General features: G+C 40.8%; 4 protein-coding genes across 11 annotated transcripts; 3 read left to right on the plus strand and 1 right to left on the minus strand.

Annotated features, from left to right (window-relative positions):
* Positions 1–5,864: 5,864 nt before the first annotated feature.
* Positions 5,865–93,671, plus strand: RCAN2 (regulator of calcineurin 2). Of its 3 annotated transcripts, XM_064650724.1 has the most exons (5): positions 5,865–6,438; positions 14,939–15,165; positions 76,571–76,744; positions 79,448–79,619; positions 87,204–93,671. In XM_064650724.1, exons 2-5 carry the CDS (start codon positions 14,941–14,943, stop codon positions 87,362–87,364), a joined length of 732 nt encoding a protein of 243 aa, XP_064506794.1. In that variant the 5' UTR covers positions 5,865–6,438; positions 14,939–14,940; the 3' UTR covers positions 87,365–93,671. The 3 variants fall into 3 exon arrangements, with proteins under 3 accessions (XP_064506794.1, XP_064506796.1, XP_064506797.1); XM_064650726.1 differs by lacking the exon at positions 5,865–6,438 and having other exon boundaries at positions 14,929–15,165; XM_064650727.1 differs by lacking the exons at positions 5,865–6,438; positions 14,939–15,165 and adding an exon at positions 50,050–50,435.
* A 1,768-nt stretch (positions 93,672–95,439) lies between these two features.
* On the plus strand, positions 95,440–106,538 carry ENPP5 (ectonucleotide pyrophosphatase/phosphodiesterase family member 5). Of its 2 annotated transcripts, none has more exons than XM_064650734.1 (4): positions 95,440–95,548; positions 97,539–98,390; positions 101,637–101,813; positions 103,149–106,538. In XM_064650734.1, the coding sequence occupies exons 2-4, from the start codon at positions 97,544–97,546 to the stop codon at positions 103,517–103,519; spliced, it is 1,395 nt and encodes a 464-aa protein (XP_064506804.1). In that variant the 5' UTR covers positions 95,440–95,548; positions 97,539–97,543; the 3' UTR covers positions 103,520–106,538. The 2 variants fall into 2 exon arrangements, with proteins under 2 accessions (XP_064506804.1, XP_064506806.1); XM_064650736.1 differs by having other exon boundaries at positions 95,448–95,548; positions 97,536–98,390.
* A 3,314-nt stretch (positions 106,539–109,852) lies between these two features.
* On the minus strand, positions 109,853–117,450 carry ENPP4 (ectonucleotide pyrophosphatase/phosphodiesterase 4). Of its 3 annotated transcripts, none has more exons than XM_064650738.1 (4): positions 117,297–117,450; positions 114,723–115,581; positions 113,613–113,783; positions 109,853–111,089 (listed from the first exon to the last, which is right to left on the minus strand). In XM_064650738.1, the coding sequence occupies exons 2-4, from the start codon at positions 115,537–115,539 to the stop codon at positions 110,725–110,727; spliced, it is 1,353 nt and encodes a 450-aa protein (XP_064506808.1). In that variant the 5' UTR covers positions 115,540–115,581; positions 117,297–117,450; the 3' UTR covers positions 109,853–110,724. The 3 variants fall into 3 exon arrangements, with proteins under 3 accessions (XP_064506808.1, XP_064506809.1, XP_064506807.1); XM_064650739.1 differs by having other exon boundaries at positions 117,260–117,450; XM_064650737.1 differs by having other exon boundaries at positions 117,312–117,443.
* A 3,382-nt stretch (positions 117,451–120,832) lies between these two features.
* CLIC5 (chloride intracellular channel 5) lies at positions 120,833–203,442 on the plus strand. 3 transcript variants are annotated; one of them, XM_064650740.1, is made up of 9 exons: positions 120,833–122,620; positions 123,035–123,103; positions 123,793–124,590; positions 125,903–126,906; positions 171,421–171,530; positions 171,856–171,981; positions 173,300–173,406; positions 191,904–192,085; positions 194,293–203,442. In XM_064650740.1, the coding sequence occupies exons 4-9, from the start codon at positions 126,385–126,387 to the stop codon at positions 194,458–194,460; spliced, it is 1,215 nt and encodes a 404-aa protein (XP_064506810.1). In that variant the 5' UTR covers positions 120,833–122,620; positions 123,035–123,103; positions 123,793–124,590; positions 125,903–126,384; the 3' UTR covers positions 194,461–203,442. The 3 variants fall into 3 exon arrangements, with proteins under 3 accessions (XP_064506810.1, XP_064506811.1, XP_064506812.1); XM_064650741.1 differs by lacking the exons at positions 120,833–122,620; positions 123,035–123,103; positions 123,793–124,590; positions 125,903–126,906 and adding an exon at positions 143,733–144,103; XM_064650742.1 differs by lacking the exons at positions 120,833–122,620; positions 123,035–123,103; positions 123,793–124,590; positions 125,903–126,906 and adding an exon at positions 151,392–151,565.
* The last annotated feature ends 84,916 nt before the right edge of the window (positions 203,443–288,358 follow it).

Consider the following 288,358-nt stretch of genomic DNA (forward strand, 5'->3'; position numbering starts at 1 on the left):
AACTGTGCTCATATCCTGGATTTTATTTGTCTGGCATCTTTGTCATTCCCTGTATAACATTATGATAATTTGAAGAGCCAGATGTTTAGCTTCCTGTATTGTGACTGGGTAAATCCGAGAGACCAAGTGCTTCCAGTTGTTAACACATGGCAGCAAACCACAGTTTATTCTTGAGCAATTTGAGCTGATATCATCAGTCACACTCTTGAATTGTGGCTACACCTCCAAGACTGCTTTTGAATTTGCACAGTAGCTTGTACAGGCCTTGGCCTGAGTGAACCAGTTATGGAATAAACAGTCCAGGACTCTGCAGAGAGAAGATAACTGGGAAAAGGACATCAGGAGGAAAACACAAAATTTTAAAGAAACAAGGAAGAAACTGAAAATCTTCTCATCTCTCAGCAGCCTCACTCAAATGGGAGAATTCATACCTGGCCATGATATTTCGTATCTGAGAGAACTGTACTTGTGCTTTAAGGATGTTATTTGTTACAGAACAAAAAGTTTGCGTTCTGTCTTGAAATGGAGACTGTTTTAAAAGTCAATGAAACCCGTTTTTCCCCTTGATCTATTATGCATCTAGGCTGAAAAAACATCCCTTGGTTAAAAATATTCCTTAACCCAAAATGGGGACGTGTCATTTTTGTTGTCTTCAAAACTCAGGGTTGGCTGTAAGATAATAAAGTTCCGATTTGTGCGACTTCACGTTAGACAGGGAATTTTGCAATGTCAAATCCAAAAGACCTTTTTTCAGGTAACTCTCACTCTCAGAAGTGGATGGAAAATGTGAAGACTCTTTGTTCCTGTTCTCATTGCCTTAAAAGACACAAGCCTCTTGTCTGACCTCTGTCTGCCCCTGAAGATGCTCAGAAACAACAGGGATATACCAGAGACAGAGTTTAGGGAGCAACAGAGCCAAATGCAGGGGTTCTCCCACTAGTTACCAGAACAGTGCCACAGGTTCTTGTAGAATCATAGCATGGTTTGAGTTGGAAGGGACCCTAAAAATCATCTTGTTCCAACCCCCTTGACACAGACAGGGACACTTTCCACTAGAACAGCTTTTTCAAAGCCCCATCCAGTTTGGCCTTGAACACTTTCAGGGATGTGGCATCCACTGCTTCTCTGGGCAACCTGTGCCAGAGCCTCACCACCCTCACAGTAAAGGATTTCTTCCCAATATCTAATCTAAACCTGCCCTCCTTCAGCTTAAGGCCATTGTCCCTTGTCCTATCACTCCATGCCCTCATGAAAAGTCCCTCTCCAGTTCTCTTGTAGCCCTTCCAAGTTCTGGAAGCCCCCTTTAGGTACTTAATTATACTTGCCTGACCCCAACATACTAGATTTGGAGAGGCAGCCCTGTGCACAGCTGAACCATGTGCTTCTCTGCATCTCCAAACCCCCAAAGGAAACAGCTCTGCTCCACGATCAACCTTGCTCGTGGAGTATCACAAGCAAGGGCACTACAGGCACTGACATTTTACAAGTGAAGGATATTCTCCTTTTCTGCATCAATTTTTCATTTGTGCCATTATTATTCTTGTGCCCAGAACAGTGCAAAATGCTCTGTAGATAAAAAACCCCAACAAAACAGAGAGATGGTGTTTGCTTTGCACATTTTTTTTCTGTAGCATGATGTAGCTAAGCTGCTTTGTAGTTGCTGTACACACACAGGATGGCACTGAAGAGGTGTCAAGGCAATGTTGTCTCACTGCATTGAGTGACTGGGTGATAAATTGGCAGATGAAATTCAGCAGCGATAAGTGCAAAGTAATGTACAGGGGAAAAAATAACCCCAGCCATACATACATAGGCACTCTTTCCAGCTACCACTTCTGCTGCAGGAGATCTGGAGGCTGAAGTGGAAAGCGCTCTTAAAATGTCAGTAAGGGGCTAAGAAGTGGTCAAAAAGAGGAACTGAATATCAAAAATTAGTAGCTCCTCCCTGAGATGACAAGGAGACCACCAAAGTCATAGGACTCTGTCACTCAGATGCTCAGAGTTTTTCAAAGTCCCCTGGCCAGGCAGCTCTTGCCTACTTCAGATCCAGCAAAATTCAAGTCATTTTAGTAGAATTAAAGTTTTAAAGAAAGTAGTGTTTTCTTGTAAAATTAGAAAGGCTAGAGAGAATCGTAATAAAGTTTCCCACTGAAAACAGAGAAAACCACATGAGCTTGAAAGAGAGACATCTGAAGGACAATCCAATTCAAATCTGGAAAATACTCTTAGAATCATAGAATGGTTTGGGTCAGATGGGACCTTAAAGATCATCCAGTTCCAACCCCCCTGCCATGGAACATTACACCTTCCACTATCCCAGGTTGCTACAAGCCCCATCCAGTCTGACCTTGAACAATTCCAGGGACAGGACAGCCACAGCTTCTCTGGGCAACCTGTGCCAGGGCCTCACCACCCTCACAGTAAAGAATCACTTTCTAATATCTAATCTAAACCTGCCCTCCCTCAGTTTAAGGCCATATCCCCTCATCTTATAATGATGGTGAGAAGGTCAAAATAATAAATTTACAGCCTCTTATTCAGGAATAAGCAACACTTATTCAGGAATAAGTCTTGAAATTGGTTTTAAACAGTGAAGAATTATCCTGTCACAGCACACTGTGGAAAGAAAAACCACAAATGGGGCTTAAACTCCTAGAGAACAGGACCACTGGTAGTTACTAAGTGGAGTAGCTTGGACACAACCTTGAGTTCCAGAAATCCCTATCTCACTAGTTGCTGAAAAATTACAAGGTAAATAGGAAAAGAATACAGGGTCTATTTTTACACTGTTTTACTAAGCATGCAGTCTTAGCTGCTGGAGACAAAACACAGAGCTAGATGGATCCAACTGTGTTTTTTATATTCTAAAAAAGTAACAGAAACAGTCAAGGGTATGATAATGCTGACAGAGTCAACATTAATTTTACTTGCTTTATCCACTCTAATCTCCAGACTGAGCCATTTGCAAAAAATCATAATCCATATCTGGCCAAAGAATGTGGGATTATCCCAGTGAGCAGAAATGTAAAAGATGAAGTATTCACTTTTTGAGCATGTACAGATACAGATTTTGAGGCACTACTTACTTGTTTAATCTGAAAAGAAGAAACTTTGTCACCCAAGCTTCTGCAAAGGCTGCAGGACTGAAGCAGGGGGGTTGTATTTTGATGGTTAGAAATCAGAGTAATATGACGGGGGGGGCGAAATCTTTTGGTTAGACTGCTTCAGTTGTGTTGAAATTCACCATGGCTGCTTCAGCACACTCGAGAGGCCACTTCTGCTTACAGATTAAATCTGGAGATAGGAAGCAGGTGCAGACTGAAGATAATGAGCAGCTCAGGATTTGAAGGAGATGGGCTAAGCCTGTGCTCTCGGATATCAGTAACAAACTCCCACTCAGTTCTGTGGGAGCAGGTCTGCAGCACTGCTTGCAGATCCTGCAAGTAGCAGCTGTTTCATCACCTCCTTTGGTATCCTTTCCAGAATTTCAGCTTCCTCCAGGTTTTGGCATGCTACAATTACTTGGGTTGAGGGAAGATGCTCACAGCCTTTAGGAAGCACAGGGTGCGTGGCCCAAATAGCTCTGGGGCCCACGTGGCTAAAGGGTGAGACTCCAAGAAGGACATTGTCTCAGTTGCTCTTAATCTCTTATTTTGGCAACACCATTTTTCTGTGTCTAAATAATATATTATTTTGTGACCTTTCCTAAAGGAAATCTTTCCTAAAAGAAATCTTTAATGCTTAAAACCCTGCTATTGTTGCCATTCTCATAATTATCTAGTTTGAAGGACACTTTTCTGCAAACAGTGGAATTCAGGGGGTTTTTTCACCTTTATTTTAGCGATAATGTCTGGATGCATATAAATCCAAAGTGCTGACTTTGATATTCCTGATTTTTCCTGAACATGGATTAGCTTGCTTTCATAACTGCAGAGATTCCTGTTTTACTGCAAGGAAAACATATGCTAGGGCAACTTAATCATAATGAAAATACTCTTCCCAATACGAAAATTAATGAAAATTGGGGGAAGCTGCTGTGCACATGACACAGTTAAGAGGATGGGGATAAGAAGACACAAGGAAATTGTATAACATAAAATGCAGGACAGATAAAGCACAGTGGATGCTCTTCCTACTCAGAATATTAAAATAACACATCATGCTAAGGGAATACATGTAAATGGAGACAATGTAAGATATCCTACCAGGCTTAATTCTTAAAACAAAAACCAAAAAGTGTACAGTTTGATTTAAAGCCTAATTAGTTTGTATTGTTACCTCTTTGGTTCCATAGCTTGCTTTCTCTTCTGCACAGTGCCTAAAGCAGTGAAATCATGGTCAGGGATTGATATTTTAGCCATAAGGATAAACCAATAAAAATAATAATAAGTTACCTATTACTATTTAAAAACAAAAGTAGGACTAAAGCAGAAAGCCTGAAAAGGGTCTAAACCAGACATGCATTGAGACATAAGTCAGTCCTTTGCTAAGAGACCAGGAAGAAACTCCTCTGTTGCAAGTAGAACGATCTCCAATGCATTGCTCTTTGCTATTTGCACAGACGAGGTGGGATATGCTATTGATTTCAAACATTACACCATTTTTTTTCTGCTATTATTGGAAAGTGCTGCTATAAATGGCACACATCTTTTTATATATTTTTAACTAATGGAGAATTATTCCTTATATAGATTTTTTATTGGGTATTTAATAATTATATGGGAGTCTTCTAGTTCTCCATTGCACCCTATAGATTTTCAAAGCCATCTTTACAGAAACTTCTTTAAGTTTCTGTATCACTCTATTGATTAAATCACTCTGTATTACATTCCAAAGCAAAGAGACCACAGAAAATCAGCATTAGCCTCTGACACTGAGCAGCCTCGGATGTACAGCTGGAAGAGAGAAAATAGCCCTTCCTTTAATAAAGTGTGCCTTGGGGGCATCTGAGGGCTTTCTCTTCTTTTTAAAATCATGACCAGCATCAGCTTTTTTTCCACTGTAAACGTGACATTCCTTAAGAGTCCTACAAATGCACCTTCTGGCCTCATTTGCAATGTGGAGATCTTAATCAATGTGCAACCTTAATCACCTGTTAGTCTGAAGAAGAAATGAGCAACAACTGAATCCATTCCAGATGGAGCTCACTGCAAAGGATAGTTTGTGTGTCAGTGGTCAGAGACGGGAATGTTCTGGGAAGCTCCATCCCCCAGAGCAATCAGCCCCCCTACAACATCATCCCAGGGGGCATTTGAGCATTTGTCACTAAAACCATGGCAAGGTGTGCTGGCACTGTGCCTGCCCCACTTCTCTCTTCATCCCATTCCACCCCTCCCATCCCATGTCACCCCTCCTTGCTCCCATTCCATCCCATCTCTCTGCAATCTTCACCCTCATTCCCACCCCACCCCTCCTTGCTCCTATTCCATCCCATCCCACCCCACATCTCCCTACTCTGTCCCCCCTGACTTCACCCCATCCCACCCCATCTCACCCTCAGTGGGGGGGGGCTGACACCCTGAAGGAGGGAAGCTTTGCCACAAGGACACAAATCGCTGCCTGGTTCCTACCAGACTCTGCCCTGTTCACCTGCACATCCCCTGTCCTCACTCACCTGTCCCCGCACATCCCTTGTCCCCGCTCACCTGTTCCCTGTCCCGCCTCACCTGTCCCTGCACAGTCCCTATGCTGGCTCCCCTGTCTTCTCTTCCCTGTCCCCGTACGGCCCCTGTCCTGGGGGGGGTCCCCTCTCACCTGTCATCTGTTCCCAGTTCCCTCTCCCCTATCCCCACACAGCCCCTGTTCCAACTCACCTGTCCCTTGTCCCGCTCACCTATTCCCCTGTCTCGGTTCATCTGTTCCCGCACATCCCCTGTCGCCTGCCCCTGTCCCCTATCCCAGCTCACTTGTCCCTGCACATCCCCTGTTCCCTGTCCCGGCTCACTGGTCCCTGCACATCCCCTGTCCCCTGTCACTTGTCCCTGCACATCCCCTGTCCCCTGTCACTTGTCCCTGCACATCCCCTGTCCCCTGTCCCGGCTCACTTGCCCCTGCACATCCCCTGTCCCCTGTCCCGGCTCACTTGTCCCCGCACATCCCCTGTCCCCTGTCCCTGCTCACTTGTCCCCGCACATCCCCTGTCCCCTATCCCAATTCACTTGTCCCCGCACATCCCCTGTCCCCTGTCCCTGCTCACTTGTCCCCGCACATCCCCTGTCCCCTCCCCACCGCCTCCTTTCCCCCAGACCCGTCGCGGAGGCGCGGGACCTGAGGGGCGTGGCCAAAGGCAAGAAGGAGGCGGGGCCAAGGCGCTCCTCGCATTCCCATTGGTGGCTCCTCCTGCCCGTCCTCCCCCCTGTCCCGGGCGGGCGAGCGGCGCTGTCGGCGCGGCGGGCGCGGGTCCTGTGGCAGCGACAGCGCGGAGCGAGCGAGCCGCAGGTAAGGGCAGGGCCGCCGCCGCGGGGGCTCCCTCCTTCTCCAGCGGGGCCGCAGCGCTGCCCCGCCGACCTGCGTTATGCAACCGCCCCGCGGCCGCGCTCACCTCGGGGTCCCTCCACCTTCCCGCGGCTCTCGGCGCGATGCGCGGCGAGCCCGCGGCTGCCCGCGGTCGCTCTCACCTCGGGCGGTGCGTACCCCGCTGGGATGCGGAGGAGCGGGGTGAGGAGGCAGTGGGAGCGATGGGAAGGGGGTTTGCAGCGGTGCGAGCCCGGACCAGGTACTCGGGAGCTTCGAGCTGGAGTGCGCTGGGAGCCCGAATCCCTGCGGGAGACTCTGCACGGGCTGCGTTGAACTTGGCTGCGGCATCCAGGGGGGAATGGCTTTCGAGTGAAAGAGGGTTGATTTAAATTAGATATTAGGAGTAAATTCTTTGCTGTGAGGGAGGTGAGGCACTGGCAGAAGTTACCCAGAGAAGTGGTGGATGCCCCATCCCTGGAAGTCCTCACGACCGGGTTGGACGGGCTCTAAACAGCCTGGTCTAGGTGAAGGGGTCCCTGCCCATGGCAGAGTTGGAACTGGATGATCTCTAAAGTCCCTTCCAACCCAAACCATTCAGTGATCCCACACCAGTGTCATTTGATGCTTATATAACAAAGTTACTGGTTTGTTCAGGTTTTTTTCCCCACCTCTCCTAGATTATTTTGCTACTCTTTAAAATACTGTGGTCCTTTACTGCTTGAGTTTGAAGTTTAATGAAGTTTCTTAAAAGGAAAATGTATGATAGGTTTATGCAGCTGAAAGAAATCATACAAACGAGAATTGTAGTTTAAGCAGGGATTGTGCTTTATATCAGCTTCTGTCTTAGGCTTTCAAGTTTTGTCCTTACAAATGGTTTGCTCTTTGTTTAGCTAGTTAGATTGTCTCCTTTGTAGAAAAGGAAAATTCTTTTTCTATGAAAATACATAATTACTGTGAAGAAACTACTGCATTTATTCTTGCAGTAAAACTAAATTATATGGTTGCAGGTCATTTCTGAACAGATGAAAGTCTGAATACTGTGAGAATATAAAACAATGACTAAAACTGCAAACACATAACAATAAGCAAGGACAGAAGAAGATCTTCTGTAGATGATTGGCTCTATTGACTAGTAACTGGTGCCTTTAACAGCAGGAACTGTTCCATCCTCCTTAAAGTTCTGAGAAGTTGTCAGCTAGGTGATCTAGTTTCTGTCCTCTTCCAAATATTGTAGTGTACATTCAGATTCAGTGGCTTGGTCTGTCATTGTTTGTGTTGAAAATGTTTGTCATTGCACTGGTGTCCTTAATGGCTTTTTTAGGTTATAAATTACTGGTGTGTGCCAGCAGGAAATCCTTTTAGAGGAAACTTTGGAATTTTATTCCAAGTCATCATGGTGCCTTGAGTCTCTTCTAGGAGTTAAAGCACTGTGAACAGCTCCTGTTGCAGGTAGTTCTGACATAGGTGTTTTTTTCCTTTTCCCCCCCCTTCTAACAGGGAAAGAGAAAGTAGGTTTTGGTAAGAATTGGAGTATGGTTATGAATTTCAGATTACAAGCTGTTAAACGAGTGTTCCACTGACCCCTGTGTGAGGTGACAGCTCTGGCTGAAGGCCAGCGAAGCTCTAATACCCCTTATAAAACGGGCTTGCTTTAAATAGATTAGCATAGAGGCCAAGTGAAGGTAATCAGGAAGCTTGTTCTGGTTTCTTTGTGTTTGGGGAGGCCTTTTTTTTTTTTTTATTCTTTGAATACCTTAATGTTGCCATGGTAACTGTGGTGCCCGATTGATCGGGAGCTCAGCTTCTTGACGGTAAGAACAGCACATGAAATCTTCACACCTGGCATTGGTTGCTCCAAAGTATCACCTTCCAGTTGTGGAATGTGACTGGAGTCTTGGCTTAGTTGGGCTCACCAGCATCTCCTGGCTTGTTTTCTCCAGGGTTGGAGATGCAGATGCTCAGCAAGCCAATGCCAACTGAGTCCCTTTGCTGGTCACAGGATACATCCCTGACGTGGGAGGCACAGCTGAACCTTTGGTGCATTGTGCACATCTTGGGCTGCTTGAGCTGGCCAGTCCTGCTTTAGAGGAATAAAACTGAATAGTCCCTTTGGATGTTAAAAGCTTCCAAAAATAGTTACAAAGTCTCAGCTAAATTTAATACGGCTAGAATGTCAATGGAAAGGATTAGAACATTTGGGATTTGCACCAGTTAGCATTTAGAAAAAAAAAAAAAATTAAAATCCTCTTCCTCATATCTGCCACTTTTGTAAGAGGAAAAGTGGAGATTGACAGTGACTGTTTTTGTGTGGTGCCAGCCAAATTGGAGCTAAAATGTGAGTGGACACCTGTACTGGTGATTTTAATTCCTGGAAGGGGGATAATCATTGCCCAGGTGGGAGACCAGGGGTGAAGGCTGAGGAGGGAAGGGGAGGGGGTGACTTTAGTCCATATTGCTTTTGAGACTGCAAAGGTTCATTAATACTGTCATGTGAGGTCCTGTTCTGCTCTTTCTAATTAAGTAAAAAGCCTCCATTTAAGTCTATTGGAGCTTTCCACAGTAAAGAATTAGCACCATTAAAAATAATGCTCATCTCCAGCGCTCATTGTGCAGAGTGGAATGGAATTTCAGTAGGTTACTCTGTGACCTTCCCTGTTACACTCATTTCTCCTTACAAAGTCTTCAGCGTGGGTCCAGTTGACTTCAGCAGGAGTTGCATCCCTAGGCTGACACTACTGAAACTGGTGACTGCTGTTGTGAAGTCAGTGAATATTTTAAGTAAAGCCTGATTGTTTCAGTAAAATCTTACTCACTGGGTTTGATTTCTCTCTTCTCCCACTCCCCCCCACCTTTGAATTATGGTAAAACCGGCTTTTGGGGGGTTGGGTTTTTTTTGCAGTAGGAGCCAAGATGGAATCCCTATGCTTTTCCTGGACTCTTCTAGAAGAGCAACTGCAACTTGCTTTGGGTTTTTTTTCCCCCAGCATATTCTTAATTCCTGCAGGTTACAGTTTCCAGGTTTGCACTCAGGACTCAATAATACTTGTAGTTTATAGCGATTATATTTAAAGCTTCTATTTGTAACATTTTGTTTGCTTTATTCTATTTTTAGTCATGTTGTTTGTCATGGCAAGCAGTGTTTAATAAAAAAAAAGTAAAGTTTCCTAGTGATTTCAAGAGATATGTGCCTGTTTCTTGATGTCCCTCGGGGACTTTTTTTAAAAACTCTTAAGACAGGAAAATGTTCACCAAGGAAATGCCGTATTAGTTTCCATGAAAACAGTGGATAAATCTGTATGTGCTTGGTGGTATATAAGGCACTGGTCCATTCAAACACTTCATGTACTCATTTTGTTGAATGAAGATAATTTTTTTCTGAAGAGTTTGGCTCTGCAGGGATCTAACTTCATGGGAAGAGGTACATCTATGCCCTTTCAGTTTTACACTAAATAAGTGTAATTTTTCAAATAGAAACTTCAGTGAGCTATTGCTGTTTGCCAATGAATATAATTTTCTGCTGGTCTCTGCTAATTTTAATTAGAGGTGTGCTGTGTCTAAAAATAGTGAGGTAACAGCACGAACACAGAGCTCCCACTTGGAATCTCTACAGATCATTTGGACACAGTATCTACAGTGTTGAACTGACGTGACCTGATCTGTTCCAGTGGTAAGGGTGTTTGCCTCACGTTTTGAGCTATCCCAAATAAGGAACCCTTGAACACCTGGACCATAGGAGGAGAAATTTGAAATAACTTACATCAGTGTAAAGTGATGTGTAGGGTCTGGAGGGGAAGGGGCTGCACTCTTGCTGCACTTTTGGGGTTCTCTGTTCTGGGTGATGTATTTTCTGACTTGAAACTTCAGGGTCAAAACCTTACACCAAATTCAGAAATAACACAGATAACATCTGGGTGAACTTTAAGTAAAGGGAATAAATGGATGTGGCAAGTGATCAGCATTAGCTGGAGGTTACATGAACGTGGGCTCAGGCTTGATTATGTCTCAGTATCTCAGACTTCTTAAGGGATCCTGCTACAGAGTTTGCTGGTGTGATCCTAGTTCAGATCTTGGATAATTTAACATCAATATTGGTGATGGATGATGCCTTGTTGTTACTGCATTATTTTTTCATGATGTTGCTTCTTCTGTTTGAAATTCTGTATGACAGCTTCTGATATCTTAGGTATTTGAAAAATTTCCTGATTTGGGAATGGAGAAGCAAATGCACAATTCAATTTGAACTCACTGCATTTTAAAAATAAAATAAGTATGGTTTACTCTTATGTGGATGTATTTTTTTTTAATATAAAATTTTTTTATTAGTGGGGGAAGTTAACTTATTTTGTCAGAAGCTGTGGAAAGGAGCTTTAATATAAACAGAAATGTGATCCAGTGATTGTATTACAGTTACATAAAAGATTACTTTTAATTGGGCTTATTTTATATGGAAATCCAGTTGATGGATTATACATGATTTAGGATTAATTGTTTTAAGGGATTTGAAATGTAAATTCTTTTGTTCTAAATTAGTAGAATAATTGGAAAGAAAATATTTTTTTGCCAGAGGACTGCCTGGAGTGGCTAAGTAACTTCAAAGAAGCCACGAAACACTACTCCCAACAGAACACCTGAACCTTAAGGTGATTAACAGACATAATAAAGCATACATAGTTATGATTTTTACACACATATATGTATATAAAATTTTGTGTGTGTGACGTTATTAATATGTAATATTACTTATAATGTGGAAAAAGGTAAGATTTCTGGCTCATGACTGGCTGAGGATAACTTCTGATATGGTGATTTATGAAGTTCATGCAGAGCTGTAGAAACTGGGATTATAATTTCGTGAATGCTTTAAGTAGATTTGTGCTGAAAAGTGCAATCCTGACCTTTGCTGTTGTCTGCCCACTCCCAAACTTGGCCCTGATTTTTCTGGTTGCTACAAATATTTATGCAGTCATGGAGTGACTCAGGTCAGTTACCTACCAAATAGACCTACCTAGTGGACTTAAACCCAAACGTTTTTTCCCTAGACCTGGTCTTTTCTTGTGACTGAATCAGTCTGTGTGGTTGTGCCATGAATCTGAGCAGAAGATGCTTTCTCCACTAGAAAAGGCATCACTGGGCCTTTCCCAGCGTAGGGAAGTGACTGGCCTTGGAAGTGAGCAGCCCAAGGTGTGTGACAGATGATGTTGCATCTTTTGGCAGAAGTGCTAGTTTGTCCAGTCAGAGTCTGAATTTACAGCCCTAGGGTTTAAAGTGTGACAACACATGTTGTTGATTCAGGTATGTTTGTCCCCTCTGATTATCGTTGAGCTCAGGCTCATAGGCAGTTTATTTCTCTTGGGGAACATAAATGTATTTTATTAGTGAGATTTCCCTCACTAGTGGTGCTGGGCTTAATATTGTGCAGTACATGGCCCTTGTATAAGACAAAGTAAACTTTCTGAAACAATTGTTATTTCATACAGATGTCCTTAACTGTGCAGGTCCCATCATAAATGGGGCAGAGGATATAATAATCAGTTGATTATTATATAAATTGACTTCCTAGTGGAGGGAACACGCTGGGTGTATCTGAAGTGTAGAAAAGGCATGTGCAGGTATACACAGCTACCTACAAGGTGGAAAAGAGATGGTTAAAAGATGTGTGACAGTGACTTTCCTAAAAAGACTTGTCCAATACCAAAGCCCTACCAGACAAATCTGTCTTGATAATTGGCTGAAAAAAGAAACAGGCTTTTCCTGTTCAAGAGCTCTAGCTGAGCAAAACTGCTGACATAATGCGATGTAAGTATTTACTAACTTCTAATCTTGGCTGCTGTAATGTACGCTAATTTTGTTACTGGTTAAAAACCTGAGCTTCATGGTTGTAAATTAAAACCCTGTTCTGTTTTGTTGACTGTCATAGTGGTTTTGCTGACTTCCTAGCTTGAAAGCTTTCCTATCTAGTACTTTCCAGGAGAGGAAAAATATGGCTCTTCCAGGAGGGAAAAATAAACAACTCTTTAGTGAGGAAACCTATAGACTTTTCTGACGTCTGTTAATAGACTGAGATTGTTTACTTCTCTGCACACCCTAATAGCTTTGTTGTGCATTGGGAAAGGAGGTATGAAACTTGTTAGCTGCCATGAAGTTAGCTTTAGCGTTCATAACCCAAATTCCTACAAGTTTTGAGTGTCAGCCTGTGTGACTATCAAATAGTCAGTACCTTCCCTGACTGCAAGTCGTTTGCCTGTTGTGAATGAAATGCTTCATACAGACTGACAGAAGCCTGCTCTGCCATGTAAATTATGTTTTGTAACACACTGGGTTTGAGGTTTATTTTCATAAACCTAATGACACAGGCTAGACGTCATGACAAACACACTTAGAGATGGTTATTCTTGAAGGAGATGATCTGTTACTGCTTTTTGGTAGAGAAAGTATTACATTCTGAAGTGAAATTTCTGGCTGCTGTGAGGATTTCTTTATAGTACTTGCCTGGATATGTTTACCCTGAAATGTACAGTAGTACTAGGCTTAAGAGCGTTGGTTTAAATACCAGAGGCAATGTTGTGTCATACTGAACCATCTCCTCTGTCATTTGTTTGGGCTTGTTTTTTTTCAGTTAGAATTAAGTTCCTAGACTGAGATTAGTTGGAGATAGTTGTGCTAATATTGGACTGACCTGATGAAAAAAAATAGCATGTATTTGATAGCTGCAAAACCTGTCCTCAGGTTAACACAGTAAAAAGAGCTGACGGTCCTGAGGCTTTCATACTACACCTGCTTCCTCACAGCCCTGCATCCTTGTTTGGTTTAACCCCCTCCTTCATAATTTACATGCATAGAGTCCAGAACTAGAAAACAATTCTGGTTTTAGCTGTGTTATATACTTTACTACCTGGAGAAGGAGGACAGCTAAGATCCTGTGACCTACCAGCTCTCTGCACATCACTGTGTGCACTATGAGTGGTGTTGCTGTCCAGCAGAGACCTCTGGACGAGTCCTGAATTACCCTGGTGTGACCTTGTGGCTTGGGCTGGATGACCTCTGCATCCCCCTTCCAGCCTTAGTGATTCTGACTAATACTGGCTAATAAATCTGTCTCTCAGTGATTTGGGAGCGTGGTAAGTGTGGACTCTGCTCCAAACTGATACTTTTAAGCATGACTTCAACTTGGTTTCTTGAGAACTTCTGTCATTAGCTCCGAGACTTCAGCAATAACAATTGCTGATATTTCCATAACCTTATGTTATGGAGTGATGTGCTCTGTCATCAGCCAAATATAATTTCAGAGCAGGGGTTATATGAAAGACACAGGCATAGCAAATTAGCTCCATAATTTAGCTTTACTTTGCTGAGATTAAATGTAATAAGCCCATAGGGTTTAATTTTGGACACTAGTTCTATATAGTGTGTTTGAGTTAATATTTACAGCTATTTATAGAGAATAGCAAGTATGCAAGAGAGCAAGGGCAAATCTGAAACAGATGAGCACTCTGCCTTTATGTAACTAACTCCTTGTGTTATGACAAAAAAAAAGGCAGCTAATGATTGCATATTGTTATTGAAAGAAACAAATATAAGGGAATTAATTATTATCCAGTAAGCTTCTATTCAGTTAAATGGAGCTCTATAGTGGAATTTGATGTCAAATACACAGGTACTAAGGACTGCTAAATACCTGATTTAATACTAATTAACATACTGATAATTAATTGGACCTTGACTTATTCCCCTTGGCTGGTATGTTACTTCTGTGTGTCTTAAAATTACCTTTCTATTCTGATGCATTTGGGGTAAAGGTTCCAAAAGTCAGCAAGACTTTTCTGAAAGTGCTGAGAATCATCTTAAGTCTGTGCACCCCTTAACTTTATTTGCTTCCTAATCTGATTAAGATGGGCATGGGCTAATGAGCATGGAAAAACAAGGTATGTTCTGTATTGAAACTGTAGAAAAAATTGGCTTTATTCTTTTTAATAGAGATGTGTCTTAGTTATATTGCTTTTCAATGATTCTGTTTTCATGCTGTTTTCCAACAGGGTCTTTTTTTTTTTTTTTTCCTGTGAGTTGATGCCTGGTATAATTTTCAAAGTTATTTTCATTTTCTTCTTGCTCAGTGCATTACACTTCCAAAGCTGGCTGCAGGCTCAAAAGCACCAGCCTGCCTTACCAGTAACAAACATGGCACTCCTAACCCCAAATACAACATAGTATTTCCTTTGAAGGTAAAGTCTCACTTCTTATTGTGTCCAGCAGCTTGTGCTGATATGTTCAGGTCTTTCCTGTGCTAAAAAATGAAGCTAAAGCCAAGTCCCTTGGTGAGATTGGTCTTCAATGATCTGTGTCAGAGGTCAGTTGTTGCCTTAAAATAGCATGAAATTTACTTTGTACAAATGAAGCCCCCAAACTAAGAATCTCTGCGTTAACTTGTGGATGTGGAATTTTTGAAAATGTAGTGTAACTGTGTGTCACTTCTCCATGCTGCCAGGGATGAGGGGAGACTCCTACTTCTTTGGAATGCGAGGCCTGGGTCACTATGGCTGCATCCCGGAGGATGGAGGACAGTTCTTACTCTACTCTATAAATGGAGACAACAGCTTGAAGAGATGTTTTGCAGAGGAAGATTTTCATGAAATAATTGATTTCAACGATCTCCCAAATTCTCTCTTCGCCTGCAACGTTCACCAGTCCGTGTTTGAAGACGAGGACAGTAAGGTACTGTGCCAGTTTCCATGTTTTCTGTGCAAGAGAAACCTATGCTTTATATTTGTTTATTGCAGTCAGGGAAACAGTTTAATGGGTCTTGTGCAAAGAAACTCGATCACAAATATGACTTCTTTCTATGGTGACAACGCCACTCTGCCATGATGTTTGTTTCAAGAGCTTAAAAGCCTTTTTGTCAGCTGAGGTCAACAAAAATGTTTTTCTTTTGTTCAGATTTGCAGAATATTGCAATACAGGTTCATGTGTTCATGGCAGCTGCAGCTGCAGTGATGGTGGTGATGGCAGAGTTAAACATGTGATGGTTGTTCCCCTTGCTGATCACGTACCACTGTGATGGGAGGCTGCCTTTCTGTATTTATCATAGAATCAGAAAATTGTTTGGGTTGGAAAAGAGCTCTAAGATCATTGAGTCCAACCATTCTCCCAGCATTGCCAAGTCCACCACTTAACCATGTCCCCAAATGCCACATCCACACATCTTTTAAATACCCTCAGGGATGGTGACTCAACCTCTTCCCTGGACAGCCTGTTCCAATGCCTGGTGACCCTTTCAGTGAAGAAATTTTTCCTAATATCCAATCTAAACCTCCCCTGGCATGCCTTGAGACCATTTCCTCATGTCTTATCAATTGCTAATTTGGAAAAGAGACCAGCACTCACCTCACTACAACCTCCTCTCACATAGTTGTTGAGAGACAGATAAGGTCTGAAGTATTTTGAGTTATCTGTAATACTGTGTTCTCACTATCATTCATTTTAGATTTTCCAGATAAAAAAGAGAAACTTTATGGAAATATTTTTAACTTTGCAATTAATCTCAAACAGAATGTTGAGAACAACGTGCTCTTAAAATAATAATTAAAAAAAAACCCAACTTGTGTAGGAAGCATTCAGTTCCTGTTTCTTAGTCTAGTGTTCTTCCTGACTGAGACTTCAGGAATATAAAACTAATAGCTTGGGGCTTTGTTGTCTGATGAAATGAGTCTGGGCTAATTGTTATGGGCACATCTGAGACTACATGAGTATCCTGTTATGAATTTTCAATTCAGAAACAAGCTGGCAGTGGTACAGTGGGTTTTGGCTGGAACTGTCTGACATATCCAGATAAAACTACAAATTCACTGGGACCAGAGCTTGCCAGGATGGACAAGCTCTTTAGTGGTGAAATTGCCAGATGAAAGAGAAATAAAAGAAAACTTCTAAGCGTACAGACTTCCTGTTAAAGGTACCAAAAGTGGTGTCTGTAGAGGTTGTACAAGTGGAATTGTTTGGGTTTAATTTTTTTATGCATCTTTGTCTTCCATAATGATGTCTTGTGTATGGCTGAGTAATATAGATTAAAAGAGTGTAAAGGTTCATACCACAGCACTAAGCAAAATATTCATATTTATATATATAAAAATCCCACACTCTAAATTACAATTTTGGAAAATAGTGCCCTGTTGTATGTAAGACTTCTTGCTAATAAGCATCTTGAATTTATGTTCTGCCATTTTGCAGAATTTTCTAACCAGCTGTTAATGAGTTGAAGGGATCTGAAAGTCCACTTTTAAAGGACAGAAGGCTGCCTAGAACTAGAGAATCTCTCTTCATCCTGCAGAGATTCTATCCCCACTTGCTCCTGAGCTTTCCCTTTTGAGAGCTGCATTCTGGTATTTAGCTGATGGCTTAGTTAGGAAATGGAATGGGTGATTATGTAAGTATGTGGGATAGCAATCCCTAAAGACTTGCAGGACTTAAGGATGTGTCTTAAGAATAGCAGCTGGTTTGTGGAGGTGGATATTCTAAGCCACGTGCAGGTCTGTAAACTGTGGATGCCATGGATTGAACAGCTCTGTTTGCAGGTAAGTAGTTACTCCTGTAAGTCTATATTTATGGAGATGGGATTACCTTCAGATTTCTCATTAAATTCAACAACCTGGGGAGTTGATTATGGTTTTATTATTCCTGTAGAACATGTACTTGTGTTCCCAGTTGATTAATACCCATAATCCTTTCTATTAATAACTGTTGCTGCAAGATAAGAGCACACGTGAATTCAATATAAAATGTTGTAAAGTTACTAAGCTAAACTTTAAAATCTCACACCATCATAATAAATGCTGCTGACAATCATATCTTCAATTATATTTGATCCAAAGTATGTGTAAAGGTACACTAAACTTGTTAAAATTATATACTACAGTAATGGTTACATCTACAGTCATTTCATTGTGTTATTCATTCTACAGAAAGTAAAGTTTTTTGTAAGGTATCTTTGACTTTTACTCCTGGCCTGCACTTTTCAGAAGACAGCGAAAGTCTCGTTGGTTTGAAAGTTACAACTTAGCTATTAAATAAAGCTGGAGAAACCTGTCTTTGAAAATGGTTGATTTGGTGTATGAACTTCCTACATAAATAATATTCAAATATATAAAGTTCTGAGTGGCTTTAACATGCAACAGTCTTAATGTAGAGAATTTACACTCAGTTTTTTAAATTACATTACCTGAAGTGTTTAAGAAGCCTGAACCATCAAGTCCAAACTTCTAACACAAATATCTAAGCAATATACTGAATAAATATAGGTTTTAAAAGCAAAGGGCTTAAATATTTTTTGTTTTAATTTGAAGGTGTGTAACTCCTTTTTATCAGATATAGAGTAAATTCCAGTTTGTGCTGGAGTAAGGACTTCCTGCAACCCAGAGGGAACACTTGGCTGCCAGTACACCTGTGCTGTGGATAATCAGATTTACTTTGCCTGTTCTTACCGAGTCCTGTGTCAGAAATACCCTTTCACCAGTATTGTGACTCTGCAATCCCTCTTAGAAGGGATTCTGTGCTGCCTGTCAAAAGCAATGATGGCACCTGTAGGGAACTGGAGTTTTGACCACCGTTTTCTGAAGATGAGGAATTCTTGCAGCTGAAGTGCAGGCAAAGACACTGGGTCAGGCCAGGTTTGCTTTTAATCCTGGCTGGCACCCTGAGGTCTCACCAGAGTGAGTCTGAAGAGTTGTGGGGCCTGGGATGTGGAGATGAATGCCATCAGGCTCCAAGGAAGCTGCTCAGAACTCACTGCCCTTAAACACTGAAGAAAGGGGGAATATAGATTAATACTACCTACATGTATCTGATTGTGTTACAGTAACAACATATGATCAAAAAATGTTTCCCTACCTTCCAGGCCTGTGTTTTTGGAAAGAAATTTGTACTTAGGTAGGAGGGTGCCCCAGATAACTGGGTTGATGACATAGGCATTTAAGGATTTGTGCAGGATGGCTTAGCAGCTTCACTGCCATAACAGCCTTCTACTACTGAGGGGAGGTTGCTTTGCTTATCTCCACTCCCATCATGGACAGCCTACTCCTTTCTACAGAAAATGAAATTGTACCTTCTTTATAGTGTGTGAGAAAATATGGGGATTTTTAGTTTCTAAAAACCAGCAAAGGTGTGGAGAAGATTATCTAACAGGATAATCTGTTGCAAATCTGGGATCGAATTCGTCCCCGTCACTGGCCTGTGTTCTGATCATTTGTTTTGGCATAAATCTGTTAGTGGTAGGGGCAGATAACTTTGGGGTTTGGAGTATACAGGACTGACTTGGTTGGGTCATGGAAGTCTTATTGTAAAGAAGCTAAAAATAAAATTACTTCTAAACCCTGGGATTTGTCGCATCTCTTGGAAAAACTGAGGGGACTGCTTACGTGGGCAAGATAGGGCAAAACTGAGACTTATTTTTGGCTGATAGTGTGACTGAATGGGAGGTGCAGCTCCTTTTAGCTTTCCTGATAAAGCAATTGTGTTGGTGAGCCAAAGGGCATGACTCTTAATAACTCCTAAGGGTGTGTTTCAGCAGTTAATTGCTACCCATAGCCCTTAAACTTTCTTCGTAGTAAACCTTTTGTTGTGCTTTTGTTGTGCATATATCACTGTTTTGTAAAGCCATCCTTTCTCTTCTGCGACTCGAGCTTCCTTCAGGCTGAGACTGGTAAACACATTGTCAAAGTGAAGCATCTTTGTCTCTTAAGATGGTTTCTTTAGATGCTGTAGCGCCTCGGGAGGTGCTTAAGCAAAGCTGTCATTATTAGAATATGCTTACGTGAGGGAAGGATGTGTTTCCTAAAGCTGTTTACAGGCTGTATGCTCCCTTTTTATCCCATTCTTTTGGCTCAAATTGGAAGGAGCACCGGTTAAGCTTGATAGTTTTATTTCGTGTAAAGAATGATTCATCAGTTTCTGAACATTTTAGTCATGGTGAAGCTGCCTAGGCAATGATAGCCAAAGTCCATTAAGTGCCTTTTCTTGCCAATGTAATTTAAACCAATAGGAGGTATTACTATTATTTCTGCGTGAAAAAAATACAGTGATAAACACGTGCCCAGTTCTGGATTTCCCAGTCCAAGGAAGACATGGATTTACTGGGGAGAGGCCACTGAGAGGAAGGGACTGGACCTGTCTGCTGTGAAGAAAGGCCAAGAAAGCTGTGCCTGCTGAGCTGGAGACCGGAAAGCTCAGGTGGATCTTACCAGTGTGTAGGATGACCTGAAGACAGGGTGCAAAGAAGGCTGATTCAGGCTCTTTTCAGTGGTGTCAAGTGCCAGGACCAGAGGCCACGGGCATCAGCTAAAAGACAGAAGATTCTGTTCCTGCTGAATATCAGGAAACACTTTTTTGCCATGACAGTCACTGAGCACTGGCAGAGGGTGCCCAGGGAGGTGGTGCAGTCTGTCTGTCTCTCCAGAGATATTCCAAAGCTGTCTGGACATGGTCCTAAGGCATGTGGAGTCTAAATCTCCCTGCTTGAGCCAGGGGGATGTATTGATCTCCAGAGGTCCTTTCCAACCTCCACCAGTCTGATTCATTGAACATTTGCTGAAGTGTATCCTAATTCTTCTGATGAAGAGAGTCTGTGTATGAAGGCAAGACTGGGAATGGAGGTGATTAAAAATGCATTTCCTGAACTGTGAGCTTAATGGAGGCAGGGTGGGGAAGGAAGGAGAAAAGTCAAACTAACAAATCAATGGAAAAGATAATCCTACTTTAATAGAAGGACTTTACTGTGAAAACAGTTACTATTTTCATAAGGGATTCTTTCACATTATAACTTTATTTACATATATTGGATGACTGGTTGCTCTTACTGCAGAAGCCTTGTTAGGCTTCCTTTAACTTTTTTTTTTAAAGATGTGTTATTTAACTTGGACCTTGAAAAATATTTAAGGCTACCTCAGGTGAGTGCTGGAATATTTGTCCAAGGGTGATGCTTTAAGAGAGCTTTGTAGCTTTGCATGGAAAGGCTTTTTTCCTTCATACTTGCATTCAGCTTTTTCAACAAAGCACATCTTCATGCAGCTATTTTTATTTTTAAGGTGCAGTAAAAGGCACTGGACTGCTCAGTGGTCTGCTGTGTTGTCTTTAACTTTTATATGCTAATCCTGGAACTGAAACTTTCTGCTGATGCTTTGACTCTGAAGCAGATAATTGAGAAGTGTCTGTTCAGTGCTCCTTTTAAACAAAGTGGAGCCAGTGTGTCTGCTGCCATGTGTGAAATGTTTCTTTGGTTCCCTTTTCCTACAGGCTAATTCAAGAAGATGCTCTGGGAGGCTCTAGACAGGCTTTGTGTCTGCAGGGGAAGATCTGTTCCTTTTGACTTCAGTTTTAAGCATCTAGATTGTGAAGTCGGAATCTCTCTGGTCATGTTACATCACTGAAGCCTCTAGGTGTTGAGTAATCATTATATTTAAAGGGTGGCACACTTCTTTTTGGTCTAATATTAGTGTTCAAGCCTGGACTCAGTGGAAGGTCACCCTAGCAAAGATGAAGTCACACTCCAAGGCTAGAAAGGAATGCAATCTTCATTCTGCCTTCCTGGTACACTTGCTGTTGCTTTGTTTTACTTTCAGTTTTTCTACCTTTTAAGGTTGTTGGTGGTTGATATGATAACATTATCATATCATATCAAGAAACTGCCACTTGCAGCAGACTGTGCCTCATGCTGTGGAATCTCTACCTGCTTTGCTTTGTCCTGCTTTATAAATGGGATGAATGTTATTCCCTGGCATTCTGGAAAAATGGAAGTGTTTCTTTACTATATGCTGTCTATGCATCTAATAAAATGAAAATACAGAGAGCTTGCAAAGAAAAGCTGCAGGACCAGTGTCCTTCATGAATCATATCTGCCCTCTGGGAATCCTATTTTGCACTCTTCCCTGGGTGGTGGTTTGCAGACAGCTAAGTAGTGCTTTTTTTGTATGATCATGGAAGCACTAAAATAAAGCTATAGGAGGCTGATCTTGCTCTAAGAAGTACGCAGTGTAAAGTTCTTTTTCCATTGCATTATTTTTTTTCTGTAACAAATTTCAAATACTTTTCCTGCAAACCATCTAAATGCAATACAGTATTTTGTTTGAAAGCAGCTGTGACCTTCCATGCTCAGCATTTGATACCCCATCTGATTGCTGGAGTGATAATCCTGACTTTTCAGCCTCATTATATAAATTCTCTCTACAACTGAAAAGAGCTGTTGATATTTAGCATTAAAATGGCCTTAAACTGAATAAGGGTAGATCGAGATTAGATAATAAGAAGAAATTCTTTACTGTGAGGGTGGTGAGGCCCTGGCACAGGTTGCCCAGAGAAGCTGTGGATGCCCCATCCCTGGAAGTGTTCAAGGTCAGGTTGGATGGGGCTCTCAGCAACCTAGGATAGTGGAAGGTGTCCCTGCCCATGGCAGTTGGAACTAGATGATCTTTGAGGTCCCTTCCAATCCAAACCATTCTATATTTGTCATTCATAAACCTCCTTTACTTTATATCCCATGGTACAGCTACTAGACCTTGTCAGTCAGCTCTGTATTGGCACCTGGAATAGGATGTAATGTAGCAGCTCTTCTGTGGGTGGGGCTGTTGTTCCTGTGTTTTACTCCCAGGTCAGGTGTGAGTTATGTTGAGGAGCTCAGATAAGAAAAGCAGTAACTTCAGAAAGTTGAACATACTGTAGGATATGAACTATCTTAACATGACTGGCAGTAAGATCCCTAAAGCATCTGAGTGTCTGGAGCTCCATAGATCTCAAACCACGGAGTGAGGTGCTGAGGTTTCGCTGGAGAAAGGGCAGTAGGGAAATTAACCTTCATTGACATTTGGGATCTATTGAGTATTCATTCTGGTTTGGAGGAAGAAAATGAACTAATTTTGATTGGTGCAGTTTGCATATTCAGAATTTTAATGCATATTTATGAGGAGTTTATTAAAGGTTGCTCTCGTAGCTGTTAACAAGACAACTTGCATTTATGAATGTATATAGGGTCTGATGGCAATTTTCTCTGAGGTGATCTGCTGAATTTCTAAAGGAGCTGTAAGGAGTTGTTAGGCTAGTTTAGGCATTCCTTCCAGCTTCTCTTTTGGGTGGTCCTGGCTGTTACTGAAAGGCTTCAGCATTTCTGCTGTCTTTCTGGAAAGATGCATAAGCCATCCCATGCAAGTAGAAGGTACAGCTGGCCACAGTTATCCTGCTGGCATCCAGGAACTACCAAACTCCGAATATTCCTCAATTAAATCAGTGTTCAATTCCTGCTCTTAAAATGTGTTGGTCTTTTTTTTTGTTGTCATTTTCTTTTTAAACAGCAAAACCCCCTCAACCAACCAAAAAGTAATGAGTATTTCTGGGCCTGAAAGGCCACTGCCTGTAATGTGGATGCTGTCTTCTAATTTATACAGTACTTGAGGTTATTTTCCCATCCATGCTCAGGGTGCTTGGTAGCACAAATGCCCTTGTTTTGGTGGAAGAACGTGCCTGGCAAAAGGCCAACTGTGTTAAAGGTAGGCCTGTATTCCTTGCAGCTGAAATTCAAAGTAGTGCTTCAAAGCATTTAACTGTACTAGTTGTTTGTAAATTACAAAAATAAACTGATTAATGTTCTTTCCAGAACACACAAGGCAGCAGTTACTGTCTGCTTTTTAAATTTGGAAACGTATTTTTTCCTTAAGAGCAGCTATGGAAAAATTCTTCTAGTGTTGGCTTTCTGTGGCTGTGTTCTACTTTGCAGTCTAGAGGGAATGTGTTATCTCAAACCAGGGTGGGTGGGAAATCTTTCCTGGGAAAGGACCATTCAGAGTATTTTTTTTTTAATACAGGAATATAATTTTCTTATCAGTTCTACTAAAATACAGAGTTTTGAATAGTGAGACATTTTAACAAAGGTGTTAGTAAATCCATGCCAAGGTTTATGAGGGCCTTCTGTTATGGCATGAGAAAACAGGCTCTGGGAGCCACTGGGAATTGGAAGGTCTTGCGTGTAAGTCTCTGAATCACTTCTTCCTCTGGCACAATGGACACTGCAGGATAAACTGTGGGTAGGTCTGATTAAGATATCCCTAAACACTGTACAGATTTAGATTAAGATTCCACTTTGCAGTTGTCTGTCTCCTGTAATAGGTTGAACTAAATTCCTGGACTCAAATGCCTTTTGATCTTTGAGGAAGTCAGATCTGGCCTGGAACACTGAGGCCAGTGTGGCTTTCCTCTGAACTCCACCAGTGTTAGATGGAACTGGGAGGTCAACTGGGGACTTCTGCTGACAGAGAGGTTTTGGTGGTGGTTGTTTTTTCCTTCTGATCATCCTGCTTGAAAATACTGGAGAGTTTGACTGCGTGTACATAGAATACTGAGCCTTTCTCTTCCAGGAGGATAGCAGGATATGCTCTGTTCTGAGATGGGAAGATTTATTGTAACTGGTGAAACTTGCTATTCTTGATCAGCATTACTTCTGTTTGGTTTTTATTTGTTTGTTTTTCCCTTTTTTTTCTTGTCTGGCAATCTCAAAATGTTTTTGTAAAGTGATGTAAAGCCAAGACTATAAGACACCAGGTCACACTTGGAATAAACCACAGTCATGAACTCTACAGGAACTGCCTTCCATCTAGTTGAAACTGATGCTGGCACATTGCATATTAAAGCAAGAAGTCAACCCTCCTGGTATCTGCTGACACAAGCAAGAGCCACAGCTCTCAAAGGGAAAAGCTGCCTTTATGTAATTTATAGAAAAGTCTTTTGATGGTCCCACTAAGTAGTTCTTATCAGCAAATATCTGCTAATAATCAAACACAGTTTTGCCCTTCTTCCTCCAGCAAACTGTCACTCTGAAGTCAACAAAAATACTGTTTTCCTAGCTGATAGTAATCAAAAAGTGCAGTAAAGCCATTCTAATGTGGTTAGGGCAGCAGCTGTTCTTTATTTTAATACCATCAGAGGTCCTAATCCATCCACAAGTTCTGATATCAGTTTTCTGGCCCAAGGAAAAGGCTTCTAAATGAAGGTCACCCTTCATTAGCAGTGCATGAAGACACTGGGTTTATAGAAGGGACATTCTGGCTTAATCATATTCAAAACAATAAATTTATGACTCTAATTAGCAGTTATTTAAGGAAATTTCTTAAATCTTTCATATGAAATATATGTTAAGAATACTGCACTGGTTTAACATAATTAATAAATTAATGCTTTATAGAGGTGTGTAAAAAGTAACACTTGAAGAGGAATATTGTCTTAGAAAATAAGGGGAATAGGAAGGTGATTTGAGGTAATACAGAGTGGAGAAGGGAGAGATGGCAGCTTTAAGATTGTAGCATTGATTAATCTGCAATAGATTTGAGTACAAAGTTGAGAGATCAGAGTTGAATCAAGGTAAAATGAATTATCAGTTACTTCTGTGTATTTGAAAACATGTTTTCTTCTGTACCAGATAAATCCTTTCTTTTTCCCAGCTGATGGAAGTGTTGGGATTTGTTGCAGTAGCACATGGATTTCTTCACAACTGTTCTCAGGTCCAATTCTTGGGCAACAGATCTGCTGATAAACTGTACCATTCCATCAGTGAGGATTTTGTTCAGGTTCTCAGTTTCCTGTGTACTATGAATGTGTGAATGGTTTTAAAAACAATGTATTTTGTACTTTTTTTAATTGTCTTGCTTTAATGTTATTACTTTTATGTTCTTTTCTTCTAATTCAATTGCATTTCCTGGGCACTCTACCCTGCTTAAGTTACATGACTTTTGAACTGGGCTTTGAAACTTAGTAGAGAAGCAGAGGCTTTGCAGATATGTTAGATGTAATGTGTATGTGTCAGAGGGATAAGGGAAACCTTCCATGTGATAGGGACTAATGAGCTGGAAGTTAAGATGACAGAGACAAGAGGGTAATGAAAGCATCTCTTACACTGCAACCAGGTGCACTCAAGTTAGCGTGTGTTCTATTTAACTGGCCTTGCAGTGAATTTAAAGATACTGTAAGACTGCAGCATGCAATCATTTAGAAATTTAGCAATTCATGTTACTGAAACTAGTGTTGGGGAGAAATCTGATAGTTTCATCCCTGTGTTTCCAGTGTGTGGCTGGCCTAGAAGGGAAGAACAAAACTGGAAACTTCAGAAGATGCTGAGGAAATGAGGTACCAGCCACTGACTGGTTGGCCCCTGTGTTAAGCCCTTGATAACAGAGTGGTGTGTGCTATGGGGCTGACTTACAAAAGCCACGATGAAGTCAATGTCTCTTCTGGTTTTATTCTTCATTACTCTTTTGAATGCTGATTATTTTTCTATTTCTCAAGATATTTCTTCTTGAAAGCTTTTTGGCTCTTTTTGTTTGTTTGTTTTGTTAAACAGCTGGAGTTTGTGGTATCCCTGACTGAAAATATAGTCAGTTCACTCAAGTGTTGAGGTGAAGGGAATGGGTATTTCACATGGCTGAGGTTGTGTTTGAGTCACAGGCCTGTCTAAATCAGCCTTCTGCCAGTTTGGGAACTGGAGTAATTTTTACTTGTTTTTTCTTCAGTTCCTGGTGCAGGGCCATGTACGGAGTGGGAGCACTGACACAGCACAGGCCCTGGCCCAGAGACTGCCTCCTATGCAATATCAAACACTTTTAATATACATTAGCAAGTTTACTTTCTTTTGGCACTGGTTGCTTTCGCTTTTTTGCCTTTGTAAAGTTTTTGGATGGATTCTCCACTTTAACAAGCAAAGAGACAATTCAGGTTGATATATGCTTAAATAAGTAACTTCTAGACCCATTCAGTTCTTATGTGCTGGTGATCCTGTTCCTCTAAATAAACATGCAGCTGCTTCTCACCATACAGCTTGAAGGTTTTGGTCACAAGTTCCAAATTCCTTTAAATTCTGCTACTAACACCAGGAGCTGCAGAAATATGTCACTGAGTGGTGTTATTCTGTCCTTCCTTCCTGTGTCCTTCTGTAAATCCCTTTATCTTTTGTATCTGTAACTACAAATCTTCCTTTCATGTCTTTCTTTACCTGTAGTGTCCATTATACCTGCTGTGTGCTCTGCGATGCAGCTGTTTCTAATTGCTGCTGTTTGTCTCTCAAAGTTAGAAGGCAGAAACACACAGCACAAGTGGTACAGGAGTGTTTCTTAGGAAGAAAATCTGTCTTCCTTTTTTATATTCCAGTTTCAAATGGTTTCAATAATAAAACTTGTACCTTTTATAAGTCTTTCCTGAATAAATTGTTTTATTCATTACTGATTGTCTTCATCTATCACCCTTACAGTTCTGAATGGAAGTTTTTCTGACTCCCTGCTGGTTTATGACCTACATATAGCAGATGCAGTGTGTCCTGTGCATGTATTTAGATTCTGGAAAAATTTTGTGGAGCTGTCACTTACTGAAGCATAGTTCTGATTATCTATTCAAAGCCCTGCTGCACCGTAGTCTTTCTGTTGATCTAAAATATATGATCTGATTGACGTTCTGTAGTGACAACTAAAAGCAACTGCTTAAAATAGTTTGTCCAAACTATGCCTCTGCGTTTCATGTGTTTACTTCAGGTCTAGGAATTAAATCCTTATCTGTTATTTGTCAGTCTGGAAACAGAAAGAGATAGATGTAAGCCTTATCAGTATCTTTACTGAAGATGAGATTTTTCTCAAACTCCTATCTTCCATTCGCAGCACAACCTTGTATTTTTCCAGCCTGTTTTTTCTCTTACTAACAGAACAAAAAAAAAAAGGTGCTGCACAGATCTGCACTTGGTATGAGAATTAGTTTCATGTAAAAACCAACTACTTCCTGGTGGTGTAACTGAAGGTGAGAAGGAGTGGTGGAGTTTGAACATTAACAGGCACTGGATTCTCATAAAATTCTTCATAAGCTGAAAAGTCATATGAAGACAGCGGCTTCTTTAGGATTTCATGTGTTTCATGCCCTGCAAATATGCAGTATACAGTTTCTGGATAGGCTGATCTCCTTGAAATGTTTGGTACCTGCCTTGCTTTTTCTTCTACTTCTACATTAGCCTTCCTTACCTTATTTTGTTTTTGAAGGACCCTCACCTATACTTTAGATATGTTCTTGTAGTATGTGCACTGCTATTAACCCCAGACCTATAAAACATGAGTTGTGTCAGTATTGTGATATTGATTTTTAAGGAAAATTTAGATTCTTATTAATGCCTTTTGTGTTTTTGAGGTTTATGGTACACCTGAGTCACTATCTGTATGTTGGTTGTTTCTTTTTCTCTCCTTTTTTTTTTTTTCTTTTGAGGTCTTACCTTAGGTATGTGTTTGGTGAGGTGAAAGGGAGTATTTGAAAATGGCGTTCTCACACAGAAGCATCACTTCTGAAAACTGGAGTAAAACCACCAATATTATTGAATTTGGAATAAAAATTATGAAAGTGAAAAACACTGTTCCAGTTCTTTCTGATCTTTCCTTGCACCTGATAATTATGCAGCAAGTCATCTTGAGAGTGAAGATAAACCTTATTTATGCACACTTCTACTATTTACACTGCATAAAGGAAAATCCTGTCTGGTACAGGAAAAAATTCCACACTTTCTGGGAATAATCCACTGTGTGAATTGAAGGCCATCAGGCTGTGTGCTCTGGTTGTACCGAGGGCCATGGGTGCCATCTGCTGACTCCTCTATGCACCACACAGCTCTTCACTGTGGGAAGAAAGAAAGGAATGTAGTTTTAAGTACCCTGCCACTCGAATATGAAATACAAAATACAGGTTTTAATCCTTCCTGGGTTTGTGCAGTATGAACAACAGTGCTCACTCTAAATGTATTTCAGTTTCGTTTCAGCCCTGCAAAATAGTTCCACCGAGGAATTATTATTATCTTTTGCAGTTTAAAGTAGACCTAGATCTGAATTTTTGCTGTGTATCGTGGCTCAGAATCTGCACTCAGCTTCTAGCTCTGCACTTTATCTTCAGCAGTTCTGAAGTCTTTCCTTATTCCACATGTTATATTCCATCTATGGTATCCTGTATATAGCTAGGAAATCAGACTGAAATAATATCATCATTGTGCTTGCTTGCAAACCTGCTAAAATAGGCTCTAAATTGTCTTTTGTGACCAGCAGCACTACCAGGTAAGGTGGCTACACCTGATTTAGTAACAAAGCTGAGAGAAGGGACAAACTGGAGGAGAGCAGTTTAGGGAAAACTTAGAGTAGTTAATAGCATACTTATTAAATTGGTTTTAAAGGCAACTTCTGTTTTGTCTTGCTTGTCATAGTTTTCTTTAAAACTTAAAATCAATTCATTGCTTTGGGTCACTCAGCTGAATGTTGGTAAGCATCTACTGAGAGGGAGTTCAATCCTAATAAGCATTACAGTGTGATATCTAATGCCATAGTCTTAGGCTGCTGTAAATCAAATCATGTTCTGGCAAGGGCTCCACCACTATAACATGAGATAATGTTTTCAGCTGAATTGTTACAGTGGTCCATAACACGCTTCTGGCTGAAGAAAAATAGTACTTTCCCTAACAACTTGCAGGTGTGCTTGGAGGGTCTGCATGGTCCCTGCAGTCATTCCCAATAGCCGTTTCATGAGATAAGATGAATAGTTTCCTTGAAATAATTTTATCACATGATTGTGTTGGGGCTCCAAGTGCACCAACAGGCTGCAGTCACTGTGACCACTCCCACTTCTGTGTATTGGTCCAGGAGCTCCATTTCTCAGGATGGGCCTTCATTCCTGGCCTGCTTATGTAGATCCTTGGACACACAGTGTAGCCTTGGACTTGCATTGCTTTCTAGTTTTGGCTCTGATCCCATCTCTTTCTCCTCCTGAATCCCTCGATAGATCTGGACTTGTTTCCATGGCTTTCTGTGGCCAGGGCTGTCAGTGGTTGCTGTGACCAGTGCCCTGAACAGCCCAGGCTGCTGAGATGCTGCAGACAAGCCCGGAGTTAGACTTGGTGATCCTGGTAGGTTCCTCCCAACTCAGCATATTCTGTGACCTGTGAGGGCTCTGCTGCACTGTGGTCACCTCAGCTTCCAGCTAATTCTCATCCTTGGAGCAGCTTTGCTCTCCATGCTGCGGAGGGGAAGCATAACCAAATGATTATGGGTCTATTTGGGACTTGGGACCCAAATTGTGTTCACAGGTTTATCTTTCTCTCCTGACCAGGACTCCATTACTATCCCACCTACTGTAGGTGGGATGTTGTTAGGATAAATAGAATCACAGAATCATTAGGGTTGGAAAAGGCCTCTGAGATCATCAAGTCCAAGTGTTAATCCAGCACTGCCAACTCCACCACTAAACTGTGTCTCCATGTGCCCCATCCACGTGCCTTTTGAACACTTCCAGGGATGGTGATTCCACCACTTCCCTGGGCAGCCTATTTCAGGGCCTGGCAACTCTTTCAGTGAAGAAATTTTCCCTAGTATCTAATCTGAAGCTTCTCTGGTGCAACTTGAGGCTGTTTCCTCTCATGCTGTCACTTGCTACCTGGGAGAAGAGCCTGACCCCCACCTGAATTACAGATGCCTTTCAGGGAGTTGTAGAGAGCAAATTTATCTTGAGAATGATTTAAGGCACTTGACATGCCTGGCTGTTACATGGAGCCCTGACTGATTTTTTTTTCCTTTTTGGTAAAGGAGGAGAAGTACTGTTGCATTAAGATGATTGAAGTCTGATCCATGTTTATGCATATTTATTGTCTTATTCGTCAAAGCCCTACTGAAGTATATAGGATTATTTGAAAGCAAGGTAATGGATAAGATGGATAAAGTTTCAGCCTGGCTTAGATGAATGGAATCAGTTAAAATATGTAGTAGTAAATTATTTAAATACATTTACATTGTGTTTTGTGCAAAATGAGAAGATTGAGTACTTGTGCTGTTCCTATCCCAGCCTTGTTAAGGAGATGGTTTTTGTTAAAAATAACTTGATAAAATACTCCCGTTTTAGCTTTGTATCTTCTAATTTAAGAATATATCACTTATCTTCTCCACTTGGCTGCTTAGGGGATGGGGAGAAATCTTTGGTATTCTTATCTCTAGGGGGGAGGAAGGATGTCCTCCAGATATGCACAGAAATACTTAACAGAGCTAATTGGTTCCTAATGGGTACAGTCACTACCTAATGCATAAAGATAGTTAAAGAAATGAATGGACTGGAGAGAATGCTTCCTGAAATATTTGAATACATCAATAGTTTTAAATGCCTAAAACATAAAGAAAAAAAAAGTATAATTTTCAAGCCTTGCAAACAGAAGGACTGATCTCTTTGATGTGGTTATTGATTATCTTAAGCATGTTAGGACTGTGATGCTTGTTAGTACAGCACCTAATACAATGTACTACACCCTAGAGGAATAAACACAACTAAAATGATTAATATAATGCTACCAGTGCCAGGAACAGTTTTTTGGGTAGATATGACTCATGTCCCTCTGTAATACCTTAATGATCTTGCTGATATAATTTCATAGTTATACAACTTTGACTCTTCAGTGAATCCTAAGCCAGACCATTTAATTATGAACTTCCTGCTCTAAGGTAGTATTTAACAATGGTTTTAATGTGAGTAGAAAAAAAATTAGCTCAATATATTTGCATGAACTGAATGCGACAATTACTTTTTTCTGTGTTACTTTTTTCTGAGTATGTAAAGGCAGATCATAAACCTTCCTTTCAGTTTGTTTTCTTTTTATTTTGCTTATTTTTTTCTGTGTTGCTTGTACATATGCACATTGTGTGTGTGCATACTTCAGGAAAATAATTCTGATTACTTTAAGTAATAAAATTATATTTTATTTGCAAAATTATTTGCTATAGCTGGAATTCAGTCCTGTATACATCTTATTTCTGTTGGCAATACTGGAAGAGCCTATAGGCCAACTAGGTAAAAAGGTGGCTTTGCATGTTTAGAAGTCCCTGTGAAGAATTACAGTGTAGTTCAAAGTTTGGGGAAATGCAGTGAGGTATTTGAATGTACTTACAGTGATATTTAAGTGCCAGTCAAGGAGGAGTCGACAAGAAAATTGTCAAACAAAAGCAAGGGACTCTTCTCTAAGCTCTTGGCAAGTATATTGTATTATTTGACTTTGAATTTGACTTCTCTCTCCTTCAAGGGTTTTTCTGAGTCTACAAGCAAGCAGAGCTCCCTGTTTTTCCTTATGCAAATAATAAATAAAAACTTGTAATGAGAAGGTCTGAGAGCAATAAAGTCTGTTTTGAGTCTGAGGGTGGTAACAAGTGCCCATGTGCCTGAGCAGAATGGCAAGTGTTTTATTTAGTGCATACACATACTGGGCCAACATATGCTTTGTCCTCCCCAGCAGTGTTCCCCAAATTATCATTGCTGTCCTGAGCAATTAAGTGCCTGCATTGTATCTTCACAGGATCGCAGAGATGTTGGTTGGAAGGGATCTCTGGAGGCCATCTGGTCCAGCTTCTAGCTCAAAATTCAGGACTGTTGCCAACACTAGTTGAGGTCAGCTCTGACACTTTTTTCATCAGCTCTTGAAAACCTCCATGAAACTCCACCACCTCTCTGGGCAGATGACAACTGTATTACCCTTTGAGTGAAAAAAATGTTCTGCAACTGAATTCTTTACCCCTTATTTACTATTTTACTATCATTTACATTTACAGCAAATTTGCAGCTGTCTTGTTGTCTAAGAGTGCTTAGGAAGATACTGAGCAGTCTCTGCCCTGATACTGACCCTTGTGATATTCTGCTGCTTATTTGTTGTCAAGGAGATGTTGAGCACTTCATAATTAGCGTTTCAGCCTGTCAGTTCAGCAAGTTCTCAACCCATTTAAACAGTCTGTTCATACAGCCCGTACTTCCTCAGCTCACAAATGAGATCACTGGGTCAGGATTTAGATAAGTCGGTCTTACTCAAAGCTCTTTAAAGTGCTTATGAAACAGGTGATATTTGCATTATATTTGAATGCTTGGTATTACTGTATTATTTCTTGTATCTGTGCGTTTGTTTTGTTTTTTTTAATGTCTGGGACTGACTTACAGAGAAAACTGTTTGCCTTCTGTGAGCTACTGGACAGCCAGAGAGATGTTATTTCTTCCTTGGAAGCAACTGAGCCCTAGGAAAAGCAGGCTTCCAGAATGGGAATTAGCAGGAGAAAAAGTTGAAGAGGAAGAAACCTGCGGTGCAACAGAGTTTTGGGGAGAGGTGGGAGCAGAAGCACAAGCTGCAGAGATACTGGAAAGGGACTTCCCAGGGAACTAGAGATCATGTTGAGTTTCCTGCAGTGCAGGAAGCCACTTTGTTGCTGGATGGAAAGTCACCCGCAGGGTAACCCTTCTATCTCGGAGGATGCAGCAGGCAGGGGTAAATTTGCTTCCAACTGTGTTTCGTTTCTATTTTCTCACTGTGAGGCTTCTGTATTTTAAAATGTTCAGATTCTAGTCTTCAGTCACAGATAACTGTGACCTGTGCTACGTCAGCAGGAGCAGAGCCAGCAGGCTGGAGGAGGTGATTTATTTTATTTACTTGCGAAGCAGCATCTGGGATAGTGTGTCCTAGTTTGGCCTTCTGTGTGCAAAAAAAGATGTAGACAAACTGCAGACACTGAACATGTGGAGAGGCTGGGTTTGTTCAGCATGAGAAAAAGAGTAAAACTCAGGAGGAACCTGATTGTTGTCCTCTACCACAGGTGTAGAGGGGAGACAGCCAGACTCTCCTTTGCAGGTGCACCATTTCATGGTTTAAATAAATCCAGTCGGAATTTCCCACATCACAACTTACAAGGAAAAACAGTTTTCACAGTGTGTAAGCACTGAATCAAGCTGCTGAAGGAGGCTGAAAAACCTTGGAGATATTTTGGAACTTGACTGAACAGGGCCCTGAGTAATCTGATTTAACTTGAAGGCTCTCCCTGCCTTGAGTAGGAGGTTACACTAGATGACTTCCAGAAGTCCTTTTCAAGGTAGATTATTCTACTGACCTATGAGACATACACTTACATGGCACTTTATTGCTGTATGTTGGAAAGTAATGTGGGTTCGGGTACATGGTTATTCTTCTGCTCTTTGACTTTTGAAGATCATTCAGCAAAGTTATTTCTTTGTGCTGTGGTTCTCTTAGTATTGGCTTTGTAAAGCATTTAATCTTTACATCCAAACACTGACATCTGCTGAAGAAAACTGATTCACTGTGTCTGGTATCAGCCTTTTTGTTGTCTAATTGGCAACTGTAGAGCTTCCTTGTGTATAAGCTGCCATAGATGGAGCATGTTTCGTTACAGGTCTCATAAAATCATGCTTTTATTTGCCCTGCTTCCTCATCCTTCTGTGCATTGTTCTTACTACAGATAAGAAGTTCTCATTCTTTGCATTCCTTCCTGCATGACTGGGAAGAGATGGAAAATAGTTGCCAGCATTCCAACACCCTCCTAATCTTTCTTGCGTTGTTGATTAAATTTAATTTTTTTTCCACGTAGTGGCCAAGTACCATGTGCTAAAGTTCTTACTTCCTGACAACCTGTGCTAAAGGAAGCTGTTTCTGGACTGAGATCTTGCAAGTGTTCATGGGCTGCATCTGCATTAGAGAATAGGACAGCGAAGCCAGGGTGGGTTTGTAGAGGGAAACAGTTGTATTTGTGTGTGGGTTTGGTATTTCAGGCTACTTTTTAATCTAGTTTAAGTCCTTTGGACTGAGCATGCCTGGAATGCCTCTTCCACTTCAATTTTGTCCAAAGAAATCCAATTTGCACACTCAGCCTAATCACTGGTGTAGAACAAAGTGTGATAGGTGAGGGTTGTCAGGAGGTTTGCTTCAAAAGCACAATCCCGATCTGAACTAAATGCAAATACAGTTGCACCTATAAAATACTGTTGTTTATGTGAATTTTGTTGAAGTCGAGATTTTTCTTACCTACCTGCTGAGACTTAAAACAGAATAGTAAAGAATTCCTGGGGCCATATTAGCATGAACTTTAGTCTTGTAAACTCTCTCAAACATTTTAAAAGAAAAATAGAATTTTGATACACAAGTGACTATCCCACTACTATGGATTATATTCTGATCTTTGTATGTCTGTGTTATGAAGCTACTGAATAGCCATCTGCAGATATGTTGTGCAGATATGTTAGCCGACTTTCAGACATGGAGAGAGAGAGTAAAAACCAGAAGGGACATAAATGCAACTAATGGAAGAGTGAAAAAAATTGTTAAATAATGGGTTTGGCTCATTCCTTAAATTATAGTGTAAAATCTTAAATATGTGCAACCTGATGATGGTCTGTGGTGAAGATGATGATCTCAGTGGATGAGGGGAGAGAAGTAGATATTGTTTATCATAACTTTAAGTATTTTGACACTGTCCCTGTAACATCCTCATGCACAAACTAATGACATGGATGAGTAGATAGTGAAGAGGTTTGAAAAGCAACTCAGCTGCTGAGCTGAAAGGGTTGTGAGGAGCAGCACAAAGTCCAGCAGGGGGTCAGTCATTGGTGGTGCACCCCTGGGGCTGATGCTCGGGCCAATACTGTGCATCATCTTCATTAATGACTGGGATAATGGGAGCAAGTGCTCCCTCAGCAAGTTTGAAGACAACACAAAACCATGAGGCGTGGCTGATAGGCCACATGGGGTGTCCACTCAGATGGACCTCAACAGGCTGGAGAAATGGGCCAACAAATTCAGCAAAGGGAAATGCTGAGGCCTGCCCCTGGAGACCAATATGCAGTGCACCAGGCTGTGCTGGGGATAGACTGGCTGGAAAGAAACAGCTCTGAAGTCCAGGTGGACACCAAGTTGAACATGAGCCAACAGTGCATCCTGGTGGCCAAGGACATTTTGAGCAGTATTCAGTAGGGTGATGGCAGCAGGGTGAGGCTGAAGAGTTCAGTCTGGAGAAGAGAAGGCTCAGGGGGATTTTATCAGTATATATAAGCATCTGATGGGGAGGAGTGAAGAAGCTGAAGCCAGGCTCTTCTCAGTGTCATTCAGTGAAAAGAAATACGGTGGGCACGTATTGAAAAAAAAAAAAAGGAAATTACTTTTAAATATTAAAACATTTTTATGATAACAGATTTTTTTAATGTAGGGTGGTGGAGTGTTAGCACAGTTTGCCCAGAGAGACTGTGGACTCTCAGTCTTTGAAAACGCTCCAAACCTGACTGGGTATGACCCTGAGTAACCTGCTCTCATTTGGCACTGTGCAGAGCAGGGGGTTGGACTAAATGATCTTCAGACTTGCCCTCCAGTTGCAGCTATTCTCTGATTCTTACTCATCTTCCTCCCCTCATAAAAAAAATCACAACTTCAGACTGATCATATAAAGCATTCCTAAAAAAGCTCCGTATGAAGTAGAATTTTCTTGTTAGATTCAGGAGTGTTGATGTGCTGGTATCAGACTTCTGGTTCCTGTTTGTCCACGCTTGAATTTATCATTGCAGACCACTTGACTTAAAGGGATCAATTGTTTGTACTGATTTAGCAGTCATTAGAATAATTCTACTACACATATTTGGGCACCTCTTTCACTGCCACTTTTTCAAGTTTTTACCCAAATTAAAATCAGGCTCTGTGGAAATAAAATAGCTTCCACTATGTTACTACTTTGGGTTATTAACAAGCTCCTGTTAGATCTGGATTTGTGACTGTATTCCCAGTTTGCTGATCAGACATAACCCACTGTTATCTGTGCCTCAGTATCTCTTTTCGTAGGACCCCTCTTTAAGTTGCCTTGGATCATTCCTTTTTTTTCACTTGACTTGAGTCATCAGCACAAAAGCTGGAGTTGATTCAGCTTCCCAATCCCCATCTGGCTCCATAAAACCAGCTGGCCTGGTTTAATGGACACTTACATGTGCTTTGCTGACAATGTAAGAACTTGAACGACTGAAACCAAACTCCTTTTCTTTTTCTGACGTCTTTTTTGTTCTTTTTTTGCTGAATATGTCGCAATATCTTTGCCCTGATTCCAGGTGGCAGACCCAGACAATCAATCGAAGTTTATCTATGCTCAGCAAGTTTCAACTTTAAAAACTGCTCTTTCCCTGACTCTATGGCAGCAGGAATGTATTGGCCAAAACAGCCTCTGAGCTGAGCTGACCATGCACTTGAGTATCACGACTCCCACACTTTCTCCCTGACTATTTCATTATTCAGCACTGCTGTTGAGCATCTTCCTCATGAATCGTTGTGCCCGTGATTCTGATGAATTGGAAGATGCAAAATGGTGTGAAATAGGAGTGTGCTCAGGCTTCTTTTTTCCTCTCTCCAACGCGATCACTCTTACGTGTTCATGCCGCTATTTTACAGTTCCATTTCAAATTTATCGCCTACTTTGCTCTGCATTTATTCCCTCCCACATGTAAAAATCTTTCAAATTACTCCTGTCTTTTTCTTTCCAACAGCAATGCCAATCATCCTGTCCTGTTAGCATTCCCACAGACATCTTGGAGCTCATTCTTTGATGACAAGAGTGTATTCATTTCCTATGCCACCGTCATCTTTTATCTATCTCTCCTTCAGTTGTGCTGAGCATTGAGCTGAGGTGTTGGGAAGTGACATAATCATTTGTCTTTCTTTACCTGGAAGTGTTGCTGCTAAACCCTAGGAGTGCAGTGGCTTTTTCCAGATACTGGTTTGCAAAACAACCCGTGTTGCTGGTCTTGGCCAACTTGTGGTCCCAATCTTGATCTTTCTGTGCTTCGAAGACTTTAAGCTACTGGAGGTTTTGTGAGTGCTGATCTGTTCAATGGGTTATCGTGGGTTGTGTGTGGGTTGTCATTAGTATGCCAGATAAAATTACTCCTAATAATGAATTTCAATAGAAGCATATTAATATCCTTCCCCCGGTGTGGTACTTCCGCTGCTGGCGCTGCAGGGATGTTCTCTTCTGCACTGAGCAGTTCCCACACCAATCCTGCCTTCTCTGCACTAAGCTATTTGCTCTGTGAAATGATCCCCCCATTCATTTATCTGAAATAAACCATGTTAGACAAAATCTATTTGAAGATTCTCTTCAAAAAGAGACCAACTTTAAATTTTGCTGCCTTTTTTTTAGCATTCAAGTGTATGGGTTGCAATGATCTCTTTCAAAACCCTTTCCTAACATCTCGTGAATTTGTGCAGGCTTGTGCTTGCCTACTGCTCTTCTACCTTTATTGAAGAAAGCTTATTCTTATCCAGTCATGAGGTTTTATGACTTGGTGACACAACCCCAGAATGATGAAATTTGAGGTTGTCCAATCCCCTGCCTTTGATTTGAGGTGGAAGTTTCAGATATTTTTTATTAGAAATTATATACAATGCACTAAAACAAGAAAGCACTCAAATAATGAGATCTCAAAAGGAATGTAAGAGACAAGATAAAATGGTTAGAAAATTATTCTGCAAAACAAGGATGTAGAGAGTAAACAAGAGTCCCTTTTTCTGATTTATCCATTTTCAGTAGCTTCCCAGATTGCAGCAGATTCTATACACTGATAAATAGAGGTCTGAGATAGTGGAAAGAAAGGAGCTTGGGTTTGGTTCTCTGTTATCTGCCATTTCGAAGACTGAAATCTCTGTATGAGATCTGTTTGTTCTTACTCTGAATTTAAAAGTCCACAGACTTCAGGTAATCTTTATTTATGTAAGTTCTTCTGCGGTGTTCTGTTAGTTAACAAATTTGTGTTGAAAATACCAGCACCTCTAAATTCCCGTTCAACAAAGGAAGCAATACTTCAATTCCAGACAAAGCAAATTCTGTACAACTGAATTCTCCATCAGTATAACATACAATAAAAGTTGTGGTCAGAGAGTTATTACATATTAAAAAAATTATTCTGTTGGTTGCAGCATGCACCTATCCTGTGGATTTTAAAATCACTGAGGATACCGATTTATAAACAATGGAAAAGATATCTCTGGATTCTCTTTCTGCCTTTTTAAATTTTGCTTTAAAAGTATTATTTCTTTGCTCAGCTTTGGCTCTAGAAGTAGTGCTAGAATAGTTTTTAACCTGTAATCTCTTCTGTATTTTAGGGGCAAAGGAACTTCTTTTGATTTTGTGCATTAAGCTTGCATAAAGACTTCTAGAAATTGGTATGGTAATAAATAAACCACTAAAAGTAATTTTGTGTTTATTTTCATAAACTGAAGAGTTTATTTAGCAAATTGAAATGCATCAGTTGTTGTAACTGGGGAATGGTTCAAGGGCATTAGAGGAAAAGTCAAAAGAGATGGACCATTAAAATTTAAACACTTTACCCAGATCTTAAATTGGCATTTAAAAAACCTCTCAATGCCTTGAAGATTCTCTGTGAAATGATTTTGTACTTGGTAACTACTCTGTCTTCAGGAAAAGCTTTTGTTTTCTGTGTGCTTTCAAAATACCATGAACTGTTTCCCCCATCCCTGGAAATATTCAAGGCCAGATTGGATGAGACTTTGAGCAACCTGCTCAAAGATTGGAAGATGTCCCTGCCCATTGCAGGGCTGTTGGACTAGATGACCTTTAAAGGTCCCTTCTGTGATTCTGTATATTTAGTAGCTTTTGAACATCTATTTTGCAGTTACTGCTCCACAAATAAGTAGATATTAATATAGAAACCTGTCTGCCATCCACCTGTTCTTTTGTATCTTTACAGGAGCAAGGCAGCAAGTTGGGACTGTCTTTATGGATGCCAGAATATGTGCCTTTATGAAAGAATGTCTTTTAGTTGGTTTGTACTGCTGCCAAAGTAGACTCAGGTTAAGCTCAGTTTAAGCCCAGTTTAAGCCCTTGTGACTGTGCCATGCCCCTGGTCCATGACCATGGTGCTTCCTTGGCTCCTAGCCTTGCAGACTGATGGAGGTGTCTTTCTGTGATTTCTTAATCTTTTAGATGCAAATCTTTTATATCATGTCCATCACTACAGTGAATGTGATGCCTTGAAGACTTCAGTGCTTTCTCTTAGGACAGCCTAACATGGGGGAGACTGCCCTGAAGCAATCTGCAACTTGACACAGGAATTGTTTCATTGGAGAATTGATTCTTTTTAAAATCTGCTCACTGTATGTGGGCTGGTACATGTCCTTTCAGAAATTTGTCTGTGTTCATTGGTGTATGTAAAACACTTTGTAAATAGCAATTAGACATTGCAATAATATTTGAAGATGCTGCAAGCACATAGACAGAACAGGAAATATATAAGTCTTTCAGTTGCTCTGTCCAAAAGATAAGAAATTATTTTTTGTTCAACTTCTAATTTAGTTATCTTCAAGGAATGTCTCTTGGCTCATGATTGTGCTCAATTACTTCCTTGTGTCCTAGAAACACACACACGCTTAGATTCATTCCCACTCTAAATTACAGTATTAGCTGCAGACTGTATCCTGTCCATGAGAAGTGGTTGCTATCATTTGATATCATCCAATGTAAGAACAGTCTTTATCAGTCTTTTAAGTGCTAATTTAAGGAATTGTGAAATTCCCCGTTACACACATTTTGGAGCATGAATTTCTTCTTGTTTAAGTTGATGGAACCAGTGCCAAAGCAGTTCCAAGTGATCCTTTGAGAGCAGGTGGTACACCCAAGGTGCCTCTTGCTTTGTGTTGTAATATCTGAGCCTAAATTTATCTCTGTGGCCTGAGGAAATTGTAATGTAATTGGTGATATCTTGAGTGAAACGAAGTAGGATTTTGCTTGTCCATCTTTTGTTGAAGGATGATAATGAAGTTTTGACTGTAAAAAGTCATGACTCAAATGTATAGGTACTATTTTAGAAATTCATATTAAATTACAAATTAATACTTGTATCTCTCTATCTTTTCAATAGTGAGGAAAACCACCCTTCTACAATAAACCCTACTTGCTCTTTATGTTGCAAAGGAAAAGATTTCTTTACAGAGGAAAGTGTTGAAACAAATAATGACCTGCAAAGTAATACAATCTCAAGTTCCTATTTTATGGTAAACATTGGTATGGAGCACCTTACATCAAAGGGTACAGGGTGGAGAGGAGTGGGAGGTTTTTAGTAAGACATTTTTTTCCCCTTAACTGGGATACTCTGCTTTCTATGAAAAGTGAGGCTGTTGGATTCACTCTTAATGGTTTAAATTTTTTGAGTGCTTCAGTGCTGGCATTCTCCATTTGTTGCTTATTTGCATTGTTCTAATTTAAGTGACTAAAGAGACAATTAAGTGGTCTATAGCTGTGTGATAAACTTTAATTAAAGCTATATTCATAACCATTCTATGAATTGGTTCATATAACTAGGATAGAATATTACCTTGAAATCATGGTAACGGATGACAAAAATAATTAGAAAATTAAAGTTAAGTCATCAATAAATATTCTCAGATAATTTTATGAGCTTACTTGTGAAGAAATATAAACATAACTAAATATGCATTACTTGATGATGAGGTAAAGTAAGCTGTGATAAGGCTGTGAGCAAAATTCAGAATGGCATTAGCTGGGGCACAAGTGGTCAAGATCAGAAATGTAGAATTCAGTAGTAGGTAGAATCATATTGCCCTATCAGATAATTTTAACTGCAGTTTTTGTTAAAGACACTTTCATCTGGATGTTTAAATCTAGCTTGGAGAAAATTGCAGAAGGTCTGAACTATGGGAACAACTCCACATGAGTTTAACAGGCCTTTGTATGTCTGGACAAGCAGAAATCAAAGACAGTTGTTGTGAGATTTAAGTTATGACTTCATGGAATTTTTGTTAGCATTTACCGAGGTCTAGTGATTCTAACTTGGCCAGAATATCAAGTGCAGACAAGACTTCCCATGGATCTGGCTGACTTACTTCAGAAATACTACTTTTTTTATTTTTTTTTCCTCTGAAGACTATCAAAATTAGAATGAGTTGCAATTTTTGTATGGAAATGTTATTCTACTGGAAAAGGCCTTGGTTTGGGAAATAGCACACATTTGGGTTCATTGTTCACAGCTCCATGTTTCAGAAGAAAGTTGATTGTTTAAATATAGATCAGTTGCTTTGAAATAAGATCAATTTTCTGTCACTCACTTGTATTTTAATGTATCTGCTATTTAATTACTGTCAATTTAATATTGACAATGCATTTACTAGAGAGTGAACCAACATATGGAATGACTAAATGGTTTAGAACTGTATTAAATACTCACCTTCTGAGACCACACTACGGATACTTAAGGCATGAGATGCCTGTATGGGAACTAGCTCTGCTTTAAGTTTTTTCTTCTTTTATTTTTGTTAATGTCTGTTTAGAGCTGTATCACTTCATAAAAAATATGGAAATATTAAGTAAACTGAGAATGCAAAATATAGGAATGGACTTAGTTCTGGTCCTTTCCTGGTATGGATCGATGGAAGACTATTTCTTAAGTTCTAGGTGGGAAAATAAATCTAGGTTTTAGGGAGAGCAAAAGGAGAAACTGAATCTGATCTCTTGTATCTTCACAAGGTACAAGCTCTTAAATGGCTCATCATGGTCTTTTCTTCTGTTTGTGAAATCATGAAATCAGTCTCTAGGGAGGAAATAGGATAAATCCACTTTATAAATACATTACAAGTTCTCTAGTATCTTATAATTAATCAGTTTTCTTTTGTTTTTTTTCTGATCATGCTCTAGGGGAAACAAAAAACTTCCTTAGCAGATTTTTCATTTTACTTTAGAGCCCCTGGAGAAGCTTTATATCTGAGTTCTGGTTACATATTATCTAATTTCCAGCTGTCTTTTGAATGTAAATAAAAAAATGGAAGCCAGAGTCATCTGTCTGTAATGAAGACAAGAATTAATATTTGTATATGGCAAATTTTAAGTATCAACACTTAGGTTTTTTTGTCTGCAGTTGGATCAGGGAATTAACAGGAGAAGAGACTGTCTGGTTTAAAGTGTTGCAGCAGGATAAATACCCACCCTATAACATCAGGATAAAACAGCAATTATGTAAGAAATCTATTATTCATTGCTTCATTATTTGCTGTCTGACTGCATGCTGTTTGACGGTGGACTTTTTTCCTTTTTTTTAATTTTTTTCCCCTTTGAACTGGACTGCTTTTGCTGGCTTGGCAGTAAACACTGTTTTCTCTCAGCACAGCCATTAAATCTCTCACCTGCGTGTCCTGTGCAGAGCTGCAGTTGAGAGATAAGGTTGGTCTCTCTCAGCAGTGAGCATTGGTATTCCAGGCTCTCCTTTCAAGGGCATTTTGCTCTGATGAGGTGTCTGAAATGACAAGGAAAACATACAGGCATGTTAAATACCTTTACTGGTCTGAGACAAGTCAGGGTAAATGGAAATGATTTAAAAATACATTTTGAAACTGTTAACAGAGTTCGTGGGTAACTGCAAATCACAGTTTTAGACAGGAGTATTACAGACCTATTCCAGCTGGCATCATCCATTAAATTACAACTAGTAATGGAGGGTACTTGTCCTGCCCAGCTTATACTTAAAATCCAAATAAAACACAAAGGCTCTGAACCCTTCTGAATGTGTGTTCCTGCATGCTCTTCATCTAAGGTCACAAAGGTAGTTAGTGAAGGATTGAATCCATTACTTCAGTGTCTTGTTCCTGTGCCAGCCTCTGAGCACCTCTGTCTTCCCACTGGGAACTGAGAAGGTGCCTGAAATTTTGGAGTTTCCTGCAGAGCTCGGAGCACTGGCCTGGCATCCTGTGTGTGTGTGTCCCTTACAGAATCCATGTATGACCTGGGTTTAATTCTGTTTTCAAGTTCTGCAAGAGGAAACATATGTAAGCGCTTCACCTCTTTTTAGTCTTTGGTCATTATCACTTTTACAAAATCAAAGACAGCATAAAAATCTATCGATTAGAAATTTACCTGGGAAAATCTGTTTTACACGTGCTTATTAACATTGTCATGTGTTTACTAGCAGTTATCACCAATCCTGTCTAGCTGTTGAAGAAATTGAGGCACAATGGTAACTTAATATGTAGGATTCAGTTTGGGATCAATTAAATGAAATTAAATTTAAATGCCAGTTCATACATATATCCATATGCACTACATGCTTCTGTTCTAGTTGCTGGAAACCTTGCTGGCATTTGGAGGTTAGAGGGCAATTCAGCCCTTCCTAAACTGCACAGCAAGTGCCTGGTCAGCAAAATGCCTCTTTGAGAGTCCATAGAATGTACTGAACAAGGAGTGTATTGAACAGTTGCCCAAATACTAAATGCTAATTTAAAAATCTTGAAGAACCTCCTGGAGCCCTCTGGCTGGTGGTTCAGAAGGGAAGGGTCTTCCAGAAGTCCTTGATCATGTTTGTCAAGCCTGTGCATGTGGCTTGGTTACCCAATAGCATCGTTGCACTAACGATCCATGCTGGAGCAATGGAATTAATTCCCAGTTCTGTTGCTTATACTGGCAGTGTATGTACCGGGATGCTTAGTTCTCTTAATTTAAAACTGAAACCTGTGCAATTTATCAATGATACTGTGCAGATAGGCTGCAAATAAATTTAGCTTACGCCGCAGGGTTGTGATCCTCCTCTCTTATCAGGGATTCGTGTGTGTGTTGTGTATTCTGTAGGTGGCCATCAGTTCACCAAATGAATGAAGGGCATCCTGACTTCTGAACTGCAGCAGTTCATTTTACAAGAGAGAGGGCTTTGTAGTCTGGAACCATAACAGTTCTTTTTTTTGTGTGTGGATCTGGCACAGATTTGTAACCATTTTGAGTAGACAGAAGACACACCTATGGATTTCCACCCCCCACACCTCCCCACATATACTTGGAAGCAAAGGACTATGAATGATAACTGAGCAATTCTGACTCACAGTTGAAACTTGTATGTAGCTAAATGAGACAGCAAAGTGATGTGGGCTAAATGACACAGTTGTTTATGCAGTCACTGAAGTATTCTCACTGCATATGTGGGTCCTTGAGTTGCTTGATATTCTCTTTACTGAGGAAGGAGAAATCCTTCATAATGTTAATGATTTGTTTTGTTTTCTTAGACGCTCAGATTCTGAGATCTGTAAGTGTGACTAACAGAAATTGTTGCCCACAGAAAAGCAAAGTATCACTTACAGAAAAGTTACTTTTCCAAAAATCAAGGCCAGACAAGGCATTTTCCAAGCTCTAAAGTCTCTGCATGCATGAGGAATTTATTGATTCTAGGATTATTCTAAATTTAATTAAACTTCTGCTTTCTTTTCTAATCTGGACAAAATTCTGTGTCTTTAAAAGTTTTCAAACCATAGGACTGATTATTTGTTATGAGAGGGGGTTAATTAAAGCCCTTTTTTTCCACAATTGATGCCAATTTGGGATTTGTAGAAACTTTAGTTTAGGGATCAAACTCATCTTGGAAAAATCAGTGGTTTTGTAGCTGTTGGCTAGTTCATCATTCATTATTTACTGCAAATGCCAATTAAATTTACTGTCTAAAAGATATATTCCCAAACAGTTTGATGGCCATTCTGTTTGGGAATTGAGAGTGGGAATATTATTTCCAGGTAGCAGTGAATTCATCTAGCATGGAGATGCTGGCTTATAGCATCAGGTGATGTATTTTAAGTGCCAACTTTTCAACCTTTAATATGTGCAGAGTGTAAGTTGCACCACAGATAGAGATGAGCAAAACTCCTGTCCTCAGATCCCAGTTCTTGGCCCAGATGTGTTGCTCTGGCTGGATTTATCTGGTACTTCCATCCTTTTGGGGGTAATCTACTGTAGCAAGAGCCAGTTCTCACTGTCATAAGAAAAAAAATGCTTGTTCATTTTCCTTCTATGGCTGAACTGAACCCTACCCAGTCTTCAGCATTCCATTTTCTTTTAAGTCTTTGTGAAACACCTCTTTGAAGGAGCTAACTTTGCTCCTGAAGAATGTGTCTGGTTGGCCTTTCTTATCTTCTGCTGCAGACAGAGAAACTGGAAGAACTGTCATTTTTTTCTGGGCTTTTTTCCCTGGGCTTTTTTTCAGGCCTGTCTCTTATGTCACTAAATTTTTATACAGTTTTAAAAGTGTTTATAATTCCATTAAAATTATTTTTAATTGTAAATTATATTTGTGAATTTTGTATATTATTTGTAAATTTGTACATTGTATTTGTAAAAATAAGTTCTTAGCAACAGGTAGGAGCGTGGTTTAAATACTGTTGACTTGTGTAGCAGGCTGAATGAGATCAATAAAGATGCACATCATTAAAAACATTTGAATCAGCCATAATGTGAATCTATTTGCAGTGTTCCGTTCAGGCCTTGCAGGGTCATTGATGTGGGATTACTTTTTATTTTTCTGGATTTGTACATTCACTTAATGTGGTTTGCACCTGCAAGAAGAGCTGCTACAGAAATAACCCCTCTAGTACTAGTAATAATGAGCACAAGCTTCATCCAGTGAGCAAAAAAAATCATGCTTGCTTCTTAATTTAGCTGCTGGTTTTGTTCGCAACGTGGCTGATGTTACTGTGAGGTCCAGAGCCAGTGAAGTTTCCCTAAGGCTAAATCAGTAGTAGTTTGTTTGCAAAATGAAGGTTGGGATTTTGCAAAAGTTGTTTTGATGACTTGACAGTTGAGCTTGAAAAGTCTTAAGTCCGTGGTTCTACTTAACTGTATTGAGCTGAGACACAGCCATAAGTACAGCAGAAAAACAACTCCAGGTTGCAGACTAGGACTGTGTTATCTCAGGCTCTGTACAAATCCAGAACACAAGATTGTCCCTGTCTGGAACAACATGGCTTATTTTCCTTCTGACTGGGGAAGTTTTCTGTCTGATCCAAGTATAAGATATGATCATCAAGTGTTAATCATCAGTGTGGTGATGCTATGGGGTTACTTTGGGGCTTGTGAAGGAACAATACCAACTGGAATATTACTCTTGAGTTCTAGAACCTGTTGATGCCTATACCTGTAACTGTGAAAACTTAGTGTTTCTGTGCTTAGCCTAGTTATACAAGTGGGTCTCAGTTGCTCCTAAATTCACCCCCCCAAAATAATCACACATAGTGAGCAGTGCCCATTTAATTCTCTGCACAATTGTTACTATTCACAAAACCTGAAATTAATTGTGAAACTTCTGAGTGACTGTTCAAAACTCTCTACTTTCCATTCTCAGAATTAGTGATTGTGGTCTTAAACCCACTGTAAAATTGCTAGGGGATGGCAGTGGCATTGTATACTTTTGGATGCACTCACATTTGCATTTTGGTTCAAGTTATTTTCTTTGGAAAGGTGTTCCACCTCTGGTGCTTTGGCTCACGTCACAGAGCTCTCTGCATGTTGTTCCTTCAGATGAACCTACACCAAAGGCTGCCTCCAGGGCTGCTTCTACTGTGCTGCTGCTGGCTTCCAGTCTACAGGGCTTACTAGAGGCAGCCTGAAAGAATCCCTCTTGAAATAGGTAGAGTGTTGATGTCAGGTCCTCAGCACCAACTGTTTTACTTGGGGAAAAAAATCTGTTTGTACTGGTCAGTATTTATTAGTTATATATATTGCCTAGCCTTTAGCTGTCAGCTGAAGCTTTTTGGTGTATACATGATCTACAAATCCTTGGCTTAGCACCTGCCAACAAGGCTTTCCTTGGACTCATGTTAGTGCAAAAGCTGTGATTAGTAGAAGTTTGTGATCTGGAGAACCTACTCCATGAGTATCAGTAACATGCTGAACTGTACGTGTGTCTATATCAATTTCTGTTTATTAAATCTGATACTTTTAAATATGCATGAAATATGGCTTCATTTTTTCTTGGGAGTTTAGTGAACTGAATTTGGCCAGACCCATCTAGAACCAGAGTTATGATTTTTTTTTTTAAAAGAAATTGAGATGCTTTTTTAAAAAATTTGTTTGAAAAACAAGTCTCCTGAACTGTAGAAATAAGTCAATATTAATTAATTTTTAATTGTCCAATATTTTTTTTATTAACATTAGATGAGGCTATAAGCAGTTGTAGAGTGCCCTGAAAAAAATTTCACATAGGACTATGTCTTGATTTCAAATGAGAAGTGAGCAGTAACAAATAGAATATGACATATATTGAAAGATGTAAGTTGAAGTACTCAAAAGCTTTGTAGAGTTTTTCTGTTAGGTAATCTTTGTTTTTGAGAAGCAAAAACAACTAGGTTATCTTTGTAAAGAACTCACTAAAATGCCCTAGTGAGCTAGAGTGGTTTTTAAGGGGAAGAATTAGGTTATGCTTTGGAATAGGCAAGAAGAAGCAAAAAATGACAGTAATTGTGATCTCAGTAAGGTTTCCTTACTCATATGGAGTGGAAAAATTGTGATGATTCTCTTTTGAAAGGAGATGAATAGTAGAAGTACAGGAATAATCATGAAGTGGAACAGGTCAGTTTGCACATCAGGTACCATTTTTTGTAAGAAAATTAAGGCTATTGAAATTTATAGGTGACCGTTTTAAAAGTGAAAAAAAGGGAAGAAATTGTTATGGAACTATCCAGTGTAGCTCTATATTGTCAGATCTTTTTTCCATCAATGTGGAACCACTCTCAGGCTGGATATCGCTTTCACTGTCGATGCCTTTACAGACCTTAGTGACCAGCATTGTCTAACTCCTGATCTTTTCCTTTTTAAAATGTTTGTTACGTTTTTGTCCTGTTGGTCCATTACTGCTAAAACTTTCAGTAGGCTCAGATGCATATGACTCATCTTTGCTTTCACTGTTTCCTCCCAGCTCTTTGATAACTACTTACTACATTCTCAGTTTTCTGGTGCCGTGATTTTTCCATTGCTGTCTGCATAGACCTTCACTCAGGCATCTTTATGGCTTTTTCCTCTGTTATCACATATGTATTATATTTGAATATATGAATAAAAGTTCCTCTAAACATGCATAAAAATATTAACTTCAGATTCTTTCTAAAAGGTGGTTTCCTATGGTTTATGAGAGATCTTGAGAGTGATTAAGTAACCAGTGTACAAAGCAATTGATAATAATACACAATATGGATTTGTTTACTGCCTTGTGCTGCCATTTCTGTTGGTTAGTGTAGTCTGGGTCTGTAAAATCTTTAGTGCTGGGATATGTTTCTGACCTGGGTTTGGATCCTTGTGATTACTGATGAGGAGATTACTATAAATGTAAGTTAGAAAGTGGGAAAATGATTTAATAGAACTTAGAAAACAATGTTCTGATAAGACATCTTGGCTTTTCTGTATCAGCATCTAACCTCACCACCTGCTGGCAGGGATAAAGAGTGTGTAACTGGTCAGAGGGTGGCCTGTCATCAGCTAATCTGGAATTCCCAGCACTTAACAAATTTACAGTGCTGGCAGAAGAATAAGGCAAGAAGCTGGGTTGGCTGGAGGCTTATCTGGAGCCACGTCTGCTTTTAGATCTCTGAATGCACAGTTTTGGTGCAAAAAACTTCATGTATTTTCCCTGTGTGTGTTCATTTTGAATTTCATCAAGGGTATGTCAGTTTGCAACCTGAACTGACTGTGGCTCAATGTATGTGACTGAGGGAGTTTTAGACAACCTGATTTAAGTGTCAGTAGCAAACTATGTGCAGCATCACAGAACGGGGTACAACCTGCAACACCAGAATCAAAGAGTGGTTTGGTTGGAAGGGACCTTAAAGACCATCTTGTTCCAAACCCCTGCCATGGGCAGGACTAGAATAGGTTGCTCCAAGCCTCACCCAGCCTGGCCTTGAACACTTCCAGGGATGGAAGTGTTACCAGCTTTTCTTGGCAACCTGTGCCAGTGTCTCACCACCCTCACTGTAAAGAATTTCTTCCTAACATCAAATATAGATGTTATAAGTATATCTGTCAATGGAGTTAAACAGAGCAGTCTCTTAGACTGAGCTATCAGCTGTTCCTAGGTTCATATCAATAGTTACATGTTTTAATTCTGCCTGTTAATCTGATTTATCCATAAATGTCAATTCTAGGCCTACAAAAATTACGGGTAATTATGGATCACAAGAGTGAAACGGTAGAGGAGAAATAATGGTGCCAGTCTGGGATAAAGATCACTTTAGAAGTCCCAAATTTGTAGATATTTTATTTCTATAATTAAAAAAATAAACTTGGAAAGAATAAACACCCGAGTCAGCAGGTGTGAAGCCTCTTCAATTTACTCATATCTGTTTCTTTCAGTTGAACACTGTTATATTTGTGAAGGGTTAACCCCAAGGATGGATGGTATAGAGGCTGCCTAGTGCGGAGCCCTAATTTCAAGGAAATTTTCATGTTCTGTTCTTTGAAGGGGTATTGACTTCCAAATCACACACCGACATGCCTCTGATCTTCCTGGGGATGAGTCATAGTGCAACGTGTATGTCGAAGCGCTGGGATCAAATTTGCAGTGTGTTGATCACTCCTGATGATAGGACTAGATGTTCTCTAATCCCGTGTGTGGGGTTATGGAGCATGCCTTATTAAAAAAGAATACTTAAAGCTATTAAAACCAGAATGCTGAGGGTTTTGTTGATTTGTTTGTTGTTTTTTTTTCATTAGTGCCCTGCTGTAGATTTTAAAGTACAATAAAGTAGCGAATGCTACCTTGAGCTTGGTGGCTTTAAATGCTGGGTTAATTTACACTCAGAGCAGAGCTTTCGGTGTCAGGCGATCTTTTTTTTTGCCAACATAAGCACTCAGCTGAAACAACAGCTATGACTCAGTTGACAGTGAACGCTGCTTGAATTGATTTAGTCCGAGTTCAGATTTAGCACATAATCATGTTCAATTTGATCCACCGTGCTGCCTAGAGATAAAAGGGTTGAAAAAATAGATTTAGCTTATGTCAGTCTTTGTGGTGATGTCATTGCCATGAGAGATGGAATAGCGCTGTTACTATGCTGTGCCTGCTCAGTTGGTGGGTGTACAGGGGAAAGGCAAGGAGCAACTCAGTTTAGTGCAAAGAGCTCGTGCCAGAAGCTTGCAGTCATTGAGACAGAATTTTGGACTGTTCAATTGCAGTACTGAACTGAAGATTTTTTTATTTATTTTTTTTTTTTTTTCCTTCCAACCGTTTGTTACTCTGAGCTTGCCTAACTCTGTGTTCAAAGGCGGGGGATGCCAGCCCGTAGCATGGACTGTGATGTTTCCACTCTGGTTGCCTGTGGGGTTGATGTGGAGATTTTTGCCAACCAAGAGGTTAAGGTATGAGCCTTCAGTTCTTTTGTTACAGATGCTTCTTAGAAAAGCCTTTGGGAGCAATAGGCACTTGAATGTAGCCATTCAGAATAAGGAGGCAGATGAGATTCTGCTGCAGTAGTAAAAGACTTGCAGTTAAAAAAAAATCTGTTAATTAGGAGAGAGAAATATGGGAGAGGAATTGTGCCTGCTTTTTACTGTGTTTTGATAAGCTGAAAGAATAGGCTGGTGTTTACTCTTTAATGATATAAGAAATGGGTTATATAACTGACATCTGTGCATATGCATGTTTCATATTCATAAAAAATCTTTCATTGTTAATTTTGTCAAGTTATTTTTAGTCCAGTGTCACTTTTTAGATCAGTCTTGCCATAAATGTTATTTATCAGTGCTGATAACCTTCAGATATTTTTACGCAGTTCAACAGTAGCTGTTTCTTTCCTTCAGATTCAAATCGTGAGTGCAGGTATAAATTTTTGCAAAGGGTTAAAAGTTTGTAGCAAGTGTTTTGGTGCATCTGCAATGTAACAGAACACAAAAAGTTGTGCATCTTGCATATCATATGATTACTTGATAAACAGTGCTTAAATCTAAGGTTGGGCTCATAGTCTCTTAATTAGACAACTGCTGTAGAAAAGTCATTGTGTGTAATTGCTTACTTTTGAAATCAATTATCTTTTTCATTTATTCTCATATTACTGCAAGAAAATCACTGCAAATTAAGTTTGAAAGAGGAATTTTAAGTATGCTTTTCACAGATCATCTGAAAGAGCTCACAGGCGTAATACAGTGTTATTCAGCAGTTTATTTAAAGGACAAAGGTACAGAGAAAATTAGTTTCTAATCTGATTGTTCTTAGTATTGAAAGAATGGAACAGGGTAAAAAGGATTTACAAATTGGAGGTCAAACTTTGAATCTCTGTTCTGTTTGATTCTGAATCAAACATTGAAGCCAGTGGAAATATCTGGAAATAAAACTACTTTGATTTGCAAGAGGTTATGATTATTTTTTATTTCCCTGTTAGTTTGTTACCAGGTGAGATCATGTATAGTTTTTACAAATGCTTTTGTGTTGGCAGCAAGAGATTCTTCTTAATTTAAGAAGCTTTTCCCTAGCAGTTTCATACTGGATTTAGAGATGAAACAGTGAGTAATTCAGAGGAATGATTCAGATGAGCAGTTTTGCCTGCACTGGGACATGTTTCCTGTATTATTTTGAAGTAGTAAATCTGGTTATTCCTTTTTTCTTCTTCTTTTTTTTTTTTTTTAACTTAAGAACATATTTTTTAACATATAGGATTTACACTTGCATTGGTATGAACTCATATCTGGCTCAACTGTCTTTTATTATATGGTGCACGTTCAGTGTAAGACTATGCAAAGAAATTAAAGTTGTAGTGAGCTTCTTGTTTCTTATTCATATTTCAGTAGCAATGAAAAAGCAAAATTTTGGCTTCCATAAATCAGCAGAAAGCATTCCATTGACTTAGGCAAGACTTTGATTAGCCTTATTTAAGCTGCAGCATCTGGAAAGTGTGGGCCAGAAACATGAGATAAAAGAGAACAAAAGGGTTACAGAAACATTGCAGTTGCAGGAATTGCAATCCCTTTCATGTTACTTGGACTTCCTGTACCTTGCTTGCTCTGGTTAAAACTGCTGGGTTTTGTGGTTTTTTTTTTTCCTTATGTCTGAATTAAAATGTTGATTGCAAAGACTTTGGGTATATTTACAGTGGGGACTGCACTGCAGACTGCACTGCAGCTCAGAAATGCTAAGTCTACTTCGAAGTTGCCTGGCTTAGATGCTGCCAGCAGTGTGTCCTGAGTGACCCAGAGCTCACTGCAGGCTCATTTTCACCCAGTTGTCACCAAACTGCTGCCTAAGCCTGGCCAGCTCTGTGCTCATCCCCAGGCTCTCCACACAGCAGCCAGCAGTGTGGGCATCCTCCCTGTGAAAGTTTCAGTGCTACTGATAGTTTAAAGGTGGAGAGACCTACTGCTCTCGGATCACTCCCAGGAGACCTGCAGGGAAAAAAGAGGATTTTTTTTGTGTGTCTGCAAGAGGGGTTCACTTCAAGGTCGGGTTTTTTGTTGTGACAGTATGGTCCAGTCAGCATAAAAATGTTTCTGTGACTTTGATAGGATGGGGAACATCAAGCTTTAGGGTTAAAATGGGAAGAGGCTGTTTCTGAGAAGCGATGGGGATGGAAGTTGAAGTTAAAAGAGCAAAAGAAAGCACAGAATTCCTTCCTTCTCCCCTGCCCTGTTCTCCCATGAGTATCCACCCCTCTGTCCAGCCCTTGTGCAGGTCAGCAGGAAGGCACAAATAGCATTGACAGCTGAAGTCTAGGCTATTGTCCCTTCCATTTTCTTCTCCAATAAAGCTTTTCGTGTAGGGGGAAGTTTTTTAGTAGGGAACCTTCTGGCTGTGTGAAGGGAACGTTCCTTCAGTGGTGGAACAGATATTAAAGATTTTACGATACATGTGGTGCTTGGGGAGATTTGCTCAAATGAACTCTTGGTCCTGTAGAAGTAGTTCTCTGATATCAGCAAGGACTGTGTTTAGGGTTTAGGATATGCTTACAGCATATCTCACTTTAATTCTGTTTAGGTTCAGAACTGACATGAGGCTTGGGAGAAGGATATTGTCTGCAGTGAGACATTGTTCTCCCATGAGGCTTGGAAGAAGGATGCTGACTGCAGGGAGCCACGATTCTCCTGTGAAGCTTGGGAGAAGGATGTTGGCTGCAGGGAGCCATCTCTTTGCCACTTGTGGTGTGTGGTTTGGCCGCTCCTGGGAGATGGAAGGGGGTGCCAGGCCTGCAGTGGCACAGCTCAGTGTGTTCAGGCTCTGGAGCAGCAGCTCTTGCTGCAGGTGGCAATGGGGACTCCTTGAAGTTGCCAATTTTCAAGAGCACTGACCCTTCAGTGCTGGGCAGTTCTTACACAAAGCTGACACTCGGCATGGGGCTTGGAGCTCTCCAGCTTATTGCTGCTTTTCCACCTATGTAGGCGACCTTGTTGTAGGCACTGTGCTCTTAGCATCTGGCAGTCAGGCTTGGAAACACTCTTTTTTCTGTTTGGCCTCTGGAAAAGGGGAGCAATTGCTTAGTACTGAAGGCAAAGCTTTTTAGTTGCAGCATTTGGAGAGTCTCATCCTTTCAAAAAACAAAGGTTTGTATGGCTGCCCTGGAAATGGCAGCTGGCTCACAGCACTGGCACTGTTGGTTTGTCATCCATGAACCCGTCCAACCAGCCTCTCAGTTTTGATCAGCTGCTGCTTTGAATTGTCTTTTCTAATCCAAAATTGGGTCAGGCTAATCAACATGTTACTAACTGTACAGTGCCTGTAGATCAGGAACTGGTGAAGTTGAGAAGGCAACCACAGAAATCATGAAGTGCAGTTCTGCTTTGAAGTTCACCTGGATAATTAAAATTCTTCTTTCAGTGCCTCTAGACGATAATTTTATGTAATGATCTTTGTTATATAAGCAATTAGTTAATGAATATCTTGTTTCTTTCTAATAGAGAATTCCAGACATCACTGACACAGTGGCAGAGAATTTAAACTCATGCTTCTTACTCTAAGCAACATGTTCTTATATGATTAATTCTACATATTCCCTCTTCAGTTATGCTCACATGCACTGTTCTCCTCAGAAGCAAGGTAGGACTGGGACAATTTGGCATTAATGATCACATTTTTATCTGAAGACTGTAATGTAAAGTAATGTGGATGGGGCCATTATCTTAATGCAGGAAAAAACGACGTGGACGTGAGCCAGGCAGCAAAGGGAAATAGTAGAAATAGTTTCACTGTTTTGACTGTATTGCTTTGGAGCATTAATCCCATTGGAGCAGGATCTCTGTCAATCTGTAAACTCGTTACTCAGCTCCAGCGAGCACCCTGCTAATAGGAATTGTTTGGGATGGATGGGTTGGAGGTCAGTCACTGCCCTGCAGTTGCCTTTGAGAGGTTTAGTAGACTAAACTTCTGAGGTCTAGAGGGCAAAAGCACACTAGATGCTTGTGGTTTTTGCTTTCCACTTTAATTCTCTGCTTGTACAATGGCTCATTTACAAAGATGTTCTGAGGTTTAAAGTTTAACTGTTCTCAGATTAGAGTCAAGTGAAGAAAGCTGGAGGAAAAGGAGTGTAGCTGCCCCTCTAGATGCTGCCAGCTGTTCAGTGGCAGAAAGCTTGACTTGCTGGGAGAGTTGCTGGGTTTCTTTGTTTAAATTCTTCTCCTTAGCCACATGAGCTTGGTTTGTGGGGAGAGACTGTTGCACAGTCATAAGACTCCACAGACAGGCTATAAGGAGGGAACCAAACAACAGCATGACTACCAAAAATACCCTGATGGCTAGAAAGGTCTGCTTTATAACTTCTGTTGGCATTTTCTGTAGTTGGCAGTTATTTTTATTTGCAGATAAGATTGTGTCTGTGAAATCTGCAGGATCCAATAGTTCTGCTGGAGAAAAAGACATGGATGTCTTTTGATTTCTGCTCACTGTCTGTCTTCATCTAGAGTAAGCATTAAAGAGGAGCTTCCCAGATGCCATAGTGCTGTTCCAGCACAGTGACCCTGCTGTGGGCTTCAGTGTCAGCCCTGAGAGACTCTGAGCCAGCAAACCTGGGGCTCACTGAGGTGCTGCTGATAACCTGTGTTACAGACATAGGTTAGGCCTTGCCTTTGTCCTTCTAACAGCCCCTTGTGAAGGCAACTAAACTCTTTAAAAAGTTTCTAAATAAGTGAAACAGTAGTAAGACACCTGAGGTCATTATGTGCCCTTTGGGGTTACGTTCAATTACTTGTGTTTGCTTTTCCCTTGACTCAGACGAAGGGAATGCTGCTGTTTCACCAGAGGTCAGTGGCAGCTGCAGGTTCTTATGCAGCTGGAATATGGACAAGCTTTCTGTTTCTCCTTCTTGACCCTTTTAATGCTAACAGGGAACAGCAGTTTTGTATTCTCTCTGATCCTCCTTTCTGTTGGAAGTCACATGAAGATATTTCCCCTTCATAAGGATAACTAGACAATGAGCAATTTCTCAAATGAAAATAAATAACAGCTATAATGCGTTGGTAGAAGGTGCAGCATTAATCCAAGGCAGGTAATACAGTAAGATGGACCTTGTAATTATGCTGATAAATAGCCCAGCCTATCTGAGGAGCAACGAAGAGATGATGATTTTCTTCAGCAGATTTGAAGAATTAATCAGTACAGCTAAAGATTGAGGCACTTGTAATACAGATGTAAGTGTGATACTGATTTGTTATTGAATAATTACTTTGGCTGGAATTCCCAGAAGAACCTAGAGAGGTGAAGTATCCAAATTCTTTGTTTTTCTCAAAAAAAAAAAAAATAAAATCTAGGACATGTTTTCAGGTGTACAGTGATCTAGTCTCATTCTCCTCTGAAGGTGCTGTACATGTGCACTCTTTTGTCTCAAATTTTACTGATGCTGTTTGCTGCTGCTTAGCATGACTAAGCTTTGATACTGAATGAAGTTGCAGGTTTTGAGGCAGAGGTCTGCACCAACCTTGCATCTTTAATGTTTTTTTTTGTTCATAGACTAATGTATATGCTTTATGGTTGGACAGTTCTTCCCTTAATATTTTCTAGGGATGATTCTACCAAAAGCCTTAAATAATCTACTCAGTTCTGATCTTTCATGTGCTGAACAGCCTGTTTGCTTTGGAAGATGTTATCTAATCGTGTGCTGGCGTGCAGACAACCGTGACAGTGTGGTCTTGAGCAGAGAATTCTTCCTTGGCAAAGAGATGCTAAAGAAGAAGACTACCACAGTTTATCAAACACTTGGCTAACACACAGGCTGCCAAGGTCCAGAAACTGGCCAAGCAAAGCTTCCAGTCAGTGCTCAGTTGCTGGAAGAGTGTGTGTTTTCCATCCCCATATTTACAGTGGTACCAGCTTTGTGTGCAAGAGCTTTTCGTGAAAATTTCCCCCATTAATATGACTAAGTGTCAATAAGCACCTTCTCCTTGCAAATGCCAGCAGAATTAAAATTTCCCCCTTGGGAGATTTCTGAGACTGTGCTGTCCAACCCTCCTTGAAGTAACTGTATTTATTGACTTCTTTTGTTGAGTCTTGACTCTTGTGTTTGTTGTAGGTCCTACAGATGAGCCTCAGTTGATGCCAGTGTGAGGCACGACAACTTAGCTGCTCTCTGCACTAACTGCAGTATAAATATTGCACATTTAAATTTTTTTGCCAAATAGTAAACCTCTCCCCTTTTTTTCCCCTCATTGCCATTGCTTCTAAAATGCATGTGCAGCCATTGAGTTTGGCTCCAATCTGTTCTCCATCTAGAATTCAGGTTGATTTTTGCTTTGTTCATGTCAATTCCTGAAAGCACAGAGCACCTTCTCATAATATCAGTGTTCTTGTGATGTGTTTAATTGTCCCCATGTGGAATTTCTGTTGTTGCTGAATCAAGGAGAAGCCTCTGGTTGTAGCAGCTCTGATGGAGTAAACAGCCCAATTGTCCTTGCAGAATGGGAAACCAGCTGGACAGGCTGGGTGCTGCAGCAGCATCTCCCTGGCAGTGTGTCCGTTCTGTACACCTGGAGTTGCTGAAAAACCTCGAAGTGTTGTTATAGATAAAATAGATAAAATTCCAAGTATTCTCACTTGCAGATGGAGAATTAAGGAACCAGGAAGTAAGTTTTCTGATTAGGAAAATGGATTGGAATGTATCAGAGCTGGTGTAATTAGTAGCCCTTGGTTTTAACAATCAGGTTCTGTAGATGTTCAATCTCAAATGTTATTGAGCAGTTGATGTTTTCCAGAGAGCAAGGAGCTTTGCTTACTTAAGCTGGCTTTGGTTGGTTTTTTTTTGTTGTTGTTGTTATTTGTTTGGTTTTTTAACTAGCCCAAACTTGCTACTTTTCAGAATCTCCATTAGATTTTTGCAGCATCTGGATGGAGAAGCTGACTTTATCTTGCAGGATGGCTTCATATTTAGCAGGAGCAATATCCTGCAGCATGGAAGAGCCTCCAGTTTTGCAGCACCAGATACTCCCATCTGTTGAAATAATAGTCACTGAGCTGAGAAACCCAATGAACCTGTTGTGCTCAGAGCAGTAGCAAGAGGCAGCTGTGCAGGGGAATTTCTGCAGCTCAGTTTGTCACTCACAGAAGAATCTCTCCTGTAGTGAGTAATATGCTGGCCATGAAAAGGTGGAGGTGATTCATACAGCTGAATCATGCAGCATGACTTCTGCTGTGTTATACTCATGACTTGGCCAGAGAAGAGGTAACCTTGCAGAAATCTCACTTGTTCTTTTGTTCATGTAGGTCAGATGTGCTGGAGTGAGGCAGATGAACAATTTATGGTAAAAAAAACCTGCTAATCCTCTCAATAAAAGAAATTCCATTTATGGAGGAGATAAGAAGATTATTGTTTTATTAGCTGTACAAATCTTATTCAAGCTTTACCAACCTCAAGTTTCATCATCCTTTGCCATGCATTCTCTTGCCCGATGATAAGGTTCATTCAGTTTTGGCCACTTTTCCATGTTTCTTAGAGAGAACCAATAACTAAACCACTAAGAATAAAAGGTTTTTAATTGTCTAAATAATTAGACCTATACTGGGAAATTTGTTTTAACCACCACTTCTCTGTGGCTGTTGTTTTGTTGTGGGTCCTTGTTAGTTGTGTTGGGGGTGATGTGATGTGTGTTGTGTTTTGTTTGGGGGATTATTATTTTATTTGCTAGTGCTGATACAAAAAAAAACAAAAACAAAACCCACCCACCATGAGAAATGGCCTTTTTCCCTCAAAGAGGAACATTTCTTTAAGAGAAGCAAATATATTTAAGGGGCAGGTCAGAGGTGGAAGTCCTCCAAGCTGTGGTTTTAACCTGAGAGAGGAGGAAAGAAGTTGTTTAAGCAAAATGTGGCTGAAATGAGGAAGGGGAACATAGGGTGTCAGAGGATGGAAGTTACTGTGAAGAAGTGCTTCTGTGGTGAAAGACCAGGAGTGGAAAAAACCCTTGTGGAGGCTGGGGAAGGGAAGGCAGGTTGTGGCAGGACTTCTGAGCGAGAGGGTGACAATGGCAGGGAAGTCAGGATGGAGGGAGAGTTGATGAAAACAAGAATAATCAATGGAAGACCAAGGTGGGAACAGATGACTTTGACTTCTCATGCTGTAGTGGAATTATTTAAGGGTAGAAGATGACACCAGATGCCAAAAAAACCCATTGATAGTCTAAAAAAGGAAGAGTTCGTGACAAAGCTTTCAGCAGGCAGGTGTTAGCATCATTAAAACCTTAGTTAAATTAATCTTGACAGCTTTCTACTTTCCTGAAAGCATCTTCCACCTACAGGTAACAAAATCCCTTTATGAACTGTTACTCTGGGTTGCTGCTGCTCTTCTTTCAACAACCTCCTCAAAATTTTTTGCTGTTAAATGTCTCACAAGGAATTAAATGATTGAACATGGATAGACTACATATGCATGCATGGGACAGAAAATATTTTGGAAAGCTTACCAAGAAAATCAAATCTATTTTTTTAAATATATCTTATTCCTACCTTCTTTGTCTTTCTTTCTGCTTCATCCTTCTGGAATGCAAGAAGGAACTGTGTGTTTTCCCATGTTGTTTTTGTTCAGTGTGGTAGATGATATTAGAAATAAATAATAATTTTTAAACTGTTGAAAGTAAGTGATACAGTAAGATGTGATATATCAAATAATGAAAATGTTCTGTGTGCATTTGTTTGCAAATGGAGGTAGGTAATTTAATTTGATTTTCTATTTTGATTTTATCAATTAAAGAAGAAATTAATAGTGGCAAGTACTGGTGTGGAAAATTATTTTGAGGTAAGCTTTTGAAATAAAGTCTGAAATCAGATGAACAAGGAAAACTTGTTTTGAAAAGACATTTTGAGCAACCTTATGGAGCTGGTAAATAGTGTTTCCTAAGAAGATTATCTGGGAGACCAAGAAGTACATGAGAATTAGCAGCTAAGGAGGCACTTTTGAATGCATAATGGAGATTATCTATCCTGATGCAAAGGACAGATGAGATGTACGTTAAGAAACTATTAGAGCTAGATCAGATACTCCTTTTGCTTTACAGCAGTTTAAAGATTCATATATATATATATATATATATATATATATATATACATCCGTGCATAAATCAAGTGTGCAAAATCACAAAATAAATTTCAATTAGCAGAGGTTTTAAATAAGAACAAGGAAAGTTTCGTGATGTATAAAAATTAAGAGAAAAAACAATGTGCAAATCCATTAACAACAAGATACATAATGTGGGGAGAGTTATGGTGTGACTGATTTCATGTGTGTTATATAAAGGGCTTGAAAGATAAATCAGCTACATTAATAGAAAAAACCCCAACCCTAGTAGTGGCCAGAGCAGAGAAAAACTGCTAAAAATACGTCAGTAAGACATTTATTTAAGTGTATAGGACCTGCTAAAATCTACCTAAGAATGCTTAAGGATGTAGTTGAAATAATTTTTTACTATATGAAATTATCTTTGAGAATTCATAGGTTATAAAGAGACCGCTGAGGATGGGAGATGGAAAGAAAGAAATAGCATTTGTGTTTAAAAGGGTGACGGGGAGAAAGGCCTGGATAATTACAGATTATTTTTATCTGACTTAATTTTGGAAATAAGTTTGTAAGTACTTTGTAAGTAATTAGGCCTGGATTGTCTAGACCAAATCATGTGAAACCAATATGCCTTCCTTGTTTGACAGGGCAGCACGATAAGTGTGATAAAAGAGATGGGGAATGTAGATATTTTGACTGAAACTTTCACACTGTTCAAATAATTTCCATAAGTAATCTACATTCTAAATATAATTTCCGTAAGGTGGGTGCATAGTTGTTTACAGGATGTCTAAACCAGAACCAGTTCATTCTCAAATGGTGAAGACATTTAAGTAGATAAGCCCACATGTTTCTTCCTGGAACCAGGTTGAGATTAATGACAGTAGTCAACAGAGAAAAACCTTAAAAACATGTGGACGACAGTGTTCTGGTGGGGCAGGGTCAAAATTCTGAACAATTGAGCAACAGGATGAAATTTAGTGCAAAAGAGAACACTTGAAAAGAAATCAAAGTCACAGCTCTATAAAGAAATCCTCATGTGTAAGCAGTTGTGTGATGCACGGATCTCGAGCTCTAGTGAATTGCAGTGGGTAATAGCAGTATTGTACTTCTGTGATCAAAAAAATGAAGAATCACTGCATGGTTTGGGTTCAAAGTGACCTTCAAATATCATCTCTTTCCAACCCCTTGCCGTGGGCAGGGACACCTTCCACTAGACCAGGTTGCTCCAAGCCCCATCCAGCCTGACCTTGAACACTTCCAGGGATAGAGCATCCACAGCTTCTCTGGGCAATCTGTGCCAGGGCCTCACCACTCTCAATGTAAAAAATTTCTTCCTTAGGTCCAATCTAAACCTGCTCTCTTTAGTTTGAAAACCACTGCCCCTTGTCTGTCACTACAGGCCCTGGTAAAAGCTCTCTCTCCATCTCTCTTCTATATCCTCCTTAAGTATTCAAAGGCTGCAATAGGGTTTCTCCGTAGCCTTCTCTTCTCCAGGCTGAACAGCCCCAACTCTCAGCCTTTCCTCACAGGAGAGGTGCTCCAGCCCTCTGATCCCTTGTGGCCTTCTCTGGACTTGCTCCAGCAGGTCTATGTCTTTATGTCTTGTGCTGAGAACTCCAGAACTAGATGCAGGACTCCAGGTGGGTCTCAGTGGAGAGGAGTAGAGGGGGATCATCACTTCCCTCAACCTGCTGGCTCTTCCTTTTATACAGCCCAGGATACAATTCCCTGTATGTAATTCATGGACACACAGGAGACAGTGCCTGTCACTTATTTTCTCTCTTTGGTACAGTGATGCTGGGCCACCACAGCTGGTTTTCTGTGTGTTCTAAAGGAAGGCAGGTGACTGGAGAGGACGTGGTGAAGCTGCAAGAACATTAGAAGCTTGGCAAAGAGGCCAGGCTGGCAGCATTTATGCTCTTCTGTCACAGCTCGTTATTGGTGTGAGGGGTTATTCCACTTTTTGAAGTTGTAACAGAGCCTGGATTTGTGAAATAAAAATCTAGTCCCTCTTAGTATTTGGACAGTGGTTTGCAAGAGACAGGTGCTTTCTAACTGTTGTCAAGCTGTTGTGGTGGTGGTATTCTTGAGCATGTTGATTCTGTTGAGTGGCAGTTCATTAGTTTGGGTTCTGTGCTAATGTGGCCACTGGACAGTTTAAGTCAGTTTAACTACATTTGCTGTTGCACATGTGCTGTTTATCTCTGCCAACTGGTCAGACTTTTCAGATGCACCTTTTTTTTTTGGTCTAAAAATGAGATTTCACGTTGCGATCTTGTTTCCAGAGCCTAAGAAGAAAACCGCCGAAGTGTGAAATGTAGTACCTTTATCTTTAGAAACAGCTGATTATATTAGAGGAACTCCAGGGCTGTGTGACCAGCCAGCTTTCTGCAGGCGACTGCTAGTCCTTGAACCAGAATCTGAGAATCATTGAACTAAAAAGAATTCTTATTAATCAAGACAGCTGAGAGTAAAGCCAAATGTTGGGCCGTAACAGTAATAAGTATGCTGCTTATGTTAGGCAGAAATAAATAATTGGTGTACTTAAAATTTTAGAGGTTTGGGAAGTTGATGCGTTTTTGCCTGATTTTTTTAAATAAATGGATAAAGAGGAAAGATGTTTAGGTATCTACTTCATGCTTTTGTAGCAGATAACTAGACTGAAACTGTTGAAAAAGTGTAGTTATGTAAGCTACCTGCCCACAATCTTGACTTCCAAGGTAGTGATATTTTTGGGGGTAGGGGAAAGAGCTTGGCATACAGTAGCAGTCACGAAACAGGGCATTACTCAATGCATGCTGCATCCTAGAAAACAGTACACAGTATTTTTTCATGTCATTGGCTCCGTGTTTGCTAACATTTCTGCTTAAGGTTTAACTATATTATATAGTTTTATAGTTTATGTATTTTATAGTGAAACAGAAGCAGAGCAAAGGACATTAACAGTTTCAGAAAGAACAGACTTGGATAAGGAGAATTTACTTTAGAAATAAGTAATTGGTGTAAGTATGGTAAAATGATGCTTAAGGGGAGTGTACACTTGTGTGTAAAATGAAGTATGTGGCTGATAATGGATGCAGATTGGTACCTAATAAACTACTCTATTTTAATGGTTTGGGTTGGAAGGGACATTGAAGACCATTCCAAACCCCTGCCATGGGCAGGGACACCTTCCACCAGACCAGGTTGCTCCAACCTGGGTTTGAACAGTTCCAGGGATGGGGCATCCACAGCTTCTCTGGGCAACTCATGCCAGGGCCTCCTCACCACCCTCACAGCAAAGAATTTCTTTCTTATGTCCAACCAAACCTGCCCTCTTTCTGTTGAGACCACTCACCTATAGGAAGGTACCCTTGTTGATTTATTCTCCCCTAAATGTTTAACATAAAATTTGAGGCTTATATGTAGAAAGTCCAGTTCTGTTGTGTTTCTGACTTGAGTATCCCTTAAAGAGAGTCTGGACTCAGCTGAGGGACTTGTGGGATGAACGTGTTTCCTTTTAGTTGATAATTTGCCCTTCTTAATTAAATACTAGTCTCCCATACTGATTAAGTACACAGTTTTCAATTTCAATTGAAAAGTGTAAACTCTATTCTTGAGGTTACAACTGATGCTGCTTCTGCTGTGCAGTGATGTGCAGCTGGGTGCAGGTACAATCCATGCATCAGGCTGAGTGGGCTGAGACACCCTCTGGTATTTGAAGATGAAACCACAGCAGTGAGCAGGTTATTAAAATTGCTTCCCATTATTTTGACTGACTAATTCCCCCAAAATGGGCAGTCCCACTTCTTCTCCTATCATTTAGAATCTATTTGCACCAAACTTTAGTGCTTTGAAAATCTCATTGACCTCAAAGTCAGACTCTTTGAGTCTACACTGTGTCAGGGCAGTTTTAGGTTGGATACAAGGAAAAGGTTCCTCACCCAGAGGGTGATTGGGCACTGGAACAGGCTCCCCAGGGCAGTGGTCACAGCATCAAGCCTGAGAGAGTTCAAGAAGTTTTTGGACAATGCTCTCAGGCACATGTTGTGACTCTTGGGGAGTCCTGTGAAGGGCCAAGAGTTGGACTTTGATGATCCTTGCAGGTCCCTTCCAGCTCTGGATATTATCTGATTCTATATGTCTGTCTCCAGCATGACACGCTGGGCACAAGGGCATTCACAAGACACCTTTCTGTGACACACAGGCAGTGTGAAACAGTGCCACAGGGCAAGAAACTCTGTGGGATACTAATAATTTTTATGTGTCCTACTTATTTTAAAAAAAACATGTTCATAAAAAGAAGAAAATCTCCTTTTAGTACCACTCTGCTTGCCAGTCACAGGACTTGTGCCTTCTTACTCACTGCTCTGGATCTGTGGAGAGCAGCTTCAGTTTCATAATGCCAGTCCAGTATCTTTTTAATATCATGCTGTTACTGATATATTTTTCACATCAGGAAATGAAAATGATTTTGATGAAGAGCAGTTCTAGTTTTAGCTCTAAGATAGGATTAGTCTACTTTCCAATTCTTGTTTCTAAACGAAATCTGTGCCAACTGGAAATTATCCAGTTGGTTGAAAAATTACATGGGAGCAGCTCGGTCAGGAATATTTGCTCTTTTACCCTGGGGTTTCTTCCATCTGCCTAATAAAACAATTATATCACCGTAAGACTGAAATTCCCTTGTCCTTGTCCTGTCTGGAAGTGGATGGTTCTAGTGGCTGTTGAGGCAGATGGAAATCATTGCCTCTTTTTCTGCCCTTTTGTACCTGATACAGAGCCTGGGTCTGTCATCCCATCAACCTCTTTTTGGGTGCTGGGAAGCTGCTTACCAAATCCACACAAACCTTCTCTTCTGGCCTACACAAGCCCAGTTTTCTGCAGTGTTTCATTAGGTTTCATTAGGTGGTTTCATTAGGTACTATAACACTATAAAGTTCTAGAGGCAATTAAGCATTTTGGTATATATTGGAAATGAAAATACACTGTTGAAATCTTTTTCATTAGGCAGGTAAACCATTGTATAGCATTTCTTTTGGCATTTCAGCATCTGTGCAATTTGGGATCCTTGTGTCCTCTAAAGAGTGTGACCTCTGATGGGGGAGAAAACAGCCTCTCCAAGTGTAAAAGTATTTTTAGCACATTTTTTTTCACTAAAATTTGTTCAAACTGGAAAGCATTGTCTGTTTTTTGTAGGACAGTGCTGAGCTGGGGGTTCCAGTGACAATATAGAAGCAGCATGGAGGGAAGAGTGTCTCATCTCTGTTTATGCAGATGCTTTCCATCCATTTTCTGCCGTGATCTGCCAAATCAAATTCACAGTTAAACTTTTCAGAGTGATAACAGCATTAAGAGGAATTATACCCAGCAGATTATAGCTCATCTGAGGGCACCAAATCAGTGAATGTGGGAGAATGAGAAACTTGCAGTCTTTTAGAACTCTTTCAGTGCAATGTATAAATATAATCATTTTATTCTATGGAAGTTCTGACATTTGAATTTAGGAGGAACAGACTGTTGATGATGAATGTGGATTTTCACTGACAAGCTACAGAAGGAGAGGGGCTCCATCTCTCTGATCACCTTCATGGCCGCCTCTGGACCTTCTCTAACAGGTCCATGTCCTTTTTACATTGAGGGCCCCAGAGCAGGAGACAGCACTCCGGGTGGGATCTCACTAGAGCAGAGCAGAGGGGCAGAATCCACTTCCTCACCCTGCTGCCCTCACTGCTCTTGGTGCATCCCAGGACACAGTTGCCTTTATGGGCTGCAAGTGAACATTGATGGTTCATGTCAAGCATGATATTTGTCAACATGATGTCAATATCCCTCTGTTTGCCACATTTGTAAACAGAACGTTTCTTTCAGTTTTTGCTCTTTTCCAGCCCAATGATGATTTTTTTTGCTAGTTCTCTTTTTACCTCCTCCTTACATGTTTATTTCTGATACTTTTGTGTAAACCATTAAGCCCAAAATGCTATTTACAGTTTGCCACAGACTCAACTGGAGGCAGCGTATTCCTGCCCTTGGTGTATCTTCATTGTACAAAGAGGCTTCATCCAGTCTCAGGCTGTAACTCCTAGGAGCTGTTCAGATGTACAGACAACAGACCTGCTTGAGTAATTTGCAAATGAAGTGTAAGACAGCAAATGACAGATGGTCGAGACAGACTGGCAAGAGTAAGAAACAGTCAAACAGTACAACCAGAGCATGGTCACGACACTGCTGGTTGTGCCCACTGACTGTGGGCTGCAGTGGCAGGGAGGAAGGCAAGAGAGGATGATGAGAGGATGTCTATGGGTGGGTCAGTAGGTTCCCTTTTACCATTTTGCCATGGTTAAATAACATTTATGGAGCGGCATGAGATTAGATTCTATTCCACTCTCCTACTTCCTTTTTTTTTTTCATAGTTACTTTCAAAATTGACAGTGTCCTTTCGAAATCCAGACAAGTCTGTATTTTTAGTCATGTTCGTGCAGTTTGCGGTGTCGGGGAGAGGGAAGGGGAAAAGCATTCCCCATGACTGATGAGAAACAGCTGAAATGCTATAAATGTTGATCACTGTAGGCAAAATAGTAAATCAGGAATGGGCAAGGCAAGCATTTTATTTGTTTAAACTGTCCCATGGCTTGTTCTTGTTTATTTTTCTAGTTTAACTGGGTTGACAGAGTCATGGAATGAATAGTATGTATTTTATGGTTGTTTTACAACATCGCATCTCCAAGAGTATAAATAAAACACAGTTTCTCAGCTCTTAGTGTTCCCTTTGTGATATTTCATTCTTGCATTTAGCATTTTGCACACTGACGTCCTGATACTGCGTCACTGACAACAGAGGTGTCCCCTGACACTTCAACAGCTTGGTAAAATAGTGAAGAGCAGTGTTATAAGAAGATGGATGTTTATGTAGCTTTTCTTATGGCCCCAAAGTTTATACAGTTAATATGAGGAAGAAATTCTTTGATCTGAGGGTGGTGAGGCCCTGGCACAAGTTGCCCAGGGAAGTTGTAGCTCCCCCATCCCTGGAAGTGTTCAAGGCCAGGTTGGAAGGAGCTTGGAGCAACCTGGGACGGTGGAAGGTATCCTTGTCCATGGCAGGGAGTTGGAATGAGATGATCTTTAAGATCCCTTCCAACCCAAACTGTTCTATGATTCTTTGAATATGAATAATTTTCACATAGCTTCTCCTCGTGAATAACTCCAATCCTAGTTTCCTGCACAAGTTTGACCACCAATCCCTTATTTATTACTGTCCCTAGCACTTCAGTTTAGTTGCAGTGGTTTGCTTTTTTTTCTTTTCCATGAGTACCAGCTAACTGTTTTTATGAGAGATACCAGCTTGCCATCTCCATTAGCATTTTGAGCTGGGGATTCCATGAGGAAACTTTCCTGTTGCTCTTCATTAACTGTACTTTTTGCTCACATGGCAGAGCAGTTCATGAACTGGATGCCTTTCAGATGAAATGAATATAGAAGATGCACTCTAATAGCATGCCTGATATGCTCCAAAAGCTAATGGGCATTCAGTCTATGGCACCTGATCAGAAAGTCCTCAGCACCAACTGTTTTGGTGTAGAGATCTGCTCCTGGAACACCCTTACTCATATAAATGTAGCAGCTTTTAGTAAAAACTTAACTAAGGTTGTTTTATTTCCTTATTTTGTTTGCTACATTAAGATAATAAGAACTTAGAAACATATACACAGGAATTTGATCCTTTTGCTACCAATTAATTGTTGGGCTTAAATGTTTGCAGCAACAAGGCAAAATTGATAGCGAGTATTGTACTATGTACATTTGTAAATCCAAAAGAGATGAGCTCCTTGGAGATCACTACATACATTATCTACTCAGTTATTGTTTGAAATCTTAAAGCAAACAAAAATAGCCTTTTTTGTTTTTTTCAGGGCAGTCTGAATATTGTCTTTGTGTCTTATTTTTATCATTTTCAAGCCAAAATGTAAGGCTGCTACTTGGAAAACAAATTGCATTAAATCCCCCCCAAACCTATTCCTTCTTTTTCTTTTTTTCACTGTCAAATACTTTTTTTGCAAAAAGAGAAAAAAAAAAGGAAACTGTTGAGTGATGTTGCAAAAAATGGTAGCCAGGAATCACATCTCAGGGAACAAAGAATGATGTCTCTACAGAACACTCCCTAGCACTGGGGGCAAAACTAATGGATGTGCACTTGGCCAGCCTGTTTGAAAGAGCACTTCCAGTGTTTCAGGGAGCTCATACAGCATCTGGAAGTGGAGTACTTCAGATATAGTGTGCTCAGAAAAGCTAAGCCTGGTGATACAGTAAAATAACAGTGCTCCTATGAAGAAGGAATGTAAAGTGTGGGTTTTTCTTTTAGCTCAATCGTTGGGTGTGAAATTGAATTGAGAAGTCTCCAAACTATATTAAATCACCCCCTTGGCATTGCCACAGGAACAATTTATTTCATCTTGAAGGAGCCTTTGGTTTCCAGATCAGCGGAGCTAAGCAGGAGGAATGTGCGTCACATTGAGGTAAATAGGGATGTGAGCTGGTTAAAAACAGAAAAGGCAACACAGCAAAATTCTGTGCCCCTGACATTTGTCAGCCTCTTCCGAAATGTGAATGCCATTTCCATTAAGCTTTGGGGCAGATATTATCTCTGTACCTTTTGTTGTGCTGATGACTTGGAAGCTGAACATAAATGTATTTGGTTCAGCTGATTTTTCAAGAGGGAAAAATCTGTTGTTTTGTTCACCAGGAAGTTTGCTGTGCCATTGCAATGCTGTCATGCCTTGGTGGGCATGTAATGCAGGAGGGCTGGTAGTGAGGGATGGCTCTTGCTGCTTTAGTGCCAGTGTGAGGTGGGACTAGAGAACTTCCAGCTTCTGACCTACTTTTGTCATCACAACTTTCTGAGGGATAACAAATTACAAATGTCTTCACAACACTATGTAACATCTGTTATACTTTTCTCAAAGTCTGTCTCTGGAACAAGACACTGAATCTGTAAGCAGTAAGCGTTATATCAAATATTTCTACTGTCAGAATGATTTTGGCACAACGTGAAGGCAAAACCCTTGACACTTCCTTCAGGGTCTAAAAGTTCTACGCAGATGCCTCCAAACAGCCTCAGCGTGTGAGGGTAACATGGCAGGATGTGTGAACCATGGAGCAGGACTGTGTGCTGACATGTTTTGTGGCCAGTGTGGGTCTCTTTAGGGTTTGTTCCCTGCAAAGTGCAGAGCAACAAAGTCATTTAGTGTCACATCTGGAATACAAACTGCGCATCCCTTACATAGTAAAGCTTAAAGGTACTAGGATCCCCTTTATCATGATTGCAATAGTGCAAGCAAGTTGGCCTTAATTTAACCAAAAAGAGAGAGTTCTAATAAATTTTAACCCTCTCAAAGTCCAATTGTAAAATTTATTTTGGCTTTACTGTTTTATTTCATCTTTGGCTCACAATTTACCTGACCTTCATCCCTTGAAAACAAGAGAAAGCCAAGCACAGAGCAACAAACTGAACAGATCAGGGTAGCAAACCTGGGTTGGTTTGTTCATATCCTGAGACAATTGTTCAATTTTGGAAGATGCTAATTATTGCCATGTTTAATGTAAAATAAACCCAAGTTATTTTTAATCCTATCTTAATGCTCTCCTTTACCTTAAGGATGAGATAAGCAGAGCTTTTCACTGAGTTCCAATGTGAGGAAGACACTTTTAGACAGTACAGTGGTCATTGGAGAATACTTTGTAATTCTGATTACTTGACAAAATACCCTGGTTTTCCCCCCTTTCAAAATGTCTCACATCTAGAAATGTTGCCATCCTGAAATGTACCCTGGCAAATGACAGGTGGAAGGACATATTTTTTCTGTTACTGTTTACAGCTATGGGATTGTATGAGGGATTCCCTTCCTGCAAACCAACATTCAGACACTAGTATTCAGTCTGAATATTTTATTCAAATAATACCTTGTCCCACTTGTAAGTAGGGAAGTAGAAAGATCCCACACTCTCAGCTACATCTACAGCTACCTCCAATGAAAGGTAAAATAAAAAGCTATGACCTGGAGACCTGTGCCTTAAGAGGATCTCTGAATGGTAAATTTGTATTTTATTCTTCTGCCATTTCTTAAAGGCAATAGGACAATAGAAACTCTTTACTCATCATCATCATCATCATCATCATCATCATCATCATCATCATCATAATTTTAAAATATTTTCTCTATTTACAGCACTCCTGGAATTTTAACTGAGAATCAATAGTGATTTTTCATATGCTCTTCCAGAATTCCCAATAAGTTTCACCTTTTTTGGAAGGAGAGAATTTGATAATTGATGAAGCTGTTGTTTACACTAGTGACTTCTGGGAGTTCCTGCCATTTAAGGCATTTTCACTTATGAGTTGCATCAAGCTGCTTCTTGTTTTCTGTGGCTCATGAAATAGTTGTTACAAGCACTTGAGATGAACCCAGGTCTTTAAAGTTCTGATTAGACAAATCAGAGTCCCTTTTTCTTTTCCTCTTGTCTGTTTTCTCCATTCACCACAGAAATGCATACTGCCCTTCTCTAATCTTTCCTTCCTTCCTATCCTTTTCATAAATGTAATTAGCCTTTTTTCTACTTCTGGGCCAATGGCATTTTGAAATGTTATGGGTCTAGTGCTAAATGACCTCCTCGATTTAAGCCTAAATCTTTTAGCTGTCAGTCTTAGTTTCATGGCAATGCTGTTTGTTACTTTAATTCAGATAATCCCTTTTCCCTGACATAGTTTACTCATTTCCTTTTACTTGGATGTATCAGGAAACGCATCGTACCTTAGTTTCTGTTTCCCAAGGCCAGATGATAGAATCATAAAATGGTTTGAGTTGGATGGGACCCTAAAGATCATCTTGTTCCGATCCCCTGCCATGGGCAGAGACATCTTCCACTAGACCAGTTTGCTCAGGGCCCTGTCCACCCTGTCCTTGAACACTTCCAGGGATGGGGATCATCTACCTTCACCTCCTGTGACAGGTTCACAACTTCTCTGATCAGCCTTGCAGTCATTTGTTGCTCTTCCAGTGTGCCTCTATCTTCCTTAATCCAGGATGAGCAGAGCCATACACAATATCCAGGCTAGGTCATTACAGTACCTTCAATATGACATTTACATATCCCAATCGTGGAGTAGCTTCCAGCTGATATTTTCTAGGCTTCTTTTTTTGGTTTTCTTTTTTAAAATGTGTGTCACTTTAGTGACTCCTTTATACCCCTAGAAGTAACCAGTGTGCCCATCCTCTTTGCTATAAACAGGGAATGAATCTGTTGGTAGATTGTTTTTGTTATGAGACTCTTCAGTGCTTGGCCTCCATGTGTTCTATCAAATTCCATTTTTCTTCTTGTGCTGCACAAGAACTCTGCAGTGTTGCAACCAGTGTGGCTATGTGGAAACAGATATATTCAACTCTGAGAGATGAGTTTATGTCTTACAGGAATATTTATATCCAGTGCAGAACTAATTTCAGGAAAAACATATTTCGTAATTGTAAATTATGTCTCTTTCCCTATTGTAGTTAGTTCCTTGGAGTATCTTTTAATAAATGAACAGGAAAAATCAAAATAGGAAAAGTGCTTGCTTTGTTTGCTTGCAAAACTCTAGGAAAAACATTAGACTAAAGTTTTAAATCACAGCCATCTCCTAAATCAAATGTGTAACAAGGGTGATAATGAGTGCAAACACACTGAATAATAAAATGTAATTTGGGTTCTGAATTCTAGGGCTCTAATCCAAAGCTCGCTGATGTCTGTGGGAAGGCTTCCATTGATTTGAATTAGGCCTTGGCTTTTGTCCTGAATGAACACAATACCAGCGGAGCTATTCATGAAAGAAATGTTTGGAAATAAATCACAGGAACTTGCTGGGTCAGAACCCAATTCACTTGCTAATTCTGGCAGTCATGTTTTACAATGCTCGTTTTGTCGATACTTTGTCACAGTCCCTCGCATGAACTAACTAAATTCCATCTTAAAAAAAAATCATTTGCTGCCGCTGCTGCAGTGGAAGGTTGTTTCTGGATCATTACTCTGATGTTTAAAACTTATCTTTAACTTCTAGCCTGAACCTATTTATGCCAACTGTTTCCACTTGTTTTATGCCAACAGTTTTCTAGTTTCTACTCTACACAGTGTCCTTTGTCCTGACTCTGAACAGTTCTGGTAAACTACTGATGATTGTCAGGCTTTGCTTTGTTTTGCTAAATAAGGCAAGCATTTTCATTTCTTATTCAGTGAGTTATTCATTCATAGAATCATGGAATGGTTAGTTGGAAAAGACTTTTAAGACTAAGACTTCTAAAAGAGTTCACCCATTAATCCAGCACTGCCACGTTCATCACAAAACCATGTCCCCAGGTGCCACATCCACATGTTTTCTGAACACTTTTAGGGATGGTGATTCCATCACTTCCCTGGGAAGGCTGTTGCAATGCTTGAAAACCTGTTCCATTAATAAATTCTTCCTAATAAAACCTCTCCTGGCACAACTTGAGGCCGTTTCCTCTTGTGATATTGTTTGTTATCTGGGAGAAGAGACTGACCTCCACCTGGCTACACCCTCTTCTCAGGGAGTTGTAGGCAGAAATAAGGTCCCCCCTGAGGCTCCTTTTCTCCAGGATGAGGCCCCCCCCTGCCCCCAGCTCCTTGTAACCTTTATCTGAATCTATTTCCATTTGCCTTAATCTGTTTGGGATATAGCCAACAAACCCTGCATTTTTAATGAGGTGCAATAGTGCTCTATATAATGCTGTTATTACTTTCCTTGCTTTACTGGAAATACTTTTCCAGATATATCCAGTATCTTGTTTGCCTGCTTATGGCTGCAATTCACTGATCACTGTTATCATGTAACTCACACGGTGTTGGTCAAGGTGAGCTCTCATTTAGTGGCAGAAATAGTTTTTAGTCCAGGAGAGCATAGGTTTGCCCTTGTCCTCAGAGGCTTTTAGCTCATGTCTGTCACTCCAGCCCTCATTTCTTCCTTGCGTTTGTCCTCGGCATTGGCTGTCGTAAATGATAACCATCAAGCTTGAGTAATCAGCAGCCTTAATTAGTATGGTCCTATTTTGTGATAATTTTGTTAATTTAGAAAAAAAAAAAGAAATTTCAGAAACTGCTAGAGGTGGTGAGTCAGGGTGATGGGAGCTGACAGAAGGTGACAGGAAAGAAAGAAGTGGGGAAAGGTGCCCAGTGTTAGGCACAGGAATGAGATGAAGAGGGGGTGTGGAGCTCACGAGGGAGAAGTGAGAACTTGATCAAATGAAGGCTCCTCACATTTTCCAGAGCATTAATTGAGCCTCATGGAGACATACTCGGGATGGATGAAGACACTCCAAAATCCCAGAAATAAATGATTAACTCATGACTTTCTGCATTTTGACTTTTCAAGAGTAACATCACTGCTGCTTAACTTTGGACGTCCCATTTTTTTTCATAATTTTTCAAAGTGCTCTGAAAGTTTAAAGACTTATTTTCTAAAAGCATTTTAAAAGTACTGAATCCTAAAAGCACTTTAAAAGTACTGAATCCTAAAAGCACTTTAAAAGTCCCGAATTGAGAGGATTATGAGTCTTGAATAATTTATCCACAAAACTTGAAAGGGAGAGAATTTGCTTAGGTCTTTAAAATGTATATGATAAATTTTCTTATAGATTGGAACGACTCTGAAAGACTTTTATCCAGATAAGTACATTCAGCACTTATTAGAAGTCACAGGCAATAGCAATTAAGGCATAAGGCGTTTCCTGGGAATTAATGTGAAGCTGGGAGGAGTTGGGATGGCTCGAGATGCAGCTGAGGGCCATTAAATTCAGTTGATGATTAATGACCTCTGCTGAGGTCATTATTATTATCAGCTGAAAACGTAGAAAAATCCAGATGTATGGCTTTTTTTAATAGGTGTTGCAGTTTCAGTTGGTGCAGTAGAATTGTCCCCACTGTGGATAGACTGCCCTGTATTAATATCAAATAGAGGCTTGATTTTCTTCCTCCCCACGGCATTTTTAGGAGTGTTAATCAAAGCTGGATCTCTAAAGCTGTGCCAGTATCAAATTGAAAAGTAAGCAGAATAAAGTCCATAGTGCTTTACAGTTCTCCCAGTGTAGCAGTGGCATCCAGCACTTAATCAGCTTTTTTTAGAGATACTCCATCTATCCCTTTCAGTGCCTAATGAGAAAGAGTTTCAGGATTGCCTAGGAACGTGCCCAGAAAATTCCTTGTGCTCCCTGTTCTTGGACTCATGTTTGAAATTGTGTCCTACCTTCTTTTGCATTATGACTCCAACCAAGACCTGGATTCTGGGTTGTGTTACAAAGAGGGTGGGGACACAGCACTGGCTGATGCAGGCAAATACTGCTGCATCCATACAGGTAGGATCTCTTTCCTAATAAATAGTCACTCATAACAGATACTTCCAAGTGTTCAGACAAGTCCATGCATGGTTTCTTCCATGGTTGGTGAAACTTTTTTTTTTAATATAATGAATTATTTCATTTTTGACTTGTAGGGAAAATGAGAGCTACTACAGGGGACTGGATATATAAATATAAATACCTACATATCTCTCATAGAATCATAGTATTGTGTAGGTTGGAGGAGCCTTTAAGATCATCAAGTCCAACTATTAACCCAGCACTGCCAAGTCCCCTACTAAACCATGTCTATATATGTATTAAAGCTTGTTTACTTCAAGATGCTTTTTCAAAATGTAATGAAGAAGTCTGAAATAGGTAACATAGGTGTCATGGAGACATGAGTTTTAATTAGTCACTTTAATTTGGACTATGTTTCTGAATGCTGTGTGAGTCCTACTTTACATGGATGCTGGGCTCCTGTCCCTTTCTCTCCCTTCTCCCAGCCCATTTAGCCTGGTCATTGTGAAGGTTGTAGCATCAAATTTCCAAGCAGGACAGGACTGAAATGGCTCTTGCTTTTGGCTGACCTTTATACAAATGCCACTGGATGAAGACTTCTGCTCAGGAAAATGGAATTTTTCAAAAATGTCAGCAAAGCAGACAAAAGGCATAACTCACGTGGGAAATGTTGACAATTTGTACATTAGGTGGTATGACTAGACCTGTTTGTACAAACCTAACAGCATCACACTGTTTTGGGGATAGCTGTGTGCCTTTAGTCACCCTCAGCCAAACCACGGGGCTCTCGCCTCTTTTTTTTCTTTCCTTTTTTCTTTTTTTATTCCTCCAAAGTGTCTCCTGCGGTGAGAGGAAGAGGTGAGCGAGGTCAGGCAGAATGAAATGAAAAGCATGAAAGCTTAATAGACCACAGGGAGGTTCCTTTGAAAGGGTGCCAGAAATGGAATATCAGTTATGGGGAAGAAGACCACAGAGTTGGCAGTGAATGAAAGGAGATCTGGTACATGCGCATTGGTGTGTCACAATCTTTGCCATGGCCCTGGTCTGTTTTCTCAGTTAACTCTTTAACAGATATCTCAGGCTGACAGTAGTTACTCCCCCAGTGCCATTAGTGCTCCCTGATGCAGCTGCACTGTGCTTCAGGATACATTTTTTCTGAGTTCTGAATTTTTTGTTTTGCTTGTAAGCTCAACAGATGAGAACTGAAGTATTGATGAGATTACATAAATTGCATTTTCTTTTTTATCTTCTGCAGTCTTTACCAGTTATTCACTCTAAGGATAAGAAATTGTTTTCCTGGATGAGAAGAAAAGAAGTCATATTTTAAAACACGTAAAACCATACTGACTTGCAGAGATAGCAAAGAAAACACAGAATCACAGAATGGTTTGCATTGGAAGGGACATTAGAGATCATCTAGTTTCAACCCTGCTGCCATGGGCAAGGACATCTTCCACTAGACCAGGTTGCTCCAAGCCCCATCCAGCCTGGCCTTGAACATGTCCTGGGATGGGGCAACCACATCAGGTTATTGTAATTATACAAACCTCTGACATAATAGCCCTCAGTGTATGAAATGGTGTTGCAAATCATCTCAAACACTGGATTTTTCAGGATAAAGCACTCTTAAGAGAAAGGGCTTTGCTCTGGCTGATTGTCCATCTTCTAAGACTTCAAATCTTGGTTGCAGTAATTCAGATGCTTGGAATTGATGTGCAACTCAGTGGATGACAGTCTGAAATCTGGGTAAATGCAAAGGCTGGACTAAATGATAACTGCCCTCCCTTTCGGCCTTAATATTTTATGAATCTGTACTTGTGTGAATGAAAAGACCTGTGCAAGTGCCAGAATTGATTTAAGGATTTTGCTTTTATTTGATGGTGTGGAACTAGTCCTCTGCATGCTCACAGCTTACAGAGAAATCACAGAGGGTCTGAGCCTCCAAGGCTGCCAACGTTCCTTGAATTTCTGTTCATCTCCAGGTCCATGGATGTGGTAGACTTCAGACCTTTCTTTTACAATGTTGAAATATCCATATTTTTGTCATGTTCTTTTGAAAGTGTTTCTACAGCCTGAAATTTGTCTTTGGGACAGGTCACTGTTTTCAGTTACCCAGTTTGTTTCCCAGATGCTACAGGAACTCTCAAGGAATGACTGTGTTTCTGCACTAAGTATTTAAATGACAAAACATCCAGAACAAACATATCATGCAATACCAAATGACACTGCAGTGCTGATGTGGATGTAACCCTCAGTTCCAGCCTTTCTCTGCTGACTCCATTGTAATTCAGCACAATGGTTGCTTCTGTAGAGATGAGCCCATAGTTATCTGGTGTTTTCAGTCATGTGCCCTTTTCAGCTTCATTTCATGTGTCACTGTGGCAGTTTTGCTCAACTTCTGTGAGAAGTTCAATAGCTGCTGGGTTCTCAATTTGCAGTCTTCTTCCCCCAAACTTTTTGCAGAGTCCAGCACTACCAGACCAGTGCTTTCCTCAATTTGTTTTCACAGAGCCTTTATTACTCTATGGACACCTGCCCCCAAAGGCCACAGTCTGAAACCTCCTGGTTAAATGGTTGTCAAGTTTCAGATTCTCCTTTGACGCAGACTGATGTGACAGCACAAAATTAATCCTCAGCATTGTTTCTTTTTAATTTGCAGGAGAAATTCGAAGGCTTGTTCCGTGCCTATGATGACTGTGTGACATTCCAGCTGTTCAAAAGCTTCAGGCGTGTGCGGATAAATTTTAGCAGTCCCAAATCAGCTGCTCGTGCCAGAATAGAGCTGCATGAAACACAGTTCAGAGGGAAGAAGTTAAAGTTGTATTTTGCACAGGTAATGAAATCTGGAATCTACTTCTGTCAGTGAAGAGCTTTTATAGAAATACTGTGCAGTATCACCAAATAAAAGTAGTAAAGGTTTCTCCCATGCCCAGTCTCTCTTCTGAAAGATTACTCAAACCTCCTTATGTTGACTGAACTGTACCTGCCCTGAGGGTCTGCGTAAATTTAAAGGGCTGCTTAGGACTAAAGTTGCTTATTCAACGCACAGAATTACATAGCTTAGAGGTGATTTACAACAGTGGTGCTTGTCTGTGGGTAACTCTCTAAACCAACCATAAAAAAAGTGCTAATGTAAAGAATCCAAATGAGTAATAATTAAAAAAAAAAAAGCTGGATTATTTATTTGACTGCAACCCTGAGCCACAGTCAGGCTTCCTCCTGCCTTTTGGTTTTTTTTCCTTACTGAATACATGAATTACAAATATTGAATTCTCTAGAAAGAATTCATTAAGTTCAAGTAAAAGGAAGCAGGTAGGGGAAGAACAACACTCTCAGCTTGGGGGCATAGGTGATTATATCCATCTACTGGAAGTGTCAGGTGGAGGTTCAGTTTTCCTTGGACAAGGGAGAAAGAACACAGACCTTCCACAGCCTGGGTGGGTAACAGGCCCCAGCCAGCATATAAAAAGGTGAGAGAGGTTGAGAGCCCAACCACCACCTCTTCTGAATGCATTTTAATGAATTGCTGTGGCCACTGTGGCATGTGAGATACCCACTAGTGTCTATGAGCAATGTAAGCATGCTTGAGCAATGTAAGCATGCTTTGGGCTGCCAGATTGGCCCTTCAGAGGTCTGGGATTAAGGGCTGACTCATTTGAAGGTATCAGGCAAACCCAAGAGGCTGTTAAATTGTGATCCTTTTCATCCAAAGTATTTGGTCAAAATAGGAGCTGTTTTGAGCCTCAGCAGGAGATGAGTTCAGAAGATCTTACAGTTGGATTTATGTGTTGAGAATCCGCCTCAATCCCATTTTATATGCCTTAATCTCCTAGATCTGGCTCTGGGGTTTTTTTTCTGAGAGGTTTCAAAACTTGCAGTTAAGCAGATCTGAGAACCATGTCACTCTTCCTGCACAATCAAGAGGTTAATTGGAAACTTGGGATAACAAGAAAAAGAAAAATGTGCACAATAGTGATTAGTCTCCCTATCTAAGCAGATTTCCTGCAGAGCCATTCTGGCATCTGCACTGTGCTCTCCAGTACACTCAGCCTTAAGAGAGCTTATTAGTCATGTCCAGGGATGAAGATGTGGAAGCAGCACAGTGTCTGGGGCAGTGTATGGCCTGAGCCAGGCTGAAGAACAACTTCCAGACCTAGAAGTTCTGGGGAACGTGGAGTTGAGAGACCCAGACTGGCTCTTTGCAAACCCATTCCAGTATGGCAGGATTGTCAGCACCCTGATGCATTTGCTGTCATGGAAATGCAGTTTATTGTTCTGGGCTCGAGGTGGTTGTAACCTTGCTCAGGTATGGCTGTAGTATAATTCACTTATGCTGAGGCTTCTTTAACATAAAAGATCAGGAATTAAACTAGATAATTTAAGATGGAAATAAGATGAAAACATTCAGTTGCAAATTACTAAGGAACATGATAGATTCCTTTATCACTTCAACTAAAGAAATTAAATATTTAGAAACCTTTCTGAAGTTACTTATAAGGCCTTGATGCAGGCGTTACTGGTTTCTTGTGTAATATCTTTTTTTATTTAGGCATTTAGACCAGGAGATCACAACAGCATCTTTTCAGCCTCAAAAATCTCTAAACTAGCAGCTGTGGATACCAAAGCTTTGTACTTATCCTGAGAGAAGGTATACAATAGGCACAAACAGTGAAGCTTTGCTGATGTAACAGCCCTCTGCTGTGCATTTACTGCAGAGGCACCATCTGTAAGGCTGAGATGAAATTCATCTCCAGGCCTTCTCTGCTGAGACTGACGTTGAAACCCTGCCTGGGTGGCATTTGGGATTAGAAGTGTATGGTTTGAGTAATCATTCCATTTAGCCATCCTGTGCGGATGAAAAGCTGGACATGACCTGGCAATATGCACTGGCAGCCCAGAAAGCCAGCTGTGTCCTGGGCTGTATAAAGGGAACAGTGACCATCAGGAAGAGGGAGGTGATTCTCTCCCTCTACTCTGCCCTCGTGAGACCCACTGGAGTGATGCATCCAGCTCTGGGGTCCTCAGCACAGGAAGGACCAGGGCTTGTTGGAGCAGGTCTGGAGGAGGTACACGAGGGTGATCACAGAGCTGGAGTACCTCTGCTATGGAGACAGGCTAAAAGAGCTGTGGTCATTCAGCCAGGAGAAGAGAAGGCTCCAGGGAGACCTTATTGTGGCCTTTCAGTACTTGAAGGTGGCCTGTGAGAAAGACGGAGACAAACCTTTTATTGCAGTAGGATAAGGGGGAGTAGTTTTGAATTGAAAGAGGGCAGATTTAGACTAGATGTAAGGAGAAGGTCTTTTACAATAAGAGTGGTGAAACACTGGTACAGATTACTCAGAGAAGTTGTGGATGTCCCATCCCTGGAAACAGTCAAGGTCAGGTTGGACAGGGCTCTGAGCAAACTGATCTAGTTGTAGATGTGCCTGCTCATTGCAGGAGGGTTGGACGAGACGATCTTTAAAGGTCCGTTCCAACCCAAACCATTCTGTGATTCTACCCTGTATAAAACAATGTCTTTTGTTATGCTTTAAAGATTCAGACCTCTGAGACAGATGGAGACAAGCTTCATTTGGCACCACCACAGCCTGCAAAACAGTTTCTCATCTCGCCTCCAGCCTCCCCACCTGTAGGGTGGCAACCAATAGATGATGCAACACCTGTCATCAACTATGACCTCCTTTATGCAGTTTCCAAGCTTGGACCAGGTAAGCTTGTGGCCCTTGGGTGAAAATGCGTCAGAAAAAGAAGACAAGAAATATCAAATTAGATAATAGCTGTAGAGGGAGTTGGCATAAAGTCTATAAGTCACTTTAATGCTTTGGATTTAGGTTGATGGATGTCAACTGGTTCTTTTCTTCAGAATGAGTTTTGCCATATGTACGTACAGAATTGAATGTTACCTGCAGCTCATGAGTGCTGTTGGGTTGAACAGCAGATCAAAGCTTGCTTACAGAATTTATTGTGCTGGGGTTTGTGCTTAGATGAGACAATTGATGGTTTAGGCAGACAAATGTTTTGCCGTGAACTTGAGGAGTTCTTAAATGACATCTGCTTGGTACTGCATTCCAAGATGCAGATACCTCATCAAATGTTTAGGCATTACAGCACCTCCACTGGAGTGGAGAATGTCTCACGTTAACAAGTTTGTCAAGAGAGAACTACCCTTCCTCAGTCCAGCAGGATTGCTTTGTTAGGAATGCTCATTTTCTGCTGAAAACTGCAGGCAGGTAGAATGGGATAAGTTGTAGCCTCTGTTAACATAGAACAGATGTCAATGGGTAAGGCAGACAGGCTTTCTTCTGTCTTCCCATCTTCAGCTGATGCCAGTAATTGAAGATAGCTGGGATTTTCAAGCAGTGCTTTCCCTTAGAAAATGCTCATCTGATAAAACAAAAAGTTTTCAGAGGAGAGGGTTACTTTTGATTTAATTAAGTCATCTTTACAAATGGTTTTCTTTCAAAGCTGTTAAAGCATCCTCTTTTAAAAATTTCAAAATGGAAAAGGTTCCAGTTTCAGGTCTAAGCATTATTGTTTAGAAATTAATCTAATTTACATTCATAAACCACAAGGAAAAAATAGCTTATTAAATTATGTTCATACCAAAATAAAACACTTCAGATCCAATCTAATAACAATTGGAGGGGTGAGCTTATGAAAATTTAGCAGTTTATTTTTGAAATTCTTGTGGGATGAGAGAATTATTTTCTCCCCAGTGGTACAGGAGATGCTGCTTGCTCACTCTGAGAGCAACTTCCACTTGAAGACATCTTATCACTGGGGCTCTTGTGCAACTGCACCAGAGCAACCCAGAGCTGGAGTGCATGGGGTGCAGGAAGATGTTTCATGATTCACAAGGTTTGCTGGATTATCTCCTATCTTTTTCACATGGGATCCTTCACAGTGGGAAAATAAATATCAGGAGAGCATCAGAGATTCCTGTGGTTTATTCCCCTTCAGCAGGAAAGCCCACAGAAAAAGGCAGTGAAGTGTAATGCTTCGTACTATACAGCATATTATTATTTCCAGAATTGATACTTTGCTTCTAAACTGCTGAATAAAAGAAAAACAAAAACCTTTTTTTTCTTCCTTTTGATGCAGCAATGTTATAAATGGAAACATGTAAACGAATTCCTGAGCTAGCTGGGTAATAAATCAATTCCTATTCTGGAGCAGTGGAATGTGAAATATCACTCATTGTCCCACACACTGGGACAGCTTTGCGTGAAGGTCAAATTCACCAGGATTTAAGGAGCCTGAAGGGAGCAATATGAAAAGTCGCTGTGTGCTCTCTTCTTTCTATTTTTAGCACTCGTTAGAGGGATCAATTTTAGTTAACTGCAGCGGCGGGTTTAAAATAGTGTTGCTGTTCTCAGTTTGTACATTTACTATGTTTAGAATTTCATTGAAAAACAAATCCCACTGACACTCATTTCTTGGTATCGCAGCAGTAAGACATACTGGTGGGAATCAAATAGCACTGGTAGCTGCAGCAAAGGGAGATTTTTTTTCCATTCAAAAACACAATTAAGAAATGTAACTATGGCTTATCAGCTATTGAAAAACACTGGCACAGTTGTTTACAGAACTGTGAATGTTAGAGCCTGACTTCCAGGTCTTTAACTTGCAGGGAATCTTTGCTATGTTAAATCTAGCAATTTGGTAAAATAAATATCTAAGGACCAGGAAAACTCATGTGAGCTTGTAAACAGTGAATAGTGTCTTTGTATGTCCTCGGCACAAGGTGAATTTTACTGACCTACTTCGCTGGGAATGCAAGATGCACCACTTGGACACGCTCCTTTCCCATTCCATGAATACAGGTCACCTCCTGTCACAGTATGCTGCCATAATCATCATAGCCACAAAATTAGAGACCAAAACTCTCCCTGGCTGCAAAACATTGGGAGATTTGCTCCAGAGTATAATGAATATGTAGGTGAGTTAAAAGATTTGCTGTGTGCCCTCCTTTTCCAAGCTCAGTTTTTGGATAGGTGTTTTTGCTGCAGCAGTGACTGACTGGCATCTCAGGGATCTAACAGAACAGGTTTCTTCCTGCTGTACTCAAAAGGAAGCTGGTTTTTGGTCCTTTCACTTTAAATTGAGATCAGTGAGGGTGCATTTACTCTTAGGGAAGATCATGGCATATTTAATTAAGATCCTGGTTGATTGATGTATATTCTCACTTTCTGCAGATGCAGAAATTAGGCTTTAAATGAGGCATGAACGGAATGCTGTAGATCAGTCAAAGCCAGGAACTGTGACTGTGCTTGGTGCTGACCACCAGCCTATAAATTTTTCAATATATTGCAAATAAAGAAGTGTGTGGTCGTTAATCAGTTTGATGGAAAATGTTCCCACTGTCAAGAGAACTTCCAGATTTGAAATGCTAGTATAGACTCAGAGGCATTGTGCTGAGCTGGGGTGGTTGGCTGGCTGTTTGCCTGGCAGGTCCAGGTCGTATCCTTGCCTGGCCTGACTTGGACCTAACCTTTTCGTACAGGAATGCTTGCAACCTACCAAGCTGTTGTGTAGTCTAGGTCCTCATGTCTTTTCCATAACATTTTATAAGGTCTTAGTTTCATCCCACTGAGGAAGACCAGAAATAATTTTATATGAGAAATGCTTGTAGGAGGAGGAAAGGAGAATCTCCAGGTCCAAACTGTATCTACATCAGAGCTGTTCCTCTCAAAGGAAAGGCAGCTGCTTGCTCTGCCAGTTATTACTACAGTGATCTACAAACCATCCTCTTGGCATGAGAATATGCCCTTTCTTTTCTGGAAAGCAGTCTTACCCTCTCCCTATCCACTCCTCAACCTGCCCATATCTGTCCTCCTTTCCCCATTGCCTCTTTCAAACATGTCACCCCAATTTCTTCACAACAGATTGCCCTGTACTACCTTAGTTTCCAATTGTGCCCTGCAAAATGCCTTTCTCCAGGTGCCACCCTGGGCTCCCCTTGCCAGCCTCAATTTCTGCCTGCTGCCCACACGAATTCCCCTTGTCCCATGACTTTGATTCACAGATCATGGCTCCACTGATGAGCTCTGCACTGTACAATAACACACAATACAGGTCAGGGTGCTGAGCACTTTATCTGTTCCATACACTCCCCGGTGTGATTTTGCACTCTCTCAGTTGCCACTCACTTCCACAGCTTCAGGCACTGTTGGAAAACCTGTGCAGGCTGGGCACTATCTCTAGTAGTCCATATAGACAACTTCTGTACCAGTTTGGGTTCTCTCCACATTTCCCAGCCCCTCATCAGCATTCCAGCAGGCTTTGCACCTCAAGCTACACTCCAGGTCATGTAAAATACATTTTTCACATTACAAAAGCGCCATTCTGAAGTGTCACAGATGGTGGCCCTTGGGTCCACAGTAGTGGCTCTTGGGCCACAAAGGAGACCTGGCAGCTGTCTGTGCCACTTGGCTGTTGGGTCTGGGTTTCATTTTTGTCTCTGAGCAATTCAGAAGTAGCTGTTCCTGCCATGCTCTAGTTGGGCTTCTTGAGGAGCATGCATAGCTTTTGCCCCTGCTCCACCCTGTGTTTGGCTCACCTTTCTTCAGGGAAGGGGAAAACAGGAGAGAGCAGGACTCTGCCCAGGAAATGCCACACACAGGGATTTCAAACCATGTCTCGTGCAGCAAATTTTCTGTCCCCAGGTGTTTTCAAAGTCTCATGTTTGTTCTCACTAATTCAAAGGAAATCCTAAATACTTTATATGATTCCCAGAGATGATTAAAAGGGGATGGAGGGAAAAAAAAAGGTAATAGATAGGAGGTCTGCCCTTCCTCTCCCTGCTGCTCCGTGGCTGCTTCTGCCCCTCCCTCCCCTTATCAGGGGCAGGGTACAGGGGAGCTGGTGGGTGGAGAAAACTTTTCCTCTGGTCAGGAGAGGAGGGTGCCCTGCTCCTGTAGCAACATCAGTTATGGGCTTCTAGGGAGCAGCTCCTCTATTTTGCACGTGACACATCCATGCTGTAGAGGTATTTAGTGGGATGGGCTGTAGCTCTTCCATCATAAACATGCACCTGGACAAAGGACTGCATGTTATTTGCACCCAAGTATTTGTAACATACTTGGATGAAGGGAATAAGTGGAAGGTATTTTTATGATGCTAATGCCACATTTAATGTGGAATGGGCAGCTCTGAACTCATTAACCTTTGCTCATGAGTCTGAATCAGGGATGAGGTAGCTACACAGTATTATTACCATTTGTTCATTATTCATTAGGTATATGAGCATCATCCTTGCTGGACAAAAGAGCCTCATTAGACAGGAGCTGCACCATCAATGAAAGGTCACAGTATTGATTCACAAAGGGATAGAAAATCCCATGCCATTATTTTTAATTCTGAAATGCCATAAGTCATTTTTGTGCTGTTCCTGTGGTCATCTTCCTTGTGTCACCTGAGGCTGTGGGTTTGCTCATGGTTCATGTGGTCACCAAAGGTTCACCCAGTGACATAAAAGTAGCTGTGCTTTTTGTTGAGTGGGGAAACTTCAAATTCTTATTGTTTTTCTTATGTGAAGCAAATGAATAGAGGAACATCAATGCTTTTTTCAGAGGTTTGTCAGAAACATTTTCTGACAAATCTGTGTGGTAGAGATGCCACAGCTTAATTCTTCCCTACTTTACATCCTGAAGGCAGGATAAATTGATAAATTTTGTGGTATTTTTCTGAGTAAATTTATGTGAGTTACCATTGCTATCTCATCTTATGTGAATATTTAAACTAATTTTTAAAGGATAGAGATAGGCCAAAGATTGCTGAAGGAGAAAGACCCCTGTCCCCAGGAATCCTTTGGCTTAGCCTCTTAGAGTTCCTCGGGTGAGTGGGACTAGTAGGAGCATGGGGCAGTGGAGGACCTGAGAACACAAAGGAGGTCACATCAGAAACAGCTGGATGAGATCACTGGACAAACGCTGGACTGGTATTAGCTACAGAAGTTGGTGACTTTTAACTATGCTGACTCGACTTGCTACTCATAGCTTGGGACAACGTAGATCTTGTAAACATGACTCAATGGCAGTGACTCAACCATTGCTTCAGTAGTTGAACTGCTGCAAATTTAACTCATTTTTTTTATTATGCTGGAGGTGTTGTTTAAGAGGAAAGAAAAAAAATGTAGAAAAAGCAGAAGGGAAGGGCTAATCCGGCTGTATCTATCGGATTTTTATTTTGTACTTACCACTTCAGTGTATTTTTGCAAAAAATAGTTATATTCTGGAACAAGATACAGCTGTACAAAAGTCCCAGAGTTACTGTTGCCCTGTTCCTAGCTCATCCATGAAAAGGTTTTGTGCCATTTGAGCCACAGTTCTGCAGGCATGAATAATCCTGAGTACAGAAGAGAGTCTGCAGCTCATTTATGTTCAGAAATAACTGTATGCCTTAAAAACCTAATTTACAAGTGCATCACATTTCGGTTTGCAAAGTGACATTAATTGCTGCTGCAGTTACGCGTGCCAGAGGCATCTGAATATTTTTTTCTCGTGTCTGTACCTATTTCCACTGTTCTTTCTCAGCAGAAAGAGTCCTTCTGGGAAGGATTTGAGCAGTAAAAGAATGTGGCATTTGAACCGGGATTATTACCTTTTAAGAGGGCAGTGAATCTGATTTACTCGGCGGTGCTGGTGTAGGAGGACAGGCCCGGTGCTGCGTGTTTGTGGCACTGCAGAGCTGCCTGTCGCTGACAGTGACCAATGCAGCCCTCGGTGCTGGATGGCAGCATTGACGTCAGCCCAGAGCTGAGAAATTAGCTGAAGCCTGCAGGGAAAATGGGCAAAGAAAAACCATATAATTTCTCAATGCAGCACAACCGAGCTATTTCTCTTTTTTATATTTTAGCCTATCAGCAAGACCTGTAATGCTTTGCTCAATTTGGATTCAGAGGAAAGGTTGCCAAAAATAGAGCAGTTAAATGTCAACATTAATGGTATCACAGCAGTAAAATATTTCTCACAGCAAGATGCCTGACTTATAGCTATTATTCACTAGTTGCCTCCTATTTTTTAGGCAAAAATACATTATGTCCTCTAGTCTCAAGCCACCCAGGCTTATTTGGACCAGGAATTTGCCAGCACAAACAGCACATGAGCACAGTAGCGGAACTGCGTGTACTAGTTCAGAGCCAAACCTGCAACCCCTTCCTCGCGTGAATGACTCTGCCACAAAGTAGCTAACAAATAAATATCCAAATTTGTACCACGACCAAACTATAAGTGCTTTGAGGCAGGAACTGCTGTTTGCTTCCATCGTACAACACCTGGCACTGCTGGGTTCTGCTTGTGCCACAGCATTTAGGAGTCACTGTGCCACAAACAGAAGTCAGCTGGGTATACTGGCACCTCACTTTCCTCACCTCTGAACATTTTGCAGGAAATGTTTTTTTTTCTTTAAAGTCTTAAATTAATTCCTTGCAATTTAATAACCAATACCTACTTGTATCCCTTGTACAATCCAAAACACACGTAGTGCCAGCAGGCTGAATGCAGGACTGATCCTTTGTTTGCTTGTGGACTCTGGCAGGAAACCACCCAAACCATGTTCATCTTCCTTGCAGGAGTACTGAGTGGAGACTTAAATAAGGAATGTAGATAATTACAAAATGTAATGTATTTTTTAAGCATTTAGCCTGCTAGTGAGCATTGACAAACTGTGCTCTAATCTCATCTGCAGAGACAGAATTTGTTACAGCCCCAGCTAAAGAGCTTTGGAACTCAAAATTCATCTGGAGCAGAGATGCGTATTTTTTATTTCTGGAGAAATTAGATCAAGTGTTGAAGTCTGAGGGCAACAAGTTGCAGAATCCAGTGGACTTTAAGGGTGACTGTAGGCACCCTAAACTGAAGGAAAACAACAACAATAAAGAACAGCCCCAACCCAAAAGGTGTGATGACTTCACAGCAAAGGGTTGATATGTTGAGTTCCAGTTCCTCTTCTTAACCATGAACTTCTGTGTTCTTTCTCTTCTTCCTACTTTGTGGGTTTATTTCACTGCTGTCGGCACCAATATTGGTGCAAAGCACCATTATAGACAACCAGGGTGCCTGTATTTTATCGTGCCTTACAGACCAATGCACATTGCCCCCGGGGCAGGATCCTCAGGAGCTGTAGTGACAGCTGACAGAGCCCAGCCTTGCTGGCCCTCACCTGTATTTAGGAGCAGCACACTCTCATATACCCTATCCAGGTGCAGAACTGTTCTGCAGTCCAGGAGTGCCATGGCCTGTGTTGCTACCCAGACTGCCAGCTTTTGATATTTTGTTTTTCTCTGCTTCCAGGAGAGAAATACGAGCTGCACGCGGGAACAGAGTCCACTCCCAGTGTGGTAGTGCACGTCTGCGACAGCGACATGGAAGAAGACGAGGACCCAAAGAATTCTCCAAAGCCAAAAATCATTCAAACTCGACGCCCTGGTCTGCCGCCGCCTGTATCTAACTGAGCCTCTCCGGCAGCCGAAGCAGCACTTCTCTCCTCCAGCACAGCTCTTGGTTTTTGTTTGCTTTGTTCTGTTCAAAGGCAGCCATTGCCTTCTTAGTACCGGGACATTAAGGTCATTGAAACCCCTTCACAGTAATCAAGCCTATGTAACAAAAGGGCTAGGAAAAAGATCTTTGTACATGTAACCATATCACACCAACTAATAGATCTAGCTGGAAAGGGCAAAACAAGGCTGAAGAAACAAGGGAGGGTTTCAGTCTGAGGATCTTTTCACAACTATAATTTGCATGCTGAAACACCACTACCAGAGAGATCGTTCAAGGTGGAAATTAGGCTGATATCAGGCTTGATATTCAAACTCCCAGGATACTTGCTACTGCCTTTCATCAAGCAGCCTGCTCCTCTGCCCTCCTCACTTCCCAGCAGAGTTTTTTTCCCTTTTTCTTTTATTTTTTTTAAATGGGGGTATGTGTGTTGTTTTTAATCTACTAGCAGCTTGGTCCCAAATCTTCGTTCGCGAAGCCTAGCCATGATGAGCAGCTTGGTGGCCTTTTCATCCCCCGGAATTTTCTGTAAGGAACACTATCTTTGCAATATTTTTAGAAACAGCAGAAAGCCACCCTCTTCCACCAGCAGCTGTAGAGAACACTGGTCTGTTATTGTGGCAGGGATGTGAGACAGAGCTCTCTGGGCTCAAGGGAGAGGCAGCAGCTTCCTGGAGGGTCTGGTGTCTGTCAGTCCTTCTCTCTGAGGAGGAGGGAGCCAGAATATCAACAGGGATTGTAGGTTTATCTTCCATCAAGGTATGAGTGGTACTTCTCTCTGAGTCTGAGGAAGAGAAGCTGACTGACTGCTCATTTAAGATGGGATTCCTTGCTCTCTGTCATAGCTGTAAGTTCCAGTAATGATACAGCCTGAATGCTTTCCTAGTGGTGTGGTGAATAGCTGACAGTAATTACGTGTACATCTCTAATATTCAGCCCTTTTCCCTTCCCACTTCCTGTGCTTCAAAGCCCTTTTTGAGCTGTACGCAGTTTGGGTTTGTGGAGGTGAGGAGAGGTTAGTTGGAGTTCTTTTGTTGTTTTTTTTCTTCTCTTTTTTTAGGCCAAAGAAAACAGGACCATAATTACACACTTGAAATTAGACTGCATGCAACTGAATCCCCTTTTTTCACTCTGTCCTGCATGTTTCTTTCACTTGCAATATATACTGGATTACAAAAACTGTTCTGTGTTTGCATCATGGCTGACAGCAGACAGATCCCGGATTCCCTGTCTGGCAGATCTTCCACGATGATTTATTTTTTTAATGCGTACTTGTCATTTTGAGAACATATTTTCTAGACATTTGAGCTCAGATTTTGCATATATTTAAGCATGCGCTTAATTTATGCACATGAGCAGTTCCACTGAAATTAATACTGCAGATGTCTAAGGTACAGTGGGATTTTTAAGCTAATTAGCTGCAGCTGTACTCCCCAAGGTGACTCTGAAATGGCACAGCGAGATTCCAGTTTAAAATCCTTTGCAGGTTAAAATAAGTAAATATATCTTGGAAGTTCACTCTAGGATCTGAAAAGTCAGCTTAGGTTCTGTAATCAAGATTTTTTTGTCATAAAACCTAATTATCTGGTTTCTGAGGGAGGGTTCCATCGTGCCCTTAATTAGCAGCAAGGCTACAAAGCTTCAGCAGGGTCAAGTTCCCTTTGCTGTGGTCTTGGCCTCAGTGGCACTTCCAGGACAACAAGAGTGTTGCTCTGTCAATGAGGACAGGAGATGGCATTCCCAGTGTGCATGGTGAGGATGTTCTGAGAATGAGAACTTGTCATTCTCATATAGTTCATTCTCTGACCACCACAGCCCCCTGATATTCCTGATGAGATACAGTGCTTTACTTAGCATATATCTATAATGTGATACTTGTTACTGCATTATGGACATCATGGTGTGTGTGTTACATTCACAGAAGCATATTAACTACAGCAGAGACTGAACAGAAAATGGGGCTTTAATATCCTCATGATGACTGTGTAAAGTTTTCTTAAAGTAACTCCTTAGAGGTTTCACTTCAATTATTTTTTCAGTGATATATTTAGAATTGGCTCAAGTAAACAAATTGTCACTCACAGCCCTGAGACTGTACCCTGATGTTCTTGTTGAAAACACCATCATAGGCTGCACACGGTATTTCAGGAGTAACACCACTGGCTTTTTTGAGAACATACAGAATGCTGAGGTACTTGGAGTTTAGGCCAGTATGAACAGGGACAGTAAGATTTAAACACGTAAGTGATCAGAGATCATCACCAATCAAAGTGATACTCTGGGTTTTTTTATAGGCAAGACTGTTGGAGGCTGAATCTTGTCCTTGTATCCATGCTCTCAAACTTTGAAGAGACCTGGTTCTGAACACAAAGACTTTGGCCTCAAATGATGTAAAACTATACTGCAAATTAAATCACTGGACCTTAAATGTTCTTTCCTCAAAGTGCATTTTCAGACAGATTTAAAATGAGGCCCTGTTTGCTGACTACTCTGGCCTGTGTAAGGCTGTGTAGTGCTACCCAGGAGGCACTGGGACACAGCTCATTGCTTAAAGCACAGAAATAGAAACACAACTGCAAACCGGAAAATTCAAAGCAGCCTGTTGTAACTATGGTCAAAGGTTATATGTCACCTGTATATGATAAAATAATGGTCATCAGAAGGAAAATGTTTCAGGTGTTATGAAATAATGTCCTTATCATCAAAGTCACAGCATTTGGGACTCTTGAGAGAAACTGGTATTTTGCTAAAGGCTAGTTTTTGCCTGGCATGGAAGGAAGGCTTCTTTCAAAAAATGCTGACCATCTGGAAGGGGAACTGTCCTATTTAATTCAGTAAATCAGAGGCAAAGCCCCTACTTTCCCAGTGGGAATCTGCTTTTCTGTAGCATCTCTGAGCTCAGTTGCTCTGACTTGCATTTCTCACAGGTGTCAGTAAATTCTTCTATGTCTTAACCCTGGAAGAATGTTACATTACAGCTCCTGAGGCACAGTGACACAGCTGACATCCTTTTAATTTCCTTCCCAAAGCAGGAGCCAGTGGGAGCAGCTGGCGGCAATGCCCTGAGGCCTCCTTTGGGTGGACAGCGCTCCTGCTGCTCCTTGGAAATTAAAAGAAGGAAATCAGGGGAGTACAGTTGCTGTTTCTGCTGCCTGCTTGTCCTTTCTGACCTCTGCAGATACAAAATTGAAATTTTAATTACTTCCTCAGTACAGGTTAAAGCATGAAAACATTTCCAGTGCATGGAAAAGGGGTATTTTGGAATCTCCTCTTTTGAAAGAGAACAACAAAGAATTTCTGTGGCCTTGATTTTTGAAATTAAGACAAGGTAGTACAAACCCCCATTCCTAACATACGCAGACACACTCCAGTACACTTGGCAAGAAAACATGGCAAGATCATCCCTTCCTCTACTATAACAAGACACCAGACATAGTTACTGTAAAGTGCTTTATATCATAAAAATTCTCCTCATGGATAAACTGTGTAGCATTTATTTGATCCTAAATTGGGTGAGAGGGGTGGATTAGTTATATTTTGGTCTTTTCCCCCCTCCCTCCCATTCAGCAACACCGAAAAAGCTTTTTGCAAAAAGACAGACTGTCGTTTGTACTGAGGAATGGACCGAACCACCTCACAAGATGTGATTCCAGTGGTTTGTCTGAGCACTGCCACAGATGCCATGAGCGTTTCCATTGCATTGTACATACTTTTGAAATATTCTATTTAGTCATATTTTATAGGACTATTAAAAAGCTACTGCCTAATTAATCACTTTTACACTTGTATAATTCAGAGCTTAGTTTAAAATAATAAATATGGCAAACAGTATTTTTGTGTTCTGCTTGCATTGGCGTTTGGAAAAGCAACATTTAAAGAGTTAAACTATATCAGTAAACTGAGTAGTGTGGTGTATACCTCTGGTAGAACTGAAAATGCTTAAATGTGTGACATAGGCCAAACTCCGTTTCAGTAGAAATTAGAGAAAAAGGAGTTGGCAGGATATGCCATGTTCCATTTTAAGCTGCTGTAGTTTCAGAGTCATGTGAACTTGCTCTGGTTTGCTGTGGATTTGGCTCAATGTACACAAGAAAAACTGTAGCACAGTCCCTGGTGAACAAAAGCACGTCCATGACCTGATGTCGTTCTCACCATGCTTTTATAATCATGGGTGATGCAGTGGACATGAGTGCTTGGACAAGGAACATGGAATTCAGCTGCCAGCCAGGCTGGGGAAAGTTCTAATAACATTTGTTGTTATAAAAATTCAAATTAATTGTTCATTGTCTCTTGCATCAGTTTGTACTGGATCTTGCAAAGGACTGGAAACTGGGAGATGAGTTTGCTGATAACTGTCCTGTGAAATTCTTATATTGGATTTGGAAAAAAATTTTTTTTCTGTGTGCCTGGCATAAAAGACTTAGTTTCTCAAAAGATGATTGTTCATGATTACAAAAATTAGATCTGCTCAAGAAATCTTGCTGGAGATGTAAACTATGAGCTCTTTGATTCCTTTGGAAAACACAGGCCTTAACCACTGTGTTTTATTAGAAAAAGTAGTAATAGTGAACTTCTTCTGGAATACTTTAGAGGTGAAATGTAGGAGGCCTGGTTTATTCTTCACTTGGAGCACCAAACGAGCTTTCCCTACTACAGTGAGATTCTCCATCCAACCCAACTGAAATGCTCTGGTACTGACATGCCGGTTGTGGCTCTTCCATGGTACTTGGCACTGGATGCAGCACTGGGAAATGAGCTTCAGAGCTTCAGCTGTGAATGGCAGAGAGCTGTGTGTCCCAAAGGATCGCAGGCTGACTATGGTTACAGTGCTTTCGGATGCTCTAAAGAACCTTTACTGAATTTATTATTGGTCCTCCTTTAGTGGCAAACATTTTACCACTAAAATTTTAGCTGCCTCAGGCTTTCTCTCACATACCAGTATGAATTTAAGACCTTTGCATTTCCTTGCTTCCTCTCTGCCTAAGAAATGACATTTAGTTCTGTTGTACCAAAAATCAAAACCAGGTGTGGACTGAAGTCCCAGCTAGACCCTCATTTATACCTGCCCTCACACAAAGCTCTTGAATAATTTGTTATGCTAGCAAAAAAAACCCCAAAAAAACCAAAACCCACAAAAAATCCAAACATGGCTTTTCCTGGTTTAGCCCATCTTCTAGGGGAGCACAGCAGCTTTCAATATTCCAGCCTCCTCTTAAAAGGAGATGTTTTTCTAATATGAGCTGTGCTCTTTTTTTAAGTACATGTAAACTGCAACATTCAGGGGTAAAATGACCAGGGAGGAAATGTTGTAAAAGCTCTTTCCCACAGGTCTGTTTGAACTGTGGAGTATATTTGCTTTGGCTTGGAGGGGAGGGAAGCTGGCACTGTTAGAGGCAGAACAGCAGCAGCGCTCCAGTAGGATGGGCAGGAACCTCGAATGCCTCCACTGCAGAGATGCTCAGAAAACTTTAAAAACCAAACCAGCTCGAATTCTCTCTTCCCTTCTGTCAGTTTGTTTGGTCACTACACAGACGTTCTGAGGCCGCAGCAAGAGTCATCTTAATACAGGAGCATGTCCTGGTGCAGCAAAAGCCTAGATGGGGGTTGTTTGTTAGTGAGATTCTTACTGGAGTCAGGCTGGGAAAGCTGTGAAGTGTGAGCAGTCTCAAACGAAAAATAAAGCTATTCAGAACCTTAAGACAGACTTCAAGATTCAGATCCACGTAACTGAGAGCTGTATTAAGGGCCCATTTGGGTCAGGGGTTTCCTCACATCAGTAAGAGTATCCAGCAAGAAGGATTAAACTTCTCTATTATTCTCACCAGAAAATCAGCCAAATTATTGTAACTGATCGTTTATCTAGTGCGAGGAAGTTGTGTCTACATTAGTGTCACACAGATGTGTTCTCTTCACTGTTGGGTTAATGAAGGTAAATGTTTTGAATCCATTTTAGAGCAGAGTTCTTGTTCAGAAACTTCTGAAAGAAATGCCATCTGTAACGACTGACGGATCCTTAAGTGTCAGTTTGGCAAGTTGTCCTAATGTGGGTAGCTGCAGAAATATTTTGTGTATGTTGTTGTAGATTTAAAAGCATTACTCATGGTTTCATTCGAGTGTCTGCACTTCTGACACGGATGTGACATATCTGTATATATTATAAATCAATACTATTTTTAACCACATATTTTGTACAAATATTCACATTAGCTCTGTACTTCAATGAAAATCTACTATGGTATTAAACATTTTGGTGGAATTAGCAAACTCCTTGTCTGTGCTTTGTTTTCATTTTATAATGGTGTTAAGCAGCTGAGCCATTTCTGGCATCCAAGACAAATATTATCATTTCCAGCTATTTAGAGCAGTTCCTTAAATCCAGGTACACCTGTACCCTCTAGTGACTGATCCCAGCCACTGCAGAGATCTGAGTGAGAAGCCAAAATCAAATCCGAAACAACAGTAAATGTGAGCACAATTTTTCCTAGCTAGTGAGAGTGACACTGTGGTACAGCACATTGCTGTTGGGGGACACCCAACTTGAGATTTCAATACACACAGGTGGAGTTCTTTAATTACTTTTATTTTTACAGCTTTCTCCAAAGCTTTTGGTACAGGTCACGACGGGGAATTGGATCACGAACTTTGTGCTACACATGTGGTCCAGCTCAGTTTCCAACTGTACAACAGCCTACTAACCACAGCAGCAACGTACACCTCTAGTCTTGTTCTAGTCTCACCTGTAACAGAACCCTAATGAAGGAGGAAAAAAAAGATATTAAGAAAACAACTAAAAGAACTAAAAGAGCAGGGTGAGGGGGAGGAAGGTATCACATATACCTGTGTGTATATATACACACACATACATACATATCTACCAGATAGGCATGCCAGCTATAAAGTGATTAATAAGGTGCATGTACCCATGCATCATTAAAAGGATACTGGTTTTGTACACTGCCGTGAAGTGGGGTGGGGTTTGTGTTCATACAGGGCGTAGGCTGTGGACCCATACATGGCACAGATCCTCAACTAGGAAAGGTGGGAATGGGAAACCCAGTTTGGATTTTTATCCCATTCAGCAGTTCAATTTATCGTGAGATGAAGAGGGATAAACTCATTTTGCTCTTCATTCCAGGGCATGGCTGTGGGTCTGAACACCAGAATGCGGGAAAAAGTATCTGGCAGGGAAAAAATGCTCATAACCCAGCTAGCCCTGTTTCTATATAATTTCTATTTAATTTACAATATGAAGCAACACCCTTACAACCTGCCCCTCTTGACACCTGCAGAAGGGCTGTTCCAGCGAGCTCCTCTCCCGCCTCATCATGGTGGGCAAACACTGTCCTGAGGTCACTTCACACCCTGGGGGTGCTGGTCGGCAGTGGCTGAACATGAGCCAGTGTGTGCCCAGGTGGCCAAGAAGGCCAATGGCACCTGGCCTGTGTCAGCAATAGTGTGGCAGCAGGACCAGGGCAGGGATTCTACCTCGTTACTCAGCACTGCTGAAGCACCTCAAATCCTGTGTCCGGTTCTGGGCCCCGCACTTCAGGAAGGACATTGAGGTGCTGGAGCGTGTCCAGAGAAGGGCAACGGAGCTGGGGAAGGGTCTGGAGTGCACGTCCATGTGAGGAGCAGCTGGGGAAGCTCAGCCTGGAGAAGAGGAGGCTGTGGGGGACACACACACACACACACACCTTGTCACTGTCTACAGCTCCCTGACAGGAAGGCGTAACCAGGTGAGGGTCGGTCTCCCAGGAAACAAGCGACAGAACAAGAGGACACAGCTTCAAACTGTGCCGGGGGGGATCAGGAAAAATTTCTTCACAGAAAGGGTGATTGGACATCGGAACGGGCTGCCAAAGGAGGTGGTGCAGGGACGGTGTTTAAGGAAACAGTGCCGTAGCCTAGCTGACATGGTGGCGTTCGGTCACAGGCTGCACTCGACGGTCTCACAGCCCTTCTCAAGCTAATTAACTCTGTGGCTCCGCGACTCGGTGACCCCCTCACGGCCGGACCCGCCTCACGCCCGGCACCGCCCCGCGCGCGCTGAGTGACGGCCCCGGCGGCCACTCCCGGCGCCGCCGCCGCCGCTGCGCCCGGGGCGGTGCCGGAGCCGGACCCGCTGCTCCGCGGGCCCGCAGGTAACGGGGGGAACGGCCCCGGAGAGGGGGGTGCTGGTGGTGGGCTGGGGGTTCCTGGCGTCCTCCAGCCCGGCTCTGACACGAGGTTCTGGGGGCTGCCGAGCGGGGAGCGGCGGCCTGGGCTCGGCATTCGCGAGTGCTGAGCTCCGGTGGCCGCCGAGCGCGGCCCGCGGTGTCTGTCCGTCTGTCCGTCCCTGTGGCAGCTCCTGACATGGGCAGACCGGTGGCTTTGTCCCCCCAGAGCCCCTCGGGTCCCCAGGGCTTTGTGCTGCGGAGTTCTGGAGAGACCCGCGTCAGTAGATGGGTTTAGATTGTATCCAGGGAAGACCGGTATAGGAAGGCCTTGGGGGAAAAAAAAATAACAACAAACCACCCATCATTTATTACCTATTAAAAGCATGCAATTGAGGAATTAGAATAATAGAATCATAGGTCACATTGAGATCATTAACTATGTAAAGTTCAGAAGTAAAGACTTGATTTTTCTTGAGAGGACTTAAATCCGTATTTCCCCAAGGGAAATTTAATTTGGCAGATGGGGTTCAGATGGACACAGAAGCATGTTCTCCCTTCCTTCCTTCATGTTCAGCTGGAAGAAATCCTCTGTCGGGAGAAACTGGGAGGTTCTGTAGCCTTTGGGTCTGTGCTGTTTGCTGAAAGGGGAATTACATCTCTGAAGTGTCAGTGTATTCTTAAAAGAACTCAAGGCCTGGATTTTAATTTTGGGAGGCACACAAGCTTGGTGTAACATTTGACTGCCTGCAGTTCTTAAAATCCTAGAATCATAGAATGCTTTGGTTTGGAAGGGACTGTAAAGCTCATCTAGTTTCAACCTCTTGCCATGGGAATGGACACCTTCCACTAGACCAGGTTGCTCCAAGTCCTGTCCAGCCTGGCTGAGAACAATTCCAGGGATGGGGGAAACCACAACCTCTCTGGGCAGTCAGCAGTGCTTGTGCTGTTTTCAAGTGTAAATGTATATATGAGAGAGAGATTGAGGAGAATCAGAGGAACTGGGGAATTGGAGTGGTAAAACTTCCCATGGAATATATCTTGTATTCTACCAGAATGACAGATCCTATTCCGTCACTGCAGTGGTATTCAGATGCTTGTTACAGTATAACTTTTTATATTAACTAGGATAGTTATGTACTCTGAATATAAAGATGATTTTATTCATTGCAGAATCACTGTTTTCCAGCTGAATTTTGGTAGTGACTTGTCTCAGAGGATTGCTGAAAAATGGGAACCTAAAGGGAACTGTGTGGAGTATTGATGCAAGATTGTATTGAGGAATATCTGGTCTTGTGGTTAAATGATGCTGTTGAGCAAGAAGTGGGGAATATAAGCATGAAATTTTAGGTCAGTTACAGACAGGGAAGTCCCATGTGAGGATTCTTACAGTGATCTTGCTTTGAGAAGACAACTGAGTTTTGAACAAGAAGGTGTTTGGGAAGGGCAGAAGGAAACGGGGGCAGGGGAGCACAACCAATACAATATGAAATTATGTGTCCTATTATGTCATGTTGTTAATTAAGGAATTCCAGTCATAGGTAGGAGTAGTCAATACCCTTGAGTCGTATGAACAGAATTAAAATCACAGAACGGTTTGGGTTGGAAGGGGCCTTAAAGGCCCTCTAGTTCCAACACCCTGCCATGGGCAGGGTGCCATTAGACCAGGGTCCATTAGACCAGGTTGCTCCAAGCCCTGTCCAGCCTGGCTGAGAACAATTCCAGGGATGGGGCATCTTCAGCTTCTCTGTGCCAGAGTATCATCACTCTCACAGTAAAGAATTTCTTCCTAATATCTGATCTAACCCTGCCCTCTGTCAGTTTAAAGCCATTCCCCCTTGTCCTGCCAGTCCATGCTCTTGTAAAATACATAAGATATAAATACATAAGGAATATTTTAGCTACTCATTCTTAAAACTAAGTTATGACTTTAACAAAACATGTTAATACAAACAAACCTTCTGTCTCTGCTCAGCAGATGCCATGTTGCCTCAGAAGATATCTTCCAGAATAGCCATGAGCTGTTATTGGAAAGTCCTGGGAATTTTATTACTATTTCTTCAAAGTGCGCTGTCTCTCCAGCCCAGAGTGCTGCTGGTATCTTTTGATGGATTTCGATGGGATTACATCTATAAAGTCTCAACTCCCAATTTCCATTATGCCATGGAGAACGGGGTTCATGTCAAGCAGGTCACCAATGTGTTCATAACAAAAACGTACCCTAACCATTACACCCTGGTGACTGGTCTCTACGCAGAGAGCCACGGCATCGTCGCTAATGAGATGTACGATCCTGTTCTGAATGAAACCTTCTCTCTGACCAAAATGAATACCTATAACCCCAAGTTCTGGGAAGAGGCCAGCCCGATATGGATAACGAACCAGAGGAAAGGACACAAATCCGGCGCAGCCATGTGGCCTGGAACAGATGTGAAAATACACGGAGTGTTGCCCACACATTATATGCCCTACAATGAAACCGTTCCCTTTGAAGACAGAGTTGCCAAGCTTATTGAGTGGTTTACATCAGAAGAACCCATAAACTTTGGTCTCCTGTACTGGGAACAGCCTGATGAAATGGGACATTTTCTGGGCCCAGACAACCCACTTATGGGACCGGTAATTACTGATATTGACAACAAACTGGGATATCTCATCTCCAAGCTGAAGGCGGCGAAGCTGTGGGGTGTGATAAATGTCATCATCACCAGTGATCACGGGATGTCAGATTTGTCCTCAGAGAGGGTCATTGAGCTTGATCAGTATGTGGACAGAGACCTCTATAAAGTCATTGACCATTCTCCTGCAGTAGCCATTTTGCCAAAAGAAGGTAGGAGCTACAGTAAAATTGTCTGAAGAGATACTTAAGTATCCAAACTTTATAGACATCATTCCCTAACTGAAGTGGTGGTAGCAGCACTGATGCCAGTAGGACATCAGCCTTGAACAAGGAGTACTTGCAGGATCACTTCTTTATTCCTTTTGCTAGCTCAGTCAAAAGCCTGGATTAATTTTCTGAAATGAAAAGGGAGCAAATCTATCTTTTGTTGAGTAATGTTGCCAAAGATCCTTCAGTTTTTGTGAGAAGTAGGATAATATAATGGCATTATCAAGGCTGAATGGTGTTCTAGATAGATAACACCTGAATGTTACATATCTTGCCTTTCATCAAGGTGCTGAAGCCATAGTGGAAGAATTATATTTCTAACTCAAACAGAGTTAAACTGAGACCAGATGGGGAGCTTTGATAAAAAGAAAGCTTGTGTTGGCTATCTGATTAGCTGCCAGCTATTGTTTTTTCACTAGTTTTTTTCCCCTGTTATGCTGAACAGCCATCCACTTATATTCATACTGTTTTTATTGTGATGATGAGCAAGAATATTGTTGGAATCAAAATCTGAAGTCTGGTTGCAGTCACTGAAGGGTTGCTGAAGTGTCACCTGATGTTTAGTGTCACTAATGCAGAGGTGCTGCTCTTTATTTTGATGATCAAGTGTTATAACTATTTGGTGCAGATGTGTTAGCCTGGAAAATAGCAACCCTGTCCACACAAAAAATGCTGATTTGAAAGTTGAGTTTTAAGGTGGCCTTCTGAAAAGGAGTTTTTTAAGAATTCTATAAAATTTGCATCACTAATGGATAGCGCTCTGTATTTAAATGTCTCAGTAGGGAGGGTATGTTGCAGACTTTTATGTGCAAACAAATGTCTCTTGTCATTTTTAGTTTGAGGAATACTTCAGACTAAATTGTTGTATGTCCAAACTGAGATCATTGCTGCATGAGCACAGTTGGGTGCTTGTAGCTGGGTGCTGTTTCCCTCAGTGGTGATAAAAAAGCCAATTTTGGGAGCTCCATCCTCATAGAGACAACATGGTTGAGTAGGACGTTCTCATTAGCAAGTAAAAAAGCTGTAAAAGTAAACTTTGGTGCTGAAACGTCCTTGATGCAGTAAATGAGAACTTGAAGACATGTAACTTGATTCTCCTGTCTGCTAAATGCTGAGAAGAAACAGTATCTAGGCAGCAATTAGAGAACAGAATAGTAAAAAAGCCGTTTCAGTGGATTTCAGAAATAGCTTGGATTTGGTTTTAGCCAGAGATTCAGGTATTTATTACATTACCAGTAAACAAGAATTGAGTTTTGAGCACAGCTAAAATTCCTTCCTTCTGTGTTAGCAGCTATGATTTTTACTATAAAACAATGAGTTTCGCTGTCAGTTAAGCTATGAACTACCATATGCTTAAGTACAAAACACTGATTCTTCACCTTTTTGTTACTCCATTTGTCTTGCTTAAGCCAAGGGAATGGTAAAACTTAGTGAGACATTGGGGAAAACTTTGAATGCTTAAAAATGTAGCAATTTCTTTTAGTTTAACTGGCTGCATATTTCTTCCCCGAGAGATGGATTAAAGCCATTATTTAACCATGCTGGTGTATTACAGTGTGTGGGGAAGTAATAATATGTTCACAAAGAAGGTACCTGTAGCACAGCTGCTGATGCTGGCTTTTTTCCTTGCATTTGATATAAATAATTAAAATAATTAATTTAGTGTAAAATCATAGTTTGCTGTATTTGGGGCTTCTCCTCCCTGCCATCCCATATAGAAAAGTGGCATAACAATATTAATGTTATTACTAGTATAGTCCTAGAAATGCTAGATTGGAGTCCCTTGTTGCTGTAACTCTCTCTATCATATCTGCATTTTTGCTGTCTCATCTTGACCTCTATTGTGTTTCTCAAGTTTTTATGCCAGTTTGAGATAAGAAACATTATACATTAATGGATTTCCAGTTTTCCTTCACAATTTCTATACTGGATTCTAGGAACTCAGGGGGAAAATGAACACGTTTTCTTTAGAGACATTGGGCACCTCCTCCCAACCTTTTTTCCCTGAGGTACATTCCAAACTCCACGTAGGCTGTAAATGGTCACTGAGATGGGCCTGCAGACACACTGCCCAATCCAGTGGGGCAGCTGAGTGCACAAAGTGCTCAGCTGAGGGATTTGGTATTTCACATAAGTCTGTTGTATGCACTGCATAGCCCTCAGTAGGAATCTTTCCTCAAATGGAGGGGAAGGATTGAAGAAATTTGCTTAAGTGCCAATTCCTGAACTTGTTTTTGTGCTTCTGTCTCTGTGTTCTGGTTCCTCCTGTCTGTGCACTGGTGTTCCAGCTTGTCCAACTGGTTGTGGCTCTTAAGTGACTTTTACTGGAAAGACAAGCTCAGAAACTGGAAATAAGCAAATAAAGAATTGGGGGTGGGAAATGCTTATTTATTCAGTGGTAGTACAGGGCTTGAGGGTTTGCACTCACTGTGACTAAGGAAAGGAAAGGAGCAGGCACTGGGAATACAGAGGAGTAGCTCGTGCTGTTGGCTGTTATTGAATACAGTTGGCTGACAGTTCTAGACCAAAAGTTCCACCTTCATCTGCCATTCCAGCCTGTCCCTTGGTGTGCTTGTCATGTGTTCCCTGCTCGAGATGATTCAGCAATGCCAAGAAACAAAGTGGCTTCTCTCTTTCCCCTTTTAAAGGAAAGCAGTAACAATGAGACTGCTTTGAAATTTAAAAAATTAATAAAAAGTGTCACTTGTCATCACAGCCAACTGGGGGACAGACAGAATATGGCCTGAATGCCCTTATTACCTCATGAACAGGTTTAGGAGCTATCTTCTTGCTTTCAGGCTTTGCATGGAGCTAGGAGGGGTTGGTTCCTTTTCCATGGGATTTAACTGAATGCCTTCTAGCTCATTCCTGTGAGAAGCTGACATTCTGACAACTATGAAATGAGGGATTTTTCTAAAATTAGCAGGGCACTGATTGCTTGGGAACAAGCTGTGAAGTCTGGTGTCAGGTGGGATCTTACCGTGAATGATCCTCTGGATTTCTCACAGTAACATATGTGCACACATTGTCTCCTACAGCTATAATTAACTTCATGAATTATACTAAATTCACTTCACTAAGGAAGTGCATTTTGTCCTCTTCTTTGAGCTATATTTAAACTACTGATTAGTTCAGTAAACATATTGGTATGTTTAATTTTTGTCTTTTGTCTCTTTTGTTTATTTGAAGGCAAACTGGATGAAGTATATGAAGCTTTGGCCAACGCTCATCCCAACATGACTGTATATAAAAAGGAGCAGATTCCAGATAGATTGCATTACAAACACAACAGTAAAATTCAGCCCATTTTAGCAGTGGCTGATAATGGATGGGAAATTGTACATAATAAGTCTGATGTTTTTCTGGGTAAGTATCTTGCCTGTATGGTGGTTTCCTGTATCTTTCTAGTCAGGAACCTTACGTGGTACTTTCTCTCCCAGTCTCAACCTATGTTCATTTTTTATTTTTCTTTAAGATTGGGAGGGAAAACTGAAGTGTGTAGAATTTCTGGGTTTTTTCCCCTGGTGGGATGGGAAGCACCCTACTATTAGGGGAGGAGAATCCGCACTTAGTGTTTCTTTAAACATTAGACTTTCTGAGATAAGATCAGTCACATGTTTTAGTGGCCTCATACTTGAGGTCTTTCAGGATGTAGCAAACTGACAAGCACTTCCTGAGAGATTAAAAAAGAAAGTTGTAACTGAATTTGTTGAGTAGAGGGTGAATAGGGTTGTTTTATCATGTACTACTTTACTGGAGAAGGTTGGGTTGGAAATACAAAAGTTTTCTGAAAGTCCTCAGCTTTTGTGCGTGCTACCCTTACAGTAACCTCGCTCTATTGCTACAAAGAGTCTTTGTTTCTGCACACCAGTGTTTTTCGCTTGTCTTAGAGGATAAAATGCATTCTAGGTGATATGGAGGAATAAAAACCCCAAGACTTTTAAGTTCCTTACTTCAGGGTTTTGAGATTTATTATAGATAGAATGGAGACAGTAAACTGTAACTTTCTGGTTACATTGGAGGAAAAATACAGGTGTCATGTGGTCAGTGTTTGTTTCTTAATTGAAAACCTTCTAAACTTTGCTGCAGGTTATGACTTTGAAGAGCATCACCTGCAAGAGGTAACAAGTTTGTCAGTAGGTGCTGAGAGCAGCTTCTCATGCCTGTGTGTTCTGCATGTTCAGAGTTTTTAGTACCCCTGTTGGGAAGGGGCACTGGAGACCCAGTAGTGAGGTCTTTTCCTTGTTGATGAGTTGATAGTGCACAAAATTGGACAAAGTGTCAAACTTGGAGTCAAATGGAAAATCTATCTCTACATATTTTTTTTTTATTTTTCTCTAAGAGATCTGGGCCAGTTGCAAAGTTGGAGTTTTTCCTTGAGAAAAATCAAGGAAAGTTGGCTATAGGTAGCGTGTCATTGACAGTGGTTACTGCCATGTGAGCTTACCTTTTTTTTTTCCTAGCTCTTTTTCTTTTTATTTTTTTTCAAATAGCGCTCTCCATTGTTTTTTTTAAAGCCATTTTCTCTTTGTAGTTCTGAGACTTCGTATTTGCTAGGAGACAAATGGATCAAAAGAATTCTTCTAAACCTTTGCAAGAATAACTGATGGCTGTGCCTTTTCTGCATTCTGCTAATTCCGGGAAAGGGTTGCTTGTTTTGCAGCTTCAGAATACTGACCTTTCTCTATCTTTTATTTCAAGTTGGTAACCACGGGTATGACAACATCATACCGGAAATGCATCCCATTTTTGTGGCAGTTGGGCCTGCTTTCAGAAAGAATGCCACCAAAGAAGCCATGAATGCTACAGACTTGTACCCCTTGCTGTGTCATCTGCTTCGTATTGACCCTCTGCCAAACAACGGCTCCTTCAACTCCGTGAAAGACATCCTTGCTGAAGTTCCTGGAGCCTTTGGAGCAGACACCTGTTCCACAGTCATAGGAGTCTTCTTGGGCAGCTTGCTTGTTCTGGTTTTTACTGCAGTTTTTGTTAAGCATTTTGTCCTTGCCCAAGGAAATTCCATGCACATCCTACACACTGAAGTTGCCCAGCCACTGCTGCAAGATCATTAACACTTGGGATTATTTCCTGTCTGAAGCTTGAAATAAGCTTATACAGAGAAAATAAGTAATAAGAGATGGATCAGCATAAATATCTGAAGTAAAAGGAGGTGGATGTTGATCCATTGGTACTCTGGGGCACGTACAGATCAGGGATGCAGAGAAAGAGCATGTTCCTGTTTCACCCTGCAGCCACTTCATCTTCCAGGTGTCAAAGATATTGTAGGTAAACCTGGAAAGCTGTTTATGTATGTAGACATGTAGTAACAACAGACATCAAATACCTTATTATAGCTATTTTTAGATAAATAACATCAGCTGAGGTGCATTTCACAGACTATTAAATGGTGATTTCATTTCCCACCCTCTTTTTTTTTTTTTTTTTTCTGTTCCTTGAGAGGTTTTTTGAGTCTCTTCGATTCTAACAAGTCACTGAATGGGACTAAACTTCTTTGTTGTTTTTTTTTTAACTTCCCTGACCAAGGAAGCTCTTAGTCACCATTACGGACAGCTTAGTGGGTTAAATCCTGTGGAAAACAACATAATTGTTCAGCTAGGTCATGAGTGCTAAGTCTCTACATTTAGAATTAGGCATATTTCTTCAAACTACTCTGTTAATTGTAGCCCCAGAATATGAATCTCAGTGATATTGCCTTTAGCAATCAGTATTAAACTGCTTGATTCTTAATTTTAAAAAAATATTATTTTGGTAAATACAGGTCTTTACCATTTTAAGTATGATTTTAAGTAAACTTAGGTCTTCACATTTTCTATTTCCTGTACACTGGACTAAATTTTCTAGAAGTTCCATGCAGCTGGCAGGATAAAGACACTTAAAAGCACCACACCTGTATATCCAAATGGAGTCTTCTATATTTCTGTGATAAGAAGGTTCTTTCAGACTAAGGGAGATGAATCAGTTAAGGAACATGGATATTCAGGCTGGTTTCAGAGTTCTGTTCCTGGGTGTTCATCTGATCTGTTATCAGAGACTCTTCGTTACTGTGAGTTTGACTTGTGTCATGTGCTTTATCTGCTGTGCCTGGTGGACCTTAGAATTGGCTAAGCAGGATTCGAGTTACAATTTTTGGAGCAGCCATATAAATCTTAAGCCATATATGCTCTTAAAACTGAACAAGCACACTTTAATATTAAAAAAAAAGGTGTAAGACTGGAGTTTGTTCTTCCGGAGGAAAGCCTCTGTCAGGGAAAAATATTAATTCTGAGTCAACAAAGCTACATATTATTCTGATCCTTTTGTGTGTGGCAATAAATCTTCTTGGTAGTGTAGCTGTGGGGTTTTTCTGTGAGCTCACTTAAATGGTAGGTGAGAAGCTGCTGACTAAGGTTTGTGTGAAAAACACGAAGTGAGAAAAGTCTCATTGTCAGAGTTTTCCCCTTTTCCCTCTGTGAGATAGTATTTCTCATCACTTTGATGCTAAGTACAATGCCTGAAGGAGAAAGAAACTTTTAAAATTCATGCAGAAATAGCAAACTGAGTATTTTTAAGTGCAATTTATAGCTGTATCCACAGCCCCCAGCAGAGGGCAAGGATGGGAACACCTCGGCTTTGGTTGTGCTCTGCCGAGGAAACAGTGTGACTGACAGTCAGTACTGCAAGGGGAGGGTTTGGAGTACAAAACTCGTTTTGCTGGACTAAATTCCAGACTTAATGAAGATCTGTTGGGTTCCTCTGTAACGGCAGGGACAGTTGCTTAGCACCAACCCCAACCTGTCTTGCAGACAGACGTGGACGTTTCCAGAGGCCACACCTGGGTTCAGCAAATGCCTGAGAGGGAAGGCAGTGAAATAATCCAATTTAAGGGATATGCTGAAAGTTTAGCTGTAATGGTAGCTTTAGGAAGGCAGGAAACATGCAGATCTGTTGGGAGACAGCTCTCAGTTTGGGAGATATATGTGAAATCTTGTGAACTTATCTGACTCAGTGCTGTTGCTATGCTGTGAACTGTCTTTTTTTCCTGTATTGCCATTTTCTTAAGAAAACACTGAAGGAAAAGGTCTGTAAAGCTGATTCTTAGTAGAGCTGGCCATTAGCTATGCCTTAGTGTGTGTTTAAGGAAAGCTCTACAGGCTTGGATAAGGCAATAACAGTGGCAGTTGGAGATGCCATAACCCTCTCTTGTATTTACTGCAATTATGCACTTTGGAACATGCTGCTTTAATAGAAGTTCCTCTTACTGCAGCAATTTCATAGCAGTAATCATGGCAGATGTGAAAATAACTGGGTTGTAATCTCAGAGTTGTTCATTAAACCCCCACTTTAATTGTGGCAGGTGTAGTTCTATCAGCCAAAGTAAATCTTGATTTTAAGGAGGGGCCAGAGTTGGTGTTGTTGAGTCATCCTGGACTTAGATTTTACCTGCCCAAATATGCAACAAGGGAAAAGCAGTAAGTTTCCTGCAACAAAGGCTTTGGGAACAATAATACTGAAAATAATTTGGGGACATGGCTGTGAGAATTGTGCGTGTCATTGTTCTGTATTGCACTGTGAGGCCCTTCTTTGAGGAGGGTAAAATAAAACTTTGTAAAAAAACCTGAAGGGAATCTTGTAGCATTTGAGTATTTCAGTTTAGGGCTAAACACTTCCTTTGTTCTTTGGAGTATTTGCAGGTACCTTTTGGGTAGTTCCTTGTTAGTATATTTGCCCAGCTGGTGTCAAACACTGTTTTAAGTTGGGTGTGAGCTTAATGGAATTGAAAGCACAGATGATGAAAGCACAGCAGTTTTTTCTCTTATGTGACATTTTGTCAGACTATCTTTCTGGGTAGGGAGGACATGGGATTTGGTTTTTGTGTATATGATACTTTCTATGATGTGCAAACAAGTTTATTGGAAACTGGATTTGAGTACACTGTGTACTGCTTGTAAATTAAGCTTGGAAACCAAGAGTGATGCATGATGTTGTGCTTCATTACTGACCTGTGAAGCGTACAGATGTCAAATACTTTCTTTATTTCTTTGTGTTTGGGACTGCTGGAGTTGAAATACATCTTTGCTGTAGTCCTACCAAGCATGGAGTGCTGGTTTCATTTGAAAATGCTTCTGGGAAACAAACCTGAAGGGGAGGGAGTGACTGGGGGAGAATGGCCTTAATTCCCGCATCCTAAATATTTCTTGGACTCTGCATAGTCTATGCCTTTACTAAGAATAACTGGAAGTATGATAGAACTTAGGAATTTTAAGTGAGAGTTCTTTTATAATAGATCTCATTTCCCCCCTTGCTGCTGTATATGGAAACCAGCTATCAGTTCCCAATGGTGGGAATACAGTTTCTTTTACCAAAAAAAATCTTCCAGACTTTCTTGGTAAAGAGCTGCAGTAATGCTGCTACAAGAAATGCAGTCTCAAGAAAAATAATAATTAAAAAAAAGGCAGAAAAATCAGATTCATAAAATTGTTTAGGTTGGTAAGGACTTCTACAATAAGGGTCCAACCATCAACCCAGCACTGCCAAGCCTGTTGTAGGATGAAGGGTTGTGCAGCCTGACTTTTCAAACAATCATAGAATGGTTTGGGTTGGTTTCAACTGCCCCCCCCCCCATCATGGGCAGAGACCTGTCACAAGTGTGAACAACACAAGCTGAATGTGGAAGAAGAACAAATGTGCAGTGGTTGGGTCCTGCTGTTTTGTAAAATGCAAATTTAACAGGGTTACTTCCCAGTCTTCTTCCCTGCTTAAATAATGGCGAAGGATTCTGTGTTGACCATACCCTGTGCTGCTGTACAAACCTTTCATGGCATGTTTGTCCTACAGTAAAAGTGGTGTAAACATTTATTAGGTGGTAGGCTACAAAAATTATTGCAAGCACATGAAAATGAAAAATCCAATAGTGCTATCAGCCTTTCCATAATGAAATCCTAATCTGAATCCTATTAACAAACCTCCATTACTGGGTTTTTTGCAATAAAAAATGCTATCATGCATGTTAGAGCAAACATCTGTCCCTGTGGCCTGATCCTTGGAGATACATGATGTTGGTTTATTTTCATAGGCAGTGTGTAGGTAGCAAGTTAAACTTGCCCCTGAAACCAGTGTTTCAGAGCTGTAGTTGAAGTCAGCTCAATTCTGGAACTGTTTCCTTGATGCTAATGGCCAAAAAAGCACAGAACCCCAAAGGGGTGGATGTTTTAGGGCTTCTGTACCCAGTGTTGAGTTCCCTTATGGAGATAGCCAACATAATGAAACAGCTTTCACTGCAGGGCAGTGGCTACAAATATCCCTCCTATCCCCTTCTAAACTTCGCTGACAGTTTAAGTGTTAGGAATGTCCTCTGAATTAACATGCCCTGTGTGAACATTGCTGAGTTGTGTCTATTTAGCAAGTCATTAATTGTTGCCACAAACTATCGTCCCTTTATCACAGCTCTAAGGAAGCAGAAGCCACAACTTTGCTGTTCTTATTCTGAATTGGCTCTTGGAAAGAAAATCAGCCACCAGCTTTCATAAGAAATAGAACACAAACTGTAATGAGGCAGTTGAAGTATTTTGCCAGAATTTAAAAAAATAATCATCTTTAAATAAATCAACTTTGTGTCTTAAGGACAAAGAGGTGTTTTTCTAGGTTCTCTTCATCTGTACATGATCTGTGTGAAATCCTGGATGTACAAGAGTGACTCTGAAACCCATTGTGCCAGGAAGAATACTCAGAACCATTACAGACCATACCACATCTTTGGAAATGAAAATAATCAGCAATGCAACTCAAATACAGTTTATCCTATTTCTTAATACTTAGATTTCCTCAAGCCCTTCCCACAGTAGCACTGTTTAGTCTCCACACTAAGGGAGGAGGAGTAGAGGGTGTTAGGGATTTCCACTCAATACAACCACTCGCTGTCTGGTTTCACAGCAGCTCAGTGACTTGTAGCAATTCTCATCGGAAGAGGCTGCCTAGAGCTAGAAGGAGAAATGCACTTAGACCTTGATTTCCCCATCTGTAACAACACTCCTATTTCAGATCACACTGCACTTCAGTCAGCATTTACATTTCTGGCCATTAAAATCTTGGTGGTAACTTTGCCACCTGCCTGTGAGGGGGATGCACAGAGGAACTGAGAGCACATCCATCACAGGCTGTGTGACAACTGCTGGGGGGAGGGCAGAGAAGGGGGAGAACAGAGTGGAGCAAACACTGTGCTATATCAGGTTTAGCTTCCAGAAAAAAAACACCAGAACTCACATGTAGAGACAGTACAGTTTGATCTGACCCAGTCTGCTGGGAAGATTAATTCAGTCTAGTCAAGCCTTTCCAAACACAGATGATGCAAAGCATCTCCCAATAATTCCATCACCACCTGAGGATCCCAACCTGCATCAGCAGAATTATGAGAACCTAACAAACAGCTTTCTCCAATGTCCTCCCCTTTACAGCATATCCAAGCCTGGGTCCTACCCTGCAAAACATTCCCTTTGTAGTTACTCATTAACTCGACCTCTTGGTGCCTGTAATTAATTAGTTTAAACTTCAGGCAGGATGAGAAAGTGACTCTGTGCTCAGTCCAGCTACTGCTCTAGGATAGCAACAGGTTGAAATCCAGTACCCTGTCAGTAACAGAACAGATTTTTCAAGGGGCCTGAGCCTCTTTCAAGTTCAGATTAATCCAGAGTAAAGCACTAGTAAGTAATAACTAGTAGTTTAAGAAGGAGGGGAAACCAGAACCGGTTAGGTTTTGGTTTGTGTTTTTAATCAGTACAACAGAATACCCAGAGAGGAAGACACAAAGTAGTAAAGCTGCCACACATTTCTAAAACTCCAACGTATTTTTTTCTGTGGACAGTTAGAAGCAGCTCTTCCATCCAAAGTCCCTGCCCCCTCCCTGCTGGATCACTAAAAGGCAGTCTGGGGCCAATACCAAAGTGCATTGAACTGGAGCTTGTGAAAGAGAAACGACATTGCACACTACCATGTACCTCAGTCACATCAAATTATTTTTTAAAACCATCCAACTTGTAGGAAAAGGACTCGGTAACCATAGTTCTCTTTTGGGTTAGCATTAACAATTTAACCTCACATCCTCTCCTCACTGAAAGATAAGGTATCATTTAAGGCTTTCTACATCAAATTTTAACATCAAGTTACAACCTGACTATTAACAAGGAATCAAGAGTTTCAATTAGGAGAACCATTAGCACTGGTCCTCACCAGAAATTTGCATCTATATACATCAAAAGTTACAGAGTATTTATTTTTTTGAGATAAGATCTGTTAACTTTTCTCTTTAAATTTCCAGGGCTTAAAATAAGAGTTTGGAAGACTTGTTTGATGACTGCACATCAAACTGTCAGTTGTTGCTTTTTAGCATGACAGCCTTCAAAAGACAAATATCAGCTGGTGCACAGGGCAGAACCACCTTTATTACAAAAACACCTTCAGCAGAGTTTACACCTGAGAAACTTTCCACAGGATTTATAAGCATTAATTTCACACCTACAGCCCATGAAACTGGGTAATTCAAAGATTTAAACTGACATCCTTGAGATAAGGCAGCAGCGCAACTGGAACTGTGCGGGAACTGTGGATCTAAGTCACCCACAGACACATGCCCAGAAATGTCAGAGCCACCTGTCCAGTGTTGTAACTGCTGAACCACATGGTTTATTGCTCAAAATAGAAGTGATATGCACCAATTCTTTCCTCACCGACTTCCATTTTCTTTCTCAGCAATTTCATGTCATATTGCTGCCTTAGGGTAGAAACAAAAGTCTTGGATCTTCCCTATACCCTCTATCCCCAAATTAAATGGCAAACCTGAACATACTCTGCAAACAAAAATAACTTCTAGCTCTCATAAAAAAGGTCTTCTTTCCAACACAGGTACAAGAACACTAAAATAAGTCAATATTAATTTAAATTTAATACAAAAAAGCAATTATCATTTACAAATATTAAAATTCACTTAGTCTATCCTGGCTAGTCATACTCTGGAATTTCATTCTGAAAGTGCTCAAAGCCTTGAATGAAAAACTAAGCATCTTTATTTTGTTAGCATCTCTTATAGTGAAAAGCCACCAGTCCACTGTTTTGTTCTGAAAATATTTTTACAGGACACTAGTCAGGCAGCACACAAACGAGTCAGCAAGGTCTGGCTGTACAGTATTTTACGCAGATAAAGTGCATCACAGAATGCCATCCAGTGCAAGTTCAAACTGTTTTCCTGAAATCACAGTGTAGCAAGTGAGGCTGGGCTCCCTCTGTGCTATCCAATTAAAGGTTCATCGTCATCACTTTGTAACTGCAGCCGAGCAAAGGGCTGTGGCGGAACGACTCTGTTCTTGGAGATGACTATGATGCAGGTGAAAGTACTCAGGATCACGAACGCCCCAATAACTATCCCAATAGCTTCGGGAAGGTTGATGCACCACTGGTCAGCCAGCAGGCACTTGGTGTTTCCCAAAGTGCCGTTGTGGGGCTGTGGTGTCAGCCCCAGGATGTGGCACATCATGGGGTAGATGTCCACATTGTTGATGGAGCTGTGTGTGTATCCGCGGCGGAAGGCGGGACCGCGCGCAGCCAGGAATGGGTGCATGCTGGGGAGAGCGTTGTCGTAGCCGTGGTCACCCACTGCAGGGAGCAAAAGGTAACAGTTAACACTACAGGGTCTGTCTGCACCTTGTATTCCTCTCCCTCTCTCTCTCCCCCACCCCCAAAAGTATGTATTTCAACCAAAGGCTAATGCTGAACATAACGTGTTGTAGTGGTTTGAACATGTCAGATCAAGTACTGAAGGAACCCAGAGTTCCTTCCCCAAACCCCAGAAGACTCTTCCAATACCAGTCTTCAGCTACGGTTCTCCCTCTCATTATCTCTTTTCCTTTCAGTCCTTAACATTTCCAGCTTTCCCCCTTCCCATTCCTCATGCCAAAGTTGTAAAAGGAGGTTGCCGCTCCACCATGAGTCAGTAGCTGGAAGGGAAATTTTTACTTCTCAGATATTTGGAAAGTCATCTTTCCCTTGCATAGCAGACACTTTAATTACTTCTTAAAAGCCAAGCACCCTTCCCTTGATAGTGTTTGGTTTGAACATATTAAGTACCCTCAAATCCCGTTTATCAGATTAGGTACTTCAGGTGAAGGGACGCACAAAGAGTCAAAACCAAACAGTCAAAGGATCACTGTGCCTCTGACAGGCAAACAACAAAACCTTTGTGGCTACAAAGTCAGCAGTATGTGGACATTTAGTAGGTTTTTAAGATAAAGTATAAAGAGCTAAAAAGCAGCCATAGTCAAATTTCCTAACAACATTTCAGAAAAACCTGTCCAAGATGCCAGAAGTTTCTCACAGCACACTCAGCACAGTATGTGAGTGACTGCATTTGAGTCCATTTCTTAGTAACAATTGATAGTCGCCCTGAGAACTGTCTCCTTGGGTGCTTCATTGAAGTTTCTGATGCAAAATGCCCAGATTCTGGTCACACCACTTAAGTGAACCTCCACTAGTCCTTTTTAATGTTTTCTACCATTCTGTTTGTTACCACAGAGGTATTACTGCACTGCATCTTGTTTAACACAATACTATGTTTCTTGATTTTTTTTTCCCCTCTTTTGCTACTCGATTGCTTTGAGCAGAGCTCTTTCAAGTCCCCTCTCCAATGAGGTTCCCAATCTTTCACTCTGAAGTTGGATTCTGGTATGAGGTATTGGTACACGTGGTACACTTTGTCCATGAAGACAACAAGCCTTAAACAGGCTTTTAGGCTAAAACCTCCCCTGCCTAATTCTGGGAAACCCTGGCTAACAAAATTGATTTGAAAAGGGATTCACTTCAGCTAATACAATGCTGCTCCTTATACATATACAGTTATTAACTATTTTAGGTACATGAAATTGAATCTATCCAGAAACAAGAGACCTCTAATAGAGAACACCTGTGCTACACATTGTCAATTTGAAGATAATTGTAGCAAACCTGTGGGGAAATTTAAATGTAAACACATCTTGTATTAAAATCAGTACTTTTGGACAAATAACGAGAACACCTGAACTTAAATGTGCAAAGGGCAGACAGAAAGAACAGCCAAACTGGATGAAAACTGAAGTTTCCACCACCCAGCACCCTGTCTCTGACAGCAGTCATACAGGGAGTCTGGGGATTATCCAGCAGGGATATCCCTGACACACCAGCCAGCCCCGAGCTGTTGGCTGCTCAGAAACTTCCTGGAAGCTGGTACCCTTGTACTTAATTTCTATTAATGGATTTTTCTTCCAAGAATCTGTCCAATCCCTTTCTGAACACATGTATACGCATATATATATCTGTACACACACACACACAGAGCCTTCATCTACAACAGAATTACAGGCTGAATTATCTCATTATTACAACGATGAAATCTATATGGAATTTCTTCTTTGAGATATACTTTCGTGTGACTGTTGGATTTTTTTCAGTAAATTAGACATGCCCCTTGCCTGCCAAAAAAAACAACCCTGCATGTGGAACACCTAGAAAAATATATACATATACACACACACACACACACATATAGATATATATGTAATTTGACTTTCATCAGGAAGCATTCAGCAGGAAGAAAGTACACAGCTCAGCAGTGCACTGAGAACTAACACCTGTTTTGGGATTTGTCTCTCAAACATGCTATCCAATGCCCCCAACAGGAAGAACTCTGGCTTCTTTGACCATTATTGTTGTGTTCCTATTGTTTTTCATACTTCCTGCCATTCATTTTTGTTTCCTAGTACATGTACTGCAACATTAAATGTTGCGTCTTGCATGCCTCAATTTATGCACCCCTATATATATGTATTTTATATACAATAAAAAGTTAAACCACACTCTAGGGAAAGCTTGAGACAGACTAACCTGCCTAAGATAGTAGCCTGAAGTACAGTTTTACGAGTTAAATTGAACATGACAAAGTGTTTCAGCCAAGAGAATATCCCCATCTCTTAAAACACTCCAGGCTCAGGCTGAGAATGTTCTAGAAGACACTGAGCTGTTCCTAAATGTGCACAGTGCCAGAACTCCACTTGCTAAAGGAGAACCATCCTGCAGCTGGCTGGAATAGAAACAAGTCAGTTTACCAACATAAACCACAGAGAGCACCAAAGAGGAAAACACACTTACACTTGGAAAGTGACTCATTCTGTACAATTGTCCAGCCTTCGTCTGCAACCAGAATTATGGGTTGGATTCTCTTGTTATGACTATAATGAAATCTGTCTGGAATTTCTTCTTTGAGATACGCTTTCATGTGACTGTTGCAATTTTTCAGTAAGTTATACACATCTTCTTTGTCTGCCAAGAAAAGAAACTGCATGTGAAACGCCTGGACATTAACTCCTGGTTATTACAATTATCTGTCATTAAACCTAAGATCCATTATTTCAAAACAATAATATTTTAAAAGACACATAGAAAACGATTTTTTCATGTCCCTCATGAAAGCAACATACGTCAGAGTGGATTTTACTATCTGCTTTCATTTTAAATCAGACACATCACAGCTGCGGCTTTCAACTACATTTCAACTCACCCTTTGGGCTGGCAGGGCAATATTCAAGCAGAGAAATCAAGAGAAAACAATCACCCCTCCTAGTAGTCAATATCTTATCCAATGCAGTAAATATTATTTTTTTTTTATTTTTTTTTTTTTTACTGTATGAATCACTTTGTTCATTAGTCTGGCCACAGCTGTGGAAACTGAGGCCAGCAGAGTCCTGATTTAAGACATGCCTGTTGGGACCTACTCCCAGATATAAAAATTGAATTTACAGCATGAAACCTGAAGTTTCACTCTCAGAAACAGAACTGTGAAAATGATCAAAGTTGGGTTTAGATTTTCACTTTAAAATTTACATATTTTTTTATTCTGACTTAACATGTGGGTTTACTTCATGCTCACCTTGAATTACAACTGCATAGACTAAGTGAACAACAAGAGAGCAGGTGTGCCTATCTAATTTCTCAACCAGATGTAGCAGGATCATCCTTATGATGATAACCCATAGTAATTTGACAAGAAACTCTCACTGGCCCACCGATTACCAAAACAAAGTGATTTCTAAATAAACCAACATCTTTTATCTTATTCATAATGCCCAAGTGCTGCAATACGAACTCCACTGGTTTTGCAAAAGATGTGAACAGTCTACCATAGTGCATACTTTTTAGAGGTAATATAAACAAGATTTAATTCTCAGTGTGTGACTTAAAAAACAGCCAGACAAAACATACTCTGCCTTGGCAGCACGGCAGCAACCGGAGTCTTGTCTATCAGAGTGTAGTTGTTGCGCCCAATGCACTCGTCCAGGACAATCAGCTTCTTTTCAGAGCAGGAGGCCATTCCATGATCACTTGTTATGATGATATTAATAGTGTCCCACAAACCTGATGCCTTCAGTTTACTCATAAGGAAACCAATCCGTTTATCCACTTCTTCCAACACTCTGCGCATGTTCTGAGTGTCGTCTGGGCCGTACTTGTGCCCACTTGCATCCGGTTCTTCCCAGTATAACACAGCAAAAGTGACCACTGGGTTGGAGCTGTTCAGCCACGCAACAACCTTTTCCACTCTCTCCTCAAACTTCACTGAGAAGTTGTACTTCATAAAGAACTGAGGGGTTGTATCATTAATTTTTACATCGCTACCAGGCCACATGGCAGCAGCACTTGCTCCCTTTTCCTGCTGCTGATTTGTTACCCAAATTGGAACTGCCTCATCCCACCAGAAGGGATCTGAATCATTGAACTGGGAAAAACTTTTCTGGGCATCTGCATCATACATGTCATTAGCAACAATGCCATGGCTTTCCTCGTATAAACCCGTTACTATGGTGTAATGGTTTGGGAAAGTTTTGGTGATAAAAGAATTCATGACTTGTTTTACAAGCACACCATCCTCAATGAACTCCTGAAGATGAGGAAGCTTATAGGTTTCCAAGTAATCAGCCCTGAAGCCATCGAAGGACACGAGGAGTAACCTGGAATCACCAGCTGAGCAAGCACAACAGGCAAGTATTCCAGCAAAAAGTAACATTAACATTGAGCTCATTGTTGAGGCTTCAAAGTACCTCCAGCAGGTAATCAGATGCACCTGAAAAATTTAAAAAGGCATGTAACCAAACTACTTGTACTGGAACCAGTTAAACTAGCTATACATTACGTACATCTTCCTTGTAGAGGGTAACTCCAAAATAATCAGTCTAAACAACCACTCAAGTCAACCATGGATTTTCCTACTGACTTCACAGCTTTCTCACACACATAGTTTTTCATATAGTAAAACAAATGAGCAATAAGATTTTTTTTGTTACAGACTAAATGAAATTTAGTTTCATTTAGTTTTGAAGAACTGTTTTCTCTTTTGAGCAGTTTTTCCATTGTTCTGTGTGTCTTATTACAATTCTACATCCCAAGACAGACAATCAGTATTTTAACTCATGTTCAAGCCACATGCTCCTGAACAATTCCAGCCCCACATTTAAGAGTCCTCTGCAGCTCTAAATTCTTATTACATATCCCTGCTCAGACCAGAATTCTGTTTCCTACTGTAATTATAACTTCTCTTTTTCATCCCGCCTTTCCTTTTACAGTTTCCACCATCTCAAGCTGCTGGAAGATTTCTGAGCCTTTCAACATTCCTATTAAGTCAATGCTTATTCTATACACAGAACTGCCAGGATTAACTTCTACTCCTTTCCTTCTAACCTCCTGTACACCTACCATAACAGTATTTAAACCTGGTTTTTATGTATCATATTTTTCTCTCTTAAAAAAATTTAAAAAATCATCAGTAACCTCAGCTGTGAGACAAGTATTTCTCACCAAGGAATTCATTACTATTATGAATGCAAGGTATGATTAGTAAGCTTTTTTTCCCCCTAAACTTATTATGTGTGCCTGGAGCACTGTTCAGGAAGGTCCAGAATGATTCTCTCAGTCTTTAAGAAAGAGGAAGCTCGAGGTTTCAAAAAAACTTCTGCAATGCTGGTAGTGTATTCCTCGAGAAGAGCCCCACTTGCTCCAGAAAGTGTCGTCTTTATCTCATTTGCACAAAGTGGGTGATTAAAGGAGCAGCAGCTGTTTTCCCAGCTTGCAGTAACAGTAACTTTTCCCTTCAAACTCCTTAAAACCGCAATTGTATTATTTTAAAGGTGTAAAGAGCTTTAATGTTAGCTATAGCTTTAGCCGTGAGGGGGGATTTAAAGCACGGGAAATCATTCCTCCTGCCTCCAACAGTTAAAATTTCTTTAAAAGATACAGAAGTTTGAAGAAATGATCGGCAAGACCAGCATTAAGGCACCTCTTAGTACAGAGGACTTGGAGCACGGAGCCCCTTCAAAGAAAAAAATAAAAAGGAGACAAGAAAATAGCAACGAACCAGCGAATCACCCGTTTGATGTTGTCAGGTGCTTTAAAAAGCAGAACCAGAGTTTTACATAGCGCACTAAAACGCAAAAACACAGCGTTCGCTTCGAAATGCACCAAAGCTGCTCAGCACTTGCGTTTCTTATACAAAAACGTCGCGGCTTAACCAAAAATTAACTCTACCCCAGGCAGAACCAGCACCACAACCCAGCTGTGGAACGCCGCCAGCACCAGTGCCACCTGCTCCCGAGGCCCCGCACCTCCCGGCCGCGTTGGGGAGTTGCGCAGCTCGGTCAGGACGGAGCTGTCCCGCCTGCGGAGCGCACACACCCGGCACCGCCGACCCGACGGGCGCTCTGGGACGGCTCCCCCCACACCCGCGACTGCGCTCCGACCGGGCTCACCGCCCCCACAGCCTCCCGACGCGGGACACCCCCGTACCCGCCCGGTCCCCACCGTGACGTCCCACTCCGGCTCCGCTCGAGCCGGATACGCGGAGGCGGCGCCGGAGGTGACTGGGGCGGCTGAGGTCGAGCGGGACGGGGGGAGGTAAGGGGGGGGGGGGTAGGGGGGGGCCGAGCGCCTGCGCACCCGCCGCGCCCGTGGCCCCAACCGCCACTGGCGGCCCTTGGGGGGGGTGCGGGAGCTCGTCAGTGCGCGCGGCCTCCGCCCGCTGCGATTGGCTGCGGACCCGCTGGCGGGAGATCCGATTGGCTCCGGCGCGGTGGGCGGGGCGCGGGGAGGCACGGCGGGTGGGGGAGCGGGAAGTGAGGGACGGGCGCCGAGGGGGGTCACGGCGGGGGGGGGAGAGGGCATGGGAGGCAAGGGGGGATTTCCAGTTTCGCGGAATTAATTCGGTTGGAAAAGGCGTCTGAGATAATCTAGTCCAACTATTGACTGGTCAGCACCTTGTCAACTACACCATGGCACTAAGTGCAACGTCCAGTCTTCCCATAAACACCTCCAGTGATAGTGATTCCACCACCTCCCTGGGCAGCCCGTTCCAATGCTTGACGACCGTTTTTGTGAAGAAAATTTTTCCTAATATCCAATCTAAACCTCCCTTGGAAAAACTTGAGGCTCTTTCCTCTTGTCCTGTTGCTTGTTACTCGGGAAAAGAGACTGACTCGCACCTGGCTACATCCTCCTTTCAGGGAGTTGAGAACGAGAAGGTCCCCCTGAGCCCCCTCAGCTCCCTCAGCTGTTCCTCACATTTGTGCTCCAGTCCCTTCCCCAGCTCCATTGCCCTTGTGTGGACATGCTCCAGGACCTCAATGTCCTTCCTGAATTGAGGGGCCCAGAACTGAACACAGCACTCGAGGTGCATCACCAGTGCCAAGGGGGACAATCACTTCCCTAGTCCTGCTGGTTACACTATTCCTGCTGGTTACACTATTCCTGATACAGCCCAGGATGACAGGAGTGGAGCTGAGGGGAGCAGGGCTATGGAATGCAGCTGTCACAAGCTGGGAGATGTGATGGGTTGCAGGGGAGCTCGAGGTTTTATGAGGGGCATGTTGTACGGGCTGGGGTGAGGGTCACTGGGGGTACAGGGTGTTTCCTGGCTGCCCCATGGCTGAAGGACACTGTGGGGCGAGGCGAGGAGGTGATGGGACGTGGCCCTGGGAGTTTCCGTGTTTTCCCAGCACGCCTATAACCTGCCTCCTGCCTCCTTTCCACGTGTTGCAGCAGCCCCAGGCTGTCACCTTTGTGAGGCAGTGGTGATTGTCAGCGTGTCTTCTCCATGACTCTGTCTCCCTTTTGGTCACACAGCTCTGAAAGTTGCCTCTTCATATTCTTACACGCATATGACCTTTTTGTGGCCTCTTGTGAAAAAACTGGTTTACCCTAAAACTCAGAATTCAGGCAGGAAATGGTGAATGTGTTGTTGAATGTACTCTGAGTGCCACCGCAGCTTCTGGAAAAGCAGTGTGTGGTTACAATGGGTTGAGGTCTCTTTTGGTTCCTAGTGTAAGTTTGCTTCATAAATTAAGGCAAATAATTTACATTCCCATAGTTTTCCTTTTTATTATGAGGACAGATTAGTAATTCTGCAAAACCTGTTAAGTTACTGGTGCTGAGTAACAATGAGATCAGCTCTATGTAAAACATCCTTTAATAGCACAGAGCACAGTCATGATTGACTGAAATAGATCTGAATTTCATTCTGTTTATCCTGCTGACATGTTTATTCTGAATACCATATAGACTTCAGCTTGTTTCTCTCTAATGGCTTTCACATATGTATGAGTTAAGCAGGTTGTGCTACCTGCCTGTTCCAGCTGTGAAGTGACTCTAAAGATGTGGTACAATAGGCTGAATAAAGTGACATGCCTCTGATTCACCTTGATTTATGGAATGTAGGAGTTGTGGCAAAGCACAAGAGTGTGAAAGAAGGAAAAAAACAACTCCAGGTGAGCAAGATAAGACTTCTTACAGCTATTCACGTGTTATGTGTCAGGTTCAAGTCAAGGTCTTTGGGTTTTTTTTCCCTTTTTGTTACATTAATTCAGCTTTCTGCATATGCATGTGACAGTTGATCATGTGGAGGAGAGATGTGTTCTTTATGAATTACTTTGTTGTATTGCCTTAAAGATATTTATTACACAGAGTGAACTAGAGCTCAAGGGAATTCATAACAAGTGCAATCTTTTAGCCAATTCCATCAAGTTACGATTGAGTTCTTGTTCATGCACAGATTCAGACAAATTTTAAGCATCAAGGCTCTTTTGCCAACCTAGCTTGGCAACATACTCAGCTATTCAGTCCAGAAGGCGTGAGTAATCTCTTGTTTACACCTGCTCAGATGCTTTGAAACCTATTTGCAGAATTCACATATTCATGAGCCCAGCCTAATGTGATGTGTCCAATTTGACACATCATGCAGGCAGCACAACATACCAACTCTGGACTCTGAACTGGGCTAGCCAGTATGTATCTAATCATGTATTTAATACAACTCTTGGTTCCACTTACAGTGTTTGCCTACAAGAAATGGGTGAGTTATGTGTATACTTATATTAAAAGAAGTAAAACTGGGAACTACAAAGATGTTTGCCTTTCATCACCTTGATCTCTTTCTATATTGTATAGAATTGCCTGCAGGTCTAAGCACTAGACCATCCTAAATGCTGCCAGAAGCTGTACAGATTTTTTGCTGGAGTATAATTGAGCATATGCAGCTCAAAAACCATTGCATGCATTTGTTTGTGTCAGTGGAACTTAGTAAATGCCAGGAAGTAAAGCGTAGGCAAACTCAAAATATTCTCTGTGTTTGGTAGGTTTAATAACGCATTTCATTTCTAGATGGAAAACTACACCCTCCTGTTGGCAGTGTTGTGAAGGGGAAGCAACTCCAAATTTATTTGAATGAATTAAAATTGGGTTTAAATTTGGATTAATTTAATTGGGATTGTCAGCCTGGAAAAGAAAAGGCTTCATGGTGACCTAGTTGCAGCCTTCAAGTACCTGAAGGGAGCCTACAAGAAAGGTGGAAAGACACTACTTACAAAAGCATGTAGCAACAGGACAAGGGAGAATGGCTTCAAACTGAGAGTAGGTTTAGATTAGGAATTATGAAAAAATTCTTTACTGTGAGATTGGTGAGGCACTGGCACAGGTTGCCCAGAGGAGCTGTGGCTGCCCCATCCCTGGAAGTGTTCAAGGCCAGGTGGGATGGGGCTCTGAGCAACCTGGTCTAGTGGAAGGTGTTCCTGCCATGGCAGGGGGGTTGGAACAGGATGATCTTTAAGGTCTCTTTCAACCCAAACCATTCTGTGAATCTGTGATGCTATGAAAACTTGATGTTGCATGTAAATAGTTCAGATACTTGTCTTAAGTGGTTTCTTAAGAAAAAGCAGGGCATTTTCACTACTTAACATCGAACAAGGAATATTTCCTGTATTTCCAATTTTGTTCTCAACTTTATCCATGTGACAGAAATCTCTGTGACCATTTTTGCTCGGTGGTTTTGTATTCTGTCGTTTAGCATGTTTTGATGCATCTTTATATAATTGAGATAAAAAAAAAATAGAGGTTTAATGAGACCATAAAAGGGCTGGGTGACTTATAGCTGTTAAACTTTATTAGACAGTAAGCTTTTAGTGCCCGTTTAATCCAAAGCATTGCTTGTGTATGGAGGCTATAAACCAAACAGGGCTCTTAACCTTGCCATTTCTCAAACTGTGAGGAAGGAGATCCCTAGGGCTGCATGACAGGCTGATACAGGGGACTCTGGTACCTCTGCCTTCTTTATTTTGGTTACCAGAGCCTCCACTGCTAACAGGCTTGAAGCTGGGTTGCTGGGCTTTTCAAGGGTTGGTTTCAGAGATAAACAAGGGTGTTGAAATGATGCCAGATTTTAAAGGTGAACAAAAATGTTTTGCTTGGAGCAGTTGGGCAAATAAAAAGTATTGTGTAGGCTCTCAGGTATTCTAATGGAGTTTCCAACCATGGGGTTGGAGACCAAACCAAGTAAAGTTTTATAAAAGGAACTGGAAAACCACAAATAAAGGGCTGTGAAACATCCAGGTTGGGAATAATTGTTTAGGCTCTGCAGCAGGTACAGCAGGTTTTCAAATGTCTGTTGGCAATGACTCCTGGTATTTTTAACAACCAAAAGCTGTCGATAACATGAGATTTGTGTGTCCTGTGCAAAGTAGTTTCCTACTGTTTGTCTAGTGGAGAAGTGTCTATCTTACAGAGTCAAATTCACAGATGTGTTTGCTTTAAATGTGTCTTTTATGCAGTCAGCAGCAAAGGAAAATCTGGGTGAAGGTGAATCACCATTACTACAGTGGGGTCCTGGATTCGTGAACCAGCCCCTCAAGCAGAATCCAGGTCACTGTTAGCTGAGCCATAAATGGATTTCTGGAGTCCTGCTCCAAGGATGGGCTGACTCCTGTGTGAAACGGTGTCATGACCAACATCTACCAAACCACTTTCTTCTGAAACTGTGTGTTTTGTTTTCCTTGCTACATCACAAATAGAATACAAATAAAGGTATAAAATGTGGGATAAAGGTATTATTCTCATGCTGTTTAGTGCAACATTTTCAGTGAATAAAGCATTACTGTTGATGAACTGTGGAGAGATGAGGTGGTGCTAACAAAACAAGTAAAAGCTGAGGCTGGACATGATGCAAGAAAGTTTGTTTGCAGTTGATTTCATCCAAGTATTGAGTGCAGCCCGGAGTGAAAACAAAGTGGTGTGATTTTATTGCAAGCCCCTTGTAGTAAATCTGTAAACCATGACCAGTCTGCCTCCCAGAGCCAACAGTGTAGTTTCAGTAATGTTCTTGAACTACATGTTGCAAAGCTTTGGCAATTTTTGAGCTTTACAAAGAAAAAAAGTTGGGTTTTTTTGTAAAACCATCCTGAATGGCCAGGAATATTCATGATTTTTGCATTGAGTGCCCTTATGTGAAATTGAAGGCCCGATCCTATGGGATGACAAGATCCCTCAGTTTCTGAGGGACAGTAAAATTTGTTATGAAGGTTATGAAGAAAGATTTACAGGCTCTTTGCTTAAAGTGTGCAAGTATCTTCATGGAAGATGAATAAAACTGAGGGACTCTTTTAACTAAAGCACTAAAATCATAGCAACTGGAAATGATCTGAGAAATTCCAATAGAAATGTTGCTATTTCTAAACAGGGCTGTGAACTACTGAAGCTACTTGTGTCACTGATGGATGAGTTGAAGTTTCCAGTATTGTGGAATCTCTAGAAGACATTCAAGTTATTTGCTTTAATAAAGGTCTACCCAGGTAAAAGGCTTAAGAATCTGTATTAAATAAAATGTGGCTTTTTACCTCAAATTATTAATCTCTGAGCTTTAGGGGTCTGACATTCTTGTTACTTTTCCTTCTTTCCGCCCTTCTCTTCCACTCTGGAGGCGAGGGCTAACTGACTTTAGCAATGCAGGAATTTCTTCTGCTTGTCGTTTTAAAATAAGTCCAAGGTGGGGATGCTGATTTCTGTCAGGGTGACAGGGTGAACAGATAAAGTTTCAGTAGTACCTTCAGTAGTCTGATTTTAACATGCTGTTCTCAATGTGCCAGGGCCCTTATTGTATCTGCTCTCCTTCAAATAAGATCAAGTTGTCTAAGTGAACAACTTAAATACCAGTAAATGTCTGTGTGTATTAGAGCTGCTGAACTGATCTCTGTGTTTCTCTGCAGAGTGAACCTGGCAGTTGTTTACATTCCTAGTGTGAGTTTTGATGTCCATTTGTGGGCTTCTAAATGTAGGTGAGTCCCAACTTTGCTGTCTAAACAGACATATCTGTTTTAGGGACCACTGTTGACTGGGTTTTGCAGTAATAATACTCTCCAGAGTATACTTAATTTCCTTTGGATGTAATTATTTCCATCTCTTTTTATTACATACTTTGAGGTACCCATTGCTGTCCGTTGGACTGTAGAAAGAATCAGTGATTTGCTTACTCGAGGTACTGGACACTAACAGAACTGTAACTTGTGTCTTATGTATGCTAACTGGAGTTGTAGTCATGTCAGCTCTGGTATGTCTTGCTTTAAAAAGATAAAGGTTAGAGTAAAAATGGAAATTCAGTCATAAAGTAAAAAATAAACCTTGAAAACGAGGAGTTCTGTTGTTCATGTTCTTTGTCCCTATATGAATTTTGCTACTTATGGTTTTTGTGGTTCTTCATGTTTCTGCAAAGCCAGTAACCAGTGTTACCAATGGCTCATGTGGGACTGGATGGTACAGACACTGGTCCATGACACAACCGGGATTGCAGAACTAACACCATGAAGTGTTGCTATTACTAACTTCCACATTAAGTCAATGCCTTCTCGATTTGGGAGCAGAGGAATTTAGGGAATGGATGAAATTGGTGATCTCTGCTTTGTTTAGTTATGCCGAGATCTTTTTCTGCTCTCCTGCCTCATACCACTTCTCTCTCACTTCTGTGCAGGACAGAAATCCCATTTTACCAGGCACATGTGCACACAGCACCTCTGTTCAGTTCCTTTGCTGGAGCAGAGCATTTTTGGCTGGGGAATAGGCAGGGAGCACCACTGGACGCAGGGGAGCAGGTCAGGACACCACTGTCCCAGGTCATGGTGTGGGAGCCTCAGCTTGGATCTTGTTTGTTATCCCATAACTTTTGAATTGTAATGCAAAAACTGTTCTGTCTTCCCTGAAAATGAAAAGTAAGGGCTGTAAACCAGCAGAGGGTTCATGTAATGTGATGTGAAATGCATCTGATTTTCAGTTGGGTAAATTCTTAAGTGTGGTCAGGTTTCCCCTGGGGCCTTATCACTCTGTCACAAGAGTGACATCGGGATCTTGGAGCTGGCTGATATTTTTTTTTTTGCTCTTGGAGTGGGGCAGAGGAAAGAAGGACTTGGGTAATTCATGATAAAGAAATCCACATCAACTGTATTTATTTATTTTTAAATAATACTCATGTTACACTCTTATTCCTTGGTTTACTTGTGATATTTTAAACCCTCCAGCAGGTGCTGCTGCGTCCTGCAAATGTCATCTTCGTGAAGGGGAAAAAAACCCAGTAGTTTAATTTAATACAACTTTGTTTAGTGCCATGAATATTTCTGTGTTCTCTTTTCTTCCTCAAGCTATTTACCAGCAGAGTTACTAAGGAGTGAGTTTTTATGATCCCAGCGTATTTAACCCTGCAAGTAAAAAGAGGTTGAAGATCAGTGGGAGTTGCTGATCAAGGTCATGCTCAGAGCAAGTTGAACAGTCACAGGTAGAAATATGTTTGTCTTTCTACAAAAAATGAAGAAATCCAAGTGTTTTCTTAAAAGTGTAAAAAATATTCATTGAAAAAAGTGAAGTTATTTAGTCGGCTCATTGGTTTTCCCAAGTTTCTTGAACTTTAGTGACTTAGGCTCTTGACCTTAAATCAGTCTTATCTCTAGCCTGGTCTTGAATGCAAGAATTTTACAATACAGATTACACACCACATTTCAGAATCTCTGATTTAGGATTTCCATGTGAAGAATTGTGTCTGAGTTACATACACAAAATGTAAAAAGTAGATGTGCTGTGTCCTGTTTGCTGATGGACCACTTGTGCCAGGCAGGAATTTGTGGGTAGGAATAATTGAAATTAGACCTTCAAGATATCCTTGAAGTTCTTGAGTTACATCAGGCCAGAAATGCATCCATGATTAAGAGATCTCACTGTTCTCTGATACTTACCTGCATCTTGTGCTGTACAATCACTGTGATTAAATTTGGTTGTTACTATGATCCTGGCACTTTTCAGGTTATCTGGGAGCCTTAGAAGGTGGATCCAAGTTTAATAAGATGAAATATTGGTTTGCTTTTGATATTTAATTTTAGTAGTAATCTAAACTGTTCAGTATAAGAGTAAACTTGTTAACAACCATAAATCCCAGGCAGGGAGCACCTGCTATTCTACTGCGTGAAACAGCACGTCTTCCCTTGGTTGCTCCGTTTGGGGTGGATGGAATTACCATCTTTCTCTCTCACCTCTCCTCTGTGTTTCTTTAAGAAATCCAACCTGGCTGTGGCAGTTGTCTCTCAGAAAGTTACACGGATGGGTCAGGAGGAAAATACCTTTATTTTTCCTTTTGGCTTAAACCCAAAAGGTTAAATATAATTAGATTATAAGAATTCTTGTCATAATCTACATAATCCAGATGTAGTAAACATTGAGATAAAAAGCCTTTAGTCAGTAAGGTCTAAGTTCTCATGACTTTAATAAATGGATAACTTAATAATTTGATAAATTCAGGTTTGGATCTTTGGGGAGTTTCAGCTCCATTGAATTCAGTTTCTCTGGAATGTGTATCTCTCCTAGGAGGGCAGTTCATTTTATGCTGATGCTGGCAGAATTAATCTATTTTAGATTCTGTGCAGTGTAGTGTGTCTCTCTAGAGAAAAGGAACTGCATAGACAAGGAGGCAAATTAGATTGCAAAAGTTTGTTATGACATGGAGATACATAATGTAAATGTGATTATAATTAATCAACGCATTAAGTGTATTAATAATAGCTGATACTTATTCAGTGCTTTCTTTTCCTACATTGCAGGGCAGCTCACAAGACTTTTTAGAGTTTTGGCCCTGGTTTATAGATGAGAGGAGGAAATTGCTAAATGTAAAGTGTGTGGTCCCCAAAGTGAGTCAGTGGCAAAGCTGGAAAGAGTTAAAATTTACCACTTTATATTTTTTTTTATTTGTAGTTTTTTATAAACGATCATCATTTGTTGATGATGTTGTGAGTAACCACTGAAATGTTGCAAATGATTGTGAAGAACAACTGATTACAGCTCCTGAGATACCATTCCCAGCAGTGAGATCAACAAAGGGGTTAAAAGTGAGATAGGCCTATCTTTTACTTGATTCAAAGCTCTCAGTAAATGATTGTTGGAGCTCTGCCACGTATAACAGAGCATTTAGAAAGCACGCCACAGACTCTGCTTCCTCCTGAGGAGAGCTTGTCTGTCAACATCTCACTTTAATTGTAGTCTTTTAAGGTACCAGCAGGCAGGCAAATCTCACCAGCCAGCAGTCATGGAAGATCCAGTCTTTACCAACGTCAGTGAAAATGTTAATGACACCAGTGTCTGTGAGGTCTCAGACTCTGAGGAAGACAAAGGGAGTCATCTTTATTATCATGTCCGTAAAGATTCAGCATCTCCTTCTTCCATCGCTAATATCCCAGAGAACATGAATGGTAGTCAAGAGAACCCAGAAGATAACTGTAGTAATTCTGTGGCCTCTCAGCATGGAGATGATGGAGAAGATGATTCTTCATTTCGCCATGGTGCTGGAGAAGATGATTCTTCATCTCACTCTGGTGCTGGAGAAGACCACCCATACCAGCAGATGGATCTGATGAGCCCAGCTCTGGAAGAGAAACATGTAGAGGTCACGATGCTTGAGAGCAACCTTCATTTTCCTCCGGATTTCCAGTCGCATCTGAGACAGAGCACTTTTTCTGACTCTTCAACTTCCCTCAAGTTTCCCCTTAAGAATAACTCTGGAGAAACTAACAACTTTCAGGAAGATTTTGAGATTTACATTTTTGTAAAGGTAAGAAATTGGGTGCTCCTAAGCAGACTCTAGTTTTAACCCCCAAATCAATGTGTGTGTCCTCCAAATCAGGGAAATACCCTACCCACTGCTTTGTTCCAATTCTGCTGCCTGTGTGCTGCAGGGATCCAGTCCCTTCACTTACCTCTTGCATCTTAAGGCACAGAAAGAGGTGATTTGTGTTGTGTGGAGGTGCCTGAGATTTCTTCATTTTGAGTGGAATTATGGTGAAAGTATTCTGATTGTTGCTGCAATTAATTTATTCTGTGAAATCTCCCTGCTGTTACAGCTAGACTGCTACTACTTGAACTAGTTTAGTTGATCCAGTTGAGCTGTCCCTGCATTTCACTTTCTATCTAGTAGCTGAGGGCTCAAAAGTGATAGTTATTAATGCTATGAAGAAAACTGAATATACAGTTTAAGTGGAGATCATGCCTGAAAGAAATCTTTCTTTTATTTCTTTCAATATTTAAATTAATGTATTTCTGTGATTTGTTGGATTAATCTATTTCTGTGACAATTTCAACATGTACTTCTCAATAATTTCCAGTTAGGTATAAATTACTGAAGGGGCTTTCACATTTTCTCTAACCTTATAAAGTAATATGTACGTTTCAAAACTGTAAACACCTGTGTTCTTGAATAAACATTATGTTTCCCATCATAAAAGCACTTGTACTTAACTATTCCCAAAAAAGTTCCTTCTTTTTAACTACATAAGAAATAAACATTTAAGGTCTTGTTTCCTTTGAATAGGATGACACACCATGAGCATCATACTCTGTTATTTCAAGAGAAGTCTCATGAAGCTTCTCACTTTTTGACATAAATAATATTATCAGTATCTGTTCCTCAGTTCCATGGGGCCTTAGAAGCAGGAGAACAGATTTTGTTACCACACATAGTAAGAATGTCTTTACATAGTCATTATTTGGTTAGTTTAGTTCATTGAAGCAAGAACACACAATAAATTTTTTGTCCTGATTTCTGTGGAAGTGGGCTGTGAGAGCCATGTGTGAGGGCCCTTGCCCTTTTTGTTACCTTCACAGTCCTTACACTGCGTGACTCTCTGAAGCAGCACCTCTCCTATTTATTTCTGTGACTGGATCATGGTCATTGCTAAAAGTATGTTAATTACATGGTCAAAGTAAGACCTGTGGTGTTAGTTCTAGCTCATATCTCTGCATGCAGTCCTGCATGTGTCTGTTAAAAGTTGCAGCAATTGAGTATATTTTGTTAGCATCTGTATGGTGTAAGCAAACTGAATGTTGTATTTTGGCTTTAAAATCATCTATATTCCTTATTCTTTTGTGTTCCTCTTGTTTCAAAATTATAATGTCTTCTTTTTCTATGGATAAAATAAGAAATGGATGCAGCTGCTCCCATTCAAGCAGAGTTGTTTGGGTTAATCTGAATTTCTGAAGAGTGAGAAGAGGGGCATTTTGAAAAGAACTGTCATGGAGAAGGTCTGAGGACGTCCTTTTCCTTGCCTCTGTGTGCAGAGTACCTGATTATCCCATAAAGGAGCTTATCAGCTATTCTAGAGAGACAGGCACACTTTGTGCTCTCTTCACTTGCCAAACATAAGCACCTGGTGCCTTTGAGACGTCCTTGAATCCCAAGGCATCCTTACCTGGCTGGAAAATGAAACATGAGGCTCTCAGATGATCCATGCTGTGATCCCAATGGGCAGGGCATTGGATACTGTTGGGTGTGTGGCTGAACTGAACTCCTGTGCCAGTGTTTTACTCCATGAGAAACTGATGACATATGATTTTTGGCTTTTGTCTTTTTCTTTCTTTCTGGTATCAAGGTAATAAAGCAGTAACTCCCTGGAGTGCAGATCCAGCTTTGCTCTTTTTAATTACCTAGATAGCAAAAGTCAGCCTATAAAATGGAAGGTCACAGATATATAGCAGGAGTAGTGAAATACCTGAGGGCTGTTACTTCTTGCACGTTGAACCAATATCTCAGTTGTGTCAATAAATATTACTCACAGATGGTTCCCTTCTTGTACAGTCTCTAGTTCACCTGGGGCCAGTGTTGCTCTGAAATTGGGTTCATCTTCTGGATTTGCTCTTTTCTGCAGACACCAACAGGGACAGCAGGATCTTTTGCTGTGGGACAATAGTGGTCATGACAGTTCTGGCACTATTTTTTCCTTCCTTTGCTTGTAGCACTAATAAATCTCTGTGGGTGGCTGGAAATGTGAGTGTCAGAGGTCACTGCTGACTAAAAACCAGAGAAAGTGGGAAAATTAAATGGTTTCTAACTTATGAGTGCAGCTGGCTAGAATAGAAATTTAACTTCATCAGGATATTGTAAGTGCTGTTACATTAAGATCATAATTTCAGTCAGACTAGATAATCTTTACAGTAGTCCATTCTGTTAGACACCAAGAAAATGTTTAAATCATCTTTCACTGTTTATCAGTACTTGGACACTTGCACACTTGGTTACTATGTCACATAGCAGACTAGTTCAGGATGTGCCATAAGTCAGAAAAGGAATTCCCTGTACCTTTAACAGCAGAACGTAGCATGTCCCAACATGGAGATGTTTGTGTGAATCCAGCAAGTCCAGGCTTGTCACAGCCACAATAATGCCCTTTCAATAACACTGTAATTTCTTCAAACAAAAGCCTTTGCAATTTGAGCAGAAATATGACGGACACACAGGCTGTGCTCCTGAGTGCACAGGACAGCCTGGCCTAATCAGAGCTCTGAGGTCCAGCCTTCTCACTTGTACACTCTGTTTCCCTGTTGAGCAGCATGTTTGTTCTGAAGGTTTAGATTTCTTTGAAAATTTTAACTTTTTTTTTTTCTTGAAGCTTGAGTTGTTATTTAAACAATTGTCCTCCTATTTTCTTTTCAGAAGAAAATTATTGCCCTTCTGGTTTATTGATGACCTGAGACTGACTACAGCTTTGTACAAATGTACTCATTTGTGCCATAAGAGCAGAGTTCCCAAGCAAACGGAGGTAATTCTTTACCTGAGCAATAAACAGCTTGTGTTATGCAAAAAATACTAATGTATTACAGTGGTTCAGCACCATGAACCTGCATGTTGGATCACTGCACTGGAGTAACATAGTTATGGATGCTGGAGGGCACGTCTGGAGATCATCTGGTCCAGTCCCTTACTCAGAGCAGGATCACCTAGAGCAGGTTGCTCAAGGCTATGTCTGGGCAGGTTTTCAACATTTTCAAAGATGAAGAATCCACAGTTTCTCTGTGCAGCCATTACAGTGTCCTAGCCTTATGGTAAAGATGTGTTTTCCTATGTCTAAGTGGAATTTCTCATAGCTCAGTTTGTGCTCATTGCCTCCTGTCCTTTCCGTGGATACCAGTGCTTAAGAATGCTGTTTTAAGAAAGATATTGCTTTTAACTTCTGTCTACATCAGAAATTAAACTTTTAGGGGTTTCCACTGGGATTATTGCATGCTTTAGTAAAATTTCTTTAGGTCAATGGTAGGGAAAGAAAGGACATTTCTGGTTTTCCAACAAGATGCTTCCCACTCCCTTGTTTCCAAGTCAGGAAGATCTGAGGATTCTAACTTGCTGGCAGAACCCTGTTCTAGCTCCCCACTGACACACAAAGTAGAGCTGAATGACAGACCATGTTTTTCGTAGGATTAATTGTTGTATCACTGCAAAAATCACGCTCCTTCCCATTGAGTTGGCTTTTCTCTTGTTTTATGGAGCCTGTTGGTATCTGTTGAGAAAATTTTGTCAAGAAATGTGTATTAGTAGGTTAGAACATGAAGTTACAGAACACAGATAATTTTTAGCTTGTATTATTTGCAGAGAGCAGAACCACATAGATGTCCAGTCATAAGTTAGTGGTTAAACTGGTGCTTTGCTGAGCAGAAGTGAACATTTTGTAGAAGATGAAAAGTAAAAGAATCCCCAGCATAGATGAACTTTTGTAGCTTCCAGTAGGACAACTTGCAGGGGGGTCAGATAAAGGGTGATGATGAGAGTATAAGTTTTTCAAATTTTCCACGACTACATTCATAATCTACAGAGTAAAACAACCATATTTGCAATTTTGGGCTGGTAGATATTTGCAAGCACAACTGGGTGTCCAAATACCTTTTAGCAATGCAAACCAGGTGGTATTTTAATTGACTCCAACAGAGCACATGAAGATAGTATTAAGCCATTTCTTCTGCAATGAGGTTTGCAGGTAGTAAAATGAGTTCAGGCTGAAGCCAGGTGGCAGGTGTAACTCTCTATATATACATAAAGTTATAGTAGTTTGGCTTTTAGGACATTTTAGCTTTTCAAAATATTTTTTATAATAAATCTAATGGAAGTAAGCAAATATTATTTTGGTCTTATGAATAAGCTTAGAGAAAGGTTGAATGATTCATAATCCACCTTTTAAATAGTTTTAACTGATCAACTTCAGCAAGGAAAAGATCCAAGAACTATTTTTTGGAGTTTTCCAGTCTTGGCAGATTTACAGACCAAGATGCAGCATGCTGAAGTTGACACTTGCACAGCAGGAAATTACTCATAGAGAGCCAATGTTCCTAATGTGATATCTTTTTTTATAATTATAATTAAATTAATGGTTAATTACTCCTTCAAATAGTCTTGAGAGAGCTTAAAAGTACAATTAAGTATAGAAATATATCTGGAATATCAAGTGATAAGATGTGTCCTCCTGCTCTCAATCTTATCCAGACTATCCCTAACAGACTCTTCTTTGGAAACATTCAGTGATGCCAATTCAGTGCTTCTGCCAATTAGCCTCTGTCAGTGCTTAATTGTTGTCCTGAGAAAAACATTTTCCTTTATTAAAATTCTGCTGCTCTGAATTATGCTATTTTTCTTTTTAATAGATAACTCCTTTACATATATAGAACACAGATACCAAAAGTCCTTCAGTTCCTTCAGCTTTCCTTCATGCTTGAGTTATCATTTCTAAATGTTGTGTGGTTTGGTGTGTTGTGGTTTGTTTTAGGGTTTTGTTTGGTTTTTTTGGTGGGGTGGGTTTTGTTAGTTTGGTTTTGGTTTTGGTTTTGTTTGGTTTTGTTGTTTTTTTGTTGGTTTTGTTTTGGTTTGGTTTTTGTGTTTTGGTTTGGGTTTTTTTACCTTTTCTAGTCTTTTTCCAGTTAATTTATATAAATCTTAAGCTCCAGTTTTCAGATACAGGTAGTGTATATAGCATTGCCAATAAAAATTACTACAGCAAGTGCATCTTTAATGCATTATTTGTCCAACTCTCTAGTCAGGACACTTTATCTGCTGTATTGTAGCATATTTTTGAATTCTTTGGCATTTATAAGGTTCATCTAGCCCTGGTGTTTTCCCAATAAATGCTTCTGTAAGGGTGTTGACCATTTATTATTTGCCCATGTGCAAGTAAGTGTAATGCAGTAGTATTGCACAGTTTGCAGCTGCTGCTTGACTTTTAGAGTATTAGGTTATTCTCCTGTGAGAATTTAGGTTTCTCCTAGTGGTGTGATTGGACTCTGATGACTCGTCACTGAAAACAGCATGAGTTTGGAGTCAGACAAGTGCTGTGATATAAATCCAGTGTGAGGGACACCATTGCCAGGTGAGGGACACCATTGCTTTTGCTCTACTAACTCAGAAAACAGAGATACATCTCCACATCTCCACATGCTGTGCAGACACAGCGTGGCTTCATGGCTCCCCCTGTCACGGATAGGAGACTGGTAATCTCTTAAGTCATAAACCTAATAGTTATGTAATCTTATTTCTGAGGAGAAAAACTGTGTTGTAGGTCTCTTCACAGCTGGATTTCTGCCTACCCGAATTACTCTGTGTGTGTGTGTGTGTGTGTGTGTGTGAAAAGATTAGCGAGTGGCCGTTTGGTTACAGATAACATCCAGTTCCCCGACTATCAGTCATGAACAGGACATGTGTTTTAGCAGCAGGGCAGAACAGTTTGCTTAATCTTTTGGTTACAAAGGGCAAAAGGTCTTGCTTCTGACCCTTGCTGGGTCTGTGGCTCATTCAGGCACCTTTTCTGCCTGTGGGAAGGTCCATGAATCAATTTTCAGGTGACAGTCCCGTGCCACCCTCAGCGTGTGGCTCCAGTCGTGGCGGTGGCCGGGCACAGCGCAGTAGCATAGCAACAGCTTCAGAATACAGACCTGGATTACCTAGGAAATTGCTCCTGCACAGTGATTGCAGCAATGGCAAATACAATGTAAATATATGTAGGTCATACTTAGGAAAAATTAAAACAGGATTTATTGACTCATTTATCTTTCCATGTATTTTCCTTTTTGTGATGCTTTCTTTGATGTTCTGAAAACAAGATTGTTATCCCAGCTTGGAATGTTCTTTTCCTTTTAAACATCTCAGTGCCTACATTTTAGGATTAGAAAATGTTTGGATTTGTGGATTGATTACTTCCTTGCTGCCCACGAAAACTTATCTCTGTAGTTAATACTGTTATGTCATCTGTTAAATGGATTCTGTCCAATACAGAGCAATATATATTATTTCTGATTGCTTATTGCAGAAGTATCTAAAAAGCAGCTCCACTGAGACTGATGTTTACATACACAAAATAATACATAATCCCTGCAGAGCAACTGGTAATGATATATGGAAATTATTTTGGAGTCTGCAAAAGGAAAGCAGCTTTTCTGCTCTGCTCTTTGTTTTCTTCAGATATCAAGGGTCAGATTTGACTTACCCAACTTAAGGTGTGTCTGTAAGCCATTAACTACATCTCTGCAGGATGTCTAGGCTCCTTTTGCAATAAAAATCTATTTAAAATAGCTCAATGGGATGTTAATTCTGGTGACGAAGTGCAGGCATCAGCTGTAGGGTGAGGTTAGTTGTTCAGTAGACTCCATTCATTGTATGGAGTAGGGGCTTAACTCAGTTTTCCAGTGATGGTTTAGATGTCTTAAGGCTTCCTTCCTGGCCTCCAGCTGCCTCTGCAGAAGGCCACAGGTCTCCCATAGATCCTTTCTCATACATATTTACAGATTTCCTCAGCTATCCTAGGTCCTTTCAGTGCTGCTGCCTATCTTTGTTAGCCAGAAATGTCGTTAGAAATTCTTCCTAATTTTAATATCTATTAGCTATGAAATTTCCAGATAAATACTGGAGAAAATAATTCAGGAATACTGAATTTCATAGAGTAGATTTGTTGAGCCAAGAGTCCTTTTTTTAGCTTTTCGTTTGTTTGGTTGGTTTTTTTTGATACCACACTGTGATTCAGGCATGGTGAGTAGCCTTTCTTGCACATTTCATGGGCTCTTCCACAGGGCATCAAGAAGTGCCCTTAAAAATGAAGACAGCACTCATATCCCAGTTGTTTAAAAAAAAAGTAAGTTGTCCAAGAGCTCAGTGCTGCAGCGTGCTGAATGCTCTGATGCTTATCCCTGAAACGAATAAACCACATGCCTAATGTTTTAGCATAAAATAACTTTAACTCACATTTTTCTCAATAATTTAAAATTAATAAAATTATGTTTCTACTTAAATACTTGATTGCTTTGGGATAAGGAGGAATAGAAAGAACTTCTCTTAATAAGCTGGGGAATCTTTACAGAAGAATCATAGTAGGGAAGAATCACAATGTTTAAATTAAAGAGGAAGTTAAATCATAGAATCATAGAATGGTTTCTGTTGGAAGGGACCTGAAAGATCATCCAGTTCCAACCTCCCTGTCATGGGAAGGGACACCTCTCACTAGATCAGGTTGCTCTAAAACCCATCCAACAAGGCCTTGAACACTTTCAAGGATGGGACATCCACAACTTCCCTGGACAACCTGTTCCAGTGCCTCACCACCCTCACAGTAAAGAATTTCTTCCTAATATCTAATCTAAACCTACTCTGTCAGGCTGAAGCCATTCCCCCTTGTCCTGTCACTACATGCTCTTGTAAATAGTCTCTCTCCATCTTTCTTGTAGCCCCTCTGGTACTGGAAGACCACCATTAGGTCACCCTGGCTAATGGGGAACTCTGATCACCTGATAAATCTGGCCAGATAACATCTGAGAACAAGCATCTTTCTTACTTGTGGAAGTGATTCAGCTGCTGGGACACGTTAGAGGCCTGATCCTGAGAAAAGCAGCAGTTGGAGGTTTGGCAGGATACCCCAGGGCATCTAACAAGGCCCTTGAGGACTGTGTCTGAACAGGTCTAACCCCACCATCAATTGCTCAGAGCCTAAAGTTACTACGAGGTCATATTTCCATGAAAATATGCTAAACAAATATACTGGAGAAAAGTCCAGTATCAAAAATCTGTTATACACCATGTGGCCTATTTTCAGGAGGCACCAGTCTGTCCTCCCTTTCTTTGGCAAGCACATGGATTTGTAAATATCAGCAGTAAGTAGTTTCAAGTTACATAGTGCATAGTTACACACTGACAAAAAAAAAAGAACACCTTTGTAACAACCATACAGATTGTTTTATGTATATCACACTGCAGGACTGCATGCTTTAATGGATTTTATGAGGCACCTTAAATTTACTGATTTTCAGCAGATATAGGCAGGATGCTTATCTGTTAAATCAGTAACTTCACCGTGGTCCGAACTATTCACGTAACTCGGTGTTTGTGCTTTAATGAGCCCTTATAACGAACGGCAGAAGCGCAGAGCAGCAAATTCAGTCATTTGGCTCCTCCCTGTGAGATTGCTGAGAGTGAAGTTTGGACGGAGCAAGAGTTTCTTGCCGGCATCGAGCGTGGATTGGCCCCGACACCACGGCTGATAACAGCTAAAAATAGCACCGGTATAAAAGCCCGGCCAGCGGCTCAGCTGCCCTGGCATTCCCTCCTCGACTGCCAGCCAGGGAGGAGACCGTGTTCTCCAAGTCCCTGCAAAATATGTGACCAAAGAACACCCTGCTGTCTAATCCCACTTAACAATTAACTTATGAAGTCAAGACACACACCGGACTGTGTGACTCATGGGCACAGTAATGAAGGTATAGGAAAAGAAAAAGACACAAATTGAAGGTCAGATTTTCCAAGCAAGTTTTCGAATCACAGCATGGCAGGTGGGCTGGTGGAATGTCTTTGGAAGTGTGCTTGCAGAATATCTGTGGTTCTGTGTACAAGAATGTCATAATATACTCATAATATAATCACCTGTATGGGGAGCATACTCTGTGACGATGGAATTCTGAACACTTGGAAAAACAAACATGTTTTCATTTGACAATGGTTTGACTAAGCTGGCATTGAGGAGTTCAGAAGTCTATTCTTAGCTTGCTGTTGATTCTGGGGAAATCGGGTCACTTCCTTGCATTTCTGTTCCCTTTCAAGCACTGCCTGTCTTCTGCTTTAAGCTGTAGGCTGGGGGATCAGTGACTTCAGTGCCCGAGTGCATTGTAAGATAAACCTTTGGGTATCTGAAGCACTCTAGATGAATAAAGAAGTCTCCCCTTTTTAAGTCTGGCAAAAGTTACGCTGAATTGAAAACAGGATGTAATCAGTGAAAGCATTAGGAAGTCTTAAAAATCAGCAGCATTATCAGCCCTATCAATAGCAAACTATTCCCACATGTATTACTTGAGTTGCTCTGAGTCCTCCTCTGTGATTTTGTCAAGCTTTGCACACTGAAGTTTGTATGTGTGGATTCCCCTTCATTTTAGTTACAGTATTTTATTTTTTTCTGGTTTATAATAATACAGTGAAAGGTTTATAATATCTTACAAGATTGACAGATGACCTGGCTAAATTGCCTTCAGTTTTGATTTTATATGCTTAATTTTCTGAAAAGTTCACTTATAAGGACATTCAATTACCTTTTATTTTATTGTCTTAGTTGCTCAATGTCTCATGGCAAACAAGATAATTGCAGAGCATGTTGCTTAGTAGTTCTGTAGCCTTTCTCTGGTCCAGAGACCTGGCATTGACAGGGGTGGCAGAAACCCCCACAACTGACTTGTGTGATATAGATGGATATCAGAGCTGAGAGGAGTCAATCCTTACAACACATTTAACTTTCTCCTTCTGAACTCTTTGCTTTTCCTCTTGGAAGGTCAATTTGCTGTGTTTACATGTAGCAAAGAGCTAACTGGAGAATCTCTTATTGGTGCCATCCTCTGCAGGGGAATTTAGGCTCTTTCTCAACATAATGAGATACCTTTATATGTATTTATTAATTAGTCTGGCATCAAATCTTACTTGATGCTTGGCTAGAAAGGGGCTGAAGTTGCTAATGAGTAAAGGGCTCCATGTCTCATCAGCACTTTTCTAACTGATGTAGGTCCTAGTCCCTTTGCTACAGAATTGTACCATAGTCATCATCAAGGTCAGAACACTGAGACTGCAAAGAGGACCCTGGAGCTTTGACATTCCAGTGTTTTATGAGGTTGCCTCCAGGTATTGCAGTCAGTGACAAAGCGTCCACACCTTCCTTAGAGAAGTGATACCTGCTACATGCTCTGTGAAAATTTTGTGACTTTGAGAAAAGATAAAACATTTTTGGAAAATCTTCCATTTAAGAAGAAAAAAACCTTATGTCTTTCTAGTTAAGACTACCCTGTGTTCTCAATTCTCACGGACTTAAACAAGACCCCATTGCTATTGAAACTGTGCTCAAAGCTGAATTTTACACTAAGATTTCCTTTCAGTTTTAAGCCAAGCTCTCTAAAAATGGTCACTACCATCTCTCTCTGTGGTCTGTGAAATCCTAATAACCTGTGCATGGTGGTCACCAGCAAAAATCTGCTAATGTGTGAGTATTCACATCTGTGAAGGAGTAAGAGGACACTGTAAGAGGAGTTCACATCTGTGCTTAACTAACCACCTTCCTCCAATTCATCCTTGTTGTCTGAATTACCTCTTCAGTGAAAAGCATCCTCAAGCAAAGAAAAACTAAAATGAGATATCACCAAGTCAACATCAGGTGCTTCAAGACGTTGAACTCTTATGTTGAAGTTCATAAGACGGAAAAAAAGAGCAAACAACTCACTATTCATTTCATAACAACTTACGGTGATGCACTAAGGCAAGTGAGCTGGCAAACTTTGTGGAAACTTTATCACAGAAGAAGTACCAAAAGGTAAAATGAAAAATGAATGAGGGCAATTTTCCAAGGAGAACTAAAGAGTTCTCCAGTTCACTGTACGGCCAGCTGCATTAACCCAGGAGCACAGCACTGCCACTGACCAGGTGGACCATATGCAGAGGTTAAACTTTGCTCCACAGAGAGATGTAAGGATGTTGATCCCTGCTATTTCACATTGATCAAGCATAAGTTTATCAGGGAGCCAAAAGCCCGAGGCCCTTTTTTAAAGCCAAATAGTACATACACCACAGAGGATCCTGAAATCCAGTGTGCAGATCCATGCACATAACCTGCTGTGCAGGTACTGATGCCAATATGTGAACCCATGGGAATTAGCCTCAGTCATGAGCAATTTCAAACTGAGTTGTTAAAGGCTTCATCTTTTAGACATAATGTGCATCAGAATGTAGAAAGTAATTTCTGCTCTCAGCCAAATTGTTTGCTAAACAAGAGTGTGAAACACAAATGTATCCAATGAAATCAGCAGCAACTGTGCATTATTTGGCCTTATTTACTGTGAGAAATTGAAACCTACCCTGAGATCTGCATGGGCTGTACACGTCATTTTGAACACTTTCTGTAAATAATAATTCATAAATTGGGATTGGAGTAGTGTGTTGTGTGCTGGTCTTTACTTTGGGGGGATTTAATCCTAGTTTGCATGTACATGCTTCAAATCCTAATTAATTTAGACTTGGTTTATGACAAGAAGCATACCAAGAAGTGAACAGAAATAATCTAAATAGGGACTTGCACTATGAACTCTTGCAAATTAAGAGAGGGATAGGCACTAGTTACTCTGTTGCAGACTTGTAAGTAAAAATCATGTTATTTTAGTTCTATGACAGCAGTGAGTCAACAATAATGTGTACATCACCCTTACCTGGTGCTGTTTTTCTTCATCATGCTTAACAGCATGGAGGATTTATTTTGAAAAGCGAGGGCTGAGGATTTCTACATTCCTCCTTTCATCAGTTACATTATCCATATAGCCCACAGTTTGGGACAATCTGTAATGCTCTCCATTGTATCCCCTACAATACCACTTTCCAGAGCAGTCTCAGTCCTCGTTGGAAGTATCTTTTGTTTTTAATTGAAATGGCAGTTTTGGAATGATAGTAAAACAGAGGAATACACTGCTGCCCTCTAGAAGCCTCTTCACTGAATGCAGCATTAGGAGATGATTTTGTACCTTTTTAGTTGCCACTTCCTTATGAATGGATACCTGTGGCTGTCTCAGTGCAAGGACTGAGATAATTATCCATAATGAAATCCCTTTTCACACTGAACAGCAGCAGGTTTTTCTCTTAAAAGTGTTAATGCTTACTAATGTTACAGCAAAGTCTGGTACTGCATCCATGTGAAAACATAATTATATTTAAAAATAGCTTCATGCTTTTGGAATAGCACTTACTATGCAGAACTCCAGTCTGAGCTGATCCCAGTGATCTGCTTTTCTGTTAAAGAGAAGAGTTTCAGCCAGAGACCTTTAGAGCTAAAATAATGCATTTTCATAATAAGATAAAGGAGAGCTACTGTAGATCATGGCTGTGATGGATTCTTAAAGTCTGGGTTATAGAGTGGGTTATCTCCAATTTGTCAGTTAATGGACTGCAAAGTTTTCTGGCCTAGGTTTTGCCACCCCATCCCGTCTCTTGGGACATTCAGGCTGCACAGCTGTTGTATCACTTGATGTCTTTTGTTCTATGCCCTTGAGTGTGGGACAATTTATAAGAAGGGAAAAAATCCCAGTTCTTCCAGCAAACCAACAGACTTTGAGGTACTGTATGTCTCTGAAGTTGAGGGAAAATATCTGCTTGCCCAACCTTGGCATGAGGCTGATGAGAAGGGCTTTGTACATCCTTGCATGTCTTGTACATCTGTGAAGGGGAACATTCTGTCTGGTCCCAAATATCTGAGACAAATCCTTTTAATTTTTCTGAAGATCAATCAAGAAATTCATAGTGACACACTGTAATTCAACTGTAAACTAAAATGATTGGATTGATTCACTGGAGTTGTTAACTTGTTAAGTAATTAGCATGTCAAAGCTACAAGAATGCAATAAATGCAATTGCAAATTGCCAGTAATTGGGAACTGAACCTGGGAGAGATATTTTCATAACCAACTCAAACATGCTGGGTTCGTACCTGGTTATGCTTAGGTGTGGGGTTTTTGGCAACTAAGCAGTTAAATAATTTCCAGGTAAAATCATAGCCCCAAATACCATTTACTGCAGCTGCACTAAGTTTTTACTTCTTTTCATCACAATGATGAAAAACATTGCCTGTGTTGTATAAAACTTGTAATACCCTGCTCTTATGGAATGAGCTGGATGGAAGCATTGGGAGATGGATATGCTTTGTGCCTTGATCCGTCTTGGTAACTTAGCGGCCTGCTGGAGAACTGCATGATAGAATTACATTCTGGATGCTTGGCCTCTGATTCACCCCCTCGGGACAAATCTTTGCTGGAAGTGAAGCTTGGATCAGGCCTGTGAAAGCTGATAGTGCGTCAGTTCACCTACAATAGGCCTTATGTGGAGATGTCGCTTTTCCTTTTCCGAAGCTGTTCTCTTTTTTTATTAATGGGATGACGTGCTCATATTCATTTATATATCTCATAAAACCTCAAACTATAATGGCTTGGCTTATGAGGAATTCATAATTCAGTGTCTAATGTTCTTGTGTGTAACTCAAAGCCTCTGCTGCTTCTGACTTGTGAGAAAATGATAGCCCAAACTAAGCAACTTATTCTTTACAGTAAAATGAGAGTGTACTAATTATTTATCAGTATCTTACCCTTAATTTGGCCAAAGAAAGAGCTGATTTCATAATACAAAGCAGAGCTGTGTAGGCAGTAAAAATCATTATAGTCAAAGAGGTTCCACCCAGATGTAAGCGATAAGTCAGTTTTATATGACAGAAAAGCAGTAAATTCATGAATAGATTCCTAAAGTAGTGCATATATATATATATATATATTCTCTCCTACTCACTGATTTCTACAATGTTTATCCTAAATTCAGCTTTCAGAATCTCTTTTTTTTTTTTTTAAAAAAAAAAAGCACTATATGAACAAGGACTCTGTCTTGTTTGGTATCTTCTAGGGATTCCATAGGGAGATTTTTGAAAGTTAGCATTTTTTTGAGGTGGGCTGAGTTATTCTCTCTATGGATACCTAAAAGCATAGCTGGAACACCAGATGTGTGGTATTCAGTCTACAGCTTCTGTAGCTTCTGAGCATCCCATATCAAGTCCTGGGGCAAGGAATGAGAGCAAGGTGATGCCTTATGGGTGAAAATGGATGGAGAAGGGTCTTCCAGGGGCACCATTGTCCAGAATCACCTTGAACCAGGTGTGATCTGACCCTTCCCTGCAGTATTTTATATCTGGGTCAGGATGAAACTGCTTCAGGGTATCTTAGCTCCTTTTCTCTGTATTGCACAGTTTCCATTCTGCTTTGCTGAGCCTCAGCACAATAATCTTTGTCTGCAAACTAATTATAACACACCACTAAACCCAGACAGTAATTAGGAGGGAAGGATTTAAATGTTTTGACACGATGAGTCTCTACTGAAATTGCTACACTTAGAGTTTAACTTTCACAAGTGCAAGGCACGCACAACTTCTGAAGTGGGAGATGGCACGTGCATAGAAATCAGGCACTACAGCTACAGATTTCTTTTACTTAATAATTACAGGAGAATTTGTCTGACCATTATGTGTTTATCTTGTTGCCCTGGGTTCTTTTTATTACTCGTGGAAAAAGTTAGACACTTCTAGGGCACAATTTTTCATTCCAAAATAGACATCTAAATAGGTCACATGCATTATGTCTTGTAAGTGCCAATATCTCGAAAGTTGATTTTATTTCAACATTTTGATTTAGCATTAGCAGCATTAACTCCTTTACTATGCTCACAGCTGGCAGTGTTTTCCCTTCCAGAGCCAATATATATGCTCTGTGATATAAATTGTTCAAAGCACTTGCCTATATCAAAACAGTGTTTTCAATGAGGCTGGAGCTACAGGTAACTTCAGTCAACATGACCCACTTCCCATTATTTCCAAGGAAACCTCATTAAAGGGATATTACATCATCATGGGGTGCTAAAGCAAAACAATTTTTCAGCAAACCCCAAAGTCTTATAATTGTATAGTTGATAATACATTATTTAGGGATGCATTTTAAGAGATATGGTGACTACACTTAAGTTTTTGGCAGACTTTTATAACTGTAATGCATAATTACAATGCAATGATTCTTTCTGCCACATGTAAGTACACTTAGCCCATGCCCTTGGAAGCTTGCCTGTAGGCCTAAGAGTAATCATACTATATATGTTTGGTAATTAATGTGTCTAGTCCAAAAATTACATGTAGAAATTTGAAATCAAAGGAGTAATAACACTTAATTCTCTTACAGTTAACCTTCCAGTTATTTGAATGAGTGCTAATTAGATCTAAAAACCATAAGCACACTTTTACAGTAATTATAATGTTGATTATGTTGTAATTATGGTTGCAACAGCATAATGAGATTTACTTGTTAACCATTTCAGTCCTTCACGGAGTGCACACAAAGCAGCTGCTTGGGGAAATTCCCATAGAGCTTATCCAAAGGGCCATGGAGATCATGGCTGTGACTGCTCTGGACCTGTGTTAAATGCCTAGAGGTCATGGAGGGAACTAGAGATCATCACAAAAGCACACAGCTAAGAGCACTTTCAGGAAAGGCAAGTGTTTGATCATGTCAAAACCATCCCCCAAATGCCTCTCTGGGTCAGAAGGGGAAGGTAAAACTGCTCATGTCCAGCAGCTCGAGCTGCCAACAGCCTGTGAGCTGGTCCCAAAACAGAATCAAGGGACAGCACTGCAGGAAGGGGCTTCCCGAGGGCAGGAGGACATGAAGGGATGAGGAGGAGGTCCCACTACCCCCTTTGCCTCTGCCCATTGTCCCCTCCTGTGCCAGCACTCCCTTCCTCCATGCCTTTTGGCTGTGTCAGGCCTTTCTATCCTGTGCCACCTCATGCTTAGGGTTGCTGTGTGGTGACCTCTGAGTCACGCAAGGAATGCAGGGTAAAGGAAGGGAGTAGAGATGACAATATGTCAGCAGCAGGCTGAGGCCTTTGGAACTGTTCGTCCATGCTCCACCCCAGTGAATCATCGCTCTCCTGTCCCCCCTCTACAACCAGCATCCCGAGGGACATGCTGAGAAATAGTTATGGGTCCCAAACATTCCCGTTCCTCTGCTCCTGAACTCCGTCAACAGTGCTGGCACCACAGGTGCTTCTCTCACCTGAGTATTGAGTTCTGGTTTCTGTGCCCCTTTGTATCACACACATGAGGAGTTTTGCTGAGGCAAAACTCTGCTTTTCTGCACACCCCTTGTACCGATGCCACGGCCAATGCACAGGCTCTTTTTTTCCTTACTGTTCTTAGCAATAACAATATTAGGATTTTGAACAGCTCGGAGCAGGACAAACACCCCTCAGAAAAGCAGGAAAAAACATCACTGCTGCTTAAAGCAATGAAACCAGGCTTGCTGCAGAACTTCCTTCTTCCCTGTCCCTGGTGCTCCCAGCTGTAGAATAAAGGAAGGGAACGACAGAAATGCTGAAAACGGGGAAGACCAGAATTGTTTGCTCTGAGACTGATCCTACCATAGGTACCAGAAACTTGCCTCCTCCCCTGTGGGTTAACTCCACCCTCTTTTTTATGCTCTGGGCGATTTTGTCTCCTCCCCTGTGAGTTAACCCCACCCTCTTTTTTTATGCTCTGGGCTATTTTGGGCAGGCAGCAAGGACTGCAGCTCTGACAGATGAGGATACTGTACCAGAGCACAGCAGCACTTGTTGCTCTGAAGAACTACACAACTGTAACAGGGACTGCTTCTCTGCTGCCTGCCTTTTTTAAATTATTATTAATTTATTAACCTGCAAACTTGTTTTCTCCACTGCTTTTGAGCTTTATCATAATAACAAATGATATTTTAAGAGCTTTGTGAGAACAGTTTGAAAGGGAAACTCACCCGCTGTGCAGTTGAAACCTCCTTTTGCCACTTAATAGAGGGAGATCAGCTGGTGGCGTTGGGGGTGAAAAATGACAGACTCTGTTGCTGCTAACGGGGAAGGAAAGGACCCTGAAATCGAGCTCTTTGTGAAGGTAAGTTGTGCTGTGAACTGGACACTGGTGTGACTCTCGGATCAGCTCAGCTTCTACTGAATAATCAAACTTTAATTTTCTGACACTGAGCTGAAGTGGTGCTTTGACAGCCTGTTATCTGTTGCACACACGCTTACACTGCTTTCTTCTTCGTAACATTAGAATTAGGTAATGTTGTGAAGGGAAAGTCAGAGTTCCTGTATTTTATTGTTAATTCTCTCCTCATGCGTTTGTTCTGTTATTCTTAGCCTGCTGCCTGCAATTACTGTGTCCTAACTTTAGACTTGAGGCTGTAGACTTCAGGTTTTCCACTATGAATCCTGACTGCCTTCTCCATTTTTGGGAAGAGCTGAGGAGTACCATGATTTGGTACCTCAGCAGACGCTGTAAGGTCTCAAATGCTGGTGGACCATAAAACAGTAAGGATTGAGATAAGGTGTCAGTTTTCTGATTATTTCTTGCAATACTTTCTTTTTTCTAAAGCAGTAAAAACTGAATCAGTTTTTACTTTTGGTTTCCTCAGCCTGAAGCTCATTCTGATTTTATAAAAGGGTAACTGAGAACAGAAAGTGATTTAATGAATATATAGAAAAATGAGCACACCTGTTATATGGTAAGGTTTCAGAATGTTTCAAGTTGGGTATGACTTGCTCTTTGGCTATGAAAATCTTACCGTTCAAATCAGTGGCACAGTTCAAACCCATGACACATACAACCTTATTAATAGCAAATTTTGTGCAAGCTCTGTCCCAGTGAAGGGCTCAGATTTTTGGTGTTCAGAGTATGTTTTAAAGCCTTTACACACATTGAAGCTGAAATCCACTATGCCCATGTAAAATCATGAAATCATAGAATCATAGAATGGCTGGGTTGGAAGGGACCTTAAAGACCATCTCCTTCCAACTCCCTGCCATGATCAGTGACACCTTCCACTAGACTATGTTGCTCAAAGCCTCATCTAGCTGGTCTGGAACAGTAGCAGGTGTTTGGTCTCTTCAAGCCTAAACCATCCCTATAAATCAATGGGATTTTTATTAATATGTGGAAGTTACCTCAGACCCTTTGCAAACAGTACTGAATGATTAGGAAAGCAAATTCCAACTCCGCCCTTCTGTCAAGTTGAGGGTACATAATTGCTTTTTACTCCCTGATGGATGTTTTGGGGCTGTAAGTTGAAATGTCAGCCACATCCATGATGTGTATACACGGCTTCTTCACACGTCTTTCAAAACCAGTCAGTTCAGGTGCAGCTGTTCTGACCGAGCCAGCAGTGAGGTCTTTTTCCCTAGCAAACAGATTTTACAAGAATTTCTGGTTCATTAATGCCCAGCGGATCCTTCGTGCAGAGCTTAATGTATTAAAATGGACCTCCATGGGTCCTACAGCCAGACACCTCACCTCTGGTGTCTAGAAACAAGTTATTTCTACCACAATGAGTTTAATGCAGACATTTATGGGCTAAAAAATAGGTTGGAGGGGTTCTTTGGTACTCTATGTCATCACAAGTGTCAAACCTTTAGCTACTGATTTGTCTTAGTGCCCACACTATTTTACTGAGGCTGATATGGATCTTTGTGATATGTGGTTCCTTGACTGCATCAGCTGTTAAAGTGAAGGTCATTGCCCAGATTCATTGTGTGAAGTTCTGGATCCATAAGATACTGGAAAAAATGAGCACTGCATTAAACTGAGCCATCACCTGAAGATTTATAACTCCAGAAGGAACATTTTTAGTAATGTGACTTCCTGCATAATGCATATTACAGAATTGCATAGAGACTCTCACATAAAACTCATAATTTGCAGAGCTGAAGCAGAAGAATTAATGGATATCTTCCTGGAGACTTTCCATTTAAAGTGAAAAATTGCAATTCTTGATGTTTTGGAAAGGTGCCACTAATTTAATTAGAAGTTTAGAAGGTTGTATAGTAACACATGTAAGCAGAGTATTAAATTATACAGCTCAGAAGTTGTAAAATAAAAAAGAGAAGAACATCCAAAGGAGAGATGAGTGGAAAGCTGAAAAACAGGAGCATGTAAGAGAATCATGAACAGGTGACAACTTTTCTGGAGCATGAATTTGAACAGAATAGGATATTATTAAGGGAAAATAAACAGGAAGGCTGATCCAGGAGAGAATCTGCAAAGGAGAAGGCACTTCTTCTGTCTGTCTTAAGGCTGGAAAGAAGAACAGAAAAGTGCAACTTCTGGACGAGTATGAGATAATGGGACAAATGGCAAATCTAATATACTAGACCAGACTTGAGGCGAGTTTTAATAGCAGAGGATGTTGGGAGCAATGAGAAATTCATCATTTGATTTTTGTGGAATTAATACTTAAGGGAAAGAATTCTGTGCTGCATCCTTGGATGAATGCACAGCCAGAAAACACAGAGTTCAGTGAGAAAATGTAGGGCAGTAGATGTGGCATGGAGGAAACAGTCTTCCACAAGCACAAATAAACCAGAAAGGGCTGTTTTTCTCCAGCAAAAGAATCTCTAATAAAAACAGTTTCTGTCTCAGGTTAAAAAAAGAAAGGTGTTACACAATTGCTCTATTTCCCTTTTTTATTTAACAACCAGGAGCACAGGAGCCTCAGAAAGACAAGCAGAGAGCTGGTTGTAAACAAAAGAGCTGTGCTGTAACCTAATGCAGGTTGGCTCAGGATGTCCTGAGCCCGCAGACAGGCTGGGCACCACCAGGACACAACTGAGCTGCCGTGGCAGAGACAGGTTAAGTGGTTATCACACCTGTTTGTTACCATCCCCTTTGATTTCACTCTTTTTCTAACAGTGCCATAACCTGGATCTGTGAGATTTTTTTTTTTTTTTGTGAACAAGTGTTTGTTCTTGCAAGATGCCTGGTTGAGAGGTAACCACCCCAAATCTGGGGCAGGACACGAGATGGATGGTGAGAGTGGGCAGAGCTGAGGAGCGGTGAGGTCTGCCACCACCTTGATCACATGGGCAGTTCATGTAAGCAGGGTTTTACTGAACACTGAAACTCTACAGCAGCAATTCCCTCTCTAAACTTGTTTGACAGGGAATTGGAAGAGGCTGCCAGAGAAAAAAGCTTGATACGCAGCAGCGCGAGACGCTGGCGGCAGCAGCTCTGGGGAAGTGAACATCAGGAGGTTGTGCTTGCTCTGTGCTTAACCCAGCTTGCTGTAACTCAGGGTAATTTTAATTCTTTGTGTGCTGGAGAAGCAAAGTGCTTCTGCATAAATGACATCCCAATGGAAGGTATATTTAGGTTTTCTTGGCGATCTGACACCTGTATACGTGAACGTAATGACTAAACTGAAATTGTGCTCTTTTTGCATGCAGTAACAAAATTAAAATCCATAGGAGAGGACAACAGAACTTTTGTGGCTTTTTTCTATTTGCAGTGGAAATAGGTGTTTGGATGTACGTTCCTTGCCCTTCAGGATTAGAGTAGTGCCTAATATTTAGAAAGTTACTTTGAAAGGAGGTATGTTGTACGCATGGAAAACAGAACATAATGCAAAGAAAACTGTCTATTTGCATCTCTCGGAATAAGCGCAGTCTAGAAAGCAAAAAAACCACACAAATGGGCCTAAGTGCTTCTCATTGTAAAAGTCTTCCTGCTTTAGAAACACTCTATAACAAGATATATCTTAATCCATATTTCTGATAATGAAAAGATGGTGGTATCATCATTAATATCAATGGATGGTATCAATGGATTAATATAAAGGATATGTTCATCAGTATCCTGGGCTGCATCAAAAGCAGTGTGAGCAGCCGGTTGAAGGAGGGTATTCTGCCCCTCTGCTGTGCTCTTACGAGACCCCACCTGGAGTGCTGCATCCAGCTCTGGGGTCCTTAGCATAAGAAAGACCTGGTTCTGTTGGAATGAGAGTCCAGAAGTGGCCACTAAGTTTACCATAGGGCTGGAGCACTTCTGCTATGGAGACAGGCTGAGAGTTGGGGTTGTTGAGCTTGGAGAAGGGAAGGCTCTGGAGAGACCTTAGAGCCCCTTCCAGAGCTTTAAGACGCTCCAAGGGAGCTGAAGAGGGCCTTTTGACTAGGGCATGTAGTGATATGACAATGGGAAATGGCTTTAAATAGAAAGAGGGCAGATTTAGATTGGACAAAATGCTTTACTGTGAGGGTGGTGAGGCCCTGGCATAGGTTACCTAGAGAAGTTGTGACTGCCCCATCTCTGGAAATGTTCAAGGCCACTTTGGATGGGGATTGGAGATACCTGGTCTGATGGAAAATGTCCCCGCCCGTGGCAGGAGGTTGGAATGAGATGATCTGTAAACACATTCCTGTCTGCCAGCTGAAGACGTGAAGTTCTAAATGCATTGAACGCTCTCATCCTTTTCCTCCCATTTGGAGCTGAGCATTGTGTGTGACCAGGCACAGTGCTGGGGTGTTTGCAGTGTCCCAGGGATATGGTACCAGCCAAGGGAGAGTTCAAGGACTGTCAGCATCCCAGTATTTGTAGGGCCCCTTGCGGTCATTCCCTGTTACAGGATGATCACAAAGAAAAGAGGTTAGTCCTGGAATGGTCCTGATCTCCTGAAGCAGCAAACACACATACAAGGAACCTGTGAGCCCTTTGTGATCCAGCATTTAATTTCGGGGATTTTCAGGGGCCTGTTACGATTGTGTTTAAAAGCAATGGCAAGATTTAGCACCAAACTTCCTCTCCCTAAATGAATGGGTCAGTCAGAGAGCCAGGCTGTCAGGACAGAGCAGTCATCCTGCTCATTTAGTGTGCTCCAACAAAATACCAGGAGCCACTGCTCTCGGGAAGATGTTGCTGCCCCTCTTTTGGACAGAATTATGCCAGAAATTATCTCAGGGAGGTGGAAAATTATTTTTTGAATTCTGGGATTTTTTTGGTGCATTTTCTGTTCTCTCTCTTTTTTTTTTTTTTTTTTAAGTTACTTCTGCCAAAAGGTGATTTGAAACTAGCCTTAGTTTGGAATTTGGTGAACTGCTGCCACATAGTCTTAGAGGAATATATAATGTTACTCCTGGTGCAAACAGTTGTTCCCCACTGTTAAGGCTTTTGTGGTTTTAACGTAAGAGAGTCCCTCTGATAAGAAATCTGATTTCAGTTTCAGAATTTCAGGGTTATCAAAACCAATACTGCCTTTACAAAATGGGAGAGATAAGTTGATAGGAACCTTTCAACCCATTATAACAATACAGGCTCTGTAATGTGTTTGATTCATAGACTGCACTCAAGAAGTTTTTTGGTGATAAGTAGGAATCAGCATCAAATCTGTAGGGTGCAAGTTCATTTATATTTCTTAAAAAGTGTGGGTTTTTCCTGGGTATTATGAGCTCAGCTTTTGGCTTCCATACAAAATCATTCCTATGTTTAGTAAAACTTTTCTAGATAAAGAGGAAATAACAAAGATTAAAAAAGCACAAGGAATAATAATGATACTGAGACATCTGGTTCAGCCTGCCTGGTGCTCCAATACTGACAATAACATTTTTTTGCATTCTTGGTAATGAGGTTGGCCAAGCCTTTCACATTTTGAGGGAGCCACAGCCACCCTACAAAGCAGGCACACACAGTGTGTGCAGTCTCTGATACTTCCAGCTGTCGCCCTGGAAGTGGCATGAGCACAGGGCTTATTACAGATCTTGAATTTTTATCCATTTGAAGCTGTCAAGCAAACAATGGGCAACACAGTTCATGTCTCTTCCAAACTTTTTTTCTGTGAGGCAGTGCATGATCAGCAGCCTGAGTCTTCTCCTCCAGTGTACTGCCCTTGTGCCTTGGTATTAAGGTTACAAAATTTACAAGGTTTACAGGTAGTCTGACACCAGGGAGGAAAATAATTTTACTAAGTTTGTTTAAACATCAATAAATGGGTTTCATAAGTTCCATGCAGGGGGACTCAGGTATTTCAGTGTAACCCTGGCTCTGCTTAGATCTTGTCAAATCAAGAGTGACTGGAGTGACAAATCAATAGCAACTCCACTACCAACCCAGTTAAATCAGGGAAATGCTGCCTGGACTGATAGTTTCTTCTCTTTTTATTAAGCATTTTCAATAAAATAATTAAAAACAGGGGGAAAACATGCATCTTGGCAAGATTTAATTTTGCTTTAAGCTTATGTTGTTAAAAGAAAACAATTCAATAAACTACTAAACGCTGCCTAGCAAAAGTTTAAAAATTAAAAGCTGCTTATTTTTCTTTGTGATGAAGAAAAACAATAGTTTAAAGAAGCTTTAGCCCAAATTATACAACCCAGCGTCTGTATGTCTGTGTGTCTGTTTTCTCTCTGAGTGTTTGCAGATTTTGTTTTGCGTCAGGACAAGTGCCTCGTTGGTGGGAATATTAGAGACGGGCAGTAAATAGTTCAAGCAGGCCAAGTTTATAAAATGACTTTGCAGGGATATGTTCACTATCCCTGCCACCTTGAACCTAGTTTGGAATGCTTTTGGGATTACTTGGGAAACTGGATCTCAAGTTAAGAAGGGATTTTCAGCTCTGTCTCCTTCTGCCTAAGTTCATGATCTAATCATTATTTTGTGGCTAAAGGTGAATCACACCCTGATCTGCCATGGTTTGCTTTTTTTTCCCTCATATAAATATCTGTGACGATTTGCTCTTCATTAAACTTAATGGCACCGATATATATGTTAATTGTGATCAAAACATCTGATTAAAATGAAACATATTCAAATGCTTTGTTGAATATGCATAACTTTACTTCTTTATGTGCCTTTGTAAATTGGATCCATTTGAATGCACAAGACTTCAGAAGCATTCAGTTTGGGTCATATCCCACGGCCACAAAAGCGAGTCAGTTTTGTACTGCTGAGTTCAGTGGCAGCAGAGTTAGGTCAGCTTAAGTGTATTTGAGATCTTGTTTAAACTCCACTTGCTAACTCCTTCCTTTATTCCAGCTTTTCTGAGCCTCATAGTCAAATTGGGTAAATACTGTTTTATTTTTACTGTAAAGAACTGGTGATATTCCTAATTACTATTGCTTGTACTGAGAAATAGCCGTCGGTGTGCTTTGGGTGCTCTATGTTTAGCTGCAGGTTGCTCCTTTTCCATCTCTGGCAGCACACGGCTCGTCAGGCTCACAGGTTGTTATGTCGTGGTTCAGCGATGACAGTGAAGCTCCAGTAAGTGTCCTCAGGGAACTTTTGTCGCCAGTACATGGCTCTGCTGAGGCTATTCCAGAGCAGCAAATGTCACCGAGATCATTTGACATAACATCCCAAAAATACACAGGGATCCTTTCCAGAAGAGCCAGCAGGAAGTACGTCTGCCTGTGCTCCAGAGTTTAACGTTATCATCGGGTCACCTGGTTATATCAAATAGAGTTTGATGAAAGGCTGTGTAAGATTGCTTAGGAGAACATATTGATCATCACAGCAATAATATCACTTAGTTCTTGTGTGGCACATAACTCTTCAAAATATGGCAGCAAAATAATCCCAGCGGTGCAGCACAGAGGTAACTTAAACACTATTTTATTAGTAGTATTTCTGTTTTTTTCAGCTAAGATCTCTGGTAAATTTTTTCAAATTGCCCCTTTTTAATGTTAGGCAGATATTAAAGGGCTGTGAGTTTGTGTGTTAGTTTTGTACATGAATAGGTTTCAATGATACTTTTTTTGGCAAAGGCTGACTCAAAGTCAGGGAGAATCATTTGGAATAAGCAAGGGTTTAGTTTTGTGTTGAATTCTCTCTATAAATCTTAGGTGAATTAGGCAATCCGAGCAGGTACCTAAAGTGCTCTAGTAGGGACTTTGAAAATAGCTTGAAGTGATTTGTTTGATACAGTAAAATTTATCATGGACACAGTCCAAAACAGATCCGTATTTCCTTTCCTTCCTTGTCCCTTGCTCTCTCCATTTGTTTGCTCTTCTTCTGTATTGCTGACATGCAGTAATACTCATCTGGATATGGTAGCAGTGATTTATATGTACATATGGAGCCATGAGTTAAAAAATACCTTGTTTTTGTAGGTCTGAGGGGTGTAATCGGCATCATGTATTCCTAGCATGATTCTTATATTAAACTTAAAACTTGGAAATTATTACAGGGGAACAAAAGTAATTCAAACTGTATCCAGCTGCGTTTTGCAGTTTCAAAGCCAGCAATTTTATCTAATAATACCTAAGGGTAAAACTTTCTCTAATGGATTACATTTACAACATGTCATTGCTGTTTGTTATGCAACTTGATTGCAAGTTCACATATAAATGTAGAATAATGAGTCCATTGGATGTTTTCTTTGACTCTGTTAAATTACATGATTCTTTTTGAATGACTGTGATTCTGTCTTTCTCAAGAATAATTTCATAACAGCTTTTAGGTTGTTTATGATTTTACCCTTCTATATGTATCCTTTTTTAGTGATGGTGAAGTTAATCTTCTGTGGCATAAGACAGATTCCTTTTCTATTCAGTGACTCTGATGCAACACAGAAATGTCATGGCTACAGTGTCAGAAGAGGAGATGGGCTCAGAAAAGAGACTGGGACAAAAAGCACCTTAGATACAGTTCTGTAATGCACCATAGGAAAGCTTTGCCATGTTAAAAAGGCCCCAGTATTGTCAAAATCCAAGTCAATGTTTTTTTGACTTTCCATTCTGCAAACAAATCAGCATTTCAGCACTTTATCTTAATAGAAAACAACAGCAGAGCTCCCACCAGCTGTAAACGCTGATTCTTATTATTTTTCTAGTCAAACTATGAAAAGGTCCCACTGTGCAATTTTTTCAACATGTTAAGCTTAGTAATATTACCAGGTTTCTACCCAAATTCTTGGCAGGCTTTTATTACTTTTGGGCATTTCTGCTTCCTTCAGAGATCCAAGGCAAGGTATTCAGGCTCTCCTCATCTTGATAAAATGCTGATACCAGTCCTTCTCCTGCAGATGTGGACACATGGTGGGATCAGGGAACATTCTTCACCCTTATCCCAGAGCGGGTTCACCATCCTGAACACCACTTAAAATAGAATAGAAATATATGATGGGAGCAGGTCTCCAGTATAGAACTGTCTTCTGACAAAGTGTATTGGAAATCTCAATTTCCTGGACATAAAAGAAATCAAAGCAGAGGAAACTGGATATTTGTCTGCTCTTAGGTACAGGCTGTTGGGTGCTTTATTAAGTGTCTGTACAGGAGCTCATTCTAGTTCAGAGTTTGTGCAGATGTGTTATATCTTCTGTAAGATCAACTTACCTGCTTTTTCTGCTTGTTCTCACATGCATTCAGATTCATAAATTTATACCGGTCCGCTAATCCCCATGATTTCTATGTTGATCCCCAGGGTAACCTGGTTCAAGTACCTCCTCAGAAGTATTGTATATCTGGAGCCCACGTGCTTCTCCAATATTTTTCCCCATGTCCCTGATAGCCAAAATGTATTAAAATAGCTCCTTTATGTGTATTATTGGCAACTCTGTGTAAAACTGAGATAATGCACTAATTGAAACTCATTTCAGGAGGGCTGTATTATAATAACTTACTAATGCATCTGTAGAACAGTAAGAGCTGAAGCTATTCCTGATATAGATGCTCTGGCATAAGGACATTGTATTAAGGGTGAAGTTGCTCAGATAGTGACAGTTGGCTCTTCTAAATCCTCATTCTTGAAAAACTAATTATGTGTGCAGAGCAGATGACAGAAGCCCATGGCATTCACCTGTATGTGCTTACTCAAAAATGTAAGTAAAATGTTCAAAGCCTAATATTCAGTGTTGCAGTATGAAATTCGAATACCAACAGAAAAGGAACTGCTAGGATTAAACAGGAAACCTTGGGCCATAGGAACTGGGGGAAAACCACCATCTAAAAGACCACACAAGATCCATTGTCCTGATCTCCCCCAGCAGGATGTAGAGAGACTTTGCATGATGCTATCAGATATCCCATTGTTTTCTCCCTCCCTGTGTAAATCCTTCTTTCAGGTAAAGCTGATCACCCTTCCCCAATGTAACCCTGCTTACTGGAAATACCAAAACTTTTTCCCCAGAATGTAAATACTGTATCCGAGAAATGTAAAATCATTTTTCCTCTTATGTCACCCCTGTTACTGAAAATGCTAATAGGTTGTGGAATCCCCTGTTTGGAATAACCCTGCCTCCTCATTAGCATGGAAGCCCCAAGACCCTTAAACAGCACTCACGTGTTCAATAAATGATTCCAGCTTTTGCCCCCAGAGCTGAGATCATGATATCTTTATTGGACCATTACAATTCAAGACCAAAGCTGATTATCATTTACTTTAAATTCCATAAAACTTGGAAAGATTATATATGGGAATAGTATTTTTTTATCCTTCCTTACATAAGTCAGGCTGCAAAAGCCATTTCTTGACTATTTTTGTTGTTTCTCTTGCGTTTCTTAGAATCATAGAATGGTTTGGGTTGAAAGGGAGCTTAAAGACCATCTCATTCCAACCCCCTGCCATGGGCAAGGACACCTTCCACTAGACCAGTTTACTCAAAGCCCCATCCAACCTGGCCTTGAACACTTCCAGGGATGGAGCATCTACAACTTCTCTGACCAAATATTTTGTTTCCTTTGGACCAAAAAAATTATCATGGCTCAGTTCACCATTCACCAGTATTTCAGGTGTTAAAACCTATTAATGATACTCTAAATGGGGTTATGCACAGAGGAAGTTTGCTTGATTTAGGTATGGCTTTAGTTTCCCAATTTCTTGATCATGAAGATGCCAAAGAAGATATAAATTTTTCTAACTTCTGCTGCTAGTAAAGTATAATAATGCTCTACTGCTTGGAAAAGGGCTCATCACCTCCAATGAGTGTTCTACTGCAAACTAGCAGTGGAGTTCAGAGTATGATGAGCTAATCCATGTGCGCTCAATCTCAAAAACCATTTGACAGCTAAGCTCAGCAACTGTCCATAATTCAGAAAAGATAGTTTAGCATCCATTTTAAATGTTCAGCAGCTGTGCCTTTGTTGTGAGTGTGGATTTTTTTAATACTTGTTAGTAAAACACAGGGTGATAATAGAAGATCTCTACTCTTCTTAGATGCTCATAGCTCGTAAGTGTTCTTAGATCCCAGTTCTGCAAAGGAGGCTGTGCAGGCTGCTCCATGCTTTGCCAGCCACCTCTGAACGTGATTCTCTTTGCAAAACCCAGTCCCTGAGATGAAAAAATACAGATACCTGTTTATAGCAAATAGCAACTTTGAAGCACTGTGCAGTCATGGTCAACACTTAAGAGGTGCAGAAGCTTAGAAGCAGGGGCCTTGTGCAAGAAGATCCAGAAAGAATTTCACTCCAGTCCTGTGCTCTGCCCTTTAGCCATAGCTCTTGTGTCTTTTGGGTTTTGTACAGCACTTAGCATGACTGATTCAGTGTTCGTGTGCCACGCCTGCTTAGTAATTGACAGTAAATATTCCAATAATAAACATATAAATCAGACTAGTCACAGCTATGCATTTTTACTTTTTTATTTTGCCATTGTTCTTAGTAGGGAGGGGTCAAGGTTTAGATTATCTTTTGGCTGGACATTTTAAACACATGCAGAGCTAGTGTGTGTTACAATATTGGAAAAGATGTAGAGAAGAATAATTTTAAGGGGTAAAAATACTTAAGGTTGCCCTCCTTAAGGCAGTCCTTCTCATTTAAGTAAAAGAGCAAACATCACTTGACCACAATATTAAATGTATCTATAGGGGGCTTTTTAATGTAGTGCATGACAAGTATAACAAGACATAGAATCACAGAATGGTTTGGGTTGGAAGGAACCTTAAAGATCATCTAGTTCTAAGCCCCCTGCCATGGCAGGGAGACCTTCTTTTAGACCACCTCAAAGTCAAATGTAGCCAAGTTAGGACTAAACTTAATAATAATTCTAAGAGTGATTAACTGTTGGAACAAACCACCAAAGAAGTCATGCCCTTTCTGCCTCTGATTCAGATCAAGACTAGATAATGCTGTAACAAACACACACAGTTAAGGACAGTAAAGGAATAAGCAAGCCACAAAATCTACAAACCAGGAAGGGGTTGCGATGGAGGAGATCTTGGCAAACCAGAACAGGGTTTGGTTCAAGCACAAAGGGAGGCTTTGATTTCTGTGTCTCTGAAAGACAGCACAAATTTGGTTGAGGCCAGTCAGATATAAATGATGCTAAGAGGCTGCTTACATGTCCTGGGTGTGATAATGAGATGTGATAAATTCAGGTGGCAGTTAAATATGTTATTGCTTATCTTATATATTTATCATGTCTGGGTTTGCGAGGGCCAGACTTTGGAAAGGCCTCCAAAGGCTGAGCAGATGAGTGCTGTGTCAGTACAGGTCAGACCTTGAAGATGAGATGAAGGAAGAGCTAAACTGGGAGATATGAGAGCCAAATTCCTTTTCTGTCTGTCAGTGTCTAAGTCATACCATGTCCCTATGCCTTGGCTTCATTCCCTGTGAAACACTTGCATCAGTATTCATTTTCATATTTGTGTAGCCCAGTAGCTTATCCAGCTAAAATTGCATCCGTTCTTTTCTCTTGACATAGACTGTAAAAACTACTCAAGTGTTGTGGTTTAACTCCTCACAAAATATGGAATTAATTTTCAGATTGGGCAGGTGCTTCTCTGTATGAATTGCCAAGCTTGTCCTCCCTGTGACATTTTAACATCCAAATAAACATCCTGCACAGAGCTGTCATTTTGTGTGCTGGTGCAAGTCTGTACCTGTGTATTGTCCCAAACAAGTGGAAATCAGAGAAACTGGCCCCGATGGATCATCGCTATTGTTGCTGGTGTTTTTCTAGATTGTGATTCAATTTGTGTGTGTCAACAGGCACTTTGTGTTACTGCTTTCCTTTTGCTTTTAGCTGCTGAATGGGCAACTTCAAACAGATACGAGTGCATATCATGGGAGGAAATTATTTTCTTTCGCTGCCCTGTGTTTTGTGATGAGCCATTGCTGCTGATTCAGTGTGTGACTGGAGACCTGTTTTGTTTGTTTATTTTATTCATAGTATTTTTTAAAAAGCTGTTCCTGGATGAAGAGGGGTTGAATCATGGAATAGTCTTGCAGGTTCTAGGTTCTCTCAGAATGGTAGCTTTAGGTTTTTTTGTGTGCTCGGTTCTTTTAAGTGTTCAGGACATGCCAAGAGGATCCAATGCACCAAAGTCCTTAATTGTTAAGCTTATTTTCAGTCTTCAGTTAGTGTTTGGATAATTTGAATTCTCTTTTCATCTTTGAGTGTTAGCTCACTCATGCAGTTTGACAAGGAATTCTATTTTGCCTTCAATTACTGAGTTGCTCTTTTTCATTCTGACATGCTCTAATTTTGGATATTTGGTTTTATTTTCTCTTTCAAGTCAATATTTCTGAGTCCCCCTGTTAAGCTCTAGATCCAGTCCTGGAGCTGTGTCTTTTTTGAGGTTCAAAAATGATCTCTTGTTTTCTCTGCATTAAGCACTGAGTGCTCACCCTGCTCAGAGATGGAGCCACAAGGACCTTCTCAGAGTACGTGAATGTAATCTTTTGGGGTTAGAACATCTCCAATTACATATTTTTCTAAAACACCCCATAAGTCTTACTTCTCACTATTCAGGCTGTAATAAAGGCAGGAAGACTTGTTTCAGATTTGGGAATATCCTCCTGCCCATCCTGGTACACTGAAACCATCAGCCCTATGATATGTTCTATGTTCTGCAGGAACACCTTGTTCTCCTACTGGGCTGAGCACAATCTCTGCTCAATGGCCTCATGATTCAATTTTTATCTCAAAGGAGGTATTCAACTAGAATAATACTAATAATGTTAAAAATGCTGACTGTAGGCAGCTACTCAGGTCCAACCTTGGAGAGCCAGGAAAGAATGTGACCAGGACGGGAACTTAGGGGAGGTGCAGTCCCACTGCCCTGACAAAGCAACAAACCTTGAAACACTGATTTTCTTTTCCAGGGGAAGGAAGTGCCTCTCTCCCCTGACCTTGGCCACCCCTCCCAGCCCCATCTGCACGTGACAGCACCTTGCTGCATGTCCCATGGGCAAAAGAGCTTTTTATAATTAGCCTCTGGACATCTCTTCCACTCTGGGCACCAAGGATTACTGATTTTTTAATTTATTAAAAAAATTATTTTAATGTTTATTTAACATTTATTTAAAGCCATATTCAAGGTCTTTGAGACTGGGTGCACTAAGTAGTAATGCCAGTTGTGCCATGCTTTCAGAAAGAGGGATTTTGTACTAACAGATGCTTAGCTTATCAGTGGAAGTGTTAAATTATAGGACTTCTCTGTATTTTTTATTTTTCAAGAACCACCTGTGTACTTGACATTTCACAGTAATAGAAAAAAACACCCTCCATTTTAGAGAGAATTGTAAGTAAAGATGAAAAAATAGCTAATTCTTCAGAGCCTATTCAGGTACTTGAGGAAATTGAGCCTAACTGTACACAAATGTATAAAAAATGTTCAGAAATTTCTTTGCCAAATGCTAGTTTCTCAATTACCTCATTAACCTGGATGTTCCAATAAGTTTTATTCAATGGGTGCTTGGTGTATGGAGTTCCAGTGGCATTCTGGAATGTGTCTGTGTTGGAATTGTGGCATAGGAAGTACCAGGTGCTCCTCTCACAGCCCAAAATCCAGATCTATCAGCCCAAATCTGAGTGTTCGGACTAAACTGTAGTAACAAATTTCAATGATGATTAAGTGAATGTTTTCCTGTGGAACAGATGATATTGAGAATAGATGGCATGGTCAAGGATCCCAGGAACAAGAGGGCCATAAGAGGTGAAGAGGTGCAGGGGAAAGTGCAATGGCATAGTTAAGTAAGATTTTCTATAAAGGGATGAAAAGTATGAATTATTTTAATGAATAGAATTGAGTTAAAGGCAGTTAAGGTGTTTGTGTTTTTTTTTTTTTTTTTAATGCTGGATAGTAGAATAAAATAAAATTAGAGGAAATTCAGTCTAGGTATCAGGTTAAAATGTGTTCAGAGAAAGTTGTCAAAACCATTTCCTATGGGAAGTTTGTAAAGTCACATCACTGGAGCATTTCAAATGGACCCAAACAGTACAGACACAGGGATTTAAGAAATCATTCTGCACTAGGATGCTGAGTAAACAAGAAATGTGATCCAAACTCAACTCACTGATCCAACTATTTTTTCTACTTACAACATTTATGATACATTAATGTCACAAGTCTGTACTGTAAAATATTTGTAAATTATGCTGCTACTATTATACACATTTATTCAGAATTTCTCAGTAGCTTTTGGAAGGCATCACTGTTTGTTTTCTTGAGCATTTGCTATTGAACACACAAATTGTTTTGCTTTTAGGTGAGTCTCAAGAAACAATTGCTTGCTGGTTATGTGTATCAGACTCTTGCTTTCATTGCAGGTACTTAAATTTACAAACTGGGAACTTTCTCTGTTTCTTGTTTAATGAAATAGTCAGAGAGAGTCGCATCCCCCTCTTTTGTAGATGGCTAACAGAAAAGACTGCCTTGTAGTGTAACACCCCTTGAATGGCTAAATATGACTGTAAGTGTAGATGATCAGATGAACAAATACAGCAATTCTGGCAGGTAAGAAAATATTAAAGGAGAAAAAATATTGTCTAATGACTAAACTCTGTAATTATTTCTCTGTGAGTGTCTGGAAACCGGAAAATTTGTTTATACTGCATTTGTATTTTCACAGCAGTAATTCTTGGTCCAAATGCTGGTAGTATTGTATTGGTAAATAGTTTATTGGAGGTATTGTGGGTTGCACTGAGAAGTCACACCAAGATGCAAACATCAAAGGCTAGTTTGAGCCTGGGATGTGCTGCTCCTTGCAAAGTAACTTGATCTGCTTTTGGTGAAAGTCATAAACATTCATCACATCTCAGGATGGAGCTTCTCCTGTACCCTCTGCAGCACCTTGAACTTTGGAGATGCAAAAGGAGATAGAAAGGCCCAGTCCTGCCCACTGTGGGACACCTCCTGAGGGCTACCAATTGCTCTTTTAGTCCAGTGGCCTTAGATCACTGATGAACAGTATTTCTGTGATGTTAAATAAGATACAAAATGAGACCCTCAAGGGCAGATTATGGCCTGTGCTGGGGTCAGCTGATGTGGTAAATGCCCTTATCAGCAACACCCCACCATCCAGACCTTTATTTGCAGTGACTGCAAGTGACTCTGTCTTCTAATAGTGCAAATGAAGTAATGGAATTTCAATAAATAATTCAGCCCTGGATCTGATTTCGGGTTCAGCATTAACTTTCAGCACCTGGCTGCTGTTATTATTTGTTAGTCTGATACGCTGCTTAGAGGCATGGAAATTTGGCTGCAATTCCCCAACATTTCCAGAATATACCATATGACCAGATTACCCTGGTCAAAAATCCCTGGCTCATAGATTTTTAACAGACTGTTAAATGCAAATTCCAGATGTGCACAGATTGAATTCTTACAAAAAAACCTGCATTCAGGATTCTGGTACTGTAATGGGAGCTCTGCACAGAGCTTGCTTTGGAGAAATGACTCCTGTATTTGCACCTGATCTCTACTAGAAACAGGAATAATTTGGTTATAATTTGCATTGCCTGTGACACCTTCTGACAGTGATCTGTCTCATTGTATTTTCTGCAGCTTTCCTGGGGTAATGGTTTTTTTATGTATCTAATTAGCTCTGAGGATATAGAATCATCAATATTTGAAACTATTAAAATTGGTACTTTTTGAATAGCTAAATAAGAGTAATTCCTAATTTCTTTCTTGAGAGCGCATAAAACCACTTGTGTTTTAAATCACTTATTAGAAAGAAACCAGTGAATCCAAAGTATGACTCTGCTCTCACTGAATTCAGTGGAATATTTATCATCAGTGGGAATATTTTGTGTGAATATTAACTGCTCTGGAATTAGATCAGGTATATTATCATAGAATATTTTGAGTTAGAAGGGACCTTTTAAAGGTCATCTTGTCAGACCCCCCTGCAGTGAGCAGAGACATCTTCAATTAGATCAGATTGCTGAGAGCCTTGTCCGTCCTGGCCTTGGATGTTTCCAGGGATGGGACACATACCACCTATTATATTAAAATGTAATAAACTAATAGGTGTGGCACCAAAAGACCAAAGCTATAATATGACCCTATAGGCATAGGTTTCCAAAATGTAGGAGCTGCATTATGTATATACAGAGCATGAATAGCCACCCAGTATCAATATCTTGCAGGATAAGATTCTTCCAGTACCTGAAGGGAGCCTACAAGGAAGATGGAGAAAGACTATTTACAAGGGCCTGGAGTGACAGGACAAGGAGGAATTGGCTTCAAATGGAAAGAGTGTAGGTTTAGGTTAGATATTAGGAAGAAATTTTTTACTGTGAGGGTGGTGAGCCCCTGGCACAGGTTGCCCAGACAAGCTGTGGCTGCCCCATCCCTGGAAGTGTTCAAGGCCAGGTTGGACAGGGTTTGGAGCAACCTAGTCTAGTGGAAGGTGTTCCTGCCCATGGCAGGGGGTTGGAACGAGGTGGTCTTTGAGGTTCCTTCCAGCCCAAACCATTCTATGATTCTAAGTTAACTGGTCTTACAAAGAGGATGTATCTCTTCCTATGAGATACACTGTTGTATCCAAAACAACCAAGCAGTAGCTGATGCTTCAGCATCTCTATTGACTTTTACTAAAAATGGAATGATTTTCTGAGTGCTGCTGTGTCCTGCCTCCCCAAATCCTGTGACTAAGGTTCCTTCCAGAACTTAAACCCAGATGCATAAATGCAACTGATAGATAAGAAAAAAAGATTGCATATATATGTAATGTGACAAGTTAGGCAGCTTTAGGAAAACTCCACAAGTGGGCTGTTGCTGGTTGAGCTTCTCCCTGCAATGCAAGCAGGCAACGCTAGAGGGGATTTTACTACCACTCTATGTCAGGCATGTGCCTCTCCTGAAAAACCTTCCAAAATGCATGTTCTAGTTCAGGAACAAGATGTTGGCTACAGGCTGAGCGAAATCTATGTTTGTATGACACAAAAGGTCAGGAAAGATTATTATGTTGGTCCCCCGTGGCCATGAAAACTCTGAGTGAAATTCTGGTCCTGTCAAATGGGCAAAATTGCCATTGATTTCACTGGGGCCAGACTTCATCCTGTGCAGGTCAGAGAGAAGCAAAAATCTGTGCCACCAAGCATCCAGCACTGACAGCAAGAACAGCTTTATTGTCAGAGTCACTAATATAGACTGTATAGAAAGGATTTTTGAAACATCCTATGCCCCCTCTCCACTCTGCAGCAGGATGAAATAAATCGAGACCAATCTGACCAACTTCTTTTGATTTCTTCAAAGCCTCCACTAAATGGAGATTACACAACCTCCTTAGAAAGCCTGCTTTGTGTTTCATTAGTCCTATAATTACACTGGATTTCCCCCCCCCCCAAAGCTTTATTGTTGCAAATTAAGCAAAATACTTAATCCCATCCTCTGTGGTCATGAACAACAATGGAAAATCATCCTCTTTGTGAAACAGTCTTATACATGCTTGAGAACTGTTATGTCGTGGTAGAACATTGCATGTACATCACATTATCCTGTTGCTGTTGCCTGTAGATGCACATGCTGATGATTCCTATTGTTTGTGATTTACGTAAAACCTCTTTCACTTCGCCCCCGCAGCCTCACCAGCTATTCCCCATCCAGCATTTGTATATCACATTTTGTTCTTCTCACATCTTACACCTTGAGGTTAATTTCCCTGAATTTCATTTAAGTGACTTCAGACACTTTGTTCCAACTTCTTAGCATCACTTTGAAGTCTGCTCCTCTCCTGGGAAATACTGATAACCTCTCTGTGCTTGTTGTTGTCAGGAAATTTTGCAAGGTTTTATCTGTTCCTTCCCCCATTTTGCTAATGGAAACATTAAATATGACTCATCTTGTCATAGGCCTTTATGGTACCTCTATTTGTTGTATTTGTAGAGTAGCAGAAAACTTTATTATTACCACTTCATAAATATTTTTCAACCACCTATGCAAGCACTTTGCAGTAATTTCATACAGGTCCCATTTCCTTACTTTGTTTAATAAAATACGATCTGGAGGTGACGTTGGAAACCTTACAGAGGTCAGCTTCCAGGTACCTGCTGCTTCCTTTCTACCTGCAGTGCTGGCAACCCTGACAGACAACTAAATTTGCTTAGCTTAATTAATGTCATTTGTTCCTGAAAAATCCATATTGTCTTTTCTTACCAACTTTAGATTTCCATGTGTGCTTGTGAGTTGTGGTTTAGTCATTTATTCAAGTATCTATCTATGTGTTAAGCTTATATATCTGACATTTCTTAAGTTCTTTTCTTGTTCCTGTGGTGTCTCAGTGAATTATTGATGGGTCACCAAAAATCAAGGCTTTTAAAAACTGTTCTCTGAGGTTACGTCCAGTGGCTATCGTGGGTACCCAGGATCCTGTGCCATGATACTGGTGAGTGATAGGAGCAGAATTGCTTTATTAGATTGGAAAAGGCTTAGGAAGAAGTGTAAAGGATGATTGTTATTTTTATGTCAAGCCAAGAAAGAAACACCTGTACTTTCAGTCCACTGTGTCTGGAAGCACATGAGCTTTGTGAACATGTGCTGTCAAGAGCTGTGATGAGAATGGCAATTTTGGGTTTTGAAGAATGTCAAGATTTTGCTCTAAATTTCTCTAAGTCTCAAAAAAACATTTTGAAACATTCACAACGTTGTTGAACCAAAGCTGTGGTGGGTTTTCAGTGAGGAGGGAAACTGAAACAGTCTCAGTAGTTTTAAAAGGAAATTTTGGCTGGTGAGTGGGCTGCTGGGCAGCCAGGAGCCCTGGGAGCCCTGCTGAGCTGCACGTTGGGACCCCATGTTCTTATGTCTTTGTGTGGTCCCAGCACCTACCCTCAGGGGGGCGGCCAAAGACCACAACTCCAGGCCTGTTTCCAAGGTGGTATGGCCAGAGCCACTGCACATCTCCAGGTATTTGTCAAATTCTGAGTGAGCTCCTCGAAGAATATTCTTCCAGTAGAGATTTTCTTTTAGAACACTCTTAATTTTTTGTCTAGTTGCTCACAGTGATACTCCCTTCTTACTAAGGCTTTTAAAAGCAGCTTTTCATTCTGGGTGGCTTGTGGCCTGATTTTCCAAGTGTAGAGAATTGATACTTGTGAGAAGTCAGCTGCTTTCAAATTGTCTCACAGGACCTAAAGCTGCTAGCCACTTTGGAAATGTCAGCCAGCATTTGCCACCCATCCTTTTAGCTCATATTTTGCTGACATTAAAATAATGTAAATTAAATACATATTCTATGTGATTTCTTTATACAATACTGCTGATGTTACTAAATGACTTTCACTCTTCTGGAGACTTTTCCCTTATACACCACCATGTGAAAGTCAGTCTTGATGTGCAGAAATTTTTCACAGCATGGCAGAGCATGCTGGAATATGGTCTCCTGGAAAAAAAAATTTGTCCCAGCCTTAATTCATATATATACATATATGTTGGTGTAGGAAGTGTCATTGTAGTTCCCACTACCTTTAATTATCTAATAATATTTCCTCATTAAGTTAACCATATGCAAAGATAAGTAAGGGATCTATAAATATAAATGAGAACAAAATAATTGCTTGACCTAAGGTGTCAGACCACTCTATGCTTCTCTACTCTGTTGATATTTGTCAAATCATTGACCTTTAGTTCTTTGAAGAAAGAAGAGGTGATGGAATAGCATAGAACCATTTTCACATGGTGGGTTCAAACTGAAAGAAATGCAGGTTAGATATATGGAAGAAATTCTTTACTAGGAGAGTGGTGAGGCACTGGAATGGGTTGCCCAGAGAAGCTGTGGATGCCCCATCCCTGGAAGTGTCCAAGGCCAGGTTGGATGGGGCTTGGAGCAACCTGGTCTAGTGGAAGGTGTCCCTGCCCATGGCAGAAGGTTGGAATGGGGTGATCTTTTAGGTGCTTTCCAACCCAAACAAACCATTCTGTAATTCTGTGATGAGACTATACGCCTGTGTTTAGTCTGTAGTTTTCTACATCTACATTGAACCTGAATTATTGGAATTCTAGGGCATCTCAAAATTTATTTCAAAGCAAAACATGTTTCATGCAGAACATATGCAGTGGCCAGTGAATCTAACAAAGCCCTTGAGGAAACCGAGACCTTTTTGTGCAGGTTGATCACTGTGAGTGCAGCTGTTCTGCTACCAGTACCTTAGCTGATGTGGAAGTTGACTCTGATCTTTAATTGTGAGTATCCTAAGCTGTAATGAAAAGATCCCTGGGAAGAAGCTGACTTGTATGACTGATTCCTTCCTGCCCATGCTGCCATTCATGTGAATAAAAAAGTTGGAAAATCATGACTCACCAAACCTAAAGATAGGTTTGTCCTGTCCACTGGGTCTCCAACCTGCACTTCCATCCTCTGAAAATCCTGAATGTCTCAGGAGTGCAAACACATCTCTCACAAAAATGCAGAGATCTGAGAAGTGCAGTGACAGCTCCTTGGAGATCCTCAGCTCTGCTGACGTGCTGCCCAGCTTGTCTGAACCCAGTGGAACAAGCCAGCTCCCCTCAAATTGGCCGGCAGCGCAGACCAAGTTAAGCTTATGTGCATCTATAATATGTGCATGTATGTAATGCCAAATTTGGACAACATTTTGGCTGGCTTTTGGGGAGCTGGCTAAAGAGTTTCACCACTTCCTTTTTGTTTTGTCACTATCCTGACAGTCTTCCAGGCAAATGCTCTATTTTTATTTGACATATATGCACATAGTCTATTTCTGCGTGTGTGTCCTCAGGAATATATTCCTGTTCTGTCTTACCCTGCTTTGGAAGGAGGAGGAGCTTCTCCTAGCAAAATAAAATCTTGGAAAAAAGCTTAATAAAGTTAAAATGCTGCACAGCGAATTTATTATTGTTGTTATAGGCCCTTGTTCAGGAAAGCACTTAAGTATGTGCTTAAGTCTGTTGAAATCATCAGGACTTAAGAACACGCTTAACGTCAAGCATATACTTCCTCTGAATTGGGATGTATTTCAGCACATGCTTAAATGCTTTTCCTGAACCAGAGCCACAGTCAACAAGAGTGTCCTGTGATACACAGGGCTTGTGCAACAAGATTTACTTCTAACTTGAGACCTACCAGTGCTGCTCTATGAATGTGCACTTCTTAGCTTGCCTCTCCGTTGGTGGCACTCCAAATTACTCACTGGCTTTTACATTTGGATGAGAAGTTGGGAAAAAAAAAAAAAAAAGACGAGAAACTGGAAAGAAATGATCCTTACTAAAGCAATACCTTGGCATGTCTGATCTCATGTTGCAACCAATGATTTTTCCCTACAATGGAGATTTGTGCTATTGTGTGTGTGGTATAATTACTAAGACAGATTTTTTTTTCTCTTAATGGCACAATAAATAGGATATTTCCTGGCCTACTCTGCATTTCGAATAGGATTTTCACTTCCCCTTTGGGTTCTGAGCGTAAGGGGAGTAAGTGTCAAAAGGCAGGAGCGTTCCCAATTTTAAAACAGAGAGGGTGTAACCATGTGTAATGTGAGTCTCAATTTTGATTGTAGGGATGATGAAATCAAATCCCTCCTTAATCCTTACTGGGAAACATTGAGGTGAATTAGCCTGACTGCTTTTGTTAACTTGTTAAAATTCTTTTGAAAAAGAAATGTGTTTTAGTGTCATCAAAAGTGTCTCCCTGCTTTACCCCAGAGTCTTACAGACCCCTGGACCACATGCAGAGTGGCCTCAATGCAGTGAAAAATCAAAGGAGGAGGATAGAAAAAAACAAATATATTATTTGCCTGGAAAAAACACAGTGCTCTGTGATATGCAACTCTTGCCAGCACTGCCATTTTTAAGATAGATGCTTAGTCATTATTAATGACGGTGTATTTCTTTAAAGTTCTATATTTTGGGAGTAAGTGAAACTTGCCCTTTTTTTCTCCCTTAAGGTTATTAAAATAATATACGGTTGTCTGTGTGCATTGCAGTCCTTGTGCATGTACCAGTTGGATTATTTTTGGAATATGTGAGGAAGTTTATTCCAGTTGTTTCATTTGTAGCAAAGTATTATCTTGAACTTGAGAAGAGCTCCCTGTTCACATCATTGAGCTGTGCTGTGCAGTGGTTGGAGTCTCTCGATACTCCCACAGCTCTACAAAAACACTTGACACAAGCTCATAAAATCACCGAGACCGTTTTTTCTCCCTCCCGAAACCTCCTTGATTATGTTAATTGATAATGTGTCTCTACAGCCCCCACTTGTGCACACAACTGTCTTTAAGGTTTAATTAATCCATTAAAAATAGCTGAACTATTTAAGGAGGAGTGCCTTATAATTAATAAAGGAGAACATCTTGTTCATTCTTGCCATTACTCAGACAGAGGCAAGCAGCTGGTATGACAGTGGGCTTTTCTTGATGTGATTATACCAAGTTCCAGGGCAGGACCTTGCATCAGTTGGTGTGAAGGACCTAAACAGCTGGAGATTAAGTAGAAAAGCATACTTTTTTAGTAAGTAACCTAATAAAAGTAAGCTTGTAGGAAGAAATGGGAGCAGAAGGTGATGTTTCCAAGATAGAGCAAAATAATTGTCTCGAAATTCTGTCTCTGCAAACTCCAGGCTTTTTTTGCTGTGGTCCACATTCATCCCACCAAAATCAGATACTCAGTGGTTCAGTTGAAGTGAAAGGTGGCCACAATTATCTTTCAGATGTGCATCTTGACCTTACCTGCTCAGAAGACCTTCCCTTAGACATCTCAGTTAAACTGCAGTGGGATGAGCATTGGCCAAAGAGTCTCACCCAGCAAATCCTCAAATCTATTTTCCACAGTCACTCTGGAAATTTGCCTTTTCAGGTAAGGTTCTTCTCCACTGGGAGAAGGAGGCTCTGAAGCCTTTCACAGCTGTGAAGCTTATAGTTCACTTTAACAACTCTATCTCCTTTATCCATGTCCACAAAGCCTCAAGTCCATCCCTAGCTGCAATCATTACATCAGATTTGCCAGAACTGTCCCTAGTTGCAATCATTATATCAGAAATATCTGACATTGCTGGTAGGGAGAGTGCATATATAATCAACTTGCTCCTTTTTGTAAATGGTTCATCACTTTCACTGTGCTTCAGAGAAGCTTTTGTGCTCATTTTTGAACAGCAGCAGGAATAAATGGTGGTTCTCCAGCTTGTCAATTATTTGCTCTTTTCTTTCCATCCACTGTTTGAGTTCTTGATCTTGATTAAGATATTATTTAATTCCTGCCTTTCTGAGCCCTTACCCTTGGACAGATACATAATAGATTTGTATTTAGGCACTACTGGGGTGATTTAAGAAAGCTGTTTTTCTTTGAAGAGTGGCTAAGCCTGGGAAGTTCTCTCTTCTTTCTCATCTCCTCCTGGTAGTTAATAGACTTCATAAAGGATCTCACAACACTCTGATAAGCCTTTGAAGTTATTACCTGCTAAGGTTTTGCTCTTTCTGAGTACTGAACATTGAATTACTGACTGCTGTTAGAAGCAATGACAAAAGATTCACAAAACCGACAGAGCCTTGCCTATAATTTCTGCAGAAAAATAGCTGAATTTAATGGATAAATTGTGTTGCTGGGGAGATTTTGATTCTGTTCCCTCCTCTGTCACCAGTTTGCCTTGTGATTTGTGGTAGCGTTTTCAGTTATGCCAGTCACATGAGATCAAAAACCATGAGTCACTCCCCACCCAAATCATAAGCCTGGCTTCCAGATCCAGGAGCTTTGAACAGAGATCATGCCGTACTTTTTCTTTAGTTTATCTTTTGTTTCTGGAATTTCCTCTGCCTATTCCCAGTATGTCTCTAGCAATTAATGTTTCCCACTCCTTTGGAAGTGTTGGGAAGATACTAGAGGCCTCATTTGACCTACACAATTAATTTTATTTTTGATCACCAAGTGAATCTTATGTCTTCCAGATTTCACATCTTTCTCCTTTCCCCAATGACTTTTGCATCCCTTAGCCTCAAATGACCCATCACTTCTGTTTCTTCCTTGTAATTCAGCTGCTCTGTCCCCCCTTTAGTCCTCTGGTATTTAGAGGGTTTTCCACCATTTCCTCGAAGGACAGAGAATGTTTAAAAAAATGCAGATCCGGGTAACCCTTAACCTTTGCATGAAAATATGAAGTTGGAGAGAGCAGGGAAATGATGTTCCTGAGTCTCTTTCCTAAAAAAGATGAAATTGTTGCTTGCAGCACAAGAAGTGGGTGATGACGCCAGGCAGGGGATTGTCTCCGTGCGGGATGGAGACTTGCAGGAGAGCTGGAGCTTTGCATATCACTGTGAGACAAGACCCCTTTGCTCTCAAGGTATTTGCAGAACTTGGCAAACCAGGGTTTTGCACTTACTATGAAGGCAGTCAGGTGAAGAAAAAACAGAATCAATGAATTTATAAGCCAAAGTAATTCCAGAGGAGGTAAGATGAGAATCAGCCCTCCTGCCTGCACTCTCTCACCCTCTAATTGATTCATTGATCTGTTTTTCTTCAAATTCTAGTTTATAACATATTCTTTGCAGACTCAGTTATCCAGCTCCATTATGAAGGATGCAATTATGATTAGGATGGTGAAAAAGCCAAGGGGAAGTCTGGTGTCGTATCACTGTTTCTCCCATAGCATTTACCTCTTTTGAGGAAGGGTAAGAAATTAAAACTTCTTGGCAATGGTTTAATCAGCAACTGTGACTTTGCAGTAATTATGGCACGCCTGGTGGTGCCTGGTATTCCCATGGTGACATTGTTGCTGTTGCTGTGAAATTTGCAGAACAGTGCTAACTATTTAACTTATAAAATTTTGTAGAACCGGGCTACTCACACCTCAGGTAGATAGGAAAATGCATCTTCCCATCCTCATGCCCTGCCACGCTTTCACCCACGTCGTTTGCTGATTCTCGCATATGCCCTGTGCCAGACATATTGCAGATCCATAGTTTCAAGTCAAACTGCAGCCAAACTGTTCACCCAAATACCTCTATATCCAAATACCTCTAGAGTTCTGAGTGTTTGAAACCGAATCTGAATTCAGAGCAAAATTCATTACATAGCCCTAAACTTTATGGCAGGTTGTCTCCAAGCCTTCAATCTCTACTCTCTCCATAGTCTGGCGACAAGAAATGTCATTTCACAGGCAAGGCCTGAATTTGTAGCAGCTGGACGTTTCTAATCTCAAAATATTTCTAATTGTGCTGTGGATGTTTCACAGAGCTGCAATAATTAGAAGTGATTCTTTCTTTAAGACAGAGAAATGCTACCTCACAGCTTGAATATTAATAAGATAAAATTTATGAGAGCCAACAGAGTAATATAATATTGTCTCCAAAGGAAGAGGGCATTTATTTGTTTAGCTCTTTCATCAGCCATTTTTGGACACACACTGTGTGTATAAAATACAGTTATGCAACCCATGTGGGTCAACAACAGAAGGTTGGTTGCTTCACCAGGATTATAAGAATCTTTTAAACACAATGGTACCACAAATTAAAATGGAAATCTATCAAAACCATTGTCGTCCTGAAAGCTTTGGCCACAAGCATAATTATTGTAGAAGGATGTTGTCCTTGGACGCAGCTTTGGCTCGGTTCGGCTGGTGTTATTTGTATCCCTCCATGGCTCAAAGTCAGAATTTGCATGGCTAAGGACCATAAATTTTTAGAGGAAAAAATAGGCTGTTTCCTCAATGCTAACACTAGCAGTTTTTTATTGGTTTGTAGTGGTTCGTAGGCAATTCATTAGGTACTAGAGATAGGAACAGACTGAATGTGGTGGCTGAAATCTGCCTTGAACCTCAGAAGGATTCAGATGGAGATTTGTGTCTGCATCTGGTTGTTTGTGTTTGAGGTTGCTTTGCTGGATGTGAAGAAGAATTAGTCAATTTCCACAGGATTTGGGTTTAAATATAAAGTACACATTTTAGATAGTAAGACAGTGAAGCAGATATTAAGCTGATATAATCTGCAGACTTTAATTGAGCAGAAAACCTGTCCTGAGTTTTTCTGTCCTTTTCATGAAGCTGGAATTCCTGTAGGGATGAGAGTAACTGAGAGAACATCCTGGATGTTGCTTGCCATCAGCAAAGGACACATCTCCTTACCCAGAGCTGCCCTCAGGAGAGGCTCCATGTTGCATTCTCGAGCTCCTGACAAAGACTGAATTCTGCAATAACTCCATGCTCGTGTTGATGATAAACGATATTAAATAACAGGCACTGCTGGTTATTTTTAAACTGGTTATTTTTCTTGCGACATCCTGTTTTCCATCTTGAGGGAGGTAAATGACTAACAAGTCTGAAATCCATTTTTCTTTCCTTTCCATCCCTCAGGCTGGTATAGATGGAGAAAGCATTGGGAACTGCCCATTCTCCCAGCGTCTCTTCATGATCCTGTGGCTCAAAGGAGTTGTGTTCAACGTCACCACTGTTGATCTGAAAAGGTAAAAGCTGTTCAGTTTAACTGAAATAGTGAAATGATCCAATGTTTGTCCTACACAAAGGCACCACCAAGTTCAATCAGATTTGTATCTAACCTAGAGAGCCTGTGGTGCAACAAAATAGTTGGGATTCAGGTTTGGTTGTCGGGTTTTTTTCACTTGTGGAATGTTTTAATATTAAACAGGGCGCTTGGGGTACTTTCAGAGTCTTCCAACCACAAATTACAGAAAAAAAAAAAAAGACTGATTTTCTAGGAACTATAAATATCTGTGCAACTACTTGATTGTAAAGATTAGTGATTTCGTGACTTTTTTTCTCTGTCTGCAGAAAGCCAGCTGACCTGCACAATCTGGCTCCTGGGACCCACCCACCTTTCCTGACATTTAATGGAGAAGTCAAGACAGATGTTAACAAGATTGAGGAATTCTTGGAAGAGACTCTTGCACCTCCAAAGTAAGAACTTGAGATTTTTTTCAGTCAAAATTCCATTTCCTAGAAATGAAAGATGTCCTAAGAAGAGTTCCTAAAAAGCGCTCCTTCCTACAACCTTTACTTACAGGAGTAATATTTATTTATGAAACTTGCTGGCTTCAGTGAGATGACTTCCATGTGTGAAGGTTACTTGTGTGACTAATAACTGCAGACTGTTTTCTCTGTACACATTTCAGGATGTCCTTGTATGCAAAATTAAGGAGATTGGTATTAGAAAAATTTTGTAGGGGTCTGGTGGCCACATTTTGCAAAGCTAAAAATAACTTGGAAGAGATGCTGAGAATTGCCACACAAAATATCTGTGCCAGGAAAAGCATTTTACAGTGAAAAACTGGAGGATTCTGAACTGTACGGTGTATTAGGAAGTTTGGAAGGGGAATTGATTACAGAGGATGAGAGGCTCTGGAGGCAGAAAAGTGCTGATTATTCTAGTCGAGAAATGACAAGAGCCCATGACTGAAAGTTATAACCAAACTAATTCAGATTAGAAATAAGGCCCAGATTTTTTCAGTATGAAAAGCTACCAAGGAAAGGTTTAGATTTAACCAGATATGCCTTAGTTAGTCAAATGTTTTGGACTTCATACAAGGATAATGGGAAAAAGAAATTGCTGGCTTGTGAGTTGGACCTTAGAATCTATGAATCAATGAAATTTGGCTTGGTTCCTTATGGAGTGTTTTACCTCCAAGTGAATCAGCAGCTATAGGATAGTCGTGAGGCAGGAGATCAGATATTTTAATTTTCTATACTCTACTCCAAGACCACTGAAGTCAGTAGAAGTCTTTAATTGTGTTTATCTTTCAAATCGCTATATTCCTTTGCACCAGTTGCCTATAAAAAGCAATTCGGAGACTGAAATCTTTATGTTCCTTCACCTGGGAGATCCTAACATGCCTTGCTGTTCCATCCTGGGGTACGTTTTCGGTGTAGGGGATTAGACATGACTGCCATTCATAATGGAGAGACTTGGCAGCCAAATTCCCCCACACAAAATTTCTGGAAATTTATGCTTCATTCTGATTTAAGGCCACTGTATCTTGGATCGTGGTAACACAAAGCACAAGTACAATTATCTTTGTCTTGAAACCATCTCTGTGTAACTCTCCAACAGATATTGTTAAGAGGGACTTACCAAGCTGTTGTTTTGAGATAAATGATGATGTTAATTACAGTTCCTCGTACAGGAGCTTTTGTCTTTCTTCTATTAAATTGTATTTGTAACCATCCCTATGATGCTGGTAGCAAGACGTTACTCTTCACACTGCTTCTGCTTTTTCAGGTACCCCAAGCTGGCTGCTAAGCACCGGGAATCAAACACTGCTGGAATTGATATCTTTTCCAAATTTTCTGCATACATCAAAAATACCAAGCAGCAGGATAACGCTGGTGAGTATGATCACTGCCAAATGTGCCAGGGAGTTTCTGTGCTTAGAAGTGGAATAATTTTGCCATTCCCTCCTAATTTTATTTTAAGGTCTGTTCGGATGATGTCAGGTTCTGCTGCTGAGCAGTGGGAGATGGTTGGTTCAGTGGGCTAAATCCACATGTTCCCAGCTGAATTAACTACATCTGTAGTAGTAAATAAAACAGGCCACAGAGTGTTTAGTAACCTATTTACCAACAGCCGTGACATGACTCCTGTCCATACAGCCCAGCTTCCTCACCAGAACAAAATCCCTTAGTGCTTGCTGGAAGTGACTGGTGGCCTGTGCTACATCCTCTACTTTGCCCAGATGCTGTTTAGAGGAGCGTGTGCTGACTGGACCCAGAACTCTGAGGCCAACTCATGCCATGACCCCTCATACTTTGTTAGATGTGGCTATGAGACCCACTTACCTCATGATTATGTTATGTTGTTGTAGCTAATTTGCTCATATAAACTGAGTTATATCAAGACATCCAACATAAAGTTATTAAATGAAGGAAGTGGCTTTAACAAATGTATCTGCACTTGGTAAGGTCCAAACTTTCCTTCACATGTTTGTTTGTCGAAAAAAAGAAACCCCCAGAAACCAGATGCCATTCATACTTATATGCATCCCACACTGTCTTCTTAATGAAATTGCTGTTCTTCTCCACATTTCTTTCCCCTAGAGAAACAACACTTCAGCTAGTCTTAGCTCCTGTTGCTCCATGAAAGCTAATGGATTTACACATCCCTATCCCTGGAGATGATCTAGTAGAATATTTGCAATCACTTACTGATGTGACTATAAGAATATACTAATACCTCTTATCTTGTATTACTGGTTTCACAGTCAGAGACCTAATGCCTGTTGAACACCATGTGCTCATATAATTCAGAGAAAACTAGATTTTTTCAGGCTCCAGGTCTGCCACGCATTTCATCTGTGCAATTATATTTCATTGCCTGGGGCTGACCCATGAGATAAAAGTGGGTAAATGATGATTTATGCCAGATAACAATCTCCTCCATCATATTTTTGTGTTGTTAACAGAAGGAAATAATTACAGTGCTTCATTTCTCAGTGATTCTAAAGAGTTGGAGTTTTTTTGTCTAATGCTAATGGGACGCTCAGCTAACCTCTGTAGGAAGTTGTAAAAGGAAAATAAATTAAGAGTTAGACTAAATAGATGTTACAATGAAAGTAAAATATCTTGGCAATTTACAAGGAATTTTTATGGTCTGCTCTGCAACTGTAAATCTTCAGCTTGCATCCTGAAACAGCCACGGGTATCTGTCCACATGCAGAATCCCAACTCTCACTTCTCAGTGACTCTGCAATATGCAAATCCCTGGATTCACAAGGGCTGGCATCTCCAAACAGGAATAAATGGCTGTCCTAGAGGTATCTGCATCTGGCCATAAGCAGAGCTGGAATTCAAGGTCGGATATCCTCTACTGTGAGATAAGGAATCTAACCCTGCAAAGCACTCCACATTTTTAGAACCTGCAGTATGATTAATGGGAGCTTTCCCTAGATCTGCCTAACAAGCCCTTGGTTTAGGTACTCTTGAAAGAAAAGGAAAATGCTTCCAATGCCAATTAAGCACACCAAGGTTATAGGGAAAAGAGACAGTCTTTGTTCCCTGCAAACACCTTCACTCCATTTTTGTTAGCTAGTTTGTGCTCCTGTCATATCCAGACACTGCAATCTCTGAATGCACTCATCCTCAACTTTCCTCTTTGAAGTAGAGAAATGGTTTTAGCTTATTTTTTTTACAGCTGTAGTGCTGCAGTGCAAAGAGAATAAAACATAGACAAGTAGAGTATCAGTAGTACCCACATGTTTTTTCTATCAACAGAGTAAAGTACCTGAGGACCTCTGGGTCCTTGGGACTGTCAAAGCACACTTACACTTTGTGGGACATAGACCTCAATTTCAGTAGAGTAGTTGACTTCCAGTTTTCAAGGGCTAAGCAAGAATACCTTTTCCCTTATCCCAGGGATGTTTTACCCACCTTCCTGTCCAGTTCATCTGAACCACAGCAGTTATTCTGAAGGCTGATTTGGATGGCAGATAATGAGTTAATCAAAAAGTGGTTGTGTTAGATTTCTTGAGCAGTGAAAAGACTATGTCTGAAAAGGAAAGGACAGCACCACTGGATGCATATTCCCATGTGAACCTATTTCTTTTTGATTGGTATTTTGTAAAATTGCAACACTGATCCAAAAGGAATCTGGGGCTCTAGCCCTGATCTGATACATGTCCTTTTACAGCAGGTTATGACACATTGTCTTTCGTATATAACAGTATAAATAGTTGTATATATTTCTGTAAAAATAAAAAGCATTTTATATACATAAAATATAATTACTGAGGTGAAGTCCCTTTCCCTGTCTCCATTTGAGCAGGTGACATCCAAAAAGAACAGAGATTGCTGTTTGTTGTTATCTTAAATGGTTCCTGTAGATTCCAATGCTCAGATAAAGGTAATACATCTCACAGTCATCCTCTATATTTGCTCCTAACTCCAGCTGACTCAAGTGCTTGGGTTAATCTGGAAAGCCACACCAGTAACTGGGACATCAGTTGCACATGATCAAAACACAAATAGAAAAAGACTTGTTAATAAATTAAAAATAGATCATAGAACTCAGGCCATTATATAAACAATAATTTTAATTTATTTTAGTTGGGAATAGGGGACTGCTGAATACCAGGGAAGCTAAAGCACCAAACATCAGGTCGTTTAAATTAAGTTCTTAAATTGGGAGTCAGGGAAGTAAATTCATTAACGTGTGGGATGTCAGGCTGGGAATTTGTAGCATCAGCCTATCTCTAGAAGTGTGGTTAAGGTATAATTATATGTGATCATTCTTCGTAGTGTACTGCTTTATCAGAGATCATGTGGTCTGTGCAATACGAGCTCTCACTACAGCCTGTGGCTGTTACATCTTTGTGGTAAAGTGGCGTGAAGTGGTTGGGATAATTAAACGAGATTTATGCAGCATAAGGATACTGGATGTAAGAATTAATGAGAACCTAATGCACTCCGAAGATAAGCCCAAGCTGGTGTTCCTCCCAGGAGGGTTTACAGCCAGGGCCATGCAGGAATGTCAGGCTTCAGATTATGCCATTGCTTGGCTATGTCATTGCAATATTCATAGCAGATGGCTCTGCTAACACAGTCTGTAGCCTTTAAGTAGCCAAATAATTTTTTTATTTCAATAATGGAAAAGATACTAAAGAAAACAAGAGATTGGTAACTTCTTGGTTTAGTGTGTATGTCTAAATCCTCACATATAAATGAATAGATTCAATGATAGGTATGTACATGTGTTTCTAAGATTGTGATACCCTCTGCTGGCAAATATGTGAATGTATAAAGCAAGCAGCTTTACAATCAGGGCTGAAACATCCCCTTAACAAAAATAGGGTTCCTTCTGTCAAGACAGTTTGCTCTTACAAATGCAACATCATCAAAAGAGAAGTGTTTCATAGCAACCTATCAATTTTGACAAATGGAAAAAATCATGTTTTTTCTGGACGAGTTAAATTTACTTTGAAGTAAAATGCTTTAACATTACAGAGAAAAATAGTGATTTTTTTTTTTTCTGGATTCATGTAGTACTTCATTAGCCACACACCGTTATGTTTTGTGCCTGGCACAGAAGCAGGTGATAACCTTCTCCTGTAAGTCTGCATGGCAATATGTTATTGATCATGATTCATTTACTTACCAAAGGTATTTGGCAGCAAAGCTGCCCTGATTTAATAGTTCCCTGAATTTCTGATTCTTTTTTCCATCTTTGTTTTCCTAACTTTCTGTCTTATAATATAAAAGCACTGAAAGTTTTGGAACTGGCTGGCGAGGGCTGTAAGCCCAGAAGCAAACATGCTCATGCCATATCAAAGTCCCACCACTTTTAAGCTTCTTGAAAGGGAAGGAATTGATTCCAGATTCTCAGGATGTGGCAAGCTGTGTTTAAAGAAAGTGTGTGCATTTATTATTTCAAGTCAGTTCAATTAGAACTTGATTCCTTCCACCCCCCGTGCCACTTGATAATTTTATAACAGGCCTGCTTGAAGGACTCATCTCCTCATCGTGGGATGATCTGTGTCTTGCTTCGGTAGCAAAACCGAGTTATGCAGTTTTCTGGCCCTTGTGCTTTAAATGACAAGTGTTCCTTCACACAAGGACAGGAGTCCTTGGGAGGGTTTAGTGGCAGTAGTCGTGAAAATTATTTCCTGGATGCTCTTGCTCAAGTTTTCACAGCCCATTTGAGTGTTTCTGGTTGTTTAGTGATTGTTTAATATCGAGAAGGAGGTCTTGTCTGAGCACAGGAAAGTAAACCAAGGTCTTGTGTGTTTACTTTGGTTCCTTTGGTTGATGCTGAGCAAGTCACTCAAGCTCTGTACAGTCACCAGGGTAGCAACAATTTATGTATTCATTGGAGGAGGATGAAATTTAATTAACTGGAATGCTGTGTACATGTACAGTATCCTGCTTATTATTTTTTCCTGCGAGACTGTGTACTGCAAACCAAGGGGACAACCTAGAGTAACCACCCATTAACTGTCCCGCCTAAAATTGTAAGTTCTTTGGCTCGCAGAATGAGCCCTTTGATTTCATGTATGAGTTTAAAAAGTTGTTCTTGAATTGAGTTCTTAGGGGGCACCAGCTCCAGTGTGGGTGGGCGCATTCATTAGTGGTACGGAAGGATATTTCACTGTACGGCTCTTCAGAAGGCGCTGAGCTGGGAGACCACCAACATGATTTCATGCAGAGGAATTTCCAGCCGTCTGACCAGAGGACTCCGCTTGTCTGGTTTGGATTTACATCAAGAGGCCAAAAATAAAAGCACATTTAAATCATTAACTCACATGTGATTAAATGCCGTTCACCTCTTTCAGTAGCTCCATCACACTTTGTGGTTAAGTGTGTGAGGTGGGAAATGTCTCTCTCCCTGTGCTGTGTATGTGTGGGTACAGTAGATATGCACACACATGTATAGGGCTGGAATTTAAACTGCCCTACATCAGTTTTATGCTGTGGAGTTACTCCTGCTAAGCAGAGAGTCAGACCCATAGTACAGGTACATGCACAGGCTGAACGGTGTGTGCTGATCCTTTCTAGAAGCCATCACATGCCTCTTTAAATCAGTTCACTCCAAATCCCACTGTAGAATATTTACAGTAATGCCAGCTCTGTGGTGCAGACCCTTTGTGGCACCTGAGCTGGAGTAAGACCTTCTTGATGTGGTGGGCAGCCTGTGTCATTCTGACAAGCATGGTCTGGTCTGGCTGCAGCAGCAGGTCGGTGTAGAAGAGCAAAACATCTGTCCCCAAAGCATCTCCATGCGTGGTGGGGAAGGGTAGGGGAATCACCCCTCTTCCTTCCAGACCGACTTCTCTCATCTGTAGGGATCAGGTTATAACTTTAGTTGTGATATGGCTTTCCTGAGGCTTTGATCCTGTTCTATGCCTAAAGGCTTCACCCTGTGCTCAGCAAAGTTCCTGGCAAAGCTCCTCTTGACTTTGACTTCACCAGAGCAAGTTTGAAAAGCTCTTTGAATGCCCTTGTACTGATGGCTGTTTCCTGTGACAGGGATCTTGGATCAGACTCTTTGGGACCAACATTAATGCTTTATACTTTTTGAACAGATTTTCAAGGTGCCATATAAATATATAGGTATAAATATAAATCTATAAATATGTGTGTCATGCCTGTATATCAACTTGCTATTAAATTTTTTCCTTCCTCTTTAGTCGCAGATTTTCCCTTTTCCACTACAAAATCCCACATCTGTCCAAGGCCCAGCATGAGCCACAATTTGTCCTGTGCTGTGACAATACCAAGTTTTCTCTGTCATGCAACCAAGAAGGACTAGGATAGTGTTTAAAATTGTTTTAGAGAAAAGGACTTGCTTTATGATTTAATATGTCAGGATGACAGTTCCTCTAGTGGAAGGTGTCCCTGCCCATGGCAGGGGGGTTGGAACTAGATGATCTTTAAGGTCCCTTCCAACCCAGGCCATTCTATGATTCTGTGGTGGTTCTATGAAAGCTGTTTCAGAACATTTTAAACAAGTTTTTATGACTCCCCCTGAGCTAAATAATGTTGGGCTCATGGTAGCTGAAGTGCCTGGCAGCTTTACAAAACCAGCCCTAATATAAAAAATACCCAGTCTTTAAAACATATGTAAAATAGCTTTTCTGCAACATTTGTGGCACATAAAGTACCAAATACATGTTGGTGAGTGTGATATAAAGCTTTTATTGCCATCCATTTGGGATGACCCACATAACTCACTCATGATATGTTAATAAAACTGTTCACTCTGTCTCCTTATAAAAACACATGTACAAAGACCACTAAAACTGTGGTGATAGCTGTGTGCTAACTTGTTAAGAAGTGCTGCAAGTTGCATTTATCATCCGTCCTAAATTGCTTTATCTGCTTTCTGCCCAGTAATCAAAGACTGATTCGAAAATGCCCAGAAACAGCAGTTTGCAAAAAAAAGTTTACTTGAGAAATAACTCTTTGAAAGTTCTTCTCAAAATCATGCTGGCTGGAGGCCCAGAGCCATCAATATTCTGGCTGGGACCAGTGACAGCTTTAAGGACCAATATCTTTTGACCTGCCAAAACTGAGATCTGAAATTTTATGCCATTAGAAGGAAGAGGTTTTCAGTTTTCTAAAATGATAACACACCACCACCTTAATGTGAGAAATATGTACTTACTAGGGAATATTTCTGAACTTTCCTTCTTCTAAGACGTTGCTAATCAAGGTATGAAGATTTCCTGATGGAAATCTGAAAAACACAATGTAAAAACAACACAAAACTAAAATTCTGTGTAAATCCAGATGTGATCAGACTGCAAGCTCTCCAAGGCAGAGACTTGATATGCTTGATTAGCGGTCTTAGATGTAGCCATTCTGGAAATAGTAAATATTTGCAATTAATTTACTAACAGATGTAATTTTATGACACATCTGTGTTGAAGCAACTTTGAAGACATTGCATACCATAAGAAGGAAGGAAAAAAAATTAAAGAATATTTGCATTTATATAAATCAAAGTTATAGAATATGCTGAAGTCAACGAGATCAATGATATGCTGAAATTAGGGCACATCCTCAAGCTTTTGCAGGACCAGGGCCTATATGCACAGGCCAGGCCTAGACTACAACACTTGCAGTGGGAACAGTAGTTGGCAGATGCTCTTCCTTAAGAGGGAATTATTTCCCCTGTGTGTTTGAATATTCCTCCAAGTGCTTCTGGCTTTACTGGGGTGCTTTGTTCTGTTTCCCAGCCGAACTCCCATGCTCGCACACAGGAGCAGTAGCACAGCTGGAAGTGGATTAGAGCAATCTGGCGGCAGCAGTCCTGGGAGGAATTAAGCGCCTCACTGCTGGAATGGGAAGCCTAAATTACATTATTATTTAGAATTGAGTTTTAACTTCATTGCTCTATGGTTTTGCCCTGGTGGGTGACTTCCCTCGGCACGTTATACTTGGTGTATCCTAAGTATGTTCCCCACACCAAGGACTTAGATGAAGTTATGGCCTTACTCAGTACAGTGTCCAAATCTTATATAAGCAGATGTTCAGATTTAAACACCCAACTGGTCTTAATGTCCTGAGAGGATTGTTCACAGGCTTATATTTAGCCATTGCAGAGCAAGCTATCACATGATAGAGAGCCTAATGACTGGCTCCTGGAAGTCAGTTTGCAAAACTGTTGGTGACTTCAAAGGGAGAAGAATTGGCCCAGAATCTGTTTTTCCTAAAACAGATTTTTTGTTTTAAGCATGCAAATGTTCTTCATAAAATAACAGGGAAACCAAGAATGAGACATAAATGAAAATCAATGTTGCTGATTTTCTTTATTAGATCAGATCTTAAATAGTTGATCTTTAACTTGAAAACAGTGTTAGGAATAAGGCATCAAAATGAGACTTTGAGGCTAGGAGGACCTTTGGATTATTTGCTACCATCTCTTGCAAATCCCATCCCAGTCAGTTTTGCAATTGAGCAAACATGTTAGTATTTCATCCTTGAAAGGATTGGATTTGATCGATCAGAGAATAGAAGGAACTGGAGGAATGTCTTTGGTGCACTGAAGTGTCTTTGGTCTTTGAGGCTTTTTTCCAGTCCTTGAGCACTGTATTATTGTTCTCCTTTGACCTCTTGCTAGAATTCCCAATGCCTTGTTTTAATTGGGGACACCAGAACGTGGAAAAATGTTCTTAATTCTTGCCACAGCAGTTGCAACAGAGGGAATGTGACCTCCCTACTAATACTGGAAATTTTTTCATGCATCCAGACATAATTAAAAGTCTTTTTGCTTTTGCACCTTTCAGAGAGGTTGAGGCATAATCGGGATGATCCCTAAATCATTTCATGGGGCTTGAAACAAAAAAATCTCAAAAGCAGAGAAACAATGGAAAAGAATTAAGATGTGAGTCATTTGTAAATCTCATCGTCTCATGGCTTTTTGTGTCTCAGTAACAATTTCTGAACACAAAGGACAGAAAATACTGAAAACATTAAATAAATCTATTTGAGACTGAGATTTTTAAAGTGAACTAAGGGATTTGGGAACTTAATATCTTTAAAATTTCATCCTCAGGTGCTGCTAGATAGGCATTGCTGTGTTTCCCTCTCATTCCACCAATGCTGGAATTACATATAATGTAATTGAAATAATTGAAGTGCAGTTGGGGTTATCCTGGTGTAAACAAAAGCAGACTTTATTCTTCTACATGCCTGGAATTGAAAGAAATTGATATTTAAGATTCAAGTGCCAACAGCCTGTAGAGGAACTGACTTTTTAAAAAAGTTTTTAAGGTCCTTAAATCTTGGAACACAAGGGGTCCCCACAGCACTGTTGCTAAAGCCTGGCTGCACTATACCAGCAGCTCACTTTACTCTTATTTAATTCAGATACATGTAGTTAGTGTTCCTTTGTTGATCCCCGAATCATCTTGTTTCCTCTTTGGTAGTAAAACAAAACTTTACACTCTGAGTGAATACACAGCATCTCAAAAATCAAGATAGCAGAGTGCTAATCTCATACTATGAATAATGTGGTTTTATAATCTGCAGGGATTTATTTTATTTTTTTTTCCCAAGTTTCTGATGCAAATCAGCTGCTGATTGTCTACAGTTATTTTAGGGACACCTGCACAGGACTAGCATTGCAGAGGTCAGGATTAGGCCCTCGGGGATGTGCCCTAGAAATGATGCTTGTCGTTTACGTGCTGGTACAGAGTTACAATGATTTGTGAAATGCAAGTTTGGTGCTGTTCTTCCTGGGGCACTTGTAGGCCAGTAGTTTTACATTCACTTGCTTCCTGCCCTCAGGGTCGCTTGGACTCCTGAGAGACTTGGAAAGTGAAGCTTTCTTTTGGTGTCATTTGAACACCTGGGTTTTCTTCTTAAAAACCAGCATTTTAAGGTACTCTGCCTGTATTCTTTGTGATAATGTTACAAATATTACATTTATTTCTTGCCTCCACTGTAAAACCGAATAAGGAAAGGGAAGGAGGAAACCTGAATTTTCAGTATAAAATTAGACATAAGTCAAAACATTCTTTCTAGATGCTTTAAAAAACATGTGTTTAAATTTTTTAAAGACATTATTGATTTACCTGTTTCATTAGGTTTAATTTGGGAGTAGGACAAATGGTATCATGAAAATAGGAAGATGGCCAGATGCCTCTTCTTTTTGTTATATTTACTGTGTACCTTCCTCTAACCTGAACCATATGTCCACGGGTGGTGCATCACAGCTTTACTAATGCAGAGTTTGTGACTGAAGTGTACTTTTATTCTTATTTTGTATATAGGAACTTACAAGGCAAATGATTTAAATCGTTTTTATAAGGTCATGTAGAAAAGGTTGAGAAGAAGAGACTCAGGTCTCTTAAATCCAGGTAACCCCTTAACCCTTGGATCATTTTTCTCTGTCTTAGGAAAAAGGTACCTGGGGAATCAAGGTCTCAGACTCTCTGAGTCATATTCTGTGGAACTTTTTGAGACAGATCTGTCAAAATTTTGGGATGTAGCTTTGTAAAAAATTTTGGGATGTAGCTCTAATTGATCAATAAACATCATCAAAAGTTTGTAGATGGGGTGAGGAGGGAAGGGAAGAGGGATTATGAGGGAGATATCATCTCGGCTAAGTCTGTCTAAAAACTATGTTAGTGTAATTCAATAATCCTGGCTTCTTTTGTGATCAGTGGAGAGAGACATCAATCCACTTCTAAAGAGCAGTTTGATTTATCTTAAAATTTGGATCTAAAGCTGGGTGATCTTTCTTTGATCTTCCTTTGGAGGTACCTGTCTTTCATTGCTATCTATAGAGGAGACTTGGACAACTAGATGGGACTAATTACCTAACAAGTAGATGGCTGAAGTTAGGCAAGGTGAATTTTACCTCTGAGTAAACCAACAGATTTTTGATGTGTCTGGATTCCTAAAGTTGCTTATGGTATCTATCAGCTGTATTTCAGCTCCATGTTCCTCTGAGTCCTGGGTGAAATGTTCCTGGGATTTACCACCCTGATGTCTCTCAGTAGACATACACAGAATAACATATATATGCACCTACAAATACGGAAAATTTGTCCCTATTTATGCCTGATTTAGACCACATCTGAAAGGCGAGTTAGGACCGAAGTTGTGCGGCTGTTTGCATGTGTGCACCTGTGTTTGTGTGACTCACTCCCCTACTGATGTACAGTCACCTGAACGCTGACCAGGAGTGAAAAATCCCTTTTCAAATCCCAGCTCTGACTTGTCTGGAGGATGAATATGAACCTCTGTCACCTAAAACAACCCCCTAATCAGGAAAATGGAGTTGAGGAATAACAGACACTAATCTATTTCTCTTCTGTGTACACAACTAGGTATTTGTTGATTCATTAAGTGAGTAGAAACAGACAGATCACACCTTTTCCACATGGATGTGTGGGCATTTGCCTTTATTGTGGGAACATGCAGAAGTGTCTGTTCCAGTGAATATTAAATTATTTATCTGGAGTGGAAAATCTGTAATAGGAGAGATGAATCACCCCAGAAACTCCCTTTGGCCCAGAGTTAGACATCTAAATGCCTTGGATGCAAAGGAGCACACAGCCTTCATCCTCCTCTGCATTTCCAATGGCTCTCAGTGACTGCCCACTCATTGCTGCTCAGAGCTGGGGATTTTACAAGGCAGAAACATGTCTGGGAAGGATGTTGCAATGCTCAAATTGGCCATGTATTTGCCCTTTGGGGTGTAAGCCCTAATATTTAAGTACTTTTTAAAAAAATGGGAGGTATTATACTACATCACTTGGGTGAACAGTGAAATTATATTCAAAGGGTAGGATTCGTCTCTACTAACTTCACCTCCCTGAAAGTGAGGTGTCTAGTCTGAGCTAGTCCTTTAGGTTTCAACTGTAGTTGATGCAGCAAGAAGGGCATGTGTGGATTGAGTCACACTGGTTTAAATCAGGTGTCTCAGGCAGTTGGATGGAATTACCCTCTGGAGATGCTTAGTCCCTCTGAACAGAGAGGGAACCTACATAACCAGCTTAGACAAGGCACCTGACTCTTAAGTGGCTGAACAGAAGAAATCAAGGCAGCACTCAAGTCTCAAGGGTTATATTGAAATCACAGGGGGGAAGATAAACTGTTCAATATGTAATATAGAGTCATGTGTACTGCAGTCACAGCTCCTCCATGGAGGAGGATTAATCTATACAGATTATTGTTACAAACTCTGTTGAGCCTGTCTGAAAAAAAACCTGAGCAGGATGGAGAAAAAAGAGAGTGAAAATATGAATCCTTGGTCTTTAATCAGACTGTCAGACTCGTAGAATGATATTATTTTCTTACCTTAAATTGCTATTTCTTAGCTGGTTCCCCTCTCCTACCAGAAAACAGTATTGGGTCTCATATAGTATCAAACTTTGTGAATCTGGAAGTGATCAGGAAAGGTGGTTTGTTTTTTTAAAGGAAAAATAAATCGCAGATTGTTTGATTGCGACTGCGAATATTTATGTGCTGTTCCCCCTTTTCCCTCATTGCGTATTTCACCAAGTTCATTTGCGTGTGTTACAGGATAAATCTTACTGGAGGGGAGTGGGAGAAAGCAGTAAAAAGGGAAAGCATCAATCAGTGATCCAGGGCAGCAGCAGGAATCGTTGTTCATTTCTGTACATGGATCGTGGTTTGTTGAACTTGCCTGGGCTCAACAATTAAGAACCTTGCAGTTCTGCCGAGATCAGTCTCAGGTAGTTTCAGATGTTGGCTACAGAAGCCGTGGTATTGCTGGGCTTCAGTGACTTTGAAGCCTTGTTGCCATCATGCTTACAGTGGTAATTAGGAAGAGGGCCACATGTATTTGACCTAGACTTGGACAAAATGTTTTGTGACAAAATGTTTTTTGACAAAAAATGCCATAGGTGGTGTGCGTAACCTGAATTATTGGCAAATGTAGGTGGAAATTTGTGAATAGTATCTTGCTTTGAAAAGTAAAAGTATTTTCTCTTAAATTTTTTGAAACAAAACGTTATTCTCTTTTTAATTTGAAATTGATGTGTTAATTTTGAAGATTACTGACACTTTGAAAATGATGTGAAAATGATTGAATGCCTAGGCGTGACTTACTTAACAAACAGTCCCAAAACATGACTTTTTGGTTTTCATGCTTGTTTGAAAATCTTGCATTATTCTGCTTAAAGTTTATTTAAAAAAATTAACTAGTTTTGCTCTCTTTTCACGAAAATCAAGTAGTTTTAATGTTTAATTTGGCTAAAGAATTGTTTGTTCTTACTGCTCTTATTGTGTCCTCTATGCTTTGCATCTCTTCCCATAATAACTGTCAAGTGAAATCCTCGTCCTGCAAATGGTTCCACTCAGACACATAAAACACAAGTCATCTCATCTCATTTTAGCTATTTTAAATTTAGGTAGCCACTCTGCCTGTTCTCAAAAGAGAGAGAGAGGTTGAGGCTTCTCTGGTGGTAATGCAGCTTTTCATAGGCTACTATTTTAGGATGGAATGATTTGCCTTCCAGCAGCTCATTCAGGCCACAGAGATTGGCGTTTATGTGCTTTGTCTGCTTTGCTATTTCTCCTTGTCCCAACATTAAACAAGGAAGGAAATATTTGGAGTTCAAGAAAGGGGAAGAAGAGTCCTCGTCTGACCTCTGCAAATGCTGTGGGTGTGGGCAGCCTGAATTGGTTTTACTTTTTCCGATCCGTTTCTCTTTTACTACTTTCTAGTTACTTTCCATTTTACTTCAGCCTTATTTGACCCACAGAAAATAAGAGATGGAAACGACCAACGATGCTGGAAGTTTTTTGGCCAGTATTATTTCAGAGGTCAGATTAACTGATTATAACAGTCTCTTTTGGATTTAAAAGCTGCTGGAGAAATCGTAACCCCGCTGAAGTCAACAGCAAAACTTCCATGGGCTTCACTGTGCCCAGAATTTCACCCTGAGTACCTACTAATGAATCTTTGTCGTGTGGACCTCCACTTGACTTGCAGGATTCCTCCATGCATTACATTTTCCAGTGTTTGCACTTACAAGGATTTCACTCCGTCCCCTGGAAACAGTTGCACAGGCTAATAGTTTAAGGAAGTTTTTGCTTGAAGAGTTGAGTAACAGAGCCAAAGTCTGTTCTTGGTTGAACTGGAGTAAATATGGAATAGATTGTTGACAATGCAGAGTTACTCTTCTTTTATGTCAGTGTAACTGAGAGCACAATTTTGCCAATTATTAACTTTTGTTACATTATTTGTATTTCTGTGCATGTCAGAATTTGTTAATCTCATTGTTCAACATCAAGTAACCTTTTGCTGAAAACGGAACGTCATTCTGAATTAGGTATCATCAACTAAATTGAACCTCACCCTGTGCATTTGACAGATGGTAATACATTCATTAAGTGTTCTGTGGTTGCTTTGAGGTTGGAAAGTGCTATTTTTCTGGCTTCTAACTCTGGATTCTTAAGTACAGTTGTTTAAAAGCATAGTCTTGAAGGGAGAAGGAAAATGACAAAGAGCTCATAAGGTTTTTTTATTAATAGAGTTGTTTACTATTGATGGGATGACAGGGCAGGACTGTGATTGCTGTAAGTTGTCTTGGCTGCATAAGGAGCCCAGAGTGAAGTAGTGAAGGCTGAGAGAGATGGATCCACCATGGATTTTGTATATACATGGCTACAACTTCTTGGAATTTGCAGTTATATTAAATATATCCCTGTGGAGGCAATATGATGCTGGAGCCTTTGTGCTTGGTAATTTCACTGTCCAGAGAGATGGTTTCCAGGAGTTCAGACATTTCAGCTGTTGATGGATAAGCTTATGACAGGGTTCCTCTCATAGAGGTGGTCACATTTGGGATCTCTAAGTTCATACTGAAAGTCTGCAGGGCGGGGAAGCAATTGGAGGTGGAAACTTCAAAAGCAGCACAGAGCCACATTCTCAGGCACGGTTCCACTTGGTGGTGTAATACTGAATCCTCCACCCTGAAGTTACCAAGACAATGCAAGGGTGAGATTAGACACTTCAGGAAAGGTTGTCCCCACAGCTGATTTAGGGGTCACTGAAACCAAGTGTAGACAAGAAGACTCCACTGAACACAGAAGGAGCTCAGGGTGCTTAATTCAAACTTATTTAATTTATTCACTTCAGGGAAGATTAATCCCACCCATTGGCTGTTATCAGCAAATTTATTTAGTTATTTAATGATGTTTCCCAGAGAATAAATTGCCAAGGGAATTAGGTACTTAACCACTTCTGAAATTCATTGTGGGTGGTACTTTCACAAATGGGGAATTAGTAATTTTTAGTTAGTCACACCATTTCAAGCACCTTCATCCAGTCCAGTGCTGTGACTGGTATTCATACAACCTCTGCCCTGGTGAGTGCATCCTCTCCCCTGTGTTCTAAGTGGAGACAATGTATAGAACCATCCAGATTTTCATGAAATAGCCATAGTATGGGAGGTTTGAAATAAAATCTTCTGCTGAGTTTGCTCAGTAATATGAACCCAGACAGCTCTTTCCTCAGCAAAAGTCCCAGAACATTCAAAGCTATAAGATATACCAAAGGAGTTATTTCTTTTCCTGGTCTCTGTTCATATTTTTTCACCTTTCACATAATGCTTAAATATCTACCAGGTAAGAGAGAAAATTAGATTCTTTTAGACATCCTCCTACTTTGAGTGGGGATTTCCCTGAGTACCTTCTCAAGGAACATAAGACTTCAAATCATATAGATAAATCTGAATGTATCAGGACACCTAGCAAGTAGGATTTGCAACATGGATATTTGCATATGGATTTCAAAAAATGCCTTGAAAACCATCAACAGGCTTTAAAAATCTGATAACATGCACCTAAAAAACATTTGATATTGCAATTTTAGGATCTTAATTCTCTTAGTTTTCAAAATTCTGTCACTATTTAATTGGAAGAGGATCAGTCCTCCCTTTTTCACTTCTCTTCTATTTTCCTGGCTGTTCTGAGAGATTTGCCAGGATCAGAAGAGTTTTAGTTAAATAAATGGGGTCATTGGTGTCATAAGTAGTGGTTCAGTTCTTGACTATCGGGGTATAAGATGGTCTTGACCATGTGGTGATTTCCCTGTGAGATGTCAGGATGCTGTGTGTTAATTTCCCGGTGAGATATCAGGATCCTGTGGGTTCATTTCCTGGTGGGATATCAGGATCCTGTGGGTTCCAGCAGAGCCTGTGAATTAGGTCACAAGTGTACTGAACCCTGAACATATGCTTATTTCTGACCTAAAGCTGCTGTATTCAAGGGCCAAGCATGAATTCAGATAGAAGTTTTTCCTAGTGTCACAAACAGGCTTCGCTCCAGGCATTGTTTTTGGGACAGCCATGACACATTTTGATATAGCAGAAAGAGCAAAAAAATAAACCCAAACCCTAATAAGTTCTGGCAAAGTTACATAAACACATCTCACCTGCTGCTCCTGTCTCCATACACGCACCTGACTCACCCCACAGGCTAACACAAAGCATCTAATGTCCTGCTGATGCTGGAACACTGCTCAGATGACTTGGAGAACCAATGATCCTACTGGATGAAGGAAATACTGGAAAATGCTCAGTGTCAAGCCAATTCTCTAAAATCTGGATGAGCAAAATTGAATTAAATCGCAGTAATTCAAGTCTATTGTCTCGACATAAATGCATTGTAAGAGGACACAATCTGAGGCTGACCAAGAGAAGGAGAACTATCTATTTAACAGGTGTTATAGGTCAAACCAGAAATCGATTGCTAAATCTTTTGAGTGTTGCCACATGGGGGTAAATGACACACTACAGAGTTACTACCCTCCAGTAGAAGTTGTGGGACTCAGTACAGCTGCAGGCAATTAAAGGCACCACTGCCAGCATCTGACAGCAGAATGTCAGTGTCAAAATTCAATTTGAATTGATTAAATGAGGGATGGCAACACTTTTGTTTTATGGATGGCAGCACTTCAGTCGCTTTAGATGCTCTGCTTTCAGAAATAAAATTCTTTCCCTCCCTGCTATGTTTGTGGGGGTGTTTTCAGTTGGATCACAGTCGTTTCTCCAGTCAATCAATTAAGCCAGGGTTTGCCACTGTGTCTCAGAGTCAGCCACAAAAGAGCTGGTATGGTTCCCTGGTGCTGGGCCAAGAGGCTTCAGTGGGAACAAGGCATCAGGCAGCTTAATCTGACTTCCACCGCTGGCACAGGTTTAATGGATGTAAGGGCAGCAGAGAAATCCTGTTCTGTGGTGTTCAGCTTCTGCTCCCTTAGTGGCCCTGGACATGCTGCCTTTCTCTCCATGCCAAAAATACAGGGGTGGCTGACAGCAGAGCCTGTAGAGCTACCTGTGCCAGCAAGCCTCTCTGTGAAGGGTGATTGCTACAGTCCTTTCAAGCTTCTGTTGTGCTCCATAAATGTATTTAGAATCATAGAGTGGTTTGGGTTGCAAAGGATATTAAAGATCATGTGGTTGCAAATCCCCTGCCACGGACATTTCCCACGAGAACAGGTTGCCCCAAGCCCCATCCAGCCTGGCCTTGAACACTGCCAGGGATGGAGCATCCACAGCTTCCCTGGCCAACCTGGTACAATGCCTCATCACCTCACAGTAGAGAATTTCTTCTGTATAACTAACCAAATTAACCCACTTTCAGTTTGAAACCATTGCTCCTTGTACTTTCCGTAGACCTTGTATTGCTGCGTTGCCTGAGTAACTTGATCCATTGAGTAGACTCTCCTAAATTCAGTGGCAGTAAGTTACTCAGAGATATAAGATTTTACAGGATTAGGCTTTTAATTCTGACTCCAGGCCAGATCTGCAGCAGGTATAAATCACTGCAGGTAATTTTCACCAGCTGAAATTCTGGCCCTGAGCCCATGAGTCATGTTGTTATTTTTTCACATTGTAAATTCTTGCTGTTTCTTATTTATGTTGCTTTAGCACTTTGGGGCACTTGTTGGGAACCAGGACTCCCTGTGCTTGTCACCCTTCAAACAGAAATGCAAAAGACCCTTCTTGCCCCAGAGTGTTTGCAGTTTAAGTAACACGTAAACCTGCATAGAGTTTTTCAGCTTTTTATAAGTGCATTATTGCAATCAGGTCTTTGTATTATCCTGCACATGAAGTGTAAGAACACAAATTCAGTGCCTGGGTGAAAAAATTTGCACTCTCCTGTAGAGGTCTAAGTGTTATTTAAAGACCGGAATTTGTTGAGCCAGCAGCAGTGTGGGACATGGTCTTTAGTAACTGTTCTGAAGTCTCCTCTCCATTGTGACAGCCTATTTGAGACATCTCAAAAAGACTATTTGCAGCTAAGGTTGAACCTGAGGTAAATGTGAATCTTAACTGTGGCTGAGTATCTCAGTTGTAGTATATCCTTCACCTCCATAGAGCTCTGTTTAGCATCTTTGGAATTACTGCTATTGCCTTTAATTACTCTGGAAGGGGGTTGGAAGAAGTAAAACTAAGATTTCTTAGAGCTGAAATAATGCTAGAAAATTCAGCTTCACTGCAGTCATATGTGGCTGCTTAGTTAAATAAAGTAGCAGAGTACAGGACTGCAGTTTACTGTGTGATGGCCTCTACAGGCCAGAATAGGTTGTAGGTGTTTTATTAGTGTATCATAAGCTGTTCTTTCCTTCTGGCATCTCTTTCCCTGTTTTTTTGTTGTTTGTCTAGGCAGGAGAAAACATGGCACAACAGGTTCCTGTGTCCCTTTTTCCCATTGCAGGATGAGCTTTACCCTCAGGCAGACCTTGCTGGGCTATTTTGTCATAAGGTTGTGTAGACTTCGGAGTACAAATTAACAACAAAGAGATGGTTCTTGGCTTTTTTTTCTAGATACTACCATAGCCATTGACAATGAGTGTTTATAAACAGTTCTTACTCTGCCCTAATCACTTATTCTTTGCTTTTTTGGGAAAGCTCTTGAAAGAGGCTTGGTGAAGGCTCTGAAGAAGCTCGATGACTACCTGAGAACCCCTCTGCCAGAGGAGATCGATGCAAACAGCACTGAAGAGGAGAAAGTGTCCAAACGCAAGTTTCTGGATGGAGATGACCTGACTCTTGCTGACTGCAACCTTCTGCCCAAACTCCATGTTGTCAAGGTGAAAGATGTCATGCAATGGTCAAAGAAGCCTTGTCTGACAGTGATGTGCCCTACTCTGGCAGCTGAGTGCTAAAGCCAACTCGTATTTCGGCAGAGAGATCTGAAGTCCTAGAAGAGCAGTTTGAAACACACTTTTATTCCTCAGTGTTTCCTATAATTTAACTAAGGGAGCTTTGTACGTAGTACATGGGAAAACTGTCCCATCACTGATTAGTGGCAAAGACAATATTAAGTTCTATCTCATCTCTTTATTTTTACCCTGCTGCAAGTAACAGCAGTCTTTCATATTAATTAGTTCCTAGTGTTCTTAAGAGACTTGTCAAAACCTTAGGCAGGTCCCACCCATTTGTAACTTAAGAGCAGCAGTCCATCTTTTTGGGGAATATTTATTCCATCTGGTGTTTCATACAGAGAAGTTAACAAATCAAAGTCACCGCAGAGGTCCAGGATTTAAGATGTACTATGGTCGCTGGTATAGTGCAAATGGTGTACATCATCTTGACTTCTAAATGTTGCATTTATTTAATTTATCAGATGACATGTTGCTTTAGAATAACGCAAATACCTGGCAGACCCTGGCAAGCAAGTGAGCTAGGAATTAAAGCCAAGTCATGCATCTAATTTGGCTCCATGAGCCAAAACATAAACTGAGCCTGGGAGCTGACTGCACACATGCAGAAAGAAAAATAAATAAATTTAAAAAGTGCATAAGTCACCAGGTGAGAAATGTGATAATATCCTCACAGGTTTAGCACTTTCTTTGGCTTGTCTTCATTGATGACATTGGAGTCAGACAATGCAAAATGAATGTATGGCCCCTTACTGGTTCTTGTCTCCTTGGGATGAAATGAAAGATGTCAAAGGAGAATGAAAATTTTTCTCAGACAAGCATTGCCATAGGATATTGCCTGAAAAACATTTTGTAGATAGAAGAAAAGGGTAAATTATTTTTTCATTTGATGGAAGATGTGTGCTGGAAATTTTGAAAATCCTAAGTTTCTCAGCAGGTTTTATCTTCCCCATATGTGTGTAAAGCATCACTGAAGGCAAGAATGCTTAATTAAATGCAGTTTAGGACAGGATTTTGACTTGCATATACCAAGTGAATCCTGGTAATAAAAACAAATCACAGTAATTTCTGAGAACATGACTGTCCTAAGAAATTTGAGATGGAAAACAGCTCTACCATGTGCTTTAAAAATGAACGGGAACTCTGTGGCACATATGTATGTAATTTATGCCCAGGAACAATTTTATACTGTCAGAAAAACTAGAGAAGCACTCATTAAATTAGCTAATCCCTCCCTTCCTATCAACTAGTTCACTCTGTCACCACAGGCTTATTCTATATAAGGGAAACTGAAATATCCCAATCCAGCAAGGTACTTAACCAACAAGCTATAAGCACAGATTAATCCCATTGACTTCAATGGGACCATACAGGTGCTTAAAATTAAGTATGCACTTAACTATTTTCCTGAATAAGAGTCTAAGTGTTTTTAGAAATCCAAAATTTCCCTTGATAGACAATTTCCTAGTCTAACAAGTCTTGACATAACCATTTTCTCACCAGTTTATCCCAGTGCTCCTGTTTCTAATATCTGCTAAATCATGTTGGTTTCTTAATCATGCTACCCATACCACCCTGAATTTTTCCTTTTCATGAACCAGAATAGAGCTTTCCAACAGCTGTAGGTGGTTACATCCTCTGACACCATTGTGCAGGCAAAATATATTAAATATATTAAAATTAAAATATAGTATATGTATAAAATAATTTAAAACAGAAATATTAATATGAAAAAATTATAATTTTTACTAATGCTTTTCTCTTAAATCTGTCTTTCTTTTTATGATTCAGCTCTTTCTTATGTGGCATCTCAGCTTTAAGTAATATACTAAAAACTGGTAAAAAAATCCCTCAAAACTCAATATGGTAAAATAATGGATTTCAGGTACCATAAAAGTAGTAATTTGTTGGCAGCAGCCCGGTCACCGACTTAGAATGTCCTTAGCCCAGGTAGCATCTTTGCAAGATAGGGGACGACCAACAATCCTTTTTCAGGCTTTTCTAAGTCACCAAGCATTTCTCTAATTTGCAGTTAATTCTATGACAGGAAAGAGTAAGAAGCTCTCTAGGGAGGAATCTGGAGAAATATATCACGAGCAAGATGGTTTATTCTCCCTTTTGTCTTTTTGTTCTAGATTGTTGCAAAGAAATACCGCAACTTTGAGTTCCCGACGGAGATGACGGGGCTGTGGCGGTACCTGAAGAACGCCTATGCCAGGGACGAGTTCACCAACACCTGTGCAGCAGACAAGGAAATCGAGCAAGCCTATGCAGATGTGGCCAAGCGGCTCAGCAAGTCCTAACTGACCTCAGTGGTGGCTCAGTATCCCCTTTCACAGACTCTTCTCCTTGTTGCCTTAAGATATACTTTATTGTTATGCTGTCTGGTTGGCATCCCTATGACTTCACCTGTTCCAAGTGTATTGGTCAGGGATAAATCTGCTTCTCCCTGGAGAAAAGGCAGCTCTGGTGGGGTGGGTGGAGACCCTTTAAAGTCTAACCTAAGATCTGGCTCGACTAGTATTATTTGCAATCAGTATTGGAAATGAGTCTTTACAACTTTCTTGTTTCATGTGGGGCGTATATCACCACCTGTAGTCTTTACAGTTTTAAAAATAAGATATTAGCTGAATATTCAGATAAGAGAGTTAGGAACACATAGAACTGGTTCTTCTGTAGGTTATTTCAAGGACACTTTTCCCCCCAGTGCTAATGAAATCCTGAGGCATGAACAAAATACAAGAGAGAGGGGGGGAAAAATAGGAGTGACCCTAAAGCAGAAATACTCTTAGCAGTTATATTTAAATAAACTCTCTGAATGCAGGTTCTGTTTTAGCAGGCCCAAGAGTTTATAGGGTATTTATTTTTAACTTGGTGGAAGAGGGGGAAGCCAGAGCAAATATGTCAGACTTGCAGATGCTACTCTGCATAAAATTTGCACGCTGTTGTTGGATCCAAATGTTTAAAGCAAAAGAGAGTGAATGAACAACTGAGCAGGCAGCCCTTGGAAGAGCAGGGCTCATGCCAAAATGCCCAGTGGATCAGCTGGTTGGTAAAGACAGACAGACACAGCTATAATGGGGGCAGCAGATTGACTCCAGCACCCACAGAGGGAATTGGCACAGCTAACCAAACCATGTAGGATATTGTCATCTTGACTGTATGGCTGCCAGTTCCTTTATAATTGCTATCTTGGGAAACTTGGATCAGCAGTAGAAAGCTGTCGCTGCACACGAATTCCAGGCAGGGGGAAGCGCTTTCTTCGCCTTGGGCTCCAGATGGGTCACTTTCAAGTGCTCATCATCTCACCCCAGGAGAAGTTTGCTCTGAGAGCCTCAAAGAGGGCAGGCTGAAACAGTAAGAGGCACGTTTCCAGCCAGAAATTCAGCAAGTATGCCAGCAGAAATCCATGCAACATGCCTCAGTCCCGTTCATCTAGGGTTTACCGATCCAGGTTCCGTGATTCTGAATTAGGAATTTTTTTCTAACAGTAATTATTTTGTTCTATCTGTAGTTCCTTCCTGGCACATCTGCTTTATACTAGTGATTATTTGCACGTTCCTTTAGCAAATTCAGATTGACAGCTCTTTTACTTGAAACTCATGCGCACCAATACGTATAGCAGTGCACATGGCTCATGATTTTTCAGTTTAGGGGGATTTATTGCTGTTTTAAAAGACAAAACAAAATTGAGCTCTAACCTGATGTGGCTCCCCTTCTGATCAGAGCTGCTAGAGCTGCACAAATTTGAGGGGAACCCTGAGCTGGTGAGCTGTGACCAACAGGAACCTCACAGCAGGCTTGTTTGCAGCCAGAGAGCTGGAGGAGTGGAGACAGCATCAAGTGCCAGCCTCTGCCGTGTGATGCTGATGACAATCTGAAACCATCCTGTTGCTTTGGTGGGATTATTCCACTTTTCACACTAACCCAGCTGGGAGTAGAATGTTACTCATTAACTGTGAAGATAGTTTGTGGTTGACTATTGTTTCTCATGCAATGGTCAATTTGTTCTGAACTTTCAAAACCTTGTAAGAAAAATCCATGAACTCTCAAGTCTTCTCCTAGAACGGGCTGTTTTATCAGTGGCTAGACAGGAGGGCAAAGGCTCGCACTCTTTAAAATATTGCTGAGAAATCAGCTGGCTCAGAGAACACTAATAGCAGCCAGAAAAATCTAATGAGATTAGAAGTGTCTGCACAAGCACATGTGGCTTGTTAAAAACATTTCTTCATGAGGTTGGAATTATTATTTGTGATATTATTTTCTTTTTTTTCCCTTTTATTCTGGCATTTATTTATTTATTTATTTATCTTGATTGAGTCGGTCCTTTCTGTCTGTTTTTCTGGTTTTGTTTTCACTCACCGTGCAGGTCAAGATGGCTCGGTCAGTTTAGAAAAGTGTTATTAGCAAAGCTCTGCCAAATTGTTCCTAGTGAAAAGTCTTCTACCTGACCAATGGTCACAGGGACTTTTTTACTTCCAGTATGATTTGAAGCATGTTGATCAACAGAAACTACATTTTTCTCAGATTTGTACTTCAGTCAGTCTCTTTGCTTAATCACAGTTGCAGTGAATCTTTGAATAAAAGATACAGAGGCGGATGCAGATTCTTTCTCTCTGCTTATTATATTTAGCTCCTAAAAGAAGACTGTCCAAACATGCAGCAGATCTCAGGCAGGGTAAGCAAACCAGGGTCTGCCCTGATTTCCATGTCTCAGTCTTCACCAGTGTGCTGAATCCTGTGGTTCTGAAACATTCTTATACGTCTTTCTGTAGTTTTCATAGATAAGGGCCAAATCACAATCAGTTGCTCTTAGTGACCTCAAATTGCATCTGTTTTTGAAAAATTATGTTTAAAATGGTTGGGCTTATACCACAGAGAAAATGAGCTGTAAGTGCAATGAGCACTAAGATGATTTGCATGTTCTTAAAAACTTTTAAAGATTTCATTATAAAATCTAAAAATCCCCAAGCTACCTTCCTTCTAATTAATAACAAAAAAATCTTTAAATATCTTCATTTTCCTAACAGTACCCCCTAAATATCTAGATAAGATGTAACTATGGGTATGAGAAAGAATAAGAGGAAAATGGAGCAATTTTCAGCTCCCATGCCTGTTCTGCCACAATTCAAGTCTCACTCTGCATCCTAATTTGTATTTTACTCATAACTCTATTATAGGCTGATACAAGATTATGGACAGGTTCAGGCATTCCCTGACCTTTGTTTGAGTTTGAAATCCAAGTTCATGTTTTCAGATCTGTAACTTTCGCTCACCTTTGTGCTTTTTGGCTTTTGTAGTCAGAAGCAGGAAATACTGGAAATACTACACAAAAAAGTGTTTTGCTAAGATTTTGAGCTCAGTTCTCAAGACTCAGGACCCATCACCAATGAGAGTTTAAAGGGCTCCAGACTCCTTTAGGCAGGGTGTTTTTTGTGACCTTCTATTGTATTTAGAATTATAAGTAATAAATATTAATCATACAGGATTGTATATCTACATTGGCAAGGCAGCATTTCTGAAAAGAATCTAAGTGACAAGACAGACATTGCAGATTTATAATAACTTTGTTCATAAATTTTTTGCAAGATGTAAAGAAAGACATAGTGCAGAGGGGGAAGAAGCCAACAATGTGGATTTAATCATCTACATTTCAAAAATGCAGACCAAATGTCTGTGAAGATGTCCATTTCATCTAAACATTTCTTAGATATTTATTTCAAAGCTCCCTGCTCAGTCAATCCAACACTCCATTCATATTGGAACTAATATTGATTTTTCTTCTAGTAGTAGTGGTATGGGAGTGCTGGAGGATCCCATAGATTAGTTACTCTTATTCTCTGTTAGACTGTTTGAATTGCCAAGAGGTCATTTTGCTGTACAGGTGGGACTAGAGAGTATCTGTTTCAAGTCTATTTAAATGAGGGCTTCAGAGAAACATTTTTTTTCCAATAGAAATCACACAATGATATTGCTTTATCAGGTCTAGTGTGCAATACAGAGCTACAGGTTACTCCTCTGTTTGCACCAGCTGAAAAGCCACTGCCCAGCAGGGAATGACAGTCTATATCACAAAGAAATTAGACAAAGTTGTTTTTCTTACAATAAAGTTCAGCTGAAATGCATGTAGCATTTTTTTTGAATATTTATTTATTTTGTTTTAACCCCTGGCTACCTTGTTTTAACCCTCCTCTCTTGTCCCTGCTCAAATTCAGCTCCAGTTTAGCCACAACCATTTCCTCAGTGCTAAGTATCAGAGTGCTCAAGGACGGGCACACAGAGAACTGTGTTTTAGTGCAACCCTTCCGTCTGGTGGGATGAAACCCCCTTTCTGCATCGACTGAGTTTGGCTAATTAGCCGAGTTTAAAGTATTGCAAAAATTTAGCCAGTGGAAGTCACACTCCCGTAAAGCCAGAAGCACATGGAAGCATTGGTTTTTTTAAAATGAATTGGTGTTTTAAAGAAAAAATATCCCTAAAGTCTTGTGTCTTACTTCATGTGTATTCTTTCAAGCATCAGGAAGTTTGCATTTGTTTATTACTCTTCTAGATATATTCATTATTCTAGGATTGCTTTTGATATTAAGAAATATTTTTCCAGTAAGATTTTGCCTTTTTGCTGAATCTTTCATCTCTTCATTAATTTTGATGTCTGCAATGACCTGGTAATTCCAGAGGCGGCAGGAAAGCTGTGAGGTTTATACTTGTTGAGATGTTGAAGGAGGTAGTAATTTATTTTTTTTTCTGGAGAAAACAGTATTAAAAGCATTTTTAAAAATGGGTCTTTTCATCTGGGATACTTTATCCAAGAGTGATAGACTGTTTAGTCGGGATTATGAATTTCAGCACAGGCGTGAGCAAGGCACCGTGAAGGTGGCTTTGTCTAGGGATTTCTCTGAGATAGTAGACACGTTCCCTCTGAGTCACAAAACTTCCCATTTCCTTGGTCAGGAGGGATCTGCTGGTTTGGACACTGAACTGTGACTCACTCAGTGCTCAGCATCGAAGAGGGGGCCTGTCCCCTTTTCTCCCCTTCTGGCTGATGTGCAGGGAAAGCAGAGAGCATTGAACTACTTTATTGCAACATTCGGACCCAGGAAAGCCCAGAGACACCATCCAGTGCTGGTTTCCAAAACTTGATCAGTCCATGTTTTAACATGTGGCGTAAAGGCCTGAAGAGCCCTGTAATCCCCCTTCAGGCACTCTCCACACAGGGCTCAGCAGGCTCTCATAGACCACAGCAATCATCTTACAACCCTGTTGCCCCAAATCATTCCCCTTTCAGCATTCATTGGAGAGATGCTAACGCTGAAAATACTCCAGAGGATGGGTTTGAATGTGGTGTGTTTGAGCTGTGCTCATCAGCTAAGCAGCTCTGAATGATGACATTGTCACAGCTCAGCAGGTCACATCTCTGCTGCCAAGGGAACAACCCATCACCCTGTGGAGGACCCGAAGCTACTTCGCCAGTGATAGTGCAACCATGATGAAAGGGCCACCTTTCCTCCAGCCCAGCTTCCTTGCTGGAGTGTGTTAGAGCTCAGCTGGGGCCATGATCCAGCACTAATGAGCATTTCTAGCTTGCAGCATGTGAATAGAGACTACTCATGTGTTTAATGTCAAACATGTGCTTGCCTGCTTGCCTGGAGAGAGGCCTAAAAGTCATGACAGAAAAGCCTATATTAATGAAGGGCATTATTATTCTCTTTCCTTTGAAACCCTGTGGCATAATTCCCAGTGGGGGAATTCCCAATAGGAATTCCCAGCAAAGCCAAAGGCTACATAAGCATGAAGATGTTTCAAGTTGCAAAGATGTCCTTAAGAGAACAGAAAGCACTCAAGGAGAAAAGGAAGCAGCAGCGATATACAGGGCCTTGGTGCAGAAGGACACCAGGTCTGTCCAGGTGGTAACTGGAGCAACACGACTGGTGCTGCCAGGCTCTGTTCTGGTCTCATGGGGAGGTTCAGAGTGGAGCTGGGACCAGGCTGGTAGTGCAGTGCCAAGGCATGTTCCCCTGTATCTCCAACCACACTCCCTATGGTGGTATCCCACAGCATAATGATGCCTCCATTGTGTCTGCCTCACTCTTATTATGAAGTGGCTTGTCTAAAGAAAGGGTGGGGTATTTTTTTTTTTATATACATACATGGAGTAAAAACAATCCAAATATGCTTTAATGGCTCTCAACATGATACTGTCAATTCTCACCACAGAGTGGAATTTGTTGGTGGAAATTAAATTAAATTAAATTAAAACAGAAAAGCTTGGCTATTGCTAATGGGTACTACTGGGAGCCCTAAAAGCAGTTTGCAGTGTAGAACCATAACAGGAGCGAACATCCTTTAATTCCCAGAATCACTTGGGTTTCACAGGGTCATTTTAGCCTATTCTGCTGCACTGCTGAGAAGTTGCTCTTTCCCAGTCTCCCTAGGTCTATAAACTCTGAAGAATTTGGGAAATGGCTACAGGCACCACATCAGTCTTTTTCTTTTTCACTCTTTTTTTTCTCCTTCATTAAATGAACTACTTTAGTTTGGAAGTAAGCAATAAGTAAATAGAACTTGCAAACAGCAGATTTCTCTACTTTTTCTTTAAGAAAGTTTTTAAGAGCTTTCAGAAAATGAGAGGTTATCCTCAGCTTTGGGAATAAACTGTGGTATAAAATATATATGGAAGTGGAATTCTGATTAAATAATTGAAATAGAAAGATCTCAGTTTGTTTTAAGGAGCATGCTTAGGACTAAATGAACAGCATACTCCAGTTATTGCAGTAGGGACTTAAGAATCAGTTCTAATTTCCATTTTTTAAAATATTATTTTTAATTACTTATTTTCCACATAGAAACTGTATATACATATATATTTTTATATATATAAGTATATATTTTCTGTTAATTTTACTGCATTATTTAATGCAATAGTGCTGTGAAGTTTGTTGGGATGGAGGGTGGCATGAAGAGGAAAACTTACACTCTTGAAACAGCGCTATTATTTCTGTGTCTTTGATTTGGTTCCCATTTGGATAAACAAGAACCACACCATTTAGTTGTGTAGAAGTAGGATCTCAACTTCACAGATCCAGAAAGTTTGACAGTCCCTTGGAGGACAGAGTAATTTGCTGTTTAGCAATCTGAGCCTTGTAGTGGGCACAGCACATTTCAGAAGGCGTCCAGGACTGTCCTTGGGTGAAGGAGCGTGTTGCTTGCAAAGCACCCCAGTGAATCCCCCGCAGTTATAAAATGAGATTAAGCCATCATGAGATGTGGACTGGCCAACCCCAAACCAGACACACTCGCCTGCAGCGCAGCCACTAAATTGGTCTGACATCAGGAACCGCAGCGAAGGAGCTTGGCCTCAGCAGTGAGTCAAAGCAGCATCTTTGTCACCAGTCATTTTCTATTTATAATGACACAGATCTATTTTATAATCATGGGGAGGCACAACAGGAGTGTGCTTTGTTCTGCCTAAATCGCATTTCTCGTGCGGGTGCGTTTAAACACAGCCCCTGGCCCTTTGCCGCACACCACACACACCCAGGGCGGGCAGTTCTGGCACAACAATGCACACCCTGTCGTGCTTGAGTGCTCAAAGCCTCCTGTGCTGGAGCAATAAACTCCTACTAAATGGCCTAAAAATGTTCCCTTAAGTGCACTGAGCTGCCAGGCCTCCTCACTTCTCATTTCCAAAGCTGCTCTGTGTCTAAGCCTTGAGTTTCAAACAAACCAGGAGTGCATTGTGTTGTTTAGTGGTGGAAATTACTGGGCATTATTAACTGTAAGAAATTGGGATGAAAAACCCCAAACCCCAACCAGCCCTCTTTCCAAGTGCAAAACTGACAGCTTGTGGTGCAGGGGACTGTATTTTCAGAGGTTGTGAACAAATTCCCAATAGCTGCTCAGAGAATGGATCCTCATCTGTGCAAACCTTGGAGCTACGACGACAATCCCCCTTTGTTGCTTTCTTCTCTTTTTTTTTTTTTTTTTATTGAAGGGTCCTGCTCTGTATTTCCTAGAAAATTTATGATGAAGTGATCAATAGATTTATTTTTGTAATCTGAGTGTTTTCAGTTCTGAAGCCTGAAGATCAAAACCAAGTTGCATAGTGAGATTTAGGGGTGAACAGAAGTGCTTGTTTTTTCCCCACAAACCCGCTCACTTTCAGATCCTGACTCATTTGGGGCATGATCCTCATTACTTTGAGAGGGTCTGAGGTTGAAGGAGAGGAAGGGGAGCCCATTGTACATGCTCCTGTCCTTCCACTGAGAGAGGATAGCAGGAACCGGTCTGGAAGTCCGTAAGAGATGTACGACAAGTTTCCTATCCAGTCTGTGAGCAACCTGTGCAGAGACCTGCATGGCCCCAGCTGACCCACAATTGCTTAAAAACTGCACTGACATTCAAAAGCAAAATTTGAGCTGTTAACAATGGCATGGAGATCAGACAGACACAGTACCTGTTCAGGGCATTATACAGGCAAAAATTGGCTCATTTAAAAAGGCTAACACCCAATTTGATGACTGGATTTTCTCCTCCAAAATGTCATTAATCTCAGAAATGCCTAATCTCTTCAGGGCTACCACCTGAATTATTGGACTAAAAGCAAGATCAGGAACTTGTAAGGAGAAAGCAGGAATTACCTTTAAACTCAGACCTGCTGAGGTTCAAAGAAAAGTAATTTATTTGTAAACAACCATTTTATGGTGGCTGACAGTGAAAAGTAACTGTGTATCCGGGGGTCTCCGTCAGATAAGAAAGAAAGCCAGGATAAATCCCTTTGCAGACTTGTGTTTTTCAGTTGAGGCACATCCTCTCTTAGTGGGCAGTTTTAGATTAGATTCCAACCTTTTGGAGTAGGAACTGTATATTTCTTCTCTGCATGTGCAGCTCCTTACACAACAGGAGCCTGATTAGGGTCTTTGTGTGCTGCTCTAGCCTCATAATCTATAATAATAGGAAAAATATAATTAAAATGTCATTGCAGTTCACCTTTCATATTATGATTGTGCTACTGTACTCTGTCAACTGTGAATAAAATAATGTCCTTTTTGTATAATAGGTAGTATATTTTATTATTGAAGAAAGAGTTTAATTTTTAAACTCAAAAAGTATCTGCTTATTGTTTCATTTTAAGCTTCTAAATAGATTAAGTAAATATTTCTTTTGTATCCTTCAACTGAGTATCTGTTAAATGAAGAAATCCACCTTCCTGTATTGGAGCTGTTTATAATTATATTCCAAGAGTGATTAACACCTGATAATTTGAATAAAAGTGGTTTATTTTCTCATCGGGTTATTCCTGAAATTTTGTTTATTTTGTTTATTGGGGTTTTTTTTTGAACAGGCAACTTTTCCTTGGCTGCAAGAAAAAAATGTGTGGTCACAGCTTGAATACAACTACTCATGATCTAAAAATGGGATATGAGAACTGGTGGGGTTATAATACATGTCTATAAAATAATGGGTGGGGTGAAATGGGGAATGATTAGTCACTATTTCTTATATCACAGGTTATGTGTTCCTAATGAAATAATCAAGCAGCAAGTTTAAAATAATCAGAAAGAAATGTCTTTTTACATAGTGTGTAATTAAACTTTGAAGCCCTTTACCAGAGGATGCTGTGCAGGTCAAAATGAATATGGGGTTCAAATATGGACATACTAACTTCCTTCTATTAATGTTGTTAAACAAGAAACTTTGGAAGCCATTTCCAGGTCAAGAAGTCCCCAAATATCAAGGCTTAGAGAAGGTCCATGAGGAAGTAGATTTCTGTTTGTCTTATTTCTTTCACTGCTTCAGAGGTTAGACACAGCTGAGGGAGGGCTGGATGCCTTGGCTCTAGGATGGCCTTTCTGATGTTACGATACACAAATATGAAGTATTGTAAATAGAATTCCATCACAAAACTTTGAATTTATCTTCCACAGAGCAAACCACTTCCAGAGGGGCATTAGAGACAGAGGCTTGGAATCCCTCTCTTAGCAAATGACAGGGAATCACATTCCAGCTAAAGCAACAGGAGTTCATCATCCAACAGCTGCAGCTGGAGAGGAACAAGTAGGATTTCTCCAAGGTTACATATCGACTTCTCTTCTGGTCACCCAAGATTGTACTCTATGGGCCACATCTCTGTAGTATTGCATCACTCTGGTACCACATCTCTTTGATGTTATGTGTGGTATAAAAATGAGGATCTATTTCAAATTCTCCAAACTCAAGGTGGTGCCAGCCTAATGTTTCTGTTTTAACTAGTTGTTAGACCTGTTAGCTGAAATACCTATTCACTTGTTCAGAACTGTAGAAATCCAGGGCCTTGTCTGACTGCTTTTGGGCCAAGCTCTCAATGTGCAAGCACCCAGGTGCGTCTTCAGAGCAAATGTGTTCTTTTTCCCTTTCTCTCCAATTGTGGCAGGATGAAAGAAAACCAGGGAATCTGAAAAACTTGCCATTGGGCTTATCAAAGAATTAATAAATATCTTTTTTGCCCATTTTGTAGCCAGTCCTGAATGGAAGTTCAGCTTTGCTGTTTGGTCACTCAGCTGTGTAGGTGACCATGGCCAGCATTGTTGTTGGCTGATTGGTGACACTGGTGTGCATTTTCTAATAGAAACTCACACCTTGCACAACTCCATCATGTCCCTGCCTCACCAGAACCACAGGTATGAGACTGTTCCATCCTGCTGAGCATCTCTGAGAGTGGTCAGTACTGAAAGCTTCACAGAGGGTTGCTGGTAGCCCCCAGCCTTGGATTTTGACCACACATAAAAAATGTTCCACACTGGTGGTGGTTTTTTAGTGTTTATTTCATTAAAAATCATTACTTATAGCTCTGGCTCCTCTCACTCTACAAAAAAACCTGACACTGGTCTCAGGCTCTCTGGATAGTGGTCTAGGTCATGTTTTACAGCAGTGAAACTAGGAGCATCAGATCCATTGGGTACTGTGTAAAATAAGAGGTTTCTGTGCATAAGTGATTGTGATTACTGCCCTGAATGATGAAAAATGGGGTGAGTAACAACCTGGATCACTTATCATTTTTCCTGTCTTTATTTTATCATTCCTTATGCATTTGCTCTGAACAAGCCAAAGCTCTCCCTTTTCCATAGGAATATCTTGCTGCTTCTGGTCATTTTTTTGGTCATTTGGTCTCTGAAGGATCTCTTCTACCCAGCTAATCGCTCTCTCTGACGGGGATTTGTACTGCTGTCTCTCCCTGCTTGCCATGTGAAAAATAGAGCCCTTTACGGGCTCCACGGAGCTGCTGGCACCTCTTCCTTCAGGGATGGGGTGGGGGGAAGCTTTGTCAAGGAGGGTTTAGTTTGGTTTTTCTTTTTTATCTCAATACCTGATGTAACACTCTACATGTCCTGCTAGACACACTGCAATCAGTCCAGTCTGCGCCAGGCAAGAGTTTAGACATTTCAGGTGTCATCCATCCTTCATATCTCGTGCATGCCTTTCCTTTCATGAGCCCAGCAGATGCCTTTAATTGCCAGCCTTTGCTTCTTGGCTTTCCAAGAAGTAGCAGAGGAACTATGGAGTCCCTCTGGCGAAGGATGAAACGAAGGGGCCCAGCAGTGTTATGACATTTCTAGCACTGAATTGGCTTTGGGAAGAATGGGCTCTTTCCTCCTGTTAGATAAGCACAGAAATCTTAAGCAGATGCTTGCAAAACATCAAACAAATATATACTTAAAAAAAATAAATATAGGCTATACCCACATGCCCCATAATCTGGCCAATATTCAGCCACCGCTGACAGGATCTTGCCTTTCTCTGGTGAAGCCTGGAGGAAAAGAAAAACCCGCAGTCTAGTCACTCCTCAGCAGGACTGGAACTGGCTCCTCCAGCATCCCAGAGCTCAGTGTGGCAATGCCAGTGGCTGGTGGCTGATCTTCAACCCACCCTGTTGTTCAGCAGCTAGTGGGAAATGCAGCCCTTCTCTCTTGGGTGTTGTGTGTACACCCCAGGGACCTTAATCTAAGTTTCTGCCTAAATCAGCATTGCAGAATGCAAAGGGGAATTTAATGCCATAGGGAAGAAGGTGCAGCAGTTTGAAAATCCCAGATTGCCAAAAACAAAAAGAAAGGATATTTTCTTTAGTGCACATGTAACCCTTGTGCTCCTGATTTCCAAAGCAGAGAGAATAGGGGAGGATTTTTTCTGGTTCCCTTGCTTTGAAAGCCACAGGTTCTGGGAAAAGCTGGATGGAAGAATATTAATTGAGAAGTGTGAGAAAGAATTTATTGCAAGAAGTTCCACTTCTCCCAACCCTTTGTTAAAATAATGTTAAAGAACATTATTGGTGCCAAGGGAAGGACTTTGAAGAACCTGTTGGAGTTCAGGTCACCTGTGTAATCCTCATTCAGCTCCTTGTGTGGGTAGGTTGTGGTACCAGTTTTCAACAGCTCACATACCACATCCTGAGCAGCTCCTGTCCCATTCAGTGCCCTGGATGGGTGATACAATTTGTTTTCTTGGCATGGTGTGGTGCTGGGCCGCCTTTATTCCTTGTTTCTCAGCCTGTTAGGAAGGTCTTTAAAATAGTCATGGTATCATGTGCTTTCTGCAGCAGCGTTGTTTGTAACTGCTTCACAAACATTCATTAGACCACTTCATGTGTCCCTGAGGGGCATGGGATGATGTTTCACAGCGTGGGAACCAAGACTGAAAACTTCAGATGTGAGTTTTCACTTTGAATGCTTGGTTTCACGTATTTAAGACATGATTTCTCTCAGTATGTCACACTGCGCTGCAGTTTCAGGGCGCTGCTGCACAAATAAATTCAATATGCTGGGATGACTCCCAATCTCTAGGACAGACTGGCACAAAATGGCTCCTGTCCATACTGGTTTGCCCTCCTAAACTGAATGGCTGCCTGCAAATCACTTATTAGAAACCTCCTTGGACAAATGAGCTTCCAAATGATTCCAAAAGCTGGTTTGGGAGGATACTAGGTGGCCTAAGCCAAAGGAGGTCTCACAGGCTAGACATATAGGTATGGTGTATATGGTGTATATATACACTAAGTAGTAAAGGCAGGTGTTTGGGTTGTGTCCTCACTGCTTTCAAGTGCAATCAAGAGTGCTCAGAAGCTCCTGCCCCTCAACTGTTGCTTCAGGTCCCAGTGCCACCATTATGCTAGTGTATAAAAAGTAACAAATTTGGGGGAGGTGAGCAGTATTTGATTTTTCCTAGCTTTAGAGTGTTTGAGTTTGCACGTGTAGTAATGTACTGCTGTAGTTTTTCCTTGTATAATGTTTTGTGCACATATGTACATCTATTTCTACATGCATGTGCATACACACATAGAGTGACACCCTTCCCTCCGCGCAGCATTTTAATTCTAAGCATCCTTAGTGATCTCAGAAAATCAGTGCAGTTGGTATTTGATCTGCCACAGGGGACCAGCTGGCTTTGGCAACATGTCTCTGCTGAAGCCTGGGTCCTCGGGAGGTTATTTATCACACTGCAGTGAGAGTCGTGCTGCTGTGCCTGCTCAGCTGGGAACATTCACTGTCCCTCGCCATGGGCATGATTCCCCAGGGAGAGCCCCACAGCTGTTGGAGCCAATTGGATGCCTTGCTCTGCATCCAGCGGGAGTAGCACTCATATTTATGGTGTATGGGCTAAAATCTTTATTCATAAAGAAGCAGCTTTAGCTTTTCGTTGTCAACGTGGATGTTGAACTAATCAGAAAGGGGAGCAGAAGGGTGGGGACAGGAAAAGAGGAGTTTGTGGGAATATAACAATGTTAAAGAAAAAACTCTGCTTGCTGTCAGTTAAGTCTCTCCATTAGTTACCTCTACCATTATGGATTCATTTTAAGATCCAGACTTCAATATACATAACTTTAAATCACTAACATCCTTCATGGCTCTGTGATTTGCTGGTTCCATATGTAGCCTCTTGGCCCATTGCATTGGCACAGGTTCAACTCTTGTTCTTTGGGTTACGGTTTCCTCGCTTTGATGGGGGGATCAGGAGGGGAAGACGAGGGAAAGAGCAGAAAGGGATGGTGAGACAGAAGGAAAGTGTTGAGGGAGAAAGAAAAAATGGAAGGAAAAGAGAGGAGCAAAAGGAAAAGTAGAAATAATAGAAAGAGAGAGAAAGCTTAAAATAAATCAGGAGAAGTAAAAAAGCAGCATGGAAAAAGCAGAAAGAGGAAAACAATGAGAAATGTTGTCATGAGCAGCTGTCCCCATCCTGCTACTTGTGGCAGCACTGGGATGCTGTGAAGCAGGAGGAGAGGGCTGATGCAGCCTTTCCCAAGTGCTTGGAATGGCAGTGCCATGCTGCTGCTCATCCCCTTGCAAACAGGCTCAGTCCCTGCCTGAACTTTATAATTAAGCTCACTGAGATTTTGCTTAGGGTCTGGGCTGACAGCTGTATTGAATTTTGGTTTATTGTGTGATTTATCAGGGCCGTCGATGGGTGTTTGGATGATTTAGTGCTGCAAAAATACCTTGGAATGCAATGCACAGCAATATCTGCATTATTAATAACAATAATAATAAAGATAAATGTCCCTCCCCAGAGCTTTCGATGGCTGTGCCACTCAATTTAACATTTTAACAGTGGCATGTGGCCTCTCCATGGCACCTGGTAGCGTCTGATGGATTCGAGTAGGCAAAGAAAAGGTTATTTGTCAAACACTCAGCCTCAACTGTACAGTATTTTGAAAGCTCCAGGTCAGAGCTTGAATCACATTCCTGTCCCTGACATCCAGCGAGACTGAACTTTGTCATGTTATTAAGCTGTCAGCAGCACTGGGGCGTTATTTGGATTTCTGGTGGGAACTCCTTGCATATGCTTGGGGTGCTCTAGTGGGATTATATCAACACCATTGTAAAACACACACAAATGAGCTGTGCTGTAATTACCACATGAAGACCTCACTTGGCTGGGTTAATCAGCAGAGAATGGAAATACCAGATAAACACAAATGGCCCAACAGGATGTCTTTTCCAGTGGCAACAATGCCATTGTTTCCTAGGAGACCAGCCTGATTCTGGGGCTCCTCTGGCAGGCAAACCACTGACTGCTCATCTGTGCCATGGAGGAGCAACGTGGGGCTCTGCTTCATCCTCTGCACCAGCTTCCTACAGGCGTGACCAGGCAGGACCAGAGCTGGGAAGATAGAGAGGGACCAAGGTATTTACATATATTAAAAGTATCTGTGATACTTGCTGATTAAAATTTTAAAAAAAAGTTTTCTCCACATCCTTGTACTAGTTCCACTGAAAGACCTGCTTTGCATGAGAGTCCTGCACCCACCAGGTAGGACAGAGGCTGATTTCTGTGCACCCTTCCCTGTGATGCTCTCTGAAGTGGAAGGGACAATTACAGCTTTATCAGTTCCAGCTGCCTATTGGGAAGGGAACACTTGGGAAAAGCAGCTGTCTGGGGCAGTTTGTTCTGTTGGTCACCATTCAACAAGTCACATTTTAGTGTGCTTTTACCATTTGGCTTTTGGGAGAGAGACAACCTGAATTAAATTGATTGCATCTCCCAGTAGCCACAAGTCACAATGGCCAAGTGGGACCTTGGTGGCACCAACGCTGGGCAGTGCAGAAATCCTCCTTCACAAATCCTTCTTTCTCTGCCCAGTACATCAGACTTGTTTTACCTACAGAGCACCTGGGGGCTGTGACTAATGCCATGGGTGGTGGTTTGCTAAATAAACTGCTGAGTTGCTGGAAAATGTCCTTGTCCCAGGTGTTTTCGACAACCTCCACAACTTAGTCCATGGACAAGAGGTTGCCTGAGCACTCCTTAAGTCAGTGACAGTGTTTATCCAGAGTAGTTTGGATGAGCAGTCAGGATGATAGTGCATAAGCACTATCTGTCAGGAGGTGATAATAGAGCATCTGATTAATCCTTTCCTCTAGAAAAACTACAGGGAAACATAAGGGATAGAGAGAAATAGTCAATGGTAACACCAGCATGGCTCAGCACAGCAAGCTTTGAAAGAGGTTTTCCACAAAGTCTGACATCCCATTATTGTAATGTAGAAATAAAATAATGAAAGTATATGACACTCTATGTCAATAATAAAAGTTAGTGCTATGATTTAGTTGACTTGCTGATGTTTGGTCAAAGGTTGAACTCAATGATCTTGGCAATCTTTTCCTACCTTAATGACTCTGTGATTCTATTACTGTGAGTTCTTGAAGTGACTGTGCTACTCCCATGAATTTGCAATCCAGATGAAATAAAAATTTCACATACTGGAGCCTCCATTTGAAGTGAAGGGATTGTCCAGACACGTTCACTCATCACTCATATGGTCAGGTTAATAGTTCAGGTCTCATCTCCTGGACATGTATGAAGCCCAGGTTCATCAGTGCCTTCCCACTCCTGGCTTGCAGGAGGGTTTGCTCCTCCACAGAAAGGAAGGGGAGAGGAAAAGGGTGGTGATCAGTGGCAAGAGAAATCTAGAGACAGTGGGTTTGGAATACAGAGCCAGAGCCAAGAAGGAATGGTGTTTCCTTAGGGCCTTTTTGCCATCTGCTGGTTCTACAGAAAAGAATAGCCAGACCATGCTCTGAAAATCCTCTCTGAGCCCCCAGGTGTCCCTGTGTGGTGGTGGGAAACAGTTTTCCTCCTGCAGTTATAAAATGGTAAAACCCTAGGGGGTGGTGACCCTTGAAGTTTTGAGGTTTTACCCAATGAGCGCTTCTGCAAAATATAAACATATCACAAGCAGAACGGAAGAGAAGGCTGTTGCAGTTGTTGTAGAAGAAGTAGCCATGTTGTAGGAGCCACGAGGAGAAACAGCAGCAGCCCCCAGCAGGGGGGCTGCAGGGACTTGGAACAGTGTTAGACTGAGCTAAGTGCCTGTAGCTAGAAAGCTGAAGGAGTTTTCTCCACCTTGAGTGAGCAGAGACAGAACAGCAGCAGAAGCAGCGTCCAGAGATTGTGGCTAAGAGCCAAGAGATAACTGAAGAAGCAGCAACAAACATGCAGCCAAGGAAGACACAGAGTTCTCTGAGAGAGCCGAGAGAGAGCCGGCAGCAGAGAGAAAACTGAGTTCTACAGAGAAAGTTTGGGTAAGAACTGAAACTAAAACCCCAAACTCCTTGGAGACCTCCGAGAAAGGAGGATGATGATGGACTCTTACTTGAAAGAGTCTTAAAGTGCTACAGCACTGCAGAAAGGAGCTAAAAAGCTCCGAGAAGGAATGCGGAGGGGGTGACCTTGGCCCCCCCACTGCTTGAGACAGAGCACAGAGCTCTGCAAAGGGACTTGAATCCCCTGAAGATACAGACCGTCACGAAGACCCCTGTGCTTCGTGATATGACGTGGTGATAGCGCCCTTGTCCTGGGAAACGCAGCCCACGGAAGAGAAGACCCTCACTTGGAGGTGAAGGGCCACAAGGGCATGGATACCCCCTCGTGTGTACTGGCAGAGATGCAGCTGCTGCATGAGAAGAAGATAGATGCCTGCTGCCTTAGAGACATTGCTGCATGAGAAGAGTGAAACAGAGAGACTGCTGCCCTAGAGAGACTGCTGCTCTGAGAGTAGAAAGGGATCATTTCCTTCTTCCCTCCTGGACTTTTATTTGGAGGGGAGAAGAGATTTGATCCATTGTAAATACTTATGTCATGGTAGAAATAGTTAAGACTGTATATAATGTATTGTAGTATTTATTTGTACAGTCATTGTAATATAATCCCTTTCCCCCTTTTTGAGTCTTGTGTGGTGTCTGGAAAAACACATCTCACACTGGGTTGAGATGTGGGAGGGGGTTTGGACTAGGGAATTGGATTTTGGAGCTCTCAAACCATGACACCCTGTCTTCACTTATTTCTGGGACCATGTAGGACAGCAGATGCTAAATAACTGTGATAATCTCATTACCATTTCTTCTTTCCTGTTCTCTTTGCCACATCTCTCTGTTCCATGCTCCGTGTTAGCTCTTGACCTCCCATCTCATGGAGAGGGTTGAGGTCCACCAGGCATTGGGACTAAATGCAACTGATAAATAATACTGACCAAGAAGCCTTTATCTCCTCAGTGCCACCACCACTACAGCAGCCTTTCATGCTTTAAGCCCAACCAGCAACTGAGCTAAGCTGCTTCCAGTGGGATGGGAGAGAGAATTGGAAGTGTAAAAATGAGAAAACACCGGGGCTGAGATAAAAACAGTTTAATAGGTAAAGCAAAAGCCACACAAGGAAGCAAAGCAAAACAAGGAATTCATTCACCTCCCATGGACAGGCAGGTGTTCAGCCATCCCCAGGAAAGCAGGGCTCCATCATGGGAAACAGTGACTTGGGAAGACTAATGCCATCATTCCAAACTTCCCCTCTCCCTTCTTATTCCCCCAGCTCAAGATGCTGAGAATGATGCCCTATGATCTGAAAAATCCCTTGGGTCAGTTAGGGGTCAACTGTCTCAGCTGTGTCCCATCCCAGCTCCTTGAGCCCCCTCAACCTCCTCGCTGCTGGGGTGAGGAGCAGAAAAGGCCTTGGTGTTGTGTAAGCCGTGTATGTGACTCCTCAGATAAGGGATCTTCTGAGCATTGTGTATCCCAGATGAAAAACATTTTTCAGCCAAAAGGAAATTCTGATTAAAAAACGTAATCCGGTCAAAATTTTCCATATAAAATTTCTGGTTTGGACACACTCTCAAAACCCCACCAAAACAGTTAATCTTCATTTACTAACCAGGATACCAAAGTTAAATATCTCATCGAAAGTCAGTATTTGGAAATTAAATTACATTTTTAAGTAAGATAGCATCTCAAAAGGAATTGTTCCTTCCAGTGCACCAATATGGACTGTGTTTGGCTGACAGTCATTGTCACCTCATGTTCCCCCTTCTTGCTTTAGTTAATTGCTGTCAAAATTGGTCAAAAGAAGCGTGGCCAGCAGGTGAAGGAAGGTGATTCTCCCCTTCTACTCTGCTGTGGTGAGACCCCACCTGGAGCACAGCATCCAGCTCTGGGGTCCCCAGCACAGCAAGGACATTTCCCTGTTGGGGAAAGTCCAGAGGAGACCACCAAGTTGATGGTCTTGGTAGCAGGGATGGAGCACCTCTGCTATAAGGAAAGGCTGAGAGAATTGAGATTGTTCAGCCTGGAGAAGAGAAGGCTTTAGGATGACTTTATCATGGCCTTCCAGCACCTGGAGGGAACTTACAGGAAAGATGAGATGACTATTGACAAGGGCCTGAAGTGACAGGACAAGTGGGAATGGCTTCAAACTGAAAGAGAGTATGTTTGGCCTAGATTAGATATTAGGAAATATTTCTTTACTGTGAGGGTGGTGAGGCACTGCAAAAGGTTGCCCAGAGAAGCTGTGGCTTCCTTATCCCTGGAAGTGTTCAAGGCCAGGTTGGATGGGGCTCTGAGACACTGAGGTGCTGGAGCGTGTCCAGATAAGGGCACGGGAGCTGGGGGAGGGTCTGGAGCACAAGTCTGATGAGAAGCAGCTGAGGGACCTGGGGGGGGCTCAGACTGGAGAAAAGGAGGCTGGGGGAGACCTTGTTTTACTACAATTGCATGAAAGGAAGTTGTGAAGAGGTGGGGGTCGGTCTCATCGCCAAAAGAACAAGAAAGAAGATAAGGGAAAATGGAAAGTTACTTCAGGGAATGTTTAGATTAGATATTAGGGAAAAATTTATTCACAGAAAGGGTTGTGAAGCATTGAAACAGGCTGCCCAGGGTAGTGTTGGAGTTACCATTCCTGAAGGTGTTTAGCAGGTGTGTACATGTGGTGCTGAGGGACATGTTTGAGTGGTGGACTTGGCAGTTCTGGGTTAGTGGTTGGACTTGATGATCTGAATGGTCTTTTCCAACCTACACACATTCTACGATTCTGTGGTAAATGATCACTGCCTTGGACTTAGGTAGCCCCCAGATTCTTTTTGCAGGTGCCCAAAACTGGCCAGGTGAAGCTTGGATTGTATCTTTTGTTTCTTTGACTCCTGCTTGAAAACATGCATGGGCACATACTAATCCGGGGCTGAAGTCAAGGAGATTATATGGTCTGTTGATCTGGGATAGAGTGTGCTTGAAGACGTGCTTGGTTTACTGAATGAGAGCATTTCCACCGAATTTAAAGAGAGAGAGACTGAAGAACAAGAGCACAACTAGATAATGGAGAAGGTCAATGTCACTGGGCAGGAGTGACATGGCAATAGAAGGCCCTTCAGATAACTCCATCCTCTGAACAACACTGATAAACACCTTCAAAAGTGGTTTCTTTAAAGTGTCCACAGCTAGGCAAAAATTAGTAAAAAATAAATCATTAGGGGTATCTGAAATATAAAGATATGTAGACAACAGAATTTGGAATAATGAGGAGCTATGTGGCAATGAGCTGTTCCCCATGTAGCCCATGTTTTCCTTGTGGCTTTATGAAATGTCTTAAGCAGGAAAATAAGAAAGTAAACACCTTTGCTCCCAGCATGCTTGAGCACTGCATGTTTCATATCCCACAATACCAAGATTTCTTGCCCTGGTACTTGTTTTCTCTTTGCCATCAGTCAAGATCTGCAGCTTCAGAGGAAAAGACATCACATATCACTTTCCTAATATCTGCAAAATCAAAGGACTTAAGAGAAAATCCAAACCTCACTTGAAAAAGAGGGTTAAAAGTGTTTCCCCACAAAAGAGAAAGCATTGAGATATTTGAAAGATTATTTTTCCTGGGATTCAAGGTTTTTACCAGTGATCTGCATGTGTAGCCTTTCCCAAAACACTCTGTCATCAAATGATTCAATGTCATCATCAAAGAATTTTTGGCTACTGACTTTCCTTTAATAACAGTTGAGAAGCTTAATGAAAGGAAAGGTCTGCATAGATTTCTTCCTAAATTGGATGAAATCCTGTCTTTTTTCTTTTTTCTTTTTCTTTTTTGGTAATATTTCTGCTCAGAGAAAATTATAGCCTCTGGTGCCAGTGATGTGCTCTGTATGTTTTGTTTATTACAGCGGTTTTAACTGGAACCATGGGTGAGGGAGTATCATTATAAAATTCTTGATACCCCTCATATATTTGTGCAAACATAGCTGTGGGCACCGAAGGCAGTGGTGGAGATGGCCGTTTCAAAGCATTTTCTCCTTGTTTTAAAAATGTGGTACATGCCCACATGCTCTCTAGGCAGAGAGAAGCCAAGGTCCTGGTTCAGACCGGACTTCTGACCTCGTGTGTCCAACCCCACCTGGGGTGAAGCTGCCTCTCCAGCTGAGCTGTGGCTTGGTGGTGGTACCCAGTGGTCAGCCCCTTCCTGGTGTTTGCCATCAGGAGCATTGTGAGAAGCCGTGTGGCTTCTCCCAGGCACACAGCCTGGAATGGTACAAACCAGGAGTGACTGCAGCTCGTAGCAAAAACCTCACAGCTCTGTAGGTTACACACATGCAGTGGTTGAGAGGAACAAGTGGTTCTACCACCTTTGTGAATAGCAAGTGTTGGGTCCCAGAGAGCTACAAATTCTTGCCATGTTTTCAGTACCAGCAGAGATGAGCTCTGGAAATAAGGCCTGCTGGTGCTTTCTTTGAAATTCTCTATATTTCTTCACTATTTTCTAGCAGTGAATTGCTTCTGACTCCTTACAGGACTGCAAGAGGTGACAGTTGTGGAGGAGATAAACAAGAAACTGTTTGAAATGCAAGGGCTCAGGTTTTCTAAAGAGCCAGGAGCTGGATTCCGTCCCATTTCCTGTATACAGACTGGAGCAGATTTTCAAATCAATTTAGTCAGAAGCACTGGGTGTCTCCCACTAGGACACCAGTATCACACTCTGCAAAAAGCTTAAATCACAAAGATGTTAAACCCTCCTAGAAATCTGGCACCTGCCAATCACAGGTTTGCTTATTTATTTATATTTCTTTGTTATCAAGCATTGGAACAGGCTGCCCAGGGAAGTGGTGGAGTTACCATCCCTGGAGGGATTTAAAAGACATGTAGATGTGGCACTGAGGGACATGATTTACTGCTGAAGTTGGCAGTGCTGGGTTAATGGTTGGATTTGATTGTGTTAAAGGTTTTTTCCAACCCTAACGATTCTATGATTCTACAAATCATGAGGAATAACTTAGTTAATGGCAATGTAGAGCAGGAGGGAACTGAGAGTTTTAGCTATCTTCAGGAACTTCTGTGTCAGTAAGGGCTACATGTTGCCTCTGCAGAGCCCAGTGCTCCTCGGTATCACCTTGTTAAGATGAGGGCTCAAACCAAACCATTCAGGTGGGGTTGTCCTCATCTGAGGAGGACAAGTGGTTGACTACCTCAGACCAAGATGTCTCTGCCACCAGTGACATGAGATAAGCATCTCCACAAAGCTGTTTGCCTTGCTAGTTGTAGACACATCCCTTAGGATGGGAGAAACACAGCTCTTTTCCAGAGCACCATTTCAGACTACGTATTTAGCTTTATGATGTGTGTGAAGGAAGAAAAATCTCATGTGCACACCAGTGGGACTATGGGTGGCCTGAACTAAAGTTCTGGGCTTGCACACTTTGCTGGATTGAACAGTCAGCAGCTGCTATAACCAACCCCCAAGTTTGCCTGTGGCTCCATTGACTCAAACACTCCTCTGAAAGGGACAGACAAATTGTGTTCCAGCCCCAAAAAGGTGCCTCTCTTTTCATTGCCATAGGCAAACAATCAGGAGATGTATAACTGAGAACACATTTGTCCCTCCAGTGTAAAGATAGCTGCCAGTAGAATGTGATGAGGAGGAAGCAAACCAGGGAAGAGCTGTAGACATCCCCCAGTGGAGCCAGGAGAAAAGCTTTTATTGACATCTCTGCAAATCAGGGCTGAGCCAGATGAAAGCTGTGAAGAAAGAGCTCTCTGTGCTGCAAGGTTGTGCTGGTTTACAACCAAGGAGGGGAATATTCTGTAACCTACAAGATCCCTGCTGGGCAGCACTAAGACAAATTTTTCTTTCATCAGCACAACTGGAATTAATATGGACTTGTTCTAGTGCAAAAGGAGAAATAAATTCACTCTTTACATTTTCCCATTTCTCTCCCCCCCACTCACTGAATATGCACTAAAAATGAGCCCTGAACTCTGTTCTGAAGAAGCGACGACTTGCGATGCACATGCTGGGAGTATTTGGGAAATGTTTATGTGACAGGGCCATCTGATACAAAGAGGAGGTGGGGAGATGAAACAAAACTCTCAAGAAAGGAAGAAAATCAATAAAAGACTGGTCACTCAACCCTGGGATAGAGAACAAATAAGTAAGTAAATACCTTGTTGACTCAAGACATCTTGTTAGGAAGGCTCTGAAATAAAAATGTGAATGGAGTCCATGGTGTCTTGGGAGACCAACAGTGGTTTTGGTTGTTTTGGTTGATCCATGTCTTTATGCAGTCCTGCTCCTCCACTCAGGTGGCTCTACTGCGTGTCCCAGCCCTGTGTGAGCTGACTCTCCCCTGTAAAATGGCAGGAAGTAGCACACTTCCACATGTTTTTTTGTTGGATGCATCTTTTGTCACTTTAACGAGCTGAATTAGCTCAGCAAAAGGTCTACAAAGAAGGCCTGAGGCAAGAGCTGCAAGGCTAGGGGAGAAGGAGGAGCAAGGATCCACAAAAGGTAATGGAGGGATCTCCAAGGGTCTCAGTGGGACTTGAGCTCAGGCCGTCAATATCCCATTGATGCTTGTGAGATTCCACACACAGGCTTACACATTTTCCTCATCTGGGACTACCCATTCAAGAGGTTGATTTTGTTGTGTTTTGAATTTTCTCTTCCCTCTCACAACACATAAAGTATTCCCATCTCCCCTTTCTCTGCTCTGTTGTATCTCTGCCCATGTTTTCGTAGGGAGCATGTGTATTTCATGAGTGTACAGTCTTGCACGTATGTTGCTCATGCCAAGCATGAGCCATTCTATATCAGAAACAGTCATTTATGGGACAGGGAGTAGCCAAAAGATTACTATTAATAACAAATCCTGGCATTTGGCAGTGACTGTTCAAAATCTCTGGATGCTGGGAACATATAATTTATTGCAACAGCCTCAGACGAGCCCACATGAAGAAATCAAGTTTTAGCACAATATAAAAAACCTATTCTCAGGTTGCATTGTATTTATTTTAAGGGATTTTCTCTTCCAAAATCCATTTATTAAAAAAAAAAAAAGGTAGGAAAAATGCCTATTGTCCATAGTCTCTAGCCCTTTCTTATCACAAAAACGATAGGGAAGGATAAGCACTTTTCATGAGAAGTGACCAATGCAACAAAAAAAATACTAGAAAGGGAAAAATAAAACAAAACAAAACAAGTCAACCCAACACATAGGCATTATTCAACACAAAAAACTAGGAACGAATAAAACCAGGAAAATTACTAGAAACTTTAAAAAGTCTGCAAAAAGATGGTTTAAAATCAAAGGAAAAAGAAATAACAGCACCCAGTCAACTACTTTGCAGACTTTTAGTCTTTTGGGGCATTTTTAAAAATTACAATTAGATTTGCATGCATGTTTACTAATGTTGAATATCACTTCTGTTTTAGAATTTGCTTAAACAAACAGAACTGGCTAATTTTACTGTACTACCTTGTACTGATAGTACTTCAGGATTTATCAGTGTCCTTTTACGGGTAAGGAAAGTGAAGCATGGAGAAACATTAATAAGACAAGTATTAAAATACAGAATGTCTAGACTATGTCTCCAGCTTCTTCAGTTATGAATGTCCATGGGAAAATACCACCTACTTAGACTTAGACAGTGTTTTAGGAAACATCTTGTAAATGGGAGTGGATGGAAAGTCACTGTTCTCCTGTTGTGACTGGGGTTAAGGATTTGACCACTGGCAGAAGATGGACAAGTTTAAGTAAACTAATGCAACTGTGCACAGTGGGAACAGCACAGCAGATGATCTGTTTCTGTAATCCATGTGTTGTTGTCACTTATAGATTCCATTGAAAAAGAAGTATTTTTTTTTGCTCAAGATTTAATGGAAAGTGAATAATCCTCTAGAAATTTTTAAAAAATTTGATATGTGGACAACGTGAGTCCAAGTGTGGAGAAAAACCTTAGAGGTATTTGATGACTTAGGAAGCTCAAAATATAATTCAGAGTCTTCCACTGTCATGTGATAGATCTTACTCTGCCCAGTAGTTCCTATCTTCTCTGTATTCTTCGTGATAGTTCCTACCAACTGGGCATGTTTGCCTGGTATTTATGAAATAAATGCTTTTAATGGACTTAGTGCCTTTATACCATGGATTATCCAAAGGAAGGTTGTAAATCCAAATTTTGTCTGTGTGTTTTGAGGGAAGCAAGGACCATGAACTTATATTCATGCTGGGAACAAATGCCCTGGCCCCATATGCTACTTCATCTTCTCTCTCTGCTCCTGTTGCTGTTCCTGATTAGGGGCACTTAGTTTGGCAGGTGCAGTTATGTTCCTTAAACTGGTTTGGGTAACATAAACCCTCTTTTGAATTGCTCTTTAGAAACTCCTTGATGTACAATTTAAAGGCCGTTCCAGTTTCATCTGTGTGTTGTCGCTATAAAAGTTTCTCTTCAGGGTGCATCTTTGCTGGAAGCAATTCTCCAAAGAACTGCTTTCTTCTTGTAGAAAGAGAACTTTTACTGGCAAGGTCTGAGTTAAAAGCTATATTGTTTTCCACTCTCCTGATATCAGGGAGTTAATGTGAATAAATTGTTCTGCCTTGAAAGCCAAACCACATGAAAAAGGGACAGCATGAGGACCCAGGAGTTCGACAACCAGTGCTGGTGGAATTGGCAGAGATGGGTCCAGGCACAACCATCACCAGCTACCCACTCTCCCTCTTTGTTGGGGCTCACTACCCTGCCCTGCTGCTCACAGTCTGATGTCTTCACGTAAACACCAAGGGTATCAGCTCGTAAGTAGCGATGTGGTAGAGCTGAGGAGGCAGAATGTTCCTTGGACACTAGCTGTTAGATGGAAGCTAATGTGGAGGTGATACAGACCACAGGGAAGGTGGCATTCCCACTGGCACATCTCTTGAAGTCCTAGTTTTCCAGGTTTTTCTACCTGCCTTGCCCACTTGCACCAGTGAAAAGAGACAAAACATGCACAAATCATTTCTTTAGCTCAGGAGGACAAAGCCACACTACTTGTGTGCTGATGTGCTGATTGTGTGCTAACGCGCTGATTGCTTCTTGGCCATTAAATGAAATGGTAAATCTATTCACATATATGCCATAATGATTTGGCTCAAATCCTGATGGGTCATGGAATCATAGAATGGTTTGGGTTAGAAGGGACCTTAAAAATCATCAAGTTCCAGTCCCCCTGCCATGGGCAGGGACACCTTCCACTAGACCAGGTTGCTCAAAGCCCTTTCCAGCCTGGCCTCAAACACTTCCAGGAATGGGGCATCCACAGCTTCTCTGGGCAACCTGTGCCAGCACCTTACCTCCCTCTGAATAAAGGACTTCCTCCTAACATCTAATCTAAATCTCTCTTTTTTTTGTTTAAAACCATTTCCCCTTATCCTATCACCATCTGTCCATATAAAGAGTCACTCTCCCTCTTTTTCATAGTCTCCCCTTAAGAACTAAACAGCCCCAGTAAGTTCTCCTGGACCCTTCTCTTCTCCATGCTGAACACACATAGAAGAGAAGCATATGGTCTATCCCCACCCAACCTACTTTCGGTGGCTCCACATTCACACCTCTCAAAAAAAGTGAGGAATTATAAATTTTGGGAGGTGCATTGCCTGTGGAGAGAATGCATGATGCTCTAGCGATGCCCAGCGCCTGTGGTTCTGGCACCAGAGGAGCTGACTGCTGCACTTTCACCAGCAGATCACTTAAGGCAATGGAGAATTCAGTTCAGGGAGAATTCAGGGAAATTGCTTGTTTAATAACAGGGCAGGAGTCTTCACCCACCTCTTTCACCCTCGCCTGAGTGCTGCAGAGAGTAGTTATCTGTATGAATTGGCTTCCTCAGCTGGTCTGAATCATTTTTGTGAGTCAAGTTTTAAGGGATTCTTTGTGGCTACACATTGACTCTGGTTTTGTCCCTGGCATCCCTACAGGAAATTTAGCTCCACAGTTTTGGTGTCAGACTCAGCAAAACAGCCCTAGACTGAGTGGGAAGAGTTAGACCCTCTGGGAGAAAAGAGGCAGGGTGAGGAGATGTTACCCCATTGCCCTTGTTATTCTAGTTCTGTGGATAACCAGAAGGTTACAGCCTTCAGCACTTCTGCCAGTCAGAGCTATTTTTGATTAAATATAAAGCCAGGAAGTTTTTAATATGGGCAAACCAATAATGGGTTGTGTCACTGGCAAATTCTAAAAATTATAACGCTGAGTCTTTGTTAAAAGACAAAGCCATTTGCCTACACTTTTTTTTTTTTTTTTTAATTTATAATTCTTGTTTTAGGTTCAGTCATGGGCTCAAATATTAAGAAGTACTTTTCTTGCTAAAGACATCATCTATAAACTTGTGTAGAAGCTGACAATCTGGTTTGGAACACTAATATAACTCAGACTTTCATGTATAAACTGAGAAGGATATGGTCAGCAATATGTTCTACACTAAGTGACATTGACCTGTTATTATACTGTGTTTATGTCTTGCTGTGCCCTCCAAAAACTCCACATCATAATATATGTGGTAGCTGATCAGTGATCAAATAGGAATTAGCTGGAAGATGTGTAGGGAATCAGCTCAATTAAAAGAAAAAAAATGAATGTGATGAAAGAAATTATGGGTTTGGCTGGAAGGAGGTTACAAGATCAGGGTTTTTTCAAGAATTGTGTTTGTCATTAACCATTTTTTAAGAATGAGCTCATTAAATAGAGCCATTTGTCACTTTAGCACAAAAAGCTGTTGATCTGCTCGTCTACTCTCCTCTTGTGAGACTCCACCTGCGGTGCTGCATCCAGGTCTGGAGCACCCAACACAAGAAAGATGTGGGCCTGTTGAAATGTGTCCAGAGGAAGCTGAAACGTTGATCAGAGGGCTGGAGCAGCTCTCCTGTGAGGGCAGGCTGAGAGAGTTGTGGCTGTTCAGCCTGGAGAAGGGAAGGCTTCAAGGAGACCTTAGAGCCCATCACAGCGTCTAAAGAGGACCTACAAGAAAGCTGGAGAGGCACTTCTCACTACAGCATGGACTGATAGGACAAGAGGGAATAGATTTAAGCTGAAGGAGGGTATGTTTAGGTTACATATTAGGAAGAAATTCTAAGTGTGGTGAGACACAGTGAGATTGTGGATGCCCCATCCCTGAAAGTGTTCAAGGCTAGGCTGGATGGGGCTTTGAGCAACCTGGTCTAGTGGAAGTTGTTCCTGCCCATGGCAGGTGGTCAGGACTGAATGGTCTTTAAGTTCCCTTCCAACCTAAATCCTTTTTTGATTCTATGGTTCTATAATTTGCTGATGATAAGAGAAGGACTGAGGTATAATGAAGAGAGATCTGATGTTCTGAGGGTGAGAAAAGCAAAAATAGTATGATGTTCAGCAGAGTAAAATACAAGGAATTCACCTTAGAATGAGTAATGGGAATTTTTGGTAGAATATCAGAGCCATCACCTGGAAGCAACTGAGATGTGAAAAGCATTAGTTTATTAGCTGATAGCACATTTATTTGGAACCACCAATGTAATGGAATCAGAATAACACAAAAGTCTTCCCAAAATGGAAGATGTTCCCGGCAAGGAAGATGTTTGCCACTGTCATAAAAGATCCACAATATTGCCAAATTCCTGGGTGCCCATTGTTGGACGAGCCTGAGAAAATCAACCCTGTGAGAGCAGACTCAGGGGTTCCACTGAATGGGCCAGGTCAGGGTGCAGAGACAACCTCACCACACTTGCACACAACTTTCTTCAAGCCAAAGTGGCTTTCACTTGGCATGTGATTGGATCTGAAGTACCTCCTGCAGAGCTGTGAAAAGAAATCCCCTTGTAGGCTCCACTCCATTGACATCTTTTGCTGGAAATGCAGAAGGTGCCCTACGGTTGCCCACATCCACACAAAGCAACCTCTCCAGAAGCCTCTGATACCAGTCACACTCTGAGAAGAGACCATGGTAAGATGAGCAGCTATTTCCAGTTCGGCAGCCTGGCAATTTTTGTTTCCCTGGGAACTGGCAACTGCCCACATATGCTGAGCCACTGTGTAAGAATCCATAATTGATGTCACATTTGCTCTACCATCAGTCTAGACACATTTGTCTAAACTATTGTTTTTAAAAAAGAAATAAAAATATAAAAAAATGTCAATTCCCAACAGACAGAGAGTAGAGAGTAAATAAAGCCTGGCAGGCTCTTTTGCCTTTGATCACTTTTGCTACATTCCTAGTTCTCTTTTGAAAGAGTCTGGCAGAGATTTGAAAAAGTGATTTCCTTTATTCTCTTTGACTTTACAGTTGCCCTGCATTAGTTGGCATCACATAACAGAAATGCTGTTACAGTTAAATAAAGTATACACCATGTTTAAGGTTTTAGCAGAGCTACGTTGTATATTATTTGGTCACCTTTTGCTGTTTTGTTATTCTGGTGTAATTTTCCTCAGCTTTAAAATGTCTCGAAACATTTAGAAATTACTTCACTTATCTCTGAAGTTTAGTCATTTGTGTAGTGTTATACTGAAGGAATAATATTACAGAGGCTTTTGAATCAGAAGTATATCATTAAGCATCTGGATGAAAGCACAGGGAAAATTTCAATTTATAGGATCCTGATTTGAATTTTGCTTTATAGCACGTTATGATTTGTTCTCAAAAATTGCCAGTAAAGATGGCCATATAATTTCTTAATATATGATGCTATTTTCTAATAAAAATGAGAAATTAGTGTTCTTTCTCTCTCTCTTTCTTTCTTTCTTTCTCTTTTTCTATCTCTCTTCCCTCCCCTTCTCCCCATAACCCTTTCTCTTTTCCCATTGAATTTCACTTCTCTAAAGCTTTGTGCATAGCTTAAATCACTCATCTAAGGTTCCTTAGAATTTAACAGAGGAGGACATCCTGCCTGTTATTTTACTGTTGCCTCTTAGGGTGTAATAAAGAACACTCCTTTCCGTATTTTATACAGAAAACTTAGGCAAGTAACTTAGATGTCACCTTAATTCATAATTTCAGGTTTCTATATATGTACATGTCCACCAAGTTGTCTTGAGTCCCATGAGTCAAAATCTTATAGGTACAGGTAGTGGAACCTTGGGCAAAGAAAATCTTACCAGATGTAGGTGTCCACAGCAAGATGAACCTCAAGTCTTAGGATTAAACCTCCAGTGACTAAAACAGGGGGTGGATGCCCAGCTCACAGGTAAATGTGTCTTGAAAGAGCTCTGGACATGATTCAACCTACCCTTCATGCCTCACTGCAGTGCAGAGCTGTCACTTTGGAGAAATGACCCCTCTTACTGCTTTAACTGTCTACCAAACGTTATGTGATCTGCAAAAGTTGCCTGTAGTGATTTTTTTTTCTTGAGATGGATGAGTTAGAATGACCTCAAAGACATTCTTTAGAGATTGTATCTACCTATTTATAGCATTTAAAAGTTCTTATCAACGTGATATCATGACAAAAGCCTTTTAACTGGAGACAGAGAAGCCTTTTGGTTTTAATGCATCCAAGCATTTATGCCACCCTCATTCACATAGTTTCTGAGCATTTAACAAAAGGATGTAAACAGTCTGTATATTTACTTTCTCCAAGTTTTGCCTCTTCTGATAAGAAATAAAGCCCTAGTAAGCTCTCCACACAGCTCTCCTCATTATACTGTTACAAGCACATGGAAAAATTATTATTGGATTAAAAAAGAAGGATACACCAATATCAAGTGTCTTGCAAAAACCTGTCTTGAAGTGGCAATAATGCAAATCATGTAAAATTTGGGGAAGTCTATCATAACCAGAGGTTGTGCACAGTTTGTGTGACCAATTCTTTTTTTATGTTACGATGTGATGACAGCCTTTCTATATTTATGTCTGAGTGCAGGGGGGTTTAGAAAATAAACAATTATAAGAGAAATTGCAATGAATGGAGAGGTGAAAGAGGAAAAGTCAGAAGACTGACTAAACAGCAAGAAGCACAGTGCACAGAGATAACATTTTTCTGATTCAAGTAGCCTAGAGCACATCTGAAAATGAGGCTCGGTTGGAATAAATTAAGTTTTCCTTATTAAAGTAGGTATTTTAATAAAAGCGGTGATTCAGTTCCATTCAAAATTTATATTTTGACTGAAGAGCTCAGATGATTTTTTTAGACTCAAAGCAAGTGTTTGACATCCCTTGCACTCCATCTTTCCAAAAGCAAAGCTCAGAGAGCATGCTGAAAGGCCAGGGCCTATCTTCTAAAGCTCAGTATGAAGCAAACCTACAACTGTACACAACTTTCATCCAGGAATTTAAACTTCTACCCACTGTTCTGCCTCATGCACACACATGTGCACTGAACTCTGTTCCCTTTCTCTGAGTGAACATCAGCAATCAAACAATGACCTGCAAGTTGGCTGAGGAATGAGACATACAATTAGCAGTGAAATAAAAAACAGCTGGTGCAACTGAATAGCTGTTATTCTGAGCACATGAACCTGAAAAGATACTGTTTAGTTTATAAGGCAAACAAAATTTCCCTTCTATTTGATCTAGGAGAGCATCTACCATCGGAAGCTGTCCATTTTCATTTAGTCTTTCTGGTGCCAGGGCCAACTGGGCAGAGTTATAAACAAAGAGCAGAAAGTATCACTTTCCTTGTTAATTTGACAGTAAACAGTACTAATTGGACCGTGCAGCTGTTTATTGATACCACCCCCCAACAATTTAATATACAAAACAGTAGCCAGTGTGCTGAGACTGCATTGTTTATAAAATTCAAGGAGCCAGAATGGCCACAATGTCTTGTTGTAATGCAGACGTCAGGAGGGACTCTCATTTGTGCACTTCACCCTGAGCCAGGGCAAGCAATGGAAATCCTAGAATCCTAGAATCACAGAAGGGTTTGTGTTGGAAGGGACCTTGAAGCCCATCTTGTTCCAACCCCCTGCTGTGGGCAGGGACACCTTCCACTATCCCAGGTTGCTCCAAGTCCTGTCCAACCTGGCCTTGAACACTTCCAGGGATGGGGCAGCCACAGCTTCTCTGGGCAACAAATGTAACAAAAGCATTACCGAGATCAAGATGAACAATTTTTTCTGCATGGGTGTCTTCAAGATGGTGTTTCCAAAACCGTTTCTTATTAGTCTCTCTCTGGTTTCTGTGATGTCAACAAGAACATTACCATCTCCTGCCGTAGCATCTGCTCAACTGGCTTTCAGTATCATGACACTGAAAATAGGTCTTATGTGTTTATTTATAAGACATCCTTACTACTAAAATAGATTAAATGCTGTATTGAATAAAATAGCAACTGGTGAGATTTGTGCTGAAAAAAATTGAAGCTGAGCCTGAAGCTGCTCCAATATTGTGAGATAAAAATGGAGGAGAGGGATCATGCAAAGGCATATTAATTTACATGTGCATCTAGGTTGGTAGGAGCCATACTATAGTCATCATCATCATCATCTCCTAGGATGAATTTCCTTAGACCATCCATCATCAAGAGACCATGAAGGCAACCAGTTATTGTCTTACTAAATACCTTCTATGTAAAAGCATTCTTTTGGCAAGATTTTAATTTTGTGCTGAGATGCTGAATCTTCTGTTCCATACAATATTCCCAGGTTTCTCATCTGAAATATAATGAAATGGTGGCATTAGGCTTGCAATTAGGAAACACTTAATTTCTCAGTTTTTCTCTAAGGATTTATTACTTTATGACTCACACCTGCTGAGTACAAAGGGTTGGAATCATGGAATTATTAGGGTTGGAAAAAGACCTCTAAGATCATCAAGTCTAGCACTCAGCATCACTGTGTTCAGCACCTAACTATATCCTCAAGTAATCCATCCACGTCTTTTAAATACTTCCAGGGATCGTGATTTCACCACTTCCCTGGAAATCTTATTCCAATGTTAGTAAAAGCTTAGTGCTCTTTGCAGCCTCTCTTCTGTATTTTTAAGGGTAAAGATAAGAGTATCACAGCAAGATTTGTAGTTCCACAGAGGACAAACAGTGTTGAGTGACTGTACTGTCTCACTGTTGTGAGTTGTTCCAAACTGGTGAGGACATACATTGTTATTCCCAGTTGTGCTTGCAATCTGTGGACTTGGTTGGAAGATGTGGATCATGTTGTAGAACAAGTAATTACTCCCATAATACTTCAAGAGGTCAAGCTCAGCAGGTTTCATTCAGGTGACAGGGATAGTCTCACTTTCTGGTTTTGAAGGTATAAGTGGATCAAACTGACAATCTTGGATGTAACACTTTGACTCAAGACATCAACAGCAATGATCCTGGGGCCAGTAGTTTACTCTGGGCATCTTTTTTTCCTACTAAAGTAAACAAAAACTTTTATTTTAGCACGTAGGTGGCCATTAGACATTGGTTTATTGGTAGCCTTGCCAAAGCAGAACTACTCCAACAGGCTGAATTTGTTGTTACATCTTGACATGGGTGTGTTGGTCCTTGAGGACTGTGGAGAGAGAACAGGGGGATGATAGGGCCGGGCTGTACCATCTGACAGAGTGATGGGGCACAAGAAGTGTGTCTTGGAGGAAGCAAGGAAGCTGCAAGTGGCCATTTGTGTTCTGGGGGAAGGCCCAGGCTGCTGACTCTGCTTGGGGTGTGTGGGGGGGTCAAGGATCATCTTTCTGTTGGCAGCAGTGGCCATATGAACTACAGGGCCAAGCTGCCACCAAAGGGTGTGCTGGGAAGGTGGCTGGTCTTGCAGAACATCGTCTTGGCACTAAGGATACCTTTTCCTTTCCCCAGCCAAGCTTATTTTCCACCTTTTTTCATTTGTACTTGTGGGTTTGACCTGGAGCTACCAGATGCTGTCAGAGATCTTCAGCCTTCCCAGGTCAGTAAGGGAGAAAATCTACAGCAATTCCATCTTGCTGGTTTCATTTCTCAAGAATGCTCTAGACATGGCTTTTATTTGTGTGACCATACCCCTGTGACTCACTGCCAGGATGTAGAGCGTTCTGCTGAAAAGTTGATGTCCCCATCCAAAGAATACTGAACCTAGAGAAGCCTAAAAAGACAACATTAGCTGTCACATTTGAGAAGCAAGTATAATAAAAAGTCAAGACTTTTCTTGCCCAATTTGCATGATTTTTAATAAGACATTTTTGCTTTTTCCTTTTCTTTTCTCTTATCTATTTTGCTAATGCTTCCTTGGAGTGATGACTGGTGCTGTATCAGCCTTTTGGATGAAGGATTGTTTTAAAGATTGTAATGACTGTTTGGAAGAATTCATACCCCTTGATTATGTCAAGTTTTGATTGGATCACTCTTACTCTGCAGAGATGGTGATATCAGCTTTGATTTTTATTTTAAATCACTGTTGCCCAATTTTCGAAGTCAGCAGTTTAATAATTAAAAATACATGTATGGTTTTCATTGGGCTGAAAGGGAATATAAATGTATGTATAATGCATTTATGTACATTGACAATTGATGGTGTAGCAGAGAGAGATGAAAACTACTTGCAATCAAATACATAGAAATCCGAAGAACAATTTGGCTGTACCAGCAGAAATACTATGACTCCATTTACTTCGAGATTTTAAAAAGAAATTGAAAGGAAAAAAAAAAGATGGTTAATGTCTATATTTTCCTCCTAAAATATAAATAAAAACCTGGGTATTTGAAATTACATCCTGACACTCTTTTTGATTCTCACTGCATGCAAAATGAGGAACTGTATAAATCTGTGGTGCTTACGGTTGTCTCATGACAGGTAGCTGCTGAGATGTTCCTGAGCTCTATTAGGTCAGGATATTAAAATGTCACTTCTTGTGACAAAGCTGGGGAGAAATGCCAGTTCTCAGGGTGGTGGTATGTTTGCAAACAAGTAGGGATGAACCTTGCACTGTACACACCCTGCACATGATTTCAATAGTGGTATAAAATCTACCAAGTGCTGCTGAGAATTGTTCTTCCAAGTGAACCTGAAAGGTGTCTTCCCCTCAGTGAGCTCAAGCAAGATTAGCTTAGCTAGGCAAGGTACTTCCCTCCTCTTCTGGGGTTTGTATTTGAGTGGCACCAATAGCAGATGTGCTCAGTGAAGAATCCTGTGTACAACATATCCTGAACTGGCATAGAATCATAGAATCACACAATGGTTTGTGTTGGAAGGGACCATAAAGATCGTCTAGTTCCAATCCCTCTGCTATGGGCAGGGACATCTTACACTAGACCAGGTTGCTCAAAGCCTTCTCCAACCTGGTCTTGAACGCTTCCAGGAAAGAGGCAACCAGAGCTTCAATGGGCAATTCATGCCAGAGGCTCACCACCCTCCAAGTAAAGAATTTCTTCCTTATATCCAATCTAAACCTGCCCCCTCTCAGTTTAAAGACATTCCCCCTTGTCCTATCACTATCTGTCCTTGTGAAAAGTTCCTCTCTGACTTTCACTTGGCATCACCAAGTTAACTTTGTGGTTTTGTGTTTTCCTTATATGATACCACAACTTCAACAAGGGAGCTATGCCTGAAAGGCAGAAAGTTGCCTACAGCCACAAGTTTTCTCCACATTCTTGACTTGCTCTTTTGTATCACTTTGCACATCCTTTTGTACCCACTGGGCTGAGGGAAGCAGCACCAGCAGGAAGGTCAATGAGTGGTTATAGGTGGTCCAGTAGTGCATTTTAATAAATCACTTGTGGACTCCAATTAATACTAGCAAGCCTGAAAGTGTGGTCTAGCATTTCTTTTGGGCAGTTGAAGAGCAGCCTTCGCACATCCCTTCCTGATCATTTTTCCTCTGTGCACGCTGGCCTGCCTGTTGGCTCCAGACATGAAGACCAGTGCTGGGACTTGATGAACCTGTCTTGGGTTTGCTCTCTTTCCAAGTTTTTATAGAAGCCAAGGCCTGTCAAAAATTTATGTGACTAGGGTCTTAATGATCTTTGCAAATGATAAATTTCATGCTTTGTTTCAATACTTGAGCTCAGAACACGGTTTGCAGTTTTCTTGAGTTCCTGTGGATGGCAACTGCAGGACAGTTGTCCCTAACTCTAAAATAGTATCTAAATGGTGATATTTAAACCCAGGGAGCCAGGAAAAGGAAGGGTCCTCCCAGTTGAAACTAATTGGATCCATGCTCTGATATCCGTGCCTGTTTCCAAAAGGGTATAATGATTCCAGCCAGACTGTTTGCTCAGTGTCAGTCTGAATTTAACTTCATGCTACTTCTTTTTATTTTAATTTGACATTATTTTCATGTTTATTTTACCTAATAAGTGAATCATTTAACTATAAAAGACTTATTTTGGAGGGTTAAGGGTGGAATCTGGAATGGGTGAAGCTTGGAATAACCACTGACCTGCTCGATTATGCTGGAGTAGGGCATGAGCAATGATGTCACATCAGGGAGGCAAGCCAGACACGTAAGGGTGAACAGGCCTGCCATTCTCCCTTCCTCTTCATTGGAAATGTCAGTAGACTTGTTTGAAGGACAGATGGGGTTGAGTTTGAGATAAAGACACCCTGAAGTCTCCACCAATCAGAATACATTGCTGTTATTGTTGAATTTTACCTTGAAGAATGGATTTTAAGAGAAAACTAATGACATTAATACCAAAACCCCACTGTTTTGCTCAGTCTGCAGTGTCATGATATAAATGAAATACGAGGGGTACACAGTCTGTGATTCAAAAAGTGCACTGTGAAATCAGGAAACTGTTTCTGAAAACTGGTCTCTTTCATCATTTCTCAGACTGTCTTCCAATATGAGTTGTCAGTTCTTTAACAGTGAATTGTGTTATTCCTAATATATGTTGTTTGAAGGTATAATATAGTAAGAGATATGTTAATGTCTCATGACTTCAAGGGAATTTGTTTCCTTTGTTCTCACTTGAGGTGAGATTTATCTTGTATAACTTTATAATGCTACAGTGAGGATATCTACATTGAGGATGCTCACCCAGGCATCTACTGTAAGCAAAGGAAAGAATATGATCCTTTAAGGATCGCTTAATCTAGCTTGGTTTTATTATCCATATTTGGGAAAGGTATGCCATGGATTTAAAATGCATCTCTCCTTATTGACTATTGAGAGAGCTGGAGTGGTTCAGCTGGGAGAACAGAAGGCTCCACTTTATTATGGCCTTTCAATATATAGAGAAGGCTAATCAGAAAAGTGGAGAAAGACTTTTTACCAGTGCCTGGAGTGATAGGACAAGGGTCAATGGTTTTAAACTGAAAGAAGGGAGATTTAGACTGGACATAAGGAAGAATTATTTTATTATGAAGGTGGCGAGACACTGGAATGACTTGCCTTGAGAAGCTGTGGATGTCATTGGAGGAGCTCAAGGCCAGTCTGGATGAGGCTTTGAGCAATCTATTCTAGTGGAAGGTATCCCAGCCCATGACAAGGGGATTGGTCTGGACGATCTTTGAAGGTCTCTTCCAACCCAAACCACTCCATGATTCTATGATTCTGTGACTACAGAGTCCAGAGTGACCACTTCTACGCAGAAGTCCATATTTTAAATGTATACCTGTGATTAGGTGAACTTGGTCCTTCGGGTCTAAAACTGAAAATTTGGAAATAATGGGGTCTGACCCACATCTTGTCTTGGCTAAAGCATGACTAATATGACTACCTATATTTTCCAGGAAAACATTTGTTGCAAGTCTGGAGATCTCCTGCACAGTCTGAACTACCTGCTGAACTATCCTTTATTTGACTGGGATGAGGTTACTGAACGACCCAATTCACTCGGCATTGAGGCTTTGTCTTCATTTATTATTTAGCCACCAGAAAACTTTATTTAATCCGAAAACTCCATGAAGAGTAATTTTTATTATTGTTTTCAGAACAGTGATCAAAAGCACTGAATGCATGACACAATACCAATCCCTGAAGGAGCCCAATGGGTGTACCATATTAAAAACTAATTTCCTGATGACATTCCTATTTCTGAGATCTCTTAGCTAATAATTTCTTAATTCATTTCACTTATTTGCTATTAAGACTATGCAATGTTCATGGTTGCAGAGAATGATGACACAGTCAACTGACCTTGCAAAAGCCTATATAACTCATATATCTCAGAAAATATTATTATAGACCAAATACGCTCTTTCATAAGAGAATCAAGTTAATTTGAATTTACTGACTGGCCCCAATTACACATTATTTCTAAATTCTTTACTTATTGAATCACTTTCCTACATTTCTTTATTTTTGCCATGAATTTAAGTCACATCAGTCTTAGCTTCCTGCAGCATCACTTTCTGCCTTGAAAACTTGCACAAGAATTTTGATGTTATTTCTGGAATTCTGAGCTTCTACAGTTATTAAAAGTAAGTATCAAATCACAAAAATATCTTTCGGGCAGTTTTTCAGTGCAAATTACCAAGATTTGTTGAATAAAAATTTTTAATTCCTCATAACTTCCAGAGCATGTTTCTTGAAGGCAGTTTGGCTGGAATCCAAACTCTCTCCCCACCCACAAACCACAGTCACCCGAGTTCAAGGAGAACCTCTTTATATGGGTTTCATACAAGCCTTGACTGAAACATGTGACTACACATGCATATGGTGTTAACAATATGCAACACTTCTTATACTGAAAAAAAGTCGATGGAAGATCAATATGTTTGAGGAATGACTGACCATGATATTGTACAACTTGAAAAAAAAACTGAACAAAAAGACTAAGTAGCTGGCTTGCACAAATCCATACCTGGACTTTTTCCCCTTATCCCCATCTCTCAAACATTGCATACTGAAATCCTTTTGCGGGCCAAATAACAGAAGGGCAAGTCCTGCCCTCATTAATACCCATTCCAGCCCACAGAAGCCATTAGCCGTCAGCCACTCCTTCTGGCTGCCACTTTTAGCCCAGTGATGGCGCTTCACTGCTTATGCAAAACCTCATAGATGAGATTTTGGGTAACCAAAATCAAATGTGATTGATTTAAGAGAAAGATGGTGTTGTGGTCAAGGCACTTGACTTGGTTATAGGAGACATTATTTTGGTCTCTGGTCATCTCACAGTCTTGCTGTGTGACATGGGTAGGTAACAGTGAAAGAGTAATAGTAATGGAAGCTACCCAGGGGTTTTGACTAGCTCTGGGTCATATTTTAGTTGAGACAGTGAGGATCTAAGTGAGCTAATTTTCATTTCACAACCATTACAGACCTGAAAGAGACTTTTTTTCCACAGAAGAGGAGTTATTCAAAGAAAAAAGAGGTTAAAGAGGTAAAGAATAGAAAGCATTAGAGCAAAGCCATGAAATCTTGTCAGTACATGATACCTGAGTAATAAATAGTTGATGAGCATTTAGTCATTCATAAAGCATCATTTTTACAAAGATTTACACTGTTCTTTCATTTTAATAGAAAATTGCTATGTTAAAGAAAAAAAGTAATTTTGCTACAAGGTCTATTCTGTTGAGCTGGAATACAGCCATATAATTGTCTTGCTATTAAGCAACAATATTTTCTTATTGAAATAAGGCTTTGTGCAATCAGACAACCTGTATCAAATAAACTGATTTAGGCAGATTTGCCTAAAGTTGTCTTGGACTCTCACCCTCCCTCCACCACAGTAATCTGATCCTGCAAAGTTACACAATGAGTTTTTGGCAGTTTTTCCCCTAAGGTCCATGACTCTTCCGATAAAATCTTAGGAAATGATCGGAAAAAAACCTTCAAAGCTAGAGAGGGAGCACATTATTACGGTGGTTGACATAATGTCATCTGGAGGAAGACATTACCACTCAAAAATTGACCATGGCCATGTGGTGAGCACTGTGGCTTCTCCCAGCTTTAAAGCTCAACATGGTAGTTAACAGATGACAATACCCACTTCCTTGGCCTTACTGAATTTACTTACTGGGCTTCTTGAAAATTATCTTCTCCACCACATGAGTGGCCAAAAAGAAAATCTCTGCAGAAAAAAAATTTCATTAGCATCTGTATGGTGGAGTCAAATGTGCACAAGTTTATGTGAGGCTTTGATGTGTATGAACAAGTGCTGACTCTAGACTTTGTAAATTTAGTATAATATGTCCCTAAATATTTTTAATGCAGTTTTTGGACATGGTGAGAATATGAAATCTGAGATCAGATATTTTGCAAAGAAAAGCATACCTCTGCTTGTGCAAGTCCACCTATTTAGGAACTTTTATCTACTTGTCTGTCTGCCTTGCTGTTCTTCAGTCTGTCCATTCAGGGAATCATTAAATGCCCACATGCATAATTTGACTCTGGATATTTTTCTGCTGTGTGTTGAGCAGCTGTATTTGAGAGGGACTAGGGCAGGAGGATGGGATTAGGCATACTCAGAAGTAGGAAAGGGACTGGGAGAGGTAAGAGAGGAAGGGGAAGAAGGAATGAGCCCTGGTTTTGCAGTCTGGATGACTCCCAGCATTTCTGTTGCTTATTATTCCTTTGAAGTCAGCAAATGTCTGTGAAAATTACTGCTGAAGTTTTCTCACCTCTACCTAACTCTAGTGGAATAGGACAGTTTACTCTCGCTGCTGCTTTCTCTTTTATCTTTAATAATGGTTGGTGCACAGTCTGCATGAATAGAGTCCAGTCCTTCCCACATAAATGGGATGGTGGCACCTGATGGGCCATGGAGGGGGAAGGGGAAGTGGGGGTTTTTTGAGACCTAGGATATTAAATTTGAAAATTCATAAAGAAATAATCCAACCATACTGAAAGAACATTTTATAGTTGTAGAATCAAGCACTTAAAAGATGATAAATGCCAGAATTAAGAGTGTCAATCAAGTTCCAAACATTGCCCTCTGGCACTGTAAATTATGATACTCTTTAGTTATCTCATCACATACAGTTTTTTCCTCAAGGCTTCTGTCTCTATTAATGCACATGTAACAATGAGGAGCAGAAAAAGAAATTGAAGATCTGCCTATTAAACTTGCATCAAATGAAGCAGAGCTGAGTGCAAAAAATGGAGCTGCAAAAAAAACTAGCTAAGAGCTCCAAAAGGGGAGTTAAACCACTAATTTTGAGATCATAAATTTTTGACAATTATTATGGTGTCTTCTTCATCTCTGTATCTGGAGAACTGTTGACTCAGATTATAACCAACCATCTGAGCAGTCATCGCTTTGACAAAGTGGTTCCTCTGAGGCATTGCAGATTCTAGCTTGTTGTGAAACCATAAATACAATCTTCACACTCATTCAAACTTAGAAGATTTATAGAGATATACCAGAATTGCTATTGCACCTTTACTGTTTTGACTGAAACAATAAACGATTAAATCTTCCAGAGATTTTGCCCAGTGAACTGGGAAGTCCTAGTTTCTGTAATCTCATTCATTCCTCTCCTGCTGGTAGGGAAAAAAAAAAAAAAAAAGAAGTTCTGTTTTTGACAGCATTTTGTTACAGACAGGCAGGCAAAGCTATGTGTTTACACACACAAGTCATGGACATATGGGGTCTTCTTGGTCTGTCACAAGACAAGCATATTCATGGTAGAACTGGTGGTCTCTGTACCAGGAGACCCAAACCAAAGATCAGCTCAGCAAAAGGTGATCTCAGCATCTCTTCAATCTCTTTGTATCATTCAAACAACTCTGGTCTCACACTTATCAACAAGGAGGTGAAACATGATTTCACTTGTATCTGCTCCAAACCTGGTCTTAAATCTCTTCTACCATAACACTTAGCAGAAAAAGCCTGAGACTGATGCACAAATTAATCTGTTTTGGCAGCAGATCCAGGACAGTCATTGACAATCTGTTGCAAAGGTCAGTTTACCCTTTGATCATCACTTAGATTTGGAGTAGAAGGACACCTGGTATTTAGTCACATGTCTATACAAACCAGCCCCAATGCCACTGCTCCTACTGAAAATGGCAGACAGACAATAATACTGCTGCTTATCATGCATGTGTGCAGGGGCTAAGGATTGGAAAATTGCACAGAAAAGCATAAAGTCTAATTTTTATTAACGTTTTGAAACCTGTTTTGTAATCTTACTGATGTCTTTCTAATATAGTTTTACGTGTGTTTGTGTGATATATCAGAATTAGAGGAATACAAGCCTGGAACTCTGGAAAAGACTTCATGAAGACATTGAAGACAGGAATATCATTCATGTCACTCTTGTCTGCCTGTTCTAAAAAAGCTCATTGCTTCTTGTTTATCTTCCCTTACTCCTTGTCTGCACCTTGTGTGTCCAAGCTCATAAAAATTCTGAACTGGCCAAAGCAGAGTTTTGAAAAACCTCTGTCTTCCAAAGGATGTTTTAACTTCAGTTATGTATTACTGTCTGGAAAGACATGGTTAAAGGAAACAGATTTTCACTTTGATCTTAGAGTATTTTTTGTTTTATCCTGGTTTCCTTGGTAGAAGGCATCCTCCTTGTGGAGGAACTTGTCCTCCCCACTATCTCAAAGAGCAGCACCCCTCTCCCAGCAGTGAAGAGTTGCTCTTGGGGTGAGGGAATGGTGCTTTAATCCTCTCCCATTTGCCAGGAGTAATTTCTGAACACCTTCTTTCACTGAGGACCTCAACAGGCAAGTCTATCTCACATCGTGTTCAACATAAAAGCTTTTGTCTTTACAATTTGAAAGGACTTCAAACATTGTGTCTGCTTGTGGTGAGAGTACTTACCTAGAAAATCACTGCAGTGAAATTCAAAGTGAATATCCAACCATCTGCAAGCCTATGTCCCAACTACATGAAATAAATGTATACCCTCTCAGATTTGTTGAAAAATTTCAAATATGTCCACATAAAATTTTATACCATTTCAGACAGGGATTTTTTTTTTAATTTTGTCTACTGTCTCCATTTCTAAAAATTCTTTTTCATTGCTTGATGGGTTTTCTTTTTTTTTTTTTTTTTTATTTTCCATCGAGTAACATGACTGAAAAGTGATGTGAAATAGATAAATCTGTCCGTTTCCTCTTTCATTCTCAGACTTACACACATATGAACGAGAGGGGGTGCATGAAGTGGGGAGACAGCAAGAAAATTTAGAAAATCATGTGCGTGCCCTTTTTACTTCTGCAGTGAATGAAAACCTAATGTCTTGGAGTACCAGAGTCCTGCAAGACTTGCAAAGCTGGTTTGCTGCTGCCAAAAATCATGCTGTCATTTGTGGCTCCTCACACTTCCTTGACCACAAGAGAGCCTGGAGACAGGAATCCACCACTGAGGCTTTGAAAAAGTTGCATTAGCTTATTGAGCAATATTCGTGAAACTCTCCTTGTTATCCTATTTGTGGTGTCTCTCAGCTTTGCAACCCATAGCCAAATGCCAGTTTCTGACTGCATTTTTACCTAGGATATTGTACATTTTCACACTAGATGGTCTGGTTTCTGTGTTATCCCAGGCACAAATTAGCTGGGAAAAATGCATATGACGTACACACACATGTACACATCCCTCTATGCTCCAAGAGCTTTAAGTCACAAAGGCAAGCAAGAAATTGGGAAAAAACACAGTTTAGGTAGCTTTTGCAATCTCAGTTTTCTTTCCATGTGCAGAAGATCTACAGAGGTATTTAAAAGATATGTAGATATGGAACTTGGAGACATTGTTTAGTGGTGGGCTTGGCAGTGGTGGCTTAACAGTTGGATTCAATGATCTTAGAGGTCTTTTCCAACCTGAACGATTCTGTGATTATATAATGTCTTGAATTAAATGATCAGATCCTATGTCTTCCAAATCATCTTGATCTCATCCAGTGCTCAGGATCAATAGTCTTGAGGGTGAGCAAGAAGTGCAGAGACCCAGGAGATGCTGTATAGCAGTACCATAACTCATGTGAGGATGCGGGGAAATGGAGTAGGGGACTGCAGGGGGAGAAAAGAGTGGTGTAAGAGGCCCCACGTGATTTTTTCCTGAGATTCTTGCTCTTGGTGCTGTGAACACTTGTGCTTACATCTCCCCATGTAACTAGAATGACTTCTTTCCCTTCAGCTGACAGCACATAAAGCTTGCACAGAAAGTTCATTTTTCCTTTAAAAAATTTAAAAATTGCCAACTTCAGTGACTGTGGGAAAAGCCTTAACAGACAACCCGAGCAGCAATGACTGGGTCAAGCCCCATATTTGAGGGTCTGTCTTTTCTGTTGCCCTACTTATACCCATTTCCCACACAACTGGAGTTTTAACCATCTCCCTCCCCAGCAACCTCCTTCATGCTGCTCAACTCCAGCAGGAGGAGCAATGGGAGCACACGAGAGGCATCCCCCATCTCCCAGCTCCCCCAGCATTAACAGCACCCCTTCCACAGCCAAGAGCAGCAAATTATCTGGAAACTCATATTTGGCTCAGGGCTGGAGGAAACTCCAAAGTTGTTAAACTTGAAAAAAAGTCTCTGTGGAGTGTGTGCGACCTCAGAGTTCCCAAAGGCTCATTTCGTAGGATAATTTTGCCGGGTAATTTCGCCAGAGAAGGTTTTCGCAGGAAAAGGCATGTCTCTGACAGTAGGGTAAGCCCCTTGATGAATTCCAAATCCCTGCTCCGGAGAAGAGGGACAGTAGAATTTTTTAATGAAACACCTATTTGTGTTTTGTTGTGTTTTATACTGTGAGACAATGTAATTATTTTTTCTTGGGCTCTATTTTGGAAACAGGTAAAACACATTTGTAAAATTGCAGCCCAAATGATTAAATTTAAAAAGTTATGCAGATCTATACAAGGAGTGTCACAGTGGGAGGACTTCCCTTACTATAAGCCAGGATATAAAAGTTGCAAAGAGGGCAATGTCCTCTGAATAATGGTATAGAGCTAAGGGTTAATGCAGTTCTTCTGCAGGTGAAGACTGGGCTCCTGCCAGCTTCTTCTCAGCGCTGTTAAAGGAGGGTTAGAACCTCCTTAGTCACCTGTCGTCACCTCTAGTAAGTGTATTTCTGGGTGGATACAGGTGTACCCTTAAGAGGATTGGCAGCATTTGCAGATGCAGCACGGGTTAGGCTGTTTGCTACTGAGCAATGCCAGGAGGAAAGATTTGTGGCAAACTTAGGGAAAACAGCTGATGGTGCCTTGGAGGCATCTCCAAGGTTAGGTGGGAGGTAATTCAGGATTTGGATTTTATAGAAGCTTAGAAGAATAATACAGACCCGAGACCTTTTGTGGCTCTCACCCCCAGCAGTTGTGCAATGGAGGATATTAATAAAAACCATCAAATCACAGATTGCTTTGGGTTGGTTAAATATCATCTAGTTCCAATCCCCCTGCCATGAGCAGGACCACCTTCCACTAGACTGGGTTGCTCAAAGCCCTGTCCAACTTGGCCTTGTACACTTCCAGGGATGGGGCATCCACAGCTTCTCTGGGCAACTTGTGACGGTGCCTCACCACTCTCACAGTAAAGAATTTCTTCCTAACATCAGATCTAAATCTCTCCTCTTTTAGTTTAAAACCATTCCCCCTTGTCCTCTCAGTATCTGCCTGTTTAAACAGCCTCTTTCCCTCTTTTTAATAAGCTGCCTTTAAAAAAGGGGACATTTGAACTGGAAAACCACTCTTAACAAAGCCAAGAGAAAGGCCTTGAAAAACTCCAGAGAAAGCCAAGCTGTCAGAAAGTAAGAACAAACACTGGTGTTGTCCTCCTGCATTTCCAGTGGTGCATTTCAAAGAGGGAGCTGAGCCATACAATGCCACGTCCACCCACAACCTTGGCACCAAGCACAGCAAGAGATCTGTGCATTCATGACGGATGGTGAACCAAAGTGCACGGCTCTCACCCTTTAGCAAGTACCCTGCTAATCACCTAGATGGCCACAGAGGCAGAGGGCAGCTGGTCATCAATTATCCAGAGATTCCTGAGGCTGGAAAGGGCTGATGGGGCTGAGGTTGAAGATCGCACTGCAACTCTTTTTCTCTTCTTCACCGAGAAAAGAGCAAGACTGGCTTGGAAAAAGCCACTGTGAAATGGTAGGACATTCTTGTGGTTGGCTCCATTATAATTTACTTTGGAAATATTTTGGACATCTCTCTTTGTTGGGCTGGGGAGGAGGAAGTGTATGAACCTTTAAACCCAATGTGTCTGGCTCTTTTCCTACTTACTGCTCTGTGAGAGGGTGAAGGCAACACTTGAGCTTAGAAGAAGAGTAGAGCTGGTTGAGGGTTTCATTATTGAGGGTCTGCTAATTGCTTTTATTAATTTATTTATTTAAATGGTTTATGCCAGTGTGGTTTTTTTCCCTATTTCACTATCCATAAAGAACGAGAGCTCTTGAGACACTTCGACAGTTTAGAAAAGGCAAATTGACCTCACAAGTAATAATTACTACCTTAAAAAAAATCTATCCTGCTTTCTCTTCACCTGCTTTTATTTTTTTTTTTTCCTCACACAGCTTTGGACATGAAATAATATTCCAGTAGCAACAGATTATTTTGTTTTTAGCAACTAGCCCCAATCCTTTATATCATACATGCACGATACATACATACAGATATCATACACAGAATATTGAAAGGGCATTGGGGTAGATAAAGACATGAATATTGAATCTGCTGGTCCAAAATATGGATTTAGCAGCACCAAGAAAGCAGCCTGGTGTGCAGGGTGTGCAGAACCTTGTGAGTCCTAATGCCAGAAATTTCACCTCTCTGCCTCGAATTATTATCCTATAAACTGGAGTTAATTTTACTTGTCACTTTGTAAAACACTTTGAGGAATATTGGCCAAAATTACCATCTAGGAAAAAACTGTTATTAATATTATTAGGACTGATGACACAAAGTTAAGCTGTTCCAATTTCATCCAACGGCCAAACACACGCTCCAGTTTTACAAATTACAGTGTGGGCTATCCGATTTCACGAGCACACTTGCCACTCGGTGCCACAGCTTTATACCTCTGGCTCCACAGTTAATGTGAACTGAGTATAATCACCATAGAATTTATGTCAATTTTGTGGAAATGTTATGATTATTCACAGCTGAGACTTCAAAGACATCTTAAAGCACTTCACAGCCATAGAGTTTCCCGTCATGAGTCTCATGGGATCTACCTGCTGCACTTGCCACCGAGCCTGGAAATTTGCCCATTGAGCTTCAACCTGCGACCACACAGGGAGCCTGGCTCCTGTATTTGTGGGGGTAAGCCTGGGACAGGAATACTCCCCTTTGCTTCCATTAATTGGCTCGAAGATGAAATATTCTGGGTCTGTGCAGAGATGGACAGAGGACTGTCCATAGCTGAAATATGACTAAGGAGGGTCTCTGCATTATCTCTCTAGGATTATATTTTATTTAACAATGTAAACAAGCACGAATCTCCAAAAAGCTGAAAAACTAACCTCTACTAAACTGCTGCACTGAAACTCAACCTGTGTCAGGTGCTCATCAGGGTCACTTACCTGGTCTGTGCTGGCTGGTGTGGCACAGTGTTCCCGATAAGCACTGTAGGCAATGACACATCGGGGTTTTTGGGAAAGAGTGAGAAGGACACATGGACATGATCTATGCTGTGCCATTTGCTCTTAGGACCAGAGAAAGGAGCCTGACCCACTTAATTTATTTTAGTAAATGTGGCTGTTCTGAGCAGGATCCTTTGGCCTCTCTGGTAATGTACATCTTTAAAAAGTCATTTCCAGGATGGAAAATCTAGCAAGCTGTTTAAAATTAATTAAGTAACTGAAAACAATACAGAAAATTGTCTCACATGAGGATGCGAGCTCTGCTTTTACAACCAGAAGTATCACAGTTAAAATCTAGTCAGTCACCCTTCCTATGGTATCCAAAATTTCCTCACACACACTTGAGATTGAATGACAAATATTTTTGTTAATTTGTTGGCAGAAATGAGAGGTTTCAGAGTTACTATTATAGATGTGGTGCTTAAGGACATAATTTAGTGGTGGACTCAGCACTGCTGGGTTAATGGTTGGACTCAATGATCTTAGAGGCCTTTTCCAACCTTAATGATTGCGTGATTTTATAAAAGCTAAGAAAAAATATTTTTGCTGTTTTCAGTGGGTATCCAGAGGGTGAATAAAACAGGCTGAGAACCACTAAGACATTTGACAAAATGTTTCAAAACAATTTGTGTTTTGAAATATAATGCACAGAAAACAATGAACCATGTAACATACATAATTTAAATAAAATACTTTGTGTTTGAGCAGTATCTATCTGCTTTTGATACCATTTTACTACCTATATGGAAAAAAAATTGCGAGCTTCTGTTGCATGAGAACTTGTTTAAAGTCTCAAAATAACTTTTTTTTTCTTTTCCATGGTGAGGAAATGAGAGGTCTGAGTCAAAAATCAAGGTCTTCTTACGCTACATGTTGTATAGAAAGAGAGGAAGAAGCAGTCTCTGATGCTAAAAGATAACTGTCTGGAGAGATGAGATTACAGGCACTAAAATTCAAGTACTGTTTTCCTTATGTTAGAAAAGAGGAACTAACAGCTATGTGCATCATGCAGAGGTTTGAACTCCAATTTCATCTGAGATGAGAAATTTCCAGCTTGGAAAAAAATCTCTTCCAATGAGTATAAACCTCTGCAGCCTCTCCAGTATTATCTGATCTTGCATTGGAAGGTAGAGGTATCGAAGTGGCCTTGCCATTGTATCCAGTCACACTGACAGTTTGATGCAAAAATGGACACTGTTGGGATTGTCATCTTGTGGGTTTGAGGTTGACACCAAGTTCTGGTCCAGCACTCTACTTTCACCTTTCAGTGTCAGAGAGAGAAGTAAGCACTGTCTGGGCTCCCTTTCCTTTTTTCCTTCCAGGGGGTTTGCTCAGTGCTCTTTGCTCTCAGCAGCTCCTCTCTGGGACTTGTAAAACAGAAGGTGCTGCTTCATAAGCAAAATAGAACAACACCTTCTGGCCTGAAATTTCTGTGAAAACCGAGCTCCAAGTCAGCAGAGATTGCACTCCTCCTCCGCTTGGAGGGAGCTCGTCTGCAGCACTGAGATCTGAGTCCCACGAGTGTCAGACGAGTCCTGCTTACCTGACACGTCATGGTGCAACTCAGGAACCTCCAGACCGGAAAGCCAAGCTAGAAGTTGTAACAACTCATATCCGCTGTGGGTTGGTAGAAAGAGGACCTGAAACTCAGGCATGCCAGGGTCTTGCACAAGCCACACACCATTCTCTGCGCCAAATTTTGGTCCTCATGCATCACTGGGAGTTTTGCATGAGAATTAAGGTTTAGTGTCAAGCCAATAAAATTTCTACCTTGTGTCAGGTCTTCAGCTGTGGATTTTTTTCCTTTTTGAGCAGTGAAATGGTGTCTAATGCATTTGCAGCTAAATATGGTTGCAAGATTAGGTAAGCATGATAATAAAGGGTTATGGAAATGCGCTGACCACAACTCAAAGCACAAGTCACAGTGTATGAGAATGCACATGTTTGGGGGTTAGGTTTATGAGAAATAAAGATCTGAATGATGCTGTGCTTGCAAGCCATGGGCCTTGTGTTTTTCTTAATGCCAGGAGTGATTTATTTCTTGTAAACAGTTTTGCTCAATTGGGGCATCCAATTACTACAGACCTTGTTTGGTATAAAAACTAACGGCATAGAAAAATATTGCTCCAGCAAGGTTTAACTGGTTGTCAGCCCAAACATGTGGCTGAACATGAATTCCACTGCTTGAAATATCCTCCAGTCGCTCAGCAACATCTTAATGTCAAGAGGAGATTATAGTCAGCGTTCCCGTTGAGCCGTGACTCAGAGGTACTGTATGGAAAGAGGACATTTCCAGCAAAAGCATGATATGGAAACTAAACACAGAAGTGCTGGAAATCTTCCCTCCCATAGAAAAAAAAGAAATGTGAAAGGCTAGCTCTTCTGAAGTGGAAGTCTGGCTGCTGCTAGGAACATTATGGAAATACATATTACATGCCTGGTTCCTCATATATAACTCTGTTTCATAGCACATTTCATCACCCACCTTTGCCTTTCCTTTTTTAATTCCAAAAATACTCAGGAAGAGACCTTGCTTCTCAAACAAAAATAAGTGCGAAACCTTGGAAAGGTGACATTTTTGCAGGAACTCTGATAACTTGAAACGGTGTCGTTTTGCTTGTGTTGCATAAAAGCTGGCTATTAACATACCTTAGATACTTTGAGAGGTGTGGAAATGTTTAAAAAAAACATGGACTGAAGAGATTGGCCTCAGTGAAATTTACATTAAAAAACCCAAGGAGACACTTAAATATTCATAGTTTCCATTTCTAATCTTTTTCCCTGTAAGTTTCCTGACATACATAATTCTCAGCTATGTTTGTGAGATGCCCAGCATCCTGAGGTCAGATGCATATTTCTTGTTGGGATCCAGATTGGTTATTTTAAATTTTCTGATCCTGTACAGGCTTGCACACAAGAGTAACTATAAAATGATTGGGACTATATGCAGTTTTAAAGCCAGCCACATAGCTGTGTGTATATACATATAAAAATGTTTGCAGTATCATGTGATACAGGATCTGGAGGAGAAAAAAAGTGTATGTAATATGTCAGTCTTAAAAGGTTGTGATCAGTGCTATGAAATGCAGTTGGAGGCCAGCCGCTAGTGGTTTGCACCAGAGGTTTATACTGGAGCAACCGTGTTTAATATCTGCATTAATGATCTGGTTGATGGAATGGAGTCCTTAGCAAGACTGCAGATGATACAAAAGCTGAAGAAGTGGCTGATGGACCAGACAGATATGCTGTTATCCAGAGGGACCTCAACAAGGTAGAGGTCCAGCATCTTCATGAAGTTCAGCAATGGGAAATGCCATCCTGTCCCTGGGTAGGAACAACCCCATGCCACCTGAGTGGAAGGATCAGAGGTTCTGGTGGATTTTCCAGCCTGAGGAAGAGAATGCTTGGTGAAATCCTAGCTCTGTGTATAAATACTTGGTTGGAGGAGGCAGGGGAAAAGAAGATGGAGCCAGACTCACCTCAGTGGAGCCCAGTAAACGAGGAAAAGGCAGTGGGCACAAACTGAAATATAGCAAATGTTACACGTAATGATATAAGAAACTTTTTTCACTGGGTGAGTGGTCACACACAGGAACAGGTTGTCGAGGGAGGTTGTGGAGTCTTAGTCCTTGGACTTATTCAAAATCCAGCTGGACACAGTCCTATGCAACCTGTTGCAGGTGACCCTGCTCTGAGTAGGGGCTTGACTTAGGCAATCTCCAGAGGTGCCTTCCAGACCCAACAGTTCCGTTATTTTGCAATTCTTCTGAAGATAACACAATTATTTGGATTTATCTGATTCGTTATTTCCTCAGTTGCTTAACTTCATTAAAACCCATAAAAGTTTATAAAGAAATTAAATGATGGCCTTTGTTCGAGAATAAATCTGCTCTGCTCATACATATGGTTGCTTTAAAACAATTATTTGTTTTAGGCCCTCAGGTATATTTAGTAATCTTATCTAAAAGTAACAAATTTCACAACTTCATTATTCAGTTTGTTAAAAAGTTCTTTCCTGTCCTGTGTTTGGAAAACTTTGTTTCCATTTTCTTTGTTCTTTTAGTTCTCTCACTATGAAGGAGAGTACATAGAAAAACTTGGTTCTGCTTTTTATCTCAAATATCTTCTCATAAAATAGTAGCTATGCAAAACCCACATGTGATACATTTCACTAGCACTGGAATAAAGTTGAATAAAACAGGGTAAAGCAGACTAAATTATTATGCATAGAGTACCCAGCTAATAACCTTTTGCTGAAAGGGTTGTCTATTAGCATTTTTTTCAGTATTTTTCTCTTCACTTGACAATTTTCCAGTTTTCTAAGTGCAGTGATTCAGTTCCTAGCAGAGAATGGCCTGGGTCCAGTTATGACACTGCCCTTAGAAATCATTTGCAACAAGACTCTGAGCTGGATTTCACAACCAAGAACAAAGTTTATGGGTGTTCGAATCCTGAGTTAGATATTAATTTTGTAGTTGGGGTTGTCTGAAATATTTGTTGTTTTTTGTTCCAGGAGACCTGGACCTCACTGTTCTCTCTGCATAAACTGTATTAAAAGTGACTTCTTCCATTAAAGTGCCAACTGTCTTTAAAAAAAAGTCTCCACTTCTCTGCATTCAAAAGCCAATTATTCATCAGAATAGCATGAAACTGTCCCCCTCTTAGTGGTGGACAGTAAGACATGCAGTGGGAGGTGTCTGGTGTCTGGAGCTAGAACAAATCATCCAGTGGGATAGAGCTGACCAATGGCCACCAGCTGGATGAGAGTAAGCCAACAGATATCCCTGGAGTAAAAGCCACTGAGACATTGCTGGTCAGTATGATAAGGACTGGGATAAGATTTTTCTTTCAAGCTGGTCATCTTTAGACAGTACAGCAAAGGAGGTGTTTAAGAACGGGACCAAAGTAATGAAAATGGGGAAAGTTTAGAGATATTTATGGTAAACTTCTTCCAAACTCAAGGGGCAGCCTTGAAAGAAGGCATGAATATATTAGAAAAAAATAGCAAATGGACAACAAAGATTAAATTCATAGGCAACTCAGAACCTCAAGTTCCTATCAGGCCAAAAGGTACATCGAAATGATGCTGACTCTCTGAGAACTGTAATTTGACTTTTTCAACTGCAGTTCAGAGGAGAATCCAGGCTCTGGTTTCTGTAGCACTAAGGATCCTATTACTGCTGGCGTAAACAGGAACCTCTTCCAAATGTAGATAAGCAGTAAAGGATGTAATATTAAATTATTCTGCCAGTCTAGAGGTGACCCTTCTGCAACAGGCTCGAGGCCCACATGTGCATGGCAATGCAGTGAGGTCTATCCCACTACAGCTTTCATGGTAGGCTAGGAGGGGGCTTTGGTCCTCAGGGCTGTCAGCTGGGCATCTTTCCTGAACACTACATTTATTTTAAGAAGCAAATATTGCTGGGATGATGTGTGCACTTAGCCTTGATGAAGTCATTAATGTGGTTTCCAGCGTACCGTTCATAAAATTCATGGCTGCACTTAATTGCTACCATGTTCCTCCTCCTCACATATTCTTATACTAGTAAGAAAAAATGCTGAAAGCCCTAATAAACTACACACAGAAGAGGAATGCTTGAACTGCTGTTAGCTGGTCACATCACCACAGATATGCAGGCCAATTGTCAAACAGGAGATTGTGTGTCACTTAAGGCACTGAGAAACAGCACAGCCAGTGAGGTGGCTCAAGCCCAGTTCTCCTGACCCAAATTCCACCAGCAGACACACATTGCTGGGTGAGATAGGTGGGTGAGGAGAGGAGGGGAGTGCAGCTTATTTACTCTTACAGTTGTGTCACCTTTTTGGTTGGCACTTCACTCCTGCTGGGGTCTCACTGAAGAACACAACTCACTGACACTCTTCTAGGAAAAGGCAGGGTTGTCCCACCAGGGAAAGTTTGGCTTCCTGAGAATTCCTATATTCTCTGTTTCTGAACTTACATCTCTACAAAGGGCCAGGACAATCTGCCTAATTTGGGGTTTTCTTTTGGAAAAAGGGAAAAAAGAAAGAAGGAGAGCAGAGGGCAAATTAACTGTTGGGTGTATCAAACAATTTCAGGTATCTTAACTAATTTTTTGCATTTAGCTTGCTAGAGATTTAAAGATTTGTATTTATCTCACTTCAGCTTTTTAAAAGCTATATTTCTTGTCTAAACAAGTTGTTTAGTCTCCTTGTGTGGTTAGTACCTTCACATTAGCACCAGAGAAAGCTTGAGCAGTGACTCTGCACAGAGAGCAGCATTTCAAGGGCATCACCTTGATACTCATATCCAATGAGAACAAGATCTTTTGCTTTGTAGGCATATCACAGCATAGTGAGATCGGTGGAGTTACACCAAGCAGGCACCCAACCTCGAGTATCCAATTTATGCCAACACCCAGGCTGCTGGAGGACACTGTCAGGGAGTCAGGGTCCTCCTCCAGCTGGGAGAGACGGCTTGTGCCGCAGAGCGCACCGATGGCTGCACAACTAAAAGTACTGTGGTGGATTTCCTTTGAGTGAGTCTTTCATACTGGCCCGGGGTTTTGGCTCTGTGGGCAGCCCAGTGCTTAATGACTTGGGGACCTGCCACTCTCTCCTACAGAAACTGTTTGGACCACTACTCAAATGTGTCTTGGGAAGCATCTGGATGTGTATAACACCTCTAGAAAAGACTGAAAACACGCTTTCCCACTTGCCACTGAGGGTGAAACAAGCTGCGAGCAGAGCATTACTGTCCTGAGCAGGATTTAACCAGAAGATGGTAAATGAGACCTTCAATTTGAAGTCTCCTGGCTGTAGCAAAACCAGGAAAAAACCCCCCTTTGTTCCCATCTCCCTCCAGAAACTGACATTCAAAGCTTAGCAAGAGGCATTGACAAAATATTTGAGGGCTAAACGTATCACCATCTGGAATGGGATTGCCAGAAAGAGAGCGAGAGAAAGACTCCTTTTTCACATGTAACTTGTTTAATAAAAATAAAATTCCTCTTGCATTTCTGACATGGGACTGTAACCACTCCACCTTAACTCGCTTTGTCATGCTCAGATCTATGAAGTAAGAGGAAATTATGGAAATTTATCATGTCTGGGTTCTCAGGATTGATTATGACTCGCTGCTTTTATCTTCCAAACAGTCACTAAATCTAATTGCCTTGTTGTAATGGATTAACCCCTGTGGTCCACAGTAGCATTTATATTGTGTTCAAAGAGACTGTTACAGAGTGAGGGTACGTTTTTTCAGCAATATATACTTTCATAACATGTAGGTGCTCTTTGGGCATAACTCACCCTTTGTGGGTCTTGGGGGTCTAATTGGCTCACTGTGTTGCCTTTCTGCAGGGGATGAATTTCACATCACTTTGGGAGCAAGTATAGACAGGTCAAAGGGCCTTCCACAGCATAACCATTTCTTTTAAATTACAATGCAAGCAGATTTTGAAATCCTGTGTTCAAACATAAGCATCTGTATTGTAATCAAAAACATTCCCTTGCTGATATTTGTGGGATTAGTGTTATTATTAGTCATTGTACCTTAGCCCCTGGGAAATCTGAACTCTAGGGTCAGGTCCCAACTAGGAGCTGTATAAATACAGACCCTGTGTTAATAAAGTTCCCACCTAAGCTGTCTTACACTGTGTTTGCCAAGGGCTAATGGCTCACACACAGGCCCTTCTGGTGACTCAGTGGGTCCTGGTGACTCTCCAAATGTTGGTAATGTGATCTTGTACAGCAGCAGTAGATGTAAGGCAGGGAAAAAGAGGTGGCTGTGTCCCCAGTGTGACAATCAGCACTCAAGTATGCTGGCATCTCAAACCTTGACCATTATCTTTGGAAGTGCAATAGGAGAACAATGTTTTAAGGAAGGGTATGAAATGAAGTAAAATGAAAAGAAAGTGAAAAATTCAGAGGAATTACAGACAGAATCTGCAAAGATGTCATATGGGATGGGGCTGCCAGTGTTAAAGGAGGAATACAAATGTCCCCATCTGTATCAGAAATAGGGAAGGAGAGTTATGTGAGATAGAAGGGGAGCAAGAGAAATGGCATAAAAAAAAGAGGAAGGTGATGTTGCACCTTTGAAAGCACTAGTGGGATCTGACTTGGAGAAAGTTCAAGAAGAAAGGGAGACAAAAGGAATGATGGGCAGACAAAAGTGAGGCAGGGAAAAACTGCACTGAAGGGTTTGGTAATATTAGAACAGAGAGTTGCCTGGAAATAGCTAAAAATTATTTAGCTAGAACATCAGCAAGGTTACAGGAAGATGTACTGGGTAAGAGGGAAATTAACCAAGTCTTGGGCTCATAATGAGAGTCTCTGCATCCAACAGGACTGATTGAGAAGCAGCTGGGGGTGAGTTCCATACGTGGGAGGCAGGGCAGAAGGGAGGGAAGACACAAAAGGGAAGAGTAGGAGTGATGAAGTAGAGGCAGAACTAACCACCACCAAAGCAGAGACCATCAACAGAGACGCTCAGGAGAGAATGGGCCACGCTTAATGAAACCCAGACTAGTGGCCAGCCAGCTGGTGAAGCAGGAATCTGACAATGGATGTCAGGACAGAGGGCAGACACTGAGATAGGCTTTTGTAAAATACCCTATAAATGAGACTTGAATCAGGTTTGAGGTTCATAAAGCGATTTTTAAACCAATAATTTCAGATTCATTCTAAAGTGAATAGGAAACAGTTTTAATCAGGGCTCCACAGTCAGTAAATCTAATCTAACACATTCCCTTTTTTCATCACACAAAACACAATCACAATCTGAAATCAGTGTAACTGAATGTTTAATAGCTTCAAGCAAAAGAATAGAGTAGGTGAACAAATGTCTTTAAACTGCTTCTTTTAAAGAAGGGACAATGGTCTGATGCATTTTTGTGGGTGCACGATTGCCAATATTATTAGTTTCATTTTACTTTTTACAATGTACTTTTAATTAAAATGATTAGGTAAATTCTTGTCTTAACCATTAGCAAAATAATTGCTTTTAAAGATCTCATTCACTCTCATGTTGATTTTATATCCTGATTGTCCTACTGATAAGTGCTTAAATGAGTTGCTTCACAAAAATTTTTATTGGAAAATGAAATCTGTTTAAAGTCTGTTGAATGAAAATACTTTTAAATTGCAGAAATTGCTATGAAATGCTTTTCCACTGTCTTTACAGCCTGAACAGCACAGTTTAGGTCGTGCTGAAATGGCTGAAGATGAACTTTTGTTTCACCCCTGAGTTTAGTACAATGGTTTCCAGAGGTTAGTTCAGGAGACTGAATTGCTGATCACTTGCTTCACGTCTTCTGACCCATCTTAAACTCAGATATTTTCCCACTGTACCAAGTCACGAGGATTCACACGAGCAGGCTGAGATTCCTGTGTCTGGGGATACATTATTACTGTGGGTAAAACCATGACATCTTTGCAAACAACAAACCTTTCTTATCTGGGATGAGCTTAACTGTACTACTCAGAATCTGTATTGCAGAATAATTTATAGCAGTTCACTGGGACACAAGCTGATACAGAGAAGGAAAACAACATTTTTACATTTTTATACACAGTTTTTGCAAGGAGCTGTAGACTGGGTTAACTGTTTCACTGCCTTTTAAGGCAATTTGTTAATGAGTGTAGACCACAGAAATTTGCCTGTTGAGCATGTAAATTCAGTGCTGTTTTCCCTATGCACATATTCTTATGCAAGCGATTGTGCTTCTGGATGTCTCTGTGGTGCACTTCACTATCCATATTTTGAATATCAGTGTCACCTTGATTTCAATTCTATCTAGTGGTGATGAGTTCCCCAAGTTAATTGTGTGTAGAGGTTTTTGAGACGGGCTAACCAATGCTTGGAAATCTGTTTTTTTGCCAAAACCAAGGCAAGGTTGGGGTTGTGGCTTCTCCATGGCCTCATGGCCATGTAACAGAGCACTGTTACAGAGCTTTCAGGTGTGCTTCCACAGTGAGGGTGTTCACAGTGAAGAAGGTGCACTTATGCGAACCCACCAGCTCGGGGCCTGAGGACCTGACCTTCTCCTTGGCAAGTGGCCATGATGTTGGTCTGTGAGCATATGTGTGTATGCGTGTGTGTGCGTTTCTGCATGTCAAATGGGGAAGACTGATTCCAGTGAAAATAATAAGAATTAAAAAAAAAAACAATAAAAAAACGAATAACAAAACAGCCATCAAAAAAAAGCCAAAAAACAAAAAACAAAACACACACGCAGACACACACAAAAAACCCCCAACACCAAACCAACAAAGCAAAATAAATGGTTAGTCTCAAAATGAATTTGACACCAGCAAGCTTCTCTTATGTTCAGACATCTGCAGAAGGCCCAGGCACTGGCAAGAGGAGGATTTAAACAACAAACTAAACAGTAGAGTACTGTATTTATGAGGGAACAACATGACAGACTCTATTTAGGTTTTATACCAAAAGCTTAACCTTTTGCAATCTGTGGGTTTGAGCTGCACTAACAAGAAGCAATTACTGTGGTGGATTATTTTTTTTGCTTACGGTGTACGGCCCCAGGCTTCTCAGTGTGGCTTCTCTCAGAGCTGGCACACAATAACAGAGGTATATGCCAAAGCTGCTCTTACTTCTCCAAGGCAATGAATCAGAAAGGGCTGTGGTGTTCTAATCTGAAAACTTTTTTTTCCTAGGCTGGAAGTCCATTTCTTAGAAACCAGGCAGACATTGCAATCCCTCCTGCTCTCTCTTCTATTCCCCCATATATAGCTCACTGGAGGCATATATACACATATTTTGGCTGAACAGCATGATGGATGAGGAGCCTGGTGACATACAAAGTGCAATTTTCTTTATTTAGATGTCTGCACCTCTCCCGTAGAGAGAGGATTACAAGGATGGGCAGAGCAATCCTTCCTTTCATGCTGCTTGTTGGCTCCCAAGATGTCTCAACAAGGAAAACAGCTCCAAGCACAAATTCAGGGAAAAATAAAGGCCAGAGTTGACAGAAGTTCAGATTCAACAAGTTATTAAGAGCTGCTAAGTGTGTCTGGGCTCCTCACTTTCCCTTGCAGTCTCAGGGTTGACTGGGTGCCCTGAGATTTCATGATCTTCTGTCAACAATTAGCCAGAAAATTAAAACTCTTAAGAGCATAACAGCATGTCTTTACATGGCAGAAAAGTCTGCTTGCATGCCAAGAAAAAGAACTGGAGACTCTGTGGGAACACTGCCATTTGGAGACACCTGCCATAAAACTATCTATATGCATGTAAATATGTGTGTGCACGTACCTGTCTCTGTGCATGCATATATGTGTGTGTAGATGAACATATCTACCCATAAAGTGAGTTGATGAATATGTTTGATAGATTTGAAACAAAACAATGTATTTTCTTCTCCAAATATCACCTTTATTCAGTTTTTGCAATGCTCTCAGATGATTCACTCAATGTATTTTTAAAAAGAATTCCTATGTGTTTGGCTTCATTTCATGGATTGATCACGACAACAAGGTCCGATCTAATATTCCATCACCTCAAAGAGAAGTTTTTCATTGGAGATATTGCCTAAATACTAAGTGGAGTAGAGTGTCAATAATCTGATTGTTACATGGGTACACATACGCAACACCTGGAGTCACAGCTTTCTCATTCAGTAATTACTATGGCTGAAAAAAATAAACAGAGGCTTGAATTGTTTTCATGGAGATATAATCAGTTTGAGCAGCTGGAATATTCACTATAATTCAAGTCTATCCTAGGACTTCTTTTCTAGGAAAATTAGTGTCTTTTATAAAATATATGTGGTATGTGCAGACTGCAGGCTAATAATTCACAAAATTATGTAACCAATAAGTCCTATCTCATTTTTTGTCTTCCACAATTCCCTTGAATTTATTCCATATTAATGATTGCTTATTAAACAATTTTTGCAAATTGTTCTGAACTCACTGGTCAATCATGGCCAGGTTTTTAAATGGGAGTGTCCACAATTTACCCAGTTCAGTGTATCTGTTTGCAAGTGTTTGTACACTTTTTGCTACATCAAATATTCCGCTACGAAAACGCATCCTTTTTGGGTTTTGTTTGTTTGTTTGTAGGTTTTTAATCATTAAGGCCTTTGCTTAGCACAACAGTAAGTGTTGCAATGGAAGTGCACATGGTCCTACAACCTTCACCTGTTTTACTCTGGCTGGTGCAGAGAAAATCCAGTAAATCACAGATATATTCATAGTCAGTGAGCATCAATGGCTGGTCTACTTCAAATGCTACACCCGCGGCAGTAGCTGTGCTTTTGCCTATTCATACAGATGCTATTTCAGCTCCACTGAATGACAGCTCCTTTTAGGAAAGTATATGCTTTATTGTAGTGAATTTTTTGGCCCTAAAGATGAGAAGTTGCCGCTTCCTGGAGCTAAAAAGGCAATGGATCTGCATTTACAGCTTGTAGCTGACTACTTTCCTGCAATCTTAGTTAAAGGCAAATAAGAGCTCTTGTAATTTAGATGGGAAGATGCTGCTGTACAGAGGGAAGAAATCATCTACATGTTGATGCCTAAACTCAGATTATTTTGTACACAGCAGCCAGGGGCCAGCCAACTCCTTATCCAGGAGCTGTAAAGCTGTGGAGAGCCCTGACCTGCTGGCTGACAGGTTTGGAGCTGTCTGAAGGCTTGAGATGAGGAGGTCAAAGCCAAATTTGGAGGAGATTGAGTGAGGAGACCCAGGACTCTATGGATCCCTGTGTGTCATCACTGACGGGGACAGAGTGAAATGTATTCATGTGTCTTGGCTGAAGTAAGAAAGTGAACATGTTTCATGGACACTGCACATAAATAGGAATATATAGAAGATACCTTCAGGAGCTGTTGCAGGTTTATTGTCTTCTTAAAAATTGTTCTTTTGGTTTTTCCTCCCTGGATAGGTTTTCTAGCTGTTCTTCCATCCTTGTGAGAGTTTCACTGCTGTTCTGGTCAGCTTCTCCCTGGTCAGCTTCTCTCTTCTCCCTAAGAGAGGTGTCAGAACTGGATGCTGTATCTCAGCTGAGGACATGAAAATACTGAAGAGAGCAGAAGGGGTGGGTGCTTCACAGTCTTGTGGACTACCCTGCACTTTATTGCGTTGACCTATTTTTTATTCAACAGCATGACAGCGTTGACATACATTCACTCAACTTCTGATCCACTGTAACACCTTGATCTTTTTCAATAAAGCTGCCAGTCTTCATCTTCTATTTGAGCAGTTGATTATTCATACTCCAATCTGGATTTCTGCATATCCTACTATTAGATTGCACCCTGTTCTTTCAGACCATTTCTCCATTTTTTTCAGCTCATCCTGATCCAATCACTCCATACTGAAAGCACTAGACCAGGGCAGACCCCTCCATACATTTTATTTACCAAAACCTGAGCTCTATTTTCATGGAGGAGGGAGAAGAATCAGTGGGTTCAACAGGATTGAACAACCATCATGATCTCCTTAAAGAAGTGTAGAAAGTTTAGCTGAAGATTGAGTGGGTGTTTAAGATGCAGAACAATTTGCAGCTGTACTTGCAGATAGACTGATAAATACTGCAAGAGAAGGCACAGGAGCAAGATACCTCTGGGCAACTTCTCTTGTTTCTCTCTTTATCCACACAAAGTACCATTAAGTGACCAGATGGGTCCAGAACTTCGTCTCGTGCCATTATCTACTAGATCACAGCAGCTGAGCCTCCAGCTTCTCATCTCCAGAGTTGCAAATCCAAAACCTTTCACACAAAGTTAAGATGAAAGTGAGTTTCCTCATGAAAACCCAGAGAGATGTCAGTGTGATCTGGTATTCCAGAGTATTTTGCTCTTTATGGGTCAGAAAGGATTAAGGAGGTCACTTTGTGCGATAAAGTGGAACATTTTCATCTGCAATGTTCTTCCTGAACCTAATATATGTTGTGCAGTCCAATTAAAAAAAAAATCAGAATACTAAAATGTTAAAAATGATGGTGGGAGTATTTGGAGGGGGAAAAAAAGTCCCATTTTGGAAGTGAAATGAAAACTTCAAATAAATGCTAAAAAGTATCTTACATGAGAAAAAGTATGTAATCCTGAGAAACTATCTATGAAATCCTAAGAATTTTTAGAAATGTGTTGATTCCTTATAGCAAAAGATTATTGTAACATTATGAAAATTAGTGTAAATAGGGTCTTTTGCTGTTAAAACCCCCTAAATACAAGAAAATTTGTATAATATATTTATAAATATATTTGTGTATTTCATAAACGGTTCGCTGTAACATGCAAATTCCTTGGCTCTCAACACACTCTACACAGATGGTGAACTTTAGTCAGTTAAATAAGTGGAACATTTCACTTCAAACTTTTCCTTTTATCCTTCACCTTTCTCTGCCGTTTCCCTCCCATCTTTTCTGCCAGCTACTCCACAAAGGAACCTGGGAACAACTGTAAGGCAGCCTCCTCAGCTTGCTTAATATTACTTCTGTGAAGACAGACTGAATTCAAAGGCTCTATGTGAGAGACTGGGAAGGTCTTCATTTCTCCCTTGGTAGTGCTTTTGTGCTGATAAATCGCAGTTTGCTCTATGTGTTTTCAGTTCAGAGAGAAGATCAGCGCAGGTTGACAGCATCAGCAGCCTTCTAGAGCAGTCAAAACCCCTTTCAGCTCATTTAGGAAATTGTGTACAAAAGCCATACATAGCCTGCATTGACTTTTAAACTAGATCCATGCAACTTATTTCCAGTTTTTATACCATAATCACAGAATGTTTTTGGTTTGAAGGGACCTGAAAGACTACCTAGTTCCAGTCCCTTGCCATGGGCAGCGACACTAGACCAGGCTGCTCAAAGGACTGTGTAGTCTGGCCTTGAACAATTCCAGGGATGGGGCAGCCACATCTTCTCTGGGTAACCTGTGCCAGGGCCTCACCACCCTCAGCTGTGCCAAAGCACTTCAATCATGTGCTCATTGTGCAAAGATTAGATCTGTGGCTTCATAGGTGCTCAAGGTTGGAATGGGGACACCATGGTAGATTAATTTAGGTAGTAAATTTAAGGCCAGAAGGGCAATGAAAAAACATTTAATATGGAGGTGCACCTATCAGATTATCCCCACTAACCTGCCCACATACTCCAATAATTTTTGTTTGATAAAGCCATAATACTGTATTGGCTAAAATATATCTTTGACATTTTTATAGCCCTTTAAAATTTCCACAGGTGAATATTTCATCGCTTTCGTTATAGTTTGTGATAATGAATAATCACTTCCATTGTCATATTTCCATTTGTAATTTTTAAGGCTTCCATTCCCATTATCCCTTTCTCTGATTGATTAAAGACTAGTTGTATGCTGGGTCTTTCCTCCTTGAGAACATTTTCACAGAATCTAATTGCATTACTGCTCAATTATCTTTCTGATAAACTCCATGGAATGAAGAAATTTAACTGAGATTGAGTTTCTCATTGAAAATGATTTCCAGTAACTTGAGACTTGCCTTCCAATCTTTCAAACTTTCTTTAAATATGGAGTCACTAGAAATGCTGTATGAAGTACTCCAGAATTTTGTTATGTAATTCCATGCAGAAGAATTTCACTTCACCTGTCAGACAAAACTGTAGTCTTATCTCGTTTCTAATAATGAAAAAAAAATTGTGTTTTGCTCTCTGCTGCGAAGGGAAGTTTCAAATGGAGACAGGCATGGGCTATAAGCTGTATCTAAATTTGGATGCAAACCTTCATATGGCCTAAACTGGTGGATGGAGAAGTTACTTGGAAACATCTGATGGTCAGTCTACTTGCATTAAGGCTTCTTAAACTGCCAGACAGCTGGAGGTGAAAATCTATGAGATAAATATGTCTGCAAAAGTGCTGTTAGCCTGAGTGAGGCATCTGGCTGTTTCCTCTGCCCTGAAGAGTGCTTGATATTAGTAAGCAATTTCTGTTTAGCAAAATAAAATTTTCTCATTGCCTCTTTTCGTCTTCTTTTTACAACAGCCTGGGATACATTTTCTTATTGCTTTGGCAATTGGGTCAAACTCCTTTTCTTTTACTCCCCTGAATTCAATAGCTGGATTACTACCAGTTGTTTGGTAGCCTAGCGTGTGTATTGTTTTATCCCATGTAGTCTATTGAGCATGAGCGTTGGACTCTGGCTTTTGGCTGGGACTGACCAGCAGAAGGAAAGGAAGGGACGTCTGTTAGTCTGTGATGAAAAGATGAAATTTCCAGGTGTCGAAGGCTTTGTTTAAAAATATGCTCCCTCCTATGTCAAACAGAAAGATAACAAACCAGTTTCTTTTATAATCTCCTTTGCAACATGGCAATTTTTAGTTTTTTTCTTCTTTCTCTACCTTATGTTAATCCCACAGATGCTCAGGGCAATGGGAGGTTCATTGCAAGGTCTATTGATTCTTTCATTTGCTTTGTTGCAAAAGAGAGTACAGTGAGCAAGGTGCTAACCCTAATCCCTGCCCTGTCCATTCTATTGTCCTCAGTGAAAAATGTCCATTTCATGTTTCCCAATCAGATGTGGTATTTCTGTGCTTTGGGGTCATTGTCTCTGTCAGTGAACAGGACAGGAACTCAATGAAATAAACAAATAAATACTCTCTGATTGAAAAGATGGCTGTTCTTTCTTCCTTATCACAATAATTCATTATCACCACATGCTGAAATTAGATTAAAAGTGATGCAGGTTACAGGAGACATGAAACCTGATGCAACTTCATCATGCCCAGGAATGTGACTTTCTACCAGTATCTCTATCTTTTTACTTTCAGGTTCCATCAGGACACACCCGAGCCATTTCACAACCAAACTCCAATTTTAATTGTTCTTGGGTTTATTTTTCATCAGACTTCTAGGTCCTTGTCTTAACTCCTCTCAACTCACTCTCTTCATGTCTTGCTTGACAGAAGTAAATATTTTTTTCTGGGTTCTGTACTTACAAAGGGCTGAAACATTTTGATGATTCTTCCACAGAAATCCAGCTTGAAGGGAGGTGTATGGCGTGGAAAAAGTTCAGACAAACATTCAGAGACAAATGAACACAGGGTCCTACAATGAAAAAACACCATGCAGCATTAAGGCAGGCAGAACAACTTTAAAAACCTGAAGTTTAAATCTGCTTTATAAATCTTATAGAAGATAAGGTATATCTGATCTTCAGGAAATGCTGTACTCCTACTGTAATGTGTCTTCTACTATTGTAAGCAAGATGCTCAAAATGCCCTTAGGTGGTACCCCTCTAACTACCTTCTTGGCCAGCCTAAAGTCAAATCTAGTTGTGGAAAGCAAAAAAAAACCCTCAAAACTCATAGACAAACAAACTGAGACACTGTCCTGTCCAAGGTGAATATCAAAATGCAAGAGGAAGTCAACAAGTCCATGAAAACTGCTGTGAAGCCAGTCTGGGGCTAATCTATTTTCAGGGCTAATCTGCTTTAGGTGCTTTGAGAGATACTCTGTGATGTGCACCAGCATAACACCCTAAAACTGATAGCCTAGATTTTTATAAATGATGAGAGCTGCACGCTGCCCTAAGGTTAGCAGAAGTGCGACGTGCTCAGTTTTATTGATGTTGTGTTTCTTTTCTTTTCCAACAGTGAATACTGTTTAAATTACAGTAGAAACCTCCACCAGTCCTGATAATAGGGATAAATCTGGCTTGTAGCTCTGAGTAATATATACCCTTCACCCCAACACTGCAAGATATTAGCTCAGGGCTTGTCAGCCTCTTGGGTCTTAATTAATGAAGTTCCTGTTAAGGACATTTTTTTCATCACTTGCTCTATTCCAACACATTTCTTTCATTTGAAACCTGAGCACTCTGCCAAGCAGGCCCACAATGTCAGAAGGGGAGGGAGTGCCTGTCTAAACTACAGTCGTCTCTCTGTTCAACTTGATTCAATTTAGTAGAATTTCACTTTGTCGAATGACAAGATGCTGTATTTTGACAGTTGCCTATTTATGCTAAAGTACAGGCATAATAAAATCAGTTTGGCATCTGGTTCACCCTATCTGTAGCTTTTACTTAAGAATGATAACCTTTTTTTGTTGTTTGACTGACATTACTGTTTAGTTTCTGATTTGTTGTGTTGGACTGTTTACTCATGGGTTTGTTGACTTTTGTTTTGGTTGGGTTTTTGTTGTCGTTGTTGTCAAATAAAAGCTTTCCTAAGAAACTGGCATTCTCTTTCTCAAACACACCCTTCCTCAGCTGCAAATCTAAAAAAAGGAGACAGCATTGTTAAGAGGAAAGAATTTCTTGTATACTTTTTTTCCTTTAAAACTTACTGGAAAAAGTTAAATACGACAAACCGAACAAAAAACTCCAAGAGTTTTAAAGCAACAAATGCTGAGTCTGTGAGTAAGAGGCATTATATTACTGAGGCAAAATCCCGTCCTGGCTTTGGTATGAAGTTTCTGTGACGCTGGGCTGACAGGCCCTGTGTTGACATGTTTGTGTGTTTGTTGGGCTCCCCACCTTAACGTGTGACCCCCTTCCAGGAGCCCATTGAGAGCCGTGACTGGCATTTGTCATCTGCTGTCTGCTCTGTCTCATTCCTTCCCCAGGAGACAAGTGTGTGCAACAGGGGATTTTGCTTTGTCAAGGAATATTTTCGAGTCCTGTGTTAGAGGAGGTAGCTCAGAGGCAGACGTCTTGCATTTCAGCAGAGGACGGTGAGTTTTGTGATGTGCATTAATTCCTGGGGAACTGAATTCTACAACTCAGCTCAGGCAATAACAAATCTTTGTCCTTACCCTTATTGTAAAAAATTCACTTGAGCCAGGAAAGTTTTTTCTGCTTGTTTTGCTTTGAGCTTGTTTTGGACAAGGAACCCTAAGAACACCAAAGCCCTGCAAGTCACACCTGACATGATGCATTAACAGCAATAATTTTCCTTCCTCCCCAGATCAATATTTCTGGCAGAAAAGAGACACAGCCTTTGATCTCAAGCCCCAGAACATAACAGTCCACACTGAGCTTCATCACAGCATCTGCAATCCCAATCCCACTTGTGAGCTGAAGCAAAGAGCACTTGTCAGAACATTTCTGTCATCCTGTCTACCTGAAGGCAGGAGGATTTTGAGAAGGAAGATTTAGTACCACTGCCCCTGGCCTTAACTCAGAGCAAGACCTACCTCATAAACTACCAGTTTCCAGCTAACAGGGTGGAACCCAGGGTGGACTGCTGAGGAGCTATGCTGCTCTCTCCTTATGTCTCTTACCCAGACAATCAGAGCATAGTCCTGGGCCCTGAGGCTCAGGCACTTGCTCCTAAGTCTAAGGGCTTTGGCTTTAGTCTTAGTTGTCCCAGTGTGAATCAAGCTTTGTTCTATACAGACACTGAAAGATTTTAAGGCATTTCTGCAATCTCATCCCTCTGCTCTTTCATGCCCAAGGTAGTCTTAGATGTTGGCCTTTCCTATGGGATTTTCTGAACAGTTTGTCCCTGTGTTGATGCACATAAAAAAAAAATTCCCTCTGGTCAGCAACATGATTTAAAAAAAAAAATAAAGCTGTGTTTTGTGATCTGTATGCTAGATCCAGTGCAAAACTGGGGTTTGTTGGGTACTTTCTGAACAAAGTAGTTTGTCACAGTCCTAATTAATTATGATCATCACAAATCCCTGTCCGTGCCAGGGTACCTTGTTATCCCGGCTATCAACATAAGGTTTTATTTCAAGCTGAGCACTTAGCTGCAGCCCTGTCAACTGGAGGGAGGAAAAGCATTGGTCTCCAGCTTGTTTCATGCCAGCGATAAGGGGATCCCATCCTCCATCCTTGTCTCCCAGAGCTGGGATCTGCCCCAAGCTCTGCCTCTGCAGCATGACAGCCAGGTACAGCTCTGCAGTGTTAAAGCCTTTTACAGGATGGTGGATGTTAGAAACTGTAGTAGGAGCCTATAATTGCATAAATACAGCATCTATCTTTACTAAGCGCTGCATTAGAATCTCCTTAAAAATTTGTGGCTACTTGTCATTGATGTAGTTTACCATTTGCTACATGCATTTGTCCCAAGAATTGCAAGCATAAAGTAATTTCAAGCTCTGACTTTATGCTCAGCTATCTCAGGGATGTCAGACTGGAGAACATCACCTGGATAACCTAATCTACTCCCCTATGAGCAAAGACATAACAGATGCTAAGCCTGGGAGGTCCCCTAAGGGCCTTTTCTATGCACAAATCCAAACATCATTGGCTACATTCCCCAACACCCAGCAAAAGGAAAAAAAATTAGATCTATAGCTCAAGAAAGCAAAACAACTTTAAAACTGTAGTATTGCACAGGATGAGCCCAGGAGAGACTTGAGTCATTGATGCTGGTTTTGGCAGCTTCAATTACAGGACAATGGGCAGGTGAAAATGCCCAAGGAATCCAGCCAACACACAGAGTTGTTGCAAATCTGATATGGAGAAGATTTTCTTAGCTCTGTAACTGATGAATGCCTTAAACCTGAGCAGAGGAGGAAAAAGAAGTCAAGAGGGAAGCAACGGTGCACCTGACCCCTTGTCCCATGTCAATCTGTGAGGAATCTGAGAAAAATAGGGAAAAAATAAACACCAAAAATCAGCAGCCAAGTTGTGCATCAAAGGTGGGAAAAAAAAATCTTCCTGGCCTCTCTAGGCATCCAGTGGAAACCCTGAAGCATGGAATTAATTAAATAAAAAGAAACATAATTAATTTAATTAAATGCACTCCTTTTAGAAAGGGTTGCTCTGATTAATGCCTGCTCCTGCAAAAGTTTATGAATGTATTTAGCCCCATTCCCAAAGACAACATTTGCAGGATCTTGATTAGAGCAGCTAAGAGCTCACTAATGTGAGTGCAAGTGATTGTTTTGCACCTGCAGTGTGAAAACAGACACAAGAAATACCATTTTAAACAGCACAGAGATCAAAACATCCCTGGGTTTAATATCTTCTGGGGCCAGGAGGCACCATTCAGATCACCTAGACTGACTCCCTGCATAATGCCAACCACAAAACCTCACCATGTGATTCTCACATTGGGTCCAGCAGACTCTGATCCAGCCAGATCCTGCCACCCATTTCCATAACATAAGGTTTGATGGGGCTTTTTGATACATCGATTTCACCCTCTGATAGCACTTGGCAGTGCCTGAGCTCACATTTACTAAGTCAAACAATCTCCAACGAAGTGGTAGACCTTATCATATCATTGGTTCATCAGTTCCCACACAACAAAACCCATTAAATAAAACATCCCATCTGAAAGCTTTGGAAACCAATCCCAGTCACCTCCAGCAGAGCTCGGGAGACTGCTCAGAGACTGACACTTTGTTACCATCATGTCGCGTATTCCAGGATTTAGTAGATCTGTTGTGTTTTCTAACCTTTAAAACCTGGTGGAAATGGTTGTTCTTCTCCCCCTCACCAGATGTCTTAGAGAGATGTTTTCCTGAAGGTCTGGAATACCTGTTTGGAGAGATATGAGAAGTTCTATGGAAGAGTGGCCAGCTTGCCACTTGTTATGTATATTTTAGTCTCTAATATTCCTACGTTATCTCCTCAACTCAGCTGATGTGCTTCATCTGCAGCTCTCAGAATTCAATGTCCTCTGTATCATCAGTTACAGGGTCAGGAAAATTGTCTCCTTATCAGAGTTTCCATGAATTTGGGTGTTGTTATTTTAGCTGTTGCAAACTGTGAATACTACTGGAGCAGAATTCTTAGCATTTCCCAAGTTCACCACACTTAACACTATGAATACTTTGAATTCTTATGAATGGGATTAATAAAGGTTTTAAGAACAAGCATTGTGTTTAAGGATGATTCTGTGGAAATATTAACAGCTTTACAGAGAGTTTACTTCGCTGTGAGAGACATTATAAATATGAGACTTGTTATATTTAATTCAAAATCATCTTTTTGCTGTTAATTCACCTTTTATTTTTAATTGTAGTCAAAAGTAAAGCAAATGTTAATAACCTCTACCTCCAGATAGGAAGCAGATGCAAGAGATCTTAGCTGTTCTTCCCAAGGCCTGTTATGAGTTTTGGCTCAAATGTCAACATGAGTCAACGTTTTACTTTTAGTGACAGGTTGGTTTAGTTTCTTATTTAGCATTGGTTGAAACACCACAAATCCCCCTCAGAGAGAAAACACCACCTCCTCAACAGAAAATTGTTCTAAAAGCCTTAGTGACATTTTCCAAAGTATTTTGTGTGTTTTCTCCCCATTTCCTTGAAATTGCAGCGAGAAGGAATTTTATCATCAAAGTGAGCAGAACTGGCAAGGCATGAATGAACACAAACCAAAGAGGCTCCCGGTCGCGTCTGCCTTTGATGAGATCCATACCCTGCACCTTTGTGCTCCGTCTGCGGGGAGATCCCACCTGTCAGGAGAGTGTTTCTTCTGCAAATTTCAACTCCCCTCCAGATCTTGAAGAAGTGACTAGAACTTGCCTGGATTCATACAGTTCATTGGGTCACTTTTATGAAATCCTTCAATCTTTTTCTCTTTTGCTAAAGGGTTTTGGTTTTGGGTTTGTTTTTTTTTTTGTTTTGTTTTCTAACATATATTCCTTTCCATATAAGCAGCTGTTGGGTTGTAGGAGGACTAACACCCACACAGGTACTTGAACAGCAGGGCACTTGCAACTCAGGCTGGGCAAATACAACCCTTTGGTGAAAAAAAAAAACCAGTGCAATTAAATAGTTAAGGAAACTTGCTGAAGAAACAGCAAAGTGCAGGTTCAAATCTTGGTTGTGAATATGGATTTCAGCACAGCTCAAGCAGTAGCTGTGAGCACTGGGCTGACATTAGTTGCCTTCACTTTTTTGTGATCAGAATGGACACATATTTACAAAGAACTTGAAGAGGCAGGATTTACAGATGAAAAAGATATTTGTTGAAAATGGATCAACCAAAATCCTGGTTGATCAATTAAATCCTTGACATCACCTCTGCTTGGCAGTGGGACAAGGAGTGACTCCCTTATTCAGCCTACACTGTCCTTGTCTCACCTGAACTAAGGTGGTACCAACTCCAAGTATTACCTCCGGGTACCAAACATATAACACACCAACAGACTCTAGAAACACCCAGCTGGACCATTACTACCTTTCTTAGACCTTCATGCTTACAGGATACTGTGTAGTTACAACTGAGGCCTGGAAAGCTGTAGACTATTGACAGGTGGACTCAGATGAATGAACACCACACCACCACAAATTACCTTCATCTATAAGCTAAAGCAAATTCCCTCTGCCCACATTTCTCCTGAACCACATTTCATTATCTGTTGAGTCCCTGATGCCAAAAGCAATTTTTTGTTTATCTGTCTCTGCTATCTTGTTTCACTTTCTCCTCCTTCCAAATGAGTACCAAGTACTGAACCCTGCTGTTCGTAACTCAGGTAGACTTAGGGCTTCTTTCTGTCTCTTTTGTTCCAAAAGGACTTGGTAAGTGGTGTCAAAGGATTTTTTGACCTTGACTTCCACGGTCAGCCCTTCCTGCCCACTAGAGAAGGGAATTTTTTGGGGCTGAGTCACCAAGGCCAACCTGAGCTGAGGATACTCCATTAATGTTGATGGGGAAGGAGCCACGAGTGTGACAAGTGTCCTTTCAGTCACTGCGGGGTGCTCCTGGAACAGACTCTGATATCAATCGCCTGCCCAAAGCACTCAAAGCTTCAATGAGCCGAAGATCAGAGACAGGCTTAAAAGGAGAGAGAAATCATTTTCTTTCTAGCTGTCAAAATCCCATACAAACATTCAGGTTACAGGAAAAGGATCCTGCGACTCCGCTGAATTTGATCAAATTTTATGCTTTTCCCAAAACTCCAAGATCTGAGTGAATTCTCTTCCCCGGGCTTAGGAACAAAACTGAGCACAAAGCAGGACACAGAAAGCAGGACGTGGGGCAATCATTTCACTGAATGTTGCAAGGACCACGGTGTACTCTTTCATATAGACACTGAAAACATCATATTTATACCCAGAGTTTGCCAACAGGGTGGCAAGAACTTAATTTCGAACTCTAATCTCCAACCTAATATGATAACACCAAAGAGCAGAATGGTGAACACACTGAAATTTATTTTCCTTTGCTAGATATTCAGAGGCTTCTCTACACAGGGCAGCTGCTGTGAAGCAAATTCACATGTGAGTTTACAGCACACACTTCCTTTAGCACTGCCATCTCAACCAGACCCACTTTCCACAAGTAAGTGTGGAGTTGGTTGTTTGACTGCACTGGGCATTGGGAAGAGACTTTCAAATCCCCAGAGGTTTTGAACAGCCATATTACTTGTGCATGTGAATGGCCTCAGAGTTAGGCACCTCACTGCTATTTATGCCAATGAAAATCTGTTCCAAAATCTCAGCTCTATCCCTGCCTGATTCAGTGCTTTTTGAAAACAATGGAAACATGGGATAAACTGAGTAAATAATACAGGACTGCAGTAAAGACTGTACTGAGATTAGAAGTTTGACATGCTTATCATAAATGAATAAAAATCAGATTTGCCACTGAACTGGCTGTGATGAAAATGCAAGAAAGCTTCTGAGAATATTTGGAAGCTTTGCCTGACTAATATACAGAAAGCAGATACGGATTCCTAAATAATTACTGAGACAAGAGGTATATTTCAGCTGGAAAACACAAAGCATCTGACTGCAAATATGATACATTGGAAGAATGACTCACATACAAAAGGGGGTGATTCAAAATGGAATTATTTACTCTTGAAAGTGTCTGATTATGGGATGACTGGACTGAAATATTGAAACTAAGGATTGTAGTGCATTTACACTAAGCAGAAGTTTCAAGGATGGATGCTTGAAGAAAGAGGGGAAAGTATTACATAGGGGAGACAAAGTGCTGTATTACTGCTAGAACATGGACTTGAAGTCCACAAAACAAACAATGACTCTTTGCTAAGGCTTTGTACTGCTAAGACCATATGTAGCTGTCTTTTGGATAAAGAGATTTTTTTCCCCTATCTTAATTCCCCACTCTACCAAGTCAGAAATATAATAATTCTCTGTTTTTTTGGGTCATAGTGAGGCTTAACCCATCGATTTCTGTAAGCACATCCTGAATGCCTCAGATGACATCAGCTAAGAATTGAAGGAGGCATTGTTTTAGTCAAATAATAAATAGCCAGGAAGGATTTTGGTTCAAAGGAGCTGAAGGCAAATAGTATGAGCATCCTTAAGCAAAATTTAGATGACTTCACTGCTGATGATAAGGGAGTATTCAACTGTTTTACTCTTGAGAGCAATCGATATGTTAGAGGAAGACAGGACTTTTTTTTATTAACTAGAAAACTCTGCTGGGTCAGTATTATAAATGACAGTTAATTTTTAAAGCATTGGCATTTAAAAAAAACAACTTTCTCTAGCTCAGAATGTTCAAAGTATTACAGAGATGACAGGATCAACACCAACATACTGCAGCCCCAAAGCACCTAGCGCTGGGTCCTAGGCCCACAAAACCTTGTATCCAGTTTGAACACACACTTTCTGCATGGCTTACACTGGAGAACAGCTTTCAGAATCATCTTTTTCTTCTTACAGTTGGTGGAGAAGGTATTTAATTTATGGAAAGGATTTCACAAAAGGATAAGCCTTAAGAGGTAATACAGAAGCTAAAGGCAATGGGTCCAAGACAATATTTCTTATTTTAAATTACAGCATCTTTCATCTCTGACTATGGTTGGATGTCATTTTCCCTCCCGATGCTCCCTGTATCTGTTAAAGTATTAAACTAATCAAAATAATAAATATTAACAAATCACAGGGTCTGTCATATCTTAAAGGCATTCAGCACAAGGGAAACATTTATTTCCATGATAGCACATTGTATGACTAGCAAAAGCATTGCAGAGCAACTTTAGTTCCTCCAGAGCATTCATCTATGTCTACTTCAGATAGACAGTAGCATCCACAGTGATTGCTGCCCCATCCCTGGAAGTGTTCAAGGCCAGGTTGGATGGGGCTGTGAGCAACCCGGTCGAGTGGAACCTGCCCCTGCCCATGGCTGTAGGTTTGGAACGAGATGATCTTTAAGGTCCCTTTCCAACCCAAACCATTCTGTGATTCTATGTCTCAGCCTCTAGCTGGGGTTTCAGCTGCACAGGTATTACATAGGTATGTTCATCCTACCTATATGTTGTGTTGAATACAGACATTCTCCTTCAGTGTCTCCTATATAATTTAGAAAAGAGAGATAATCTGTTGACAGCATTAGGGAGCCTAATCTAACTACCTACATACCTCACCTTTGCAGGCTTTAGAGTCAGGTGAGATGATCTGGACCCACATGCATTGGTTTAATTAAACTCTTAGAAAACTGCATCTGTTCCTATAAGGCCTGAACCCATGACCAATAAAGTCAGTGGAAAATGCCTACACTGACGTAAAAGCACAACCCAAAAGCCAGCAGTACCTACAGCCAATACCCAAGGCAAAACCCTGGGCATCAAGTGGTGCTTATGAAAAACTGTGACTGAACACCTCTAAGGTCTAGGAAGCCATTCTAAGGCAGGTTCATTTTGGGGTAGTACATTCTGCAGGATTTATTTCTTTTCAAATGTTGTTTCAATGTTTTCTGCTCTGTCCTGAAGGATATAGGGGATTCCTGCAACATGCTGTGTGAGCAGCCAAGGAAGATTTTTGTTTATCCTTCTGCCTTGTGGTACGTGTTCCAAAGAAAAAGCTTTTCAATCCAAAGCAGTTTATGGAAAAAAGTTCTGCAAACGTGGGGGAAAAAATTGACCCTCATCTTTATTTTTTGAGATGATGTGTCATAATCTTTCTAGTTAAAGTACTTTCACTAGCAATTTGCTAAGGAAAATATGAAATCAGAATATTAAAAAGTGGAAATTAGACATTTGCCTTTGTAGATACATAATAAACAGTCAAACTTAATTAGTTTCAAAATACATGCTAAGTATAATCTACCAGTACTGCATCCAAAATGAAAAGAAACCACGGAAAAGATCTGCAGAGCAATATGTTTGGCATCTGCTCTGCTCCTCGGAGTCACTCTTCATGACTGTTCAGGGCAGGATTTTTTGTGACATCTCTTTCTGTTTGCACAGTAATCAGTCACTCAAATATGCAATCAGCCCTCAAAAAAAGAGGAATTTCATTTATGCCATGAACTCCAGATCACTCATAGAAGGACCATATTCGGTTCATCTGAGGAACATGGTTAGGTACCAATGCTCAGCTAAGGCATACACATACACATGTATATATGGATATACATATATCTCCAGTACTAAAGTCATATCCTGCTTAGTATTATAAAAGTGCATAGCCTTTTGCAACCTGTACTTCTGCCAAGGGCTGCAAAAATCCTGGGGTATTATGACTACAGACAGACCATGTCTTTGTCCTGGCATGTGGGCTACATCTTCTTTTTATTTGACTTTGTTGCTATAGTACAATGACATTTTACAGTGTTCTCTGTGCAATATTGTTAAGTAGCATTTTCAAGAAGAGAAACTGAAGAACTAAGCAATGCAATCTGAGACATGAACAGCATTTTCAAAGAGCTAAAGCTAACCCATTCTTCTCAATTTGAATTTTTTAATGGAAAAACTCTCTTCAAGTAGAAATAAAAACACAACTCTTCCTATGAAATTGTTATTCAGGATAGTGGGAATTTTAAGGAATAATGATCGTCTTCTGCTAACCTCCTCATGTTATTTTATATCCTCCATGGTGTTTTACTGTCCCAAGAAAAAGGAACTACAAAATTGGCTATATGAACACCTGCATAGAATAATTCTTTGAATCAAAAATACTTAGAAATATAATACAATAACTCCTAGGATAAGTGATTAAAATTTAAGGAAGATTACTGTGGAAAAAGGAGTATTTTAATCAAAGTCACACACTAATAGTAGAAATAAGTATGTTCTTACAGCTCTGCTTCATACTTGCAGTGCTCTAGTTAACATATTACATCCTATTCTCCACTCAGAACTATAAAAAGATGGAAGGAGCCTTGAGAGGTCATCTAGTCTATTGTGGGAAACTATCCTTAGGTAAGTGATAGCTGTATTATTCCCAATAAATGCTTGTTTTACCTGTTCTTGAACACCTCCTGTGCTGGAGATTCCACAGCCTTGCAAAGCAATCCATCTCAGCACTTAATTACACTTATGTTTACATTTTTTCCCACAGGCTATCCTAAATCTTTCTTGTTGCAATTTAAACTTATTACTTCTTGTTCTACCTGCACTAGACATAAGGATAGTTTATGCTCTTCCTCTTTACTGCTAAGTTCACATATCTGAAGAGCACTATTGTATCTGCCTGTAATCTTCTGTAAAGAAAATTCTACATAATCTTCATCCCTTCCACTTGCAGGCCATGTTTTCTAGCCTTCTTACCATTCTTGTTGAACTTTTGTGTGTTTTCTGCCACTGGACTACATCTTTCTCAAACTGAACTGAGTAATTCAATTTAAATTTAGCCAAACCAGGTAGAGCAGGAGGAGTATATTACATATTTTATTAATAATATTCCCTATTGTCCTTGTCAAATAGCATCCTATTTTTTATGAATAATTTCTTTATTTTATGAAAATTGGTTTAATTCTACTCTGGTCCCTCAATATACTTTCAGAGTTCACTTATGGATGCCTGCATAATTCATGATCCTTGTATTTAATGAGTTTTCTCTCTCCTCTATCACAAACTAATTCATAAGGGGGTTTAATCTTACCGCAGAAGAATACTACTGAACTCTGCTCATGACATATTTCCTGGTAGAGAATGTAGTATTGGCAATCATTAGTTTCTCAGCAATTTCTTCTCTCCCATTTATAATCCCTTTCACTTATTCCAAAGAATAGTGTTTCAAACAATATCAAAAGCTTATCAGAGGCAAGATAAAGTACCTATGTGTCTCCCTTATCCAGAAGGTCTGTTGCTGTGCCAGAAAAAAGAGTTTAGCTTGGTTTGGCAAGATTTCTTAAAAAAAAAAAAAAAAAATCCACAACAGCAATATTTCCTCTTCTGCTGTTTCACAGACACTGTAGTTCCCACTAACAACTCTGGACCACAGAGTCACCTGGCTTTAGGATTTGATGGGAGACCTAAACAGCTTGATTTGCAGAACAAGTTCCTGAAGTGCATTGTTTCCTGCCCCCACATTACCCACCTTGACTGTAACAGTGTTGGTGAAATGGAAGCCTCTATATATTCTCCTTATTCATCTACAGATGATGATATGGATGTTGTTTCAACACCAACTGCAGCCCAACCTCTCACTCCCAATTGTAGGATTTAAAAAAAAAAGTGTATTTTTAAAATTTATTTCCTGCTCTTCAGCTAGACCTCACTGATGTAGGATTGGAAGCAGCAACTATGCTACTGTTACCCCAGCAGCTGACCTGGATTGGGTTCTGCTAACAAGGGGGATTCTGTCCCTGCTCCCAGCCTAGGAGTACCAGCTGTGGGGATTTCTGCACCAGCCTCTGCAGACAGAGCTGCAGTTGCTCAGCTGGACAGGAGCCAGCTCAGATTTGAAAACTGAGCAGCTTCGTTAGTGAGGTGCTTGTGCCTAAACAGATCTGTGAGTGTGCTGGAAGAGCTGGGCTGCTCAATGAGCCACTTATTGCTTTGGGATCAGAGCTGCTTCATTCCACCCACTCATGCTGGAGTCCTGATGATGTGAGTGCAGCTCTGCTGTTTGTGAAAGGCCATGCTAACAAATTCACTTTGTAATGCATATTCAAGCACTGGCTGCACCTTGTCTTTAGAGAGAAAAAGAATCCGTATCTGTTATTTCAGTATATTACAGAATCATAAAATCATAGAATCACAGAATGGTTTGGGTTGGAAGAGTCTTAAAGATCATCTAATTCCAATTGACTGCCCTGGACAGGGACACCACCCACTCAAAGCCCCATCCAGCTTGGTCTTGAACACTTCCAGGGATGGGGCAGCCACAGTTTCTCTGGGCAACCTGGGCCAGGGCCTCACCATCCTCGCAGTAAAGAATTTCTTTCTAATATCCAATCTAAACTTACTCTCAGTTTAAAGTCATATGTAAAAGTATTATTTAAAATCCTCTTTTGTGTCCCTAAATGTCCTTTTAGGCAACCAAACAGGTTGTTACGGTCTTGTTTTTTCCTATTAGATGAAGACAATGAGGGGAAATGGGTCTTATATTGCAGGGTGGTTTCCAGCCCTGGTCTCTCTTCAGTTTTCCTACAGCATGCAGCTGCTGGATCTGATCCCAAATGAGAAAGCAGAGAAAGACAGCTCAACTAGCCTGCAGATATGTGCAAACTGGGATAACCTTGGATTTGACCTTTATTTAATGAACATGCCCTAAAAGTTCATGTTGCCCTCCACAAAACCCAGCACAATAAGCCACTGCTTTCCAAACATCTTGAGCCAAAATCCCCAAAGAGCCACTAGATACTTATCACATACTTTAGAAAGTACTCTCCAAAAGTCCTTAGGAGGCGGAGAAGCCAACGGCTCCCAATGTCCCATTGGTTCCCTGCAGAATAACCTTGACTGGATGCTCAGCTGGCTCTGGGGTAGCCTCACAGAGTTGGTTTCAACTTGTCTGCTTCTTCCTGTAGCAGTAATTTTGGGTCTCCAGGTCTAGACATCAGTGTAGGAAGGCAGCTGCCTCCCACAAGCAAGGTAGAGGATCCACATCTGGACAGCTTGCAAACTGTAATTCAGGAGGCTACACTGCCACCAAGACACTGTGCAATGTGTCCCTTGGCTCGGCATCAGTGCTGAAAGTAACTTCCAGTCTTTGTATTTCACATTCTCACCTAATATATTACTGCTTTACTTGACACCAAAGCCCCGGAACAGGAGGGTGAGAGATTTCTGTTGGTTGTGTAACGGCTATAGAGGTAGGTCTGCCTTAAACTCCTTGTTATTAACTCTGGGACACCTCCTGTTTAATTCTCAGAATGTAAAAAACAGAGAAGATTTAGTTTGCAGTACATTTGCAAAAAAGCTCAGACTATACAAATAAGCATTTTGCAGCAACTGCAAGTAGAGGCAAGTTCCAGAAAGGGAAAAAAAATAATCTGATGGATGTCATCTTGTGGTTTTTTTGCTAGATTAATGAAAAGCCCACACAGCATAATTATGTTTACAATAAGCTTACAGGAGTTTTCCCACAAGGTAGAGAAGAGTCATAGAGGGATCAGGTTAAACCAATTATTTAACCTTTACAGAGCTAAACTCGCAACTGTTTTAGAGGGAGGGAAAACAGACTATTTTATTGGTTGCTTACAACCATGTATTAAAGTAGTGGTCTCTTTTTTTATTCCATCACGTTGCAAAGGCACATCCTGGCAGATTCAATTCAGATGATTGGGAAACAAATTGCTGGGTGCTTAGATGAGTTAAATATTCCACTGCTAGCACAAGTTTGGTTTTTACTACCATGAATGAGTCTCCTCACAAATAATCTAACATGTCTGGTAAGGCTCTTCACAGAACATGGCATCCAGATTGAGGGAGTTTAATGATAGAGTGAACAAATAAATCATTGAGCTCAACTGGGATATGTTGCATTCACTAACATCAAGATTTCCTTTTCTGGAGCTGGTCTTTTGGGCTTGAAGCAAGTGGGCAATGGTGGAAAGCACTGAAAAGAAAACAATATAGTATCATTTATCAGGCCTTTTGCAATGTCAGCTCTCTATTGTTCTTGCTTAAAAAAACTCCCATACTTCTTGGCTTTCCTAATTCATCAGAGAGACATGCAGTTGTTCTGGTTTAGACATTAGCATTTGTTTTGTTTATTCCAGATCTAGTGGGCAAAAATCAAGTAAACCTGATTAAATCAGTGGTCTACCTATGGTTTTTGCAAAGGATATGGCAAGCTCTGATATAGTAGAGCTTGAGAAACACAGATATAACACCCTAGGGAATAAATTCTATGGATGTTGTTGACAGAGCATCTGTCTAAATGATCTTCCAGCTAGTACTGAGCAAAATCAATTTTTTTTTTTGCTGACAATTTGAAAATGTGGGGGAAAAAACCCTTACTACTCAAAATCCAAGCACTTTTGCAAACTGCATCTTGGGGAAAATATTTAGAACACTTGATGTGTTTAATCTGGATTTGGGAGCGTCTTATTTTTCACCAAGATAAAAAAGGGATTTTGTAACAAATTGTCATTTCTATCACAAAATACCAAACAATTTCTTTAAAAAATGCTCTCTGAACCCCACCCAATTACCAGCCAACTGCAGCCAACAACATGCCTTACACATCAAATACTAATCAGCTGGCATATGAGAAGAACATAAATGAAAATAATATCCAAATGGTCAACCTGGGGCTCTCCAGCTACTCACTCCAAAGCCATTTACATGTGACTCCCATGCTGGCATTGCACATAGGTTGGGACCCCCTGGGAAAGCCACCCCACTGGTTGCAGAGATATCCAGCCAGCACAGGCATCCCAGCCTGTGCTAGGATGGAGCACTATGCTCAGAAATGAGTAATAGGACCCCACAGGGAGATGTTCACCTTTTCCACCTGTGAATACCTCCTGGCACTCCTCTGCTCCCTGCTCTGTCTGCTTTGTGTAGGGTAGGTCTCATTTGTATGGTGATTTTGGCAAGCAGCTGACAGAGTAAGGGAGGTGCAGCACCTGGGCGTGCATGGACTGATCTTTCCTCTGGGTCCTACAGACGGTGGCATTTGCTCTTTAGAAAGAATCTCAGTGGCAAACCCCAACAATAAACTATCTCCTCACCTCCCATAAAGCTACCTGGCCGAGAGACAGCTCAGTCTGCAGGCACAAAGCCGTGCATCAAACAGTACTCAAACTTCTCATTGGCTTTTGTACAGCCGTGACGAGATAATGCCTCAAACATTTCAAGAGCAAGGTCAAACATTTTCAGTCGCAGTGTTTCCAGTTCAGCAACTCAGTTCCTATTTGAGCAGCAAAGACATGCAATTTTCCAGTTGTGCTTGTCAAACATGAGGGAATCGTAATCTTTTCACACCTCTGAAAATTAAACTAATTATCTAGAAACCATAAAGGAATTGGCTTACTCAAGGTTTTATCCAGGAGTGGGAGTGGGAATAGATGTAGTAATGATCTGAGGTTTTTCATTGCATATATTCCTCTCACCATTTTAACCAGAGCAGTGAAAGCACTACAAAGCCAAGCAGAGATACTAAACCACCTGATAAATGGATCACATTTTCTGATTCAGTTGCATTGCTGCAAGCAAATAAAGCACAAGTAAAAGATAACTTCTGGTGACATGTCATCTCTAAGATTACATCCTGGCTCCAAGTGAAAGACAAACTTATAAACATTCTCTGTCAAAATAACTTTTAGGATTGCCTAACAAATACTATTAAAACATTTTAGGTTTCAATTCTTTGTGACTTTCCCAAGATTCTGTGTTGGGACCGACATTTTCCATTTTGGTTGCTAGTTTATATCTCATTTATTTTCTTTTATTCCTTTTTGGAGGGGAGAAATTTAGGGTGAAATAGCCATTTGTAAGAAGACTAAATTAATTTTTGCTGTTAAATTCTGGGCACGATCCCCTTTGATTTCTAATGGGTATCTCAAATTTTACTGGCTGGCTGCTATGGTTGGGATGAGCCGTTTGCATTTCCCAAGAGAATCTGCCCAGAATTGGCAAAGTTTCAGGCTTTTGAAAAACCACAAATCACACAGTTTTTAAGGATGTTAGGTAACCTCCTCAAAGCCTCCCTCTGCCCAATTATTCTGTTATCTCAAGTGGCAGAAGTCCGAGAGGGCGATACAGAGGCTCCAGCCCTGCTGATCGCCCATGTGGGTGCCAGGACCGTTAAGTCCCTTGGCCAAGTCTACTTTTTCAGGCTGCCTTCTTAAAAACCTAGGAAATGAAACAACAAATGTTAACTGGAGGATGATGCAAAGATTAGGAATCACCAAACTTAAGACTGTTTGTGCAACTTCAGTTTGGTTTCTTGTGTCCAAGTGGTGTTCATGCAGATTTTAATGGCTCGATGACTTCCTACATTTCCTATTGATCCCTGCCTCATTCAGTGCAAAGAGGGTCTGCTCTGGGACTCAACGTTCTGAATGAAGGAAACATTTTCAGTACTGCTATCTCAATGCTTTCAAAGCATGAAAAGGGAAAGAAGACTAGAAAATAAAGGTTACAGGACAAAAAGGGATGGTCTCGGTTAAATTAGTTGGGTTGGATTCACTTCTGTCCTGGTGTCTGTTCAACAGATCTTTGGTCACTGAAGCCAAACTTTTCCCACAAGTCATTAACTTTGCATTTCTCATCTTCCAGGTTTCTGATAAGATCATGGATTCTGACTTGCAGAAGCTGCTGTCATTCCCAGCTGCAGCCAAGATCAGGCCATATGTCTCATGCTGTGTCCCCCTAGATCCCACTTTCCTTCTCCCTGTGCCTTGCTTCTCTGACAGACCAATAAGGATAATAGCACCCCCTCCTCTCTGTTTTGGGAAGACAGATGAGTGAATGTTTGTGAATCCCTTGGATCCTGTGGTGGTGAGCCCCACAGGAGAAGCCACAAGGAAATTAATAATTCTATCTTCAGAATGAGATTTTTACTGTAAATAAGGCCTGGGGTCACACTTCAGATAATAAGCAGAGAACAAAATATTGAATTAGGAGAGCACCATCTATTCTGAATGAGGTGGTGGAAACTATACTAGCTGTTCATTTAATTAAAGACTTATATAATTCATACACACAAGGAAAATGATTTAAGGTTCATTTTTGAGTTAAGAATTGATTTGCAACCTTAATGGTGCTCTTTTAAAACAGTGTGTGGGTGGCATGTATGTTTGTTATAGCCTGCCAGCCAGGTAATTCAAGGAAAGAGGGAAGCTTTGAGCTTTCAGCCCCTGGTCATTTCTTATGGATAATTCACTACCTGCACATCCTTCCTGGAAGCAGCTACATGTATGTTACTGATGGCTTATAAAAACAAAACAAAACCAGAAAGATGTAATGCAATATTTATTTAAAATCTCTGTTTTGGGAAATCATTGAATCATGTCTGTCTTGAGGCATTGTGGTTCCTTTACTAAATACTTCTTACTGAAGATATTTTGCCGTAAAACAGCCAGTCTTAGGGCTGCCCATTCCAGGGCCAGGGAAGAACTGTTTGAACAGCAACTTTCAGCCTTTCAAAATTAGAAATTCTTTGTTAAAGCACCTTTTATTTTCTTTAAGATAAAAACCCACACTTTGTTTGAGAACATGAGTTATTATTTCATGGGATTTTAAAACTTGCCCTGAGCAGGATGTGGATCACTGGGTTTTTACCTATGAGGGTGCTTTACTTTTTTGTTTTAATTATGACAGCAGGCACCTGGAGTCTTTCAGGGTTTTTGCCTGAACCCAGCTGCATCTGTCATGCTGATCCCACTTCCAGCTTCAGACGTGGTCCAACACTGCGGAAACAGAAAATTGATGCTCCACTGTGAAGCTGGCATGCAGGGAAGATTTCTTGGTTGGAAATGGCTGGATCCCAGTTTAGGGACACTTGTAGGTACCTGGGACTGTAACACGGATCAGAAAGCTCAGGAATTAACCATCGGGGACATCTGGGGACAGGGCTGAGGGAAGCAGAGAAGGAAACCCCGAAGTATTAAAGCCCCACTAGTCTGTCATAGAAGGGAAGTATCAGATGTGTATGAATAGAATGGGGTTGCATAGTGCCAAGCCACTATGGGAGTACATACAGACAGTTGGGGCAGCAACAAAGCAGTGGGTATTGCTGTTCCAATTCCTGTAATTATTCACTGTGCACATGTAGATGAAGAAAATCCCCAAGAGGTACAAGACAAGAGCACCTCTAGTGTAAGTGTCTGGAAGCCAATAAGATGAATCACATTTTCACTAGTAGGCAATCAACGTTTTTTTTTTTCCAACCACTCTTACCTCTTGTCAAGCACCTACATCTCTTTTGTGAACATCTGAAATTAGAGCAGCCTGACAGAGGAAAGCACTGAGTATCTGCAGGTCCAGCAGAAGTCACTTAAAATCAAGATCTGACTGTGCAATCTTTGACTTTAACCTCCCAGGGATGTATAATTTCTGCCACAAGGAAGATAACAGTTTCCTGCCTTAGCGATGCAGTTTGAGATCCGAGGAAAAATTTGATTTTCTACTGAAAAATACCAGAGTCAGAAGAAGGCACTTTAATGGGGGTAAGAAACTGGCTTCTCACCCCACACTAAGTGCCCCCAAATCCAAGAGCCCGGTCATCTGGCTTTCTGGAGGAGGGGAAAAAATTCTCTTCCTCTCAATCCACTCATTCTTGTCTCTTCTCTCCTTTTTTTTTTTTTCTTTCTCTCTTTTCCTCTTACTGCATAAAAAGACAAGGTTGCTTTCCTGAGCCTTCTAGGAGACTTTAAAATACTCCTAAAAATGCCACCAAAAGGACTGTAAACATATGTCTCACTGGGATTTAATTAGTAGAAAGAGCTGTGCAACCACCAAGTGTATATTTAAAGCAATCTAATAGCCATTGCCACGATGAAGTCTAACATCCCAGTTTCTGTCTGAAAAAGAAAAGGGGTCTGGACAACACCTTTGCTTTAAAAAAACCCAACAAACAGCCAACGAAAGCAATAAACCATATTTGCTCTGTTGCCAAGTCATCAGTTCTTATTTAACCAGCCAATGCAAGAGAAGCTTAATGCAAAAATGTACTGCAACCTTCTTCTACCCTCCCTCTTCTGCTCTCACTCTCTCTCTTTCTCTCTCTCTGTCTCTCAATCTCTCTCTCTCTTTCTGGGATTGGCTTATTTAAAAACTATATTTCTGCCTAGGCATTCAAAAATGCTGAATGCCTCAAGCAAACTAGTAGAATAAGCATGTTTCTCTACTGTTTCTTGGCAGGGCCCACTGCCTGAGTCCTGCTTTAAATTAAAGCACATGTGGCTTGAGTTTAGCATTATCATGAAAATGAAATTACCACTTTAGAAAAGTCAAGTTATTTTGGAAGTGAAAACTGCAGGTCAGAGCCCACCAAAATTCCAAAACCTTGCTCAGAAAATGTCTCATTGAAGGTTCAGAGCTGCTAGTGTGGACAGTGCATCCTTTTGGGTCCTGATTTATAGTCTTCCCTTTCACAGTTTCCTACATTTGCTACATGCTCTCGGGAAAACCTTACAGACCTTGGCTCCTTGTCACTGGCTCCCTCTGCAGCTCCTCCCATGGAAAGGGGAGAGACATAAAAATTATCTATCAGAAATCAGCTACATTGACCTGAGGCTCATCCTACTGTTTGGAAGTCCTGTTGAAAATTTCCCTGGCACTGGTAAATACAACAAAGCCATGTTGAAGTGCTGGTTGTTTGCTCAGCTAAAACACCTCTGTGCAATAATTTTCTTGCCATCAGGTGAGGCTATGTGGAGATGAGGCAGGAGCCTGCACTCTCCCAGCTTGGAATGGGTTCTCCTGTGCTCTTTTTCATGCCCAGAGTTTTGAGTAGGTGGTAAAGTTCGTCTGCAGCATGATGGTTTGAGCACGGTCTGGGGTTTTACATTTGTGTGTATGTATCTGTGTGTGCATATTTCTATTTCACCTGTAACATTATATACCTAGATTAACTATATATTTTTCTTCTCCTCTGGGCTTTTTATCATGCATTATGACATCAAGTCAAAAAAGTCTGCAGATATAAGTCCAGTTCCACTGTCCTATTGAGAAGTGGCTTGTCACGTGGTAGTAATGAGCCATCTATAAGATGACACTCGTCAGAACCTTAACTCTATCAAAAGAGTGGATTGTTAAAGAAATAGCATCAGATGGGTTTGATTCTTTTGCTCCACAACATTGTTTTTTATTTTATTGCAATTCCACTGACTTCAGTGGAGTGAAGCCAGTCTCAAGGAGGATTGGAGTCAGCCATCAACATGCCAAATACTGCAGCTGAAGTTGGAATGACCAGTGCATTGTATAATCCTGTGGAAACATGCATGATGATTTTGCAAATGGAGCTGGTGATCTGGCTAAGAAATCAAGCAACAGTAACTCACCCTGTTTCCTACACACACCACCATGTACGCTCATACACTTAGAGAGAAAACGGTGTCTGGAAGAAAATAATTCTTCAGCCAACAACTTCAGAGACATTTGGAAAGACAGGAGAATGGTGAGTGCCAAGACAATTTTCTCCAAGCTAAGAGTTAGTAATATTGCCTTGCCTGTTGAGGTTTGCCAACATGACTGGAACTGAGACTGAAGTGACTACTGATTTTCAGAGAAACTGAATCGAGCCTTCATCCCTTTCATGGAACATCTAGAATCAAATGGAATCAAAATGAATAGAATAGAATAATGCAGTTGGAAGGGGTCTACAATAATCATTTAGTCCAACTACAAGTACCTCTAGTAGGCACCTGCTCCTGACTTTAACCTACTCCTAATTTGAATCTACCTACGGCCAAAGAGTTGGAGTTTGGCCCAAGTCCTACTATAATTTGGAAGGTAGTGATGAGTGGAGCCCACGGTCCAAGTTTCTTTGTGTTGCACTGTGAGACACCACCAATGATATCATCAGGTGATGCACCTCTCCAGAAGCCAAGGATTGATCCTGAGGGTCCTGCAGCCCTACTTTCAGACACATTCCTCTTTTTTTCCCACCTCTATCTCTTCCAGAAGGATTTTTCATGGGAGCAGTCATGACCAGGCTTTCCAAACCATCACAGTGAGCAGAAGGGTGATTTTGTTTATACAGAGAGATCCAGGGCAAGAAGTCCAGTTTCATCAGTCACAGGGCCTAAGGGCCTGGGGATGAGGAGAAAGGAACACTGATAGTTTGGGGTACAGCACATGACTTCAAACCCATCGAGAAGTTCATGGGCACCTCTGATGCACATTAGGCTGGGAAGGGATTGACTGAGGTCAGAGGGTCTTTGGAAAATTGTTGATGAGCAAGTGGGTAGTAGTGGATGTAGCAACCACCTCACACTCAAGCAAATCATGGTAGTACTTAATTTTTGTCAGATCCTATGAAAAAACACCTCTCTCAAGTTTGAAGGGGATGGGAAGGTGAAAGATTTAGATGAGGGGTTATTTAGTCAGGGTGAGGGTTGGCAGGGAGTGAGGATATAGCTGCTTGTGATGGGCTGTGAAAGGCCAGGGGGCTTTGCTTTATGTGGAAGAAAACACAAAAAGCAGTTTCCTGAGGCAGCAGGGACGAGTACAAGGTAAGGAACAGACTAGAGGGTCACCACATGACTTCCCTCCATCTTCCTTCCTGGGCATTTTTAACCAAACTTGAATTTGTGCTCAAGATCTGCTGCTGCTAATCCTCTAATTGATCCTCATGGGACCCTTCCAACTCGAGATATTTTATGATTCTCTGATTCTACGCAACTTGTCTCCATCCTCTCACACATGACTACTCCCTTCCATCCCATGTGCCAGCATATCCTATGGTCAGTTGAACACACTCCATACTCATTAGGTAGTTTTCCAACACAGTGGTTAGTTCCAGTTGGTGTTACAGGTTTCTTGTCACCAAGAGAACACTCCTATCTCTGGTCATAGGTTACAAAATATGCAATGACTGGCCAACTCTGCTCAGGTGTGCTTCCAACCAACCACCCTGCTTCTGCAATTAGAAAATAAATTATTTTGTAAGAAAGGGTGAAGGCAACTGGTGAAAAAAAATTGTTCTAAACGGCTCTAAATGGGCTCTTGTCAAGACAGGAAAGAGATCCTGGAGTCTCTCTTTGAAAATATGAACACAGGTGTCAGAAGTCTAAAAAGCCAATAGAGATAGAAAACTTGTTAGCAAAGAATAAACTGTTAAGCAGAACACATAATTTTTTAACTACATCCGTGTCTCTTGGGCTCATTTCTTGAAGACTGTGCAGATCTGGGCACAAAGGGGGATTAGGAAAGGTGAAGAGAATAGTGATCAACAACAATCAGATGTATTGTATTTGCATAAAGAGAAGCTGGAAAAGAGACAGTTGACAGAGGCTTGTCAAAATGGAGTACTATAAGAAAAGTAAAGAGAAAATAATTTCTTTCCATTTTGTAGGAGGTAGGAAGTGGAGAACACCACAGAAAATCATCAGTCTGCAGGTTTAGACAAAAAAAGACGTATTTTTTAATAAAAAATGTAATTAAGCAAGGGAACTCACTGTAGCAGGCTTGTACAGAAGTGTGAATGAGCTTAAGGTGAGATTCAAAAATCCAGTAATAATAATAGGTGTCCTAGTAAACCTAGTAGCCTCTAAATCAAAAAAATCCCTGCCTGAACAGGGACTGTTCTGTGGGATGAGTGGGAACTAGTAAAAATCCCTCTCTACTCACCTGCTCATCATGAGCTTTACCATTGCTCTGTCACAGAAATTAAGAGGGAGGACCCCCTTTAATATACTTTCTCCTGGGTTGGTGCACTCAGAGTTACTGTGGAAAGCCCCACATTTGAATCCTCTCCTTGGCTTTCAACTCAGACTTTTTTTCCTCCCTGCGAAGTGCTGTATATCTGCTGAGCCATCCTCTTCCCTGAGTACATCCACACTGTCATGTTAGCTCATGCCTCAAGTCTGTGCTCAGCCCTGAACTCTGATCATCTCTGCCAGTGTTAATCTCATCCTCTGACTCACGTCTGCAATGAGCTAACTGGCTTTCCAGGCAGAGGAAATTCAGGAATCCAGGAGCAGGGAAGTAGGTGGGAGATAATCTTGTCTAGTGGTTAGTCCCTGCATTTTAAACACCTACTTGCCAGTTCTGCAGGAATACAAGAGAATATATATGGTTTATTTTCCTACAGAGCCATTGTGCTGTCTACTCTCTTATATGGATCTGAATCATGGGTCATCTACCACCACCACCTGCGTCTGCTAGAACGTTTCCATCAACGTTGCCTTTGTACAATCCTAAACATCCTCTGGTCAGATTATGTGACCAATACATCTGTTCTAGAACAAGCAGCAATCACAAGTATTGAGGCCATGTTGATGAGAACACAGCTGCGATGGGCAGGGCACGTCTCCAGGATGAAGGACCACCGACTCCCTAAGATCCTGCTCTATGGTGAACTTGCCACTGGCTGCCACATGAGAGGAGCCCCGAAGAGAAGATACAAGGACTCCCTGAAACAACATCTCAGCCTTGGCCATATTGATCAACATAACTGGTCTACTCTGGCCTCCAATCGGGAGGTCTGGAGACACACCATCTATAACGCTGCTGATGCCTTTGAGAAAGCACACAGGATCACCCTTGAGGAGAAAAGACAACGCAGAAAGAATCGTGCCTTGCAGAATTTACCATCTAAGGAGTCTTTCTGCTGTGCCTTTTGCAACCAGACATGCCTATCTCGTATTGGCCTTTTTAGCCACCAGCGTGCTTGTGACAAACGTGGGTAGAGCCCTTTCCCTAATCTTCGCTCGCGAAGCCCAGCCATGATGATATTATTTCTTAAGTATATGTCTAACTAGGAGAGTAACAAAAGTGAGGAAGGGCAAGAGTGGGAAATTCTGTCTGAACATCCTGTAGACCTTTTCTGTGGCAGAAGGGGATTGTTCAGCTTTGGATTCCCACTACAGACTATGTAAAATATCACTATAACTAAAATAGACCCTAAACAGCCACACTGAGAGGCAGAACTTCAGGCTCACTTTGTTCTCCCACGCTGACCTGACTCAAATCTTGAAGGCCCCCATAAAGCCACAAGAAGGGAGTTAGCTAGTGAGAGTCAAGCCTTAGGGTGCCACATGAATGCAGCTCATGGCCCAAAGACCTTGACAATGTTCTAGAAGGTTCTAGAAGGTAAGATGTCTGCCAGGGTGTGATGGAGATTTAAGGCATGTAAATGAAGATGAATACCTGCAAACTATCTCTAAACTTCAGGTGCCTTCATGAAGTTCTAGCTGGTGGAGTTAATGAGGACTGATTCAGCTGACCAGATCCAGGTGCCTTAACCTGCAAGCTGACTCCTATGCTGGCTTCCTGTGACAGTAAGAATCTACATTTCTGAAGGGAATATATGTCTTTCTAACATTAGATTTACACTAAGATTCTCAAGAATCTGAATTTTGTTTTGTAGACCCTAAAAAATTGTCAATGCTAGCTCCTTTACTGATCTAACACTAAGGATCTCTGTCCTGTAATTCCCCTATTTTAAGAAGGTGACAAGGTTACTTCCTTTTTTACTATAAGATACAGGGAAGATAAATATAGCAAAGATTTTTAAGCTTTCAAATACTACAGTTCAATGTGAAATACTTGAAGTAGATATATGCTAAGCAAATAAAGCATATAGCAGTTCTCATTTACAAAGAAAAAAGACATTTTGTTTTAAATTTCTTTTGTATCGCTCAGAATTCCACAGCCCTATCTCCATACTTATTGTAAAAGTGTGAGAAAGAACTATGTGTTTAAAGACTCCAGTATCTCTTATTTGGTTAATGTCCTACAAGTATTTAAATGAGTCATTTGATGGCTCTGCACTTCATGATTGGTTAAGCTATTTAACATACTTTATTGCTTCTGTGATTTATTGCCTGGTGAGGACACTCAAGAAAGTCTGAGAACCTCTTTGGGGTTTATTGAGCTGGTACATATTTTATGCTGATTTCAAATAAATCAATGTCTATTATAGCATTAAAAATGGGAACATTGGAAAGAACGTTGAGAAGAACTATTTCCGGAGCTTTGTGTTCTGCTTCATGCATAAAGCATGAGGGCTTCATTAACATGGAAGTATGTGCATGTGAACCTTTGGGTCCTTATTAATCATTTTGTGACTAATACATGGAGCTCAATGACTCCCATAAGCTTCTCTAAAAGAAACCATAATGTACACACTGTGTGAGATGGTTCCCCAAAGAAGTGTGTAACTGTAATGTCTCAGATACCCTGTGGGTAGGCATCTCTTGATGGATGCACTGTTCAGCATGTCCTTCCCCGCCCCACTCATTGCTCTTCAAATAAGAGCATGAAGAAATAAAGCAGAGCTTCACCAGTCCTTGTTTTGTTCAGCTGGTACCTTGGTCACTCGCAGCCCTCAGAAGTTCTGTTGTTGATTAAATGAGAGTGGGACTGAAACAGAAATAAAATTAAAAAAAAATCCTGTGTAAACTTATTGACCCAGGACTTCACCGTGGTGTAAGTGCTCATGTGGATGGAGTTAAGGTTTCAGGATGATTAAATCACAACTCTTTCTCTTGGCAGTTTTCTGTAGACCGGGAGGTCTTCTCTGAGCACCATCCTGAGGCTGGAGAAAAACAATGAATCTCTAGTTTGTGCTAAATGAGGGTAAGGGAGTAAACTAGAAAAGAGCTCCCCAGATGTTTTCTGGAGTGGTAATTCCCAACAGAGGACAAGAAGGACAATGTCATGGTAGTGCTGAATGTTCTTTCAAGAAGTCTTTTGCAGTCTCTTCCAGCCTTGTGCACTCTGCAAATTTATTATATCTACTCTCTGCTTCATGGACTGACCTCTGTGGAAATCTCTTGGCTAGTTATATCTTCTGATTTTGGCAGATTCCTACCTACTCAATGGATATAGTAATTTGATCAAGTTTTCACCTGAAGTAATTTCACCTGGACTGTGTCTTTAGTTTGCTTATGAGAATGACGAGAAAAGTATCAATTGTGAAACACTTCAACTTTCTCCAAACCTGTTTTCCTATTTTGAAAGAATACTAGATTGCTTTATTCTTGGCAAATCCTGCTGGTAATGGCTGCTACTCATGTCCTTAGTATTTTCCAGGTGTAATAATTTGTTCGCTTGTTCATTCCAGAATTTCTCTGGGTCTAAAATGTAAACTGACTGGCCTATGGTTCCTTGGCTTCTCTATTTGCCTCTTTTTATAATGGAGGCTATTTCCAATTCCAGTTTTTCACCTTTCTGCCAAAGGCTTGTCAAAGATAATTGCTAACACTTGTAAGACTACTTTACCCTGCTCTTCCAGGCTATGTGTGTTTGTGCAAGCATTGTGGTACAATAGGAGTGGATCAGTCCTAAGAACCGCTTAGTCTCAGTGACCACACTCTGTTTGTTTGGGTTTTTCCTCAGACTAGCTCTAGTTTGATCCCAGGGACTTCATGCCCATTAGCAACTACTAATTAACGTTCCCAAAGTGTGTCTTCCTGTTTAGTTTCATTCTGAAGCCTAAGCCTGTCTGGAAAGAAAACCAGAGCACAGTAAATGGAGATAATTAGGAGATCTTCTATAAAAGTGCATTCCCCAAACAAACTCAAGGGATGTGGTGCTGCACTTTCAGCATCCTAGACCAGAGTTCATCATTCTCAGCCAATCTGAGAATAAATAAATTATGGAACTACTCATTGTTCATGATGTTGGTCATTTTAGGCCTTTTAATGAAAACTTATTGAAAAAGGTGTTAAATGTATCCTTGTGTCAGCATCATCTGACAATAGTTCTTACTCTCTGTTGGGTAATAGGCCAGCTCTCCTTGGTCCTCTTCTTGCTGCTGGTGAATCTGTGTTATTATGCTGGTGAATCTCTGTTAATGATTTCTTCATACAGTGTATGTTTATTGAACCTTTAATCCCATTTTTGTTTTGTCTTCTCTGACATTATTCCTAATGTGTTTCTTCTCTTCCCATATACTCATCCTAGCAATCTGTCCTCATGTCAGCTCCCTGTATTTCTTGTGCTTGAGATACCAAGGGTTCATGTTTTAGCCAAGCAGCCTGCTCCTGTGCTTCTTGTTGTTCCTCTGCACAGGTTAAGAGCTAATACCAGAGCATGAATTTGGACACAATGGTTACTTAAGATCTCCTATGAGGACAGGCTGAGAGAGTTGGGGTTGATTAGCGTGGAGCACAGAAGGCTTCATGGAAACCTTTTTGTATCCTTTCAGTATTTAAAAGGAGGCTTGTAAGAAAGTTGGTGTTACAACTCAACCTACCAGGCAGGAGTAACTTTTGTTTTATTATTAAACCCTTGGAGTGAATTAAAGTAAAATGATACTAGATGATCAGTGTTTGCAGAATTTATTATATAGGATTTATTTTAGAACAATTTGGTTGCAAAGGAAAACGGGTATGTAGCCATTTTGGTTGTAATGTAGCCACGCAAGATAACGTGTAAGGGAAAAGAGAGAAAAAGAGAGAAAAGAATAAAGGTTCATAGTCACCACTTCAGAGGTCTTCCACCAGCTTGGTCGTTGTCGTCCCTGGTGTCTTGTTCTGTCAGGGAGTGGTGAGGGAGAGACAACTTTGGACAGCTTGTTACAGTAGCAATGTTTTCAGGCAATTAAAAAAGTCCAGTTCCTCACGCTTGGGGCTAAACCTTTTATCAGGGCCTGTTGTGACAGGACAAAGGGGTAGTGGTTTTAAACTGAAGGATGGACAATATAGATTAGGTATAAGGAAGAATTCTTTTACAGTGAGGGGGTGCAACACTGACACACGTTGCCCAGAGAAGTGGTGGATGCCCCATGGAAACATTCCAAGTCAGATAGAACGAGGCTCTGGGTAACCTGATCTAGTGGAAGGTGAACCTCTCCTAGCAGGGAAGCTGGAATAGATGACCTGTAAAGATCCCTTCCAATCCAAACTATTCTATGATTCATGATTCTGTGATCTCTTCCAGCCCTTTATTTACATGATGCTGTGATGGTTTTCTTTGTGATTCCACAGGAATAATTTAGTAATATTGCTGGTACATTGCTCCTTGGAGAATCACAATCTGTTCCAGTAAGACTGTTGCTTCTATGTACCAGAAAGGAAGAAGAACATGACCTTCATCCAGACCTGAACCAAAGGCTATCCAGGATTTCAGGTCATTCAGGAAGAAGTTAGGATGGCACATATAGCCACAAAGCTGTGTTTGCAGAACAGCACTTCATAGCAGGTCATGAATAGACATGAGTGAAATTTAGCAACTGGTCTGGCTGAGGATTAAAAATTCTATGAGTCAACAGACTGGCTTTTAACCAGAGGGAGTCATGTCTAGCATCCTACAGCAGTTGAAAACCTACTATAGCCTTGCAAGTGTCCAAAATGTTATACAAAAGCAGAGATTTTTTTTTTTTTTGGTGGTGCAGTGTGTGTTTGGTTTTTTCTCTTTTCTTTTTCTTTTTTTTTTCACAGGAGTTGTTCTGAGGACACAAAGTTCTCATCCAGAATCAGAAGTCATGGCTTGTGTTACAAGAGTACAGGAGGACTGGCAAGAGACACAGAGCCCATGAGAACAAACTAGCAGCACAATGGATTTGCAATATTTAATCAAGTTCTTGATGGTCACAAATCTTGCAACACATTCCAAAACTACTAAAAACGCTATACAGAAACCAGCTGAGCCAATATTTAAAGCCTTTTTAATTTAACAGAACCCATTTTTTATAGTATCCAGGATATGTTTCTGGCTTTCCTACTTGTCACATGATCTCCTGTCCAGATGTGCTGGTGTATATCTAGTAGTGGACCAGCCAAACCACAGCACTTTCCTCCTGCTTGTAGCGTGTTACTGTAATTCAACCATACTTCTCCCAGCTACAGAAGCACTACATTAATATGTGGTATAACAACAATAACACAGGAGGGGATAAAGCTAACCATAACTTTAACTATGTATCTAAAAATAATAATAATAATAATGGAGTGACCCTATTCGAAGAGGTTAATTTGTGTGAAGAGTATAAAATCCAAATATGCAGTTGTTTTGCAAACTTCCCCCTTTTCTCACCTGCAACAGAAAATTTGTGCTGAGGAGAAGATTTCCTGCAGTTTTCTACAGGAAATTAGCCTCCCCTTTTGTTTAGATCCCACAGATTGTACCATGTGTTCATGGGCAGCCAGCTCAGGTCTCCTACATTTCTGCTGCCTTTTTTTTCTCAGTGGTGGCTGCCACAAAGAAGGAGAAGGGAATTCCAGGCTTGTGGGTTAATT

The sequence above is a fragment of the Pseudopipra pipra genome, chromosome 3, assembly GCF_036250125.1.
Source record: "Pseudopipra pipra isolate bDixPip1 chromosome 3, bDixPip1.hap1, whole genome shotgun sequence".
NCBI classification, from domain to species: domain Eukaryota; kingdom Metazoa; phylum Chordata; class Aves; order Passeriformes; family Pipridae; genus Pseudopipra; species Pseudopipra pipra.

Bases quoted from the DNA above. Each gene is read 5' to 3' on its own strand.
- RCAN2 (XM_064650726.1), top strand. From the start codon at position 14,929: ATGCTGCCAGGGATGAGGGGAGACTCCTACTTCTTTGGAATGCGAGGC. The intron at 76,745-79,447 runs GTAATGAAATCT...TATGCTTTAAAG, and splicing joins TAAAGTTGTATTTTGCACAG to ATTCAGACCTCTGAGACAGA. The intron at 79,620-87,203 runs GTAAGCTTGTGG...CTCTGCTTCCAG, and splicing joins AGTTTCCAAGCTTGGACCAG to GAGAGAAATACGAGCTGCAC.
- ENPP5 (XM_064650734.1), top strand. From the start codon at position 97,544: ATGTTGCCTCAGAAGATATCTTCCAGAATAGCCATGAGCTGTTATTGG. The intron at 98,391-101,636 runs GTAGGAGCTACA...GTTTATTTGAAG, and splicing joins AGCCATTTTGCCAAAAGAAG to GCAAACTGGATGAAGTATAT. The intron at 101,814-103,148 runs GTAAGTATCTTG...TTTTATTTCAAG, and splicing joins TAAGTCTGATGTTTTTCTGG to TTGGTAACCACGGGTATGAC.
- ENPP4 (XM_064650738.1), bottom strand. From the start codon at position 115,539: ATGAGCTCAATGTTAATGTTACTTTTTGCTGGAATACTTGCCTGTTGT. The intron at 113,784-114,722 runs GTATGTTTTGTC...TTTTCTTGGCAG, and splicing joins TGCCGTGCTGCCAAGGCAGA to ACAAAGAAGATGTGTATAAC. The intron at 111,090-113,612 runs GTAAGTGTGTTT...TGCTCCCTGCAG, and splicing joins GAATGAGTCACTTTCCAAGT to TGGGTGACCACGGCTACGAC.
- CLIC5 (XM_064650740.1), top strand. From the start codon at position 126,385: ATGGAAGATCCAGTCTTTACCAACGTCAGTGAAAATGTTAATGACACC. The intron at 171,531-171,855 runs GTAAAAGCTGTT...CTCTGTCTGCAG, and splicing joins ACCACTGTTGATCTGAAAAG to AAAGCCAGCTGACCTGCACA. The intron at 171,982-173,299 runs GTAAGAACTTGA...CTGCTTTTTCAG, and splicing joins GAGACTCTTGCACCTCCAAA to GTACCCCAAGCTGGCTGCTA.